The following is a 284917-nucleotide window of genomic DNA, read 5'->3' as shown; positions in this document are numbered from 1 at the left end:
GCAAGCCTGCCTAGTCCTGCTGGTTTAGAGGATGACTCAGGCTCTATTGGGATGGATTGGTCTCTTGAGTTTGATTGTAAAGAAAGAGGTTAGCTCTATTCTGTGTGAGTCCTGCATGAGGTCACAACACTAGATGTAGCTCAGTTATGAACTGATGGTTAAACAAAGATTATATTCATAGGCCCTGTCTCGATTATTTTTCAGGGGGAGATGGCAGGATAGGAATCTGAAATTACACAAGCTAACAATGGTACACAGTCTGGGACAGAGTATTGTGATAAAATCATATGTAAATACTTGGCTGTATTCTTTCCTCCCATTACTTGTATTTTCATTTCTTTCTGTAGCATGCCTATAGCAACCCACTTGACTAGTTTCCCCCTCCTGGTTCTGCAGTGCTGATGAGTAATGGGCCAGGGCTTGGTCACACAAAGCAGGCATTGGATCCGACAGGAAGTAGGTCATCAGAGCTCGTCATTCTTCTGTAACCCAGTCTGATAATTGTGTCAGGCTTTACCTATCACAGCCTTTTGAGGGTGTAGCTTGGAGGCAGAAGCCTGGCGTTTACAGAGTGGGGTCGAGGGGTCGGGGGCAGGAGGATCGCAAGCAGGTTCATTACTGAGATACAGTGGAAAATATAGGGGTGCCATGGCAACTGACGTACAGTGATCAAATGGAGTACTGGGGGTTTGTTGGTTTTTCAGCTGAAACAGATGTGTGTGCATGTGTCTGTGTGCGAGGATAACTTTGATACACACAGGTGTTTAGACAATCTCAGTACTGTACACTCCCATCTTTAGTCAGGTCTGTTTGTACATATCAGAGTCAGATGATTTAACTAGTCTTTGGCACAGAGTGTGCTAGAGCCTCTCGTTCTGTTTAACCCAATAGCATCAAGTAATCAAATCTTAAGCCTTAATCAGTGCTTGGCATATTCCGTTTTAGCTACCTTTATTCAATTAAGTATGATGTCATTATATCGCAACCACTGTTAATTGCTTATTTGACTATTCTGTTCACTATGGATACATTAACTACCCCTAACCCAAATTATAAAACTATGTATATACATCAGGCCACCTCATGGGAGATTGTGAACCTGCATAGTCAGTATTGACACTGTTAAAGATACTGTTAAAGAGCCACAGCATCTGTAGCTCCAGCACCATGCAAGTACACACATAAAAGCCTGTTGCAGCCACAGCTGGTATACAACCTCACACACAAGTATCATTGCACTGTATTGCCACTTGTCTATTAGCTGAAGGGAAAAGGAACAAATTAATTTCGAACAAAAGGAATCTTGAAGAAAAGTTGGCGATTGCTGGCTCATATCTCCAATGGAAATTGTACATAATGAATTGAGCTCCACGTTTTCTGACAAATTTTGAATGGGTTCTATCACATTTTAGTAGACGGTTTGAGTTTTTACTTTAGTGGACAACACTGTGTACTGGTCTTTGTCATGAAATCTCACTAGGAATGTGTGGTATAAAACATAAAGATTGTGTCTCAGAATCTATTTTGTTCTTAAATGTTCTGCATTAGGGCAGTCTGTTCAGTGTTGTAGGTGGTGTGGATTACCATGTTTGTAGAGGGCTTTTTTTCCTTCCCAATTCCCTTTACTTTAAAAGTACCAGGAATATGTAGAGGATCTGCAGATATTAGCACTCTGCTTAGCAGTGATGCAGTTGCCAAGCAGAAAAATCATTTTTCCATTTAGGTTGCTTCATAGGGAAAAAATGCAAAACTCCAGATTCCTCCCCATGTTAATGTTGGGTAGTTGTTTTATTTTCCAGGACAATGTTCCATTGAATAAAAGTCCTTGTTTTGCTCTTTGCTGTAGAGAAGTCAGTGCCTTCCCCTGCCTGCGGCTGGGCTTTTATTGGAGAAGTGACTTTGATGTCTATGCAAGCTCTTTTCTACCAGCTTACCAGCCTGCATCAAATAGTCCTTTGAAATCTCATGTAGCTTGTTTTGTGTATATAGTGTTATTTAGCACCTTTTTTGAAATTGAACCATCTGAAATGTGTGATTGCCTGTGTTGAATTATAACAGGTACTTCGTACTTGTATGGTATCATAAAAAAACATGTTTGTAGATTGATATTAAGTTGCATTTAGTTTCACTGAATCTATTTTTCTACTGTCACCTTAAAAGGTGCATAACAGTGGTCAACTTCAAAATATCCTCAAAATAAACTGGTTTGATATTATGGAATTCATTTGATCTCAGTTGGATTGTTTTGTGCACAAACGTGGTAACTTTATTTGGAACATGAATCCAGATAAAACAGTGATATTTGTCTCTTACAGTTATCCTTAACTGGTCACCACCAGAAAACCTTAATTTAAACACACTGGTTATGTTCAAAGAAATGCACATGACTAGCACTTTTATGTGATGTTCTCAACGTTATAGCAATACAACAATGTAATCTTTTTAAAGCATACTGTGCTGGCAGAAACAAACATTTTCTTCATAATTGTTTCATTCATTATGAGCGTCAGAGTTAAGGCATCATTATAAATCAATAAAAACAATTGCACATGGTCATCTCCCTCCTTCACACTAGAAGTAACACTTCACAAGCAAGTCAGTACTCTGCACTAATTATTCAAGCTTTAGGATAATATTTGTTGCAGCAAGAAGTCCCTTTATTCAACAAAAAAGGGCCATATTCCACACCTTACATATTCAAAGCACCATATGAATCAGGCAGGTGATAGCAGCATGTCCTCGTTACTGGTATCCAGCGTTGGTCCTTCGTCTTTTTCTAGCCCGGAGCTCCTCGAAGAACTGATGTACCGCTTCGACTGTGATCGTCTGATGGAAACGGGGGGAATAATTCAGGTTTGAGATTTGTAGGAAAAGTGGGGAGGGCACAAACTGCAAACTGCCCTTTGGCATGTAAAATAAAACCAACATTACTTGTGGGTAAACAATTAAATACTAACATGGATCAAATGCCTCATAGGTGTTGACTTTGCTATGCTTAAAAACGGTCCAGGCTATCTTTGCACTTAGGACATCCATTTCTCACCCTTCCTTCAGCAGCACACTGGTCTAAAAATGCAGTCATCGAAGTTGTCAGCTCGTTGAAACCTGAGAGAGGAACACATGATTAATTAGTCTCAATCAATCGCCCCTCCCATAAATTTCATTTTGCATGATTACACCCTTGAGGAAAATTGGCCGTACATCCTGCCCACTGCCCACCCATCGCTCACCGTAAATGACCTCTAGCTGCTGTGCGCGGTCCATCGAGCTGGTCAGCGCCATCAGCGGGTGCTGCCCAAACGGCTCGTCCAAGCCTTTGTTCTCATAGGCCAGAATGGTGTCGGACTGATCCATAAGAAACTGCACCTCGGCAGCCACATAGACCCTCTGTGCAACAATGCAACACACAGTTGAGAAACATTCATTAATAAAAGAAGCACTTAATAGACACGGCTACGTGAACCAGGATCACGTTTAGGGGAAACAACTGCAAAGTGTCTTTCTTGTGCCCTTTATTAAAGCCCACATTATAACCTGAGAGCTAGTATTCGTGGCCTACCTTGCAGCTCATGCAGGTGCAGAGCTCGGAGCGCCAACTGTAAGGCCAGAACACTGCTCCCCGTCTCTGCCTCTCGAGCCCCTTGGCCTGCAGCTCTTTCAGCCTGCACACAACAGTTTTGGTTGCGGCCTTTGTGAGGCTGCCTGTCATTTCTTCATGGCTCCGTTTGCAAGGGTAACTCCTGTTTGCCTCTTCCTATTTGATACAAATACAAACAGCAGACAGGCTGAGTTACTGTGTTAAACTGGCAAGGGGAGTGGAAGATAACACCTGGGCTTTGTCAGCATCACACAGCACTGCAGAACTCATCCGGGGGAAGTCTCAAGGCGACTGACACGATGACATGATTGGGCGATGAAAATCACCAGTTTACAGTAAGCTGTCCTGTGAAGCCTGGCCAAAGCCGTCCACAGAGTAGGAGAAGCAGTGCCTCATGGGTCATTTCTCCCCTAATTACCCAGAGGAGGGGAAAGCATGATAACAGGAGCTGGAGCCGCCTCTATAATCTGCTCATTACCCTCCAGCCCCATCTTGTGGCAACAAAATAAAATAAAACTCCACATGAAGCCACACTCACGGCTGTAGAGGGCTTCCAGAGTAGGGTATACATTAACAGGTAACAAGGTTAATTATATTAGGTGGGGGGGGTTTTTACCTTTAAATGCAAAACAATGTACTATTTTTAATTGATTTCTGCTTATATGGAATGGGTACAAGACAAGTTCAATGAATTTGGGGGAAAGCGTTTTCTTAAAATTCTAACCACTGATATATATATATATATTTTTAAATCTACCATGAGCACAGCTGAAGTAAAATACAACCAAAACTATGAGGGAAAAGTAACAACAGAAAACCTAAATTAATGTTTAATTTTTAAATAAATACTGTTTTGTGGTGGTCTAACGTCATATATGACTGATCGTAATTGCATGTTTCCGACTTGTAAATAGCGTTTCATAGCATTTTATGATGGAAAAGTGCCCTAAAACCAAACCAACATGGATGTATCACATCAGCAAACAACAGTAGTTAAATGTAAATAAACCCTATTTGTTTTCACTCTCAATATGGAAAACCCTCGATGCAAACACAGAAACAGGGGCAGAGGGTCTCTTCAGCACAGTTTCTCACCTCCCCGTTTGTGTGCTCAACACTGGTGGATGGTTCCTCACTGGACTCAGAGGCTTCTTCCTTTTCTGCTCCTTCCTCAACATCCACTTCCACCTCCTCCTCCTCCTCCTCCTCCTCCTCCTCAGGATGGCTGACACTGATCACAGGTGCTACTTAAGAGGAAAGATGAATGGGAAAACTGCTCTTTGTTTGGACTATACTGTTAAACGCCTGTGAGAAGCAGCTCAGGAAGTAATAATAACCTGCAAAGTGAGCCGCATACGTCCACAAGACAGGAACCTTGTTCATGCATGCCTCGCATGTCATCTCTTGCAGCTCCTCAGGTTCCACCGTAGTGCAGCCCAGGTGCTGTCAAAGAAAAACACAATGACTACATAATGAGAAGAAGACTTATAGCAGTGATAAAATGTAAATTTGAGTGAAAGAAGTGCTCAGAAATGCAATTTCTGACGTATGCTTACCCCACTATGAAACCAATCCTCACAGATGACACATTGAATCATCTCATCGTTGGTCTGTCGGGTAATTAAAGAGAGTGTTTGTTGTAGTGACAGATGACAGACAAACATAAACTGTTGAATTGAATCCAAATATTTCCAAATAATCTGAATTAGGTGAGAATACCTGATCGTCTGTGTCAGGGTACGGCCGGTCACACGTGCAATAGCATCCATTAAAGTTGTGATTGTAGTGATTTCTGACGTTTTCCTCATCTTTGGCCTGTGAGTACAAAAGGTGGAATAACTTCAGCAATCAATCAGAACATAAGCAGCAGGCGATTCCATTATGAATGGAAGTTAAACCAGGGGGACTCACGGGAATTAGCTGGCACTTCAAGTCCCCAAACTTGCCATTTCCACAGTCACAGCGGAAATTTCTACATTAGAAAACAAAAGGAAAATTATGAAAAAGATCAAGCAAACTGTGGGAATTTATTTGTATGATTAATTTATTTTCAGCGCAGCACACAAATATACCTTTTGGTGTACAGCTCAAAGATATCATGTCCATCGTGGCATTTATCGGCACAGGCCAGACAAACCCCAGCAGGCTCTGCAGCACTGGGAGTGCAGGTGTTGCAGGCAAACACAGCCTGTCTCTTCACGTACCCCTGTAACAAAAACACAGAAGGAGGTATAAAGATACAGCAGCATACATATTACTGATGACATGTCCATTGTTTTAAAGCACTATAGTAGTTTTTATGTTCTCCAGTTAGAAATACTGCAGTGATATAAAGCACAAACATGGCATCTTATAGTCCCCCACAGAAACTACAAACCCTTTACGACACATATTTTAATAACAAAAAAACGACTGCTTACTTACACAGGGTCACAAAAAACACACAATACTGCGACTAAAACGGCAGTATTTGTATGGGGGGGGGGGGGGGGCGACAATGGGCGGATAAAGGCGATGGCTGCAGGGATGCGGTGGTGGAAGCTTTTCTTACCCGAGAATAGGAGCAGTTTTCCGGGTCGCTTCCAGCCAGCACACACAAAGCCTGCTCCAGCTCCTCCTGGTTGGCAACAGTATCGTCAACGTCGGAGTCCTCCTGATTTGCTGCCATTTCTGGAGAAAGAGGATGAAGAGAAAGAGGACGAAGAAAACACACAAAGAGACACACACACACACACCTGTCTGAGCTGCACAGCAGTGTTGACAAACGGCTGTTCCGGGCGGGAGTTTGGGCCGACACCACGTGGAGGAAGTGACGTAAGACACTGATCCAATCAACCGTCATTGTTTGGTTTAAAACACAGTCACAGGTCTTCATTTGATTAGTTAGTAGATCGAGGGTGAGTTAAATTGTACAATACCAAGTTGCTAAGCAGTTAATTTGCATGTATTATTTACTTGTGTGTGTATATATATACACAGGTTTATATATATTATTTTTTTTGTTTTCTTTTACTTATATTTGTATTTATTTTTATTATTAATTTATACCATTTTCTTATTTATTTTGTATCCTACTTTCATGTATTTTTCCTTCACCCATGTTAATCTAAGAAACGTTGATCTGCCCTATTGTTGTAAATTTGAAAACTTCAAATAAAGTTGGGAAATGTTTGGTTTAAAAATCTGTAACTCGTGCTATTTTAATAGAGTTAATTCAATTTGTAAAAAAACACTTGAGTTACAGTGAATATAAAACAAGTCAAGCTGTACTGATGCTGAGTGGGATTGAAACAACAGATAGAAAGCGTAATAATGAGCATATATGCCAGTGATGAATAGAGTTGTGCCTAGAGGATAGTTTTACTGGAGGTCCCTCTTACAGGACATAAACTCAAAAAGAGCTTGTTGTTCATCCCACAAGGCCAAAGAAGTACATTTAAAAAAACTGCATAACATATACCCAGTTAGTAGTATCATTGCTAGGTTTAGAGACGTTGATGATTCCTGCACAAAGCTAAATTTATGAAGACACCCCCCATCTTTAAAGCTTTTCAAATTCCTATTATACTGTAAATCACTTAATTATATGAGCTTTAAACGTGCAAATGAACGGCTTAGCAACTTAGAATTGTACATTTTAAAGCACCCTTGAATGACTGTTTTTTCTCCTTATATTTTAATTTAAATTTAATGAATTTGTTTATATTTTTGATTATATAATTTTATTATTTATATTGTATCCTACTTTCATGTATTTTGTTTCCTCCTCACCCATGTTTATTTTAGAAATGTTTATCTGCCCCACTGGAGTAAATTTGAACATTCCAATAAAGTTTGTAATAAAATGAAATCAATAAAAAAAAAAATGTTTTTTTCCTGAGTACACATTGACATATTTTAATGGATTGTTTTTTTGTGGCCCCTGTTTGACCTATTGTGACTATTGTTGTCATTGTTTATTTATGTTTAAATGTTATATAGATCTTTTTAATGGAATTTCATTGCTAGGCAACAGCCTTAGTCCTTGTTAACTTCCTGTCAGCTGATGTCATTCACATTCACTGCAACAGGAAATAAACAAGGACACATTTAGACTGTTTATGTTTACATCTTTGAAAGGGTCTATATACTTAATTTATTATTCTAACGTCATATATTTAGTTTAGCTATATTTTTGTATATATGTATCATTTGCACACTGGTCTTATTTGTATGGATTTGCTGGTTGTCTGCTTGTTCTTAATCTGAAATAAAGATTTCTAAATTGAAAGAAGAAGAAAAAAAGTGTTTTTTTCCAGCAGTGATTTTAGTTTAAGCAGGTAAATTATACAATTGATTCAGTTCCATTCAACTTTATTTATAGTGCCAAATCCAAACAAAAGTTATCTCATGACACTTGACAGAGTATAGGTATAGACCACACTCTGTGACTTATTTATTCTTTACAAAGACCCAACAATTGCATTTGAGTGGACTATAATTGTATATATTTGTATTATTCGTATCAGTAGACACAAGCAACGTTACAGTTGGTATATTCTCTATAACAGAAACAAGTTAGACTGGACATCTAGCAATTATACAAACAAAGCCAACACACACACTAACATGGCTGAAAATATTGAACAACAACAACAACAACAACAACCAAACAACAGAGACATTAAATCAGAAGTTTTAGGACATTACATACCTGTCCTGGTGGCAGATATCAGTCGGGAGAGAGGCTGTAAATCGGTGGTGTGTCCTGTCCTCCCCAGGTAACGTTTCCCCTAACAGCATCTCCGTTGTTGTGTATTTTTGAAATGTTTTCGTTTTATTTTGTTTTAATTTGGGTTTTTTTCCGCGTTCGGTGTCTTTCGATTCCGACTCATTCATTCATTTTTTTTTTTCATTTTTCACAGGGGCCTTTATATCTGAATGTATCAAGACTTTGCCCATTCATGAAATCAGGACAAACACGGTTTCTGATGAAAGTTTTAATAAAACAGGCTCAATGATAATATATATTGTACATATTGCCCACAATTATATGCATGTACTACTGCCCACAATTATAATTCTGTTTGTGTTTTATAGATGTTTTGTGTTATATTCGTTGTTGCTGTTTGTTTTGTTTTGGCAGTGGGTTAAACTGCTGTATGCTGCAGAGGTTTTCCAATGGATGGCGCCACTGTGACATTTCTCAGTTAGGCGCCAAAAAGATGCGCGAAAACAGTCGAGTATTGCATGAAGATGCTGTCCTTATGCAAGCTGCGACGTGCCCACAAACAGAAGAGATAATTATGCAAACTGCAGTTGGTTTGTGTACAAATTCACTAACAAGTTCACTTATCAGCATGTTGTTGTTAAACTTTAATAGATCTTCATGTATGGAGTGTGGATTGACAGACAGTGAAGAGGTGCTCTCTCTCTCTCTCACACACACACACACACACACACACACACACACACACACACACACACACACACACACACACACACACACACACACAAACGCACACACGTCCAGGTTGAATTTAAAGCTGTCGGGAATATTGTTAAACCACCATGAACATCCCAGTGAGTAGGTGAATGTGCAGGGACAGAGAAAAATGGAATAAAGTATTCATAGTTTTACTTTGTGGGAGCTTATAATCGGGTTTTTTTCGCCCTAATGATGAAAACAAATATTGCTGTTAAGGTCAGGAAATGTTTATATAAACAGTAATTACCTCTGTTCAACAGGACATTTCGTGTGGAGAAGAAACTATTAGTCAGTTAATCAATAAGTTAACAAACAATAAAATAAAGTGGAAAACGTTTGCACGCTCCAGTCTCTCCAATGTGAGGATTTGCTGATCTGTCTGTTATATAATATAAAAAATGTCATGTCACATATACATCATACTGTATCTTTTTTTTTCCTTTTACTGTCGGGCAGCACTTTGGTATATTTTTTTAGAAGATTAAGAAGATTAATTTATTTAATCCAACCCTTCTCCATACTTAGCAGTTTTTAATGATTTATAGACTAAATCATAATTATAATTTATAAAATATTAATCACCACTTATCTTAACTATTATTATTATTATGACTGTGGACCAAACAAAACAAGATATCCGGGGAAAATAATCAGCAAGGTTAATGGATAACTAGAAGCTGTGTTTCGACAGTTGGGAGTGGTACTTTCCGAGGCGCCCTTGAAGGCAGCATCAGTCTCCTGGATCCTGGGTGTGTGCAGGCAGTTCAGTCTGGAGACTAGAGGCAGAGAGCACCGGGAACACCTTAACGTGAGTCCAGCTGAGTCTGCTGTCATCTGTCATCTTGTTTGAAAACTTCTCCTCCCTCTTCTTCACCGGACGGACCGAGAATGGGAAACTATCCGAGCTAGTTCTCTGAAGAGGAAACACAAATTCAGGGGGGGGAGCTGTGCTAAAATTGCCAGGTTAGTTAATGCTAGCTCACCACTGCCTCTCTTTGACGTGACGTTAGTTGCCTCATCTTTTAGCCAACTAGCTATTACTAGCCACTGTTAGTTAACTCAGTATACATTTGGAAGTGGTGTTAAATGTGTCCAGCCATTTGAAGATACTTACATTACCCTAATCGCATGCCATCGGTTAGTTAGCTGCTAGATTGTCAGTTGGTAGCTAACGTTAGCAGTTGAGGTTAGCAAAAAGGGGGTCAGCGCGTGTGGTTCTCTGATGCTGAACCACATTCACTGTAATATTTAGTTTGGAAACTAAACTTAATGTGAGACTGACTTTAGTGGAAAAGCGTCACCACTGGCTGTGTTTGAGTAAAGGTATTAACGTCTCGCAAACCCGAGTCGCGAGGTATTCCCTTCATAGTTGTCTGTTGGCTACAGTAACGTCATAATAGTGTCATTTCCTGTGTTTCGCCCGTGCAGGTAAAAAGCTTCAGTCGCACCGTTTACCTCCCCAGAGAAGGAGCAGAACCGAAGGAGCGCAGTGGAGATGCAGACCTTCCTGAAAGGCCGGAGAGTCGGCTACTGGCTCAGCGAGAAGAAGATGAAGAAGCTGAATTTTCAGGCCTTTGCTGATTTGTGCAGGTATGTGAAAATATTACCACCAGATTAACGCGCCCAGGTCAAGTGATCAGTCAGCTTTAATGGCCAACTAAGTGTGAACACATACAAGAAATAGATAACCAGAATGAACACAGGTAAACATAAACATTTAACTACTATGTACAGATAAAGATAAAAGCATATATATAATAAAAAAAGACATGGTAATGAAATTGTTTTAAACATGATTATAGTGTAATGGTGCAGAGTGCAAAGGGTGCTGTTCTAAATATGGGATTATTAATGTAACAGAGTGCTTTATTGGGATTGTTCCTGACACTGTGATTGTAGAGCGACTAGCAAACAGCTGCACATACATTCATACAGTAATGTTTGACTAACATTATTAACAACGTATGTCACGGTGAATAAGAAGGTGGTGCACATTGCACTTCCTCTTAACACGCCGATGACAAAATTGACTGATTGTCATCTCTTCTCCTCACAGGGAATAATCCTTTTGCAGTTTTCATTAGACCTTTCTCTTTCATACTTACACATAGCATCATTATCACTATAGTTGTTAAGGCCTGTGATTACTGTGCTTCCTTTCTCTCTCTGCTGTATTGCAAATATGTTTTTTAATGTAAAAAAAGAATAAAAATATGTATACATCCATGACCAAAGGGAAGGAGCCATGAGCAAAAGTGAATTTAGTTTCTTAGACATTTTCTTTACCGTGTCTTAAGTCAGTGCCTGTTGAGATCAAGTAGGAGGAGGGAGTATGTGAAAGTACTGGTCGGACTGTTGATAGTGGCCTGAGGCGCGTTTGTAACAGGAAAAGCAGCTAAAACAGGAGTTATTTTTTACTTAATTGTCCTGAAGCATAACACTGTAAGGTGTGTGAGTTGTATTAACACAAGGGAAGTGTTAAAAAACAAAAGCATATAGCATAGATTGTGCAGCAGAGGTAAGAAACCCCACAGGACTTACTGTAAAACCTCCCCTCTAGGTTTTACAATTTATCCTAACATTATGGGTATTTATTACCTTAACAGTCTGTGCTCTTATTCCACAAACTTAACCTTTGACCCTTACAGTATCTTATATTGAAAGTAATTGAAACAGTGATATCACATAGACCAGTCTTGGCTTGTGTCTTTGGTTGTGAGACATTTAGCAACAAAAAGACTTATCTGTCCAAATGCATACTAATAACAACATGAATTTGTTCCAAAGTGTATTTCAGCTGTAGCAAGTAATTGTTCTCCAGCCTTGATAGGGGCAGCTATATGTGTGTTGTCCTGTTGTAGTTTATCCTTCTTTGAGCCAAGTAAAATGTTATATAAGATCTTCTAAAGTAGGACATGGATTTTCCCAGCAGACATGGCTTCAGGAGAAGGGATCCCCCCCCTCACTGATTTACAATAGCTGTTACACAGTGTGCTGGGTTGGGGAATGACTCCAAGGTATGGCAGGAGCCTTATCACCTCTCACTGTAACATCAGCTAGCTGACTGTGTTGTATTTGCAGTTCACCTGAAAACACAAACACTCACAGTGGCTAACAGTCACAGAGAATGGAGGAAAAACATTTTATTGGTAAAATATACCCTGGACAGTAGGTCAGGTGTGTCGTCAATGTGCATTAAAGCAGGAAATAACCTCCTACCTTTTTCAAAAGGGTTGTTGCTTCACAAAGCAACCTGGTTGAGCCAGCACAGATTACCTCACTGTAATCCACAAAACATTTTTAATCGCTTCATAACCTCCCCACTGTTCCCTCCCTGCATCGTGCCTACCACCATCTTCCCTCAGAGCTAACATGAAGGGTGGGGGTCAAGTGTTAACAGGTGGTGTTTGTGACAAAAGATCAAGAAGATCAGGTCAACTGAATAGGCTTTATGCAGGAACAACAACAAATACCAACACTTTTAAATGGAGAAGAGACACCAAGTTAATGTGGGTGTGTCATGTATATGATCAACGCATGACTGCTTTTTTTCCCGTCAGCCAGTGAAACTTGTCTTCTGGTTCTCCTTTTCCAGACATATTTCCCTTATCATGTACTGTTATAAAGCGAAAGTCATCTTCAAGAGAAAGGGGAAAATGGAACTAAGAAAACCTTCCCATGTGTGGCTGCTGCACATAGACCACAACTGTTTTTAAAAGGCATGTTGTCTTTCTAGGAGACACAACCCTCCAAGGGTGTATCAGCAGTATTTATTAAAGAATGGTCTCCTCACACACTTACAAGGCTGTATTATCAAATATCAACCAGATGGTTCACTTTAACAGAATGTGTCAGTATCAGACTCTAATAGTGACGGAGCAGGTTTTTCTCTCTTATCATGTGGCATGCAGCTGGCATTGTGGAGTCCCGCCTGTCTCGTGCAGCTGGACTTAAGGGATTCCTGCTGGTCAGAGCCACTTGGGTTTACATTTGTATTCCAAGGGCTTGCACTGCAATATAGAGGCTTCCCACTCACTCCCATATACCTGATTTGAAAAATGCAATGCCCTTGAGAACAGCCAGCCTCAGCGTCATTGGATAATATGAAAATATTGTCACTTCATCCTGCCAAGCCAAGGCCACTCCAGGACAACAAGTCTGATGAGATTACGTTGAGCTGCACCCACTGTTTGCCTGTATGTAGTCTTTCACCCAGTTAATACAGTTTACTGCAGTGATGGCAAGACTCTGATTATTCAAAACCTGTGGCCAGGATCACTTTAAAATCTCTTGACATATAAAGAACTAGCTGCTTTGATTTAAAGAACCAGACTAATTCAAGTTTGAACAGCCCGAACAGGTAATGCGGCTTCACCTGGTTGGCTTACTTATCTTGCCCAGTGTTTGCTCAAGACACTCTCAAATACACCCATGTGTAAACTTTGTAATACTGTCAGGCAGTGCAGTAGTCATGGCCATAAATACCAAACTTTAGGGTTAGAGTTCATGGATATATGATACTGTGTGTTAGTAAGAAGTTGTGTTGTAAAAAGTGTCTTGTGTTTTGTTACTACTCTATATTATTGTGTTTATTCTATAAAGTTCTTCTCTGATGGGACTTCTCCTTCATCCCTTTTATTCTGTTGGCTGTGTAACAATATAGGAGAGCAGATGATCGCCGTATCTGACATGGGATGAAACTAAAGGCCCCATTCACACCACATGAAACACGCCAGCTGCAGTATTAAATATCCTCATTGTTGTGAAGCGGGTGAATGGCTGCTGTGCTGTTACCATGGGGCTGTAACCTCAAAAACAACTGGGGCTGGACAGGCTGAGTTGGTTGCGGTGCTGCTGGATTGGTTTTGTACTCATCGTAAATCACCCAAACTAAAAGATGTGTTGTTTTGGCCATTCAAGTTCACCATTTTACTGAATCCCTTCATTTGTGGCAGTAAGCTAGACAGGACACTCGATAAGCCAGCTCCACCAGAAATGTCAGAATTCCTCCTTCCTTCTACTTTCTGTTTGGACGGTTGTTTGTCTCTCACTGGTAGGGTTAGGACTAATCTAGTTCCAACTGGTTCAAAAATGACTGACAACCTCTGTGTCTTTGACAGAAAAACCAGAAAGACCTCATCTCACATTCATATTTATGCACAAATGTTTGTGGTTAAACAGTAGCATGAATACTGCTTTGTGCTGTCGGAGATAAAGAGAAGAGTCCAGGTTCCTCATGTGTACAGTGTTGAGATGCACTTTGTTATGATAGTCATCTCTGCCAACAACTCTACTCTTGTTGCGGCCTGCTGGTTGCCAAGCAACTGATTTTTATCCAAAAACTAGTATTTCTGTGCCCTTTCTGAAAAGTAGAATATACTCCAAAATAAGGGATGGGATTTCCGTTTTGTATTTTCATTCAGTGGTCCCAATTTCCTGTCAGACAAATTTACTGATTTATCATTTAGGTTCATTTTGTGTGGATATCTAGACACGGATAGGCTCATGTCTGTAACAACTGTATCTGTCCATAGAGTCAAATAGTGTAAGACCTCAGTAAGTTTCTTATAGAGAGAAACAGTTTTATCATACGTTTACATAAAAAGTCAAAGGAACCTTCACATTATAAAGGACAGAACTCTAGCGAGGGCATCTGATGTAAAAAACTTTTACATTGCTTATATTTCATAAAATGTAAGTAAATAATGCACCGTAATAAATAGAAGTATGCTTTCAGTGAATGTCGGTGTCTACTTATGACTGTCAAATTAATAAATGTTACTTTTGTCTCTTTTTTTTCAGGAAAAGAGGAATAGAAGTTGTTCAGGTAAGTGAAACACTTTTTCTGATGCAGTTGTATTTGTAACAAAAACAAAATGGAGCAGTCAGTCATTGTTTTTAGTTGGGAAAACTTTAAGAAAAGTGTGTATCCCTGTTGCATTTTATTGTGATTTGATGCCTTGAGGTAGAGTTAAAACCATTTACTACATATTTTTCAGATTTCTACTGTGAGTTTGTTCTTGATGTAGTTACTTCACGGTCTTGCTACTTCAGTCTGTAAGCATCACCAGGGACACGCTACCAAACCAGGCTATGATCACTGTTAAACTGTGATACAATTCATCTCTGCACAATATAGCCTCAACTCTGTAAACTCTTTTATGTCAGAATAATCTAATTGGGGCAGTGGCTCCTCATTCTGTGAGTGTGTTTAGGTTTACGTTCTTTCAAACGCTTGGTAGTGGTTATAGAAGACATCACAGTATCTGACATAGGGGTGGGTGATATGGCAAAAATATCATATCACAATTTTTTTTAAAGTAAAAAAATCCAGATTTTATCCCGTTTTTTTTAAGTTGATCTCTAATAATTTTGCAAGTTACTGAACAGTGCAAGCAAAGTATTTCTCTATGTAAAAATAAAGTGCTAAAAGAGAAAATAAATAATAGAGAATTTAGGCCAAAGAACCTTTCTGAACATTTTTTAATCAGTTTGTGCAGTTTTGCCAACTAGTGCCTAGTACAATGGACATTTGACAAAAAGCTCCCTAACGCTAGCTGTTGCCTCTGCTGGCTGCGGTGTGGCTGGTCACCTCGCCGTTTCACTCTCAGCATACTGTTTAGGATGCTGTCTCTTTAGGTGGTTATAAAAGTTTGGTGCGTTACCATCCAATGTGCCCACTTGTGTGACAGTGTGTGGCAGCTTTGAGCAGAAGGCGTCCTCTGTGAGGTCACGGCGCTGCCTCCTTAAACACATTAGGACTCTGCGGTTGCACAGGACATATACCTGTTCTTTAGGCGCATATTTTACAGCTTATTCCACCAATGCTACGAATAAGTGTGACAGAGTTTCATTTTCAGCCATGACTTCCCGCTACTCTCTGAATCATGATGGGAGATGAGAAATCCTTGTCATAATGTGGATGCACCAAAATAGAAAATGGTCTATCTCCAGTAATTACTTAGCTTACTTACCTAAAAGAGGGGTGCTGCGATATGTTCAGGCAAATACAGGCCCCAGGGAAGTAAAGGCTGCTGTCATTAATGGATATTGGACACAGTACACTACATTGAGTAAGTAAACACTGCATATACAATATAGCAGCATAGTAACAATTGTTACTAAATCCTGGGAGCTCAGTGTAGACAAGTACTTGTCAGTTAAAGTGCTTTCTGCAAATGAGGATAAAATCATCCTTCCTTTTCTCTCAGTGTCTTTCTTTGCTGTCTCTTGTCTCCTTGTCTGGGGAGGAAGGGCTTTTTTCCCTTTTGCTTTGAGGTTATTTTTTTCCTCTCACTGTGCTAATGGTATCAGCACACCCAGAAAGTGCCTTGTCCTGGGAATAGTCCCAAAGTAACCAGGGCTTTGTTTCCCACTGTGCATTCAGTCATTCCTGGGAGAGTAGATCCTCACAAACCCTCAGCTAGGGGTACACAGGGACTTGAACAGCCCTCTGGCTTTCCCCATAACTCTTTTTTTCCAGGATCACCTGTTGATCACTGAGCTTTTTTATTCTTCCTACAAATCAGCACAAACTCTCATTATCCTTTAGCTTAGCTGTCACTTCCAGTTTAGAAAGCTCATTTTATTCAGACACTCAGGGGTATTTTTGAATTCACACAGTTGCCTCGGCTGCCCGAAATGCACCCAATGCCAGTCAGCACCTGTACTGTCATTGCTGCATCACAAGTGAAGATAATGGTAGCCGTTGAATTGCTTTAGCCTTGTTATACAAGCCTGTGTACAAAGCTGTCTTCTCCTATTGTACTAGTGAATTCTGAGCCCAGCAACTCTTAGACTTGTCGTTGGAATGTTTTTTGAGCAATCAGTGATGCGATCGTTAATGCCAGATTGTGCGTTTAAAACATTGTTATTCAACATATTTTCTCCTGTATGTTTTTCCCTCTGGGTCCTGCAATTTTTTATTTCAATCCCAATCTTACTGAAGTCTAAAACTAATTTTAAGTAGACAGTAACCTCCATGAATGAATGAATTAATCTTAGTGAAGAAGAGTAATAAAAAGAGTGATGAAGATGGATGGTAGTTAAAGGGTATCGTGAAAAGGAACCTGTGGCACATTACATAGCAAACATCGAGCCCTCAAACTTATCTGGCACTAGTCTATTTATTCAAATGATGACAATCATGTGTCTTTGCAGAATTGGTGTTTAGCTTGACTGTTTATGTTTTATTAATTTTTTTAAGCTTTTAGGGTTAGTGGGAATGTTGCTGTTCTGTGGATATCAAGTCCATTTAACCTTCTCCAGGAGCCTGAAGTAGAACATAGCTGCAGATTTAATAACCAACCGTTAAGCAACCGTGGCTAATCAAGGATCAATTAGTCCTATGCCTTTTCTGGAAAAATAAACCATTAGTTCATGTTGTTTAAAGACCTATTGCAAGCTAATTCAAGTATTTGTTGTCATTCAAAAACGCAGATTTGTTAAAAAATGGCTGTGTGTACTAGAGCTGAAACAGTTAGTTGATTGACAGAACCTGTGGTACACTAGCAGCATTAATATGTCACCTTGTTTTTTTTAAATATTGCATTTTCAGACATTTTTAGACCCCACCATTCATCGATTTGTCAAGAAAAGGATCGTCAGATTAATCGATAATTAAAATAATTCTCTGTTGCTGTCTTACAGTCAAAAATATGAAAAAAAGGTTAAAATGACATGTAGATATTTCACATTGCACTTCCACCTAGGGATATATGGTATATGCCCCAAGAGGTTGGATCCTCCAGAGAGTTGGTGCTGGTTATGTCGTCACTCTCTGTGAACAGATCTTTGCTAAATCTGGCAGCCCCAGGGAGATCATTTTACATTTCCATTTCTAGTGTGGGAAAATCATCTACATGTATACCCATCAGGACTGAGAAAGAACAGATGGTTCTTTTGTTTGACTACACGGTTTTCCCTTTAGCCTCTAGCATCTTTCCACTCTAGCTCTTTTTTTAAATAACCCATTATCACGCTCACCTTGTCTCTACTTTTCATCCCTCCATGCTTACTCCCCCTGCTCCAAGGGATTCTGCAGCAGCTCATCAATACTGACCCCTTAGCCTTGAGCTCATGAGAGCCACCCTCACTGTGCTCTGTGCATTAGCTTGTCTGTATCACAGAGCTGATGAGATTAACTCACCAGGCTCGGCCTTGAGGAAGCCAATATTCGTTCTCCGAGAGAGAACCCATCACAGCAAATGGCCATCATTTGAGTGGGCTGTCCATAGAAAGTTATTGAGTTACTGTTTTATTATATGGTAAGTGCTTGGGAATTAAAGTTAATTTCCGGCATGCTACTGTATCACACCCACATATTGAATTTTGGAGCCTGACAAATAATAGATTGTCTTTAGATGGTATTTAGTGGTCCTCCAGCGTACCACCATCCAAAGAAAGTTGATTGGTGGCAATTACTTGCAGTTAGTATAGTTTGTTTTTTAAGGAGTCTTGCATTCAGAGTGAAGAAGATGATGAATTTGACCAGTGCGAACACCATCTTGACTCATTAATCTCCCTTAATATCCATAACTATTCTTAAAAGACCTCATAGAAGTCTGATGTCTCTTTCCTTCTGAAGTATTCATCATCATCAATCATCCGCCATGTTGATCCACCTCTGTCTTTAAAAATTTTGTTAAGCTCCTGTTGGGTCACTTTAATTTATTAACGGTTAATCTTAATTATACTCAACAAAGTGTATCAATTGATAAATGTTGAAAGGCAGTTACATAATAAGTTTCCAGTCAGCAGTGAGGACTCATGGGCTCCTTAGGAGATGGACATTGGGCTAATGAGCTCCCAGATTCCCCCTCAACATGGTTTTTGGCCCAAGATTCACAGTCAAGTTGATCCCCTCTCATGTTTAGTCTTGTACTTCATGTGAGGTGTGGCCAACAGCCACAGTTTGTCTCTTGACACATGTGTTTCTCTTACACAAGGGTATCGAGTGCTGCACAGCATACAAGCTAAATCATTCATCACTCGTCTGTCTGCACTCTGGGCTAGTCTGGCAACAAAGCGAAAGCCAGGTGAGATTAGATCCAGCTGAGGGCAGAAAGAGACCTCTAAAGGATGAAGCAGCTTTATGGGAAAGCCTCATAAGCCACAGAGACAAATAATTGCTGTAAACAATGGTTGATACAGGTCATGCTCACCATATTTGTACACAAGTATTTTTGAAAACTTAAGTAAAGTTTGCAAGCTCTGTCCCTGCTTTTTGCTCAAAATCACCATTCTTATATTTCCCTGGGGTATAGCTTGGGCCCACCATGGAGCTACATCAAAGCTGAAAATATATTGGCCTTGACCTACCCTCTCCCTCCAGGATTCAGTGTGTTTTCTATGTTGTCCATCACCACCATGGCCCACTGCTAGCGCTCAGTCCCCGAGGGACTTGCAAAGACGTAAGCTGACATTTCTGCTTTTAGCATTTAGTAGGACATCAGTGACTTTACAGCTTGATTTTTGGATGAGCTTTAAAGAGGGGTTATTCTGTCTACGCACAGGGAGAGGAGAGTTTCATCCTCTGCGATGTGTCTTTGCCAGTGGGTGTTGACCCCCACGATGTAGAGTCCTGTTTTTGTGGAGGGGCCAGGCCGTGGATGGGCCCTCTGTGTTGTGTAAGCAAGAGATTAAAAGCCCTGCCTCAGCGGAGTGCAGACAAATTCCCTTCCACCCGGCTCTGCCACACGAGCGACCGCTTTGTCTTTTACCAACCTGCTCTACCTGCTTTGGCCCCGTCACCACTGCTGCTCATCATGTTATAGACCCAGTAATAGTGTATCCACAAGTGACGGCACATTTTATACGTTTTGACTTTCCAAGACAGCACTTATAAGGTCATGGCAGCATGTTTTATGTGTTTCATGCATCTGTCATATGCCGCACCTCTGTCTACCACATGACTCCTGAAATAACTACCTGGACTGCCGAGACACTGAGTCACCAAAACGTCTGCAGTTTGTGTTTTAAATCTGGGCCTGAGCTTTTTAGTTTATGTAACCAAAAATGCTGTCTATGTGTCAATTCTGGAAAACCTTACAGCCTCATTGCCTTGTATACATTTTTGCAGCTCATGTTAGCATATTACTTTTAAGCACAAGGGCATGTTTCTACAGGCCGGAGAATGGAGCAATGAAGAAAATGAGCTCCAAATAGCGTTAAGATGGGCAGGGAAAGACTTGCAGTGTTGAGGCAGAAAAACAAGCTGTTAAGGAAATGCAGCTTGAACATTACAGGGTGTGCTGGCATTTCTTTGTGGGTTAGCACACTGTACACCGACAGTATGATGTCTAGGTTGTGCCTACTCAACATATAAATACTTGTATTCCATGCCAGACTCTGATGAGAATAATGAACATACCTCAAGGTGTTACCTAATGTGAGCAAGACCTAAATAACAGTAGGACACTTTGTTCTTCCTGATGAACCCAGTGTAAAGAACATGGCATCTAAATCATCTGATTTTTTTTAACAGATTAACCACTCTGTGCAATTGACTTTTCAGGGCAGGACCAAGGCTACTCTAATTAGTCATCTATCCATCACACTTCTCACAATTATTAACCAGGAGATGTTGGCTTAACTGACAGGTTGACTGCGGCCAACCCTAAACCAACTCAAACTCTGTACACTTTTACAGTTCTTGCATTGATCCACACCAGTGTGACTAAGGTGTGTTCGCTCTCGGTCTGAGTACTATCTGGACAGCAAAAATGACCAGCTTTGGTATATTTGCGCAGGTGTTGATGAATTGTCTTTTGTCCATAAGGGTCAGGTGATCAGCTAACGAGTTAGTGTATAACGGCATTTCGCAACAGCAGCACTTCAGCTAACACAGTTATCTCTTTGACACAGTCTTGTGAAATGTTGATGTGTTTGCTCTGGATTCAGTTGCATTGTCAATAGTCCCATAATGCCTCATTGTTGTAAAATAAATCTAGACTGCCACAGTAGTTTCACTGCGGTTAGAAAACACAAAGCCTAAGGTCTTGCTAGAGATTTGAGATGATTAGTTTGTCTCAAAATATACTTTTCACTCATATGGCTTTTTCTCGGTAATATTATTTCTAGCCTCGTATTGAAGGCTGGGTTATCTGTCTCTCTGACTTTCTGTCTGGCCTTTTTTCACACAAACTCTGCCACTCAAATTCAGAAGGTCTTTTATGTAGCAACAAAAAGCAGGAAACAACTCCAAGCACCATTGCCTTTTTCTAACTGTAAAAGTTGCCTCTCTCACACAAACCTAACTTGACTCCCCTTGTCGCAATTTCTAGGCAATTTCATCAGCAGAGTACTCAACTTTGGTTGCTAAAGCCTAGCATCTCTCCTGTATCTCACATAATAGTGCTACATGTATGTAAGTGAGGGCAAGCACTGACCTACATAAGTCTTATCACACTTGGAGAGTTGCTTTGACTACTTGTATCTACTCGATTAGTGCAGTCCGACTTTTCGGCTGCGATACACTTCAAGGGAATGTTAATTTGGTGTTTTTCTCGGAGGCTGTCGAATATGCTCAGTAAGACTGGAGGTCTGGCCAGAGGGAGAGAAAGTTTGTAACTCATAGTAAAATACATGACACCAGAAATAAATCCTGATGGTGTAATTCAAAATAAATACAACATGAACTCCGGCTGCACCAAAGGTAGAGCTATAAATATATGAGGGAGAAGATTTAAAACCAGTCCTGATGCTCTTTTATACCCAAAGAGGCAGAAAAAAATATATGTTTGTTTCTTAGAGCTGAAATATAAGATGGGGTGGAGAGATTACTTTATCCTATCGACAGGCTGAGATTATAAATGAGGAGGCCAATGGCAGATTGATGGCTTCTCAAAACTGGTCCTGTAATTAAAAATAGTCTCCCAGCATGCTCAAACTATTCATCACATTAAAAAAAGAACTTAGATTAACTTCAAGTAATTAATTTTTGTTTTGATTGATTCTGCTGTTTACTGTATATACTGTAGATTATTTGTCCTACACTACTTGCTTTGGATAACAAGGTCAGTCTATTGCCATGATGACTGTGAAATTCTGGGTGGATACCAAAGTTATCGGTGTTACAATTTGACTTGATGCCGATGTGTTGGTTTTGTTCTTTTTTTGTTATTTATTCTCCATTTTGTTACAGAAACAAATAAATCTTCATTAAAGCTATCGACCCTTCATTACACTTTCTTTGAATCAGCAACATTCTCCCTTTCTCAAACACTGGTTATCAAGGACTGAGTGTGCTGGTGGTGGTTTATGTCTCAACGTCATACGACATGCTAGCAGACTGTTGTCGGAAGTAAACTGCGAGAATACACCACAGTCATCCGCCGATGTTATTTGTCAATAAACCGATGACCATCCGTTAGGCTCATTTTCATCTGATACCAATGTTCGGCATTCCAAGTAATTTCCGCTTGTAATAAGGTACCACTCTGTGATAGAGGTACTTGGCATTACAGGAAAACAATTATTTTTCATATTTATTTGTTGTTTATTTACCAAGAATCACATTTTCATTTAACATGTGCACCTTTTTATTGGAATTAAATACCACTGCAGTTTTATAAATGCAGTAAGTAACAAAAGGCAATATTTTGCAGCTAAGAGACACTCTTGACTATTTTAAAATAATAATAAAAAAGCTGGCGTTTTATAGATGATTACTGTGGTAAACCATTTCTAAATACAATGAATGAATACCGGGGTGTAGGAGTGGTTTTGCACACGTTTGACCTGTGGCTGTCCTTTTCCCTTTAGCTGGACCTCAGCCAGCCTCTGGAGGAGCAGGGTCCCCTGGATGTCATCATCCACAAACTGACTGACCTCATCCTGGAGGCTGACCAGAATGATTCACAGGCTGTGCTGCTGGTGCAGAGAGTACAGGTATGCATCTTTTCTTGTTTCCCCTGAATATTTGTCATATGATGTCACAAATATAAGTGCAGAAGGTTGGAAAAATATTAAATAAAAATGGGGCAAATTAAATTGATTATTTCCCACTCTTGAAAAATGTGGGGGTTGTACACAAAATTTGAAAATAATGTTATTCTTTGACCATGTTGTTTCTGATTAAAATAACATGTTTGCAAATTTGACCCACATTTCTTGTGTGTCTGTTTGTGTAAAGACAATATTCACTTCTTTGTTAAACAAAAAATAAGAATTGTTTTGTAGCTAAAAATATTTATATTTCTCAAAGTATTGAAAAGAAGAATTTCAAATGTTACTCACCCCTAATCGCACTCGCAACATTCATATGATCCAGTGATCATATCGCCCAGTCACTGTCAGCACGCATGACAACTCTTCAGATATAGTTAAAGCAAAGAAAACAGTGTAGAAGCTCTGTTGTTGCACAGCAGCACCGCTTTGGGCAATAAACATTCATGGCTGACAGAATTTTATGGTTACATGTACAGTAACCGTTCCAGTCCAGCGGCCAAACAAACTCAACTTAGCTTCAGGAACATAAAGGACATTCGTGTCTATATTTGATCATATAGTTGCTCATTAAACCTAATTGATTTAACTGAAAGTTGTTTTTCTGTCTTTTTTCTTGTTCTTCCTGAAGTGAGAAAACTCTCACATGAACAGCAAGTCCCCAGCTATTCATTAATCTAGCTGTGTTATGGATGGTGTGAAAAAATAATTTGTCTCTCTCTCACTCCGTTTGTGTGAATTACTCGGAGGAGCTATAATCACGATCAACGTCACACAATTTTTGTCAACGTGTTACTGACTGCTCAATTAGGAAAGGCAAACAGGAAGTCAGTGTTGAGCAATCACTCTCATAGCACAACCTGGTGAAGATATTAACACATAGCTGCATTTGCACACTTTTAGGGGACCCTAGGCCATTTGAAGCAAATGCACACGGTTTGTTGTCTACATAAACTAAAAAAAAGTATAGCCCTTCTACAGATGGCAACAATGGTGATCGTGTAAAGTCATAGCTTTTACTGTAGTTGGTTCAAAACACCACCCCACATCTCTAGTTGCGTTTCTCTGGGGCACATTAGAGGGGAACTTTGAACTCTGAGAAGTACTGTTACAATTATTTAATGAAGCATTTTTGATAAGTGATTAATCATTTCAGTCATCAAGAACTTAAAAAGGCCATTTGCTTCTGCTCTTTCCACCTTCTCTCATGTGTGAAAAGTTGCAGGAGGTAAAAACCCAAAATAACAAAATCCAGTATGTCAAGAAGAGTGAGACCCCTTCCTGTAGCTCTCCCTCTCCCCTCTCTGTCCCAATAGGAACACACGCTGTGATCGGCCACATGTGATCGGCCAGAGGCTAGATTTTCTAAATCGTGAAAACGGAGCCAAGAGGAGGGGCAGAAGTCTAAAACACTTGAATTACAATATTGCCAAAGATAAACTGCCTACCACATGTTAAATGGACTCGAAGTGTCTATTATTCAAACAACTTTCTCAACCAGCTCAGTGAATACAAGACATAGACCCCCTTTTTCCCCAGCTCTGTCTTTTAGGGGATCCTTTAACACCCAGTGTCTCCTGATCCTAACTAAAGGTCTCCTCCCAGACTGCTGTGAACATTACATCTCTAAAGGATGGCACCCTGTAAGCATAATACCAACGACCCAAACGATCTGGGTAGGTTTTGTTCTCTGAGCAGTGGAATGATGGTTTGACTCCAACATTGCCATTCTTTCACTCACCAGCTAAAGCTTATGACTGTAGAACGAACCCTTTAGTTCTGGCTGTTTACCTGAACACAGCTGTCATCTGTGATTACATTTCTGTTGAGTTATAAGCGTTGGCGCATTTCTAATGTGACACAGCTGTGGTCAAAAATAACCTTTTGTGTGGTGGAGCGAATAAGCCTTCCTCTCTAAACTACCTCTGTTTAAAACAAAATGTCAAATTGGGATGCACTCCGGTGATTCAGTGGCCTGAGGTGTGAGCTGTGTGCACAGCAGACCTATAATAACATCATGCCTGATATTATATCAGGGTGATATTTTGTAAGTCATTGTAATAATCTGTGTAGGGGGCTGTGTTTTAAGGTACTATTAGTTCGCTCTTTGGCATTTTGATGAAATGGAAAGTGATGCAATATACCAATAATGATTACCTTTGCGAGGCAAAATTGCAATTATAAGTGGTTATTGACATTTATAAACACTTAATCTTGCTGCCTTATAGGTGCTACAAACAGATTTACTGTACGTTTTTAAGCAAGTGTGCTTCTCTGTAGTCGACAGCTCATGTCACTTAAGCTGATGTAGTAAATTACACCCATGTGGTCGTTGTTTATATATTAATGCTACAAAAAAAATCTACTTCAGGTTTGACGCTGCTCTAGAACACAACCAGTAGCACAGATTTGATTCTCTACTGACCATATTCTCTGAGATTTTGTTCCCTATGGAAACGGAGAATGTGGAGCTTAAACACCCACTGTCTTACACCCACACTGACATATGTCTGTCTCTTTTTCTCTCTAACACCTGCTAGCCAGTGCTCTCCCTCTCTCCTCCCTCTCTTGTCCGTGTTTAAATCGGTTTCTTCTTCTGAGACACAGAAATCAGCAAGTGACAGTCATTATCAGCGGAGTATTCCTCTAAACTCCTGTAAGATTAGTTTGGATTTATTTTTTGGCAGTAGCATGCTTGACTTACATAACCGCTCAACTGGCTTTGATCAGCATTGCCTGTTATATCCCAGCAAATCCTACAGATGGGTCCTCTGTGTCAAGGCAAAGGTGTTTACATGCCGCATGATTCAGTGTGTATGTATAATGAGGGTCTGTTCACAAATGTTTTTTCACGCTGTATGTGTTCGATATCTAACATTGCTGCGTGTGTTTCATTTCATGTAAACATGTATGACAATGGAGCTGCAGTGTCTTTAAAGCGCTGTGATGTGACTGGGCAGGCTTTTTGTGTAATGTGCGGGCCAGCCAGCTCCACCTGGCAGCGTTTGTGAGCTAGTAGAAATTGCTTGAAAGGAGCGGTTGGCAGAGAAATTGGCAGAGCAGAGATGGAAATGTGGAGCACATGGAGAACTGCAAAGTGGAGAGGAGGTGGTGTGGGGATAGAGCCAGAGGAGAGCCCACGAGGGAAAAAAAGGGGAGTGCAGTTATGTAAAATGGCAAACCTCACGCTGACCTAACAGCCGGCCATGCAGAGATGTAGCGATGGAACTTACACAGACCCGCTGGCATATATCTCATGCTCTCCAGCTCACACACATATACAGAGTGAGGAAAGTTAACCTTTCAGTGTTTGTATTTTTGGTTTGCCTACTTCAATACGTTTGTTTAACATTTCTAATCGATATGGATGTATTTGTGTGCGTCATGGCAGATTGTTGCTTGTGGTATGCAGCATATGTTATGGTTTAATTCATGTAATATCGACATAAATAATGTTAAAAGTATTTTTTAAAGAAACCTTGTTAAATTGTCTTTGTGTTTCAGGACTACATTGATGCCCACCCTGAGACCATTGTCCTTGACCCCCTTCCAGCCATCCGAACTCTGCTGGACCGCTGCAAGTCCTACCAGCTCATCCACAGGATAGAGAGCTGTATGCAAGGTAAGATGTTTTCATGTAACTTGGTGCTGCTTGTGCATATCAATCTCTCACTAACTCAATCTCATATTGTCCGGTTAGTAGCGCAAGTAGTAGTCACTACATCACCAAGTTTTCAACGCTAAATATTTGGGAAAACATGCAAATTTACACACAGTTCATAAGTACAAGTACCTGAAACTAATGCAGTGTAATACAAAAGCTCTCCAATGACTTCCACCTTTCATAATTGAACGTGCAATTTATGATTAAACTGTCTTAATCCTCTTTTTGTGGAAAATCAGCCTGAGCAACCACTGAAGCACATGTCCTCAGCCTAACCATTAGCGGTATAGTTAAATAATGTCAAGCACTTTGAGGCACTCAGGGTGCTCCTGCAAAATTGCAAGGCGCATAGAGCGAAAAAAAACCCACACAAGGCACTCAGAAATGCAAAAGCAGTGAGTAAAACGCTTCACTTTCATTGAAAAGAATTACAAAAAGCCGCCCCAAGCTGCTAAAACATAGCCCCCCAAAATGGCCATTAAGCTGAATCAATCCATGCCATTCAACTTAAACCAAATATTAAATATATTTGTATATTACCAAATATCTATTATATTAGCAATTTACTGCTGGACTGGTGTTTTAGACTGAATTCGTTTTAACTAGGTCTACCCAATAAACTGGCAACTGAGTGTTTTTTGCTGTGTCACTTTGCCGTGTGAGCAGGCTCTTACTGTGTCATGGGTTCAAATGAGGTAAACACCATTAGTGTCTATGTTACTCTCCCAGCCTGCAGTAGTATACAAAAGTAGAAGTTGTCTAGTATAATAGAGGAAATGTTGATTCCATGGACACTGCCTTCTAGCTTATGTAACATGTCTAACGTTATTAAAAGGATAGAGTCGTGGTATTTGCGGATTCTCTGTCTTTCCTCTTCACTTCCAGAGGGGACACAGGGATAACATATGACGGCTCTGTTACCTCTCTCTTGAATTATGTTACTCAGTGCTTCAGAGCAGATGCTTGATTCTTGCTGGCAGGGTGCTAATATGCTGATATCATAATTCCTCTCCTCCCTTTCATGCGACATCTGCACCTCTCCATTTCCCCCTGCCTGAACCCAGTATAAACTTGGCTCTGCGTAGGTTTCTCACTGATGGATCAATTCAGCACCTTCGTATGTCACTGAAGCCGTAAACTAATCAGCAGGAGCGATATCTTTTGGCTGAAGGAAGAGAAATGCGATGACGACAAGAGCTCATTCCCTACCAACACACACTGTAAACACACCTGTGACTCACCCACGTTTCATTTAACCCCATACATGGCAGGGGACGTAAACCTTTTTAAGTATTACTTCACTGATGGTCCGTGACTCTGAGGGGCCGCAGTCTGATGTCAGAGCAGCAGATCAGAGGCGTTTCAGTATGTCGGCAGTGTCATTAGTTTCTCAAAATAGAACCACAAGAAGACGTCTTTTTATCCAAACAGACATGATGGCTGTTACGTAACAGAGTATAAGCTGCATTGCTCTGTCTTACTGTGTGTTCGGTTTGAAGAGCAAAATGACTCACTGGCTGCATTTATTGGAGCTTCTTCTTGTTCTATAGCTTCTCTTTTTTTTTTTCTTCACCACTCTGCTTCCATTAATGCAAGTGGTGCTCTCTGCTCACACTTAGGCCTGCATACCAAACCTCCCTGACAATTGTTGTTGGTTTAGACACTAGCATGGAGTGTAAGCCATTATAATCCCACACCATGCCACTGTGATTGTGGGGGGAAAATGCATGGGGCCGAGGATAACTGTCTTCAGCGAGAAGAAAAAGAGGGACTTGGAGAACTAGGTTAAGGTTAGAGTAAAATATGTTTCAAATGTGTGGAAAGTCTACCTTGCTTTTCTAGACACAGCCACTTCCTCCTCCTTATCAGCAGAGGCCAACCCAGTACTAAAAGGCCACAGAGAGCCTGTCATGCTTTACAGTCTGCATTACTCAGAATAGTACTGAATAGGAGGAAGCACTTGAGGTGCACTTGTGCTTTCTCTGGAAACTTTATTTATCACTTGAGTTGTCTCTAGATGTTAAATAGCCCCAGTCAGAGTACATTTTGTTTAAATTGATATAAACTTAAGTTCAGATATGTTTAATAGAAAATAGCCAGACGAGCACTTATGGATTCATGGTTGTGCTTATTGAAACTTGCTGCTCTGTTGTCCGACTTGGTCTTGTGGACAAGAGCAAGGTAACTGTTTATGTTACTTAGTGGAATCTACTGGTCCTTGTGTATGCTTGAATTTTGATACCTTGGACTGTTTTTGTGGACAGAAACCGTTGTCAAGGCCACTCGTCTATAAAACAAATCCTCTCTCAATGTTTTAAGCGTATTCCTCAGCAGCTCAGGATAAAAGAATTTCTCCTGAATCCAAGCTGAATCCTTGGGATCAAACTGAAGTCTTTCTGGGTTTATTTGTATTAATCAGACTTGATGTCCCTGTGCTAACATTAATCCATGCCTCTGCAAGGACCAACAGAACAAGGTCCCGTTTATGCAAGTGATCAATATTTAGTCATAGTTGCAGCATGAGAAAGACAAACACTGAGGCAGTTTGAGACCCAAACACTCGTCCAGTGGACCAGTGGGGCATACAGGATTGCCCAACTAGAGTGAAAGATTTGAGCCTGTCAGGTATATGACACAATCGTTAAATGATGAATATCTCAACAAAGCAGTATTAACCTTTTGAGTTAAAACAACCACATTTTTCTTGAATTACTCATAATTGTAATTGGAGCGTAAACCTTTTGGTTTGCGATATTGAGAATTGCATTACACTGAGAGCATAGCTGCGTTTGGAGTTGCCTCGGGAAGGGATGCAGAGAGAGAACTGCAAGAGAGGATGCTGGGGTTTCTAGGAAACAAGCTCTAAATAGCAACAGGAGAATTCAGTCTTCCACATAAACACTTTATGAAGCTTAATGTCACTTGGCTCTCTCTCTAACTTGGTCATTCTGTGCACCCAATCCCTTAAACCAGAGGGAAGATGTGATCTGAATCTTATGTGTTATAACAGGCAAGGAATTTCTTCTCTGTTCATTCTCAGACACACCAGTCATTGCCTATAAGTTTGTAGTTCATCCATTTGCACGCATGAATGCAATGTCACAAAGCAGACAGATAGGAGGGAATGCACAGGATGTCCCGAGATAAAAGAAGAAGAGAAAGAAAAATAGCAGTGTAACTGGATAATGACATTTAAAAAGCATCCCATAGAGGAGTCCCGTAAACGTCGGCCTCGGCTCCGCTGGGTCTACTGTGAGCATACAGTGTTTAGACAGAGCCAGAGATTGATCCTCCCCTCCACCCCCTTATCCCTAAAGCGCCAACCAGAGCCAAGCATTCACGCTATTACAAACTTGGACACACTCTCTTATCCACCATTCCCTGGTCTCTTTATTATAAATCCTTAACTTGGAGCCTGAAATGTTTTCCGTTTGACATGGTTGAGATTGTTTTCATGTTTTGTTTTTTTTGTTTGACAAAATTCATTACTATCAATCTTTGGGAACTCAGTGATGTAATGGGGATATTTTCTCTACCAGACTGTTTTCTGAAAGACATTATGCTACTATTTCTGTCCCGGTAAAATAACAGCAGTATGATGAGCGTGGCTGTAGCCAGTACACAGATGACTGATGGGTAACCCTGCAGGCTTCGCGCTCTCAAAAGTGACTGGTTTCAGAGCCAAACTGGAAGAGACCCAGCAGCACATGGAAAGGTTATAGAGCACAGAACAAGTATCTGCCTGTGAGAGAGTATAGTAGTATTCTGTCCTCGTCTGTCATGTAACAGCAAAAATAGAATCCTTTCAACCATGCTTGATTAGATTGAAGTGTAGATTTGTTCCTTTTTTGGAGTGAAATAAAAGTGTTTCTATCAGGAAAATTAGTTTTGTACATCATAGTCAAAGCACATGTTCAGCTGCAGTGGAGCAATTCTTTAGCTGGAGGGCACAACGACAAGGTTATTTAAAGGGTTATTCCAGGTTATGTTTTATTTCCGTAGCTGTGGTCATCATTTTTATCAGTTGTGATAACACTGTACTCATTAAAGTCATTGATCAGATATTACAACATGGCAACATAGGTAGAACTATGGCAACGACAGGTCAAAAGATGAACCTGGATGTTGCTGTAGATGTATGTTTACAATACACAGTTGAAGATGAAATGAGATGCTTAGTGTACATAGAAAAATATATATATCTACCATGCATAATGTAATCTATACGTCCATGGTAAAATAGACAAAAAAAATATTACGCGATTACACAAGAACAAAGGTGCGAATTTCAATAAGCAGTGAAAAGATTTCAGTCAGGATTTTACAGTTCCCCTTCAATTTTTCTTTCAGATAAATTTGGCTATCATGGTTAATTTTCCTGGTAGACTTCTTTTGAGAAATGTCGGCACATCCCCGAGTCTCAGCAAACAACCTAATGAGTAAAATGCAGGGCTCTAACAATGCCTCAGTTGTTTTCATTATCAAAGATTATGCCAGTAGGACCGGGCAATAAAGTCAAATTCTTCTATCACTATTAAGGGTTATTTCATATCTCTAGCTACCAATATATATCACGAATTTCTAGTAATTCAATAAAAAAAATAGTCTACATGAAATAACAACATGGTAGAACCTATTCTGCATACTTCTGTGTGAATTAAATACTTGAAAAATGAGATGTCCTGAGTATTTTCTCATTTTACTAATAACTTTAGTGTTAATGATTAGAATGAAAGCATAATCAACAGACGTTTTGATGATATAACTCGTTGTAATGCCCAGCCCTATATGTAATTTTCTAAAACTAATTGTCAAGTTATTTTGTCTTAAGAATTGCTTGTTTTGTCCGAAAAACAGTCCAAAACGCAAAGATACCAGAATATATTTAATTTAGTATCCTAGACAACTTAGAAAACCAGCACATTTAAAAAAGAAAAAGTACCAGTCAGTGAATATTTAGTACTTTTTGATTAGAAAATTACTTAAACTATGAATACAATATTAAAATACCTGCCAATTAACGAGTCATTGTTTCAGCTCTAGCACAAATGTCTTTTTATTACCAATAGGGATGATGGCCTCAATGTAATGATGTAATGATATGTCTGCCTAGTCACTACACCATTGTGCAGTCTTATTACAGCAACAGCTTAGCACTGACAGGGCTACTGCATGTGTCGGCTCACACAGGAGCAGCTGTGGCTGATTTCCCTGGAACCTGCTCTACAGCTTCATGTCACTTAACAGCTTTATGTGATAACTGTTTGGCTTTTGAAAATCTCTTTTGGCCTCTAAATCAGCTTTCATTGTGGGATTTCCCAAATGTTTTTGTGTGCGTCTGCACTATCTGGCTTCTGTGGGAGCTGTAGATGTCTGTGGGGGCCCAGAGTCCAACACTCAGCCCCGGAGCAAATGAGATTCTCCTGACCTCAGCACTAGCAGGAGCAGAGAGCCCTGCCGCTGCTGAGGCCCACAGCACACAAAGACCGGCATGTTTCTATTGTGCTCTTGGTTTGGCCCCTCTCGCTGATTTCCTGTGGTGATATCTCCAACCAGCTGCCTTATCGGCTCTATGTACCTACTGAAGAGGGGAAATTACAGGAGGCACAACATTAATATAGATGCATCCTGAGCCCTGATACGTTGAAGCATGACGGAGCTGCAGGGTGTTTGTTATTTTCAGTATTATCGGAACTGACCGGCCTGCAGCTCCAGGATGTGATGTAAAAATATGACGTAAACAATCAAATGATGTGATGTAAAAACATGGTGGAGATGGATGAGAAGGCCTCAGACGTGCTGAGTTCATATTGTCTTATTGCACCTGCTCTGTTTGCTGTTTGGGCGTCTAGTGAGCGATCACGCTGGTCAGTCAGGTGGTGTATCTGATGACTCTGTAATGTCCTCAGCTTTTTGACCTGTCTGTAGTTTCTCATGAGATTGCGTGTCTTCCTGTATTTCTCTGTGTGTGTTGTTTAGGAGGAGCAGAAGGGCCTGGCAGCCTTCTGCTTTATTTATTTGAACAGGAGTCATTTGTCCCCCTGGGCCTCAGATGGCCTCGGCTGTGTTTGTTGTCTAAACCCATCACAAGGATGAAATATAAATATAATTCTTTAGCCAAATGAAATAAGATGTGTCTGCATGCGAGAGACTCATCTGCTCCCGATGTCTAATAGGTCTTGAGCTTTTATGCTCAGCCTAACAGTTGGATGTGCTGCCCTTAATCTTTTTCTAAGTAGGCTATGGATGATAACAGAACGGCCTCAAATTGCTGCTATTTCAGGAAAAACCTTAAAAATTCTACATATCACTTCAGCTATCGTTGACAGTCGAGAAAGTATTTCGGATCATAAATCAACATTAAATAAAGCTGTTCACCAGAGAGCAAAGACCGACAATAAACCTGTGTCAAACTAAAAAAAATTTTAAAGTAGTGCCCAATATACAGAGGGTAAAAGTCTTCACCGCAGCTGCCCAGGTTCGGCTCGCGGCGCTTTGTTGCATATCACCCAGTGATAACTCTACAGAAAGACAATGTTTTGCACATGGATCCTAGTACAGAGTGTGGCCTTCCTTTTTTATGTCCACTAATGTAATTGCAAGTATATCATGTGAACTGATGAAGATAGGTGAAATTGAATTTGAACAATTAGTTGATTGACAGAACATTGAGTGCTTTTATTTATTAATCATCCGAATAGGGTTTTAGAACATCCATCTTTCTTAGTAGAGTTATGGTGTCACCTGTCCTGTGGTGACCTTCCCGCGTCGGTGCACCGGAGGGTTGCAGATGGAGCTCATTTGCACTCAGAATGAGAATGTAATTACATAAGCAAAACACAAAGTGCCGGCAACCAATTTTGCTCACTCAATTACAGTTCTTCACTGCGTAGCTGTTTATTTTCTGGCTCTGTGATTGATTTCATAGATTGTAGCGACCGAGCAGCAGCTAGCAGTATGGTGGAAGCTATAACAGTGTTTGTGTAATTACTATTTCTGCCAATAGGGGGAGAAAAAAGTTCTTCATTCTTGGATTAGTTTTAAATATCAATCAACAGATTTGTTTATAAAGAAAATAAGAATGAGTTGCAGCTGTAGTGTAATTCTCACACTAATGGAAATACCATCCATTTATTTGCCTTCATTATTTCCCAATACTTTTGGCTCTAACTCTACCAATTCCCTCCCCCTTCTTTTACTTCTTTTTTTATTAGATGAAAGGATTTGCTCTCCTCCATTCATGGTCCTGAACACGGAGTGCAGCCCAGATGTGCTGGAGCAGATCAAGAGGCAAGGACTCACATTCCCCTTCGGTAAGTGTTTTTTTTTTGTTTGTTTGTTTTTTTTTTACCTCATTTATCCTCTAGATACTGAGGACCTAAATCTATACTCCATATACCTAGACCTAATATTAGTTAACTACTCATTATACTTTGAAATGTCTCACATTTCTGTGTTCACTGTCAAACTGTAAGTAAAGACCTGAGTGTGAGATGTTTTGTTCCCCTGCTGAAGTTCGGTCCCTTTGCTAAATTCTGTTTTTCCTTGTCTTTCTTACTTCCTCAGTTTGCAAAACACGGGTGGCTCATGGAACCAACTCCCACGAGGTAAGAGGCCCCAGGGTCCAGAGGTCACTCACACCCTCCACAGTTTGCTTTGTGTGGGCAGTAACACTTGTCCTGTCACAGGATTGTCATTTAACTCAAGTCCAAACAACAAAATCAGATAAAGTGCTGTTATCAATATAAATCAATACCCCTGTCAGGCTGGCCTTTACTCCTCCAAACTCACATTGAATTTAGTCAGAACTTTAACTTGCCTTGTTGGTTTAAACAACTATTTTGGTTGATGAATATTGTCCTTTTTTTGTGTATACGTGTCATTTACTGTGTTCCCTCCTGTCCTCAGATGGCCATTATTTTCAGTGAAGAGGACCTAAAGGATGTAAAGCCTCCATGTGTGATCCAGAGCTTCATCAATCACAACGCAGTGCTCTACAAGGTGTTTGTGGTGGGAGACTCCTACACTGTGGTGGAGAGACCTTCTCTGAAGAACTTCCCTGCTGGACCTGCAGGTGAGGAGACGGAGAGAGAGAGGGACGGACCGAGAGAGACAGACAGACAGACAGAGAGAGAGAGGAACAGGCAGGGAAGTCCAAGGGCCGCTTTCAGCCACACTGGCCAAACTGTACAAGTTGTGCACGGCTTTTCCAAATAACCCAATAAAAGTCCTCATAAAAAGGCTTTATAGACCCTGTGATTGGACCTATTCACCCTTTTAAGGGATGCAGCAGAGTGCTATTGAGTTTTGCCCTGTTGGTATATCATACTGTTGAAAATAAACAGGAGGAGCAGTGTTTTTCTCCATGAAACCTGTCAGAAGCCTTACCCCTGGTGCATATGTGAATACAGGGTTGTCCCCTGGCACAAATGACTCCAGTATTTGCATGTGATACAGTAGAGGCCCTCATGCAAAGCAGTGTCCCCATCAGTGTAGAAGTCTGCTTTGTGTTAACTGTGCAGAGAGAACAGTTTGCTTTCAGCGTGGAATGCTGAGCGGTGCAGCAGAAAAGCACAGCCCTTGTCAAACACATAAAGCAACATACCACAGTGTTACATCTGCACAGCGTTCAGATCCCAACACTCTGCAGCCCGGAGCTATACATCGTGTTTCGTAAGGCAGGATGAAAGAGTGAGGTATGAAGATAAAGAGAGGTGGGGGGTTAGTGTTTGGAAAGAACTTAAAAATAACCATGTGAGAGATGTTCTGTCCCATCCAGCCTTCCTCGGCATGCTTCTGTGGAGTTTAACTAGTGTTTGTTCATCCAGTCCGGGAATGAACAAGCCCATCTTCCTAACACTTCATTACCACGACCTTCTACAAGCCGAGGGGCCTATTTATTTGGACAGTGATGGAATTTACTTAGTCCCCTTCACTCCCCGCCCCTCTTCCCCCCCTCTAACACCCTTTAATGTTAATCATTACAATGATAGCAAAGGCAAAAAAGCGTCGATAAATTCTCAAGTTCATCCCGTCACATTTATCACTGCTTCAAAGAAAATCCAATTGCCTGAGGCAAACAGTTTACATGCTGTTTTGTTTGCAAATGAATGCTCATCATGACATGGTTATGGCTGATAGGCTTAAAGGCTTTAAGACTTCTCACCAGGGTGGTTTGGTTTTAGGTTTCTGTTTCTTTACACCGGGTGTTGGAATCAGTAAATAAAGACATTCATTTAGTAAAGCTGTGGTTGCCTCATTACACTGTAACCAGTTGAGTTCTGCTGCCACCCAGTGCCAGAGATGAGAAATGTGCATAGATGACTGCACTGGGAAAGCATGTCAGTGTCAACACTATTTAAAATTCAGCCTCACCTTCTTCCTCTGTCTCCATTTCAGATCGGAAAGCAATTTTCTTCAACAGCCATAATGTTTCCAAACCAGAGTCATCCTCAGACTTGACCACGGTACGTCCACAATGTCACTGACTGCTGTCCCGTTTTTTTGTCTGATTTGTTTTGTTGCTAATAAATGTTACCTTTCCTGTTTATCTCAGAGAGAGAACTTAGAGGGAGTGTCTCATACACCTAGCGATGATGTCATCAGAGAGTTGTCCAGGTCATTGCGGCAGGCGCTGGGCGTGTCCCTGTTTGGCATCGACGTCATCATCAACAATCAAACAGGCCAACATGCCGTCATTGACATCAATGCATTCCCTGGTAAGTGCAGCCTCCCAACCACAGAGCAGGATGTATTCTTGTTTATTTTATTTTAATGTGTATCTACAGTGACCTGGTTCTCAGGTGCCACTCAGGAGAGACGTAGTGATGTCATTCTTTTGTGCCTGGTGATAAATGCTCCCCCCCTGTCACCTGTGTAATCATGTAGCTTGTGTTTTGAACTCTGTCTTGAAAACCCCCCCCCAAAAATAGATTTTAAGTCATGTACGGGAAAGTAGACAGATGTTGTAAATAGGAATAAAACCCTTGTAAAAGCTGAATTATCTGAACTGACTGACGACCCATCTTCTCAGGTTATGAGGGCGTCCCAGAGTTTTTCAATGACCTCCTGAACCACATCACCAGTGTGCTTCAGAGCCACAACCCAGACTTCGCCCCCGCCAGCGAGCAGCCCAAAGGCCTGCCAGTGAGCACCACGGTACCTAACGCCGCCCAGCCGGCCTCCGGCTGCTGCAGCATGCTGGGCAAGGACGCCAGCGGCAGCCCCTGGATCGTAGAGGGTGACGGAGGGCTGAAGGGCTCCCGTCAGAGACTGGGCTGCAACTCTGCCATGTCCCCCAACTTCCAGCAGCACTGTGTCTCCACGATAGCCACTAAGGCTTCCTCCCAGTGACTGATCCCCTGCTCCCACTCCGTTTGATCCCTGAACAAAAAAAATAGATGACAATGGTGACAATAATAATGAATAATAATCATAATAATTATGATGTTAATGATGATAATATATCTAATCAAGAAACAAACCTTTTTCCTATACAGTTATTGAAAATGATGGTGATTGAGTATAAGCTTTTTTCTCTCTGCCTTTTTGTATTTTTCGTTTCGTCTAATGAGACTTAACAGTACTGTAATGTGAACTTTTGGGAACTTTTGCCTAATAGCTGATTTTATTTTTCTCTCTTGTGTGAGTTCTCTGTAATGAAAGGGTCCAGATGAGGTAACTAATGGGAATGGCTGAATCAGGACTGGAGAATGATGTGCCACGAGACGTGCGATGTATGATCCCTTGTATCTTACACACACAGACACACAGAGACACAGACACACACACACACACACACACACAGGTACGTTTACATTGCAACGAACCGTGCCAGTGACGTGTGTCTGGATTCTGGTCGACTGACTCCTCCACAAAAAGTGATAGGGAGAAAAGGTGGCTGGGCATTTCAACACTACTCCGCAGATCCCGGGGCTGCTATGTGACTGTGGCCAACGTAGTCTGAACATGAATGACAAAGATAGTTTTGGGGGTTTTGTTAGTTTGAACAAACAGATAACTTGTTTACCTTTTCCGGGTGCCATCAAATGTACTTCTAAGGCAGGAAGGACGCCTGCAGAAAAGAAGAAGAAAGTAAATCTCCATGACCGTGTGACCAAGTTTTTTTAAGTGATTGTTGCACCAATGTTTCTAGGTCTTGAGTGTTTTACTGTATGTCAGGATGTAACAAACAAAACATCCTTGTTAGAGTCCCGGTTTGAGTCGTTCAAGAAGACGGGGATCACATTCCTATTTGTGTTTGTGGATGTTTTCAGAGAATTCCATGATTTTTTTTTCAGAATTCCAGTCGTGAGGTTTCTCTCGTCACTTCATGGGTTTGTCGTCTCCTCAAACAGACTTCTCTAGACGTCTTCAATGCTTTCTGTAACGTTAGTAACCTTCTCTCTCCCGAGGCCAACTTGAGCGTCAAACAGACTCTGGGCTGCTGTGTTAATCAGAGAATTTGTAATCAGAAATGCAATTGCTCCACCAACATAAAGATGAAATGTGTGTTTGAATATCAACGTATTGGGTATTAATTATTTGGATCCCGTTCAATGAAAACTGTTCCATATGATTGAGGAATTTGTTCAGCTTAATTACATCTCATTTGATGTAGTTTCGCTCTTAACCGCACTTTCTGACAAAATGTAGTCAAAGAAACATTCAATCCAGTCGGTTCATTTGCTTCAAGCTTAAATTCTCCGACCGGTCTTCTGTTCCAGCTGCTGTATTTGTGTCACGTTAAAAATCATTTGGAGGGGAAGTGGGGGAAGGTGAGACAGTCCAGCTCTTGTTCCCAGTGTTCACTGTGAGATTTTTTTTTACTCCAATTTTGTTAATATCTTTGTCCTGATATCTACTAAGAGCAACTTTATTTTATTGAGATTTTATGGAGAAAAAAGTTTTATATAAATGAAATGAAAACACGGGGATGTTTTTGAACAAACGGTGGATATTTACTAGAGGTATAGTAAGAATGCTGGGTCTGGTTGTGCAGGTGGTGTCAAAGGGGCAGGTGTGCTTGTGTTTGATGCTGTTGTCTCTCTAGCATCTAGTGGGAAGGAGTGGCAACCTGCAGATTTGTTATTTTTTTTTGCATTCCTCTGAACCTGCTTCTTCTTCTCTTGTCCCAGAGAGCTCCTCCCAGTCGTTTCATTTCCTCCATCAGTATCTAAAAGGAACGGACTGTCCTCTTGCTCGCCCTGTGATCGTAACTATTAGTGACAGCGCAGCCATCTCACCAGCATCTCTCTGGGACAAAAGAATACCAAGGATGTTTTGAAAGTTGGCCTTCACTAGACACGTCATATTGTGTTTGCACAACACGTGTCATGAAGCAACAATAACTTCAAAATGTGAAGGTATTGCAGCAGGTTCAGAGGAACTTTTTACATCCTCCTCCCTTAACCCTGCCGGTTCCTAATTAAGAAAAGGGTCGAAGTTTTGGGTGCGTGTCCCTGTTTAAGCAGATATGTGTACACCACTATATTGTGTGTCCTATGCTGTGTTCCTTATTGTGCTTCTAAATGGGAAATAAATGATTAATCCTACCCGTGGTCATTTCTGCAACCCAGACAGTGTCGTCATGTTCCCAGTTTCCACCTGAATGTTTACTACTTGGGTGTCGTGTACAGTACGTGTATATATCTAACATCCGTACAATATGTTTTGTATCAGTTCTGTAATTGAGAGGAATCCACAATTTTGTGACCTTTTCTAATTAAATGGCCAAAATAACAGGGCAAAATAAACATGTGAAACCTTATCTGGCTCTATTGAATACAGCTTTGTTTTGTTTTTTAACTATACTTTCATGTCCGCTGTTTTATGTTGTTACCTCTTAGAGAATAGTCCTTGCATTCACCCACCATGTCAGAGACTGCAAGCCAAAATGTCTTAATTCTGCTCAGTCCATTCAGTTGATCTCTTCTGGTCATTATTAAACACTTTAATGTCTTTCTACAAAAAAAACCTCCATGAATATATCGAGTGCAAAGAGACTGCAAAACAAAATACAGCATTTCTCCACCCAGCCTCCAGGTTTTTATTGATTCAGCATTTATGAATCGCATATTTCATTGAATTGGAGCCGCAGTGTAAAAAAAATGTACATGCCATGACAAACTTTTTTCAACTAGGCTAAATGAGACAAAACGGTTGATATTAAAATAAAAATATATCTTTTCATAATCTTAAGTCTTCTGTACATGTAAAAACAAACAAACACAGATATATTTACAAGAGCACCAGGCAAATGTTTCTAATGCTACTTTCTGTTCCCCGTCAGGCCTCTGTGCTGCTGGGATGTTTTGTTTAACCACCAAGTGTTAATGAGGTTGTAGGTGATGTGCTGTGGGGTTCGCCAGCAGTCCCAGGATGGTGGAGAGACAGTGCAGCTTCTCCTTGACGTGCTCTGGCAACTTCTCGTTTTCCTTATACCTGTGGAGAAGACGCACCTTAATGAGAGTTGTCCCCTTGCGGCCACTGTCTTGATAACAAAGCTGATAAACACACAAGCCTTTAAAGTGACCACACATGACTGGCGTGTGTTTTTGCACCTGGTGATCCTGCCCTCGGGAGACGTGTAGGTGATGCAGGAAACCCCTGCTTGAACCACCAGCTGAGACCCGTCGTTGAACTGCACCCACACCTCTCCGCTCGTCAGCTGCAGATACAAAAGCAGAGATTTAATCGTTTAAGCGCACAGAGAATTTTTTGTTGATAGAATATTAGCTTTATTTTTTCATCAACTACCTGGGATGCCCATCCAACATTTGGCACAAATATCGACTTAACCACTTTTCCTGTGCTTTGCAGCAGGTCCTGTCGCACTGGGGAGCTCTTCTTACTCAGGCTGGCTGTGGTGAAATCAGACCCATCGTAGGAGATCATCTGAAAATATATATTTGTTTAAAAAATGAAGACACGTCATCATAATCTACCTGTCAAAGCATCTATACCATCGGTTTGTATATATACATATGTATATAGAAGTGAAGGGCTGGGAGACTCACTGAAGGAGTGATTTGTGGAGGCTGAGGGGGTGAAGCTGCCTCGGGAGGCACCGGGTTGGAAGGAGGAAGGGACGACGAGCATGGGGAGTCTGGCACGGCGGGTCTCCTAGAAGGGGTGACGTGAACAAAAACTAACATTAGCCACACAAGGCAACCTAAGTATATATGTTGCAAGAATATACAGCAACATGTTCCCCTCACCTGCCAATAGTTATGGGGAAGAAAGGGACTTTCTTGGTGCTGCGCTGCTCCTCTGCTGTGATTGCGGCCTCCAGTGACAAACATATGCTGTGGCCTTCGTCGGACATCTCTGCGTACAGCCTACTCTCCGGGCTCAGGCCGCTCAGCCCCACCTCGCCCTTTACCGTGTACGACTTCCCGCTCTTCTCCACCACTCGCACAAGCTCTGACGTCTTGTGGGTCTTTGCTCCTACACAACATACGTAGTGTTAACATATTAACTTGGACGCAAAAAGTGTGGAATCACATGTTTCAAAAAACACATTTGACTCACCATCATAAAAGCAAACCTCCAGGTCTGCACTGGGAGAGTTCTCCATTAGCATAACCTTTGCATACTTGGTGTAAAGGGTCACTTTTGGAGTCTTGGATTTCACAAGCTGCACAAACTTTGAGGCATATTGGTACTTCTTCCAATATTTCTCTGTGGGGGGGGGAAAAAGCATAAACATACAATTTCAGATCCTATATAAACTGATGTTATAAGCTGTGATTCATCGATCAGAATACCTGGAAGGTCGTTGTAACTACAAATCAGAATATCTTCTGGAGGAGCAGGAGGACAGTCCAGGACAGGAAAACCCTTTCCACCATTTGGCTGGTATATTGTCACCTACAAGAGATGATAATAATAATACGTTTTATATTATATAACATTGTGTTGTTATACTACCCTCTACCAGTCATATATGGAACATTTCAGAAAGATACTTCAGAGAGCAGTTTATTGCGCTCACCATGGAACCATCACAGGAAATCCGAAGGACTTCTTTGACCCTCTCTTGACCACTGTGGCATTTTAACAACTCCATACACACTTCCCCTGTTTCCAGGACGCTCACCTGTAGGAAATACAAGAAAAACAAACAAGATAAATTATCTCAACAGCTCACAGTGAACATTTACAGATTAGCAAAAAAAAAATAATAATAAGTAAAAAAAAGTAAGTAATATCGTACAACAGCATTTTTGGTCTTCTGTCTGATGGGCTTCAGTCTGGACGCACACAGGGGCGGCACAATGTCACCCAGCGTTTTCTTCTCTTTAACCACACTGGGTTTTGCTGTAGGGAGCTTTGACTCTCTGCCGCGAAGAGGTTGGAACTCTGCTCCAGGAATGTTTTCCCTGCACAAGTCAGAGTTGGAATGAAGGTTGTGTTGCTGGTTGTGGAGGGGGTTCACACCTCCGCTCATGGGCTTGTCTGTCCAGGAATTGTGAACCCCCAAAGGTCCTCTGCTGCCGTGGAAGCTGCTGCTGCTGCTGTGAGTGCTGCTGTCTGTAGGTCTCTGTCCAGAAGCTGAGAAAGAGTAGAAAATATTTGTTAATATCTACCAACACAGGATGTTTTTTATTGTGTTTAGAGGGTTTTAAAGATATGTTTATCAAGTTCTATAGCCCTTATCTATTCAGTCTCACAAGAGTGACTTGAGCCTATACTAACCTCTATATCTAAAAGGTAACCCTGCTAAAAACAGATAATTCCCTTCATATGCATTTGTCACTAAAGAGTGACCCCCAACTGAACTAATTAAAAGCTGCCCTGCATTAGAACATAGCTGAGTGATAAAACGTCCGTAACAGTGCTGAAATATATCATATGCACAGATAATCAATATATTTAAACAATCACAACAATCAATTTTACCCTCATTATTGAGCCAATTAGTAACTCCCTCCAGGTCTTGAAATTGCAAGTTTGGTGGATGTGCAGTCTGTGTGGATAACAAATACCCAGAACTGAAACAGAAATGCATGCTGTTAATCTCACTGAATTTTTTGAAAATGAATAGAAGATCATAGATTAAGAGACCTCTTACACTGGTGGCTGTTTGATGGGAGGTGAGGGGAGCCTCCCATGCTCTGAAAATGGGTGCTGATTGGAAGACATGGGGAAGACTGATCTTCCTAAACCAGTCAGCGTCTCCTCTGAGTGACATCTCCCCAACTCGGCATGACTCGACCCCTGGCCTGATGCACACGAGCCAGAGCGATCTGAAGAGTGAGCCCTCCTCAGGTAGCGAGAATGAGGCTGCCCACTGTCTCCACCATGAACCCCTCTGCTCCTGCCCTCTCTGTGAAATCTGTCCGCCGGATGCTGCTGCTGCTGCCACTGGTCTATGTCCTCAAAACAGGCGCTGTTTGGTTGCCGTGGAAGACTTGAAATAGGCACCATTCGGTTAGGCAGTGCAGAACCAATCATGTGCCTGGTTCTCCTGTGGAGGCGGCTGCTGCCGCTGCTGGCTGAGGTGGAGGAGGTGCAGGCAGTGGAGATGGTGGCAATACCGCTGTCCATGGATCCTTCATCCCCCAGCCCCAGCTCCTTGGTCCTGACAAGCAGGCTTTTGGTCATAAACGGGTGGTCCAGCACTGCAGAGAGGCTGGGCCGGTGGGCAGGGTCCCTCTGTAGCAGCTGATGGATCAGGTCCTGAGCCTCTAGAGAAACATGGCTAGGCATCTCGTACTCCCCAAGAACCACTTTAGACAAAGTGTGTTTCACTGTGTCCGTGTCAAACGGTGGGCGACCCATCAGGAATGCATAGAACATGCACCCCAGTGACCAGACATCTGATTCCAGACCATGAGCGCTGCGAGTGGCCACCTCCGGGGAGATGTAGTTGGGTGTCCCACACATGGTGAAGTGCTTTTCATTTGGGAGTTTGAGCTGAGTGGCCAGGCCAAAATCTGCTATCTTAATGTTCATGTTGCTTGTCAGCAAAAGGTTTGACAGGGTCAGATCTCGATGCAAAATGCCGTGGGTATGTAAATACAGCATTCCTTTCAGTATTTGATGCATGAAATGTCTTGCTGTGGAACAAAAACAACATTTTTTTAAAAGGTGAGCAGCTCCCACAACTGATCCTCAGTGAACCATTTACTGCAAAAATAATTACAATTTTATTTTCAGAGTAAAATAGTTCTGCCTGACCTTCATCCTCAGAAAAAGAAATCTTCTTCTCTTTCAGGTACCGACTCATCTCTCCATTGTGGCACATCTCCAACACCAAATACACATAGTTGCTGTCCTCAAAGTAGTTGTACAGCTTAAATAAAGACATGATATATAACACAGTATTTGTTATTATATCAAAATGAGAAGAAAGAAAAATATGGAGTGCAAAATAATCTTTTTTTCTCCATGTTTAACCTTACAGCTGACACAAATATTAAAAAATGGTTGTACAAAATTATTGTATTGCTTTGGTCAAGAAAGGTTGTATCAAATTCCCACAAGTATCTAGACAAAGCAAATGAGCCTGCTCTCCTGGTTAATCTTCAAAAACACGCTGAAGAGTGAAGGTAACATTAAACAGAGTAATTACAGATGGAAGGGGCGCATTGTCCGGATTACATAACCATGGCAACGATAGCACAAAGCTCATATAAGCAGACTCAAACACATCTGACATACACAGACTTTTGGGAGCAGCTATAAGTGTAGTTCTATTTTCATGTCCCAAAAACAATTGACTTCCGACAATTAATGCTATTTGTCTTTAACTTCAAACCTAAGATCTGTTTCTACTTCAAGTGTATTTAACAACAAAAAGATCTTATGTTTATTGTACATTTTACAAAAATAAAGATTTAATGTCACCCAGGAAATCTAAATGTGAACAAATATAAGTGAGCCGCAGCAGACTGTATATTGTGTAATAATACTTATATATCCAGCCAATGTTACCTCAAGAATAGAAGGATGTTTCAATCGGCACTGAATCTCCACCTCGTTTGTCACACGCTGAACCATACCAGCTTTGTGCATTGCTTTTTTGTCAATCTGCAGATGGTCAAAGAACAATAGAGATAATTATACACCTGCCACTCATCGGACCAACGTGCAATATGTTACAGGTGGTTTGGTCTGGGGGCATATAGTCAATCTGTCGCCCACAAAGACCATGTCGGTGGGCGAGTCGAGGGACCACATGAAGCCCTTGGGAGGCAACTATGGTCTACTAATCCACACAGTTCCAGTTTACACTCCAACTGTCAGTCACCGGCAACAGCTTGAGTGTTGGTTACGGGTCGACATTACAGGTAAAAGCAAGTTATAGTTACGTCTTATCACTGACTAAGAGATAAATGGTGGGAGTCTTACCGTTTTGATCGCAACCTCCAGACCAGTGTTCACGGATTTTGCCCGGTAAACACATGCAAAGGAGCCTTTGCCGAGGAGGGTGAGGACCTTGAAATCCTACACAGAAGAGACAAAGAAAAGATTGAGTTTCACAAACAATACCTGTATTTTCAGAGAAATGCAACTGTGATTTGAGATTTTAAAAGTATTGTTTTTTGATCCCATCACAGAGAGGATATTTAAAAGCATGATACCTCGATGCTGAGCTCCTGAGCATGAGATAAACATTTCTCCTCGTCGCCTATGCTGGCTTGGGTGTCAGCAGAAAGGTTTTGGAAGTAATAGTGAATAACCTGATCAAACATCGTCCCTCTAGCCTGCGACATGCTGCCAGTAACGTTGCAGCAAAAACAGACAACAGCCTCGCACAGGAGAAACCCTCCCACAACAAACGTTAACTGTCAAACAAGCCAACAACACCTGACGCTGTCATATGGCCAACCAAAACCTTTAATTATCCCGGCTCTCTTCCCGCTAACGAGGACCAACTGTAGCCGTTTCCAAGCAGCCAGACTGATGCAAGGTAAGGTTACATACCCGGGGTACCGACGCTGCAACACATGCTGACAGCACCAACCCCACTGGCATGAATAATCATAATAACGATAGCAAGTTAAAGTAAAAGACGACCACTTTAGGGACGTATGAAACAACAAAACTTGACGAAACAATAAAATAAGCTAACGTAATTGGCGAATTAAAGGTCTATGTATGAACTCAGGTTACATTAGTAGAGTTATATGTTTGATACATTCCAGTTAACTAATTGAATGCTTTATTGACACTTTAAACGTTAATATGTAGCTTCTATAGCTTTAAAACCAGCCATTTAACAACTTTAACTGTAGTTACCAAACAGAGATCGTTTGGAGCTAGCTAACGTTAGCTTCGGGGCGTTAGCCTAAAATAACTCACCTCGATTTTATCGCCGATGGAAACACTCATCGTGGCTGGTTTTCTTCTTGCAGATACATGCAAATGCGTAATAATGTTCCCTGGGCGGTTGAGCGCATCGGTAGTCCTCAGAGGGCGAATAGATGTTGTTCTTGTGCTCCCCTCCAAATCTTTGCCATTTCTTCCATTTTGAAAATATCCGCCCGTTACTCTCGCGTCCACGTCACAGGCTACGTCACACGACAACAATCCGTGTTACCACGCCCCCTTTGCTGGACTCCTCAAATTATAAATAAATGACTCTCTTCTAACAAAAGACAGAACAATAATTACATTACTAATAATTAGACGAATATATATATTTAGTACAGGTTTACCATTAGATGGTGTCGTATTTTTTTAAACGCATTCTAATGAAATGTTATTTAATCGAGCTACAACTAGTGATTATTTTTCATAGTCGGTTAATCTCAATTCCATTAAACCGTTAATAGACCATCAAAATAGTTGCTGATGAATTTCCATGCAATCAACTACTTAATTCATCCTCTAGATATTTCTGCTCAATTAATTACAATCACATAACTGCCCGTGTTTGTTTTGACTGACAAAAACTTTGGCATTATGAAATAAAAGTATTTGGAAAAAATAACTTTTTGAAATAAAACTGCTGGAATTAAATAAGCAGGATGAAAAAATGCTTTGGATTATTTCATAATTTCCTGGTTGCATTAAACATATCACCTGTTTTCATTTATATGATAAGTATTTCTTAATGCCTAATTTATTCATTTAATTTTGAACACGCTGTGCTCCATAGACATTATCCCTTAAAACTTCATTTTATTTGCTGAGAGTCCAACAAACTCACACCGCTTGTCAGTAATCACAGACATGCCGTTATATATATATATATATATATATATATATATATATATATATATATATATATTGTATTTATATTTTGTATTTCTTGCAGATGAAATAGTAGCAGCAGTAACAGCACATACCTCCACATTTTCTACAGCTGTCCTGATCTCACCCTGGGACTTCACTAAGACACAAGTACAGTATAGATTTGGCCAATTTATTGTATGTTCTGCTGCAGAAAATCAAATTTCAGACTAAAGAAATATTGTCTTACAGACAAATGTATTTATTTTATTTTTTTTCTTTAAATCCCATGACTTAAGTGTGGAAAAATATGGAAACAAGAACAGAAATAGGCAACCAATCACTTACTAAAGAGATTTGGTGTATCAAGCATTGTTCTAAGGATATGTTCTTTATGTACATACTGTATATAATATATGCTGACCATTTTTATTCACTAAAATAGTATTTACAGTGTCTAGACATGAACATCATTTCAAACTAATTAAATACAAATATATAATATATATATTTGTATTATTGCATACAAATGAATATGTTGGCACTAGCATTTGTTTGGACAGCACTATATATTTCTCCTATTAGTGATTAACTGCTGATACTGAACGCTTATGAGACACAGGGAATACAAACACATAGGCTACCTTGCTGTGTGGTATAAAGGAAACAGTTTTACGTCAGAATCATAGTTTAATCTATTGCATCGTTCTTTCATTTATTAAGTATGTCAAATCGTTGAGAAAGTAAAGCACACCACACATCACACACATAAGGATCAAAACAAAAACCTCAAAAGGTAAAGTCCAATGGTGAGGGGTCACAGAAAAAACAAATCCACAAAAGTGGCTGATATTTGAGAAATGGTCCCAGGTATCGATGTTTCTACTGTCTACATGATCAGTTGTGGTAAACGTGGGTATAGTTGCAGTGTTTGCTTGTCAGAAGCCGATCTCAGTCCACCTCCATCTCTTTCGTGCCAGGCTTTGTCTGCTGGCTTCCCTTTGCGTCTTCTTTCCCTTCTGCTCCTTGCTTGGCTGTGGGACCATTATGAGCTCCAGTGTTTTGGTCATTCACTTCAGGGGCCTCCTCCACTGTTGGTTTTGGCCTGTTGATCACTGGATTACATACACCCTCTAGCTCCTGGCGAGTTATAGAAAGAGACATAAAATGGCAAAACAAACACACTGCTAATAGGAGTAGTAATTAAATCGTAAAATAGTAATTTGCATACCTGTATTTTTGTAATGATGTCTGCCACTTTAATAATAGGATCTTGAGTGATACAAAGTTTGCTCTGTGCATTCATCATGCTGTTCATCCAGACCATGCTGTCATTGACGCACTTCTCCACAGTGCTCATTTCCTCAGCACTCAAATGCAGGTATCGCTCATCCTGTAGGGGAGAATTTTTGACACAACAATCCCTAAAATATCAACAAATCCAAAAAAATTCAATCCATATCAATGAAACCCAAAAAAATAAAAGCATTAATTTGACACAACAATTTTAGAAAGTCAGAAAGACAGCTAAGCAACAAAACAGACAGTGTGTTAAATATCACACGGACAAAACACATCGCAATTTCTCAGACGTTGATGAATGAGACATTTCATAGGCATATTTGTTATGATTACATTATTTAAAATAAAATATGTTGAAACCTTAGATCAAAATGATTTACCTTCTGTTTATAGGAATCCACAAACTTCATGTAGAGCTGCAGTTTCTTTCCCAGCTCCTCAAAAGCCCTCGGCCTGTCCTCGTGCTCTCTGTGCCGTTCCTGAATGGGTTGACCCAACCTCTGGAAAATAACAGAGTTGATGTTAATGTTGACAGTTATTATATATTATTCCCTTTAAAACACCTATTTGAGCGCAGTAGGTTGATAAATATTGTTCCAGTAGTTCATAATAAATAAATCATACCATCCGAGATTGAAAATAGAAATTAAACGTAAACCCAAAACAAACCCTGAGTGCCTCCAGCTTCTCCTCATAGACTTGTTTGGGTTGGTCCTCTCCATCCTCATACAGCCAGTTCTCTGTGTCCTCCAGCATCAGTGTCACCCGGTTACTGTCCTGTTATTAAGGGCCAAACATAAAACAGATATTACGTAAATAAAGCAGTAGATACATTGACGGGTACGTCAAAGACAGCAGCACTCACATCCTCAGTGGTGTACTTTTCATAGATCCCACAAAGCTTGTCCCGCAGATCGTACACATATTCCTCAACAGCATTTTTAGCATCGTTCAGCTCCTTCACCAGTTTGTCCTGGATAATCATCTGATGCTATGAGGAAAAAAACACAATGTCACATGGGAGCAATAGCAGCAATACCTTACAACGACAAACAACATGACAAACTACCATGTCCAAGTTTAGTTGAATTAACACCTTTAACACAGTCAAGACAAAAATATCATTGATTGATTGATAACTTAAATCAAGACATATAGGGGGGGGGGGGGGGCATTCCTGAGAAAAGGAGCAATATGCACAGAAGTAATTCCCCTGAAATAGTGTTGGCACATTTAGGCCAATCAGTAAGCAGCATGTCAGGTTTTTATTCCACTCCGTCCACTCCACTATGTTACCGTTAATCAGCGTTTCAATCAGACCATGACTCAGCTAACAGGCCAACAGGAGCACTTACCTCATACTCCACAAAGTCGTTAAGGACATCACTGTCGAGCTGTCGGATGTTGTTGGCCACAATGGGAAGATCAATACTCTTCACCTTGACTTTGGGCTTGCTTCCCCCTGCTGCTGGGTCCTGCTTTTCCCCAGACGCCCCCTCCTTGATTTGGAAACCAGAAAAAAAAACTATTTGGTCTTTCGGCTTTAGTCCTTACGTAACTTCTTTTCAACTTCACAACAGACGATGGAATTTCACCAAACCAACACCATGCATCATCTACAACCACTTGTCCCGGGATCGCGGGTGGCCAACATGAGGCGGGGTACACCCTGGACAGGACGCCTGTCTATCACAGGGCCCATAGAGACAAACAGAGACCGCCAACCATTCACACTCACATTCACACCTATGGGCAATTCAGAGTCATCAGTTAACCTCACACCTATATGTCTCTGGACTGTGGGAGGAACCCGGAGAACCCGGAGAGAACCCACACAGAAACATTAATACAATTTTGCATTATTCCTGTTGGGATATGCACTACTTACATTAATTCAGTATCTTAGAATTTGCATTATTTTGTCGCTATTTTTGAATCTTCTTTGTACGTCATACTCCATTATCTTAATATAGGCATGTTTGAAAGGCCTAATGTGTTTTGGACCAGCAAGATTAGTAATGGTACTGTATAATATCTGCATATCAACACAGGATACTAGGTGACCTTATTGCTGGAACTGTTGTCCTCGTTTTGCTGGTCGCTCTGGCTTTGGCCTTCCTGGTCCACCTGCATTTTGTTCTGAGACACAACACATTAGGCTCAAGTTAGATTAGACATGAATAAAACATTTCATATTTGAGTTGTTATTTTCTTTTGAAAAGCAATATAAAAGACGTAATAAAGACAGGCCTTTCTTGATTGCACAAAAGTAACTGTGGCAAAATCATCTCACCTGGTCCTCTGCCCTGCCTTCATTCTGCACCATTGGCTCCGAGTCAATCTGCATTTCCTCTCCCTCTCCTTTCTGCTTCTCAATCAGAGAGGCGCTGGACACACTGAAGATGCCATGGACGTTCACACGCACTTTGACCTTGACTTTAGAGCTGTCGCCGTCGGGCTGGGGAGCAACATTCTGTACAGAAAAACATCCTGGTGGCAGATGGAAACAAATTGAGTGGTTTGCTTTAGAGGCAGGTGGAATTTAAAAACTGATATCCCACCTGAGAGCGGCCCAACCCGCCCTAAACCACCCCCTGGCTCATTAGGGCCCATCTGTGGGGGACTCAGCCTTACCTATCCTGTGGTCTGGGTAGGGGAGCTCTTGGGGGCAGCTGTAGAAAGCTTCAAGGTCAAAGGGTTCCTTCTTGTGAAAGGTGATCACTTTGGAAAAGGGAGCAGCGTGATTCTTACTGAACACCTCACATTCCCTGAACAGAAAAAAAGCAGTAATAGAAAAAGCTAAATCAGGACGTTGAAACACAGTCATCTTTAAGCTAGCTTACCTAGCTCGAAGAACAAATGACTACGGACAAATATAATAATGTGTCTTACGGCTATGACTAATTAAGATGAGGTAAAATGTCCTTACCCCAAACCATCCTCTGTTGGTGTTTTCCAGCGAAGAGTAATAGGAAAGGGAACCACTTCAGTGATGGAGAATTCACGCACCTTAAATGCTGGAGACAAAATCGCACACTACACCCAAACAAACAGCACACATGACACACAGATAAACTCATATATTATATATTTGTATAGCGCAAAACAAGAAAAACATTATCTGTTAAGTGTCAGGAGAAGATTTGCACCTGAAGTGCACAGCCTCTAGCGACAGCTTCGTCCGCGTTGAGCGTGGTGCTGATGTCTTTGCCGAAAAACTTGGCGATTCTCTCTTTGACGGATGGGATTCTCGTGGCTCCTCCAACTATCTCCACTGCATAGATATCATCCCGGCTCAGCTCTGCCCACAAAACACACACAGGACTGAGTGGATTCTTACTCCGTATATACAGCATTCAAGCAATATACCTTCATAAATTCAACCAAATTTGAAACACATACTTGATTGTTCAAGGACTGCTTTCAGTGGCGTCTCTATTCTCATGAGATATTGAGCAGACATGTCTTCAAACTGGCCCCTATGGATTACAAATGAAGAAGAAGATTATTGGCCCCTATTTCCACCATGGGGAAGCACAATTAAGGAGTAAAAGTTAAAAATGTGTACCTGTTCATCCTGCCTGAAACATCAATGTCATTCATGAAGCACTCAATGTTCAGAGGCAGATCGGAGGAGTTGGCGCTCATTAACTTCTTCAGTTTCTCACACTCCTGGTGCAGCCGCAGCAGAGCCCTTGGGTTCTCCTTCACATTGAGCTTGTACTTGCTCTTTAACTCCTCACAGAAGTAATCTACCAGTGCCTCGTCAAAATTACGCCCACCGAGGTATATGTCAAATGCAGTGGCCAACACCTGACAGGGAAGAACTGACATTGAGTTGGGATTTAAAGCTGCAGGTGTAGGTGTGGATCAACGCAGAAAAAAGGTGAAGGGCTAACCTTAAGTTTGCCTTTGTTGAAGGCAGTGATGGAAACCTGGAAGGAAGAATGTCCCATGTCAACAAATACCACATTTCTTGGCCTCTCTTCTGGAGTAGGGAGGTCCTGTTTGTAGATCCCATAGGCCAAAGCCACTGTGAATCCAAATCCAAATAAAACACAAACATTATTGCAAAGTAATGACGGTGGAGTTATGACGTTCATTTTTCTACTAAAGCCTGTCAGGAATTCAGTGAGCACCTCCATGTAAACTTAGCAAAGGTTAGTGCAATTCACAAAGCTGAACACACAAACTAAACGTCCTTCCAAGCACCCACTCTAGAAATTTCACTGTTAAATCCATTTGGCCATAACACTGACCTGCAGTGGTGTCATTAATTAGCCGTAAACAGTTCAGCCCAGCGATTTGAGTTGCATCAAACACTGATCGCCTTTCAGCATCTGTGAAGAAGCTTGGGACCTGTAAAACAAAGCACAAATCAATGTGCATAATTAAAGGGTTTTGTGAATTAAGTTGTGCATCTTCTGTCATGTTTTCATCGCTCACAGAGATGACGCAGTCCACCACCGGCTTCTTCAACGCGCTCTCTGACGTCTCCTTCAGCTTGGTGAGCAGCATCCCTGAGATCTGCTCCACTGTGAACACTTTGTCCTCATCCAAATAACGCACCTGTGAACATGATACGATTAGGACCTCCGAGGATCATTAAAAGCTAGGGAGTAATGCATATAAGCATAACAAGTTGCACAAAAAAGACATAAATACATCTTTGCATCCCACTCACTTATCACAACCAGCGTCATGGTTGAATTTAAAGAACAATGACAGAACAAAAGGTCAGACGTCAGAGAGAGGGGAGAAAAATGAAAGCTGCGAGGAAAAACATGCTGACGTTTGTACAGTACTTTACCTTAATGCCAACGTTTCCATTGGCCAGTTTTTGTAAGCTGTAAGGCAGTTTGGGTTTTTCCGCCTGGACATATGGGTCATCAAAAGCTCTGCCGTGGAACTTTTTGAAGCCATGGACTGTATTTTTGAAGTTTGTTGTGATCTGAAATAAGAAGATTCTCGTACAGTAGCTATTTTGTAAAGACAACAGTTACAAATTATAACCTAAATTCAGTGTGTAATGTTGCTTTTATTTAAGAAATTAGACAAACTGTCACACATGATCTTACTTGACTTTTGGCTGCATTTCCAATCAGGCGGTTTTTGGAGGCCAAAGATACACAAGCCCTTGATGGAAGACAATTACACCTCAAATTAGGTAGACTCCAACAAAACAATCCTGTTAGCAGACACGTGGCAGACAAGGCAGAACTGTAATTGACTGACAGTTGCAGACAAGATCAAATGTCAAGTGCTGAGGGGCAGATTTGGATTAAGGGAATTTCACAAGGGAGTCTGAGGAAGAACCACAAACTAGAGCAGCGAGACAGAACAGTACACCGCCTCCCAAACGCATTTAAATCTTCATTAAGCAAACAAACTGCAAACCAGTGTGTTTACTGACAAAAATGAATGCTTCTAGTCATGCAGGGACCTGGGATCCATTTCACATTGGCTGACAGTGACAAGTCACTCCCTAATTTCACCTTGTTACAAAAATATCCCCATTCACTTAAAGGTGCATTGCTCATTTTCTCCATGCCAGCTGCACACTCCTGTTTGCAGGATTCTGCAGCAAATGTGCTCCAGTTAGCCTGCTACTAGACGTCCCTCCAGAGAGAGAAATTGAAATATCTTATTGTAAGATTAGTTGATTAATTGCATCTTCCATACATAAAGCAGATACACCTTTAATTCCCTGTCCTTTCAGACATTAAGGGTGTACCTTTCGGCGGACCTTAATAGCCATGCCAACTGTTTTTTGAGAAGAAAGGGTAATTTCAGAGAGCGACACGCGACCTGCTGTGTGACGGTGAATAAACCAATAGCTCGAGGCCTCGTCACATCATCACTGCCACCACCACCACCGTCCCCTGCTGCCCGTGCGCACCATCATCAGCGCTCCGCCAGTGCGCATCCAGTCGCGCAAACTGCGTAACAATGGTCACAGATAGAACCACATTTCACGGTGGTGATGATGACCGTCAATATTTATACTTACGGTGTGCATCTGTCACTGTATTCGTTGGCAATGGTTTCAATGCCACCGCTCCTGGCCACTGCGATGTAACAGTTTTGGAAACCCACATCAATCCCTACCACTGACATGATGAGCGCTCTGAAATTCACCTCTTGTAAATGATCACAACGACCGCACTTGACAGCTATGAGAATAAAAATATAGGCTATACATACAACTGCGCGTTTATTCCAACAAAAAAAATGTAATTAAGCGTGTCCTCTGCTCTGGAAATCTACGCAAGAGCTATATCTGAGGGAGTACTAACTGAATTACTAGCTGTTATGTAAGCCAAGCTGTTTATAGCAAACTCATTCAGAGTAATCCCAGGGAGCAATGATGATGTCCAGACCGGATTCTCCCACTCCTCGGCGGCCCTCACGTCACCCAGCGGCTCTCTGACGGACGGATTCTCTCGAGCCCGCCCCCGCACGTCTCTGATTGGCCGCGTCACAACCGTTGCCCTCATGTGATTGGTGCGGAAACTAATCGATCACAGAAAAATCTAGAACCGCTTGTTAAAGGGGGCCGTGGAATACGTCACACGCAGTTGAGAGAGCGGTGGTTTTCGCCCTGAATTGAAGCTGTCAGGGAGAGTTTCTCCCCCGAAACACACGTGTTTCCGTATTGGTGTGTACTCATTATGGTTATATCTATTAAATCAGAGTTATAGATATCTGATTAATGTCTGGAGCTTGCAAGAGGTGGCAAACACTTTGAAAAGCAAGAGATGTCTGAAAGTCTGTAGGCAGGGGAAATAAACTCCAATGCTGAAAACACAGGTGTGGTCTGTTAATATAACTTACTAACTAACTAACTATAATAAATATGTAGTAACTATGTAAATGTTTGTAAATCTGGATAATCAAAATATGAGTACACTGTATCACTGATTATCTATTTGATGGATTCTTTAAATTCATCACAATGTAATTAAATTATTTTCGGTGTTTATTTTTGTGTTATTACAAGCCCCACCACAGTTACTTCCTGGTTGATCCAATAAGGAAGTGCCAAAAACTGCAGTTCTCCGAGTGTCCACTAGGAGTGGTTTGCATAATAGAGCAGTTTCTCATTGACCCCCATGTTAAACAGGCTGTATTCACAGCATCATTAAACCTGTTTAAGGCCTGGTACAAAAAAACATTCTAGTCTGTATGTTTAGGTCATATCTCCATGACAACACTGAGGGGGGTACATTTTTTTGTACCAGGCTAGCTTTTATTTTTTTCAAGGTTAAAGTTTATGAATAATTAGGGGCGCAGCCTCTTGAGTGACAGCTGGCCTCTGGCCCTCACTTCAGCTTGGAGTTTACGTCAGCCTAAAGTAGCTGCACCGAACAACAGACAACCTTGGCAACCCGCAATGCCCAACGCTTAATGGCTGGTACAATGAAAACAGAATGTGACAGAATCATTCAGTCATTGTCAAACTCGTAAAAAGTAAAGAACATTGTCAAACCCTTAAAAAAAGAATTAAAATATTAATTCAGGCTAAATATATTTTTTTATTGAAAAGCAATACTTTCATTCTGTACCCCTCAAAACGCCATGTGGGTGTATTATTTTTATAAATATAGCTTTTAATGAAGATTCTACATATTTAACCTTAATATTAGTAATAATAATAATAATATTTAACTTTCACGACACCCAAGGTAACCTTACAATGCATAGAAAAAAGAAGATATATATACACACATATAAGATTCAAGATTCAAGAAGCTTTATTTATCCAGAGGGAAGATATTGTGCAACAGTTTCAATACAAAGATGGGACAGAGTAACAATAAGATAACATAAATCGAATAAAAATAAAGCTAACCTAAAATAAATCAAACAACTAACTAAATATGACAGAGTGCAACAGACACTGTGGTTAAACGTAGATATATACAATATAAAACAACATGCACTGTGCAGTTTAGCAGCATATTGAAATAAAATAAGTACAAACTAAATAAGTGATAAGTAATAGGGAGCGATAAGTGATAACAGTGTCAAAGTGTAGCACTGAACTTTACTGAACTTTATATAATGAAGGTAAAAACAGCAAAACATGACAAGTACACCAATAAAGACAAAACAAACAAAAGACAAGATAAGGACAGACATAACAGTAAAACTGTAGGGATGAAAGGAAAGTGCACCTTTGTATTTGTTGTGTGTCTGACTCGATTTCTTCTTCACTTGAACACTTGTCCTTGTTCCCTTGATGAGAACCGGGTGGAGTGAAAGTTCCTTCATGTTGGAACTGAGCCCGAGGACCCTGCGCGAGAACAGGAAGTGCTGGTTCAACAAGCTGAGCTAGCCAGCTAGTTTTTAGTTTCAGTCACACGAGTTAGCTTTGGCATTTAACTCGGTTGTCACAATGGGGCTGTTCGGCAGAACACAAGAGAAACCACCAAAAGAGCTGGTGAGTGACTGACTGCTGAAGACCAGGGATGTCTCTGAGAGTTTAGTCCGTAGTAAAAAACAACGACAGCGCCTCTAGCTAACGTTGCTAACGTTAGCTGCCAGTTTAACCAAGCCCGTGCTTCTTCTTCCTCACTGAACAGATGCAAACAGTCCCTGTAATAACAGCCCCAGTGATAGTATTATTTGTGTCGTTACCGTGTCTAACATGTTTCGTTTGTTTATATGCTTCATTCACCGATCCGCCAATTATAATTTGTGCTTTTGCTCTGTGCGCTATCTGGTAGCAAACAAGCTGACACTCGTCTGATGTCAGTTCCTTCAATGTAAACAAATCCTGATTGTGTTGCTTTAGCGAAGCTGACACACTGACAGTTTCATCAGGGGTCCTCACAGTTACTGCAGGGGGTCCGTCAATTGTTTGATAATCTTTCCAAAGGTTTTTTTTGTCTGAAATTATACATAAACATAGTTCACCTTGTTATTAGCTACGGTAGCCACTAAGGTAGACATGCAAAGATACAATTGTGCTGAAGGATTCAATGTGCCTTCCAAGTGTATGTTCAACATTAACATATGATGTAATATGTTAATAATTATCATTGTAATATATTAATGTGTGAATCATAAACAACTGTTTGTATGGACTTTACAAAGCCCTAGCTGTAAGGCCCAGTTTAATATGCAACTCAGTTTAATACATCATTTTAGTAGGGGGTCCCTGCTTCGTCTGTCTTTCAGCTAAGGCAGTGGTTCTCAAACTTTGTACATGACGTACTGTCTCAGAAAATATCAGGCTCTCTCAAGTACCACCCAATGTTAAAATACAGGAGTGTAGGCCTGCACTATTCTGCCACGGACAGGAAGGTTTATTCCTCATCAGAAGATTATTTATTGTTGACTGTCTTCAGCCACAGCCAAACTGTATGAAGTGGTAGCATCAGAACTGACATGTCACTATTTTCAAACCATTACTATCCTGCCATCACAGTTAAGCTCGTAACGTGACTACATAACAGGCTGATATTGAAAAAAACTACTACAAGAAATGCTAAACCTATTATGAATTACATTTCACAGATCTTAAAATTTCTAAGTTTAAAGTATTTTCTTAGTATTCTATGTATTTAGTAATTAATGTTTCCTTTTTTTTTTTATCTTGGAGATTCCTTAAAGTACAACCAGAGAGAGTTTGACCAGTGGTACAATTACCACAGTTTGAGAATCAATGAGCTAAGGGGCCCTTGGCCTAAAAAACATTGAAGAGCCCAGGTTTATATTATATGCAACACTTTAATGAGGTCAGTATTTAAAGATTACCGTAATGCTGCAATGTCTGTAATAACAATGTGTAATTTCAGGTCACTGAATGGACTCAGAAAATCAGGAAGGAAATGAGAGTGATTGACAGACAAATTCGAGGTATGATACATTCAGTATTTGACACTACCATTGAACAACTGTAAATTAAAAAGTATAGACAAAAAAACAAGTATAGTATTTTTTTATTTATTTGAAATATCCATTATATACATTTATAATGCAGTCTCATGTTATTTCTAACAATCACCATTGGAAGAAACAATCACATTAGCTTCAAATTGTTATTCTAATCATTATTATTAGTATTATTATAATTATCAGTATTACTGAAACATGTCAAATGAATAATTATTTTATAAAAGTATTAATGACTTTACACTAGAGACTCCTTCAGATGGTACATAATGACCCTTTTTTTTAGATATTAAACGGGAAGAAGAAAAAGTTAAAAGATCCATCAAAGATGCTGCCAAAAGGGGCCAGAAGGATGTTTGTGTGGTTCTTGCAAAGGAGATGATTCAATCAAAACGAGCTGTCACGAAACTTTACGCTTCCAAAGCCCACATGAACTCTGTGCTACTCAGCATGAAGAATCAGCTTGGTGAGTACAGCGGCCGGGCCAGTAGACAGGGGAAAACGCTGTCATTTCATGTCAAATTCTTCATTTTTTGTTAGTTGCTGTTTTGTCATATATCTTTAAGCTCTGCACTGTCAGTAGAGGGAATGTGTTTTGTGTTGTTTTTTTTAGCTGTACTGCGTGTTGCCGGGGCAATGCAGAAGAGCACAGAGGTGATGAAAGCAATGCAGAACCTAGTCAAAATCCCAGAGATTCAGGCCACCATGAGGGACCTATCAAAGGAAATGATGAAGGTCAGCAGCAGTGTCCAACATAAATAGATACAATTACAGTCAAGTAACTACAAAAATGGAACAAATTTCCTCATCATGTACACATATAATCATCTTTCAGGCTGGCATCATTGAGGAAATGCTGGAAGACACCTTTGAGAGCATGGAAGATGGAGAGGACATGGAGGAAGCAGCAGAGGAGGAAGTTGACAAGATCCTCTTTGAGATCACAGCAGGTGAAGAGATTCGTTCAGCTAAATCATCACTTTTCATTGTCACATTCCTGGTTTATTACAAGGTTGTGGTGTCTAGATTTTTAAAAGGAATTAAGGCTACAGGTTGAATTACTAACAAGAATACTGAACGCTCTTTTTCATGGTTCTATTTGACTTGTTAGGTGCCCTTGGCAAAGCACCGGGCAAAGTCACAGACGCCCTGCCAGAAATACAGCCGGCTGCAGCCGCTGCGGTTTCAGAAGATGAGTCAGAGGAGGACATTGAAGAGATGCAGTCAAGATTGGCAGCTCTGAGGAGCTAAGGTGAACTGCCACTGTTCTGTCAAACATCTGCTCACTCCAACAAGGACAGAGACAATTCTGTTGCCGGGCTGCTGCTTTACAGTTCATATTATAATTATTATTTCATATAACCATTTTGGGTTAACCTTGTGCTATGACAGTTAATGTCTTTAAAACGTTTTTTTTTAATAGAACATTTTGTTTACTCAGCCAGAAGAAAATGTGTTTTTGCTTTTTGTCTTTTATCATCGGGGGTATCCCTGGGTAAGTCTTTATTATCCAAAGTCAAACAGAAGGTTTCAGAAAGTGTATATAATGTAAGTATGAAAAGCCTGCTGTGCCTACTGTGCTTCATCATATTCTTTTGTCCAAGTTATGGACCAGTGGTGGAGGCACTTGGCTATTTATGATCCAAATACGCAATTACATAACCACCCTGCACTTAAATCACACCCTAGATCACTATTCAGCAGTTGTTCTAATCTGTTTGGGTACATTTTGTAAGCAACAGCTGTTCTGTTTAATGGTAAATAGCCTACAATATCTGTAACACTAAAGATGGTGGGTGGATTTCTTATGATTTCATAGTTCTGTACAGTCAAACTATATTCTGTGTGTGGTCATACGTGTTAAGTGCACTCATCAGAAAAATGCACGCATACTACCCTAACCCAAATTTTTTTAAACATGAAGTAACATTCATCTCATTAAATGTTTGACTTCGCAACACGACTGGGTTCCTCATCAGCAGGAAGATGCCGAGGAAATTGGAAAGGTTGGTTAGTGCAGAAGCTATGTATTGTGGAAGTATTGTGTGTATCATTTTTCTATTTGAATGGGGAAAATGATAAGGAAATAAACTTTTAAGAACAACGGTTGCCACTAAGACTGACTTACAACAGATTCTCCTTTCAGCAATAACTGCCTTTACATTGAGCCCTTCAGCATCACAATAAACACAAAGTGTTCGGCTTAATCTAATCAGAAAGCTGAACCTGCTGGCTTGCAACGGCCCACTAAACAGATCACAAACTGTACTGCACGTAAAATCTCCTTCTGTAGACGCAAACACCTGCCCGGCCGATAAAATGGCTTGCTCAGCAATTCTGAAAACACCAAACAACAGTAAAGAGTTAAATAACTCAGAGTGCTGCTTTTCATCACTCTGCTGTTCAGGGTTTTGCAGTCCACCAATAATCAGGTGCCGGAGGTAAGACTCAAAAACAATTCATTTCTGCCCTTTTTGTATTTAACCTGCAAGTAGAATTACATTATATTGATGTGTAGTCTGTTATTTAAGAAGAGAAATAAATGTAAATCTTTTTGGCTGTGCAGCCATTTCTTCGCTTCAAAATGGTCAAAAGGATTAGATTTCTACCTGCCACAGCACTCCCTCAGAAGCTTTTGTTGTATTTTAACAAAACCGTGCCTCTGTTCGGGCTTCAGTATGTAGGCCAGAGGCTGGACAAAGCAATGGTACCGCAGCTCGTTTGGAGCAGGTCTTTGCACGTTTGATGACATGCCAATCCAGTTTTTCAGAGCTGTATTGTTTTTGTTTATATTCTGTTAACATGTAGAGATGAAACAATTAGTTCAGTTAAGACAACTGACAAGAGATGGAATGGGCAACTATTTTGACAATCAATGAATTATTTCAGTCATAAAGCCAAAACAGCAACCCTTCTCCCGTCTCCCACGTTAGGATTTTATACAGTAAAGTGAATATTATGGGGGGGTTGGACTGTTGGTTCCACAAAACAATCAACCTGAAAATTAGTTACTTGGGTTTTAGGGAGTTGTGGTTAATTTTTCAGTGATTTATACTTAACATTTTATACATCTAAATAAAATGATTAATACTGCAAATAAATGTATGTTTAATGAAAATAACTTTCTCCCTTACCCACATGGTACATGTTTCTTTGTATTTGTTTAATCAAAATGAGCGCAAACTATGTTTCTGTACTGTGCTTAATGAGAGCAATGAGAGGGGACAGAATATATTCGCCTCCAAGCAGGTAATGCATAAAATAATCTCCCATCTAGGCACACGTTTGGCCAGACTGCCTCGTCTTTACCCACCTAATATGCGAAGTATGTCGACCGTGCAATGCAACACCGCCATCTATGGATAAGAGTCATAGTCCAGTCACTGTTGATCCTGCATCACGTTGCCGCCTGTGTGCGTCCAGACGCCGCCGCCTGTCATTTGGAGGAAACTCCTCCCCACAGACAGCGCGTCCTGTCGCCTTTCCAGCGCAATGGTCTCCTGGATCATCTCTAGACTTGTGGTGTAAGTCATTTTTTATTATTTATGTTCATATTTTCTGCCATAGAGTGGGTTGATAATGATAAAAAATTGCTGTTCCCGGTTATTGCGCTTGTCTGAGTCGCTCATTGACGGTGCAGGAGCAGCGCGCTTTACAAGCCCCCGCAAATTGTCAAATATTAAATGAGAATCAGACGTCAGTGTGTGAGGAAAGCAGACGCTTGTCTATTATTTTTTTGCCTGAAAAAAAGTCCAAATTCCACAGGATTGCACTTTGTCATTTCGGCAGCAGCAGTGCTGAGCTAGGCCTGTAGGCTAAATACACCTTCTGTATTTCTGAACAGCGCTCAGCAGCCTGGCACTCTTTTGTGTTTATCATGTGCCCTTTTTATTCACAGACAAAGAGGTGACGTGATTCGCTGAATACTCTATTATCATCCATTTAATAATCTCATGAGTCAGATCAAGAAATCAAAGGCGTCTCTCAGTGGCAGAAAGCTAAATGTCACTGAGAGGCGAGGTGAACAACAGGAGCGGTCTTTGAGTGGAGCCATATTCTCTGTTGATGTCCCATATTGGAGAAAAACAAAAGGGATGGGTCAGCCTGCTCAGGTTACAACGCAAGAGTTATTCATGTAATAAGGCATGTATGCATATCCCAATATATCCCTTTATAGCTCGGAATTAGTTTTAATGATTAAACAATCACACGTGTGGTTATTTTTACCTGCACAAAGTATGAATCAGCACCATTGCAGAATGCCACAGCAGGCCCAGCCTCAAAATAGGGAGGCAATTAAATTTAGATTACAAGCTCTTGTTACATAGATGGACCTGTCTCAGTTCTGGCTGTCCACAACCTGGTTGTGTGGATCATTTTGGGTCCAATCTTCAACAGAAAGGTTTTGTTACGTCTCCCACACATGATCTATTTATTTTTAGTGTCTTAACTTTGTTAGAGCACATGTGAGCTTGGCCAAGACGGAGAGGTGCAACATGATGTGGGTCAGTAATTTGATCAGGTCACACTCACAGCTGTTGCCTAACTGTAGCACTTCAACAGGGTTCTGTCTCTGCCCAGACACCCTGCAGCACAGGTGTCTACACACAAATAGAAAAGTAAAGAAAAGAAGAAAACACACGGAGGGTAATTTTACCTCATTTAGCACCGTGACAGCTTCAGCCAGAGCGAATTCTGACTGCATGGTTGATTTAATATTTTCTGTATGCACCTCTTCTGTTTTACCCTGATCTTACCTGGAAACCTGTCCAGGTAGGCTGTAGCTCAAAAGGCCCATAGATTAAAAAAATGAATTGTATAAATATATATATTGAAAGATAAAAACTACTCCCAGATATGGATTAAGAAGACATAGAAACAGGCTACATTTGACATTTAAGCCAGGTAATTTTCAAGAGCCAGGTTTTAAATTGAATTGTCCATAATCACGATTTGTTCCATTGTAAATATCTGTTGGACTGCAATGTTTAATGTTTTGTTTCTGGAGTTGATGGGCACATTTTTCTGTCTTGTAGACTTGTCTTTGGTACACTATACCCTGCTTACTCATCTTATAAAGCTGTCAAGTCAAAAGATGTGAAAGAATATGTGAGTATATTTGTATTTTTAGTTATGAGATGGGTAGATATGATTTCACAAGGAGTTGTGTGTAGCTACTTTAACTTTATGTCTCTCATTGTTGTGTTACATTTTAGGTGAAATGGATGATGTATTGGATAATCTTTGCCCTATTCACTGCTGTGGAAGTGTTTACAGATATGTTTCTTTGTTGGTAAGTGACTCCAGATATTTGATGTTAATTCATCTAATATCCAATCCCTCTATACTATATTACATACCATATTTTGTCTCTGAAATGTAAAGCATGCTTTTATTAGGCTTTGTTGTGCCAGTGGTGACATCTTATCGTGTCTTCATTGCAGGATTCCTTTCTACTATGAACTGAAGATCGCCTTTGTGGTGTGGCTGCTGTCCCCTTACACTAAAGGCTCCAGTGTGCTATACAGGAAGTTTGTTCATCCCACGCTTTCCTCAAAAGAAAAGGTAAAACCCCCTCCTTTGTTGTACCTTCATTTTCTTCCACTGGTGCAATTCAAAGAAAGGCTTTGGTGAAAACATAAGGTTTTAATTTAGTCTGTGTGATTTTGGAACTAATACAAATTTGAAGTTCGCAGCTTTCGAGAGAACAAAAGTGTCTTTGTGCCAATTTCACTTTTCCACTTAGCTGATAAAGATGTGTTTGCAGGACAGGAGAGAGGAAATTTCATGGTGTTCCTCCCTTTCTCCTTTCCTTTTTCCTCTTTGTCGGAGTCAGGAAATGCATTAGCAAGTTAGTGAAGATTAGTAACACTTTCAGGCAATGTAAGAAGCACCTGTCAACACGGAAGAGCGACATAATAATAAAGAGACACAAAGTTCACCTTTTTTTTTTTTTTTGTCCTTGTCTTAGGACATTGATGAGTATATCATCCAAGCGAAGGACAAAAGCTATGACACACTGGTGCACTTTGGGAGGAAAGGGCTGAATGTTGCCGCCACAGCTGCAGTCATGGCTGCAACAAAGGTAATGCAGACTCTGGATATTTGTTTTGTATTGACCCGGGGGTACAGTGGAGGGCCTTTGGATATCAGGGTATCAAGCCAGTTATGTTGTTTGCTTTTCACATAATAAAGTGGGCTTATTTAGTGTTTGTTTTTAAAGTAGCCTATTGTAATGTTTTTATCAAATGATTTATGTCCCTTAAGATGATCCAAGCTCAAACTGTCACTCACTGCTGCTGACACTCACATTAAAACCTGCTGTTACCTCTTCTAGAGCCAAGGGGTCCTGTCAGACAGACTGAGGAGTTTCAGCATGCAGGATCTGTCCTCCTTACAGTCTGATCCCGTTGATACCGGCCCTGGTACTACGCAGCCTGCAGCGGCACAGCATCGGACCAGAACTATGATGCGCAGCAAGTCGGAGAGCTGCAACAAGGGTGAGCAGTTTAATTAAGCTAAAAGTGTTATAGAGGTGTCTTTAAACTGTTGTGGTGTTGAGAATATTAGCTGTACTGGTGCCATTATAATGCAATAGCTGCGGTTCATTTGTGTAAAACAAATCACCTTGTAGGTTTCTGTCTTCCTGGCAGATATTGTTTAAAACCTCTGCTTTCCTGAGTGGCCCCATAACCTCATCCCTGCCTTCCTGTTTGGAGCAGGTCAGGTCTCATAGGGCTGCCAGGCTACCCGCCCTGTGATAAAACTCACTTGTTGTTTGTTTTTTTTTAACTTGTATCATAGGGAAACAGTTGTTTGTTATAATCTGGATCGGGTGTCTTAAATTAATATTATTTCATGATAATTTTTCCTTTCTATAAAAAGTTTAGACATAACATTTAGATGCAACTGTTGACATTAGACTGAAATATCCAAACTAAAGCCACAGCCCACCTTTTAAAAGGAGTTTAATTGAGATTATCTCTGTTAATATCTGAGGAAATACTTTACATAGCGGCTGTCATTTTATGACTACACTCAAGTATGGATTCTCTCTAATTTAAAGGATGTTGTTGTCAACAAATCCCATAAACAGACCTTAACCAGCCATGTTTTAGGACATCTCTAAATATGTCCTGACTTCCACACCCTGTCTGGGGCTCAGCCCTGAGCCTATTGCTTCCCACTGAAGATAGAAATCCTTAAATGTAGGTCACAAGTATATTTCATTTTTAAAGATGCTCAGTAATTTCCTGAAACGGCTGGACACTAGTTTTTTTGGAAAAGTTGCTAAAACAGGATTGAACAGTGCATTTTTGGGGACTATTTCCAGCAGTGGATTAATACACATTTGGTGCTTTGGTGAGTATTCATGGCAGCTGAATGGTGAATGTGGGAGTGACTCAAAATAAACTATAGCGCCAATGTTCATTGTAATGAAAGAACTGAAGGCTCACTTACTGTTGTTGGTTTTTTTAATAGTCTTTGAACAACATTAGGAGTCTATTGCTTTGAAGATAAGCTAATTATCAATTCATTTGCTGGTTTTAGTCTTTGCAAGGGATTTGTTGATAACATGAAAAATATATAATATCACAAAAATTGTACATTTTTTTAATGGCAATATTGTCAAATATATGTTTTTGCTTTCTGCTGTCATTGCATGATATGACAAAAATTGACCTGAGTGGACATATTTCTGCAGATATCAAAAGCGATTTAATTACAGGCTTCTTTCTGCTGCAACCAATAGGCCCCAGCGTATCATTACCTATTTGGCCTTGGCTCTGTGGTCGGCAGAATGATAATGCATTATGATGTGAACCTTCCTGATCTACATGGACCAAAATCGGATGACTATTTGGCTTTCAATTCAATAGATCAGAGACATGTTATTCATCCCTTCCACTGACCCTTTTTCACGGTGCAGGACAGGATTTTGACATGACTGAGTATGAGATGTTGGGGTTGGAACAATGGGACTCCAAGGAGTGGCTGTCCCAGACCTTATCACCTTCTGAGTCTGAGTCCACACCCATGATTACGCCCTCACTGACACCCCAGTCCTCTGTACCCTCTACACCCTCTCCACCTCCCTCTCCTCCAGCCCCGGAGCAGCCTGAGGAGGTGGGGAAAGGGGTGCAGGCAGCATCAAGCTCTCCACAGCTCAGGCTGAGTAAGAGGAAGGCTCCTGAGGTAAACTGCCTCGTCATCGGGGGCTGCTCAGCTGCTGCCCGATTCTAACCGCCCCTTGAGAGTAGTGATTTACTCACTGATTCACTAATTTCTGCTGCTGTGTAGCTTAAAGAATCATCATGGTTTGGTACTTCTGCAACTGTAGAGTATGTCTGCACTGATGAAGCTGCACCATGTGTTGAGTTTTTAGCTGAATGTGTGATCTTGCTCTTGCATGATTGCAATCACTCACTGGCATGTGAAAAGTCCCAACATGGTTGACATATTGCCATGGTGGATTGTCTTCCAGTGTATTTCAGCTCTGATAATAACATCTACTTCTGATGTGATGTTTATGGAAATGATTCTGCATAATCAGTCCCTGGAATGAACGTGTTTTTATTAATACATTCAACATCTAATATCAGTTTGTTTGCCATGGAGATGCTAAATGAAGCAGCACTGTTGTAAGGATAACACCTGCAGTATTATGTGTTTTTATTACAGTCAACAAATCCCGTGAAAAATACAATAACAATGAATTGATCCAATAAATAAGTATTGATTGTGTAGCCGAAGCCTGATATAGTTTATTCCTCTGTACTATAAACATCTAGTTTTCCAAAAACTACTAAACAGACATCAATAAGACCACGGGAGGACATGTTTCTACAGCACAATGAACTGGGCACTGTAGTTTATTCAAGACAATTCCAAACACAGCATTCTGCTGCCATCTACACTTAGTCGAGCACCAAATGTGTATTAATCCGCAGCTGAAAATAGTCCTCACACACTCATGACCTGCTTTTAAAGATACATGTATTCAGAGGGAACCAATTGGCTTTGTACTGAGACAGTTTATTTACAGACAGGGTATGGAGGTCACACATTGTTAGTTTTGGTCTTGATTTGTTGACAATAAGAAAAATACAAAATAGCACCAGCTGTATCCTTTAAATGTTGCACAAATCTTTGTAGCTATTAGCTGACTTCACTCCTTCTCCCTCTTTGCTTTTGTCCTCATCTGTCCTCCCTTCTAGCCTCCTCTTAGAGTCTTAAGGCCTCTCACAAGATCCAGGAGTGCTCTTTCTTCAAACAATGAAGCCATGTGAAACTGTCCTCAAGACTACTCCAGCTGCCTTTGCTGCAAGAAGTAAAAATACTGAATGGCCAAAAGCTACTTGACTGAAGCAGCCTTGCTTTGGAACAAGGTATTACCAAAGTGACCTATAATGACCCCTCTATATGAAGTATACGACTCATGAGTTAAAAACAGTGAGGTTTGTGATATTGAGAGTACAAATGTATGAATGGGCTCCATGCTGATAGACATTTTGAGTTTATGCGTATTGAATATGTATTTATGTACAGTTTGTGTCATCTTTCTGATTTGATTGTTTTTATATATCAGGTTCGGGCAGGCAATTGCATGAATGTCTTCCCAGTCATTAGTCCACTGTTTATTTAACAGAATGTACTGTCACTGAAAACTACAGCCTGCAGTGAGAGAGGTCACTGTCAGAAAATGTGTTAAAAGCCAAGAATCAAAAGAAAAAATGTGGTTGTTTTTACCCCATTTAATCTGTGCTGGAGAAACATCTTTGATCATCTGAACTCTGATTAATCATCACATTATTCAGAAGTCACCCTAAAACTTATTCTGAGATGAGACAGGCTGTAGTGGCAGACAGTACTCTGTTATTTACCTCTCTATAAAAGCCTTAAAAAAGACATAAAAATATAAAATGTCTCTACACGATATAAGTATACTTTGTTCTCATTAAACAATCATTTTTGCACTATGTTTAGATTATAAAATAACTGCCCTCAATACTCTGAAATAGCCAAAAATGACAATGACAGCAATCATGACAAATTAGTAGCAGAATATAATAACCAATAACTTTATCTTTATTGATTATTTCTTGTGGGGTAAAGAAACAAGTACTTGTGTAACAAGTATCATCACAGATGAACATGAAGTCACTTCTACAAGAGGCTTCCTCAGTGGAGCAGACTGTTTTGACAATCTACTGTTCAGTTTGTAAACACACGTTGTCGTTAAATTGACAATATATTTGGCAAATTAAGTCCAATTAGGAATCTCACTTTTAGCTGTAGCAGGAATATAATATAATATAACACAAGTAAATATTTACTGTGTATACACATGGTTATTTTTCCATGTCTGACATCACTGTGTAGTGTTCTGCTGTTAACTGAGCAACACCAAACCCAACGATCTTACCTTCTATACCTTTTTTTTTATAATTCATTAGAGTGACTTAATTGGTTCGCAGGTTTGCAAACTCACATTTAATATTGCATGGTGATACACTGTAGGTTTTCATCCTGTACTTAAATCGCTGAGCCTGAATCATAGCCACACTTAACACAAAGTATCACGGCGTTGGTTGTTGATGGCTGGATTTCTGCTTCAGATTTATAATTTTCATCATTGCATCTGTAAAATTTAGGGTTGTTTGAAGTTTGAAACAAAAGCTTCTCAGGTACAACTGTTCTGTTTACACGTCATTCACTCTGATGTTGTAGATACACTGTTATGCACATGAAATGTCTTTTTAATGGATAAGTTGTGAAAAAAATGAAACGGGAAAGATGATTGTGTTTCATCGTTAGTATCAGTGTTAGTGCTGGAGCTGATTTCCTTCTATTAAAAATCATGCAAAGTAAAAGAGAAAAAAAAACATTGCTAAGTAGCAGATTTGTACACTTGTGTGTAGATTGATAAATCATCATTGCATGTTTGTTCTTCTTTTGTTAAATGATTTTGTTCAGATGTCTTGCTGGTAAGCAGTGAATACTTTTTTGTCCTTTTTGGTTGCTTTGTAGAAAGAATATGAAATGTCATGACTATACAGACATGTTGGCTCTACATATTTAAATATATGAATATTGTCTTATTTACTGATAAATTAGCCACGTTCACTTTATTCATGAGAAGACGACACTTAAGTTAGCCCAAGATTTTTTGTTCTGGCAGGCCAGAATGTCAAATTACTTAAATTTCCACTTGATTGTGAAATATAAAACAAAAAGCAGTGAAGTGTTGACATGATGGTTCATGGCAATTTAACATTCTTCTAGGTTAAATATCTGTTTAAAGCGATTTACATCCATTAAATATGAAGCTTTGACTGTGTGTTCATGTGTTTTGTCTTGTCTTAAAAGAACATTTAAAGAGAAGGTTAATGTAAGATATCATTTTATTACATATATAACATGTTACATTATGTTCAAACAGAAAAAAAAACATGTCTTTAAATGAATCGGAAAATTACACTTTGAGATTGACCCGATCGTGGTACTTCCGGTATGGATCATCGACGTACCAGTTCCTCCTTTTCCAGAAGGAGGTTGTCATTTTATCCAAAAGCCTTGACTGTGTTTTGTTACAGAATACATGCTCCCTCAGGCGCTTTCGTCTAGCAGGTTTCTTCTTCCACAGTTTCTTCTTGTATCCAGCCTGTTTACACGTGAAAACAAGAAGGAAGATCGTAAACACGATTAACGATGCAAAGAAAAGAAACGAGTCATTTAGGCAGTTCACAGTAAACTTATGTACCTTGCGCCTGATCCAAAGGCCACAATGCAGCCTCATAAATCGCTCTGTAACCGATTTTACAGACTTCGCCTTCCCCTTCTTCAGACTGACATAAGTCAGACTTCTGCTTGGTTGTTGAGTCAGACTTGGGATAAGCGCCGATACCCTGCAGCAACACAGAAGCAGAGTAGAGAGGTTCACTCAAATTACAGAAAAATATTTATCACAACACAATTAGTGCAGTTTCATTTTCTGTCATTTCTCAGTCCACGCCAGCTATAAAATTGCAGAATAGCGTTTTGTTTGTGGTGTTTAACCTTTTGGGATATTCAGTCATTACATTAAACTAGTTTTTAAATGACAGTAACTAGCTTGATATTGAACAAATCATAAAACATCTTTTGTTGCAGCTCCAGATGTAATCCCAACCCTGATTCTGTTGACACAAAAAGCACACAGTGTAAAATATTCTCCCTTCAATAGGAAGGCGCCCCAGACAAGGGTGTGAACATGTTTTCGCTATAGTGTAAATATAATGTAATCTGTGGTCCCTGACACGATAATCTGAGTTTAAAAGGGAGCCTTGCGTATTCATATTCAACTTCCTATGTAATACTAACAAAATTGTTTTTATTACTAATTCTTAACAATCCCAAGTATTCAGCAGATGAAACTTACACAATTCATTTGATCATTATCTCAACAAAATACTATAACCATGAAATTATTCGTCTTAACAAAATACCCTCCTTTCATATCTTTAAAGATTTAGATTTGAAATCATATTTGACCACTATGAAAAAACTTAAAAATAATAAGTTGACACAAACTGTTAGATTATTTAGGCATTTCAAATTTACTCCCTGAGTTCAGCAGACCCCATACTGTTTTGATGTCATTTTTCATTCCTTTTTCTATGTTTTATTGTATATATACACTTTAATTTATACTTTTATTGTTTCTACATTTAGAAATACACGTTTAATATTGTGTATAACTCTGGAACACGTAAGAAAAGTAATGTTTTAGTGTCTTTTCATTAAAAATAAACAGTAGCTATTGTATTAAAATCCACTCGACAGTGGAGTGGTGCTTCTTGTCCTGTACCGTTGCAGGATGTTGTTCCGGGGTGTCTGGAGCACCGCAGCCCGCAGAGGAGCGCGGACAGCGGCTGCAGCAGAGCAGTAGAGGGGTGGAGGCTGGAGGAGGCTGGAGACCTTACAGAGCTGCGGTGTCCGGGCGCACAGAGACACCGACAGCGGCCTCAGCAGCCCTGTCAGACACAAGGACAACATGGACACACACGAGAGGAGTCACAGTCAGAAAACACCGACGTGCTATCCGTGCTAACAAATGACACGTGCGCACAATCAGGTGGAAGAAACACTAAACATTTACGGAGGGAGTGAAATGTAAAAGCAGGCATGTTAAATTGATACAGACCCGACGCTCTCCTTGCCAGGGCGGCTGCCATGTTTTCTCCTGAATGTTCGCGTCACTACGGTGCTCTGTTTGGACAAACTTAATTTTATCGCATGCAACGTTGATACGACACAGTGCATTACCGCCACCTAGCAATTGTTACTGGACCTGAAGTAATTCTAATTATATGTGTTATATTACAGTTTTGTGGTACTTTTACTTGTACAGCAGGGCACCCCCACAATAGTATTAATAATAAAAAATATAATAAAAATAAGAGTCCGCAACCTTGAAAAATGCCGTCACTTTAGGAATTTTCTTTAGTAGATCTTGGTCTCGCTCTTTCAGTCGTTGTGCTTTTTCTTTTTCACATTTCCTTTCCGACATTTTGCCACTGTACTGTCTACTTACAGTGTGTGACGTATCATTTGACCTTATGAACTCGGGCACATGATGGCAGCTGATTGGGTAAATGTGTCCCATATCTATCCTATGAGTGACTGTTTTTAATGTTTCTAAGGGCCCCAATAGGAGGCATTTGTTTTTTAATTATAGTAATAAATAATAGTAATAGTAGTAAATAATAGTCTGGTCAATCCAGGGCCACTGCACACCTGGGGCCCCTAGGCTGCAGCCAAGACCAGCCTGTGCATTAATCCGCCTCTGTATGTAGCCTATTGTCAGCCACTTAAATAATATGTATATACTGTAAAGGCTTTATTTTAAAAAACAAACATGAGAACTACCATGCATTGTTCTAGGCCTATGATAAACCAGTAGCAGACACATTTAGCTCCACCTCCACAAACATTGAAATCCTTCTTACATGTTGTGTTAAGTATGTTTTTATTTGGATAATTATTTGTTGTCTGATTTTTTTTTTTATACTGTAACTGTATTGCTGCTGTCATGACCAGATCTCCCTCGTAAAAAGATCTGTGATCTCAATGGGACTAACCTGGTTAAATAAAGTTTAAATAAAATAAATGTCTATTAATGCATCTATGATAACAATCGAATAATAAAATAAAAAATATATATAACACACACTGAGAAGGGTCATTCTGGATAATCAGTACTTTTACTTTTTAGTAAAAAAAAAAGATGTTATTATGCAAATACCTGCTGTAGTTTCACTAGAATAACATTTTATGCAGTCATTTTTTTTGTAGTGGAGTATTTCTACATTATAGCATTGTAATTTTTACTTACTAAAGGATCTAGTCGCTCTACCACCACTATCTGGTGTTGAAATAAAAATCCTACACAGATTATCGTATAATTATTGCAAGTTTCAGCCTCCAGCCTAGAAAGTCTGTTGAGCATCAACTTTCTCTGTTTATTACTGTAACTCACAGTCTTTTAGGAAACATCAGAAGCGTGTCTTTCTATTCCATGGTTGTCACACTCTGTAAAAATGTTTATCTGAGCCAGAGATCTGACATTTGTCACAGTCTCCAGTTGGACGTTTGCATAATGTGGAAAGAATTGTTCAGTGTGACCAAACCACAGGACTTCTCTCTTTTCTTTAGTCTGGTAAACCGTGTTGTATCCACTGAATACATATTTTTCATGGCCGACATTTTTTACTTATCATTGCAGGAAAGGCACAGATACAACTAATAACATCAACAATGACCATATTCCCTAGTAGAGTACAGTTCAGTGGCCCTGGATCGTTAATGTTATTAATTACACCTTTGGTTTTTCTGCTATAACGTCCAAACGTCTGCTGTAATAGAAGCTTGTAGTGTGCACTGAACCTCTGTGTTTTAGCATCCTACATATTTACTTTGAAATGTTTCTATTACGGTAACAATGTGAAACAGTCCACAATAAAAGGCATCACATCCAGAATTATATTCAAATTGCATATAATAGAAAAAATAGATCTGCAGCAAAAATACCACAAACATTACCAAAGAAATACAGAGACTATGTAACATTTAGCAGTTTCCATGTGTTCCAATGAATACTTGTGATGTGATTATTATACCAAAAACACTTAGTTAAATCTGAGGCTTTTAAGAGGTCAAAGATGTCAATCTGTGTGGAACATTACGGACAACCTGGTCTTAAAATATTGGCAGCATTTTTTCTAGTGATGGCTAGAAAATCTGTAGATCTACTGGTTATGTTTTTCATGGTTTCCCTCTGTGGATGGGGTAAATTTGTTTAATATTGTCCTCTTAGAGTTTGGTCTATACATTTGACATGCACACCAACAAACTGCATCTAACAATAAGTGAAACAAATAATGTAACAATAATGTAAATGTTAATGCTTTTATCACAGACACTTTAAAAACAATGTATTTTAAGTTTGCAATGTAATTCAAATGAGTACAAAATAACTGAGGCTCAAGTTCATTATTATATATTTTCCTTTAAAACATACAAATACAGTATAATCTTTAAAAAAGCAGATGAAAAACATTAAGCAAAGGTATCTATGAAACTACAGACAACACAATGTGCTGTAATCATATATATTTAAAAACACAAGGCGCTAACCGCAGCTTACACCTCTCTGTAACTGTGGAACTACATGCGTTGATGCAGGAATCCTGAAGTCTACCAGCATATAAGTGCAAAGTAAATCAATTACCTCTGTAAAAAAAAGTGCTTTCATAAACCAGAAAGGTTCCCACCAAATCAAGACATGCTGTTCATTTTCACAGTTCCAGCATACCTCTCATAATCCAATAATCTAGTTTACAAAAGGAGCGTGTTTGTCTGTAGTTTGACACTGTTACAGTTGATCCAAGCTGTTCCAACTGTAACAGTGTCAAACTACAAGGATTTACTAAAACTGCTGTTTCTCAATAATATATTCAAATGCACTGCATAGAGAAAGCAAGTAGATTGTCATAGTACCCTCAAGGCACCAGTCTGGGGTTTCACCATCCGTCTTCCTCCTTGAATCCTTAGTCTTCAGTTGAGACCCATACGGAGAAAAGACTTCAGTTGGTTTTGTCCTACCGAGCACTTAATAAAGCTAAGTCGAGTTCCTTTGTTTCACCAGCCAGCATATACAGGTTCTGCATCACAGGGGATCCCGTAGTATCGACCTTGGGGTCGCGCTTTGCGTAATAATGGAGCTCGGGCTACACTCAGCTCTCCATCTGTGTCTCTACGTCGACGGAGGACCATTAAAATGATGAAGAGTAGGGCCACTGAGGAAAGAGAGAGGAAAAATACGTTACAGGAAATTTCTGTCTGGCTTATTACACAAAGAGTATCTTGAAACGTGAGCATGCTTTTCTTATTTTAATTCACTGTGTTTTTTTGGAAAAAATCTGTTTTCAGTGTGCTAAGAGTGAAGTGTTACTGTTTTCATGACAGTTATTGGATAAACAGTCTCTCTGAAAAGTAAATTATCGTATAACATGGGCAAAAACTATAATCCCAGAAAAATACTTTGTTAATACAGTATATGCACAGATTTTCACATTATCACTTAAAATAGATCCAGTAATAAACAACATTTTACATTAAAGACGGACTACACATTCCAACAATGACACTTTTCCTTTTCATTAGTTATACCTGCTGAGTGGACTGTTTTTTAATAAACTTGGCTACTTTCCATTCATATAGTTATAAAAAAAAAAAACCCAACCAATCCAGTCTGTACAGAAGGGTTACCTCGTTTTACAGTACTTTTTAATCGGTTGCTAAATCAAGCGTGGAAAGTACATCAGCGTTTTCTGAAGTTGCATATTTAGTTCAACAAGCTCTGTCCCATTAAGCTAAAGAAAATAGGCATGCTTAATATTATCAAAGGGGAGCTATGAAGCATTACTAAAATCAAACACCAGCTAGTACCGGTAATTCTAGCGTGTAACCTAACTCTTTAAATCAAATTATATAAATGTGGGACATTGCAGCTTGAAGCTTGTCAACTTTGAAAAGTATAACTGTAAGTCCAATGTCTTTAACATGGTGTTAAGTAAAGAGGCATTTTGAAAGAAGCTCTGAACTATCAGGAAAACATACCGAACAGTTAGCTGTTACTCACCCCCTCCTCCAATAACTAAAAGAGCAATAGTGACAGGAGCTAATTCACAAGTCTCCCCTTCTTTACGAAAGAAAGTCTCCATGCAGTAGCCTGGAGACAAGCTGCCCTCTGGACAAAACGCATCGCTGGGACACTGAATGGGGTTCACATCTGGACTCTGAGAGAACAAACAACATGTTCTGTCACCAAACATGTGCGAGATATTTGTTTAACACACACAGGTTTTATATCCTCACAGTGTACTCACAGGGCAGTAGTGATTATCTGGGCATAAATCACAGCGCTCCTGGCCCCAGTGGATCTGGAAGAAGCCACTGCCGCAGATTTGACACATGGTCTGATGGGGAGCCTTGTGCATGCCTGTTCAAAAGCAGATATCACCTGGTTGGATATTCAGGCTTACCCCTTTTTGTCAAGAGCTGCCGTACTAAGAAATAACAATAAGGGCCCCAAAGCTTTACATCAGTATGATGTGAATTACCTGGTCGACACGGTGTGCAGGCTTTAGCAGCAGTTTGCAGAGCTTCTGTTCCTCCAGGACACACCTGACACTGGCTACAACCAGAGGAGCTGTCACAGAGAGAGACAGGCTTGTTTGTGACTGTAAATGGACAAGCTACAGTATATCAATATTTCACTGCCAGATTAGGATGTGAATCGCTGTTTTTCAGTGTCTCAGATGTGTGTACAATTAGATTTGTTTGGACACTTAATGAAGTTAAAGATTAAATATGACTGTCACAGTAAAGAGCCGGGCCTAAAGATGATGTTCTTGTTCTACCAATGGATCCTCTTTCCAACCCTCCCCTTTAATATTTAGAGCATGTACATTTGTTCCTCGCACAATAAAAGCACGAAAGTAACAAGGAATTTGATTTTGAAGAACCGCTAGAACACGTCTCAACAATACCTCCAGTAAAGTAGGGGGCAGTGTACAACCTCAAAAGAAGCGGTTTAAATCTGCCATAAAACAAGAAGAAGAGATGTTGAGGCTAAGCTTCAACAGATGGAATAAACACAGCAAAAGCTGCTCTAATACAGCTGCAAATTAGAGCGAGAATAATAACTAAGGTAAGAAATAAGGGAGATTTAAGTCATAAAAGAATAGGTTGCTTCAAGTCATACATATTATATGATTTCTATATTTTAAATCATATCCTGTGTTTTCCTTTACATAAATAAATTATTTCCACCATAAATTGGTGCATAAAAATCCACAGGAATGCGGGAAATGAAATTTTAATGGCCCCCTTTTAATGGCCCCCAAATGTTGAAAAGATGTATGCGCCCTTGCTCCTTGTCCCTCTTTTTTCCAAGTCCAGTTCTATAAGCCTCATTCACTGCTGGGACATGATCATACATGCCACTTTCATATCTCACTGATTTAATCAAAGCAGGGACTGTGTGTGGTCTTGTGTGTGTGTGGGTGCATCTGTGCCAAACAGGACCATGAGATGAAATCATGTGATGTTGTTTGGGATTATTTACAGAGATAGTTACGAATGTTCCACAGTGGGTTCTTAGTTACAAACAACAAAAGAAACAGAAATATGAGCAGAAACCTTGTGGCATTAGAGTGCAACTTACTTGCAAAAACGTCCCAGTGCACACGGTGCACATGACGTGGAGCTCTGCTGCGATGAAAAAGAACCTGAAAGCAACAGACAGAAAACAACCCAACAAGTGCTTCATGTTTCTATCAAGGTTTAGATCACTGCATGTAAATTAATAATCATACATTTTTATATGTAGATAATCCATTAATTTATTATTAAAGTGAAAGTTATTTTATAATGGATCTGGTTAAGACATTTTACATATAAGTCTAATTTCTGACCTAGAACTAGTTACTGATTTACATCAGTAGTTTTTTTTATCCAGAGCTAAATAAACAAACCTGGTGAACAACTTGTGCAACCGTCTCCACCAGTGTTATTGTTGAAGGATCCAGCGGGGCAGGGGTGACATAATGGACTTCCAGTGAAACTGTGCGTTAGTGTAAAATACACAATAAATTAAACAGTAAAGTAGACAGAAGCGAAGCATCCGAAGTAAAACAATTTTTTGGCAATTTCTTGTGTGTTCTTACTTTGTGTAGGAGCCCCGACTGCAGGGCAGACACTGCTGCTGTCCTGCTAGTGGCTGATAAAAACCTCTGGTGCATGGCAGGCAGGCTCCAGGAAATAGACACAGCCCAGGGTCGGAACAGCACGCACACAATAGGGTGTCTGGGGAGGGATGGAGCAGTGTTTCTTAACTTTGACTTTACAGTTTTAACCTCTGCAGTAAAGAAAATCTGAGAGGTCATCTCAAAATACAGATGAATCATTCATGTCAGATGACACGGCCGTTGACTCACTGTTGTCGTACTGTGATCCCGGTGCACAGGGCTCACAAGTAGAAGTGTTGAATGCGGAGCAGCCCGGGGTCGTGCTGCTGAGAATCACGGGAGTTATAGTCAGAGTGGTCACATTCTCCATGAAAGTGGTGTTCATCGTGGCAGGAGTAAGTGTGGTCTGGCTCACCACCAAGCCTGGAAGACAAGGACACTGGATGTTTCAAATCTGACTTTGACTGATACAGGGCTGTAATTAACAATTATTTTTTATTGTTGATTAATCCGTCGATTTTTTGTCATGATTAACTGATTAGTTGTTCTGTCTCTAAAATGTCAGAAAATCATGAAAAATGTCAATCATAGTTTCCCAAATTGCAAGATGAAGTTCTCAAATGCGTCTTTTTCTTCACATTTAAAAGTTATTCAGTTAACTGTCTTAGAGGAAGAAAGAAACCAGAAAATATTCATGTTTGAAAAGCTGAAATCAGTGCATTCTGTCTTTAAGATGACGCAAACCGATTAATCTATTATCAAAATAGTTGGCGGCTCATTTAATGGTTGACAACTAATCAGTTATTCGATTGGCGGCAGTAGCTCAGTCCAGGTGACTCGGCTGGAAACCGGAGGGACGCAGGTTCGAGTCCATGTGTGAACCAATAATGGAGCGTGGACTGGTGGCTGGAGACGTGCCAGTTCATCTCCTGGGCACTGCTGAGGTGCTGTTGTTGATCAATTGGTCGCTCTGACATCTCTCCATTTATTGCGTTTACATAGGTCCTGTTTGTGCATGTGTGCGTATTTCGGGCCTGTGTGCTTGTAACATGAATAACAATAGAGTGAAAAAATTGAATTTCCCTTGTGGGATAAATAAAAGTAATTCTTCTTCTTCTTAATCGCTCTGGCTGCTATGCAAAATCAACAATTCAATTTTGTTTGACGTTGTTCCCCATCGTCCTCTCCTCATTTTGTGTCATTTCTTGACTGTCAAGCATCTCATAAAAAAGTTATGTAAGCCTATATGTAATAAATTAAATAAAAGGAGCATAATTCTTGATTTGACCAGCAGCTGAACAGTTGCAGAGATCCTGCAAATCTCTCTGTGGGTTTTGGAGTGTGGTGTCTAATCCTGAATTTTTAATAGTGCAGACAAAAATAAAAAGCCAAATATTAAATAGGATTAAAATAACTGGCCTGAGAACTTTTTGTGCTATGGTTATTTGCTTCTGGTATACGCTTCACTCTCTATATTTACAAAACCACTCACATAACTACATATTGGTCTTCAAAGGTTTTAAAAGCATGCGTTTTCTTTTCTTAATGTAACAAATCTATTAGAAACCATATTATAAATAATATCTGTAATAATGTTCACTGGTTCAGTCTCTTCCTCTATTTGTGTTGTTTCTGCTCACATTTTCACACACTTAACCTTCAAACACAGAGACTTGTGTTATGTAGAAATTGCATTTATCTAAATGATCAGGCATTTATAATGGTCTCTATGTTAAATAGTTGATCGATTCACTGCAAATGCACCTCCTGTTTTCTTACACATGCACTGAACATGGATCCAGCCTCTGGGACACAGTATGAAAAACTAAAAGGAGGTTGGCTCTCCTAATATAAAAGAGGAGAACGTCTTCCACCTGTGTTATCCTGACATCTTAAATCACTCCACAAAATCCTAACTAAAACATTCACGTTTAAGTGAAGGCAACAGGTAAAAGCAAATCAGCAAAACAGAGCCCATATTGTGGTGGTAATCACATTAGCCATGTGCGTAAGTGCTTTCTTGAATAAGAGCCATCCTTCTCATGAAATGTAATTATTCAGAAAAGGGGGTCATGTGATTTCTCCAGTTCTCTCAAACGTTTTGACACAAGCCTCTGTTGAACAGGCAGAAAGAAATGCTGCACTCTTAAAAGTTTGGCAGGGCTGGATTCAAATGTCAGCAAAACGATTAAGCTCCTTCAGAGAGATTATTGTAATACCACAGTAAGATACCATCATTTAACAGAAGATTAGTATTTACTCCACTATAGAAACACAACAGTAAGTCAGTACATATGGTAATAACACGAGGATAAAGTTAAACTACAGAAGTTTGTGTGGTAAAAAGTAACATTTTTATTATTAAACTTCTAATGAACTTTTTGAAAGCATGTCTCACCTTTCACTCTTAGCTTTTGTTACTGCATTGCTTTTTATTCAATATATAGTGTTTTTGTTTTTTCCACAACCGAGATCTAGCGAATAATAAGCTTAACAATAAACTGTAAAATGCTGTTTCAATGTAAGGTGGTGACACCACTGCGGTCTCTATTATATCTCAATCATATCTCTGTAGACATTTGGCTTTACAGCAGTTTTTGTGAGACTTAAAGAGACTTACCTATGAAACAAGCGGCGCAAATCGCAGGCAGAACTCCCCGGCAGTCCATCCTCCAGATATGATCGAGTACTACCACCAAACAAAGTCCGGTTTACAGCATCTCATCCCTGACAAGTGCCCGAGATGCCTTTGTTTTTACAGAAGACGTTAGTGACGCTCGCTCGCAGTGGGATCAGTCCTCTCATCAGTGTCATATGACAAAATACACATCATGTGATTTTGCTTTACAGGGAATAAACGGAGGAAAATGGGTCGTATTCAGGCAGACATCTTGTTGTTACACTGAACAGTCAGCAGGGGCGCCGCTGCCTGTAGTGGGGTTCCAATCAAATGTATTGTAGGCTACAGTATATCTATCAGTTAACTATTGCATGTATAATGTATAATATAATATATAATATGTGTTGATATAGTTATTAACAATTAAATATCATGAATGTTTTTTTTTTTAGGTTTTACATAATTCTGCAGCAGTCGTGTTCCTTATTTAGCCTACAGAGTATAGAAACATTGTGAGTCAGGGTTTTGATTATTCACCATAAAATGTCTTAAAGTATCAATGGTAGACTTAAAGAGAAAAAATAGTTATGTTGGCTATTGAGTGGCTGGTAACATTTGAACATTCACTAACCCTTTGTGGACAAAAAAAAGTGAATTTTGAACCCTGATTGTGAGATTTCCATGCTATAACTTGGAATAATTTTTAAAACCCTGAAGAAAACATTCGCCATATTTATGTGAAGAAGCACTTGACCTTGTTTACAACTAACGATTGCTAACTGGTAGGACATGTCTGTATCAGCCTGGATTAAAGCAACACGCAGGGGTGTTACAATATAGAAACATTGCAGTATAGTATCAAGCACAACACACTTGTTTTAGGCAGCATAATACAAAACATGGTCTGATTCACATTACTTCATTAGCCCTTCAAGTGCACCTGGACAGAGTGTCCCCCTGCACTAGTGACACCCTGTCTCCATCAATCAACACTGGGGAGTGGGCAGATTCAGAGGCAACCACCACTGACCTCTACTCCTAGTACTCCTTAAAGGGCCACGTCTGCAACGCTTCATTTTAATTCTGAATTCCTCCCGAAAAGCAAAAAAGGACATCAGTAAAATGAGCCCAACACTTCAAACCTCCTCTATTGGGACATACCAATGCTTTGTTCTGACGTTGTGTCACCGTAATCTAGTTCACTCCTTCACTTGGATGCTTTAGAGGTGTGCTAGTGTGTTACATTTGTTAGATTTGAATCAAATAATCCTTGACTTCAGTTGACTAAAATTATATACTTGTGTGTGTGATTAGGTATATTAGATATTGCATTATAAAGATACAAGTTCTACAGATCTGCTGTCACATTTCTGTGCTATACTATACATACTACTACTTTGCAAGTGCGTGTTTTCTAACAGATGATATTGGTGCATGATCTTGATGATGAGTAATCATGAGTAATTTTGTACAGTAACTGGTTACCAAAACATACAAAGCCACAAAAATAACACCAACATTGTTTTGGGGAAGGGAAATGTTCTGCATAAGTCATAAGTTGAAGATCCACTTCCCTTTTCTCGCTACATGAACAGGTGGGGGAACTTTGCTTTGGGAAGATATTTGTAACATTTACTGGACATAACAAACCTAAATTAACACTTAATATTACAAGATAAATAATCCTGGATAATCACTCGCCACAATATGCAAATAATAATGATAATAATTATAATTAGCTTATTTGTGGAAATAAGTGCCACTCAAACATTTACAGCAATTTAATAATGTGTCAAAAACATAACTCAAAATGATAAGCTCCCCATCCCACGCATTTCTTGCAACAAATATAACTAATGATCCTTCTGATGTAAAATGAAACATTCACAGGCCTGTGGAGCATGCTGCGCATATTTATGTCTTGAATGCTTCTGTCTGAGAAACAACATAAGGAGCGTCCTTCTGGATTTGACGCTCTAAGCTCAGCTCAAATTCCTCCCAGCTTTTCTCTGTCTGTCTTTTCTGGCAGTAAAAAAAAAAGAGAGAGAGAGAGAGAGAGAGAGAGAGAGAGAGAGAGAGAGAGAGAGACAGAGAGAGAGAGAGGGGAATATTATTACAGCTTCAAACAAGAAAGATCCATTAACAAAAACAGAGAAGGCTTACAACTTACTTAGTGAGGGAAGTCAGTTCCTCTTTGTATGTCCTACTCACCTTGTGTTTCCCTGTGTTTCTAACAGTGTGTGTTGCTGCCTGCTCAGAGGTTTTGGACTTCTTGCTTTCAAGTTGCTTCAGTTTTTGGCGCTCTCGTTGTTTCTCTTCAAGCTTCTTCGTCAGAGCCAAAACCGTCTCATCCTGAGTCATAGCCTGATGAAAACCCGTCCTGGCTTTTCTCTCCTCTTTCCTGCAACATGCCAAAACTATTGTGAATGTGTGGGCAGGAGTGTAGCACCAAATCATGTATCCTGTACATTGGCATTCTTTATGTGCCCCTTCTCCCATACAGCTATTTATTCTAATATCTTTCTGGGCTCTCCTCATGTGAGGGCCCTGTATTCTCAGTCCCGGTTCCTCCCAAAAGTCCTACGCCCCAGTGTGTGGGTGATATTTGTGTGCTTGTATCCAACATCCTTTTTTCTAAGTTCTCCGCCTTGTTTGTGCAGGCACTCCAAGCACCTTTCTGCCATAAAAAGACGCTATGTGGACACATGCCCTAAGTCAGAGCCAAACATTTTCCCTACCTGATGGCAGCAGCCTGTGCCAGCGCTCTTGTGTGGAGGTTGATGGTGTCCAGCTGCTCTAACAGCAGCTGCTTCTTGTTCTGCTTCTCCTCCAGGATGTGCTCCCGTTTGTCTTGCTGCTCTGTTTGCTGCGCCTCTCTCAGGAGGGCCAGCCGCTCCTTCAGCTCCAATAGGGACATCTCTCCCAGCAGCTCATGGCCTGCAGTCTGACATTGGGCAACAGAGTATTCGTCACGACTTAAGTATATATACACATTATTTATTCACATTGAGATTAAAAAACTCTTTTGCAAATGAATACATTGAAATCCATGCTGTCCTTCACTGACCTCTGAGCTGTCGAAATTCTTGACCCTAATGTGAGGAAGTGATTCGATGGCACGGATTTCCCAGATGATTTCAAACTTCCTGCTGAGCTCTGCCTGTGCTTCCTCCAGCGCTTGCTGAAGAAGCTCTCGTCTTTGCTCAGAGACTTCTTTCACTGTAAAATGTGTGTGAAATTGATGAGAATGAAAAAGGAAATCATGAATAAGTGATGTCACGCTTGTTGTGAAAATGAGGCGTACCTATACTTTGCTTGAATTTCTGTAACTTCTCTTTAGCTGTTTTGGAGTTCTTGTGTCCTTCTGCCACTTGTTGCACCAAGCCTCTCATTTCTTTTTCCTCCTGCAATCTTTTCTCAGCATATCTCCGCATCAGATGAGCTGTCTGCAAAAAACAAAGCAACCGTAAAAAAAGACTGCATGGTTGTAAATGACTTCTATAGAGGGTGTTTGTTTCACGCTTTAAAGTACCGTGTAATCTCCTGTAAATTACTTTTCTTATCAGTTGTCGAGGGATCTTTACCCACCTCTTCTTTTTTCAGATGAGCAGTCTTCTGGTTGCTTTCCATAATACGTCTGCGTGCCATCGCTGCCTCCTCATAACTGATGCGTCCCTCCAGGCGCCTGCGCTCAGTCTTGGCCAGCTCCTCCTGAAGGTCCTTCTCGCGTGTCTCCTTCTGCCACTGGAGGAAAGACGAGGGCTCACGTGCACCCTCCGCCAGACGCTCCATTCTGTGTCAAAAAATACAAAGAAATGACTTTGATGATGATATATTAATTAATTTAAGAAGATTTTTTTTGCAGTCATCACACATATACAACCATCGTCCATAAGTATTACTTTAATGTTGCTCAGAGTCAGTACTATCATGTGCATGATAATGATCATGCTGAGATGTATAATCCCACTAAAATAGTTCAAGCAATGGCAGTTAAATGCTGCGCTGTACCTTTGCAGCTGCTCCTCCACCTGACGGTCATATAGCGCCCCCTGCCTCAGGATGGCTGCACTGTTGAGCTTGATGGACCAGCTGTTTGTCTAATAAGAGAATCAGACCAATACACATGCAAGTTGGTATTATATTATATCTATAACTATCATGCTGAAGACTGATCCACTGAAGCAAGTGAAATGATTAGATCTCACCTTATTACTGGAGGGACGTCCAGAGGAATGAAATGAATTGAACTTGAGTTTTGAGTCCAAGTCCTCCTTAATCTGAGACATCACTCTCTGCAATACAGAGAAGAAATGTGAACTGACTTCAGACTGTCTACTGACTCAATATATCACTCACTTTATTTATTTACTCAGTAGTGAATCTGTTTTTGTATCTACAGTAAACTTTGACTGAATGAATCCATATTGTTACTTTAGAAGTGAAGCCCAGATGATGGCCCCTACCTTGGTGTGTTCAGACTTCTGTGGATTTACACATCTGAACGGTTTCATATTTGCCTCATAGAGCAGTTCCTTTGGTGAAAAACGAATAGGATGTCATTACAGAGGCTGGTATAAGTGCTGATGATCATATACATCATAAAAACCGCTTTAACAAAACAGAATCCCAAACTTTCTCTTTGTTTCTAATGTGCTGTGATGCAATGTTTGTCTGTTTTGCATATCTCAGCTGTTGATTTACAGCTACGTTTTATATTACATAATATACTGTATAACCGACCATAAAGCCAAAGCCTATTTTCTGACGATAATGGTAAAAGCAGACACTGTACCTCAGTCTTTTGATGGTTCTTTTGTTTGATCTCCTCTATCATCTGCATCTCTTTTGGAGCCCTGTATGTGCTATTTGGCACCTATAAAACAAAAGCCTTGAGTCCACGGCCCCCTCAACACATGATACTGCTTAATGACCTGTCTTGTCTATAGTGTATATAAGACAGTAGTGCACACAGAAACTAACTGTGTGACAATGTGTGAAGGGAATGGTGTTTATAACTGTAAACGGGACTGACTGGTTTTGATTGTTCCTTCAGTGGAATGAGCTCAGGCACAGGCAGAGGTCGAGGTTTAGGTTTGGTGAGAGCAAACTCCTGCGGCTCAGTGGTTTTAATCTGAGCTTTCTTGACCCGACTCCCACGTGATATTTTGACAGCAAGCTGGTCAATGAGAATATCCATCTCAGGCTGCCATCTAAAGGATAAATAAGCTTTTATTCCTTGCCTCTGGAAAAACATTGATTTTCTCTTTCTCTTTTTTCTTCTCCCTGTGCTTTTCTCACCTTAGCAGAGGGCCGATCCACTGTTTCTCCACATAGGCAGCATCATAGATAGTATTCCACTCCTCTTGTATACACGTGGTGAGGTTTGTGAAGAAGAAAGTCAGGAACTATACAGCCAAACACAATACACAAACACACACTTATTGGTTAGGTCAGTTGATTCTGGAGGGCTCACAAACACACGTGCCGCAAACTTATGTTGGGAGGGCATGCAGGGGCGGCTTTTACGCACTGTGACAGTCCCGTATAAAAGGTTATAAAGTCAACAGTCGCTGGACTAAAGTGACCAGGGTTATATTTATAATATCCATTGATGTGATTATGAATGTATGTGATCTGAATATGATTAACAGATACTTGGTTATTAAGAAACTAATAGTTAAAATAATGATTTTGATTCAGTAATAGCTTCACTTTAATAATAATAGTAATGATAATAATAATTTATTTATGTGCGCCTTTCTGAACACTCAAGGTCACCTTACAAAATCAAACAATCATTAAAGCAGTAACAGAAACAGACAATTAACTACATAATAATAATACTTATAATAGTCGAAACAAAGAGAAAAGAAAACTTGAAGGGCCACAAAAACAGCAAGCAATCATATAATAATATAATGATGAAGTAATGAGGAATTCAGTACTTACAGGACACAAAAACATTAACTAATGGTTAAATAAGTAGTAATTAATGAGTTGTGATCAATATGATCGACACAGATATTCATGAACTAATCATCACTTAATGATTCATTAACATAGGATCTCTCACCAATATCTACAGTCTTCAATAAAAACTATAAGGGAAGTAATCAATAATTAATCAGTAGCTACTCTATGAAATTTGATAAGGAGTTACTCATTAACTAATGATTCACTAACAGTTAGTTGTCATTTGTTCTAACCATGTGCATCTTCTTGGTGTCCAGAGATTTGATGATGTTGCTAAAACGCTGAAGTCCAAGGTCATCAAGAGAAAATGTGGCGAGGTAACAGATAACTGAAAAACAACATAGTATTAATGCTGTAGTATTTTATTATTATTATTATTATGTATCAGTCAAATTTGTATTAGAATTCATCAGTTTGTTAAGTTAATTAACTTACTGAGAAACTGACTGTGATCACTTCTAGATAAGCATTTTCCATTCTGCCGGTAGAAGATATTGATAACTACATCCAGCAACTTTTTGTGCTCAATGCATCCAGAAACGACACCAAGTATGAGCTCCTTATGCAGAGTATCCATGTTCTGCAACAAATGACAGAAGAGACATTCAGGTGTCAGCAGGAGCAGCACCGGGGCACTGATCTGAGTCCACCTACCTGCAGATCCTGTGAAGCCTCTTCCATGAAGTCATCCAAACACTGTCTGCCAGCGCTGAACTTATCGAGCAGCACAATGGCCTCCTTGGCAAGTGATCCATAGCTTGATGCCATTTTGTATCGACCTGCAGAAGCCGGTGCAGATTGATGTGGGGAACTTTGCTGAGAGAAAAGCCTGAAGAAATACAGTACGTAGGCCCCACCCTAAATACTGTGTAAATGTGTAAAAAGTAACATTTTACTCTTAGCTGAGACACACCAAACTGGTTGCTTTTAAACTGTAACGTTAGGCCTACATTCACAGAAAGTATTTCCTAAAGCAAATGGAGCGGATTGTTTTTACCGCGGACCGTTGCCATGTTCCGTTGTTGCTTAGCAACACACTAGCGTAAACAGACATGTAACCAAGCTCAAACACCTAATGGATGAAAGTGCCTTACAGTAACAGGAACTAACAGCATGTATTTGGATTAAGGGACGTTTAATTATGATTTTTTATTTATTTATTTATTTATTTTTTATTAGGCTATCGGACTGTTTTGTTTGAAGAAAAAACAGGAATTCAGTTAAAGTTGTAAATCAGGTTTAAAAACTCTGTTTCTGGTTTAACTTAAAAAAAAACTGGCAGAGCTCTGTGATTTAAGGGGGTTAAAATAGCAAAGATGAAACAGATTAATCACTGAATCATTAATAATTCGTTGTTTTTGACCACAATAAACCAGTATTGCCTGGGGATGGGGACACAATATCTACACTTAAACTTGGGAGTCTAATTATTAACATCAAACATTGTGACGTAGTGATGATGTAATTATAGGGAAATTGTAACAAAAGATTAGTCAATTGAGTTTAGATATTGTCACCAATATTGGCTACTATGTATCTACGTATAAATACTAGTTGTTGCTACTATTTGCAATCATTATTGTTATATTATTTCAAATTAGTAAAACAACTTATCAAAGATCATGTAATATTTTAAATAAAAAAGCAACTAGTTCTGGGTTTTGAAACCACTCGGACACTCATGATCTATATCTACTTTATTATCTTACTCTATTAGGCTCTCGTTGTATTTAATATATTTAATTGTAGAGGAAACTGGATAACTTATAGAATTCAACATAAGTGGATGTAGGCCTATCTGTAGCACAAAGGGATTCAGACAGCATGCTCCAAAGTCCGGGTACAGTATTCAGGCATGGTATGTCTGGTCTGGGGGTGTGAGGTTCATCCACCTCCATGCAGCATACTCTCCACAGTCATGGGCTGGCACCAGCACCTATCAAACCAAACCGTCTCTCTTTAGACTACAGCACCGTGCGACACAGTGTGGAGTTATACTGGGGATCCCGGGTCACGTCGCATTAGTTTCTGTTATGGATAAGTGTCAAATCCTGCCTCGTAGTACAGGCCTCTGATCCTTTGTTGGCTACCATAACAATAAATATGACGTAGCATATTGTGACGTCTGTGCGAGCCATGCGCTGCCTTCAAGTACAGTTGGAAATGTTGCAATAAGAACATCAACGTGATAAACAACCTATAACAAGGAAATACATGCTGATAATTATAGCCAGATTTAGGCAGCAGGCCTATGGGTGATTGTTACAATCAACTGTAGGGAGAAGAGATTAAATAGCTGATTACTGTCCAAATCACATGCAAACTGGGGTTTTACAGTCTCACAATGCATCATCTGATTTCCTGCCATAATCTGATTAACATAAACTGAACAGTCAAGCGCAAGTCTCAAGACAACATGGATAAGAAGTCTTAGTTTATACAGTAATTACAAGTTCAGCTGTCAACGCTCTGCTGATGAAGACTTCATCTAAATGTGTTTAAATATCAGTTGCTTTTTTGCTCATTGTTACTTATAATCCCTTTGCAGAGTGACGTGTGTGCAGTTTGACACAAGACTGTTTTCACCTTCATTCAAGAGGGACGTTTTCTTCGTGCTGACTTCAGATCTGAATTCAAAACAGAAAAGCATGCTTTTATGAGTAGGCTATTTTGGAAGCCTATCATGGTCCAATTTGAAACTTTTGCAGAGTTTGTTGTGGTACTTTCAAACCTCCAGCACATAGAAACTGAGAATTTACATTTGTGAAGCAGGCAGTTTGACAAGCTTTTGAAATTAAATATATTTTCAATATTAAAGGCTATGTAGATTCTTCAATAAAGGAGAAGGAGTAGGCCTAGATGATATTTTGAACTGCGTAATTCATTAATAAACCACAACATATACGACCAATTATAAACTTACAGTATTTCTTTTATAGTCCTTTTCAGTGGAGTTCAACAACCCAGGTCCTTATTAACTTCCTGTCATATGGTTTCATTCACCTACTCTCCAACAGGAAATAAACTAGGACACATTTAGAATATTAATTGACATGTTTTTATAAAGTAAAGATAAGTGGTGATTAATATATGATACATTGTAACTAAATATGCTGACATTAATTTATATTCTTTTTATAAAGTAAAGTTAGGTGGTGATCAATATATTATTTTAAATTAAAAGAATATTATAATTAAATTAATTAATACAATTTAATTTGCCTATTATATAAATAATTAAATGCTACTAATTATGGAGAAGCGGTGGGATTAAATAAGTTTTACTTCTTCCCACTCCTTTTAGAATATTTGAATTAAAATCATAGACTGTATGAATAGACTTTATACATTCTGTGATTGAAATGTGTGATTTTCTATTTTATGTTGTTGTTTTTTTTGTCTGCCTGCAACGGCACTATAATTTTGCTCTAATATTATTGCTGACGTTTTTGTTTTCTGTTTTAATTGTATTTACACATTCGAAATAGGCATTTAAATTAATAAATCAACCAATTAATCAATGTTGTCTGAATGCCTGCTTATCTGCAAATTGCCTGTCTGGCACTTGCTCTGTTGCCTATATGTTCTGGAGGGAAGAGGGGGTGTAGAAGCAGGAAAAGTTTGGGCCTGTCTGTCTGTTTGTCTGTCTGTATGTCTGTTTTGTTTGTCATGTATATCTGTTTGTGTCACTACAATATATTGTATTGTTATAATATGTTATTTTGGGTTGGGTGGTGCTGGGTGAGGGGTTGGAAATTTATAAGCGTTGCTTCCTTCCATCCCCTTTTCAGACTGTATGTGTAAATTGTTAATTCTTCTTTTTTCTCTTCTCAATGTGTGTTTTTTTTTTTGTTTTGGTTTTTCTCATCTTTGGATTACAAGTCTGAAATAAATGAAAGAAAAAAAAAAGAAAAAAGAAGAAAAGAACCAGGATGAGAAGCGCTCGGGAGCACGGTATTTGGGATCAGCACTTGAAGGCATCATTTCCTGGGAAAGTGGGAGGTGAATGTTGTCAGCGTGACTGTCATCAAGTAACAGCAGAGCCGTCGGTGCTCCGCTGGTGCTTGTGTCTGTATCGTCGGGACTTGGAAAGTGGCCGGGCGGGGGAGACAGGCAGCACAACCTCGGGATTGAGGGAAGATGGACATAAGTCGTTGTTTTCGAGCACCTCCTTTGTGCGCTTCCAGAGCTGTGGTGTAACGTTCAGGACAAACTTACCGTTACAGTGGGTTTTGTAACATTTCTGCGTTCTGGAACCCACCAGCTCGAGCTAGCTTAGCAACCAACCAACCAACCAACCTACCAACCAACCGCTGATACTCTCAGACACACAGGTACAGGAGAGGAGAGGAGGTGACAAAAGGAAGGTGGCGAGGTAACGATGAACCGCTTTCGAAAGTGGCTGTACAAGCCCAAGGTAAGTTAGCTTGGGTTCACATGCCGTGTCAGCTCTGCTCTCACTCGTTCTTTTATGCATAGCTTTTGGAGATAGCTAGCAAAAACAGCCGATCATCATCAGTGTGGCTCGCTAGCCTGATCACTTCATGATAAACTGCCACACATCTGCTCAGGTTAGCCCCCGTGTTCCTGATGTTACACTGCGTTAACCAGCGGCTATCTGTGGAGACACGTTCCCGACAGATTAAGGGAAAAATAGATCATGTAAGTCAATATAAGGAGTTATTATCTTAGAATAATGATGAAGTATATCAAAATAATGACTATGTATTAAATTCTCTAAACATATTATTTGAAATACTAAGTATTTTTAATTGTTGTGATATACTAAGTCATTATTATGAAATACTAAGTCATTATTTTGAGATACTAACTCATTATTTTGAGATACTAACTCATTATTTTGAGATACTAACTCATTATTGTGAGATACTAAGTCATTATTTTGTGATACTATGTCAGTATTTTGAGATACTAAGTCTTTATTTTGAGTTCCTAACTCAATTTTTTGAGATACTAACTCATTATTTTGAGATACTAACTCATTATTGTGAGATACTAACTCATTATTTTGAGATACTAACTCATTATTTTGAGATACTAACTCATTATTGTGAGATACTAAGTCATTATTGTGAGATACTAACTCATTATTTTGAGATACTAACTCATTATTTTGAGATACTAACTCATTATTTTGAGATACTAACTCATTATTGTGAGATACTAACTCATTATTGTGAGATACTAACTCATTATTTTGAAATACTAACTCAATATTTTGAGATACTAACTCATTATTTTGAGATACTAACTCAATATTTTGAGATACTAACTCATTATTTTGAGATACTAACTCATTATTTTGAGATACTAACTCATTATTGTGAGATACTAACTCATTATTGTGAGATACTAACTCATTATTTTGAGATACTAAGTCATTATTGTGAGATACTAACTCATTATTTTGAGATACTAAGTCATTATTTTGAGATACTAAGTCATTAGTATGAGATACTAAGTCATCATTGTGAGATACTAACTCATTATTGTGAGATACTAACTCATTATTGTGAGATACTAACTCATTATTGTGAGATACTAACTCATTATTGTGAGATACTAACTCATTATTTTGAGATACTAAGTCATTATTATGAGATACTAAGTCATTATTGTGAGATACTAACTCATTATTTTGAGATACTAAGTCATTAGTATGATATACTAAGTCATTATTATGAGATACCAAGTCATTATTATGAGATACTAAGTCATTATTTTGAGATACTAAGTCATTAGTATGATATACTAAGTCATTAGTATGATATACTAAGTCATTATTATGAGATACTAAGTCATTAGTATGAGATACTAAGTCATTATTTTGAGATACTAAGTCATTAGTATGATATACTAAGTCATTATTTTGAGATACTAAGTCATTATTTTGAGATACTAAGTCATTATTGTGAGATACTAACTCATTATTTTGAGATACTAAGTCATTATTGTGAGATACTAAGTCATTACAGGATCCTTGTTATCATCACACTGGGTAAAATTCCATAACCATCTCTTTGTTGTTGTTTTTGTTGTTGATTGACGTTTTTGTTTTCAAGCGCTGGTCGGGACTAACAATGTTTCAGCCTGACAATGTACACTGAATTAAACTGATTCACTTAGTGCTGCCTTTAGCAGGCATTGTCATTAATCAGATATTATTGAAGTGATTTTCTTTTGTTATTATAGTCACAAGTGCGTTGGAAAACCGGAATGCTATTTATGTTAGAATACGTTTTCACAGAAACCCTAATAAAGAGTTTGTACCATTTTAGGGCTGCGACTTATAATTTTTGAATTACTGATGAATCTGCAGGTTATTTTCCCAATCAACGAATCAATGGTTAGGTGTATAAATGTAAAAATAGTAGTTTGTCTGACTAATAGTCAAAAGCCCAAGACAAAGAAAAGCAGCAAGACCTCGACTGAGAAGCTGGAACAAGGTAAAATGTTGAGCATTTAAGCTTGAAAAATGACTGAAATTACTAACTGATTTTAAAAATGGTTTGATTAAACGTCTAATTGTTAAAAAGGCTGTTGCATTTGAATAGGTTAGGTTTGTTTGTTGATTGTAGACATCACCACAAACTGGATAAATTGTTGTCAAAAGCCAAATGCATCAAACCGACTCCTGCTCAGGACACATCTTTTGTAGAGCACATGATGACTTTTGAGTTTGAGTTGAGTTGTGATGGATCTGCTGTGATTCTTTAAATCATGTTCACAGTGTGGAAACATCCCTGACACAGCAGAGGACGTAGCCTACTGACGACTTGATTGCCTTGTTAAATGACCAGTTCAATTAATGCTTACTGCAGCACTTTTTAGTGTGAGTGAATGTGAATATTTCTCCAGGGAGGGAATTCTTGTTAACTTTGAAGTTTTAGGAGGAGAAATTGTAGAGCATTCTGCTTGATGCTGCGACTTGCTCGCACACAAAACAACATCATTCTAAAGAAAGTTGTAATTTCTTGTTGTATGATTTCTTTTTTTTTTTGCAGTGTTTCATTGTAAAACGTGTAGAGTGTCACATAAGAAATAAACAGTCACAGATTTTGTGCCACAGTTGGATTGAGGAAACTCCTGCCTGCTCCACTTCTAGAGAATTCTGAGCTTTGCGTGTTTTAATGTTTAACATGGGTTTACAGCCTATATGCATTTATCACCTTGCTCCAAATACTCCTCTGCTCTTATGGAAAGTTTTCAATTTACGGGGAAGACTGAGCATATATTCCATTTGAGAGCACTTTGCGAAATGATGCACACCACTTGTACTACACAGTTATTTAATGCAGCCTCTTATGGAGTATAGGTACAATAGGTGCAGAGCATTTATATAAAACATAATGGAATTCACTGATGTTGAATTCCTTAGTGTTATTGTTTTCAAAAATCTTGACTTTTGATAAAGAGGCTGAAGGTGGAAAGTCCAGAGCAAGCTGACAGGCCTGAATAACATTTGAGTGTGTTTACTGCATGGCATCCTTTCAGTATACTGGCATAAGAGCTGCACATAAACAGTTGATCTTGCATCATAACTGTTTTAAATGATCAGTCCCGAAGGCAGATCTCACTATTGATTGAAAAAGAGGAATCTATACTGCACATAGCCTCTTAATACAAGTTGGTGACTGTGGTGCATTGTTGTGTCTCTTGGCATAGAAACCACATTTTTGCTTACTTCAAAGGTTTGTCAACATGTATTTCTAATAGGCAGTATAAGTTGACAATTCAGTCTTTCCGATAATAGAAGACAACTGCATTTCTAACAGTAATGTCAGACGGGGATAAAATAAAATACCTGTTATTACGGTGTTTATCATCCACCTGCTCTTTACCACATGCTTACACCTGCGTCACTCCTCCTTTCTCTGTTTAACCATGTTCGCTGTCACAGCATTTTGGTGGTCCATTGTCGGGGTTAGGCCTAAGTGTAAGGGTTCACCAGAGTATTGTCACATTCATATTGTCACTAACTCTGAAGTGCTGAGCTATTACATCAGTGCTTTTTCTGCCAAATCTCAGCCATGGTAGGAATTAACTGAATTACACACAAGTCTCCGGGTTTTGAATGATCACTTCTGCCTCAAAGGAGTTAAGAGAAAATCACTTAATGCCTCTGTAATTATGCCAATCAGTATGAAAAGACAACAGTAATGAAAGAAGGATTCACATCACTTTATGCTCCTGCCGCTGAACAGCAGCTGAGCCAGAAAGTAGTTTATGTTTTGCACAGAGAGAAATATTTCTGTTGAAATTAAAATCTGTGCCCAACCTAGATATTCTGGGATTTATAGTTGAACACTGCATAGCATTTACATTTTGCATCCACAGTAAGCTGTTTATTAGAACTATGTTCTCCTGGAGACAGAAAAGTGTTGAATCAGCATGTTCCCTTGACTGAAGCGGAGCTATTGATATTTCCAGAGCTGCTCTTTACTTCCACCCAGATAAGTCCCACAGAGGAGGACTTTCTTTTGCCCCTGCTACACAATCCCTTCCCAGTGTGTTCTCTCTTCCCAGAGAGTGCAGCTCTATGCGGGACATAATGTACCTGTCCATCTCACCTGGCTTCATCATCAAAGTGCCAACTTCTGGAAAAAGATGAATGTGTAGGAATAGATTTCCCTTCTCTTCTGTTAGGCTGTGAGGTAGAAAATAGTTAACTCACCCAAAGTAAGGCTATTTTTCACATTCCTTCTTGGCCTTTAAACTGGTTAAGCTGGTTTTTGTGTGAATAGTTAACTTTTATTTACCCAAATATCTACGAGGGAGACTTTACTGCATGCTCTAGATATTTTGTGTGCTTTTATTTGACTGTTTATTAGAAGAACTGTCACTGTTCAGTCTGCAGGGAACGGTTTTAGATCGGTAAGTAGAGGCTTGGTGAAATCAGGGATTCATAAAAACCTGCTTCTGCACACATCCCTGCATTCCCAAACGAAGACGAGACCTGGCTCAGGTTTCCGAGCAGCCAAAATGGCTACTGCCTCCCCACCTCTCATTCATCAGCGGCAAACTTGCAGAGTGACTGGTAGAGAGAGAGACTGAGAGTGAGAGAGAGAGAGGGAGAGAGAGAGAGAGAGAGAGAGATGTCAAGCTTAACCTGTATACTTCCTCTAGCCTGTGTTCCTCTCTTGGTTGTTATTCCATCAGGCATTCAGGAACTGACCTTCAGCTCCACACCACCTCATCTGTCAGTGTGACGGGCCGGCCGCACTCACCTAAATCTACAGGATGCTACTAATTTGTTTTTAGTGCATGGGTAGATGATATTTCTGCTCTCTTCCTTAGCGAAATGTCGAACAGATATCGGTGTGTAACAATGAAGGCTTTTACCCAGCGTGTGAACATATGTAATGCTAACGCCTCATTACCTTGATGAGGCCATCCAACATCTGACAGGACACTCATTCTTGCAAACTTAATTTTAGAAGAAAATAATTTTAGAGATTGACCATAAGTAGTTTTTAAGTTTAACTTCCTAATTATACTTTTTTTTCCTTTCACAAATTCCATTTATGTTGTATGTCCTTTCATGTCAGTTTTGATTTCTGTTGGCAATCCTTGTGATTGCACTCCATTTAAAGGTAATCATTTTTTATTACCTTACCATACCTTATTATCACATCTCAGTGAATAGATAATAAACATTAAATTCATACTGGTAGTGGACACAGTAACAAAGCCTGTACATTATCATGCAAACTAATACAATAATAAAGTACAATAAGAAATCATTATTTTCATTCTCAATTAATCTGTTTAATTATTTCCTCGATTAATCAAATAATCATGTATTCTGTGTCATGTCAGAAAATGAACAGTCCAAAACCCAAATGTTTAAAATTTTACCCTCCAGAAGACAAAGAAACCTGCAAATTATCATATTTGATGAGATACGACCAATGAATGTTCAGTAGTTCAAGGTAAAATCTCATAAATGCTGTAAAAGAATTTGTACATGCCAATAAAACACGTCAAGGCATGTAAGTATTTATCATGGTCATAAATCATTGTCAAACCACCACAAAAGCTGCTTTGGAGTTGTTTGTCTACACTGTCAGAAAAAAAAACCTGACACGTTGACAGCTGACAGTTTCGACAAAAAGCAGCACATTTTTACTTATCATCCACTGAGGAGCCACTTTTCCTTCTGTTGCCAGCTGTGTGGGTCCTACTTAAAATGCAGCAGTTGAATTTCAATTTTCAAAGGAAGTTTTCATCTATGAAGAGGCGGTTATGATGACACATGGTTATGTCCATTAAAAACAGCTAAAATCATTCTGGAAGTGGAGGCACGGTCATTAGGCTGTAGCAGGTTCTGCTGTTGTTTACATGATTTACCTCACCTTGTTGCCTGCCTTTCATTTGGCATTTATTACTCTCCTGGTTTGTTTGTGAATATTGCAAACATGCAAGTGGGAGAACAGAGAGCAGGTGAAGAGATGAGGGGAATGCAAAGTTGATTGTGCACTGTTGGCACAGATTCGGTTGAAGAGAGAACGGCAAACTGCTGAGCAGCAGCCAGCGTGGCTTCATATTTAGCCACATTTCTGGAGTCCTTTGTGGACATCCCATTCTGCTTACCCACCAGCCATGCGGTAATTGATTTGGTGTCAGCTGCAGGGATTTAGAGAGCTGACCCTAGTGCAGATCGAGACAGCACAGGCGATTGGAGGCTTTTTTAAATTCATTGCAGGAGTGGGGAATCAGACCCGCTGTCCGAGGTGTGGGGAAGCGATTATTGAAAGAAAATAGCTGTTGCAGAATAGTGAAATTTACATATACCACAGAGAATCAGCTCGTCCTGCTGTCGACTGAGAGGCTGCACTCATTTTCTACACATCATTGGGAATAATTACTCATCAAAGTCTTAAATTCCCTCTTTGTCACTGATAATAAACATAAAGCATACATTCAAGGTGTCCTTTGTCTATATTATGAGTCTGATTGTTCTAGGAAGAGCCAGCAAATGAAATGGCACCCCTCCTTCTAGGGCTCTGTACTATCAGCAGGGGAGAAGGAGGAGAGAGGGAGAACAGTAGGCCTGTATTTTTGGGATTAGATTTTGGCGTTGGTTACAGTTGGCAGGAGATAAAAGGAGAGGACATCTCTTTTCAGCAACGCAAGAGTTTCTTCTTACTTGATTTTAAGGCCGGGGTGATAACAAATCCTGAAGAATTGAGAAATTCAAACAAGATTATTGATAAACCTTGATATTTTAACTTGTATTTGAATGCAAAACAGTATGTATAGATGGATATAAATGATATGTATGTGTTCTCATCCTGTAGTTTCAATGTACCAGAAGGGAGACAAAAGAAAAATCAATAATGTCTTAATAATAAAGAGTATTTTTCTTTGAGAGAGAAAGATGATACAATGCAATACCAAGTTCTTCTCTTCAATATTAAGCTTTGTTATGGGTAAAAACCTACTTGGTGAAGTGTAAAGATGCAAACAGAGTAGTGCTATTTGTTTATTATTTATTTATGTATTGATTTTTTTGCTACTTATTTTGCTATTCTGGATTGAGTTCAGATGTTATTGGTGCAATTTCAGGTGCAATCCCAGTTGCACAAGCGTGTTGACTTATGTGTATTTAATCTCCAGGGACTGCAGTGTGTGTTTACCCACACGTGCTGTTGCTGTCCACAGCTGTCATTGTGAGTAATTTGGTACAGCTGGGGCAAAGCCAGCTCTCAGTCCCAGCTCGTAACAATGAAAGGTATGTGCATGGAATTAGCCTGACAGTCTGTGAGTCATGAACATCCTTAGTGCAGTGAAGAGGGGATGTGGGTCAAAATGGCACGGAGGAATCATGACAGGGCATAGCTGTTTTTGTTGCTGGTGATTTTGGTGTAAAGATTGGGCTTGTATGCATCTCCACCGATCGCATCATCTCTTCAGGACTCTCCACAAGAAAATGTCATGTTGTTGATTTTGTCCAAAAATGTGCCCCCCGTCTGTTGACACGATTTAACAGCTAGTACTGTATTGTATAACCAGATTATCTCTTGCATAAGAACTTCCCTTCGATTGCTGGGAAGCGGGGTGTCCCCACTTGTCACCACACTACCATCAGGGGGTCCTCGACAGGGCTTTTAGTCGCCTTAATCCTCTGCCCCTCCCTGCGTCACCTCGGCCTGTCATGCTAAAACCATGTGCCAGGCACAGGTCATTGCTTAGTCCAAATGCCAGATTAGGGCTCTCTGAGAGGAGACAAGCACACAGATTATCAGTCCAGATGGGCAGACCACTCTGAATATATTGAGTCAATGGAGTTAAATCTGGTGTGGATATGACTTTCGGCTGGTTAGTGCAGACATATTCCTAAGCAGTCTGTGATTAGTGCTGTTGATATAATTGCACATTTATTTAATGGAAATAAGACAACTGGAGGTCATGTCTCAACTTCGTAGCTGCAGAAAACAACACAGATGAGGAAAGAAACTCCTGAACCAAGCTGAACGTGAAAAGAATGTCTCAACACAACATATTCATCATAACACTGCATTTTTAGAAAGATTATACTTTGTATTCTGCCAAACAAAATATAAATCATGGTCCAGGAAGTTTCCTTGTTTGTTACCAAAAGGATTGGCTCACTCTTGCCAGAGCATTTTTGCTTAGTCCTGAATTATAAATAAGGTGATGAACTGTATCCGGCTGGTCTTTTGCCAGTCTGCCAACTGACTGAATGAAGCAGAGCAATATTTGCCTCTGATCCTTGGAAGGCAGTCAGAAGGCAGCAAATTGAGCCTGGAATAGAGTATGGAGGGGAGAGGCAAGTTTTCTCATGAGTCCCTTAAGTGGGCTCAATGTGCACGCAGCGTTGCTATGGACATTCATGAAGCATTAGCCTGATGGCCTCCATCATCTGCACAGTCTGAATAGAAATGAAGCCCAGAGCCAGGCGCTCAAGGAGAAAGCTGGCTGAGATGATGAAAATGTTGATCGTACAGCAGCAGGCAACTCTCTGTAACATGCTCCAATAAGATTCATGCTGTTCTCGCATGCTATTGGTTCAATGTTAAACAAAAGGGACAGAAATGTCACTGAGTCATTGTTTCACAATGTGATTTGGGGTGGCTTAACAGTAATTGTCACTCTGGGTGAAGGTATGGGAGCCTAATAGTCTGAAATGATGGGTTTGTGACCGCGATGGATAGAGTGTTTGAGTCATCCCAAAGAGAGGGCACCCAGGACAACTGACAGCAGGAGTGTAACAGGACAGTGGCACGCCAAAGGGGACAGGAGCCGAATTTGCTGAATCATTTCCTCACGTACGCAAAGTAGAGCTGTCATTGGTGGCGATTGCCAGGTCAGGAGTCAGATCCCCATATTTTGGCAGACTTGCTTCTGTATAACAGTTTGAATATGTTATTGGAAGGAATTGTTTTCCAGCTTAATTTGATTGTTACTTGTCAACTTTTTTGGTCACCATTCATTTATTTTTCTTGCTCACAGTGGTCAACTCTGTCAGGTTTACTGACAATTGGAAATGTGTAGTAGGGTCCTAACAAAGACCACAATGGAAATAAGTTTTGCCAACCTGATATGTAAGCAGACAGCATGTCTTTTTGGCTTTTCAGACTCATCACTGACTCATAGTCCATTTAACATAGTAAATATAGTGTAATACCATTCAAGGCTTTACATTTGAATTTCAAACAAGTTTCACTTTGCAATTTACGACTTGTATGACCTAATCTCTCGGAGACAGCTCCTCTTATGGTAGCCCTTTGAGCCAGAGGTGTTAACTTTGCTGAATGGGAATAAATGTCAAAGTAGTTGACTTTAGCCATCAGGTTTTGGCTGCACCAGCTGTTAGAAAGCTAGTTTAGCTAGGAAAGACTTTTGTAATGTGTAAAAAAGTTGCCAAGAAACATCTGTAGTGCTGTTCAATCAAAAGCAATCAACTAGGAGGCATAATAATAATAATTGTGTATATGCGTGTGTGTGCTTGCGTGTGTGCGTCTGTGCGTCTGTGCGTGTGTGCGTGTGTGTGTGTGTGCGTGTGTGTGTGTGTGTGTGTGTGTGTGTATGTGTGTGTTAGAATGACTGGGAAATACCTGATATGCTAACCTTACTGATGTCAGTTAGTCATTCAATCTAACGTTTTTAGTATAATGTGAGTCATTTTAGCTATATTTTGTTGTTTTTGTAAAATATAATTTAAAAACTAACCAGTTTACGTAGCATTTTCATCACATGGAAGTAACTAGGTGTAACTGTTGAAATTGTAGTTAGATATTGTAGTTAGTTATTGTATATAAATCTCCTCTTAGGAAACAATTATGTTATAACTAGGCCAAGGTTGAACATTCAAACAGTTCCTGATTCTCACACTGGTGTCAGAAAAGGGGGTGACTTAATATTTTCATTGGGTTTTTTTTTCTAATATTTGATAAATTATTATTCTACTTTAAAACCACATTTGCAGACCACGCAATTAAAGCATCGCTTACTATCTAAAAGTAAATCAGGCTGTCACGAACATTGCCTGCCTTTGACTTTTCCCCCATGATGCAATGCTGCAGGAATGTTCCCTCTCTGTGAGGAATGCAGCAGGAGGAGGCTATAGGATGGTGTCTGTGTCAAATACTTCTTTTCTTCCTCCGTCAGTATTGGCCTATATGCTTCAGAAATCCCAAACTGAATGCCACCCCTCTGTGGGCCACGTTTTGCCTGTGCCAGTAAATGGTCTTTCACTGTCTCCCTCTCTTGTTTCCTGTTATGTCATCATGACATTTGTATCATAGACTCACTCATTGTTGTGCAGTTGTGTAAAATCCAGTCAAATTTGACTCCTGATTGTATCCAATGCAATGATGAATATTACTTTTTACAGCCTGTTGATTTTTTTCCTCTCGCTACATTACCGTGGCTGTTGACAAATTATTTATGTATATATATACGGTGTATATATATATATATGTATATATATATATAAAGAGAAAGAGAGAGAGAGAGACAGAGTGAACTTGTTAAGAAAGAACACTTGAAGAGAGTGTGAGACACTAACTACGTATATTAGTCTGCTGTAATACAGACTCAGTTGTCTGTTTTATGTTGGATTAGATGCCTTTTTCTTCATCCATGCAACTTATCCAGTAAACATGACATGATGGCAGAGACATCAAAATTCACACATGAACAAAATGTGCAGGAGTATTATTGATTTTTCTCTGTGGGACAAACTGAGTTTTATGTCGGCAAGTGTCTGGCTTTTCTAGCAAAAGAAGAAATACCAATCTGCTCTGATCCAGCTTCAACTCTTTCTAGTGCAGCATTAAACGGTGGTATCGCACAGTAGAACTAGTAGTTTCAAACATTGCAACGGCATTAACACCCAACAAAAACATGACATTGACAAAAAAATAGAGGTTACAAATCGTCAAAATATGGCCCATGTTAATTATAATCTAGAGACATATCTCAGTCTTCCTGGATGAATATAAAAATATATCTTTCCCTTCCTCACAGTAAAAATGCGACAAGTACCCCAGCTGTAGGTTATATCTCTGTGTTTTCTCCTTGCTGTTTGTTTCATTATTAATGAGAGAGTGAGGGAAAAGCTCCATGTATCATATTCAGAGAGAGAAGCGAGGGCCCACGGGGAGAGCAACACGCAACAAGAAACACTGCAAACTTATGGGAAAAGGGCCTGTGAGGGGTTTCCGTAAATGCCCGTATTCAGTTTGACTTCATGAACAGCATTTCCAGACAGATGCGTGGCACGCAAAACAATTCTGTTTACTGGTGTAGCTCTCCCTTCTTACAGTCTGCGCAGTCAGATGTCCTTTTTAAGCTCCTGTACGTCATTGGGTCCTTGTGGTTTGTGATGATAAACGTCAGCATGTGGTCGCCATTTTCAGAATCATTAACCTTCCAATCAACGTGTGTGTGTGTGTGTGTGTGTGCATGCATCGTGATTCAAAAATTTGTATCTTGATTAAACTTGATATTGATTGCAATTATTATTTCATTTTGGTAAAGTCTAAGCAACACAAATGATCAAATGTTGTGTTTACATTTTTGGTGCGTCAGTCTCTTCCCTACTTTGTCTGTTGTTGCTGTGTGGGCACTTCACGCAGCAGCGGAGTGATTTGCTGCACTGTGCTGTTCCCCCCCACACTGAGGGAAGCATGGTGGGAGATAATGACATAAGTCCTCTACCAGGGCCAGCCTCTCTAATTATACTCACTGTTATGTGGAGCTTTCACAGTATATAAACCTTTGATAACTGCTGTTTTCAGGATTAATGCCATTTTTTATTTACCTTCCCATACTTGTTGAAAATGTATGTGAGAATATGAATTTGTATAACCCATTCCTTGTGTTGGCTCATAAATCACCAGAACAAGTTGGCAAATGGGTAAGCAATCTGTTGAAGCTGGCCTATACAATGTCCTACTTACCTGATTTTATTTTTGTCCCTACAGATGGGAGGTATGTTGCAGTATTATGCAGCCTTCGTATCAGTTCTGTATTGCCTTGACATCACCCTGTCTCAGTTCTGGGGTGTATTTGTTTTATATTCTTAAAACAGAGAGTTATATTCACTGTTGGGTGCGTACAGAGTGGGTGAAACTATTCCGACTTAAATACTCCAAAGAGCTGTAGTAGCACAGTATATTTTACATAATACGTAATTCATGTGTTTACTTGCCCACGGTTAGAAAACCACCAAGCATCGAGCTGGTTTCTGGAGACTGCAACTTTCCATGCATGACACTGTACATCAATTTAGTTCAGAGCTCTAAATAGTGTACTTGTTAATTCCCCCAAGCACTACCCATGGAAACTAGTGTCATGTATTAACACAGGTCCGTCCCCTGAGTTGCTAGTAGACCTAATGGTCCAAATAGAGAGATATTCCTCACTCTGTAGTGTTGCTGGATTTCCTTAATGCATCTCTTCAGTTACTACATTTTGCAGCTGAAATTAAAAATTGACTCATGAGATCAGAACAGGTTTGGGGCACTAGGGAGTTTATTCATATCTGTCACAGTTTAGTACGATTCTGTTTCAGTCATCCCCTGATAACAGAAAAACATGTGGTCTCTAGACTTCCAAGTCAGTCTGGCCCGTACTCTGTTTTGAGTTAAATAGAAATCTTGTTTGCTTTGATATTCAGTCAACTCCTCTGTTGTGCTGTTTTGAGTTGTAAGGTTGGCTTGGATGATTTGAAGACTGTTGGAGCTCTGATACTGTATTTGTGTCCACAGCTTGAGAACCAGTTTGTTAAAGGGCACTTTGATGTGATCTGAGTTCACTGAATCAAATATTCAGACATACATTTGCTTCTGATGTTTGGTTATCAGTCCAGCAACTACAGCTCTGATGAAGTGTTTACAGTGTGAGAATGAGACTCAAAGGATATATTAACACACTAACAAAGTAATAATTGTGCTTATTTAAAATGATGAGCTGCCCAATGACCAAAATCCCCTCATGTTTCAGCTTTTTAGAAAGACAGATGAAAGAAACACAAATTAAGAGAATATACTGTTGGCTGTATCTTAAAGAAGCATCAGGCTTTTTAAGAACAAAATTCTGGTTTCTTCTATGATAGCACACTGAATATCTTTGGGTTTTTGATGGTTGGTCAGACAAAACATGACATTTAAAGACGTCACCTAGGGCTGTAAGCACCATTTTCTGACGATTTATAGACCAAACGTCTTTCAATTAACTAAGGATTAATCAAGAACATAATCGACAGATCAATCAATATGAAAATAATCTATAGCCGGGACTGGTGGAAACTACTCTGCGTTGTGGAAGTAACAGTCAATGAACGCAAAGATCACATGCAAAACTCGGTCACAAAAAACAAGTAGAGGGTAGAGGGGGTGCACTATTGTCAAGCCCAGTTATTAATCATTTTGTGATTTTTAATTTATTGCCTTTTTTGAAAGTTCTGTGCATTGCGTCGTCTGTATTGTTTCTCATAAACAGCTATACAGTATTGAAAACGACCTTCTTGTGTCTGGTTGTGTTTCTGTGCAGAGGACAGACCCTCAGCTCCTGGCCCAGTTCTACTACGCTGATGAAGAGCTGAATCAGGTGGCCACTGAGCTGGACGGCCTCGATGGCAGGAAGGACCCTCAGAGATGTACCCTGCTGGTCAACCAGTTCCGCTCTTGTCAGGTCAGCATGGAGAAACCAACAAAGTCACAACTCTTTCTGCGCTTTTAATTTCACAATAGACAAGTTCAATCTAGGTTATTGTTATTTCATTCATTCATCATAAATAATACATGAAAATCCACCTGGAGTTGGAATAGCGGTAGAAGATAGATTAACACTATTTAAAGTCAGAATGCAAGTGATGGAGGACAAGATCCACAGTCCTCCTCCTATGCAAAAGTGTATTCAAAGGTTTATTTAAAGCATTTGTAGTAAAAACAACTGATAGAAGATATCGGCTTTATTTGTCTTACTCAGATAGACTCATGTTTTAAATACCTCAAATAAACCTTTGAATTAATCTTTGCATGGTAGAAGGACTGTGGATTTTCTCCCCCATCACTTACAGGAATGATAGCAAGCTAAACCTGTTTCAGTGTTCATATGAGCACCTGACTCTGAGCTATGTATTCTTATGTGTATTTTGAATTCCTTTCTGACACATAATCACCTGACTTTGGCCTGGAAGCTAGAAATAGACACCACCCTTATCACCCCTTTCTGGATATGACTGTTGCCTTACTTCACATTGCTTGGCCAGGTTCTCTGTCATTTTACTGATAAGAGGAGATAAGTCGACTTTGTTTGGACTGGGCTGTGTGTTATGTGGGTTATTAGTAAATGGTTACAAGAGTGGCTTATTTGGGTTAGAGGCGTTTTATAACTGTAGCTTTGATCAAGGTAATTGTGTTACGAACAAGAATTAGGTCAAAAATGTATTTTGTTCTTTTTACTGCAAAAACTGTTCAATGAAATGCTGGGAATGAACCTATGGCAAGGTGTTGTACGTGTTCAGGTTCAGGTCTTTATGTGGTTTAGAACTGAGAGGAACTAAGAGGGTGTTGCCTTGCATGATTGATGACTGCCATGCTGCATCATGCTGAGAGAGCTGGAGGTGGTTGAGGGAGGTCGTCATCTGGCCCGTGGTGCCTTAGCCTCCCCCCACCGCCACAGCACACAGTGGAGAACCACTTAATAAGGTCATCACTTGATCCCCGACTGTTCTGTCTCTTTCTCCTCCATCCTTCCCTCTGCCAATCTCTCACCTTGTTTTTCTTTGGCATGTCTTTGCAGCTTATTTCTTTTTTCATTGTTGCTGGTGCTCTTTATCCCCTTTCTTAGTTTATGTCTCACTTCATTTTTTCAAAAAAAATTGGTTATCATCCCAAATTGATCGAGCTGAGACATTTTTTTAGCAGAAGCAGTTGAATGACTAGCTCTTGTTAGGATGGGTCCGTACCTCAGTGAAAATGTTCAACAGCAAACTCTCAGCACTTGTCTCTTCAGAAAGGAGTCTTTTCAGTGGTGTGCCCTCTCAAGGGTTTTGGAGAATGAATTAAGCAGCATGACACCCCACAGCCCAGAGCCCCCAAGAATAGAAGGCGAGTGCACTCAAGCCAAAATTTTGCACTTGAACCTGCCACCGCTGCTATCAGCTCTTATTCATGGGCCTCTGTGGGGGTTGCTGGCTTGCTGCTCATATTATGTTGGCACGACTGTTCTTACAGTGCGGCCTGTTGGAACAGGCGAGCGAGTATGTGTGTATTTGAGATGGGCAAAGATTGAGTTAGATTACGTGCACAAGAGACAGAGGAAGAGAACAGGTCAGGGATTGTGAAAGGAGTGAGAGGTAGGCTGTAAAAAGGATAGAAGCCAGTCTTTTGTCAGACACAGGTATCATGCCAGACTCTCTACCTCTGGATGATTTGAAACAAACAGTGGTGAATAATCACCAATGTCCCCTGCTGGGAGACGCTCGCAGACACCGGGGTTGTACTCAGGTCGGGCCAAGACACACGCACACAGCCATAAAGGAATCGGTGGTTAAGCTCTCCTTCTCAAAGCTTTTTAATCTTTCTCCTCAGGGCCAGCAGAGAAAGACGCAGTGCTGTGCCTGACAAGATTACAGTGCACAGTGCAGCTGCGGTTGAGTGAAAGGCTCATTGTAAGTCATTGTTATGGCTGTTGTACATGCCAGCGGCACATAAGCTCTTGATTAGCTCTTGCTGTGTGTGACACTGCATTTTTACTGTTAGAATTATCGGCTTTAGTTTTGTGTTTTTATTGAGGGAGAATCTAACTGCAAGGGCCATTATGGTCTCATGTCTCAATAGGTTTCATTCACTTCCTTATAAATAGTCTTTAAACACTGCAAAACACTGGCCTTCTTGAAAGAAATGAATCCTGGATTAATAACTAACATTAGAGACTCAAACTAAACACTGAGAAAATTGTTTTTCAGGATCAGATTTTCACTCAGTCAATGTTTATCCATCCAACTAGTTTGTTCAATTTTGTTTTCTGTCACTCTTGTGCTCATCTGCAGGACAATGTGTTGAACATTATCAATCAGATCATGGATGAATGTATTCCCAACGACCGGGCCAACAGAGACTTCTGTGTCAAGTTCCCAGAGGAGATTCGCCATGACAACTTGGCAGGGCAGCTGTGGTTTGGGGCGGAGGTAGTGTATTCCCCCAACAACCTTACACAAGTCCTACGCACGATTTGAATTTCATTTTTACAAATGTGATGTTTCTTGATTGTCATGTGTGCGATTGTAAAGATAATTTTCTCAGTTTAATTCCTGTGCTAGGCAAGATAATTTATGATGTACGTGTTCCTGTGCAGTGTTTGGCTGCCGGCTCCATCATCATGAACAGGGAGATTGAAAGTATAGCAATGAGGCCCCTGGCTAAGGATCTTACTCGCAGCCTGGAGGAGGTACGCAACATCACCAGAGACCAGGCCCTGAGAGACCTCAACTTATACACAGACCGCATGAAGGACGCATTGCGGCATTTCGACAGCCTTTTTGCTGAGTTTGAGCTCAGGTAAATAAAAGGCTAGACATTATTGGCAATTGTAGCAATGAGATTAATCCACATTTATCATCCTCTCAAGCATTCTAGTTTGCAAGTTTGGCAAAAACATTCAACAAATCTGTGAATGCCATTACATTCCACTTTCTTTTTCTTCCATTGCCAGTTATGTGTCAGCCATGGTGCCTGTGAAGTCTCCCAAAGAATACTATGTACAGCAGGAGGTGATTGTGCTCTTCTGTGAGACTGTGGAGAGGTGAGTTTACCGAGAAACATTTGAAAGAACTGCTGCCTAGAGCAATGCTGACTTCATCTTGAATTTACCAGAATCAAAATAATATCTGGAGATATGTGTTTTTTTTTTTTTTATCATCCCCTGTTCTGTTGTCCCAGGGCTCTAAAGCTGGGCTATCTCTCCCAAGACTTGATCGATGACTATGAACCCGCACTAATGTTTACAATTCCCAGACTAGCCATTGTGTGGTAAGTGTTGGCTGTCTTTTCCGTTCTTCCGCCCACTTCATGTTTTCTAATCTTTACTGGCCCCTTATGGAATTTTAAATATATTTTTCAGTGGGCTGGTTGTGTATTCAGAGGGACCTCTCAACCTAGACCGAAAATCAGAGGACATGTCTGAGCTCTTCTGGCCTTTTCGCACTTTATTGAAGAAAATCAGGTCCGTGAATATTGAAAATCACAAAAAAAGCATTTTTATCTTTTTGAATTATATTTGTCGCCCTTATCACTATGTTACAACGATCTGTCGATGCTTTTACAGAGACCTGTTGCAGACCCTGAGTGAGGAGGAGTTGATGACACTGGAAAGGAACCTGTGTATCTCTCAGGACGGGGAATTGTCCACAGATCAGGGGCAGGCCACGGACAGCTCACCAGCTCCAGTGCAAGAGAATCACTCATCCAGCAGCCCCGCAGATGAGACCTCCAAGACAGAGAATGAGCCTCTGGAGCCGCTTGTCTGTCCTAGTCAGGAGCAGGAGCTGGCAGAAGTGGAAAAGGGCTGGGAGGAGGTTGAAACGGAGAAGGGGGAAGAGGAGCAGGAGCAGGGCCTTCTATGTGAGGAGGCAGAGGAGGCTGAGTTGGCCTGCTCCATGCAGTACGATGAGGAGGAACTGGAGCAGCTCAACATGATGGTGTACCGTGTGGGGGACGAGATGTCCACCCTTTTGTCGCCTCCCAGCCAGGGTCAGTCCCCGGCACACAATCCCAACAGAAGAGAGGCGGGAGGCTCCAGTGGGGCTTCCAGCACTGAGGCCTCTCCCCACAGGCTCCTGGTGGGCCGGGGAAGGACAGGCATCTATGTAGAGGAGGAGGACAAAGTCTTCTTCATGGATGACCTGGATGCAGCAGGAGACAGCATAACCAGCATTTCAAGAGAGGCCTGTCGTTGTATGGCCTCTCCTTCCAAAGCACCAGAGTCTGCTCGTCCTATGCAACGTAAGCCGGGACCACGGCCAGACTCTACCAGGAACGGCTGGTACTCTGACGCTCAGTCAGAGCAACCGTGCCCACAGCCCCGCAGCCAGAACACACACTGTGCTAATGCAAAACGCCCTCCTTGCACTTCCGCTCCTGGCTCTGAATCTCTACCTTACACCAACGGATGGGAAATGGGTTTGGAGGGGACAGCATCTGAAACGGCTGAGGTCATAGCCCACCGTATGGGTGGGATGAAGCTATCTGCCACCGTCATCTTCAACCCCCGCTCCCCCAGCTTGACGGAGTTGGCCGTGGACAAACTGCTGCTGCCGCGGCCCGCTCCCTCTGAGATTGAGAACTGCGGCCCTCTGGTGGCCACTCACTGCCTGCTCAACTCCTGCGTCTGTTGTGGGAGCTGTGAGGATGGCCACGAGGATGCCATCACCACAGAGACCACTGGACTCGGGTTAGGTCATGCCCTGGGATTGGACAAAAACTGTAAGACACCAGCTCCCAACAGTGTCATCCAGTCTTCTGCTTGCCGGCTGCCCCCACGAGGTCACGAGCCTCACAGTAAGGGTGAACTCACCCAGTTGACTCCCCCTTCTTCACGCTGCTCTGCAGAGACCCTGGAAGATGATCCAAACTCCCAGCTCTGTGAGAAGTGCCTGGCTCCAGGGCCGGGGCATCACGCTCAGGGCTGTGGCTACAGTGGAGGGGATGGACCCTCCTCATGCAACCACCAGCTGAGAAATGACAAGGGGCATCAGGCCAGTGGAGGCCGACAGAGGGACAAGGAGACAGATAAGAATAAGCCAGAAAATAAAGACTTGAAGAGGGACACCAAAGAGGACAGCAGGAGAAGCTCCAGGTGTGCTGTCATTTCTATGAGTCATTTTACGAGCTATTTTATTTATTAGGGGGAAATCTTGCATCAACATAAATATCTGTTTTATTTCACCATATTTTATATATATATTTAATTATTCTCTTGCTTTCATCAAGTTTACAGCATGCCTTATGTTGTCTTTTTATTTTGTTCTGTACCTTTTTTTTTTTTTTACTATTTATTTGGTTGTTTTTAGTTTTCAGAGCTCTCCCCTCAGCTCTGTGTCAGGTAGTGACTGTGACAGTGTTTCGGTCACCACGTGTAGTCTGTCAAGCAGTCCATACACCCCAAGGTAACTTATTACTCCTGAAAGTGTTTGTGTTATATTTGCGAGTGTCATTTTCCTGCCTAAGCTAAAAAAAAAGTCCCTGCATGATAGATTAGAAGAGAACTTTGTTAATTTCCAGTCTTTATGCACTCCTTTATGCACATTTTTCAACTGATTGAAGTGTCAGTCACTCCTTCCCATAATGGACAACAGGTGACAGCATCAATTGGCCTCCTGGCTTAGAGTGTAGATTTAATTAGATAGATGTTGTAATATTTGTTTTCATGTGCATTATGTGCAGTATATCCCTGGCAACTTGTGAAATATTTAAGGTCTGAAATGGAAGTGCTTTATTTTATATCCATTATTCATCATTTTCAACTCAAATATTAAAATCTACAATTGATGAAAGATGATTTGAATGTGCAAATTGTATTTTTACAGTTCAGAAAGAAAATTAAATGTCAGTCTTTCTCTGTCTATCACCACTCCCTCCAGCCCTATCAGCAGTCTGACCCCCAACTCAGGGATGTCAGAAGACTTGGACCATCAGGAGATCAAGCTGGCCCTGCAAAATGCCAAGTTGGCCGCCAGGAACAAGATCCGTTCACGCTTCCACAGCAGCAGTGACCTCATCCATCGTCTCTTTGTTTGCATATCGGGTAAAAGCTCTCATGCTGTTAGTCACTTTCCCTCCACCTCTTTGTCTCTCTCGTGCTGATAAACATTATGTGTTCTGGTGTGATGCAGGTGTTGCTGATCAGCTGCAAACCAACTATGCTAGTGACCTTCGCAGCATCCTCAAGACTCTGTTTGAAGTCATGGCAACCAAGTGTGAGGAGGGAGACAATGACAGCCAAAAGAAAGGTTAGTAGTATGTCTTGAATATACAGTATGTTACAGTACATTATACATTGTTTATATAATACAGACAGAATTAAAGGAAGCTTTAGTGCGACTAAAAACTTGTTACTTCAAAAATGTCTTCAACCAAACAATGAGAGAGCAGTGTGTTTTTATTGGTGCTGATCCCGTAGACCAACTTCCTTGGCCCGGACGCTCAAATTATTAAATCTACTTGTAAAGATTTAATATTTCTCTATAAATTTACTGCACAATATTGTCTAACTGATCCATAACTCTGCTGGGCTGCAGCAGGGCTTTTTAGCACAAACAACAATCAATCACACACTACACCGGTTTTACTGTCTTCTTCTATGGTGTCCAGCAGGTCCTGCTCTGCGTAGTGCTGTGCTAGAAGACTGTGCTCTCTGTCAGGAGACAGTTTCTTCATCCGAATTGGCAGCCAAGGCCCGGGAAGGCCAGTTCGAAGGTCAGAAAATCCACAAACGCTAAGAGTTTAGCTGAAATGTTAGTTTGTTCCTTCTCTCTGCAGCAGATGCACCGACATTGACAGGCCTACTTTGTGTTAACTGTTTTTCTCTGTGTAGATCCTCCAGACTGGGTCCCTGATGAAGCATGTAACTCCTGCATTGCCTGCAAGGCTCCCTTCACTGTCATCCGCAGGAAGCATCACTGTAGAAGCTGTGGAAAGGTACAGGGGCTCTAAGTCTGAGGGCGTCTCAGAATTCTCAGTGTAATTGGTCATTGATCAAACTGTTGATTCATACATTCTGTGTCGCCTTCCGATAGATAGTAACTGATACATTACATACTGTGTTATTTCAGATCTTCTGCTCTCGCTGCTCCTCCCATTCTGCCCCTTTGCCCCGGTATGGCCAGGTGAAGCCTGTCAGGGTTTGTACACACTGCTACATGTTTCACGTCACGCCCTTCTACAGCGACAAAGCCGGCATTTAATCTGAGATTGTCAACGAAAAGCACACAGTCTGCCACAACAAGCATATGCAATGGACAGATCCAGGGCTGTGTACAAAGCAAATGTCCCGCTGCTCTGGTGAACGTAATGGTCATCATAGTGAGGCCATTACAGATGACAGAGCAGAGAGACGAGACACACGGCCACGACCAGACATTCGACCTGTTCCTGTTGCTCTGGAGAGACTCGCAACCAAAGGGTTTTGATTTCAGTGCCCAGCCAACACACAAAAATGATTCACAAATGCCTGTCTGACTATCAAAGTCCATACGAGCGAGAGGATGAACAGGCATTAAAAGATTTTGAACTGGCATTGTGCAACAGTCCTCTGTAGCAATTTGCAGCACAAAATCAGAAAAGGCCACACTGTTTTGTTGCTTAAGGTGTAAATGAAAGGACTTGTGACATATTTTCCTATGCTTTAGCGAGCTTCCTACATTTGTGCCAGGACTCCCACGGGACTCGGATTACTCAAAAGAATGTAAGTCTTGATAACAATGTAAATAAGGATAATTCTGGTAATGGCTACTCTGCAATGTCTTCAGTAAACAGTTGCTGTTAATATGGGAACTGGCAAGCAATCTTCACCAGGCTACCAGTCCCAGTAAAGCAAAAATGAAAAACAGACAGCTTTTATATCGAGATTCTTTCATGCTTTTAGTGGCAATGAATGTCTAATTCTGAATCACTTTGTGAAATGTCGTCTGGGCTCCCACAAGTGTGACTGTTCACCTCTTGATGGCGATGGGCTGTGCCCACTGCTACAGTTGCACCATGGCATGTTTAGTTTTCTCTGGGGACTCTGCTGCACACTGAGATGGATAAAAGGGATTCCTTAGTCATCACTGTCAGGACTTGAAGGCCCCCTAGTGGAGAGTTGACCTCTCTTCGCTCAGTGCTCTCATCACCATGTTGTGTACACTTTGTACTGAACCAGAGGCCTTCTCAGGTGCTACAGACTACAGGCCAATATTAGCCCATTGATATTCTTCCTCACATGTTATAGTGCAATATTGTGTCACCAACTGCAATGGTCTTGCACATTTTAGAAACAACACTTAACTATTTAAATTGAAGTTTTAGGCCATTTCTGAGGAGGTAAGTTGTGCTGATTTGGTTTTACACTAAATTATTTCCAGTTTTGGCTCTGGTGGTACTGTCAGACAGGAACCAATATTTTGTTCCCAGACTGACATCATTTGCACCTGACTTCCTTTCTGCTCTTGAATCTGCTTCCATTGCAATGAGCGCATACAAAGTATCTTCCGTAACACAGGTAGTACATGTAAATGGTCTGAAGTGGCCAGTCTGCACATATGAACCTTTGAGCAACATCATGTCCATTCTGCTCTGATGTAAAGCAGTTTCTCAGGCATTACATAATCAAAATCATTCACTTCTCTTGGATTCATTTTATTTTCAACAAAGAACATATTAATTCACTTTAGAAAGGTGTTTTTTTCCTTTTATAAAGAACAAAAATAATGTATGAAGCTATAATTACTTTTATCTAAATTACAAGGAATCATGCAGTAATTGAAGGGCGGGATATCCTATTATTGTTTCAGAGCTTTGTCTTATTTTGTAAAATTCCAGGACATTTCCATGATAAGAGCTGTGTAAAATATTCAACAAACAAATAATGTTATATAGTTTTAAATGCAATGTATATTGAAATAAATAACTTTTTCCTGTTTAAAATGTCGACTGATAACTTATCCTTTCCAAGTACCATTGAATTTCTGTCTTGAGTGTGTCGATAGATATGTACCCTGGATTGTCCCATATTGTCCAGTAGGCAAAAAGATCCTTGTCCTAACCCCTAATTTGTAATATCATACAGATAAAAGAAAAAGCCTTTAAAAGACAGAAAACTGATGATTTGGTTGAAAATTGTAATATTTAAGCATCACTGTAATTTGAATATTAACTGAATATCCTCCTCATTTACAGTCTGTGGCTATTTTAGTTGCCATTTGTCAGTGCGGTCCTACTCATCAGATGAGCAACACTCTGCTCAACTGAATTTCTGAGTTTTGTTGGGAGCTGAAGTGACACACTATTGGAGCTTCACATTGTCCGCACAGTTAAAGGGAAAACTTGTTAAACGTTTTCTGTCACTCTGGGGGAGATTTCTGAAGAATCTCTTTCTCATCTTTGCTATGTCACGAAGAGAGCAATTTTCTAACAGAAGGTTTGCGTTAACAAAATGGTTATATTACACTTGAGTCAAACTAGTGACTAAAAATCATGACGAGCCTCTGCTGCTTTGTTTTATCCATCTCTACAGTTACAGTACATCATACTGGACCAGCACGTGAAAGCTTTTCTTGTCAGAGACATGAGTGAAACAGTTAATGCTGGGGAATCTGCTGTAGGAACTGAGCTGGTCAACAAAGGGACCACTGGGTGGCAGCACTTGTTCATGGCGTTGTATTAAAACGCTTTCAGCTCAAGGGGATGCAGTACTGAACCATATATTTTAATTTATACACCCTGAAGTATCGAAAATGTTGTATTGTTTTATAAAATAGGTCTGGTTTCAGTAGCAGTTTACAACTTCTTAAGATCATACTTGATGATGTGAAGATTGGAGTATGTGATGCCCAGGTGTAAGTTGATATAAGTTTTTATTTAAATCTCCTGGACCTGGACGAATGAGAACATTCACAGGCTTATTTAAATCTCGCATAGCAGTAAGATACTCTAATAACATCCCTGTGATATAAAGCCACAAGAGCTTCATTTTGCAGTGATATTTGTGTAGTGTCTCTAACAGCTGTTATCTCTTTTCTCGTGCATGAAGCTGGCAGCGGTTGAGATAATGTCTTTGTGATGAAGAGGTTTGTGTGGGTGAGAGAGAAATAAAGAGTTAACCGTGTCCGGCCTCTGCAGCCTGTGATTGGCCCGCAGCTGCAGCGCTGGGACGGACAACAAGTCTCCGCTCTGTGCGCACTCTGGAAAAGTCACTTGGTGGACGAAGCGGACTACACAAGATAGACTTGAGTTCAAAAAGAAAACAGCATATGAGACTTTTCTTGTGATTCATGGAAGTATTCGGTTTTATTTGACCTCTGAAACCGTTATTTTATCTCGGAGACAAGCGCGTGCTGGTCCGTTAGAGGTCGGTGAAAAGTCGACTGTCACTTTTTGATTCATGGACTCAACACGGACTTTAGCTAAAAGCATTTCTGTCAACGGGCTGACACAAGGTTGACTTCATTCATTTCATATCCAGGTATGTGACCGACCTTTTTATACTGCTCTTTCCTCCTTGTTGTTTTTTAAAATGTTCCTATTTAATTACACGCTTACACAAGCTACAAGTTTGCAGCATCAGTGATAACTTTACTGTTTTCATGAACAGCATGCTACTCAAGATCTCGGTTAAGTTAGCTATTTGAATACTAAGCCGACATATACACTACCTTTGATATTACATTTACCAGAGCTTCTTGTTACAAGAACCCTTAAAGTATGTCTACCCCAATGTGAAGCCCCAGACAGACCCCCAAACCTGAGACCGAATGTAGTTTGACTGAATTATCTCTCACACACATTATGTGATAGCGCTGTTGTTAATGTATTGTTATTATGGAACTTATATTGGTTTTCTTTGTTAAATATTGACATTATACTTGCTTGATTTGGGGTTCATTTTAGCCCCCAGAATGAGAGATCAAGTTTATCCAGCCACAAAAAGTCTTTTAGTTTAACTTGTTGAGTTGCTATTAATGTACCGCCATTGATATTACTTGTGTATGTCATGCTATATTTCATGTAAAAAAGAAAGGAATGGGGTTTTTTATAATCATTGTAAGTGAATTTGGCTTGAGCAAGAAATATTTCTTCTCTCAATCCTCTGATGTCCCAATGGAGAATAATGTATGCATATGCCCTGTGTCACTGTGAGCATGTGTCTTTCAGATTTAGGGGACATGAAGTTGTCTTTGGAAAGTATGGGTGTCCTGAAGATTGTGCTGTTCATCTTTGAGGCTGTGTTACTGACCGACTGTGCAAGAGGTAGGAGCTGCTTCATGAATGTTGTTACTAAGAAAAATGTGTGTTTTTAACCTGGAAGGTAACGGCCAGAGTCAGAGCTCATTATAAGTAAGGTTGACTGGCTTGTTTCTTTTGAGCATGAAGAAAGTCTCAGTTGGCTCTTAACATTTTCACACCGAGAAGTAAGAGACGGAAAACTAAGACCTAAAAAAAATCTCTTAACCGGGCCCAAAATCAACACAGGGCAGGGGAATGAGAGGGGGCAAGCCAACCCCTACCCCCAGTGTGTGTGTCTGTGTGTGTGTGTGTGTGTGTGCACACATTCACTACAGCTAAACCAAACAAACATCATCCATCAGCTTCCCAGGGTAAAGGAACACAAGTCAGTTTAAGAGTCCAGCTCTCCCGCGGCTGGCCAAGGGACCGTCTCACATCAGCCTGGGTATGTGTGTTTATGCATGCACGTGTGTGTGCTTGTGTGTGTATATGTGTGTGTGTTCATGACTGAAACACCAAGAGGAAAGTAGACCTCAGTCTGACCACAATTCACTGCGCTGTTTATTGTTCCACTATCAATACTTTTCTTTATGAAGACAACTTACAGTGAGCTTGTCAACAAGTCATGAATAACTGTCGAGGCAATTTTTATGATTTCATCCACCATCGCTGACTACTGAACCGTGTCTGATGCAATCCAGCAGCATGAGTCAAAGAATGAGGCAAAACTTGAAACTACACTTTAATGAGAGAAATCTGAAAGCCAGACACATTTCCCCGGAAGACCATGCACTGGCAAAGTAGGCACTGTAGCGCTCACTTTCTTCTCCAGCTCAGCATAGAAGTGAATTCAAGAGGCGTCTGATAGGTATAATACCTGCATGTGGCTATCAGGGCTCAAGGTAGGGTGCAGGAAGAGGTGGGCGGCAGTTTAGAGGGGGAGATTAGATCTGTGATTCTGCAGACAATGCCTTATTCACAGTATGGCAGCCGTGCCTCCACGGCACGACTAAACCAAAAGTAAACAAGAAGTGAAGGCTAAATAAGATTAGACAGGCAATTTTGTATGTTTACAGACTAACAGATGTCCGTGAAGGAAAAATCCAAAGGGGAATCCGATGGGATGGCGGAGAGTGGAGGTTCAATGGATTTGATGGCAGACAAAAGGAAGAATTTACAGCCTGTTTTTCATAATTTTTCTGAAAGTGGTTGCAGATGCAGAGGCAGATAGACTTATCAGCAGATATGTAATTGGCAGTGAGAGGATTTTGAATGATGCGTGACAATCTGTGGAGAATAAATATCCCTCAGCAGCAGTGATACAGTGAGTTCTGTGTAACTGTCCAACAACAGCTTGACTCTGACAACCTGTGAAATACAGTCGGGGTTTGACTCTAAACTTTTGCTGTTTTAGTGCAGAAAAGCTGTAAGCTGTAAAACTGCTCCTGTAATAAAATGTAACAACGTATGGTGACATCTTTGACAAATGTAAATTAAATAAGAAAAGACAGGCTCCCTTTAACTTAAGTGTTAAACAGTAAAAAACACATTGGTAGCGTTATTTTACTGCCGTTATCTGAACCTTTAAAGCAACACGCCAGAAGACAGTAAGTTTGGATGAACGATTTTAGGCCTGTTGCTGTCAGTCATCAGGGACATCTGACCCTGGACCCCCTGCCCACACGGACATATGGACCCTCCCTCTCTCCGCTGCTACGATTTTGCGACTGGCCAAGCAAGAATTATTTCTTAAGACCCCCCATAGGAATCCCTGCACTTCCTCCAGCCCAGCGCCTTCTTTCCTCCTCCCTCGACCACCCCCAGCAGCTGGAGGAGGTGCTCAGTGATGTGTCCCAGCAGAGCCTGTAATGTGGCGACAGACCCGGGGACCACTGGGCTCCACTAACTGAGGAATGCAGCAGCCTGGACATATGGATCTGCAGAAATGCACCCTGGGAGAAACCGAGAGGCACCAGGTGTTCCCGTTGTGCACCGGGACTAGCTAACAATGATCTGATTTTGATACATTTTTAATTAGAAACAGGCATCTAATACAGTTTGTGCATGTATGTGCTTTATTTCCTGTATTCTAACACCACTGGTTTGCTTCACCTCTGGAGCCGCCTGGGGAAGTTTAGAGCATACAAACTGCTTTGCAACCTTGTTGGAAAATATACATTTTATAGCAGAGTTACATCATGGTCACAAAACAAGAAGGTACTATGAGATAAACTGTATGCCAAGGGCTTTTAAAATCAGCAGGCTTTTTGGCTCTGAGGCAATTTTCCATTTCCTTTAACCGTAATGAGGCTAGTTTCTCAGTAACCAAATGCCCCAATTCCTCTTATTTTTTTAAATAGCTCCTGAATAGTAAGGAGGTGTAACAGTGGCTTGTGGCCCAAGCTGGTGAGATTAGAAGATAGAAAGAATTGAGCTCAGCTGTGTAGCATGTTTTTTCACATTCCTTGAAACTCGCACTTAACTGCCTCATTCAGGTCTTGGAAATAAAATCAGTTTCATGTTACGTTTTGTTTTTCAGCCCACACCAAACAGTAGAATTCAAGGGAAGTCAAACATCCTTCGTCTTCTACGTCAACTCTATTCTGTGCGACTGTTCAACGCATCACCTCCAATTTTCTGTTTTCCAAACCAGACACTGCCTGCCACCCTTTTTTTTACACTTCCCCCTTATTTTTCTCTGCTTCTTACTGCATTTCCTCCCAATTATTACCAGTGTAAAGTCAAAGGAAGTAAGTTAAGTTAATTTGCAGTCGTTAAAACGAGGCATGAGCTGACCTCTCAGCTCTCTGTACCCCCTATTTACAGAGTCTGGGTCCATTTGTGGAGAACAATGGATGGATTATTATGTGTGCAGGTCCCACAGGTTGGACAGGGCAGCAGTAATTTATTTTAAACACTCCTCATCCCTGTAGACCCGACTTATTTGCCATCTATTAGGACTCACAGTAGACGGGGGACTCGCTTTACTGAGGCGCTGCCATTTAGAGGTGCGTGAGAAGAAGTTACGAGAGTGAATGAGTGCTGCTTGTGTGCGTCTGAATACATTCGTGTGTGTTTTATTAAGCAGGCTGAAATTACCCTGAGAAAAGTCATGATAATGAGACATCCAAGGCGCTGGGCAATTTGTAAAACCTCAGAGGTATACCAACAACTGTTCCCGCTCAGCCTCTTTCTCCACTAAACCAGGTGGAAATAATATTCCTCCTCCTACGATCCCTCTGTTTCTATCAAGGAAATAATGTTACCACCATTCGAGCAATCCATGTTCCTCATCTATCAGCATACACTGCTGACCCTGTCGGTTGTCTCGTTGAGAGAAATGTGTCAGACTTCACCCCTCTGAGGGGAAAGAAAGGAAAGGGCTGTAGCTGTGATAAGTAGTCATAATGGAGGTCAGTTGGTGTTTACTTTAGCAGGGTCATATAATCCCTGTGAGCAACACTCCCCTCATTGACTGACTTTAATGGCCACTTCAATTAGCATTCATGTGGAATTTCAACAAGGCATTGTCTACTTTCAGTGTTTGTCATTTTCAGCTGTATGCTAATGCTTCAATGCACACGAGGGGAATTTTATTTTCTTCCTTTTTTGTTGTTTTTTAGAAAATCCTATTGAATCATATGAAGGTGTGTGTGTGTGTCTGTGTGTGTGTGTCTGTGTGTACAATGCTCATTAGTTTGTTTGGGCAGTTGGCTCTAGGAGTGTTTTCAGACCACACACACTCTTCCTGCTGGCTGAATGGATTTGGGTTCAGTTAAATAGAATTCCTTTTTCTCCCGTTAACCTTCGCAAAACACACGGAGCCGCTCAAAGTGCACACAGAGGTTCCAGGCGTTCACCATTCAGATGATAATCGACTTTATGCGCTTCCCTGGTCTGACTTGCAGGATTTACCAGACGTATGAATAACACATTTTTGCTAATTGAAAGCTGTTTGGTGTTAAATAAGTATCTGATGATAGTGGACACTGTTTAGACACCACAGTGCAGGCTGCTGTGTTACACCCTTGGCCAGAGAGAGAGTGGACTGAGCGGCTGGAAGCGAGCCTGTAGGTGGGGGTGAGGGTCCGCCTCGCTGGAACCTTACAAGTGACCTTACAATAACATTTCAGCTCCACAGTGGGAAGTGTTTGTCTTGCGCAACCCCTCTTTCTAAGCCTCCTTCATTTCTCCAGTCCCGCTCTGTTTTCTCCTTTTCTTTTGAGTCGTGGAGAGAGACGCCCCCCTTCTCCTTCTCCTCCTCCTCTTTCCTCTCCCACCTCCTCACCGTTTTGTGCTCCACAGCTGTTCACTCACTTTTTACTAAGTGAAATGATGAGATTTCAATTGCTCTCCTCTTTCACCCCTCAACAGGAGAAGCCGGTTTTGTTTTCCTGTATATCCGAACTTGAGGATTTATGAATCGGACCATGAGTCTGCGTACAGCTGCAGGCAGGTGGTGCAGAAGCAAAACTTTTCTTCCACTTTTTCCTTTCTTTCTCCCTGCTTCTTCGTGTCTTTCCTCTCGCGTTGTTGCATCTTCTGCCCTCTCCCCGGTGTACCATGACAACCTTTTGTTATGTTAGGAAAAAACACTGTATTTATGTGATGGTGGCCTTGAGGATGTTGCTTGGACTGAGCAGGTTTGGACAAGCTCAACAGTTGTCATTGTGGTGTTAGTGAATAAAAGAGGGATTCAAACTGCAGAAATATTATCTGCCCATTTTACTGTGTGTGCGTGTGTGCTGTACTTGCCACAGCCTGCTTGAATCAGTGCTGTTGTAGCCTCATACTGACTTATCAGAATACCAAATCAGGCATCCAGGAGGTACCTGTTGCATATGCCGTGATGATGAGCTCCCTGTCTGTGCCATCAAGTCTTTCATTGTTTTCCTTCTGTTTATGATTTTTGGAAGCAGTCGGGTGTTAGTCATCCTTATAACCTGATATCAGGCATCACTTTTCTGCCTTTGTTTTGTTTTTTGCTATCTCCTCCTGTCTCTGGGGGTTATAGAAATCACTTGTTCTGACAAAACTACACACACACACACACACACACACACACACACACACACACACACACACACACACACACACACACACATACACACACACACACACATACACACACACACACACACACACACATACACATACACATACACATACACTAACCCTGCCATAATGCAGTTAAAAGGTTGATTGAAAGTTATGGTGGTGGCAACAACGATGGCTGGCTGAGCTAGAAGAAAGCAGAGCCAGGGGACAGCTGGGATAACGAGCTCTGAATGAGGCCTCTGCTGACTTCGACACACACCCCGTACCCTCCCTCCAGTTACTTCCATCGTCCCCTCCTCGATCCCCCTCTTTCAGTTCACCTCGGATGAGCTTCAATGAGACCCCACATGGCTTTGTGGCTTTTTCACTTCCACTTTGTTTTTCATTAGCGATTCTTTTGAGCGACCTCGAAAAAGTCTTTGGGCATTGTCCCCATTGAATGTGATTTAAAAAGAGTCTGGTCTGGGTGATCGCTTGTCACAGTATGTCAAAACAGGAGTTTTCATCGCGAGCAGATAAGTTGTCATGATGGGTTTGGTTTGCACCCATTTGCAGCAGCTCAACACTGGAGGTGAGGCGGGGAGGCAAAGAGGCCCTGATTTTTCATTCAGGGGACTTCTGTAATGACTGGAAAAATATGTCCCTGCTTTGACTTGAAAAGTGAAGTGGGACAAGGGAGGAAAAATCATTCCAGGAGCAAAGAGTATAATCTGTCATATTTTATAGCAGAGCTACTGCTGTCCCAGACTGGAATTCTGCACCATGCAGTGAAACTGATTTGATTTCCTCATGCACATGGATGAGAGTATGGGCCTTGGATCAACCCCCAACCTGGATGTACTTGGAGTAAGAGGCTTGGCAGATGGGGGCACTGCTCCATTCATACAATTATTTTGTGTTCAGATAGAGAATATTAGCTGAACCGACTGTTCTTTTTGTTTATTTTTAGCCGTGCTAGCGGTGAGACCCTAGGGATGGCAATGTCAGCTTGTCTGTGGGTTTGTGAGTCGATTCCACTTTGGTCCAGACTGAAATATCTCAACAACTATTTGATGGGTTTTCATGAAATGCGGTGATCCTCTGACTTTTCCAATTACCATGAGGTTGACATTTGTGGAGTGTAATATCTTTGACATTTGGTGCAGATATTCAAGGTCCCTAGAAGAAGTTAAATTTTATTGACTTTGCTAATCCTCAATTTTTTCTTATAGCGCCACCAGCAGGTCAAATCTTTTACTTCTTCAGTGAAATATCTCAACATCTAACAAGGGGATTTAATGATGTGACAGAAGTCCTTGCAGCAGGACATTTATTCTGGTCATCAGCCGCCTGTTCCTGTACCTGTCACCTTGATAAAAGGACTGTACAGCTCAGTGTGGACAGTTGATTAATAAAGAGAGACAGCCAGACTGGCAGACAGAGATGAGATGGATACAGGGCAGTGACCTTTATGCAGCAAAGTAGTAAGGTGAACTGGGAAAGCATTGAACAAATTGTCACTGTGAAAGGGCGAGTACCACATCGTAATGACAGGCTCAACAGTTCCCCGGTGACAGATTGATTTCAGACAATATTCCTGGATTGTCAAGAGGCCCAATTGCTGTCAGTGAGAGCTTTGCCAGTTCCTCCACCCCGTCCTTCTGTCTCGCCTTGCCTCTCCCCCCTTTCTCCCCACTCTGTCTCCTCTCTGTCTCACCCGCCTTTCTCTGTCCCTCACCCACTCCTCTCCTAGCCTCTCCCTCCCTCCTGCTCGGGTCTGAATCGCTCCATTCTGCCCAAACACTCCAGCTACATCGCAGTCTGTCAATGGCCCTCTCCTGAAAAGACCTTGTTGACAAAGGCGCTGGTGTAAAGTGCTTCCCAGTGTCATGGAGATTGGCTGAGCCTCAGACTGTACGCCAGTGTAGGGTTCCTGGAGACGGAGAAATGAGGGGCGCTCAGTGCCAGGCACGGCCATCATCATCGTCATCATCACACAGATGTGACCACAACACACGCTGAGACACACACTGGTCCACCGGTGACAGCATGTCTGGCTCAAAATGATCTTGTTTACAGCCTCTGTGCTTCTCTGCCTGTCAGTAGAACATCAGACCAACGCAGAGCAAAAGTGGCTCGACTTAATAAGACATCTGTATCTCATTCAGCACCTCCAGACTGGACTCCGACTGTGTCAACTGTACACAACGAGCCAGGTTAGTAGGTAGTTTTTCCCACTGTGGAATGCAGGAAGGTTGGAGGAGTAGGAGGCGTGCAGGGAGTGGCAGGATGCACTTCGCTGTTGTCTGATGGAGGCCATGAAACAACATAAACAGAGTTCTCGTTATGTGGAGACAGTGCAACATACCATCAGGGTTTACAGTACGCTCTGGAGCAGTGGTTCCCGGGTTTTTAACGAAGCAGTGTCTGTGAGTGTCCCATCGTCATCGGTTGCATATACAGTCTATAGGATAGATCTGTGGTACCAACTAAAAAGTGCCTGAAGAACAGAAAGCTTGCATCAAGTGCTCACTGCAATTAATATTTATTTAACTCCTTGCATGGCTGCTTTTACTCAACATTAAACATTAGAAAATGTGGCTTTTTCTTAGATGTAAAAGGGGATTTTATAAGAGATAATGTTTATATCCCTTGAAAAAAAAGCCTCAAGTCAGGCCACTGAAACTTGGGTATCATATCAGCACAGTCTCACTCTGTTTTTTGTTTTTGTTTAGTATATGAATCATTTTTGAGGCCTAAAAATGTAAAACTATTAAGTAATTTGTAAGAAAGGGAATTAGAACAGTGGTTCCCAAACATTTTGTCCTGCAGACCCTTAGAATAAAACAGTGTCTCCTTGTGGCCTCTAATCTCAGTTAATGGTCTTAGTTTTTACATGGATTGTGTGCAGTTCAACCAAACAATGGGTTTTCCTTCTCACATTATATTATTTGGAGGATTATACACAAGAAAAAGCAACACACATTTGAGAAAAGATAAACATTATCATATTCTTTTGTAAAATAAACTTGACTCTGTCCTTTATCAATGTAACCTTTTTGGGACCTTTTAGATAAAACGTGGGATCCATTTGAGGGTACCAAGCCCTAGGCTGGAAACCACTGGATTAGAGTAACATCTTGAAACATAAATACTTTTTTCCTGCTTCCCTGTTCTGATCTCATGTCCCCTCAGGAAGATGTTGAGCTCTGGAGGAAGAAGTATGCGGATACCAAAGCAAGGCCTTAAATCTGTAACAACCTTTGTTTTCTGTGGCATGAGGACTGCAGTATAAACTTTCTATCTAAACTTCCATTTCTGTGTGTGTTTTTGAGGGAGAATAAGAGACAATGCACAGGCGGCCCAGAGCAACACGTGTCAGCGTTCACACAACGTCACTTTCAGTACCAAGTGGTTGGTCCATCTCCAAACTTATGAGACAGACGCTGATAAACAGGTGCTCGTTGGTGCCCCGCTCTGCACTGGAGAGAGAGGTCTGTTTGAGTGTGTCATGTGGCTGAGGCTGAGCCCGGGCCAGGGAGTGGGGTGTGAGATTGTTGGGATTCCTGGTTACTGCCGCCTGGGCCCACCTAATCCCCCTCCACTCCCCCATGCAGCCCTCCTCTCCTTATGAGCTGTGTGTTAAAGGAGGCCTCTCTGCCATCTTAGCCTCTGCTCCCTGCCACTCTCTAAATCAACCATCCTCTGTTTCACCCTCACCCTACTTCTCCCTCCTTGGCTTGACTTTCTTTCTCTTCCCTCCTCTGACCCCTCGTTCTCTGTCTCTGTCTGGTCGTTTTCTGCCTTCCTTGCCTCCCTCCCGTCGCCTCTTTCCTGATAAGTGGCCCTAAGGACACACTCAGCCCCTGTGTGTGCACCGGGCCTTAGCCTAATGGAGTGAGATAAAGCGACTAGAGTGCCACTCACTGTGCTCTCTTTATGACGGGGCAAGATCAGTGAATTACTGACTCACACTTGCATAGAGAGTTATGCCACTGAATTAATGTGTTAGTGTATTTACTTAGAGTATTCTTTTATTTGATGTACAATTCCCACAGCAACCGAATGATTGAATGTTGTATGGTTTTCATGGGAAACTTCTCAGTCAGTCAGCTATTACTTCAAGATATTTGACCACCAAGTTTTTTAACAATAATCTTTTTTGTTTTATATCCTTTTTAACATTTTTTATTGAGAGAAAACATTATTTTCTTTTTTTAGTCATTCCCTCCTTGAAGTGAACACACACCAGAAAGAGGTAAAAATGATTGGCAATATTCTATATTTTTGTTATTGTCAACAAATCCCATGAGAAGACTAAAACCAACATTGCGTTTTTCAATTTCTCAATACTTTCTAACTTCTTCCCTGTCTGTGGCTCTCAGACTCAAGCTAAATGTTTCCTACCGATGAAAAAACAATATTCACAAGTATATTGTTAAATATTTTAAAAAAGGCTCTGTTATTTCCTAAATTGTAAATTTTAGTGAATGTTATTAACTGTATTCATTCATTCATTCATTCATTCATTCATTCATCTTCAACCGCTTGTCCATTTAATGTAGTGACTGTTTGTGGCAGCAGGATGGTGTATTTGGGATGACTCAAACTAAAGTACAGCCCCCATGTTTACGGTAATGAAGAAACATGTCACCAAGTGCAGTGTATTTTAAATAGTCATTCCAGACTCTTTTTAAACCATCATTTCAGTGTTGGTTTTGTTTTTTGTTGACAATAAGTAAAATGTAAAATATTGTCAGTCGTACTCTTTAAAAACACACAAAAAAAAGTACAATATAAAATGAGCAAAAGAGAAGAATGACTAAAACTCAAGCATTCACCCCAATAAAGACAGCTAGTCAATGGAGTACTAGCGTGTAAAATAACGACTACTTTCAAACCTCTCTGTGCAGTCATAGACCAGGTAAAAAGAGTGGAAACTGTTCCACAGCAGCTCGTATACACTGTCCAGTAAGAAGACCAAATGGCCACTCCAAAAACATTATATGAAAGGCCTCTATTAATCCAAGCTGACGACTTTTAAGGGCTTCATACTTTTCCAGGCTTGTGGAAGTATGGAAAAGCATGGAGTCTTTGGAAAATCCTGAATGAAAAGGTGCTTTTCATATAATCAAGGTATCAATAACATATAAAATGGAGGATTTCTCCCAGTAAATTGTAAATGGCTGAGGCATTAAGTCACCTGCATCCTCATGTGTCTTGTCAGTTTAGTTAGTAGATGATAATATAATAAGAAGAAACTTTATTTATATAGCACCTTTCAAGTGACACAGTTACAAAGTGCCTTACAAACCGAGAGCACATTTAAAACAGAGGAAATTAACTGACAGCTGACAAACAAGACACAGAATAAAACCATTTTATGGCTTAAACAATAACGTCGCCTGATGAAAGTGCCTGAAACATAAAATGTAATAAATTAGTGCACAATGGAGCCCTGCGGTGGGCAAGCTATTTATGTGTTTATTTCCAAAACAAAAGCAACTCTGGCTAATTATATGGCTTTAAAAAAATAAAATAAAGGTTAATGTTTCATTTCATAATATTGCATAGCTTTTCCATTATGTTTGTTTTAATATTCAGAAACACAACATCTCTTCAGTTTATTGACAAACAAACAAATATTTCTGTCTAACTTTTTGGGTGGAGCTACAGATGACAGTAAGGAGTCTACACACACACACACACACACACACACACACACACACACACACACACACACACACACAGACGGAGGCAGCTGGGGCCCAGAGACGGCAGTCAAGTTTAATGAAATATAGCAGCTTAGAGTTCAAAGGCTCCACAGTAGGGCCTGTTAAGAGTATGCCGCGTGATGGAGATGTTTCCAGAAGCTTTATGACGCTGGAGTAATTTCTCTCCGTTTCTTTCTTCTTCTTTTGATGAAAGGTCGGCGGGAGCCTGTTGTTCAGGGGCCATTAGTGAAGGAAACAGATTGACTGCAATGAAGCAGCAGCGATGTTATTCCAGTGATTCTGCTTTAATCTAATAGATCGACCAGAGCATCTTATTCTCTTTACCTCTTTCTTTATATTCCACCCCCTCTCTGGTCTCTCATGTCACCTAATAGCTCCTCCCGTACCATTCCCACCACCGAAGCAGTTGCTATTCAGCCCACATCAGATGGTGCCGAAGAAAGAGCCATTGTCCCGGCTGGTCTTAACCCGCTCTTATCTATTGATTGGAAAAAGGAGAAGGGAAAATAACAGGTATTGATTACCACACTGGGTGAAGTTGCTGGGCAGGACGTCTGGAAGGGTAAGAAAAGACGGCATTCTTCACCCTCTGCTGCCCCGCTGCTGTCAGAACAGCCAACGCCACTCCACGTATCCCGTCCCCTTTCACCCTTTCACTGCTCCCCTCCTCCCTCACCTCACCTCCTTTCTTGATTTGCCAAGGTACCCCCCTCCCCACCCACCTCCTTTCTCTCTCACTGTTTTATGCCGATTTTATCTCAGCTTGTGAAATGTATAGCCAAACGCAGCAGCAGGCTCTGAACAGAAGCTCTGGCCTTTCACACACTCCTCGAGCTGCGCAGTCTGCCTCACCTCTCGCCTTCACCCAACCCCTCCAGTCTCAAGTAAAATCACAGACTCTGGATTTGGTTTCTAGCTTTTTTTCCCCTTCTTGTGTTCCTTGAACTTACTTTTCTCCATCCGTTTTTACTGATTTGTGTTGTGCAAGTGCTCCTGAGGTTTTAAGAGAAGCATGATGGAAGATTTCCCTGGAAGCACAGGCTCCATTTAACCTCCTCTGTTATGTTAGAGGTCTGTTTGCTCTTGTACGGTCTGCTGATCTAACACAGTGCTGCTGAGTAGGAGGACGCATTCTCCAGCTTCTATCTGTCTTTCTGCCTCTTATCCTTTATGTAAATAGTGCATATTGAAGACACATTCACTCAGATCAGTGTTTATCTAAGTAATGAATCGCTACAGTCTGGCAGTGTCCAAAAGCCTTTTGAAATTCTTGCAGTTGGCTGGAGATTAAGGAGCAAATCCTTTTTATTAGAAAATGTTTACAGTGTTGTAGATCCCGTATTGAGCAGACAGTGTTGCGTGCATTATCAAGTTGTTCTCATTGCGGTTGGTTAAGTTCCAGGTGTTCGCTATTGGAGCGGCTTTCAGCAGCCAAGCCCACCCTTTATTGACATGTTTGCAATGACTAGAAAGACCAAGGCACTTTGTATGCACATCATTACAAATCCACAGGTGTTTTGTAAAAGAAAATAAATGAGGAGAGAGGTGCCAGCACATCTGAACCTTGCTCAAGTCGGGCAGCCTTTGTAGTTTGTTTTTCTTTATTCCTTCTTTCTAACATATTTCCCTCCGCGGATGCCTGCACATCAGATCAGCAGCTCATTAACCCGCTCACAAGGTTTCGTAAAAATGGCTATATTTAGTCTGAATTACAAGAATGCTTCTATTGAATGTGCCCCTTTCTCTTAAAATAATCCATCACCAAATTGAGCAAAGAAAAACAGAGCTAATTCTGAAAGTCGCCAGGCCTCCTCCTCCTCTTCCTGCGCTATGAAAGATTCCTTTCACACATGCAGCTCGGCTATAATAAGGAGCACCGTACCAACGCTGCAAAATGGGAAAGCCCACATGGTCATGGGTATCATTTTTCCATTTACAGAGCAGTTTAAAATTCTGACAATTTGAGTAAATGCTCTAAAACGCTCACCAGTTTGTCATAAATCGGGTAGATTCCCTTCCATCACAGCCTCAGTGAAGGACCATAATGCTTAGCTCAGTAACCAGAAGAGAAACAAACAGCAGAGAAAAGTGTAGCTATGCATCTTACAATAAAGCAGATAAGGCAACGTTTTTTCCATTTTTTTCTTATTTACACAGGGCCTCCGTGTAGTAGTATTTGAGCTTTCAACTCCAAGGTTAAGAGAACCTGTCCTTGAGAAGGAGGAGGAGAGTTCCTATTGAAGAAAGGATGGTGGTCATGCACACAGCACAAATCCTCATTAAGTTATTCAGACAGTGTCCTTGATTTCAGCACCTCTTCATGCCCCTACTTCAAAGTGTTTTTTTAAGAGTGGAGATGGAGGGAGGAAATCATTTGTTGCACATTCCTTTTTCAGTCGTCTTGAATAAGTTCAAGATCACATAGACCCTTCACAATTAAAGAAATAGTTATTCAGAATATTTCAGAGAGTTAGCTCAACATAAAGCCATTTCATCATATAAATGGGAAAAAAGCATTAGTGCTGAGAAGCTTAAAAGGACATTTAAAGAAGTCCTTCATCCCTCTTTTATCCAGTTGAAGCCAGGAGTTGAGTATATGTCAAATGTCCTGCAAACAGCACTTCAGAGGTTTTGTAGTGCACCGTTGAAAAGAGAATTCAGATGTCCCGCTGTCTCCTTTAATTTTCTCAAGAAGAATGTAACTCTAGAAATGTTCTTCCAGCTCTCAGAAATCTTTGTTTGACAGAATCAGTGCCTGTGCTGGGTCAATGGGTTCTGACATTGCTTCAGCTAAACCTTTGACATGAATCAGTGCCTTGTTTTTGTATGTCACTTCCCTCCATTAATCCAGAAGGAGCATTTGGCTTGAGGGACCATAAGTCAGGAGAGATAACTGAAGCCTATTTGTTCAAGATTTGGCAGAAACAAATTTATGTTTTTTCAAGGCGATCTGGTCTTTTATGGATCAATTCAGTCCATATGAGCTTCTAGCAGCCCCAAGCCAACCCTGTGACCTGCTTGTATTCCTAAAGCAGAGTCTGTGGAGTCAGAGACTGAACAGTGAATGCCTCTGTTCTGCTTTTCTGGTAACAGAGGAGTGAGATATGGGCCAGCTGACAACAGCCAAAAAAGACTGCGGTCGCGTTTTCTCCACAGACATAAACAATGACACTTCCAATTTCCTGTGCATGCTGTGGACCAGGAAAGGCCATCCACAGAGAGGAAGGCAAACTCTGAGTTTGTGTTCATGCATGGTTGACCAAGACATAGAAACAAAAAGGGAAGGAGGTTTTCATTGGTTTTTACGCTCACAAGTGTCACTTTTTCCAGTCAGTGTTGTGACAGGACTTTTAAATCTTTTCTTTTTTTCCCCAGAAAATATGAGTCCAGCTTTTTTAGCAGCAAAGGTCAGCCGCCCAACAGTACAGATGTTGTACCTGTGGCTGACATACATCTGTTGGCAATGTGATGAATAAAACGGCCAGATGGAGTTACCTGTGTCACCTTCCCCCACTGCAGCCCCATCAGCATAATAATCTTGTTTACCATATGTGCGAAATGCACGAAAGGAATGTGATTGTGTGTGTGTTTGAGCGTGTGTGTATGTGTTGGGAGAGGCCATGTGTACTTACCCTCCCCATTGTTTTTACTGCTACCAGACCGGCCATTTGTTCGGAGGCGCAGGCTGTGTACTTTTAGGGGCTGTTGCAGCTATAGGGTTTGGTTGCATTTCCTCCCTCTCTTTCACTCCCCCAATCTCCTGTTTCTCTTCGGTGTCTCGTCTGCTCAGCAATTCAGGGTTTTGTTTAGTTTTTGGTGGTGGTGGTGGTGGGGTGGGCGGGTGATTTAGTTGAACGCCTGGTGCTGTGCGAGCAGCAGTGCAGGCCTCCTAACACCATCACAGGGTGTTTCGGCCCGCTCCACTTCACCAGATCTGAGGGAGCAGACCTGAGCCAATTAAGAGCCGGGAGAACAGGCTGCTGTCCGTCTCACTGCGACCCGCCCCCTTCATCGCTTTGATCTCTTGCACGCAAAAACCAGAGCCAGAACACTTTACCCTCTCTGTGCAGCCAGTGGATGTCCAATTATTACAATCTGGTTTCAACGTTTCTGGGTAATCAGACAAAAAGATGACAAATTACCTCTATCTCATTCCATCTGCCCACATCCAAGCTTTTTATAGAGCTGTTTTTTTTCAGGGGGAATCAGGATTTTTTTTCCTTTGCTGATCCCAATACACTTCTGTTAGCCAAGCTGCCCACTCTCTAAAATGTTTTTGCAGTGTCACTGAATTAATAAGCCCATTACATTTTGTAATATTTCTGAAATGGTTGGACGTGAAGGAGGCACATCATTGACTATAACTGCTGAAACTTACAATACCAGCTTCCTGCTCAATCAGGCTTATCTCATAAAGTCATGTTTCCACTGATGCACCCCATTGTTTAACCTGACACTTGTGAGGTGAGCTTCTTCCATCTAAGGAAGTTTGGTGGTTTTCATTTGAACTTTAATGTATACTTTTAATGTATGAGGATCAGTAGTTCCCAAACTGGTGAAAGAAGAAAAAAAATTTTGATTCAAAATTTAGTCTTGACCTTGGAAACAGCAGTTGGCAAAACAGTTTCACCTTAAGCAGCTGCTCAAGAGCTTTTGATGGAATTATACGATCTTCATTAGCTGATGGAGTTTTCCAGATGTCATGAAAATATACGTACTTGTTCGAATTTCCATATGAGCACTTTAAGGACTTGGCTTAAAGTTTAGAATAAAGCTCCAGAGCAGCTACTGAATGGAGCTTGTGGAGAGATTTTTCTGCCATCTAGAAAAAAACAGTTATGCCATGAATTGCATCGTTATTTTTGTTCTAAACTTTGCTCTTGTTTTCTTGTGATTTTGTGTGAATTGTACCTCTAAAGATGTTTAAAAACGGAACTAGAAGAGGTACGCAAACTGTGACGAGGGTTTGCAAGTCGACATTGCATTGTTTAAAAGTGTCATAGGTCAAAAACGCTGTGAGTCACTGGTCTAGATGATGTTTAACTGAAATATAATCTAAGAAAATTGGCATCAGCCTCTGAAACCCATTTTCAGTGTTGTTGTCGGCTGCGGATTTAAACACATCATTTGTATTCCTTTTGCGAAACCATATTAAGGTTTTCAAAAATTGGTTTCACAGACTTCACTATTATTGTGTTTGTGTGTCCTCAGGACCTCCACGGGTGTCTGAGAAGGTCGCTCACAGACAGATGGCCCGGCTCGGGAGTGCCATTAAGCTGCCGTGTCCAGTGGAAGGAGACCCACCTCCCCTCATAATGTGGACCAAAGATGGACGCAACATCCACAGCGGCTGGATCCGTTTCCGTATCCTCCGCATGGGCCTGAAGATCAAGGAGGTGGAGGCAGACGACACGGGGACCTACATCTGCAAAGCCACCAATGGCTTTGGCAGCGTGAACATCAACTATACCCTCATCGTCATCGGTGAGTCCAGGTGGAGTTGTGCGTATCAAACTAGAGAGTTTGTATGACTGGTTGCTCTGCAGATTCCTGAGATGAGATCATTGAGGGTTGTAAAATGTGTCACTCTTGTTAAAAGTTTAAACTCCATTCAGAATCTATAAAACATGAAGTCTGGTAACTAAATCCAGAGACCGCGGCTGTGAGTCGCTCTACTGATTTGTACGATCAGACTGCATCATCTTCCTCTGTGGCGATTTTTTTCCCCAAGCCGTATCTCTAATACTTTCCTGCAGTCAGAAATCTCACCACAGTTCAAATGTTAAAAGACAGCATCACTCACAGAGGTCAAGGTCTAAAACAAGTGGATTTATGGAGATTTAGTGGTTGATCCTCTCATCTATTGTATGTGTTACAGCCCCTACCTCTCCCTGCCCAAAGTCAACAGCGGCATGGGATATTGTTTCATACTACTTCATCCTCTGTGACTCAATTGGATCTCAAGCTTTTCCTTTTTCCTTAGGCTACACTCTGCAGAGGCAGGAGGTCTGCAGCTCCGCAATAAGAAACACATTCAGTGTAATCTGGCTGGTTTGTCTTCAGACTCTCACACAGCTCTTGAATGCGGCCTGGAGGATTAAGCCACAATTTGACCTAGTGTGTTATTTGTTTGTGCATGTGCATACAGTGCATTTCCTCTGCGCTAGAGCAGAGCATGATGAATGAGCAGAGTGAAGCGTGAAGGCTGTGTTTAGTCTAATTACTCTAAGATGCCTAATTAGGGCCAGGGTCTCTGCGCTCTCTCTCTCTCGCTCACAGGAGGAGTTGCAGCTCTGGTCTTGTGACAGCCAGGCTTCAGAAGAAGAGCCATAATCAGGCAGATGTGAAAAACACAGAGCACTTCAGAAGGCAGTGCTTTTTTTGTAGTAAAGCATGCACATGAGTTAGGAATAGTCTGGACCAAAGTTTATTTTAGGGTCCCCCTCAATATGAAGTTGCCAGTGAGTTCAAAGAGAGGGTGTCTGCTGATTGTGCTAAAATGAAAGGTTGGAGATGAAGGCACGGAGCCAGCTATAATGTCAAGGTTCATACTACAGTTGTGCTATATAGTATCAAAGTCAGACATGGCTGTGTCTGTGTCTGCATCCCACTTAAAGGCCATTCTGAGTTTTTATGTAAACTAAACGCATATTTGTGGAACACGTTCAAAATCAATCATGTGATGGATGACAACCAGCATGTCATTTCAAGTTTGTTTCAAGGCTCTGTTGATTGGAGACTGTCACAATCATGTATTTTTGATGTGAAGGAGTAGGTCTATTTAATGTTTTTCCACAGCACAGTGTAAATGTAGATTCTTTCAAGTGGGAAGTAGAGTCACTGTGAATAGAAACAAAAAAGAAAAAAGCAGCATCCCGCTGTTATTTGACATGATGTAGAAACTAAATGAAATAAACTAGGAAAAGGCAAAGTTTTATGTGTGCTTATTGTTGAAAATATTTAAAGAGACCGAATAATATTAAAAAATCTATAAGGTGTTAGTTTCTATAGGTGCCTGTAAGCTGAAAAAGAGCTTGCACAAACATAAGAAAATACAAACTAGGGATAAATAAGGGTCTGCAAAAGGTTTCCCTGACCACCAAGCTCTTTAAACATGAGATTTTAAATAAACACTGTACATGCACATGGAATTTCTGTTGATTTAAAGCTGAGACATATTGAATGGTGATTTTGATAAATTAAAGCCACATACACTCACACACGCACACATACAGATAAAGGAAACACACACACACAATTAGCCAATTCATCTTGGTGATAGATAACAACTTTTCCCCTGCTGTGTGTTTATGTGACGGATAATTTGTCTGGTTTGGCTTCTGCTGCACTGTGACTGAGTGAGAATGAAGACTTCAATGAAGACTGAAACTGGCAGGGATTCGCTGGGAGATCAGTTCAACCTGACTGCATTTGTTGCTCCCACTTGGTCATTATGTTAGGAAGAAAATACCATTTGAAGTTCAGTCATAAGTCTTTCTCAGAAGCATATTTCTGTGAGAATTCTATCAGTGTTTTTTCCCTTTATGGAGATACCTAAAGACTTTCTGGCCTGGCTCTTGATCCTGATCTGGGTTGTTCCATTTCCTAGTTGTCCTCTATTGGAGTTGAGTGCGTGACAGACGGACTCTGGACACTCAACAGCCAGTCTGCAACTTACAAGAACACCCCCTCCCCTCTTTCTGCTCTCTTGTCCATCATCCCATTAGGCACTGGCAAGCCGTCCCTACAGCGTTTGTTTTTATAGATAATTGTTCCATCAGAGCTGCATTGCATTCTGGGTGCCTTTTTGCTCAAAAGATTAGGGGGCCTCATTGTCAAAATACTTGGAGGATTGAAATCAGCCAAATAGTTCGTAATTATCATGAGTAACACTTTCCATTAACGTCGGACAACCTAATTGTTAGCCATTTGCATTTAGTTGCATGCAGTTACCGGAGTGATCTGCTGGGAGGCCTATTATACTGCTCAAAAAGATCAGAGGGGAGAGATTATTTATTTGATATACTGTAAATGAGGGGTAACTATCGGCGTAGCTCCACATACAGTATCCGTCAATTGTCTGTTATTATTTTTACTAGATCACAGAGTGAATAAGTAAGAGAAGCGACTGCAGTCGGTTACAGTGCCGGTCAGTGGGAGAAGGGTCGACGGAATCCTGGCAGCTGCTGAAGTTCAAGACACAACGTGGAGAGCATAACTTTTCAAACATCGCCTGGGACACAGCGAAGAAGCCAAGCAGAAGAAAGACAGTAAGATGAAGAGACAGTGAAGACATGGAGTGAGATTGGAAGTGAGAGGGTGAGGGGTTTTGCAGAGTGATGTAAGGAGGAGGGAGGGGGGGTTCCACTTCGGCTGGAGAGATATCCCTCCTCCCATCTGCCAGCGGACAGCCTGTCCTCCCCTGAGCTATCTGAAGAATCTGGTCAGTCAGTGCAACATGGCGCCTCCTCAATCCTTCCAGCTGGCTGTTTGGGCCCTGTTTGGGGTGGTCTCTTGACAACTGGCCCCATCACCTCCCAGCAACCCCCACCAGGACACGCTGATGACGCAGCAGCTTCTCCATCCTCAGCTGCTCAGTCTACAGTAGGCTTCATATAAGCATTAACATGGGATTGTCATATTAACATTTACAGGATTCGATTTTAATGTTTATGTCTGCACAGATAATATATTACAGGGCTAATACAGGGCTGGCGGCGCTCATTATTTCTACACAGAGATTTTGGCTCTCACAGCACATTTTTTCATTTCGCTCCTCTCTGGAGACGTCGTCAGGCCAACTGTTGGATAAACTGCCCCGTGTGTGACTGATCACATGTGGTAGCTGTTTGGAGATTTCCAGAGTGTGATGCAAGGCCACTGCGCATAACTTTCCCTGGACATTACAATGTCCCCAACAACATCTGGAGCTCATTGTGACCTCAAATCATCAGGCCTTTTCCTGTGATTCAGCTGGCACAGGAGGCCGGGGGAGAGAGTGTGTAGTGACCTGTTTCCTGTGGCTGGATTTGTGAATGAAGTGGAAGGGGATGGCGTCAGACCCTAAACACTGTAGCAAGACCATGAATGGATTTAGGTTGCATGGAAGGAGGCTGATTGCATTTTAAACAATTTGATACTTCCACTTGCACAAGCATGCACATGAATCATGATTCTTGTGATTGAATTTCCGTTTACAAAACAAACCTTTGATTTCATGCAGTACATAAAGTATAAGGACTTTTGTTTGATCACTGATTCCATAATAAGTTGCAGCTTTTACTTATGTTCCAGTACACAAGTAGGGCCTCTAAGTTTTTTAGAGGCCACTCAGTCACTCTTCATTTATTGCATATTTTATTTTTCAATCTTCCAAAAATAACAATCATATGGTAGCCATAACTCACCCCTGTCTGCAGTCTAGTGAGCCAATATTGAGCAAAGACAATAGTGGCAAGGAATAGCGTTAATAGGACCGACATATAAAGGGTGCCATTGTTCCCTAGAATTGCCTTTAAGTAGAGAGGAAATAGATTCAGGAAAAAAAAAAGTCAAAAAGAAAACCCCGGCAGTGTGGGACCGTGTTCTGTTTGGATTGGGAGGTTCAGGAACCAGGAGGAATGTGGAGAGCCCAAGTGAGCAACAGAGAAATATTTCTTCCACTGGAGGCTGTTTTTTAAAGGAATGGGTTATTATAGTTGGCCCGTTAAACCCCTTCAAATAGCCATGACATCATGGCTGGGCTTGGTGCTGCAGGGGACAAACAAAGGAGGGTTTGTACCCGGAGAACCCTAGAGAGCTTTGAGGGTTTCGGGGGGACTCTGAGGGAGGCAGAACGAGGGGGTTAGAAGTCACATCTGGCCTCTTTACCTGACCCAATCAAACCCTGAGAGGGAATTAAATGTGCCAAACTACATCTAGAAAAATCCAACTTGAGGCTGCACTGAACTTGAAATCAAACGAGGTACAAAAGGTACAGAACTGGCTGTTAGTTTTTCCATTTTGCATTGTTATTAAAACATACAGTTTATCTTTGTTATTGTGTCCATCTTTCCCTTGAATTATGGTTTCTACGTTTGTTAGCAATGCTAAGAATGACTTAGACAAGTATGTCTAATTTGAAATGACAGCTCAGCAGTATCATATGAAATATTGAACAGCAGCCCTTCTTCAATAATCATCTGCTTAATGTCTTTTCCTGCACAGAGTGGCAGATATTGGCGAGGAACCCAATCTGCTCTGTTAATTCGTCTATGCTTAACTCGAAAAGCCGATATGCATCACAAACTGTCGATTAGGTTTCACTCATTATATTTTCTCTAAGCCCTGCCTTAGCTCCGCTGCATGATGTCAGTCGATGACATAAACTCCACAGCTGTCTCCTGGAACTCGGCTTATGAAAACTGATCATATTACCTCCAAATGCTACAGAGTATGACCCGAGCATGCACCCCGCTCAGGGGAGCCTATCTATAAATGCTAAATTTACTCAGATAGAGCCAAGAACACTTTGCTGGGCCTGTGTGGTGTTGTGTCGCTACCATAAGAGCTGTGATGGTGGCACTGTTAACGGAATTCTAATGGCAAATTATTAAAAGCTTTAAAAGTAGAAATACAATATCGTAGTGTGCACTGTGCCATACAAATTAAAAATGCACTTATATTTGTCTTTTATAAAGCTTGAGGTTGATAATAAATTACTCTTCACTGTTTCAGATTAATGTCAATTTAAAATACATACGTATAATCCTGTGCCTTTATCTTCACTGCAAATGAACACCTTGCTGTTTTGTTTGAACTGAACTGTTGTCCTACTGTCTTAACAGATGACTCAGGTTCTGATAAAACTGGACCTGGGGCCGCTGATGGAGCAGAGTCCGACCTGGGCACTGATGGCTTGTCAGAAAAACTTGGTAAGAGCTCTTCTGGCATGCTGTCAGAGCTGTAGTGGTAAATTAATCAGACCATACTTATATGATATATTATAGGATATATTTTTCCTCCGTCAGCTCAAGTCATGAATCCCCTGATTAATAAAGTAACTGTTTCCTCTTCTGTCCCATAAAGTTCGTCCTCGCTTCACCCAGCCTGCTAAGATGAGAAAACGGGTGATAGCTCGTCCTGTTGGCAGCTCAGTGCGGCTCAAATGCACGGCCAGTGGAAATCCTCGCCCGGACATCGTGTGGCTGAAGGACGACAGACCCCTGACGGAGCAGGAGGTAGGCGAGGGCCGTCAGAAGAAGTGGACTCTGAGTCTGAAGAACCTGACACCAGAACACAGCGGCAGATACACCTGCAGGGTCTCTAATCGGGCCGGGGAAATCAACGCCACATACAAAGTTGAGGTCATACGTGAGTATCCCACAGAGAGGGTGAGCTGTACGCATACCAAACATATTCACCTGGAAATATTAGTGCTTACAGATAAGGCCCAGGTGATTCATTTAAATGATTTCTGCTGTTTGTGTGGATCATTTTAGTGATCTTTTACACATTGCTCAGGAAATAAAAGCAGAGTAATTGTTGTGATAATGATTTCGACCGAGGAAGAACTGTAACCTTTAAAAAATCTTCTCTGATCTACTTATTCCTGATGTCTGATTGCGATCAGCCGGCCTTATTCATATCCTTGCTGCATGGATGAATGTGTTTGTGTAATCATGTATATGAGAAGCATATTGAGGAAGCAGGCTTGAGACTGAGGGCTTGTGCCCTGGTGTTTGCACAGGGGAGAGAGAGAGAGAGAGAGAGAGACTGTTTGACTCAGAGACCCTCCACCCAATCTGGAGCTGATTAAAGTCCAGCTGTCTGCCAGACCCTCTGCCCCCCCTTTCCCCCTTCCCATGAGAAATGTGTGCTGTACAACCAGGAGCAAAGACAGAGAGGAAACTAATCACACATACTTCTTGTGTTACATGTGGTATTCCTCCCTCTCTGTCAATTATGAGTTCTAAGCCTGAGGCTAATAACTGTATGGATAACTTAGACCTCTTCTTTCTGCAGAAGGGCAGCCATGTCAAAAAAAATGTCTGTGTGTCTTAACAATTTTTCTCTGTTTTTCTTTGCAGAAAGGACAAACTCCAAGCCTGTTTTGACGGGCACTCACCCGGTCAACACAACGGTGGACTTCGGAGGCACCACATCTTTCCAGTGCAAAGTGAGGAGTGACGTTAAGCCGGTCATTCAGTGGCTCAAACGCGTGGAGTCTAACGAGGAGAGTCGCTACAACTCCACCATCGAGGTGGGAGACCACCGATTTGTGGTGCTGCCCACGGGGGAGGTGTGGTCACGACCCGACGGCTCCTACCTCAACAAGCTGCTCATTACCCGTGCCAAGGAGGAGGACGCTGGCATGTACATCTGCTTAGGCGCCAACACCATGGGCTACAGCTTCCGCAGCGCCTTCCTCACTGTGCTGCCAGGTGAGGCCTGGGGACTGTCACAGCAGCAGGCAGTGTTATAAACTAATCAGTAGCTTGGGCAAGGATCTGTGCTGTCAGTCTGTATGTTTGATGTGGTTGTTTATTTTTTAGGAATCTGAATTAGTGCACATAACACAATATTATCAGAGGACTGTCAAACTGAAATGAAAGGGAGACTACATACATGTCAGCAAAACGTGCTAATTAGGACAAGTGGCAACAAAGCAATGTTAACGAGCACAAATGTTTTGTTGTGACCTGTTTTATATCCGTGTTTGATATGTGGACTTGTTTTATTCTCCACCAAATAAATGAAAACCTCACTGTACTCCAAATACTGAAGAAAAAAGAAGGCTGGGATTGCCTCCACTTGGCTCTGAGACCTTTCCCCAATACGTGAAATCTAGCGGTCACATGCTCTAACATACAAGCGCGAGAACAGAGAAACTAAGGGTGACTTCATTCTCGGCTCAGGACGCCATTACTTCATTATATCATTGCATAGCAAATATTTGTTCGTTGTTATATAAAGTTCTGAATGTCGAGTAAAGCTATTTTAAGCATTTAAGAGCTGAAATGATTCGTCCATTAATCAATTAGTCAAATGAAAATAATCAACAATTATGATTATGGATTGAAAATGTAAGTGTTGTTGTGCAAAAATGTGTTTGCTGTTTTTTGCTTCACAAAAGTTTTTCAGTTTTTAGTGTTCAGTGTCTTTGTAAATTAAACATATTTGAAGCGACAACTCAAGCTCCACTCACTAGACTTCCTACATCATCACATGACCAAAGTATGGATCCTCGGTTCGAAGGCTTTGTTGTTCGAACCTTTTATTGACAAACTGCTAAAATAAATAAAAATAAATAACAGATACATTTATTGTGAAAAGGATCAACTATTTCAGGCTTCAAGCACTTAAGCACCTAAAAAAGTCTTTAAAACATTGAAGAGTTGAAAACTCTTTACAACACTGAGCTGAAAACCTGATTTTCTATTGTACCTCTTCTTTTGCAGACACAAAGCCTCCCATCACGCCCATGTTCCCGCCAGCCTCCAGCTCCCTCCCCTGGCCTGTCATCATTGGCATCCCTGCTGGAATAGTGTTCATCTTTGGCACCGTGCTGCTGTGGTTCTGCCAGAGCAGAAAGCACTGTCCCCCTCCCAGCGCTCCAGCCACGTCTGCACAGGTACTGCAGAGCTCCCATCGGCTGCCGTATCGAGAGCGGGAAAGAGGTTGCATGGTTCCTTCCTCCAGCTCCTCCAGCCCAGAGAAAGACTGCATGAGCGCCATGAACTATGAGGAGTACCTGGCACAGCAGCAGCTCCTCCTCACCCAGGGAGGACCAACAATCCCTCCTAAAATCTACCCCAAGATCTACACTGACATTCACACACACACTCACTCCCACGTGGACGGTAAAGTACATCAGCATCAACACATTCATTTTCAGTGTTAGCCTTAGTGCCAAATATCCCCCACTAACTGCTCCAGTATCTCTGAGGGACAATGAGCTGTGGACTGAACAGCAGCTCCTGAGCATTAAAGACTCTTTTCATAGCTGGACATTGTTGGGAGAGTGTGCGTGTGGGGAAAAAAAGTGGCCAGTGATACACACCTTGTGTTTTTACATCCAAAACTTCCATATTTGGTGCTTATTTTTTTACCTGTCGAGAGTCTCACACCACTAAAACGATCCATTAACCCTTGTTGTGCACTTAAAACAAAAAAGGACAAGGACATTTTTGGGTGTGAGTTTAGTCGCAGCCATTCAGGCGAGCTGAAACGCCTTCCTCAGCAGCTGAATTTTGCATTTTCCTACTTGTTGCTGGAAATGGAGGATAGGTTTTACTTTTCAGTTATTCAGCTGTTGGAGCGCAGCGGCTCCGTATGTTCTGCCTGGTAATGAAGATGAAAATGGTACTCAAGATTTACAAAAGGGCTGGTTTTGTGCCCTACTCAGGTAGTCCTTTTGTTTGTTAAAGATGCATAATGTTTGGAATGCTGACCACTATCCTCTATACTCGCTCCCATCCCTTACGTTTGTTCCTGGTAAAAGTGATAGCGAGTAGTCTGGTAAGTTTTTAAAGCCTTTTTACGGCATGCAAACCTTGCCTGAGACTGCAAGGGATGGAGGAATTGTTTCCATGTTAACTGAACTGATATTAATTTTTTTTACAGTAGGTTCTCATCATCAGTCGACCAGCAGAGGATGCCACCATATCCAACCACAGTATATGAAGCTGTAGTCATTTATAATCAAATTGAGTCATGAATATTTAATTTATTTTGCTAAAAGAAATGTATCAAAAGTTTATTTTTCAGAGTAAGGCATTTTGCATATCTATGTAATGTTATTAAAGTTTATTATTGTTGTGTATAGTACATTTTCAGTACTTTGTCACTCAGTTTAATCACATGTAGTTCATGCCAATATGTAGGTATTTCTGTATGTAATTGGTTGTACTTGACAATCTTGTATGATGTATTCTGTTCAAAGCTCAAAAACTAAATCATCTAAAGTTTGATGGTTTGGTAGTTTGATTAAATGACCTGAAACGAATTAGTCAAACGATCAGTCCATGAACAAAGAAACTGCAGTCATACGCTTGTTAAAGTTATAAAAATCCTTGTGAATAAGATAACTGCAGTGGCGGTTACCTGTGTTAAAACATACGGGCCGGGTACAGACAGGTCAGCTTTCTCCCTTTGAGCGAGATGAACCGTCTGCTGAGGTGACCCAGAGGGCAGCCAGCAGAGGGACACAAGTTTCTGGGATGAATGTGAATAGAAACAGACACAAGAGCAGTCTCACACAATCCTTTTTAGATGAGTGATGGCCCCTGCAAGACTACACCAAGTGACCAGCATCTTTTCCCCCATTTAAGTGACTCGACCCTCTCCTCCTCCCCCCGCTGCACTACCACCTCATTCAACTCCAATCTAGGTAGGATTTCCTTTCACCATTTAGGAAGTGCATTGTCCTGCCTCTGGGAGTGATGTGACAGGAGCCTGTGATTGCCCAGGAAAGAAGGGGAGCATTGTATCAGATGAGCTCTTGTTTTGTTGTAAGCATTACGGACGGGGATGAGCTTCGGCTCCAGACAGGTGAGGGGTGAGTGCGCTGAATAGCTTTGTGTGTTCAAAGTAGTAATTCTACACACAACTAACTTCTTTTTTTTAAGGCTTCAAACATCCATGTTACTTCCATATCCTTTAATGAAGATTTAAATCCAAATGACAAGCTTCAAAACATCATGACGGCAAAGCAAAGACTGACCTCTAGTGTTTCGTAATGAAACTTCAAAGTCAAACCAGTAAATCATTTTTATTAACTTTTTTACAGTATAATAAGAACATTGATAAGGACAAACAACATACTACAAAAGAAAAGAGTCTGGACTTTAAAATATACAGCATTTACAAATGAGCTCAACCCTTCTGTACTCTGGTGATGAGCTCATCGCAGAGTTTGGTGAGCTCCTCAGCCTCCTTCTCCTGTGTGATTAAAGATGAAAGGGAAATTAGAAAACCATGACAATGTTTTATATTCTATCTTCAAGACCTCAGCAAATTAGAGATGAAACGTATGAAAAGTACTGATACACACTTTTACAGTGAAAACTACAATCAAAATTAGCAGCACTTTGTTTGCATGAACATTAAAATAATAACGCAGCCTTTCACAGCGATCCTTTCTGCAGCCAGGGCAACCATCTTTGATCCTTAGCGCTCTTAGAAAACTAAAACACGACCACACTCTTCAAATCTCCTGGGCTCTGTCGCACCCACGTTGCATACTACTTTTGTTGATGCTCGACGGTATTTACTATGACTCAACATGTGGTAATCTCACACGGCTTAAATTATAATAAACAGTGTTTATACACTTTTTCCAAGGTCAAATTCAAGGTTTTCCAGCCCCTTACAGCTGTGGTAAATTACACATTTCTACAAATACATACATATTGAAAATGATTATTTAAAAAAAAAAAAAAAATTAAAAAGAGATGGTATTACGCTATAAATAACTAAAATTGTGTCCCGTAAAAGAAGGATAAGAAATTAAGTCTATTCTATAGCTATTTGTTGTGAAGGAAATGCGGACACAGTTTCAAGCAGTTTCAAACACTTTATCCAAAATTCAACTTTTCAAACACAACACTTTGAGCATTTTCAAAGATTTTAAGCATCTGTACGAACCCTAAATAAAAATGTAAAATGCCTGTACTAACTGTCAAAAATCGTACCACGGTTTATCATAAAACCGGGAACCGTTTTATCACAACTGAAAGTCCACTCCATCCAATTGACATTGTCACTCACCTTCTGGTCCAGGCTCTTCTCCAGTGACTGTACCTTCAGCTGCTCCCGCCGCAGCTGGGCTTGAAGTGCAGATACCTCAGACTTGTTTTTGGACCGCACCTCAGCAATCTCTTCATTTGCGCTGAAGTTTAACAATGAAAATGTAAGTCAGACAATGGGACTCTTGCAGTTGACACTACCAACACAGTACAGTCGTTTCTTACTGGGATATTTTCTCCTCGGCGTGGGCTTTAAGGGTTTGGTAGCGCTGCTCCTCCTTTTTGATCCTTGTCAGGTAGTCCTGAGCACAGGCTTTCAGAGTGTTTTCATTCTGGGGAAGAGGGCAAAGACAACAATTTATCAATCACATTACTTTTATTAAGCCTGTAATACATATGTAATGTATTTGTGGTTTATAAAAAGGCCAAATGTTTATGTTTTTTAACCTTTTTGTAGCCTTCGACAACCTCCTTGTACTTCTCCAGCCTCTTGAAAAGGTCGGAGAACGATCTCTCCATGGTGTTCATTTCACTGGACACTTGCGCTTTCTCCACCAGAGCATTGGTGAGCGCCGCCTGGGCCTCCTCCCGCTCCTTCTCTTGATCAGCTGAATACAATTAAAGAAATCATGTTCATACAACATTTAAATATAAACTCCATATACACATAAAAAAAACAATAAAATACTGAGGTGTACATCATTTATGTGAACTCACCAATCATTTTTGCAATCACGAGGTCATATTCTGCAATGATTTTCCTGTGTGGGAAACAACAGTTGTTAAATGAATTGAACTGTTGAATTTCAAATGAAAAAACAAAACTAAATGTATACAAAGCACAGCTTACCTCATCTCTTGACCATCATCAAGTATCTTCTTGCACTTTGCACTCCATTGCTCCTCTTGTTGCTTTGCCTATTTGAGAAAATACACACCAAGTTATGTTTTGATACTAAGGGCCTTTTTCAAACTACTAAGCCGGAGGCAACTTGTTCTGCTTTCAATGTAAGGTTGTACAATTGTTTGATTGCGTTTTGTGATCTGAAATTTGTATAAAACAACAATTTCCTTAAATTGAGAATGGTCTTTGAGTAGTTAAACTTGGGGCCCATCAACGACATTTCTGATTATTACAACCGTTACTGAACTGAATACTGTGCCTAATGCGATCCCTGTGTTTAAAAAAGGACTATTCCTCTTAAATGCAATATTGATCTGAGATTAAAATAATGGAAGAAGAATAAATAATCAATTCAGCTGACACCCTGGGTACTAAACAATCATTGACCTATGCCGGTTAAAACATATTTCTTTGATATTACATACTTGTGTTTAATTCAGAATGCACCCCGGTTGAATCAGATTACTCAAAACTGCTCCAGGGATGATTTGGAAAACCACTGAAACCATGCTGTCAACGAGGTCTAGTGTTGTTTTTTTAGTATGTACAAAAGGTTCTGTATTTGCCGAGACCAAGCGACTTCGAATGAAAAAACCTCTTTCACTGCTGTTATTTGTCAAATAACACAAAAATGGGCAGGACATACTTCTGCCTGGACCCTGGCGATGACTGCATCCATGTCTGTCTGACTGTACTTCAGCACTTCGATAATGGCATCCTCTGTGTTTTGTGCCTGATGGAAAGGAGGGACGAGGTCCGCAAGGATCGGAGGAACCTAGAGGACGGGTCCAGTGTGAATAAATCAAGTTAGGAGAAGCACTGAATGTTGTTTACAAAACATCCACTAATTTTAGTAAATGTTACCAGGCACGGTTAATGGTGGCATTTGCAGAGCGACTTACTGGTGCTGTAGCATCAAACAGTTTGAAATCATCCTTTTGTGATCCATTTGCAGTTTCTTCGGCCATCTGTGGAGCTTCGAGCCTGAGTTTAGGGAGAGAGGGGAAACTTCACTCGTAAAGTGGTCAAAGTGGTTACATAAGACAAATCTCATTTTGTTGAACAGGATGTCCAAAGCGGAACAAATTCAACTCCAACATCCAGTGACAGCGGCAATCAGAGTGAATGAAAACGGCATAATGTCATACCGTGAAACAAAGGCAGCGGGGAGAGGGACGTGGATCTGAGCGGGCAGTCCTGCAGATTTTTTGGGACTCTCTCTCAGGAGGGGGTCAAATTTAAGGTACAATGATTGTTTCCTCAATGCAGATTCCTTGAACTGTAAAAAAAAAAGAAACATTTAAACATGTTTTAGGTCATGCACTGAAAATCAAAGAACATTTAACATAAGTGAAGTAAATACTTACACTGCCGGACCCAAACTGTTCAAGGTAATCGATCTGTCCATCTAAGTCATTGGCCATGACTACAGATAAAAATCATAGGTTAACTTCAAAAAAACCTTTCCCTTTTATGATGCTGCACAAATATTACAGAACGAAGCATTTCTTAAATAGGAAAATAATTAAACATCTTTGTTATCACACACTCCAAACTGGGTTAAAAACTCTAGGTTAAAGCAACAGAAAGATTTAGGGATAATTATAGCAGAAACTTAACAGCGTCCAACATTTACTTACACATTGATCCGGGGACAAACTTGTCATTGAATTCTGACATGGCGGGCTGTGACTTCTGCTCAGGTTGACACAGTTCAGGAAGACAGTCCACGGGTCGTTCAGCTTCAGGTGGAAGTCCCACGTCATGGTCAGAAGCAGCCTTGTCGTCAGGGTTCTGTCATTCCACAATAACAAAAAGTATTTTTGTGAATAAAAAAATAAAAAATACATACAACCACGGGAGAGTTAAGGGAAAATGGATTAGGATTGCATCAAACTGCATTACTTCTCTCATTGCTCCGGGGCTGGGCTCTGCAGGTGGGACGCTCTCTTTGGCACTACTGAGGGCAGAAGCATTCAAGCGTACAATGAAATTAGTTTGGTGTTGCAGGCAAGTGAAGATATATAAAAAAAAAATCAATTTAAAAAAGGTAAACATACCACGCTGATGATGCAGCTTCCTTGTCCACAGGCTCGTCTGGTTGAATGGAAGCTTCCATGAGCGCAGGGACAGATTTGATGCTACACTGTGGAGAGTTGTTCATGCTTGCTTTTGTGCCAAAGGGGTTGAAGTTTGGGTCATCAAACTTGTCAAAATCCAACCGGTAAGACCCTTTGGGAGCTGAAACATCAGCGACATCACCGGCAGCAGGCTCCACTTGAGTTTCTTTTGGGGGTTTGACGTCACACGGTGGCTTCCCTTCTTTAGGTTTCAGACCAGGCGGCCTTTTTCCAAATTTCTTGGGTGGCGGTTTCCGCTTCACCTCGGTGCCATCATCAAAATTAAACTCAAGTTTGACTGGTCCTTCCCTTACTAGGTCATCGGCTGTCCGGGACGTAGATTCAGCAGCTGAGGTTTTGGCCGGATTAGCTGTGATCGGGGCAACTGTAGCTATGGGTTTCATCTCCGGCTGAACAGGCACCTCTTGAGCCACGTCAACATCATTTGTGGGTTTATCTTCCCTTCTCTCGATCTCCTCGACAGGTGGTTTAATGTCTGGCACCTTTCTCCCAAGGTCAGGGGAATTTGGGATTTTAGAGCCACCAGTTTGGAAAGGGTTAACTGCATCAAGGTTGTCAAAATCCAAGGAGTAAGAACCTGTCGCTGGCAGTGGAGCGTCTTCCAAAAAACTGCCTGACACTTTGTCTTCGTCGCCATTTGGAGAAATTTCAGCAGGTTTCTTTTCATCGGGCGTGGCAGTGCATGAATCTTGTTCCTCGACCGCCGCGACCTTTGCTACTGTGACCACACTGCTCTCTGTGGAGCTGATGTTGGCGGAGACGTCGGCCAGTGAGTTTTCCACAGATGGGGTGAAAGGGAGTGTCTCGTCTAGTGCAGATTCTGTTTGAGTGGGCTTCTCCGAGATGCTCTCTGGTTCTGTGCGTTGAGACTCTGTAGGAGGGTTTTCAGCAGCAGGCCTCGCAGGAGAGCAGGCCATCTTATTAGACCCCTGAAATGGATTCATTGCTTCAAGGTTGTCAAAATCAAACTGATAGCCTCCTTTGCTCTGTATCGGCATGTTATCGTCAGGGTAAGATGACACTTCTGTGGAAAGTTAAAGAAGTTTATCATCATTTTTCCACATTCATGGACATTCAAGGACAAAAAAAAAATCGATCTGCAATGTTTGATGAATTACCTTGTTTGGGCTCATCCGGCTGCTCAGTGGCCTCTTGTGGTAAAGTACTACAAAAACAAAACAGACTCTGTTACTTTATATTGATCATTAAATTCCAGGCATATAGCAGTATGAGAAATTTGACTTACTTTATTTTATCCAAATTTAAGGACTCCAATGCTTTTGTACACTCATCCACACTTGCCATCCTGGCAGACTTGGTGGGAGATACAATTCTTTTAGTCAGAGGGTCTCTTCTTGGAGTCTGGAAACAAACCTACACACAAGTAATTTTATCAGTATTGTAAATGTTACCCGGATACTAAATTATACAAAAAAAAAAATTAAAATCCAGTCCTTTCACTATAGTTATACGTAACACAAGTTAGTAAAGTTTGCAAACGTGTGTTAGAAGTGGGAGTAGAAGTGTCTGAAACGGTCCATTTTGTAGCCTGTCCAGCGACACAAGTGTAAACGTTTTGGGTAAATTACAGTCCGTTGTGTAGAGCTATGCTGCAAATGTATTCGGCAGGGTCAAATTTAAAATGATCTTAGAATCAAATGTAAAAAAAACAAACAGGTGTCTACACACAAAAGGAAAACTGGTTCTGTACCTTCGCTGACTTTGGCACAGTCTTGCTGGGCAGGTTCTCTGTCTGACGCAGGATGGAGGTCCTCCCAGTTGGCTGATCCAGGGCAAAAATGTCGTTAATTGAGCTGTTCTTCTTTCCTCCAGGGTGGACCCCACGATTCTCATCATTCACATCAACAGAACTCATCCTGTAAAAGACAAACTGTACGTTACAGGGCTGGAACAGTCTGACGGCACACTGAGGGGAGGCGTCATCCTGAAAGCTGCACCCAGTTGATAAGACACTTTTGGTCGCTCTGTTGGTGAACACGGTTGTTTGCGTTAAATGTCTTAAACTTTTATTGGTATAATACACTCCTTCATAAAAAGGTGGAAAAATGAAAGAGGAAAAAACTGAACCATGATCCCTGAAGCTTGAAAAATTTACCAGTTACAAAGCTGTTGAAGGCAATGATGCTGCGTGCTAAGCAGATCTGTTTGCCTATATCAGTGTATTGCTGATATATGTTGGTATCAGGCGAGTGTACATGTCGGCCAATAAAGTAAAATGAAAAACAGAATATATAGTAATGCCAAAATGTTTGAGGTAGAAACATCGCTGTCGTTACAAGGTTTGTCCACCAGAGAGCACTAGGTTCACTTTAAATGTAAAAGTCATGTTCAGTACATTGAATTCAAAATTACCATCTGCCAAAACAACATTATTTATTTTTCATATCCATATCATTATCAATACAAAAGATGTATCAGCTTTGATAATCTATTAATGTTCAAGCTAAAGAAGCCAGAAGTACAAACTTGCCTAAAGTTAAAGTGGTTTAATAGAAAAGATAAAATGCAAAGGTGAATGTGCACCTGATCTGTCTGCCCTGATGAGACTTTGAGACAAAGTTGCTTTTCAGCGTGTACAAAATAAAGTATAGGATGGGGTGGATTCATCTGAACCGTACATTGATTGACTGTAAAATCTGGAATAAGGGATGAAAATGAAATGTTTGTTTATATAGTCATTATGAAACACTCACTATAAGCATCAGTGTAAATTAAAACAGTGAATAAGGATAGAAAAGGCTTAAGCAGGGCCGAGACAAAAAGACCAATATATAAGTAAAGAAACTATCCTTTTGGTTTGTAAACACTAACCAAAACCAAAATACATTTATGTAAAAATTATACTTTTATAAACAAGTTAAAGGTTGTGTTTATTCATGACTGTGTTCAAATGTGTGTATATTTTATGGTTTTGTATTTACATTTTGACAATTTTAATCTTTTTGACAAGTGAATGTACATTTAATTAAACAAGAAAAGTATGTCATGCACGGGAGCAAGTATGCACAATGCGCACGCGTCATGAACGTTAGTGAATCCCATCTTTGTCTCATTCGTGTCTTGTCAGCGTTTACATCCATCCGTTACTTTAATAACTGACACTTAACGTTAACGTCCAACACTGAATGCAGGTTAATTCAGCTGACGTTAAACTAATCAACGTGGACAAGATTAAAAATTAACAACTGACGGTAATTATACTCGATTTAGTTTGCTAACGGTCACCTACCGTCATCTAAACATCTGTCATAAATGCAACTAACGTTACAAAATTGGACACCTAACTTTAATTAACGTTTTTACTAACAGGCCGTAGCGAGTTTAGTATTGACACCGACGTTACACTGACAACAAAGTGTGATAATATGTTTACATGAACATTTACATGTCAAATTAGTAAAAAAAAATAAAGTGACGTTGATGAGAGAAAGCAGTAAGAACAGTTGGGCGACGCTCATGGTGGTTTACATTAAACATGGATATTAAGACTTTACGTTTTATTTTGGAGCTGTTAACGCATGTAATTATTGTGAAGGACTGAAGTATGGTCCTGGATGTTTTGACAGCATTGATGTTAATGTGGACGACCAGCAGCTCCCGGTGTTTACGACTAGGGCCGAGAGGAGCACACGGCTATTTCACCGGTGTTAGCATCCTTTTGAGGACTCTTGTTAACATATAGATAAATTAGGCCGTTAAAACGATATTTGGTTACAAAGATAACAAGTTAGACTCTAGTTTAACACCATTAAATCAACTAAAAACATTACACCATTATTTATATTCGTAGGTTCAAAAGAAAGTTTGATAGAATTTACCCAAAAACTGTCCAACTGGTGACACAGTTCCGTTAGCTCAAAGCTAAGCTAACTGTTAACGTTACTTACCCACAGTTAACGTTAAGACAAAAACCTAGGATCACGTTTTATCAACAGAGCAAGGCGTAAGCTGCTATATTATCATCATATGTTCACCACCTACCTTAAAAAACCGTTGCACCGAAATCACAGCGTCTTTGGTGAGATGGCTGAGCTGCAGGGTGACCCAGGGTGACTGTTGTGTGCATTTGAAAACCCCTCGCCTTCTCTGCGCGACAACCGTTTGGAATTTAAAAGTCTTGAAACGAACCCAAACGGACCAATGAAATCGCCGGAAACGTTCAAAGGAAACGCGCTTCCTGGTTCAGCAGCCAATCGCGTTAAAGAGCGGAAGTGATCTAATTTACGGCTGTGCCAACGTCAGAGATGCATGTGGTTATATGGTTATCATTAACTTTCAACAGACACAGGGTTTTTGTAAGATTGAAGAAGAAACTATTATGCATTTATTCTGGGAGTATCATCAGTATACTTTGGAGTTTCTGGGGAAAAAATGGAGAGCCTTTTTAACTTTCAGCACAATTATTTCATTAAAATGGAAGCAAAATATGTCTTCAACTGTCCTCAAAGCAATTTCAGTCACCTGCTATGAAAACAAAAACAAAACAACATAGTGGATTGTCAACTTACTAATTCTACAGGGAAAATATCATATACATAAAACTAAATCCTGCAAATCTCGGCCAAACTTTAATCCCTTCAATATTGGATTTCATAATTATTTTGAGTCTATCCAAATTATTAATAAGAAATGTAATTTTACTGCTTATATATTTCAATACTTCTATTAAAGAAATGTAACAATGAATTTTATTCAAATTACATTCAGTGAACTCGTCTGCCATTATAACTTGTCCTGTGTGTGTGTGTGTGTATATATATATATATATATATATATATATATATATATATATATATATATATATATATATATATATATGTTTTATTAATTTAATTTCATTTTTATAGTTTATTTCTTTTATTAGACCTATTTATTTATTTATTGAATTTATTCACTTATGATTTTGTCACTTCTATATTTCTTACATTATTTATCTACTATATATTATGGATTTAAATGTATTGATAAGGTTTGTCCTTATATCATTTCTATGTGTTCTTTGTCTTTTCTTGGAATGTCTGTTGCTTTGTTTTTGTTCCTTTGTAAATTGTTCATACCATTTGATGATAAATAAAGTTTAAAAAAAGATAAATGTGGTTAACTCTAACTTAATTTATTTTACTGGTAAATATGTTCATTCAAAAGCAAAGATTTGTAGTTTCTCAACATTTATTCCTTCTTCTTTTAGTGGAAATTAAGTCACTTCTTAAATTTCGTTCCCTGATAGATAAATGCAACAGATGTATACTGTTGTGTTGTGTATGTATTCATGTCTTATGTATATGTGATATATTCTGTTCTCTGAAATTGTATTGTGTATTTGTATGTCACACTATGGTTGTAATTTATTTCATTCATTTATAAATGATAAAAAACAAAAAAAATCACAACTTTTCCCCACACAATAATATAATTTGGGTCCGGAAATGTGTACATACCCAAGAACTGTGGCAATATTATTTTTAGATGTTACTGAATTTTTTTTATATTTGGTTCATGTATGTTATGCTCTATATATGCATAATATTATTTTCTTATCAATCTCATAATAGTTTTTGCAAAGTTTTACATTAATAAATCTAAATTTGCCAAAGTAAAACCTAACTTGCATGTGTAAAAAAAAGAAACGGTGTTATATATAAAGACAATTGCTTCATCAAAAAACAAAGAAAAATATTTTCAATTCTTTAATGACCCCTGGCATGTTTTATGTCTTTTCTACTTGTTTGTTATTGTGTATATTTTTTTTGTATTTTTTTCTCATATTTTTAATGAATAGCAAGTTTAAATAAAATATAAATATTTTAAAAACGTGTCTCCTGTCCAGCAGGGGGCGGTATGCACCTCTCATACTGGTTTGTAACCGGAATTAAGCGAAGAAGAAGAAGAAAAAGCGGAAGGAGAAGTTGTTTCTCGACCTGCCCGCCAATTTCGATGGATGTAAACAGCGTCGTCCTCTTTCGTCTTCCTGCTATTTAACAAAAGTTACTCTTACTATAAAACAGCGATCAACACGATGAATCCCAGCGGGAAAGGTAACGTTAGCGTTTCATAAAATGTATCAACGCTAAAATTCGCACGGTTTTGGAAACTTTAACCAAAGCAAGCTAACAGTTTAACTATTTTAAGTACTGATGCACAGCTTTAGGAAGTCAAACTATCATCTAAACAAGCTAACACTCTTATAATTTTGTCAACAGGATCTGCCGATTACTCCCTGCTTGCTGCAAGGTAATGTAACTAAGTGACAGTAATACTAACATACAGTAAAATCACAGCTGGGACTTCACCCGGCGACCCTTCGGTTCCCAAGCCAAGTCCCTATGAGCCGAGCCACAGCCACTATTGTAGTAAAAGTAACAGATTGCAGATATCTGAAATGGAAGATTTTCTTAGTCATAATTACATCACAGATATCCAGAATGTTATTCTAGATTTCTAATATGTAATGTGGATATGTTTATGTTCTCTAAATGTAATGGGCTGCTGGAGTAACAAACAAATACTTTTCATGGTGACTTTTAGTTCTCAAGATCATAAGCTGAATTTGTATTTTTTTTTGTGTAGTTTTATTGGTTTTATTTTTATTTCTATTTCTATTTCTGGTCCTACAGCAGTGACAGCGACTCCATCAAAGTTTTTGTGCGAGTACGACCTCTGACCCAGTGTACTGGGCTGACCACAGATGGAGATCAGAAGCTATGTCTCACAGTCACCTCACCCAACACCATCCGCCTGTTATCAAAACCAGAACCAAGGACCTTTACGTATGATCATGTTGCTGACATGGACATATCTCAGGTTGGGAGCATGTAGTTACTGTATTATTAACATACCACTGGCATGGTCAAATCTACCTTGAGTGACTAATAACAACGATCTATTTTATCAGCATGGGACGTGGCCTGTGTGCATTCATAAAGTCAGTCTTGGTCGGTGTGCGCGATCTTGATCTGTCATTCTCCAACAGGAATCTGTATTCTCCAGTGTGGCCAAGAACATTGTTGAGTCTTACGTAAATGGATACAATGGTACTATATTCGCCTAGTAAGTGATCTTTTAGTTGTTTATCAACCGTATGAAATTAAAAATACTTTATTGCACTATCACTCTGCGTAGTGCTTCATGTGCGGAACACATACCTTCCTACAAATTTAATACCTCTCTTTTTTTCTGCAGCGGACAAACAGGCTCAGGGAAAACATTCACCATGCTCGGTGGGAATTTAATACATTATTTATATTGTTTACTACAAATTCTTGAAGATCCAGTAAAATAATAATTGCAGTGACATTTTTTTCTCTCCTGCTCTAGGACCATCTGAGCTGGATAACTTCACAGATGAGCTACGGGGGGTAATCCCTCGAAGTTTTGAGTACGTGTTTTTTCTCATCAACAGAGAAGTGGAAAAGGTGAGCTGTAACATTTCATCACCGTGAAGCTGTTGTAAAGCAAATTGTCACATTTGTTTTCTAATGAAATGTGTGCTTTGTTTTTTTTGTTTTTTCCTTTAAAGTCTGGCCAGTCAAAGAGTTTCCTCTGCAAATGTTCATTTATTGAGATATACAATGAACAGATTTATGACCTTCTGGACACCGCCTCAGCCAGTCTTTTTGTGAGGGAGAACATCAAGAAAGGTGTGTTTGTTGAGGGAGCCGTGGAGAAGTTTGTCAACTCAGCTGCTGAAGCCTACCAGGTATAAATCCCTTGCTTGGTATGAAGGTTATTGTTTTGTATGTTACATGGTATCACTCATGTCTGACTCGTTTAAGGGGAGGAAGCCCCCATATTACTGTACCCTGTTTCCAGTTCCATTATTGTATTGTAAAATATATGATGTGCAATATAAAGTAGAATTTGTGCTTGAAACTCCTAAGGTGCTGTCTATGGGCTGGCGTAATCGACGAGTTGCCTCCACCTCCATGAACAGAGAGTCTTCCAGATCTCACGCAGTGTTCACCATGACTTTGGAGTCCAAAGAGTCCATCAATGAAGTGGTGAACATTCGAATGTCTCAGTTGAACTTGGTAGATCTGGCAGGGTCTGAGAGGCAGAAAGACACACACACAGAAGGTTCTAGACTCAAGGTGAAGCTTCATCCACAAATTCAGTCTTGCACTCAGTTACTACATTTATGTTTTTATGCCGTCGCTAATGGCTGTTGTCTGCATCGTTTCTCTTTTAGGAGGCCAGCAGTATCAATCGCTCCCTCATGTGTCTTGGTCAGGTGATCATGGCACTGGTTGATGTGTCCAATGGGAAGAACCGCCACATCTGTTACAGAGATTCAAAACTCACCTTCTTGCTAAGGGTGAGTGAAATACAAAAACCTCTTGGCTGTGGCTTAGGTGGAGAATATGTCATGTTGCTGTGTATCATTGTGAAGTCAACTTCCCTGGAGTTATGGCTGTGCACTGTGCACAGTATGTTCAGTGGCATAACTAAAATGCAATTACGATATAAAAGAAATGTTATATGGTGCAATTATTTCTACTGAATTTTCTATAAGAATGCATTTGTGTTATATAGTATGGTGGTGATGTTAATGGGTACAAATTAAAACCAGGAGTATCAGTCTTGTGCACTTGACATTAAAGCATTAGATTTTGTTTCACATTCATTTATTTTGCGTTGGTAGAATATAACACTGATAAAACTGCATTTAAAGATGTGAGTGCACTTAATAATTTGAATAGATTTCTGTTACAGAACACTGTACCAATTATTATTGTTTATTGTTATTTCAGGACTCTCTTGGAGGAAATGCAAAGACTTACATCATAGCCAATGTACATCCTGGTTCAAAGTGTTTTGGAGAAACGCTGTCCACTTTGCATTTTGCTCAGAGAGCAAAGTTGATCAAGAATAAGGTATCTGTCATGATATACAACTCTGTATTGTATAGAGTAGACTTAAGCAAGCTCTGGTGATTTCAAAGAGCATGTTGCATCTCATCACAGTGCATTTATAATTGGTTTGCCAGGCCATTATCAATGAAGACACAGAGGGAAATGTGAGGCAGTTACAAGCTGAGGTGAAGAAGCTGAAGGAGCAGCTGGCACAGGCACTAACTTCTCAGGCAGTGGACTATGGAAGAGATGTAGCGCCAGGAGGACCAGAACTCTCCATGGGTAACAATATCAGGACCGAACATTTTAATCTTAACACCCTCAAATGAACTTTAAACCATTTGCACACATTCAAAATTGAATACCCTAAACTATTGAATACAGTAATTTGGCTACTTTATACGAAAGGTACAAAGTTACATGTTTAAAATAAATGTTTTCTGTATGTTGCAAATGATTAAATCAGCTTTTCTCATCAGGTCCATCCTCAGAAATTCAACACATGTCGTATAAAGCAAAGTTTATGGCTGCTGTTCGTTTGTGGAGGAGACGAGAAGAAGAGAAGAGGGTAAGAAGTGTTTGTTTTTTTTGCATTGCCATTCATTTTTGTAAATGATGCTGTATTCCTTTTGTAAATGATGCTGTAAGGGAATAGGGTTGGTGCAGGAAAACTTACAGTAATGTTTAAATACACTCAGATGCTGCTTGAGAAAGTGTCCCAGCTTGAGGAGGCCTGGACCCAGAAAGACAAGTTCATCCATTCCAGCCGAATGATTGTCAGGTTTCGAGAAGACCACATCTATCGCCTTGAGAGAAAAATTAAGGAAGGACAAGGGTTGCTGTCTGACAAGGATTCTCAGACTCTGATACACCAGCTGAAGGAAGAGATAAAGATCTTGAGAGATCAGGTACAAAAACAAATACCTCTTGAACACTGCCTAACCCACCACTTATATATTATTAGCCTTATTTCCACTGCTTGCCTCAACTTTGAACTGTTCTTTTTTTGGTTTTCCACTGGCAGAAATTGTGGCTAGTACCTGGTACTTATTTTTGTACTATCTCAATGGAGGTTCCAAGTAGAGATGCACTGATCCAGTTTTTTCCTATCCAATCTGATAGCGATACCTAGGCTGAGTGTATCGGCCGATACCATCCGATACTACTGTTTAATAAATAAACCTTATACCTTGCAATGTGAGTGAAGGCATCAGGCTTGACAAAAACATTTAGCCCTGTTAAAAAAGGTAACAAATTAACACAGATAAATATAAATATAAGTAAATGTAATTAATATTCTTTATTAACAAATAACAGTGTACATTAGCAGCACAAATAAATTAATACTTTCCATGTAAAGTGCACTGCAAACAGATATTTTAAAATGTAATATAAAATATAGCTGCTGTCTGAAAACCCACAAACAATTCATCAGATAGCTAATTAATCAATACCGGAGCCGATATACATCTCTAGTTCAAAGCAATACTAGAAGGTTTAGTTACAACACTACAAACCACTGAAGAAGAAATTTTCTCTCCTTTTGGTTTCCCAAAAGAAATGCACGTTGTGTTTTATTGATGATGTTAAGATCAGAAAGATAAGAAATAATGATATTTACAGTTATAGTTAGGAGTTCTTAAGATAAGATAGGACAGAGCCATGAGTTTAGGAATTGTTTTTGTAATAGGAAGCTAGGAATTTTCTTATCTTTGAAACTATACATCCAAGATATCTAAGTTATCTAAGATACAAAATTAGGCATATGTGCGTCTAGTGTGGATACATGGCTAATATGGAGGACCTACAGTATACAGTACATTTATACATACACAACATTTTTTTAGATTCACATTTTTTACATTTCCTCTAAAATCCAAGATTGGTGTTTCTTCAAAGCCATTCACTCTAAATCCACCACCGAGTACAGTAGATCCTCTATCAGTTCTTTTTCTTGAAATAATGGCTCAAAATATTGTATCTGTTCAACATCATTTCTCACAACTCTGCCGTTATAGGTTGAGCATCACCCTAAGATGACTCGATATGCAGCAGAGAACTTCGGCCTCAGAGAGGAGAACCGTCAGCTGCGTTCTCTTGAATCAGTGGTGAAAGCTGAAGAGTCGGCGGTCCATGTTGCTACGGAGCTGGAAGAGTCGTTTCAAAGGGTTATGGACACAGAAAGACTCACGGACAGTAAGAGCTTTATCAGCTGCACCAGAGAAAACGTCAAGTAAATGTTTTATGTGCATACGTTTCAATAAACTCACGATTCTCCACAGCCGCCTCGTCAACCCCTGCGCCTGCAGATGCTGTCTTGGCAGCTACAATTGAGAAGATGAAAGCTCAGCTGCTTCAGAAAACATCAGATCTCACAAGGGCCCTTCAGGCCTTTGAAGAGTACAAAGAAGTCACCAAGTAAGAACTAAATTAAACCAAGTACACATATGTTCTGTCCAGAAAGCTTAGCAGATGTTTTGGAATAAGCATATATAATATCTATGACAGTAACTGTTCAGTGAAATGAGGCCAAATGTGTGTAGTAGTTCTTACGGTATTAATAATAATAATTGGAAAAAGAGAAAGCATCTTTGTTTCCTGACTTTCATTTGGGCTGGTTAATTTGGAAAAACCAAACCGTGTTTCATGTATTTGGTGGTGTGATAATCCTTCCCCACTTGTTAAATCCACTATTTTTGTATGTTAAAATATTATTGCTCAGTTCTGATTTCTAGCTTCACGAAGAAGCTTTTTACTTGGACCACTAGAATCCAGTTTTATTTTTCATCAGAAGGTGGATTTATTTTGCGATCTTAATAAAAGATGCCACTTTTCATACAATGGCTTTATTTGATATGCTTATAAAGTATATTTTGCGGGTCTTAATGTGGGTTTTGGATGGTGCATTGTGTTCTAGGAAACAGATGTCTCAGCTGGAGTCTGAGAAAAGATACCTCGACAAGTCCAACAGGCATTTGGAAAACATTTTGGAAGCCACAAATGCTTGCAAAAAAAAGGAGGTCTCTGAGCTGAACCGAATTCACGTTGAAACCATAAAGGTGAGGTGGATGTTGACATTTTTATTCAGATCAAGTGTGAGACAAACTTCTCTTTATTAAATGTATTTTCCTCGTCTTTCAGATTCTCTAACAAACGTTGTGAAAATCTTTCATCCTTCAAATGTCTGTTATACCAGATCCTCACCACTCCCACCAAAGCATACAACTTGCGTACCCGTCTCGTGCCTCTCTCTAGCCCGGAGCACCTTAATGGGACAGACAATGATGCAGATGACATTTGGACTGAGCCGCCTCCTTCGGACATGACTGAGATGGCCTTGACTGAGGAACTCCGTCAAGTGCAGGTACAACAATGTGAAGTATTGTTGTTAAATATGTTGTTTGTATAGCTGGAGTTTGAAACTAAAACAATTTCCCCCTTGGATTATTAAAGTATTTCTGATTATCCTGCAAATGTGTGTACAAAAAAACCCAATATTTTATTGTCTCATACTTTCTCATAATTTCTCACCAGGAGCAAGCTAGCTCTATCCAGACTCAGTTTAATGAGGAGGAGCTAAAGAACAGCAAGCTGTTGCAGCAAATTGCAAAACTTGAGGAACAGATTGCTGTGATATCTCAAGAGTGTGACCGCAAGGATGAGGTAGAATTTTCTCATGTTCCTCGTCTTATGGAAATTGAATGTTGTGTTAAAAGTATTTTTATTTTATTTTGAAATAAAAAACATTATGCCCTTTAACTTATCTTTTCTTGTTCTTTACATCTGATGCAGCTTCTTTCTTCTGAGCGAGCTAACAGGAACAGAGATCAGTTCAACCTGCAAGAAACTGTCAGTGAGCTGCAACAGAGCCTTCAGTCTGAACAGCAAACCGCAGAAGGTAAGGATCCAGTGCTTCTCCTGTGTTGTTGTTTTAATTACCGGTTAGCATGCATGGACTTTTGCTGATGTTGAAGTTGGAAATTTCTGTGAGATGGGAGCAGGGATAAGAGTGCCGGGGTAAATACTCTTTCTTTTCAGTGCTGAAGAGTGAGATTTGTGATCTACGCCTGGTGCTGCAGTCGTCCGATAAGGAACTGGCCTCTGCTAAAAACGAGCTAAGCAATGGCCAGGGCGAGCAGCAGAGAGAGATGAGCCAGCTCTCCAACAGTCTGATCAGCACACAGCTCCAACTTGACAAAGTCCAGTAAGCATGAGTACCTCTGCATTAATGACATTTCTTGATTTGGTGTGTTTATATGCCCACAACTAGCATTTGTTCATTCCAGGCTGGAGTTGGAGCAGCTTTTGGAGCAGCATCGGACACTGCAGGATTCATTTGACCAGCTCCAAGCTGAGGCCAAGTTTGAGGCTGATCAGGCAAGACAGCAGCTGCAGGACAGGCTACAGGAGACGAATGAACTGAAGGCACAGCTCACGGTTTGTGAACTCGTAACCTCAACCACGGCCATTTTGTATCCTGAAATATAGGCTTTAACTGTCTTTATTTTATTTTATTTCCTGTTGTAGGAATTGAATAATTCCCTGAAGACCGAGCAAGAACACACAAGCACCCTGATCTCCCAGTTAACAGAAAACAAAGAGAGTACATCAAAGTGAGTTTGTCCACAACTTTCTTTTTTGCTTACAACAGTTTTCAACATTTAAAATATATCTTATTAATATGAATGATCCTGGTGTGTGTGCCTTCAGAGAACTTATTGAAACCGTGGAGCAGAATACACAGCTTCGAAAGCAAGTCTCAAACCTGACAGTACAAAATCAACAACAGGTCAGTACTAAAAACAGCATGTGCGTTTAAAAATTATAACCCATCATAACACTAATTGCAGCTCAGTTTCAACACCTGGTTTTCTGTTTTCTGTTTCGAAGGCATCAAAAACTGTCGATCTTGAGCAAAATTTAAACTCTGCCAGTGAAACGATAAAGGGGTTGGAGGCAAAGATTGAACAGGACAAAGTAAGTCTGAGTGAAGAATTCTCTCCCATTACTTTGAATATTATTGCAGTGTTTCTGAATCCCACCCATGTATTTTGGCAGGATGTTGTTTTAGATCTGATCAACCAAACTAGAGACGTCCGTAACGAACTGAGCCAGAAGGACCAGACCATTACCCACCTGTCTGGAGACATCAAAGACATCACAGTACTCATCCACCTATTTCACCTTTTCATTGTTTTAAATAACTGAATTGTCCGCTGTAGTTACCGAGTCCTTTACTATATCACCTCATAGTCTGGATATGTTTCTTTTTTGAATCAGTCAGGGCATGTTTAAAATACTACTACTAATAATAATAATAATGCCATTGCTCTTCCAGGCTAAGTACATGACTGCCTGCCTTGAAAGGGAGGATACCCAGGACCAAATGTCTAAAATGCAGGCAGAAATCTGTGAAATGAAAGAAACTTTAGACAGAGGGCTAGCATCCAACAAAATAGAGGTAAGTTTGATGAAGTTAAACCCCTCAGTTGATACAGTTCTGTGTTATGTTTTTGTTTTTGTAGATGTACTGCAATGGTTAATTACTCTAACCAGTTTTGTAGGTGGCAAAAAATAGGCTCAATAATGTATGTGTCTCTTCTCAGGTGGAGGTGTTGCAGGAGGAGGTTGTTTATGCCACTGAGGAGGTTGAGAGACTCACTAAGGTTTTGGATGAGCAGAACAGTCTCCTCCAAGCATCTCAAGAGCAAACAGCCAAGAAAGACATTGTGATACAGAATCTACAGCTGAAGGTTAATTATTTTATCATCTCAACACAGAGCATCAAAACCAGTAAACACGTCTTAAGGATAACATTTTAAAACTCTCCTTTGTATCAGGTGCAACATCAGCAAGAAGCAGTTGAAAGAACTATAAGAAATGGAAGTTGCAAACCGCATGTTGAGCTGACAGCCACACCTAAATCATTACCTCGGGTAAGATATTATTTGCTCTTTAATTCTGTATTCGCAAATAAAACGTGTGGCATGTTTTTTTTTCTTTAAATTTGCTGTTAGCAACAATAAGCTAATCCTTTTTTGTCCTGTCTCTCAAGACACCCTGCACTCCAGGAAGCTTCAACAGGGACCTGACCCAGGTGCTAGAGAGCCAGGAGAGGGAGCTGGAGAATCGACGCTCCTCCATGATGACCATGGAGGTTCTTTTGACAGAGCTAAATGCTGAGAGGGCTGCCAAGAACCAGGAGATCCAAAGGCTTAAGGTATATCATTGTGCAAAAGATAAATTAATAATTTGAATTACAGCGATGCATCATTGGACTGAAATATTAATTCAGATTGGTTCTAGCAGAATCTTTAAGTTTAGGGCAGGGATTCCTCCTGGCTCAGAATGGGTCTTTAGGGGTCTGACTACACAAAACATTGTAAAATATAGCAGTTGAAGTCATATTTAACTTTATGTTCTGCTTGTTCAACAGTTGTTTGATACATTTCCATTAAACACATGCAGAGATGATTTGATTCACTATTTTTCTTTTTCTTATTTCTTTACATTTTGGTGCTGGTGTTTTTTGCCCATTTATTTTCCTTTTTATATTTAAAAAGGTTTGAATTCATGCATTAAAATGTTTTGGTTAATACTAATTTGATTTTGAAATAGATACAGTGATCAGTATTGATATCTTTTCTCTTTCCTCAGATGCAGCTGACTGAGAAAGAGATGGTCCGAATGGAAATCCAGGCTTTACTTGACAAGTTTTACAACAAAGAAAGCCAGCTGACAAAGAATGGAAACAATGGGTTGGGTTTATTTATCCAGTTATTCAGCCACCCACTTTCATAAAACACATCACATCACCCATTGTTGATGGCATAAATCAGATTGATAATGTCATCTTGTAATTTCCAGTGAGGAGTTCAATGAAGCCATCAAGCAAACTATACTCAAAGAGCTACAGGAGGAGAGAGCACAGAAGGTCGGTTTACTTTATCTGATGGTTGTTTTTTTCCTCTGTATTGAATAATCAATTTATAATTTGTTCCTCTCTCATTCATTAACAGAGCAAAATAATGCAGAAGCTGTCTGATACTCAAAACATGTAAGGACCTGTGGTTTTTCAATAAATGCATCAACACTTTTCTATTGCATGTTAATCAGATCATTCATTAATGCCTGACATCTGACCAGCTGAGTCTGTCTTTGTTTTGTGCCCTGGATTAGACTGCAAGCGCAGGAGTCCATGTTGGCCCAGTCTCAGACCTGTGTTCAGGAGCTGACTACTGAGCTGAGGAACCGTTGTCTAGAGTTGAGGGAGCAGAACCACAGGATGCAGGATGAGGACAAACTACTTCAGGTCTGCTAATGAGTTCCTGGTTGGGGTTCATGAATTACATTTTACTCTTTACCATCATCTGATTACAACAACAAGGGGACACACTGTAGCAAGCATGACACACTAGATAGTCTGCCATCTTTAATTGGACGACTGTGTGGACATTACACCATACATTACACCATACAACTTTTTTTTTTGATGAGGACATGTAGAGTAATATGAAATATCATAAAATGAGGAAAAACACCTGTTATACTTTCCTCCAACATTGTTGCCTAATTTCTGTTTTACAGGAGAACGAGGTTCTCCGTAAGCAGAATGTGCAGCTGTCGGAGGAGAATGGAAAACTTGTGGGGCATAAGAACCACAAACAGAGGATTGAATATCTGGTGAAGTTGAAAAAGGACAACACTAAACTTCAAGAGGTAACTAACATTTCCGCTATTATCAAAGGATGATTTTCTTAGGTCACATGAATACTTTCAACACACCACATCAATTGACTTGGTGTCTTTTTTGTTCTTTTGTTTTAAAGGAAAATGAGAAGCTAAGAACGGAGATTACATTAATGAGAGATAACAGTGGATGTCCGCCACTCGAGATGACGTAAATCCCTGGGATTTAAATAGTTTGAGTGGAGATGAATTTGCATCTTTACCAGTGAAAGGTTTTTTTTATTAATCCTCATTATTATAACTGTATTTACTTGGTCAACTCTGTACTTGAAACCATTAAAAAAGACATTGATTGATGATTTTGTCTTGTTTTTTTTTAATTCAGGGAATGTTTATATTATTACACCTCTTTTGCCTGGGGGCATACTGTACACACATACTGTTTATTTATATTTATCTGCTATTACAGCAGCATGGAAAGACCAGCTGTGACAAAACTGCCATTAGTCCAACTCCATCGGTCTCGTTGGTCATCTCTGGGTGTACATTAGTAAGCTTAGACACATTGTTTTCAGACTACACTGAAATTAAAACTTCTGAATAAAATCGTAATGTGAAAACTGAACATTTCTGTTCACAAGTCTTTAGGTGCTTTTATAGCGTGCTGTGGTGGTTGACTGAGCTGTATCCATGGTAATATGGTTTGTAGTATGGTGTAAAGCAGGGGTGCCCAACCCTGCTCCTGGAGAGCTTCTTTCCTGCATGTTTTAGGTTTCTACCTACTCTAACACACCTGACTAATGATTATCAAACCTGTGACAAGATTCTGCTGCTTGATAACGGGCACATCATTGGACTCAGGTGTGTTGGAGCAGAGAGAAACCTAAATCATGCAGGGCAGCAGCTCTCAGGAGCAGGATTGGGCACCCCTGGTGTAAAGTGTATAGCCAGTGTCTGTTTAGAATGATTAACTTTTCATTTTTTTAATACTTAATTTAAAAAAAAATCTTTTCATATTATGTGGTATTGTTCCTGAATAGTTAAAGTGATGGGACCGTACAACTGTTGACAGTGACGGAAATACATTTACTCAAGTACTGTACTTAGTGTAATTTAGAGTACATCTACTTTTTTCCATCTCATGGTACTTTATACCATGAAAGTATCTGTACCATATGTTATTAATCGATATAATATTCACATTTGATAGTATTGAAGCTACTTAAAAAAGCAGTTCAGATGTTCAACCCATGGCTGTTTTCTTTTTGCTGTAATATTGAAAGATTTATTGAGTATTGTTGTTTAATATTGTATAATACATAGTATTATATCATTCAAAATTTCATAATTCTGGTATCCTGACAACCTTTATACTTCTATTCCACTATATTTAACATACAAATATGATCTGGTTACAACATAATTAGGGATGCACGATAATATTGGCAAGCTATCGGTATCGAACGATATTGACTTTAAAATTATCGGATAATAAAATAAACAGATAAATAAATGACTGCTGCTTCCTTGATTAAATCAGATTAAATGCCCAGCGGCCGAGGATTACATGCACTATGTCACATGATTTAAGGACGTATCCTACTTGTTTTAAATAAATATGTCATGTTATACATAATGTAAGTTAAAGGTTGAATACGGAGAATGAGCCGCACACCGCCATCTAGTGTCTCAAGATCGTAGTCGTAACAACAAAAAATAATGCCACCACTCAGGTTGCCAGGTTGGTCAGACACGGCCCAGTAGCCTACAGGAGACCGGAGTCTGTTAGAGGCTGTTTGAACCCATCCCCTCCCGCAAATCTCACCATAAAAACAAGTATTGCAGAGGACTTTGAATGACCATTTTGAGCCATTTCGCCATGTGTTTTAATGCCGCGGAACTCCTTTATCTCAGTCCATCAAGTGAATGCTTGGCCTATGTTAACTCTGGTTTTTGCCCGTCTCCGGTCACTCAGCTACTGGGACGAATAGGCAGCTGCAGGATTGGTAAACTCAATTTCCCCCAGTGCCAGCCCACAGTAGCTGCACCCAACAACAGACAACCCTGGCAACCCGCAATACCGGCCGTTATTGGCTGGTGAAATGTAAACAGAACGTGAAAGAAAGTCATTGTCAAACCTGTAAAAAAAATAAATATATATATATATATATATATATTAATTCAGACTAAATATATTTTTTATGGAAAAAAGCAATACTTTCATTCTGCAGCCCTCAAAACGCACATTTAAAAAATATATATAGCTTTCAATAAAGACATATTCAACTTATTCCACCTTTAAGTATTTTTCTTAGGTAATGAATATTTCATAATTTTAAGCTTTGTATATTATGTCTGCATGTGTCCGTATATATCTGTATCTATATCGGTTATCGGCCAAATGAACTGTAAAACTGCAAAAAATCCAATATTGTGCATCTCTAATGCATTGTTCTGTATTAAACTACTCAACATTATATGAAGTTTTGTATGTTCACTTTTATTCCACCTCAACATACTACAAAATTAAAGAACTTATTGTATAATACGTCAATAATAATGTAACAATTATATAATATAGAAAAAATCATTTAGCATAATGAGCCGTCTGTAGTCCAACCGAGGGGGGCGGGGTAGAGCCCATTCCTCACTTGCCTCGCGCTTCAATGTCGTTGCTAGGCGCTTGTTTGAAGAAGAGAAATATTAATTTATCGTAAACCGCCTGCGACATGAAGAAAGTGTTTACTGCAGAACAAATTTCGGATTGGTTCACCTCGGGGACGACTTTTGCCAACATTAAACTCACTGAAGAAGTGGTTGAAAGAAAGTTCGGAGAAGAGCCGTCGAAAGAGGCCAGGTGAGACAAACAAACCGTGCTAACCGGTGCTAACTAGCATGGGAGCGTTTGAGGGTGGGGGCAGCTTTGGCTAACAATTAGTGAGTTAATTAGCTAACTGTATCTGGGTAAACTGGGAGGACGGCCACTTGAATGTCAGCAAACTAAATTGTGACTTACAGTTGAGATGTCTTAACTTTTCAAGCATTTTAAATGGATGCTATAAGCTTTATAACAGCAGACAACTCTTTACCTGCCGGACTGTGTCACCAGTCGGACAGTTTTGGGGTAAATTCTATCAAACTTTCTGTTTAACCTACGAATATACATGATGGTGTAATGTTTTGAATTAATTTACTAGTGTTAAACTTAAGTCTAACTTCTTATCTTTGTAACCAAATATCGTTTTGACGGCCTAATTGATCTTTATGTTAACAAGAGTCCTCAAAAGGACGCTAACACCGGTGAATTTGCCGTGTGCTCCTCTCGGCCCAAGTCGGACACCCCCCCCGAGCTGCTGGTGGTCCACAGTAACATCAATTCTGTCAAAACATCCAGGACCATACTTCAGTCCTTCACAATAAAATAATATGCTTTAACAGCTCCAAAATATACCATAAAGTCTTCTTAATTTCCATGTTTAATGTTAACCACCACCTGAGCCACTCAGATTAAGGGTCGCCTAAATGTTCTTACTGCTTTCTCTCATCAACGTCACTTTATTTTACTAATTTGATATGTGAATGTTCATGTACAAATATGAAAATTCACTTGTAGATTCTTAGAAGTGTGTAAATGAATTCTACTTGCTCTTCGGTGGCATCACCCAGTAAAATCAACACGAAAAGACTGGAAACTGCGGCAGACCTGTTCCGTCCGGATACCAGCAACGGCGTCCGACTGGTGATACATTCCCTTTAACTGCATCTGGATAAACTGTGGGAAAATTGTAACTTATGGTTGAGATGTCTTAACACTTAAAGCATTTTAAATGGATGCTACTAGCTTTATAATATCGGCTAAATCTATACCTATGTTCATGTTTCATAGTTAGAGGAAAGCTGTCTCAGCCGCCAAATTCTTTGTTAATCTTTCCAACTTTTTTTTTGTTGAAATGTCTGAAAATATACATTAACATAAATTCCAACTTATTTATTAGAAAAGATACATTTGTGAAAAAATAAATAAATACATTTACACAACCTTGATGATAGGGGTACTGGCAAGGTAGCCATGCACAGATACACTTGAGCTGAAGGATTCAATGTGTTCAAAATGTATTTTTAGCATTAACATATGATGTATAAATATGTCAACAACGATCATTGTAATATATTATTATTGTATGCCTCTTAAAGCTGTGTATAGGCTTTAGGCCACCTTAGTTTATAGGCTGATAAGGGGTCCTTGGCCTAAAAAAACGTTGAAGACCCCTGATCTACTTTTTTAATCTGAGGTAAGATTTTGGTGTGTTCGTTTATGATGCTATTTGAAACACTGCTCACAATCTTAAAAACTTTCAATATTCCCCAAAGCAACATTTTTATAGATTTTCTCCCAAAATTAACACATGTTAAAGGGTTTTAGTTGGCCTCAGGAATCTATAAAGTACTCAAATTTAAATATATGGAGTCTAAAAACAACAACTCTCAAATTCTCAGAAAAGAAAATACTGAGGACTGTGGAACCTATATCTACAGACACTATTTTTGTTTCCATTATCTCTATTATTGTTAGGTACTTGATAGTTTTCCCTTGTTAGGGATGAAACAGTCTGAGAGGGGAACATCACTCTTTGGTTGAACTGTCCGAGCCTCATAGACATTTTCAGCTGTAAAGCTGCGACCCATTGGTCCAGGGTACACATCTTCACATCCTGTGCCGTTATATCGCTCCCACCACATGACATGCACCTTTAAAATGCATGCCCAACTGTACAAAGTCTAACTGAGGCTTTTAATCGATCGTTACAACAGAAAAGTCTATTAAGTAGGGTTTAAAGCGCAGGTGACAAACTGGTTAGTGTAAATAAGCCGTTTCAATAAATAGTTGACCTCGCCTAATCCCTTTTTATTTTTGGTCACAAGCTATGATATAGCTGCAAATAATCAAGTTTTTGCATCTTCTCACATGCTGTGGATAACTATAACAGTTTTTCCACAGCAGTGTGACCTCTCACAGTGTAGTGCTGTACGCCGCTGTGGGTCTGAGAGGAGCTGGATAGTAATATGGAAGGTCCCAGTCCTTGTTGGACCCTGCAAATGAATCAGAGTGACGCATGGCCCGATCCACATATCCAGAGATTGTTGGGATCTCCTCTCTTGGGTGGTTTCCACAGTTTGGTACGGTTGGTGTGACAAAGCCCTGCTTCATTATGTAACGGCTGGTCCAAGCCTCCATTGGTTGGCGCTGTGCTGGCTGCACTGAGAGGTTGTCCTCTTCATCACAATCCTTTTGGTTCAAGAATTCCCTTAGCACCTGTTCTAAGACAGACGCCAGCTCCCAGGGCCTTATGTTGTTGGTGGCAAGCACCTCTCGAAACCTGTGGAATGATTAGACCAATAGACGTAATTAAACACTTGTGTAGTACCAAGGACTTGCATCAACACAGTCAGTGTCCCACACTTTCTATTGCCACTTTCTAGTATTGTATCATTAAACCCCAATTCTCAAGAATGACATATCTAGGACAACAACACAGATTTTTGGAAATTACACAAACATAAGAGATTTCTAAGTAAATATGTTATTCTTTGGTAATTTGGTTATGTAAGCACACAGTAGTGAGTTTAATCAGAAACGAGTAAGTAGGTCACAGTGCTCAACCATGTAGAACAACGTTTTTACATGAATATGGCTAACAGAGATGAGTGGAAACCCCCGCAGTCTGGCTTCATTCAGCCTTACAGGGCAACCTTCACATGTTCACACCCTACATCGCCTGCCCCTGTGACAGTAACACATAATGGCTTTTTGGCAGCTTGACCTGCCTCCCCTTCCCTTTGGGTCTTCTGTGCTCTGCCTGCTGTCAGGCCTTGTGTTGATGCAGTAGCAGCTAGCCACTGTTGACAGCATACTAATGTGAGGACGGGACATGACATGGCCACTACCAAATACCTGGAGAGCACAGTGGCTGCATGGATGGGTGGGATCTGGGCACACAGGATTTCCAGCTGGTGTAGCTCTGATGTAGGTATGAGGGTGCGTAACCTGGGGTACTTCTGAAACCAATGGAGACCCAGGGCACTGTGGGCCAGTCTGTGATCCCACTCCAGCTCCCTCACCAATCTCTCATGTTCCTCTACATGCCACAGGAGCTCTCTGATCAACATGCGACTAGGTACAACCCCCAAGGTGTTTCGAGGGGCTGCTTCATCTTGCACTCTTGTTTCATGGGACCATTTCATCCAGCTGAACAGTGGCATGGCAGTCACAGCAGATAGTCCTGAAAAACTGAAGCAACAAGAATCATTTGTTATTCTGGACCATGAAGCCATGACTGTTAACACGTGGATATGCTGAATTATATGTTGCTTCAAACCATGTACTAATTTCTCTCTGAACTGCACCCACAAAGGACGAGGCTGCATTAGACCATGTGATGAACTGCCCAAAGGCAGATAAAGCAAAAACAAAACAAAAACGGCTACACATACCACAGTGAGAAATATGAGAATATTGCAACCTTTATTCTCTGAGTGAGGACATGTTGATTCTCATTTTAGCCATTCTGTGTGTAGTAGCCCTATTATTACTATTCAATTTTAAGGTTAACAGTGAAAGATGATCAATCTGTAACCAAGCTGACCTCTGGTCCTTGCCTGATGGGTGCTCTGATTGCCTTCAGTTCAAGTCAAACATGGTGAAGGACGATGTCCCAGGTGTGTATTTGGCTTTTTCCCCTCAGACTAAAGGATCCAACACAACTTCCTCCTGGGATTCAGATGGATTACACAGCCTGCAGGGTCAGAGGTCAGCCTTATCAAACACAAACTTTATGTGTTGCTTTACACATCGTAAGGTTGCAAAGCTGAACTTTTCAGGTATCAGATTTTATTGCAGCACTTAAACAGCTGTCGTGTGTGGGAAGGATTTATCACACGATCAACATCTGGATGAAAAGTAAAGATCTGTACTTACAGGTGAAAGCTGCACTGCCGAGGCTTTTGTGAGGTATTCAGAAATTGGGCAAAGATGATCTTTTCACAGAGTACAGCCTTGTCCTTGTCTCCATGGTTCAGTCCATGTAAACTTAATTCCTTCACTTGCCGTCGTTAACGTCCCTTGATGTAAAATGCAATCAAAATAGCATAGCACTTGTGCGTCGGCAGCAATCCTCCAATGTCTTAGTTGTTGGAAGCTGTTTTCCTCTTTGTGTTGTAGTTATCTCCTTGTCCCTATTGTCCCTCCCACTGCTCCTGACATGCAGACTTTTTCCAGGAGAGTTAGTCACACACTGCTAACTGACTAAGAGCTGTCACCTCTCCTCTCCTTTCAACCCCACTCTGCTCTGTGCAGTGTGTGGCTTTGTGGTTAAGGTCAGCTGCTTTGTAGCTTGCACAAAATGTGTGCATTGGAGAGAAAGGAAGAGAGTGGGAGTGCATGTGTGTGCACAAGCCATGAGTGTGTTGTATTTGAGCTCTTCTTAGTACTGTCAGGCTTTGTGCCTGCTGTTGCGATAAAATCCTCCCCCCACTAAGAGAGCGAGAGGCAGAGACAACTGGGAATGCTCTCCCGGCTACAGTGCTGTGGCTCTGGTCAAGCTGACCAGAGGGAAAGACGAGGAGGCAGAGACTCAAATGAACATAGTTTCAAATGGTACAAAGCAATGAAGTGGACAGAGCTGCTGGTATTTTCACCTACTATGAACTGACATTTTAAGTTAACTTTTAATGATGATGACGATGGTGACCTCAGTGTTACTCAACTTAGAATTTGTGCTTTTATAAGTGATTATAAAAACATCTTCATTTCTGAAAAAATTGTCATGCTGAATGGTCTTTGAAATGAATTCAAGTATTTGTAATTTGATGGAAACTGTGGCAAAAGGCTGAAATTCATTGCAATTAATCGGTTCAGAAAATTATAAACTGTTTAAAAATGTTTTTATTTTGTTTCAGCCCATCGGAGGTTTCTGATGAGAGCAACCTGGAAAAAGTGAACTCTGATGGAGGGCGGTTTCAAAAACCAGAATATGCAGGGAGTGAGTATTAAAATGACTTAGCTTTTTTTTTTTTTATCCTACATCATCTTCACTTGCATTGTTTGATATAGCCTACAATAATCTGTCTTCTGCCCTAAAAGGTTTAACCCTGTTTCTTTGTTCAATTCTGTATCCTTAGATACGGCTCCTCCTCCTCCACTTGCCAGCTATGAGTACCCTAGCTTGCCTATTACCAAAAATAGACAGCAGGTAAAATGTACCATCAATACACCACATACCACAAACCACACAGCCTGATGGTCTAAAAGTACACTGTCATTCTGCTTAAGTACTTTCTCCTTTGGTCATGTTAGGAGTTTTACTGAAATTGCCATTATTTCCTCAGGACATTAGTGCACTTAAGCTTTTACTGTTTGCTCAAGATGTAATTTTATGTTGCAGAACAACAGCTAACTTTAGTTCACTGGTCTAAAAAAATCCTGTCATGTTTATATTTGCTGTCATTTAAGCCGCACTTTCTTAATGCAGATTATAAAGTGTGGACTCCCGATGAATCAGCTTAGCACACCCATCTGCTCTACACTTTTATAACTTATTTTTGAATGCTTCAGTGATATGGTGCAAATGGCTAAATGGGGTTTCTATTTTTGTAAACAGTGTCTCTTTTAAGTGTGTGTGTGTGTGTGTGTGTGTGTGTGTGTGTGTGTGTGTGTGTGTGTGTGTGTGTGTGTGTGTGTGTGTGTGTGTGTGTGTGTGTGTGTGTGTGTGTGTGTGTGTGTGTGTGTGTGTGTGTGTGTGTGTGTGTGTGTGTGTGTGTGTGTGTGTGTGTGTGTGTGTGTGTGTGTGTGTGTGTGTGTGTGTGTGCGCGCGCTTCCAGCTGATTTCTCTCATAGAAAACAACTCTGTGGTGATCATACGAGGAGCCACAGGCAGTGGCAAGACCACTCAGGTGCCACAGTACATTCTGGACCACTACAATGAGAAAAATGCCTCATGCAACATCGTGGTCACCCAACCACGCAAAATTGGGGCCAGCAGTATTGCCCGATGGGTTGCTACACAGCGGAAGTGTACTCTGGGTAGTCTGGTGGGATATCAGGTTAGTGCAACATGTCAGAATCTGTCTAAAACTGTGCAATGCACATATGAGAGCCTGAACATACACTCCTAGCTCCTACTAACTTATTATATTTTTTTTTTATAAAAAAGGGGAGAAAAAGAAGAGAGCAACACCTGCACAAAAAGCACTCATTGCACCTCTCACAACTTAAAAAGAGTATTTGTATGCCTTTGTTGACAAGCTCCTGTTTTTGCATTGTCGCCAGGATGTCTAGCTGTGTTGTACAGAGCTCTGAAACGGCTTGTCTAATAATAACTGTTGTCTCCTCCGCTTGGTGTAGGCCTCTGGAGTTAAGGATGATGTCACTGACAGTGGGGGCAATGATAAACAGTTGGTGTTAGTAAGAGCAATATTGCAGCATTTGCAGCAAGTATTGAAGCATAACTTGAACATTATGTTGTCGAATTACGCACCTCACAGGTGCTTTTTGATTTTTCTCTACTCTCTCCTGAAATATATCTATTTAATGTAAGAAGAGAGCTCTTTCCTTGTTCCCTTCCCTGTTTTTATGTCTGTGTAAGTTGTGCAGTCAGTGAATGGAAAATACTTTTGTGCTCAGAGTTGGGTGTGCGAATTTCCCTGAGGTCAGACACTGGGAAGCAATGGATTTTATTAAAGGGCACTGTTATTTTCTCCAAGACCAACCAGATATAGCACTGTTGGCTTTACAGATTAGTTTTAAGACACTGGAAAAAGCTTGAGGCCTAAATGTAGAGGAGGCATACTGTGGTCTCTCCTGTTCACTTTTCTGAATCAGTAGAATACAATCTTAAAGACAGGAAGGTAATTTAATGTCTGTTTGATATGGACATAGCAATTACATTGGACAAACAAGATGCATTGTTTGAGGCAGGAATGACTTTAACATATACAGTTCACATATTTAACAAACATTTGATACTAGTGTGCTCTGTAGTGTGTGTTAGTGTACAGTGCTGTAGTGCATTAACAATGTAAGCAGATTTATAAATACAACTTTGCATATTTGTATTTCAGGTTGGACTTGAGAAGATGGCTACTGAGCACACCCGGCTCATCTACATGACTACAGGAGTGCTGCTGCAAAAACTGGTTTCAGCCAAGTGCCTCACAGAGTTCTCCCATATTTTCATAGATGAGGTGCATAAACATGAGGCACATTATTTCTTCTGTTAGCTGGGGCCTAAAAATAGTTTTTGTTCTGTTATGCCTCAATAGCCTTTATGTTTACGGCTTGTCTGTCCCATTCTTGTGAAGGCGATATCTCTGGTAACCTTGGAGGGAATGTCTTCAAATGTGGCGCAAATGTCCACATGGACAGGGTGAACTGATTAGATTTTAGAGGTCAAAGGTCAAGGTTACTGTGAGCTCACAGAAGGGGAGACATTTGATTGAATACTGAATTGGTGACACTGATCTTAAAACTGTATAGATCTTCTGTGCTGCCGGGTTTAAGATTTTTGTAAAGCATGCACATTTCACCAAAAACATCCTTGATACATTTTTATTAAATTCTTTCAAAATGCAGTTCCCCCATGTTATACCATGTTTAATTAAAGTTCATTATTTTATTGAGTTGTATTAAGTTCTTTTTGTGTTTTGTTTTGCTGTGGTATCATTAATATTCTGCTGCTGCAGGGGCACACTTTCTAATCAGTTTCAGGTTTAATTTGGTTCTGTGATCTAATCAGTGACCCCTGAAAACTACTCTGCCTTTCTCTTAGGTTCATGAGCGCACTGAGGAGATGGACTTTCTCCTGCTTGTTTTGAGAAAACTTCTTCATTCCAACTCATGTTATGTCAAGGTAATTGCAAGATCATGTAAAGTCTCTCTTCTGTCCTCCTAATGCATCAGCTGAACTTTCAGAGCTGTGTGTTTTCCAGATCATCCTTATGTCAGCCACCATTAACTGCAAAGAGTTTGCAGAGTACTTCAGCACGCCAATTCGTGGCAAAATGAACCCGGCCTACGTGTTTGAAGTGGAGGGGGCCCCCTATGCCATTGAGGAGTTTTATCTGGATGACCTCCAAAAAATGTTTCCATACAGGGTAAGAAGATCGGCTGTTGATGCTACTGTTTGCAGTGCTGAAGCCAGAAAGCTAATGTGCTAATTGTGTTTTTATCAGTTGGATTCGCCTCATCCAGTTGACCCTCACGTTTCTGTGGAGATGTACAGTCTTGCAATCAGTCTCATCCAGGGCTTTGATGAAATGGAGGGCAAAGATTCCAAGTGAGGCTTCAGTATTTTAACACCCTTTAATGCTTAAAGAGATGTTTTGCTGATTTTAATCCAGCTAATGTGCAGATGAATGGCTTCACTCCGTGATACACGTATTCGTACGGAACCGTCACGGTACAGGCACTTCTGGATGGGTACAGAGGTGGACCGCGGTCCGTAAATAGGGCATACATAGCGTTAATACGGCGAATGTACAGTCTTGTTTTAAAGTTGGAGTACCCCCCCGGACCGCTTAGCCTCCGACTTGGCTCACATGTGCACAGTAGCAGCAAGCGAGTCAGAGTAGCAGAGACACTATTTCAACAACCCCTACCTGGGAATTCGAAAGGGCAAATGTCAGAATCAGAAATACTTTAATAATCCCAGGGGGAAATTATAACCGAACCGTGACTTCAGTGTACCGTTATACCCCCAGTGGCCACAGTGCATGGAGTTTGGAGAATCGAAGATTCACAGAGAGTCCACCGAGGTTACTGAATGTTTAGCATCATTCTGCAGACTTCTGTGGGCCTCGCCTGCTACGCTCTGCAGGGAATCCACAACAGAGGAAGCCAAATAACTGCAGAGCTGGTTTAAAATTGGAAAAGTATGCCTTTAAAGTTATGGGAAGACAAATAAAGTAATGATGACACGTTTGTGATTGAGTAGCAAAGCAGAGAGAAAAGGTGACATGACTTCATCAGAGCGGGGCAGTGTGCTGGTTTTCCTTCCTGGTTTACACGAGATAAGCTACATGCAGGAGGCCTTGGCCAAGCTGGTCCACAAAAGGTTAGCTTTTGAGTTAATATTTTTGTTGAATCTTACTCTGTAGCTTGGACCTATTGTCTTCTGTGTGTGTTTTTGTCAGTTTTATGTGTTAAAGTAATAAGGATCAGAACTGGCATCTCCAAAGTTTATAGTTCTTGCTATTACTAATGTGTGCAATTTATTTGTGATAAATGTCTACTTTTCACATTACGTTGAATGTGCTGCTGCTGTTCAGATTACAGGTTTACCCTCTCCACTCCTCTGTGACTCTGGAGGAGCAGAACGGTGTGTTTCTGTTCCCTGTCCCTGGATACAGGAAGGTAAAAAACATTTACTGCCTCACATTCAGGGCTGTACTGAATAATTTATAGCTTAATTCAGAAAAGTAATAAGTAAACTACTTTGTCAAATAATTGAACATTGAACATGAAATCAATAAAAATCACCTTTCTTTATAACATAGTATGTGTCTTGCTTAATTTAATAAGTGTTTGTATTTTTGTGTATGCTCCATCAAAACGTCCCCTATGATTTTGTCATTTGTATAGTTTACTTAATGTTACTATTTATATTATATATGATTACATAGTCAGGATTTTGTTAGAGGATTCTTTATTTTTTTTATTGGATAATGATGTCATAAAATTTGACAAGACATTCGAAGCTTCATTCAAAAACCTCAATAGAAGCTTCAAATTTAAAAAAAATGACATTAGATACAGCCTTACTCATGTTCTTAGTACCTGCTGTACTGATGATCTCATCTAAACAGGTCATCCTTTCCACCAATATCGCTGAGAGTTCAGTGACTGTTCCAGACGTCAAATATGGTGAGTCTGTCTTTCTCAGCTTGGTTTTATCTATAAGCTTAATGTGTGTTTTCTAAGGAAGTATTATAAAATCTTGATTGGTATTGGGGCTGTTTTTTGTCATCGCAGTGATTGATTTCTGCCTGGCCCGTCACATGGTGTGTGATCATGACACAAATTATCAGTGTCTGCGTCTCAACTGGGCATCCAAAACAAACTGCAACCAGCGTCGAGGTACAATACTTACACCGCAGCAGTTCACCTGTGAAGTACAAGTATCTGTTCACTTCTGTCCTTTTAAACCTCTCTCTGTCAGGTAGGGCAGGTCGAGTGTCTAAGGGCTACTGTTACCGTCTTGTTACCAAAGAGTTCTGGAAGAATGAAATCCCAGACTACATGATCCCTGAGATGCTGGTAAGAGAATGTGCACATGCACATTTTTTTTTTTTTAAATTAGACAATCAATCAATGCTGTACTGTGTGCCTGCCTCTCAGCTTGCCCCGTTGGGCACCATCATGCTGAAGGTGAAGCTGCTGGATATGGGAGATCCCCGCTCCATCCTTTCCACAGCCCTCTCACCCCCCAACCTTGGTGACATAGTGAGGACAGTGCTCCAACTCAAGGAGGTAAATAAGTGCAGATTGATGATTCTTCTCTGAGAAAGCCATTAATGGCTACTCAAGTACTTATCTGTGTGTGGCTGTTATGATGTACAGTGCTTTGGCGGGCTGCTGACCATGTTGACTGTTTTGTCATATGTTTGTGTGGGAAAGAGAAAGTGGAAGTTTATTATAACTGATTTCTTTCGATCACTTACTAAATATACATTTTATTTTAAACCATCTTTCAAAACTAGGTTACAAAGCACTTTACAGAGGCATTCAAGGACAATGTGATCAAAGTGAAAAACACAGCCTCAGAGGGAAATAAAAAAGACAAAATAGAATAAAAATGGCACCAAAAAAAATAAAATATATATATAAAATAATAAATCAGGAAATGTGAATACATAAATAATTAGACAACATGACCAGGAATAAGGGAATAAAAGTTGTTTTACTAGGTGATTTTAAAATATCTTACCTGATATTTTCATTGATGAGGAGCAAAGCCAACTTTTGTCCAACAGTTGGACGGTCTCTGTCTCAGGGTCTGAGGCTATCCTCTGGCTCATAGACAGCCCGTTATTCTGCAATGGACATCTGAAAGTGTGATAAAATATAATTAGTCAAATTTCCAATTATTGGGACTTTTTTCAAAAGAACTTCCAGCTGCTGTTAGATATGAAAGTCAGACTTGTCTAGATGGGCGGGCCTCCCCTGTCCCTTGCAGGCCAGGTTAACCTTATTAAAATGGTAATTTTATTATTTTGCAAAATAAACCAGCCCGTATCAAAAAACATATGCTTCAACTCCCTAAACCTGAAGGTGGACTAGTACTCCCTTATTTCCGTCACTACTTCTGGGCCTGCAACATTAATAAACTTTTATATTTGCTCCACGGCGGAGTTGCAGACGTTTGCCCGCCATGGGCTCGAGACCGAGATAACATCTTCCTCCTGTTCTCCCTGTAACTGCCAACAAGGTCTCACCTAATCCGGTTGTCGTCAATACCATTCAAATTTGGATCCAGTTCAGGATGCAGAACGGCTTGCAAAGGGCTTAGATCCTTGCCCCAGTTTTGAATAATCATGTGTTTCTCCCTTCCTGCACCGACCCTGCATTCCGCATATTGTCAGATAAGGGCCTCAAAACGCTTAATGACCTGTATGACGAAGGTGTTTTTGATGATGATCTTTGACAGCATTCCACCAAACTTGGGACCCACTGCTTGCTCTTATTAGTAATAGTCTTACTGTTATTCCTGATGATGCTGAGGACACCCAAATTCTTGGAAGGAGAGGATTTAATAAAGACATTTTGGGGAACAAAAAAAAAATCCAATTGTTAAAAACTAGCAGGTCAAATGAAAAAATAAGTATCAGCCATTTTCGTGTCTAAATACTGAATATTTGTCAAACCTTTATAATGTTTTAGGAGTTGATTAAAGGTATAATTAAAACCTGTTGTTTTGACACAAGCTGAATCTTGTATTCTGTAGATGGGTGCGCTATCTGCGAAGAGTGAGGGTAGGGGTCACAATGAGGACGGTGAAATAACGTTCCTGGGCCGAGTGCTGGCCCACTTGCCCGTGAACCTGTGCCTGGGGAAGATGATTGTCTTGGGCCACATCTTTGGCTGTCTGGATGAGTGCCTCATCATAGGTCAGTCTGTCACTATGCCTCTGGACTGGACCTAAGTTACTGCATATGCACGTGTTCATAGTTGTAGACATACAACAAATCTGTCATGACTGCAACTTTTTAAATGTTTTAGTGTACATAATAAAGTAACATAATGTGTTTTTGTGGGCTATTTGTACAAATGAGAATAACAACTTTTCTTGTCTGCAGCTGCCTCACACTCTCTGAAGAGTTTCTTTGCCATACCATCCATGCAGCAGCTTGCCGGCCACAGGTGAGTCACATCCAGCAGCTGCACTGATTCACAGACTGCCGGGCTGTCAGTGAAGATAATTTTTCATATCTACGTATATTGGGTATTGACCAGTGATGTTGATATGTACGCGTCCGAAAGGAAAGGTGAACACGCCATCCATGCACCCCATTTTCCCCCGATAATGCTACATCGTGAACCACAAATCTGTGTTGAAATCATAGAAATAAACAAAAGAAACTTCAAAAGAACATTTTGTGCAGCACACACAGTTCTTATTAAACCTGACACATACACACACACACACACACACACACACACACACACACACACACACACACACACACACACACACACACACACACACACACACACACACACACGAAAGGTCCCTAAGAGGTAACAAAAACATGTGTACACATAAAAACTAGAGAGACACTGTCACCACCACTTACAGCTTCTGAACACAGCACTGAGTTGTTTTGCTGCAGTGTCCAGTCTGAAATTCTCCCACAGCCTGGAATCTAAAGAAGTTAAATGCATGTGTGTGCTTTTTTTAAAGAGGGCTGCCGTGGTTATGCGTCATAATAGATGACTTTGATCCTGAAAATGCGGCAACCTCAATATTTTGAATCAATGCAAATAAACAGGAATAACAGGCGAACCAGCTTTAAAGTCCACGTTGAACAGATATTGGTTCTTTGTATTGTATTTTTTTCCTTTGTGCATTGAATAATATTTGTTATTCCAGGAGCAAGTTGACCTTTGCCTGTGGCACACCAAGTGATTCCATAGGTTTTGTGAATGCCTTCAAGGTAATGTCTTTGTTGGCAAGTCAGCAACTAGTTTAGGTGTTCAATTGATTTACATATTTCCCTGATGGCTGTTTTTAAAACCCTTCCCTATTGTCTCTTACTGTCAGGCATGGCACTCAGCCAAAAAGAAGGGACAGCTGAGACACCCAAAGGTGAACGAAACAACAAGCAAAAATAAGTTTGCTGAAACAGCGCGCACACACGCACACAGACACACACATACACACACACACACACACACACACACACATATATAAAATCATATGCTACATATGAATATCTTATTTTACATGCTGAAAATAAGATAAGTGTTCTTTTGTTGTACAGAGCCATCTCTTGATGCTCTGAAGTTACTAGGCATTGAGGATCAGTGACTCTCTTCTGTATTTTTTCCTGAAGTATATGTTTTTTTTGCCTTTGCTACTTTTTCCTCTTAGGACGAGTTGGACTGGGGAAAAGAGAACTTCATTCAGATCAAGAGGATCAGGGAGGTAAAGAGATGAAGCAGAGACCTGGTTCACATGAATTCATCAAGCCACATTACAGTCCGTCTCTCTCAGTCTAAACAGTGAACAACAGGCATTAATCCTGCTTCTAGTCAAGTGTTACCAAGAATGAAACTGACTTCTGTTGAGTGACTGAGCGTGTTTGTGATTTGTGTTTTTTGAGAGGTTTTACTGAAGTCGGTACAGTCAGATTTTAAATATACCATCTGTATTATTCTGTAAGTTTTCATTAGAAGAGGTAGAGGTAAGTTTTATTGACCAAGTTTAAACGCAGTTTTCAAGTTCCATGACAGATTTTAACAAGTAAATAATAATAACCTTTTGTTTTGCCAATTAAACATGTCAACTTTCAGCCTTAATGAGCCAATATTTTGAAATTGAGCCATAAAATATTGTGTCTCTGATAGACTCAGAAGTAACACTCATTCCAGGTTGCAGAGCTGTATGAGGACCTGAAGAAGCGTGTGTCTCAGTTCAACATGCATGTTCCAGAGAGCACTCAACCATCCGATTACACCAGCATACACAGGCAGAAGTTCATTCTTCAGGTTAGAGTCAGTGCTGCACAGTGTAAACTTCAGATCCAGTCATCACTGTGATTAAATATTAAGCTAAAGAATATACACACGTCAGTTTTTTTTAAGTTGCACCTCTCTTTGACTTAGGTGGTCATTGCTGGTGCCCACTACCCCAACTACTTTGTCCAGGGAAAAATAGATGAAAACCTGGCCTCCAAAGACTTGAGCGGCTTAAACCCCAGAACAACAGTGTTGGTATGACCCATAGTGAATTTTTATTGAGTGGCACTTTGCTGTTGTGTTTAATGACCATTAAAACCCTTATGGGCTTTGTATGGCTCTAGTCTTTTAGCAATTTTTTTTAATGTAGAATAACATCAGAACATGTGTTTTCAGGTGAGGAACCTCCCTCCATATCCCTTCTTGTATTACAAGCAGCTGCAGTCTCTGTTCCGCCTGTGTGGACAGGTCAAAGCCATTTCCTTTGAGAGCTCCAGGTATTTTTTTTTTAATCTACTCTAACCTCACCAAAATGTGTGTACTCATAATTGTCTGAACACGTTTGTGTGTGTTTTCTTAGAGCATATGTGGAGTTCTACAGGGCATCCCAAGACTCAGGCGTGCTGCCTGAGGTGTCTCTTGCCCTCCTCTTGGCTCAGCAGAGTCTTTCCATGGAGCTGTCTGTCTTCCCCATCGAAAAAATAGAAGTCTGTGCTGGGACTAGATGCATAACTCACATGAAATATTCACGGTACTGCTCTATTTGCTCATTTTTTAAACCTTTCAGTATGTGAATGAGTAAAATCAGTTACTGCATGAATTAAAAAAAATATCTTAGATTTGCTCAGTGAGAAAAAATGTGTCTTTCTTTTGGGAGCTAAAAAAGTTCCATTCTTGACCGTCTTCTCTTGGAAGTGGAAGCCCCAGAACCACAGGCTGCATTGGCCAGTGCCCCTGCTCTCAGCCTAAATATAATCTGGCATCTTTGCACTCTACATGACTTTCCAGCTATCACTTGGACATAGAGGGAGATTTTTGCTAGAGGCAGCACCAACCTCTCCCCATTTCACTCTGGGAGGGAGATGGGGTGACTTTGTGCATTATTATTTATCCAACAATAATACAGCTCTCCAAGTATTCTCATAAGGGCTTTACACGTGGAGAATCCGCAACCGCACCGCAATGGGGGAATGCCAAACAGAGGACTTTTTGGTCATTCACACAGACCAAGTAAAGGGGATGTAAAGCCACCCTAGATGTAATTTCACAAAGAGCACTGTCATTCTGGAAGCAAAAAGAAGAGTGTTTGAGCCGATGCGACCCACAAACTACCAGCTTTATATATTAGCACAAGTAGTAGCACAACTTTCAGTGGAGAGAATAGAGATGGACTGCCGGGCCGCAGCACCCGCCTGTGTGTTTAAGAGAGGTAGAGAGAGAGAAGGAAAGAGTACATGGACTATTGCATATAATGTCATAAACGCTGCTTTGTCACTTTTGACCTGCCTGTTGGTTGACTCGCACATCAATGCTGTGTGTTGTTCCGCCCTGCCGGCGTTCCCGTTCACACAGACATCGGCTCTGTCAGCTCTGTGGCTTCCTCTGTTACCGGCTCAGAGATTAATCCATAGTAAACTCTGAATAAACTTTAATATTAGCAATTTCATTTTTGGTTTAGGATACATTACGGACAGTTGCGAACTCTGTTAACTTGTGTTAATAATGTGATGATGTGACAGGAGACCTTAAAACAGCAATAAATACAGTTAATACAAACACAACATTAAAGTCTAGTTCTCCATGTGCTGTTGCTGTGCAGGGTGAATGTAGACTTCCAGAGCCAGTCTGTCTGCCCAGTCGGAGTGGTGAGCGGAGCCATTGACCCAGACAAGCTACCCCCCAACTGCTTGTTTGTGGTCAACATCACAGAGGTCAGTCTTTTACATTAAGCGTGTTCAAACGGAGGTACATTTCAAAAGAGCGATAGAAGGATGTTTTCTCACTTAACTCTGATCTCTGCTTCAGGTGGTGGAAGTGGGTCATTTCTGGGGCTTCCAGGCAGATGAGGCCAGCTTGGAAAAGCAGCGCCATCTTACAGCAAAGATAAACTCACTTACACTGCAACCTGTAACTGTGTCGCTCTACCCCAACCTGTTGTGTCTGGCTCCTTACTCTGAGATCAACGAGCAGAGTATGTACTACCGCGCCAAGATCCTGCACATGCGGGGCAATACAGTGGAGGTGAATGTCACTGCAGCACCCTGGTTAAGATGTAGTGCACTCATTCAGTTTTCTCATAACAAATCTCCTTTACCTATCCCCTGTCTGATTTTTACCTTCTTTCCAACCGTCTCATACAGTATATGATCATACCATGGTAGAAGAGAAAATGTCAAATTATCGATTTTACACTGTTTAGTGTGTTGTTGGTTTATTTTAGTGAAATTAAAATCTCAGGGTTTTATAATGCTTGGCTATAATAGACCGATTTGTTTCTGAGATTATATGTTGGTACGTTAGTTTGTTGGAGAATGCTTTACCCTTTATATTCTGCAGAATGTTGACATGGTGGTACAACTGATTCAGTAGCAATTACTTTTATTCCATCAATGCGTTCCTGGACCAAGTTCTATAGTTATTTAGCTTAATTTCTGAGTGAACTGTGTCTAAGCCACTGTGATCCAGCTTGATGCCAGGAAAAGTACTACTACAAAAATCTGAATCATTTAAAGAAAAGAGCACAGGGACAGAGACAATAGATTTTTATATTTACAAGTATATATTTTAGCCTCTTTATATATTCTGTATTAAAAAAAAGTGTCCTCAGCGTCGACGTCTAACGGTGTAAAAAAGAACAGCAGTTTATGATAGCAGTTGTTACTATGTTACTTGATGTACTAGAGCGCCCGATATACATTTGTCCTGCAGGTGTTCTTCTTGGACTTTGGCAACACAGTGGTTGTTTCCTGCAGCAGCCTCAGGGAACTCCCTTCTGATCTCCTGTCTCACCCATTCCAGGTAGCAAAACTGAGTGGTCCGAGAATTAATGCACGCTTATCTGTTCTGTCCAAACTGTGAAATAACAGTAACACTGGGCTCATGGTCTCAGGCTCAAGAGTTCCAAGTTACTGGAATGCGTCCTTCAGCCCAGTCCATCATCCTGGGGAACCAGTGGAGCAGCCGAGCCCGCGACCGGTTCATAACTCTGGTAAAGGGCCGTTCACACATTGTGTCGCTGTACTCCATCCTCCATGGTGTCATGCGTGTGCAGATGCTCATCAACCCAGAGACGACAAACACCAGCTTGGTAGACATCTTGGTGGAAGAAGAACATGCTGTGAAGGCTGAAGAGAGCTTTGATTCCAAGGTAACGCACTGTGCGCAGCTCATGTTGTCCCACATGAAATGTATTAGGCACTATCTAACTATATTTTGTGTGTGTGTGTGTGTGTGTGTGTGAGTGAGTGAGTGTGTCCCCAGTAGCGTGTTTTGTATCGAAGGTGGTGCATTGGTACATGTGAACACATTCAATATTAATAGAGGTTTAATAAACAGGACCTATGCTGCATTCAAGTGGTGTCGTAAACCAGAATCTTAAAATTCAAATCTGTGTCAAAATCAATCATAAATACTGGAAACAACTATCAATGTGCTGTTTAAGCACACAAAGCAAGAAAATACAGTACATCTTTGTAGCATTCATTTTGTTTCTACATTACAATGTTAAGCTCATGAACACACTGGAATTTGGGGAAATGGGACCATCCACATAGCACATTAATGCAGCAAGCCTGTCAATAACAGCAGAGGGACTAATTGCTATAAACTGGTGTGGTGGCTGTATTGCCAGAATACAGCCAATAACATAATGTGTGTTTCAACAACATTGCACTGCTCACACAGTGGCACTTTCAAATGTTCCCCTTTTGTAAGATAAGATAAACATTATTGATCCCACACTGAGAAAATTCACATCCACACAGCAGCTCAAATTCTGAAAAAAGCAAAGGAAAGATGACAAATGTGAAAAATAAACAATAAAAATATATAAATGAGATGAAATAAAGTAACAGCTTTATATAAAATGGAAAATGGAATATAAGCTATATATACATCCTTCACGTATATTGTACAGATATGTACGTGTATTATGAATTTCATATAAAGATTTTTATTGTACCTACAACTGTATTACACACATGGTGTGTAATATTGTTGTAATGCAGAATGAAACGAATAATTGGATATAATTGCACAGATTCAGCAGGATTTGACACAGGATACTCAGTCATGTTGTAAGTGATGGAGACAGACAGCAACTGTGTTACATTGTTATGTCTCGTTTGCATTAAAAAGTCTGACTGCTGTTGGAATAAAAAACACCCGCTGTAGCTCCCTTCTTGTATCTGCAGTACTGAGTTTTCCCAGCAGATGTTGTGGTTGGACACTGAGCAACATTGCTTTGGTCTCAGTGAAGACAGAAGTATGAATCACGGTTGGGCTTTTTGGGCCCAAACTGACTATAAAGCACTGCACAATACCCTCGTGTGTTGAGACAAAACTTAGTCGACTTAAAGAAAAAATTCTAGCCCATATTCAGAAAGCTCCATTTAAATGCTGTGTGCAGGTCTCAGTTTAGATGTCTTACTTCTGTGTGCTCCTGCAGCAAAACCATGAGGCACTGATGTCCCTGTACAAGGACATGGAAAGCGGTGTATATGTTCCCAATAGTGCCAGCAGCTCCTGGAAAGATCGCAAGAAAGAGGAGAAGCAGCTCATTGACCACCTGCTCACCACCTTTTCCCAGGGCCGCCAGTCCCACTCCAAAGCAAAGGCAAGATACGCTGCAGCTTACAGAATATTTTCATATTATATCTATACTTAAATATTAAAATAGTAATATTTTTCCAATGCACTTTTAAAAAACTATGTTACAAAGAGCTTTACAAATATAAAGAAAACCAAAGCAAGGATTAAACCACTTAAATAATTACAATAAATTAAGATAAAGCCTTGATATTAAAATGTGCTTTGAGTTAAGAATTAAAATAGGACACAGACTTCGAGTGTCTGAGCTGCTGATATTTTGGTATTGGGTGGATGCTGGCATCACCTCCGCACCGCCTGTTGCTCTGTTTGTCCAGGAGATGGAGCCATTTCGGTATGTTGTGTCCATTCAGAGGCACACCCATTCTGTCTGACCAGCAGAACAATGACGACAGGGTGACTGTCAACAAAACCCGATGCATGAAAGTGTCATGTGATGTGTCTGACTGCAGCCTTCCTTCTAACACCACAGGCTCATCTTCATGGACCGCACAGTCCTTACAAGATAAACTTCCTCAGCATGAGTCATAAGACCTTCTACAAGTAAGAAATCACGTACACAAAGACAAAAATTAAACTTGCAGGTTGATAATGCTGCCCCCCACCCCCCACCCACCCTGAATATCTCATGTGTGTATCCTCCTGCAGGACAGTCTGTGTAGAGAGAGGTAGCATCAACTCCCTGGCCCTTAACGACAACCCTCACTACACACACCAGAGGATGATGGTGGCTGGGACTGTGTCAGTCAATGCCTCAGGTACCAAATACAACATCTCATTAATATAAACTCATGGACATGCATTCATTTATTATCAACAGTGGATGAAATTACTATATGTGATATTGTTGCTTGTAGTGATGAACACAAACTCACCATACATCAGCCGTCCCTCTCACCTCCACTGAGCTTTTTAGAAGCTCATTGTTTTTGGATGATAATTTCAGTAGAAAGCTGTTTTTCTGTGATAAACCCACTGTAGACTACTTGCCCCGCACTAAACAGAAAACAGACAAAGTTAGCGACTGGCTGGTGAACGTTATAGAGCAAGTAGGCTAAAGCCAAAGACACAAGTCCTAATGTTGCTTGGTGTGTGTTGATATTTTTCCTAACACAATTGTCAGACCACCTTTTATAAGTCTGTAATATGTTAGGGCTTTATTTTTTCTTCTCCGGCTAAATGTCAAAATCAAGTATTACAACCTTAAATGTGTGGTTGTGTTGCAGGGACACGTATTCTGCTGAGAGATACCTCCATCATGCCAGACATCCCTGGACTGCCTGCACTCGTAACCATGCTCTTCACCCCCATCATGGAGTTACGGTGAGTCAGACACACAGGCTCATCACTGCACACCCTAAAGGCAGCATAATCCAAATACCTGTGTTAATATTTTCCTGCCCATTTTTTGTAGCACTAATGAAGAGAGGACTTGCTACACTGGCGCCCTCTGTGGCTTAGGCTGGAACAGTGAGACACAGCAGGGCATCCTACCCGAGCATGACATCGAACTCACCTTCGATGTCAAATTTGATGTTGAAGACATCACTGAGGTAACAGCTGTCATTGTGACTGACGGCAGTGGTGAAGAAGTGGATTGTTGCTGGATCCTTGGTCATTCATTGGTTGAATCTTGGTTTTCCACAAGTGGTTCATACACCATCTCCTCAAGAGTTTATCTATGTTTCATATTCATAAATAAAGCGCCTTGTGATATTGGCACTGGTATGCTAATGATTGAGAGCAATGGGCCTATGCTACTGATATATTATATCATTTAATATTTGAATGCCAAAATTGCATGATGTGGCATTCTCTCTTGTGTATTACTCATTTGACTGTTTTCCTTCTTTTTTCAGATAAATGCTTTGCGAGTGGCTATAAACCGTCTGGTGTGTGAAGGGCCTAATGGCACTATGCATCTGGGGCCAAACAGGATCAACACCCTGCAGGAGGACTGCCAGGACCGCCTCATAAGGTTGCTTACATACACCCACAGAAATCCGTAATCATTTAGAAGTCTGATCATGCTGTTATTGATCTGGGTTTATATTATGCACTGCAGGCTGTTCACCAAATCACCACCCAGGGAAGATGTCACTCAAGTGTTTTGCGAGAAAACTGAGAAATGGAACCAGGTATGGTAAACTGGTATTATTTAAAACCTTTTATTTGATCACTATCCCTTGTGAAGACATTTTAGCGATGCATATTTGAAAGTGTTTGTGTATTGAACGTGCAGGTGGATCCGGCTCTGAAGATGGATATTGTCGAGCCTGGAGGAGGAAAGAGCAGAGGTGTTCTCTTCCAGCTGCATCCTGTCACTCTCCTCAACAGCTAAAAAGTCACTGTACTTCTTGCATTTGTGTTGAAATGGAACTGATTATCATGTTAATTATGAGCAGTTGCCTGAAATGTTTAATTTAAGTTTAGAGTAGTATTTGCGTTATATTTTGTTGTTTTTAAGTTCAAATGGGACTGTAGCTCTTAGCACAGCAAAATCCTAAGTTGTTGCTTGGTTGTTTGCAGCTACCATTGGTTTAGTTTTTTTTCCGTTTTAATAAGTGGCTGCTAATAAGAAATGTAAAATTTCATTGATGAAAATCATCCTGTGTAGCTCAGCAGTGGGCAATTAAAAATAGTTATTTGTAACAGATGAGGCTTGTCAATCAGTCTTCATTCAAACACAGTCTCATTGTGACCCAAGAGTCAAGTTAAATATATCCCCACAGCAAGCACACACACACACATTCACACACTAAACTCCTACTATGACACGAGAGGTCTGTCTGTGCCAGAATTCACTGTATTTATAGCACATCGTTCCAGGTCTCCCATCAAAAGTGTTATCACGTCAAACTTAGCTGTGGTGTCACACACAAACTCATCTTCGCTCACGTCAACTCATCTTATGAATATGAACTCATTAGTAAAGTGGCTGAAGAGATGTTATACATCAAGGTACATTTATTTTTCTTATTCTTGTAATTAAATACATAGTGTAAGTGCAAATAGTTAGAGTCCAGGGTCTAAAGAACTACAGAATATAGTTGAACATAGTACAAAGTTGGACAGTTATTCAAACAAGCTAAATATCACCAGATACTCCTTGTCTTCATAGTAGTTGTACAACGGTACCTAAAACATGAGCGTGTGTATTGTTCCTTATGGTTATACAAAAGCAAAACCCTACAATTACCACATCTAAGACGCATATTGTTAAATTATGTTGTGCTTGGAAACACCAAAAGGAAATCATTTTTGCTATTTATATATATGGACATATACTGAGAGAAGCCCTGTCTGCTAACTTAGAAACATGAAGCAGTATTTAACATTGGCAGCAGAGCACGTCTGTGGGCATTTAGCTTTTTTTGTGCAAAACCATATCGTTTGTGGTAAGCACTGCAAAGCAAGAATTATTTAAAAACCGCACAAAAGATATCAAATATTATTTACCCAAGGCTCGACTTCATGCACTTTAATAATAAGCAACACAAAAAAAGTCAGTTTCTTTTTTTGTTTTCGAGTTGTGTACTTGTCTACCTAGAAACAGGAATATGTTGGTGTGACTGTGTGTTAGTGTTTAGACTGCTATGGACAGGGTGAAGGTTTCTCTCGTGGATGCATTTAGAGAACACCAAGATGACATAGCACTATGCCCCACAGATGACAACCAGGCTCTTCAACAGTGACGGTGCCGCCTGACTCTGAGCTGGACTGGACTGTCAGACAGACAGGTCTACTCCTCCTTCCTCTTAGCCCCAGGGATCTTGGCTTGGATCCTGTACAAAAAAAACAGACTTAAATAACGGCACGTTCAACGAGGTATTTATTCCAGATTAAGTTTTGCTTATTCTACTTCATTTAAACCTCCTGCTGGTATTGTACTCTACTTTTATGGCAGTCTATAGAACTGAGCGTCAAGTTGGCATATTAATAGTGGTCGGTCCAAAAAAACTTTTAACCCTTTAGAAACCCATAAACTTCAGGCTGGAATTTTAAAGGTTAACACAGAGCTTATGAATATAGGTGTTTATCGTTATTTCCAGTAAATTTAATTGACCAGCTGAACTATTATTCTCGCTGTTCAACATGTTAGCTTCTGTAGCCATTGGACGGTTTTCTGAGCACAAATTCTTCCTGTTTACACTAAAATACGTGGAAGCTGCCCAGTGACAGCAGAGGGCTGTCAGGGTTAAGGATGTAAAGGGTTAGGTGCCTTGCACAAGGGCACATCAGTGGCTTATATCAAGGTACAGGTAGCTCAGACTCCTCTGTGGGTTTGTCACATTACATTTAGCTTAATTCCAATAAGTGCATTTAACATTTACAATACAAACCAGAAGAGCAAGTAAAAGTGAGTTAGCTTCAAATAAGGTGATCTATAGATTGCTACATAGTGCTTTTTAAAAAAGTGCAGTCGAAATAGATGCGTTTTTAGCCTGTAGCCGAAGATCTGTAGATTTTCTGCTGTCCGTATGTCGATGGGGAGCTCGTTCCACCATCGTTTGAGTGCACTGCTTGATTTCCTCTTGGTGCTCAGACTTGCTTGCAGCTACACTTGTTCATATATCGTAAGAGAACTTTGAACAAAAAGTCTGAATGACACTCACTTCCCCACCACAGAGTTGACCTGGGTCCGTATTAGTCCCACATACTGATCAATCTGTGCCTGAAAGCATAAAGGAAAGTGACAGGTGTAAATAGCAAACGATATTTTGTAAACCAGGGTTGACATGAGTTACTGTATCATGAAGCTCAGATTCTTACCTGATGTTTCTCATAGACCACAGGCATGGTGAACATGGAGACCACAGCTGTAAAGGCATGGAGAGAGTAATGGTTAATGTTAAAAGTATTCTGACCTACAGTGGGGATATGTGAACAGAAAACAGGAACACACTTGTGTCAGCATGTCCCCCAGCACAGCCCAACACTTATCTAAGGTAAACTGGAAAAGTAAACAGATAATGTACATGTTCGACAATGAAGTAAACATGTCCCATGAATGAATTTGGGTCTGGCACAGTGATAAGGACATGCTGTGCTTCTCATTAATGACACATGATTTAATAAAAATGTAGTTATACGTATTCTGTTCATTACGTCCTCTTATGATTATCAAACAATTGTATTGTTTTGCACTGTGTGTGTGTGTGTGTGTGTGTGTGTGTGTGTGTGTGTGTGTGTGTGTGTGTGTGTGTGTGTGTGTGTGTGTGTGTGTGTGTGTGTGTGTGTGTGTGTGTGTGTGTGTGTGTGTGTGTGTGTGTGTGTGTGTGTGTGTGTGTGTGTGTGTGTGTGTGTGTGTGTGTGTGTGTGTGTGTGTGTCAACAGCAGTGCTTGGAAGTTTGAGTGAGTCGAGATGACCTCACCTAGGATGAGCAGTGTCAGGCCATTGAAGAGAGCACCCACGTAGGTCAGCAGCCACATCAGAACAGCAAACTAAAAACACAAACAGATGACATGTTCTTATCTTTGTAACCAGCATATCTGATATTAGTATAAACTGCAAATACACGTACTACTACATTGTTTTGGTGTCTGTGTTCTTAGTTTCATGACAAGGCCCTTAACAGTGTACCTGAGGGTGGTGCGGTTTGAAGTAATAAACATCTCTTGCTAGAGATTCTAAATGGCAAACAAGCAAGTTTGAGGCAAACCTTCAAGGAGTCGACCAGGTCTTGTACAAGGAACAACCTGCGGAGCTCCTTCATACAGGTGTTGGAGTACAGCAGGATTTTGTCAGCATATTTACTAATCTGGTCCTGGGATAGAGCGATTTCCACCTCCAGGTAGGCTCTGGTAACCAATACAGGGTCGGAAACACAGACAAGACCTTTCAGTTAGTAAATGACCTTTTATGGAATCCATCACTGAACAATCTTCTATTTTACTCACTTGAAAGGATGTCCCTCATCGGTCTTCTGCACAGCCTGCAGCACAGACTTGTAGATCCTGAAGCTTATGGTGGCAGAAAGGGCTGCCAGGGCCAAGTAGGCTCCGACGCTGACCACGCTGAACTGGGTCAGGGAGAAGAGGAGCAGAAGCACGCTGCTGAAAACGGCTCCCGACTGCTTCACATTCCTCCAGTAGAGCAGGTCAATCGCTGGAAGGAAAGGACAGAACAAGGACAAACAGGGTAAGGACCCTCAACCAGCATGACCTGACCTTTCACTGTGACGTGTACAGTAGGTCTGGGCATCATCGGATGTATCCGTTTCAAAGTGGATTAGGCTGCTACACACACCACACATTTGAGTGAAATATCTGGAAGCTGTTCCCAACCCGATGTCCTCAAGATCCTAAGCTGTCACGTGATCCTGTTTTAACCCAGCTTCCTAACCTAGGCTTTAGGATAGAGTGAACTGCGGAGCTGTAGGGTGGCCAGAAGGTGTCCAAGTGACGATTTGTCTCTTCGGTTTCTTTACTCCTATATATAGAGCGACCTTCGAAGAAGATAATGACTAACTTGTTGAGTAAGTGCTTCAGTCCGTGTTGTCACATTCTGGACCAGGGGTTCTTCATATATGCGTCTGACGTGTACTTACTTATCGTCAGTAGCACCTGGTCTGGTCTCATACGTATACAAACATACATGCAAACTGTCAGAGGGAACTGTATGACACTGAAGGTACACCTGCACTGGCCGCTCACAGCACAGAATTAATGATTGACCTACGGCTCGGTGAAGGCAGTCGCAGAAATAGAAGCACTATCAGCAATTTACAGATAAAGGTTCAATGTGACCCGACCACAGCAGCTCTGTGGTCAGTGATGAAGGATGACAATGCTTTAGTGAAGTTTCTCATTAATGCAGCGCGATTCCGCCAAACGATGACACTCCTACAGAAACCAACCGCTGAAATATACAACATGGCCGAAGCCCCTCGTGGATCTTGCTGTATTATTTTCCTTTTATTCCCACATTTTTTTTGTTCTCACTTCTTTGGGTGGCGGGGCCTGTAATGCAAAGCCACTAGAAAAGATGAGAGAGTGACGTGATAACTGAGGATTAGCCCAGTGTACCATTACAGCCGACATGGTCCTCCTCTGGCAGTCGTCTGTGTCGGCTAGAAAACACGGGCCTGTTTCCATGAGAACTGTTTCACCCCTGCTGAACCAGCAGCCTCTGCCACTGCACGTCTATCAGTACTACCAGGCTTTAGCATTCATCTGTTGGTAACCACACCTGGAAATCTTTCCTGTCACATAAAGAGGCAAGCAGAGCCGTTATGTTAACGTAAAGTTTTGTGCCCATGAAGAAGAGAGAATCGCAGCTGAAGTCTCTTGGGTGTTTTACTCTTCCTCTCTGAGCTGTCCGCCTGCCTGACTGCTCTAATTTTAGCTGTGGAGCTGTGAGCAGCATAGTGATGACGGCCATCTTTACTCTCCACTAAAAGGCATCTGTGGATGCCAAAAAGGCAGGCTAAACCTGGGCAGCAGAAGAACAGACATTGTGACTCAGTGAATCTCTGCTACCCACATACAATAGCTGCCCTGTACTGTGAAATGAAATGTACAATCTGTCTTTTCAGTAACCAATAGTCACTGTACGGTACCTATCTGCACCCCCACCCCCCAATCACATTGAAAACACTACTCATTCAGAAACAGTGGGAACAGGGTGCATGGGTCTAGCCACCACTCCCCACAGAAGCCATTGTTGTCTCCACTGTCCATGTGGCTACTAATTTGCATGGAGATGCACGCGCACGCACGCACACCCACACACCCACACACACATACAGGTAGCACATACAGCACCTGTAACAGCACACAGACACATCAGCAACAGACAGCTCTGCTAGAGACAGGTGTTAAACAGCGACAGTGCCTTGTGATGTGCTGCCCAGACTGGACGCAGCAGACTGAAAAAGCTTTAGCTAGTGCAGTAGAAGCGTGTACTGACCTGCGGCTCCCATGGCTGAACAGGGAAAGAGGCAGCTGCTTTATCCATGGACAAAAGGAGAGCAGTGAAGGGGGGAGTCCCCCCTGCACCGGAGGGGAGGGGCCACAGCCACACTAGCAAATCAGCATCAGCCTGGCAGGGGACTGAGGAGGGGTGTGTGTGTGTGTGTGTGTGGGGGGGGGGGGGGTCTATGGGGTGCGGTTGCCAAAGAATCACATTGCAATCCAGCACACACACACACACATACACACACACACACGAACGCACAGATGCAAACGGTCTCTGTCTGTGAGCGCTTTTATGCTCAGGCGTTTAAGCGCAGCCCCGCTGGCATGTGACAGACTGCCAAGCAGCATCTAAATTAAGCGAAAGTAAATCAAAAAAGAAAATGAAAAGTCTTTTTTTATGTATCGTATGACTTCAGTAGCTAAAGATGAGACAACTACTGTAACACTATATACTGATAAACCCCCCAGACTGTGGCCGTATTCTAACTCCTCCATTAAAATGCTTCAGTGGCGAGGATCTGCTGAGCACCTGCCTGATGCAGTTACCATAGTTACCATGCTCCATTTTCTCTCCGCCACTCGCTTCACTGAGAGATGGAGAAAGGGAGGGGCCCAAAGTGGCAGAGAGAGGGCGGGAGGGGAGAGAGCCTTCCTTTGGGAACAGAGAGAGATTAATTTGCTCTGAATCTGGGGAATCAGCAGCACATAATGTGTCTACACCCCGACACATGAAGACAGCCTCGCCTTTATTGTGCAGCACAGGAGGACAATGGCAGGTTTAACAAGACACCAGTTAGTTAGTTAGTTAGTTATTTAGTTAGTCTGTGTCAGGGGTGTCAGGAAAATGAGAAAGACAGTGTGTATAAAGGGCTTCAAGATTGTTGTGTTTTTTTTACAAATTTGATTCTGATTTCTAACCGATTATGGTTTTACATTCCAGTTGTCTACATTTGATGAAAACTTGATATTTATATTAATGCATGAACCAAATCAATAAAATGTGGTTAGTTCTTGCAGGATTTTCTAGATTTGGTGCACGGATAACAGACAAGATGATTAACACCGGTAACAATAATGATCTCCCCCCTCCCATTTTCTGTAGGGAAACTAGTTTAGCTTGACCTCATTAAATCACTGAAGACGTCCTTGTGGCCTCAAACAAGCCATCAGCCAGAGTGAGCAGACATGTAAAGGGACTTCTGCTGCCAACAGCCGAGATTCGGGACTTGTGTCTCAGACTTGGAACTTGAACTTGAGGATAATAAATTTAGACATGGGTGTAAGTTACAGGACAATTATGAACATCGAATTTATAAGCAGTGATAGTTCTGTTTTTTTGATATAAGATGGTATGAGTTACTTACTTGATGCATGGACATTTGCTAGAGTTAGTGTAGACGGAGATATCTCAGCAATCGGACAGCTTGTCCAACGAATGGGGCTAGTTAACTAAAACATTTAAATTTTAAACGGCACTAAAGAAGTTTAGTGTATTACTTACGTTTGACTCTTTTCTCAAACTTTTCTATGTCATTAAACTTATTTGAATAGACAGTGTGATACTGTGTCAGAAAATCTGACCTATTCCTTCCCTAAGTTTGATTGTCAAAGGCAAACTTAACACAATCAAGTAAGGATTTCAAACAACCAGCAAATTAACTTCCTCCTAAATGCACAAAGTTGTAGACACTACTAAATACGCAACATACTGTACCACAGTACAGTATCTAAGTTTTAAGCTATGTTCATGCATTTGAGAAACTACTAGAACTGGTTCTGTAGCTGCCATATTTACATACATTCATCTTGTTACCTGTGTAGCTTCATGACATATGATGCCATAGATTTCAGAATACAGATTTACTTTATTGATAAAGGTAGCCATACAAATAGGAGACACTAATCAAGTGTGCACAGAGACATTAAGTTTTGGGCATCGCTTAGAAAGCTTGGTTGTTGTCATCTGGGTGCTGTTTCACTTCTGGATATGTATGCATCATTGTCTGATTTTTCTTGAGTAGCTTGTAGCGGTGAGTCGATACTGTGCATGTGCAATAAGAATGACTAAACATAAAAATGCCTACAGCTTCAAGGTAATGTGCTGCAGGAAAAATAAATCTTCTCAATTTGATCCTTTTCTGTATCAGCTTAATTTGATGCGTGCTTACTGTAGTGGACAGATCCTGTCAGAGGCTATCATGTTACTCAGTCTTGGCCAAATTAAATGAATATTGACTCAGTAGAATCATGACAAATGGGGGTTGTCTTTAAGGTTGTTTTTTACAAAGCTGCACATCATCAATCAGTGACTGTTGCAGTCTGTTGGGATACAATAAGCAGATCATTATGTTGCATTTACACTGCTGAGCTAAACCTAAAACGACAGCAGATAATAAACCACAACCAGTGTGGAGGAAGGGACGCCATTTTCTCTCTTGGCCTATTGTACGAACGCTCCATGCTATGGAAACAGACAGACGGAGGATGCTCTACTCCGGCCCAGTCTCTGCAAGGTGTCATGGCAGCCGAGAAGATAAGGCTGATGTAATCAGGATGGGTGTGCCCTGGTTACCATGGAGACAGTCTGTCAATGCTGTCCGGATACTCCGTATACCTCGTTACACAAAAACATAGCATACGCCATATAAAACGGGCTCCCCTGCACGGATGCAAAGAGGGGAGGGCGATGACTATGACACGCCGGAGTCCACAACACAACACTGGCATCCGTATTAACATGCAACCAAAACAGATGGCGCCCAGCACACTGGTGTGTATACATGTATTTTCCAAAACACCCACCAGCGTCTTTTGCACCCTCCTTTGTTTTTTTTTCATCGGACACACACATGCAGATGAAGGAATATGTCATCAGGGCGTGTCCTTGTGAAAGGAGGCACAGTTAAACACTGCAAATGTACACATGCAAAGCACACACACACACAACCACATGTTAAAAAATACACACCTACATGAATATTTAACGTACATGTAGTCGCTCTCTCTCACAGCCACAAAACACAGACAGACCAGTGAGTATAACGCAGTAAACACATCAGTACCCTGGCCCTTCCAGCCGCTCCAGGAGCTTTCCTTCTTGGTAACGTCTGCAGTGGCCTGCATGCTGGTGATCAGTTATGTCCCTGTTCTCTTTTCTCCCTTTCTCTTTATGGTCTCCGTTTCTTCTTTGTCTCCCTCTTCAGTAGCACCGACTCACTTACTCATCCCAGAAAGGCATGAATGGTTGAAAAAAGGATGCGGGAGGCTTAGATGACAGAGAGGGAGGAAGGGAGGGAGGGAGGAAAGGTTTCCAAGGTGCTGCCGGCTCACGGAGCTCACAGACTGATGCTGTGGAGCAGGGCTGGCTAGAACAGAAGGAGTGGGGAAAGTGCGTGTGTGTGTGTGCCGGGGGAGGGGGAGGGGGGTAAAATTGTAAACACCACACCACAGTTGATGCTGCAGCAAACCATCCATGCAATAATTAAGAGCCTAGAGGGGTGAGAGGGTGGGTGGTGACCATTAGAGACTATGTTTTTGTACACTAACTTTCACAATAAAAGCCCGAACAGAGCATGAGAACAGACTGGCGATAGTGGGGTACAGGCTGTGGGAGGGTTGTCCCACATATGTTTGTCATAAACTTTTGAGCACGAAACCCAAACATGGTTATTGATGCAAATAATAATAAAGGCTACAAATGTGGCATTTACCACATCCATGTTTCAAATTAGGGTCCAATGACAATGTTTCCTGAACGCTGAAAATAGCTGGACTTGAGGCCATGTTGCTAAGGAAAAATATGGCAGACATCCAGGTCTGTAGTTCTTTATTTTGCACATAACAGTATTGAAGTTTGTAGCCCAAGATTCAAATAGCTGATTCCACTATGACTCACTGATAATTGAAGGGGCAAAGTGCTTGTACTTAATAATTCATAACGAGAGACAGGGCAGCACAATGTTCCTTGTTTAGTGCCTCCTGGAGTTTTTGTGATTTATGATTTCCACCTATATTTGGTGCTTCAAAAAGAAATAGCACAGTCACTGTGTTGTCAGCACTGAGCAAAAAAAACAAAAATTCCTCTGTAGTTTATGCCATTTTGAATCCAATCAAATCCATTAGTCATTGTCCCCTTTACCCCCCCCCTGCAGACAGCCACACCTCACACCTTCTGCTCACTGCAGCCGTGACAGGCTTGATGCCAATACAAACCAAGGGGGGAAAAAAAAAAAGATTTCCCTGAACCAGACTGAACACGCTCCCCCATCACTGTTGCTATGACAACTGGTATGGAAGTGCCAGACTGGATGAAAACAATATCTGCCGATCTTCAAAGTAGCAGCAACGACAATGGCGCCCTCTAGTGGCGGAGAAAGAATAAATGTGACCTGCTTTTTAGCATTTCCAGAATCTTCTTACAGTCCGAGTAAACAAAACAAAGGGCAGCCTCTTATATTTACGATTTAATCACACCGGCTTGTAATATTAAACATTTCAAATCTATACATTATGTTAGACCAGGTTGCATCAGTAGCAGTGAGTTTCAGGACACCAAAGCCAATCGACATTCAAGAGGAAGCCTTTGAAGCCCCTAAGAAGAAGTGTGCCCCAGTTTTGACATCATAGGATTATGTAAATCCACTGTTTGCAAGGACAGAGAAAACCCCCAGTAGAAGTCAAAATACCCATGACAACTACAAGCTTAGACAGCATCGCAGCATTAACTCTGACTGACTTGCATGTCCGTTGTAGAGAGTAATGTTTACTACTCAGTGGTGCTGTTGACTTTCAGTCATTATGCATTGTCATAAATGTGAACCAATGCATCCTCACTCAGATTTTCTTTATCAAGTGTACCACCAGGGGGAAGCAGACCTCAGGAAAGTACAACGCTTCCCACCCACCCCGGTACAGACACTCAACAGTGGAACATCCCATCTCTCTCAGCAATCCTGTTGACTTTCCCAGCCTTGTCAACAAAACAATGTCAGAGCACACCATGCAAGAAGCTACCAGGAGGTAAACAAACACAAGTGCCACGTTAGTAATTTGATTATAAACAAGCGGTCAATGATTTTAAAACTGTTTTTATCCCTAGATATGACGGGGAAGGTTGTTTTTTTTTTAACATAAATGCAAGTACGGTAATCACACTTTCATTCAAGCATTAAGACACATCAGCACATACAGCACTACCTGTTCCACACTCTGACAGCACAATTTCTGGAAAGCCAATACTCAGCTTATGAGCCCAGGTGAAACCACTGCAACAATGAGAAGATTACAGACATGTTTTTTGAGGTTCTATATACTTCCACAAAGAGACAGTAATGATGTATATTTTTATAATTATATGCAAAGGAAAAACAAACACATTCTGGGCAAAAAAGAAAATCAAGATTTTTAAGACTGACCTTTTTGTTTATCAAAGCTGTGCAGAATGGTCAAGGCAGCAGGTTTTCCCAAATCTCCTTTTCCCTCATTGGTGTGCTTGTGCATGTCGTCCTGGTGGGGCCTCTCTGATCGCACCTCGGGGGGCACTGCAGCAGTGGGTGGCTTGGGCTTGCTGGGGCGATCCTCCTCTGTTTTCACTGGGGTCTTGACCTTCTCTGTGATCAGGGGCTCGACTGGCGGTGCCTCAGTGGTACTGTGGGCCGGGATGGCACTGGGAACCAGGGGAGAGGGAGGGCTGACTCCTTGTTTGGGGCCGCTGAAGCCCTGCTCCCTCTTTGGGCTCTCTTCAGATGCTGACTCAATGAAGAGATCACTGTCAAGCTCTGCCTCTCTCTCCTCCCTCAGAATGCTGTAGGCTGTGGGTGGAGCATGGTTGCCTGCTAGGCCGAAACCACCCTTGGTGACTGGGGGATTATCAAAGGGGTTAGGCTGGCTGGACGTGCCCTTGCTTTTAGGTGGCTGGGCAAATGGGTTGCTAGTGGTCTTTGGAGGCTCCTCAGACACCAGCTCAATCTCTGAGTCTCCAGACTCGGCGCTGCTGCCATCATGCTCCCTGCTGCCTGCCTTTGTACTTGGACTGCTTTTGAAAGCTGCAGGCTTGACTGCGTCATGGGAAGGAAATTCTTTTTCTGTTCACAAAGAAATGCAGTGGAGACATTAAGACATTCAGCATCTCCACATATAACTAAAAACTAGCGTATGTAACTTTTGAAAGAAAACAATCCTCTTAAAATCAAAATCAAATCAATCAAATTAAATCAAATGTTAACTTGCATAATTAAATTTTCCGTTACAACCTTACTTGGTCTTGTATGACCAGTAGCTTATGGTGGCTAATATTTACCAGCTGCAAAACAATTATATTGTTTTCGCACCTTGTGTGAGTGCGTGCGTGCGTGCGTGCGTGCGTGCGTGCGTGCATGCGTGCGTGCGTGTGTGCGTGTGTGTGTTTGTGATCATTACAAAATGTGGTTCTGAAGACACCTACTGTAACAGGAACTACCCCAGAGGTTTGAAGTATTTTGTGTCTGTCTGTAGACAGATATTGTCGCTGCGATAGCATCACAACCGTGCGAAACCTACAGGTTTGTAGTTGGTAGGAAAAAGGTAATATGGGTGTGGTTTGAACAAGGTCACCGGAAGTAGGGAGGGTGCCATTGCCCCACAACTTTACGCCCTTGGCCAAATTTTGTCTCGCAGCTGGTGTGAGCCACTCGCTGGATGGTCTCTAGTAGCTAATGTTACCAAACTTATTGTGGTAATGACGTTTGTTATGACATCAACATCATCTACACTGAATATATCTCACATGAAGTTTGATGTGTCAGGTATTTAATTTACTTGATTCAGTCAAAAACATGCATTCCCCAAAACTGTACTGTACGATATAGCCTAATATATACTTTTATCGCAACTGAAAACTACCGATACCATGATGGGGGTTTTATCTACATAACCATCTTTTATATCTGACCATGTAACAGGTGTGTGTGTGTGTGTGTGTGTGTGTGTGTGTGTGTGTGTGTGTGTGATGTGCCTACGTGTTGGTGAAGCATTGGGAGTGGAGGCAGGGCTGTCATCCTCTGGCTCTGACAGTGTCACAGTGGGAACCCCTTGTAAGCCCACACTGAGGACGTTTTCACGCTCAGACACACTGACTGGAGGGGGATGTTGCTGCAGCTCATTTTTGACAGTTGGAGGCTGGGACTCGGTCAAGGTGATCTTCACCGGGCTGGCCGTCTGCGGGGTGCCACCCAAGTTTCGGTAGGAGCGGTAGTCTGACAGCTCTTCATCAGATGGCTCCTCCACGTAAGGGAAAGAGTGGGAGCCCAGTGCGGGGCCGAGGTTTTCCTCTTCCTCCTCGTCATCCTCGTCTCTTCCAAGGTTTTTATCCATGTAGCTGACCAGTGAGTCATGACCAGTTGAGCCTGTGTCCAACAGGCTGTGCTGGTCATGACGCTCATCCCCGTGGCTGATGTCCATGTAGTTGTAGGATTCGGTCTTGTCTGAGCCAAACAGAGATTTTGGCATGTCATCAACCAGGCTGGAAGACGTCTTAGTGTTGGAGCTGAAGCTATAGGTTTCGCTGGAGAAGTGATCCAAGGCAGAGGATCCAGAGGAGGGTTTGGATGGTTTCATGTCGTCCGACAGATAGGAGGCTTCTCGACCCGATGTGAAGCTCTGATTTGACATCAAGGAAGTGTAGATATCACCATCATCATTCATAGGCTTCCTAAACAGGCCGGACATGGTGTCATCTAAAGAGATTGACAGGAAGAGAGTCAGTGAGGTTACACACAGGAAACTGATAAGGAAGAAAAACAGCGGTCTCTGTGTAACACGATCACATCAAATCCGCCTATGCCTGAGCTGTTTGGTTAATGAAAACATCCAGTTAAACAAGGCTAGGCTTCAGCTGGCGCTGCTGCCAGGGAAAGGGGCTGTGGCACAGTCAGACTGGGTGCTCGTCTGTGACGATCAGTGAGGCAGTAGTAACAGAGGGTGCTTGTACCCAGCGTGGGACAAAGGGGGATTGTTCAGACCCCCAAAATCCACAGTTCCACAACCAGAGTCTGTTCTAACTCATGCAGGCAAAGGGCTTTCTCTAGTCACATCTCTGCTCTGTAACCACTAATCTTCCTGCATCTCCCCTGACAAATGAGTGTTGTGAAAACAAAGATATAGAGATCCATGAAAAAAGTATAAAATAAATATTTCAAACAAAGCCCGCTCACTGTGGTATTTAAAACACACACACACACACACACACACACACACACACACACACACACACACACACACACACACACACACACACACACACACACACACACACACACACACACACACACACACACACACACACACACACACACACACACACACACACACACACACACACACACACACACACACACACACACACACACACACACACACACACACACACACACACACACACACACACACACACACACACACACACACAGTGGAAACAAACTAATTACAGTGACTAATTACAATTGTGGGGCTGTAAATGGTGTTTTCAACTATAATTCAAAACTGACAGATGTTAGCTCTGAAGCTGTGTGTGCTCTGCTGTAAAATACCACTCAACATCTCACTGAATAATTTGTTACTGTGCTGCAGGGAAACATTCAGGATGGATACTCATGTTACATATGACTTGCAAAACAGGAAGAGACTTGATAGGGATGTTATTTCAAGTCATCAGGGCAGAAGTCAAGGTCAAGTATTCAGATTTGTTGACTTTATATCTTTGAGTCAAGCAGCTCCAACAACAAACACACACTGTCTCATGTTCATACACAAGTACATGAGTATAAACATCGTACCCACACACAACCACTGTACAACCACTGTACACCACCAAACATCTGATGCTAATATTTTTGTTGTGCTGTGTACTAGTCTGAGTTTATACTTCCACATACTGTGCTCCTCCTCCTGCTCTCTAGCCTCGCTTCTCCCAGGGCAGCAGTGGTGCTATAAATAGGCTTGGTCCAGCTGCTGGGCTGGATGAGGGGGGAAGATTTAAAATAGCAGCCTTAGGGTTAGCTCTGGAGGATGCAGACTAACTGACAGAAGACCCAACAGGTCAGGACGTCCCGTCCCTCCCATCACTTCCTCTAAAAAGCTCCACCACCCTTCCCTTCTGCTGTCCTTTCTACTGCTGCTCCCTCAGTCATTAACAATGCATCATACAATGGCATAAACACTACACACCCATACTGGGATGTAGGGGGAGGACTGCTGTGACATGGAGAAAAAGCCAAGTAGGCTCATGCTCATGAGCTTCAGATTATTTTGTATCTAATTGACTCTAATGTCTTGTAGATCAACATCTGAACTGCAGACGGATCCAAGCATGCAACATGGATGGGCACAGCTGCTGAGTCGAGTTCAGTTCACTGACATGAATGCCCTTGATGCACTGCTAAAGCGAACCAATGTGTAATCCTCTTAGTGTACTATCATTGTATACGTCCCATCAGCCATCACCCTGGCAACACCATCATAATCTTACACTCCCTGATTTAATGTACAAATACCTACTGTGCAGATGTGGGAAGCACTCAGGGCCACTACAAACTGTGGAGAGGAGATCTCCGGAGCTGTAAACTGACAGTAATCCTGCTCTCTCTCTATCAACCTATTCTACGTACCAACACAGATTAACTCGCCAGCAGTTGCGTAAGGCTTCTGTAACAACAAAGACGCTAGTGGTCGTCTTTAACTGCCATGAAGGCAGCCGCTCTGAGCAGCTACTTGACAAAGTTGGTGTATTAAGTGTGAGGGCACATATAATCTGCTGATATGGCGTAGGACCCAGACAGTGGAGAAAGAAAAACACAAGGCTGAAACAAATGCTTTGCTGTGCTCAGATAGGATTGGATGTGACAACAGAGGAATTCTCAGCTCACACCACATAAGCATGTCACTGAAAGGATGGTGCAGTTAAATAAATATGTCCTGGTGTGCTGTGAAGGGGGCAGTCCTTTTGTTGTCCTCTGTGCAGCCAGTGCAGCCTGGAAACTAATGCAGCCTGACAATCTGTGCTACGTTAAGGCATGGGCTCCTAATTATTGGGCTACACAGACAAAACATGTGAGCACAGACAATATTGAAGGAATTGCAGAATGAATATATTACCACTTAAAAATGAAGGGTTTACTGAGATGCATGTGGGACTGAGTGTGCAGCAAGGTTTACTACCTTGAAGACACTGATCCACTGAAGCTATTCAATGGGGAATAAAATGAATACATTTTAAATTGAAATTTATTTTTGTGTAAACAGCTGTGTTTGCTAGTCTCAAGAACATTGTTTTGTCTCACTTCCTGCAGCCAGGAGCAAACTGCAAAGACTACCTCTGTTAGTTTGTGTTGACCAAATAGAGCCAGTCCGATATTATCATCAGATATTGGCTTATCACGGACATGCTGGTATATCAGTATTGGCGTATATGTATTCCAATATACACCTATATGAAAACCTTTTTAACAGAATTTATATAACAGAAACCGATGCTTGGGGTGATTTAGGAATGGGGTCATATAGCTATATGTTTTATGTATTCCTAATTGAAATGGTCAGCATTTGACTGTTATGAACATGTGTTTATTTAGCTATTATTTTATTTCTATTTATTCTTTATTTTCTCAGTGTTCATTTTTGAAATTAGTTGATAATGTAATACCTATGTATATTTGAAAAAATAATGTTATATAATAATGTAGCATTTTTGTTAAGGAAAATACCCTTCTCAGTACCTTTGCAGAGTCATATTGATGCACAATCCACATAGAAAATTCATTATATTGACCGCTTAATCAGTAATAGGTGAATTTCTTTCCCCTATGTGCAAGCACACAGCATCATAACTCTCATCAGTAGTTTAGCTTTACTTTTAAACATCTGTTAATCTACTGCACTGTAAACAACTCCATACTCCATGCCTGTGACCCTCTCGACTGTGGTGTTATCTTTCAGGAGTTCTCTTTCACTCCATGGCCTTGTGGGAGGCCATCCATCAAGATGCTCACTGTGCTCGTCTTTCAAAGCCCTCTGTGCCTATGACGTATAAAATGCAGCAGCTTTATTATTCTAGGTATAAATTGTTCCATTTACTGCACAATGCTTTGTTTAGAATGATAAAAACAGTGACTGAGTTGGCTATGCACAAATTATGAATAATTTAAATTAGCCACTTAAACTACCTAACACTCTTTATCTGCACAGACTTCCTCCTGTTATTTGGTGTACAATTTATATAGAAATGTTCATTTAAATATGTTTTTTAAAGTACATATTATGTTTTATGGACAGTGGTATAATATTAGATTCCTGTATCAAGTGCCCATACTTATTTGTCACAGTTTAACTGAAGCAGCACTCTGACTGTTAATGGTCTCTGGCTTGAAAAGCTTTGGTTATGACGTTTATGGTTATAATGTATTGATTACAATAACCTTGGCTGAACATTAATACTAGGCACTAACTATCACACTTTAATGAAGAAGATAATGGAGAGCACAAGCACAAAGACAGTCTATACTAAGAGCGGAGCTACAGCAAAACTACTAGCAAGGGTCGATAGGAGAACAGCTGTGCGAAAGCATTCAAGTGCCCTGAGCTGCATTGATCCAAGACAATGAGGACCCACAATTACTGTAAGAAATGCTAGTGTATCCACCATTCTTAAAAGAAATCACTTAAGGCCACACAGGGCAAATGTTGTTGTTCCAGCAGCCATTGTCAAAGATAAATCAATGCAGAGGAAGTTTAAATAAAAGCTCATCCGTCCCACTCATATTCTAAAGCCGTGGCACATACAGTACCTGTCTTCCACTCTATTGATTGTATTTTTCTCGCTTGGATAGATCTTTATGGATGAATGGAGAGGCTGTGGGAGGATCCAGACTGAGTGTCTGCAAGTTGTCTGCTTTGGGTCAAAGCTGTCAATTCAGTGTGACTTTAGACTGCCGTTTCACTGTCGTTGTACAGACAGAATTTGGCATAAAAGAGTACGGATAGAGGCAGGGTGGCGAGCCTGCGTAGGGCTACAATAACCAACACAAAATCAATTAGATGGACTACACTGTTTAAAAGCGTCTCTACTGATAGTAGCTCTAATCCCATGAGCTGTTTTGCAATACTGTGCTCAGGGATTACTCTGTGCCCACAGGCTAGAGAGCTGGACTGAGGCAGTATGATCGTAAACATAGCATCATATTTCACATACTGGCTTTTAATTGGTTCAGGGTAAACACAGGGGATCAAAAGACATAAATTATGATTTATTGATATAATGATAGCAGTAGTGCTTTGTTTTTCCCTGCAGTGGAGCTTTTTGGGAAGGGTCTGTCATGCTTTTATCTGTCCTTTTATAACTCAGCATTAGCATATTGGTCCTGGAGACAGATGAAGATAAATGAGATTGGAAACGTGGCAGGTAACACACAGGATAATCCCTCTAAATCATTTGAGAAAGCAGACGCACTATCCTAGTATATTGTACACCTTTTAAGCTTTATATAATTATGTAAGGTGCTGGACAACACATACTTAACCACAATAGCAAACGGAAGCACACCCGGGAGCTGCTCAGCTGACCACTGAGTTGAGGGCTTTTGTCAGTCAGATACAAAATTATCCATGAATTTCCTTTGTATTTCTAGTTTTCCCTGACAGTCTGGTCATGTGAACTATCGCCCTTCTTATCACAGCCTCTCGTCTTGCCATTAAGCTGCCCCCCCCCCCCCCCCCCCCCCCCCCCATTCTCCTCCTCCTCCCCTGTATTATCTTGCATCTTTATCATCAAGTCTGAAAAGACCTAGCACTACTCGGCCCCCTGGGAACAGGAGCTAAAGGCACAAATGCACTGCACTGGCTTATGCAGTCCAGCGGAGTCCACTAAGTGCTTTCTCTATCTGACAGATATGGAAAAGACCCAGCCAGACATATGCTGTCTCATCCTTGTCACTGATGATATGCTGAAACGGAGAAGGACTTGAGTCTAATCCACCTCTCAGGGACTGGATTGTGGGAGAACGTTTCTCATGACTGATGCACTTTGTCAGGATGTGACGTAGAGGTCGTTACATTGCACTATAAGGAGTTACGAAGAGCTCATTGGGGAAAAAAGGATGTCAAAAAGAGCTGTCACTGTTTGTGTATAAAGTGAAATTAGTTGTTCACTGTTATGCCAGACAGAAGGGGAGGCTACTAGAGAAACCATGTGCTAAAAACAAACTGTGGGATTTTCACAGCACACTAAGACTTCATCATGATGCAGCAATATCTTCAACAACTTTACCTCTTGTGATCCAAGGCTAAGGTTCTGTCCTGTGGTAATTTAATACACCCCAAATCAGCATTATCGGTGTCCTAAGGGTAGATCACTGATGTGAACAAGATTCAGGACAGGCATGGATCAATTACCTAGAAGCAATTCTAGATATCTTGAAGAGATCCGATTTCACAGGCTGTACTGTTCAAAAGCCAAACTTATTATCTGCACTCAGTAAAAAAAACAAGATCTATAAGTTTCCAAACCTTGACATCTTATTTTGGGATTATCCACAAGTACAGCAGAAAGGGAAAGTTTGTTACAGAGGGGGGTTGTTTGGAGTGAATGGGTTTTTGCAAAGATCAGACCAGACTATACGTGTCTGGTCAAGAGGAAACTGTTCAGTCTGCCCTGCTCTGTGTGATGAGATCCGCCCTGTTCCCACCAAGAACATAAGTGACAGAGTGGATTATTTCAGTGGTATGGGCGAGGCCCAGCAGGGGTCACAGCAATAAGAGATGGCTATTCTTTCCATCTTTAGGAATCAAAACATAATCCATGCGTGTTTGTGCACCTACACATGTTGGAGCTTGTCTGACACTGTTGGGAAAGTAGAACATGTGCGTTGTTTTGTTGTTCTAGAAAGTAAGGCCAAACATCAACATGCCATCATTTTTTATCTTTTGTAAATTATGTAAATTTAACAGTACCTTTTTTTTTTCAATTGCAGCACTTTTAGCTCTGGATGTTTAAGTTTTACTCCCGTGCTCCCTTGACAAGATTTAATTTATGCATTCAACAATGTACTTAAAGGATATTTAACAAAAACAAACGTGTTTTTTTCCCCTTCTTTTCCATGTTTTGGTCCAGCAGCAGCCAACCAGCGAGAAGAGGAAGGCCTGAGCAGCAAAGAGAGGTAACTAGGCGGTCCCTTTTTTTTCATCTCATGAATTTTTCAGTGAATTGGTGAATGAAAGTACAGCTCTGGTTCTGCTATCCAAGCGAATAGTGATCCTGCTGGATTAAAAATAGCAGTCGAGCTGTGCTGAGGAAAGTGACGGACTTAGAACTGAGGTCTGCACGAGGTTTCCTCAAAACCACTGTCTGACCAGCATACAGTTATATATAACTACATCATCAACAATGCCAAACAGGAACGTATGATAATGTCATCATGCAGGTTACTTCTTACATCAGGAAGCATACAATATCTTGGTCAAGTCTCATTTTATGGATAAACTGTACAATTTACTAATTTTAAAACAAGCCAGCAGCTATGAACGCTTTGGGTTTAGGCCTATAATCTTTTGATCATCCCTCTGCCCCACCATATGAAGAATGAATGTATTTTATTACAGGTAGGCCTACATGGAAGGTGGTACAACAGTGAACGTCCAGGCCTTCCAAAGTTCAACAGGCTATGTGTTAATGCATGTGGCATCCCATATGAATCCTCCCTATGACTCAACCAGGGAAAACAATGGGTCATAATATTAGTTTTCCCTTCAACATCACAGTGGTAACAGCTGATTTACTATCATCCTATAGAAGTTACTTTTATTGCATGTTTGTTTCTGTGTTTTCCATCCCAGAAGTTTTAACTCAGCCGACAGACAGGCCGTGTGTCGTAACACTAAAGTCCGAACTCGACTGCGTCTCTCTCGCTGTATTTACACCTAAATACCGTTGTGGGTTTGTTAATGTTTGGCAAAAATTAAACATAATGTGGCACTTAATTGGTAAACACCGATACTTAACTGCGACAACTGTCCGCTTCTTTACCTGTAGATGCAGTTTCCATAGCAACGGGAGGCCTTTTCCCGTCGTCCTGGAAAGGATGAAATTGTTGCTCCAGGTCGCCCGCCGCCACCTCGCCGCCTTTCGGCTTAAATTCATCACGCAGCTCGTCGAACCGGGTCGCTGTGTTCCCAAACAACCCGTTCCTCTCATAGTCATCCCCGAACCACCTCCCCTCCGAGCCTAGCTCCTCGCCGGGCTGAGCAGACATGCCTTTTCCTGTTATCTGGCAGAAGGCTACACTAGCTAAATGCTTCTTCTTCTTCTTCTTCTTCTTCTTCTTCTTTTGCTTCGTCTTCTTCTTCTTCTTCTTCTTGTCTGCCGTATGTGTCGGGGCTGTCACTGTAAACGAGGCGACGCTCTGCGCTGGAACTGGCTGACGGAGACGAGCACGTCTGTGTCAACCGAGCCTGGCTGCTTGTTTATGGACGCCACAGAGGAGACGGTCGGTCGGTCTGGGAGCGAGAGGAGAGGAGCGAGGCTGATTGTTTTAGTTCACTGCTCCGGCGGTGACGTCATGTTGTCCGCGAGGCTCTCAGGGTTGGCACTTTATTTTGGGGGCAGAGTCAAATACGAAATATATTGTTTTTATTCACCCTGCCTTATTTAAAAAATAAATGAAATCCTCCTCACCCTGCCTTATTAAAAAAAGAAAAACCCTGCGTTATTTTTATTTTTCCAAGCTCACCCTGCTTTATTTTTATTTAATTTTTTTATTTTTTCTAGCTCAACCTGCTTTATTTTTATTTTATTTATTTATTTTTCCAAGCTCACCCTGCCTTATTTTTATTTTATTTATTTATTTTTCCAAGCTCACCCTGCCTTATTTTTATTTTATTTATTTATTTTTCCAAGCTCACCCTGCCTTGTTTTTATTTTATTTATTTATTTTTCCAAGCTCACCCTGCCTTGTTTTTATTTTATTTATTTATTTTTCCAAGCTCACCCTGCCTTGTTTTTATTTTATTTATTTATTTTTCCAAGCTCAACCTGCCTTATTCTTATTTTATTTTTTTATTTTTCCAAGCTCAACCTGCCTAATTTTTTATTTTATTTTTGTATTTTTTAAGCTCATCCTGTTTTATTTTTATGTTTCCAAGCTCAACCTGCTTTATTTTCTAAATGATTTTATTCTTTTCATGCCCACCCTGCTTCCTTTTTAAAAAATGTATATATCTATTTTGTATTGTTTTCATTTTAGATATCTTTATTTCAGATTAAGGGCAGGCAGACAATCAGCAAAAATAGACATTCATACAAATAAGACCATACAAATATATATATTCGGCATATAAATGTAGTCATCTAGTTTGACATTGACAGAGTGAATGACAGCAAAAGTGTGCCTGTGTGGAATTTGCAGGCCAATAATAGAAAGAATATAAAACAAAAAAATGATAGAATTTCAAGAGTAATGTTTTATAAAACTGTGTCTTAAAAAGCACAGCAAAAACGTTTGTTTGATGGTTTTCTGTAAATGTCTCTTGCCGTGTGGCGCCCTCACGTGGCAGCTCAAAGTATGACCGCAACATGGCCCCCTAGCAACCAGACGCTCGTGCCTGGACACACAAACTGATGCCAAACATTGCTGAACTCAGATGAGCCACATAGTTCGTCTTTGAGCAGCAGAAGTCCACCGATATTGTGTAATTCGTCGTTGAAAAACAGTGTTAATTTGATTTACCATGCAAGCGTTTAATTTAATATTAATTATGTTAATTCTCACTGGCATTTAAGGCGCTGTAGGTCCTGTACGCCTATCGTTAGCTGGTAAGTTAGCATAACTTTTTTAGTAGAATAAAGCAGGATATAAACATTTTATGGTGCAAATGAATTAATTTACTTAGCAATTATCTCAGCTACAGTTTCCGAGGCGGTAAAGTTATGATGCAGAGTGAGAAACAGAAGCACCGTGGTGACGAGGAGGTGTTCAAAGAACTGGTGAGTACGACTTTCACATTCATTTGGCTTATGGTATCTAGCTTTATATACATTTTTTTATACTTGTAACAGCTTCCAACAAATACATTATTAAGCTAAAATGTTGCATGTTTCTTTCATTAATTCCACTGCCCTACATTTTTTTTCTCCCCAAATTATAATTCACATGGGTATTGTTTTTTCCTGAGCAGTGCCTGGCCAATGGAGTGTGCTATGAAAAAATTGCTCAAGAAGGAAGCAACGTCAGCTCCCTGGAGATCTTCTTCTCTGGGTTTCCCCGCATGGTTGGGCTTTCCTTCTTCCCCAGGCTCTGCCAGCTTACCATAGTGGGCCAGAATATAAAACACATTGAAGGACTTGAGAGCTGTCCTCTTCTCCGGGAGCTCTGGGTAGTCCAGTGCCATCTGACAGTAAGTGTGATATGCTGGAAAGATTTCTAATATTCAATACTGGCACTGCTGAAAACACGGATACGGGTATGTACAGTATGTAATGCCTTGAATCATTACAGTCCACTATGCTGCTCTACAAACAGTGGCGGATTAATGTGTTCATGGGCCCCTAGGCTACTGTTTGTTTGGGCCCCCCACATTATTAATCCTGCTTTATCAGAAAAACAAAACAAACACTTGAACAGAAGAAGAGTCAGCAACCGTGAAAAATCGTTTCAATTTAGGAATTTTCATTAGCAGATCTGGGTCCCGTTCTTTCATGCGTTGTGCTTTTCTTTTTAGTGCAGCTAATTGGGTAAATATGTCCTGTAGTGACTTAGTTTTTTCTAATGTTTATATGGATCCCAGTGTAGTAAATAAAATAAAAAAATAGCCTGGCCAATCTGGGGCCCATGCACACCTGGGGCCCCTAGGCTGAAGCCTGGACCAGCCTGTGCATTAATCCGCCTCTGCCTACAAAGCCTAAGTGCAGTAACTACGAAATCACTAATAACATGATTTCCACACAATTGTGGGCCTGAAAGTAGGAGGTTGGGATTGATTTGGATAACAATTGTTATCAATGTGCCAAATATTCATTTGTCGGGACAGTAAACAAACTTTAAAGCTATTCTTTTGGCTTAAATTCTTTTGTTGTTACTGCACTTAGGCTTTTCAGGGCAATATGGTTTTTGTTGGGAATGGTTACACCTTATTGCAGAAGTTGTTAAATCTTACACTCTGTGGTATCTAAGGTCAACACTGCATCCACAGACCACCATTTATGGATCGCAAACCCATAGTTTAAGCAAAACGGTGACCTGTATAAGTGAATTGTACAACATATTTCATATATATTAAACAATAATGTGTCCCATCTTATTATTTTGCAGGGAATATCTAAACTACAGAACTGTCACCAACTAGAGAAACTCTACGTGTATGATAATCAGATCTGTGAAATAAAGAATTTAGAGCTGCACGTCAACCTAGAAGTCTTGTGGATCAACAACAACTGCATAACTCAGATACAGGTTTGAACTGTGAATTATGAATTTATCTGTCTGTCAGTTTGTCTATGTTAATTTTATTTCGGAGTTTCTATTGACTCGGATCACCAAAATGCATTATGCAATTTACCATATCAGTAAATATGTTTGCTATGTCAGAGTTGCATGCTCCCATTTCCCATCAGTTGTCTCTTATATGTGGATGTTTTTATTTTTATTTGTTTTCTAAAGGGCTTGAACACTCTTCAAAACCTCAAAGAACTCAACCTCGCTGACAACCATATTGAAAAGATTGGTAGGTTTTTGATATCTCTGTATTTTCTTTGCCAGGTTTGATGGAGATTCTGTGAGCCGTTTGAAAAGATAATCAAATGTTGTTTTTTTTAAATTTCTTTGAAGGGCATAGCCTTGATCTTAATGTCAGCCTTGAGAATCTTAATCTCTCTGGGAACAAGATCACCTCCTTTAAGGTAAGATTAAAAACAGAAATATGCTTTTGAAATTTCCTCTGCTAAAAGTTTTCTGTAAAATCTTATTAAAATTATTGGTCTGAAAAGGGCTTTTTCCAAATTCTTGTGAAATGCCGAGGTCAGTTCAGATTTTCAATCAATTCTACAATGGGCTGGCTGCAGAACACCTTCTTTGAGGTTTTGGGCAGTATAATAATAATTATACCCTTTTAACAATCCTAAAAGGCTACTAAAGATTGTTGTGATATGCAGGTTTGTGTTAGTCATACATTTTGGACAGATACTGGTGCTGACACACTCGTTCAGAGCATTTAGTCATTGTCTTGTTCAAGGTCATTCTGACGGGAGAGTTTTGCATCTTTAGCTTTGATTGGGCAGCGGTGGCTCAGAGGCAGATCAGGTTGTCTTCCATTCGAGAGATCGACCGTTAGATTAGATTGTATGTAGATCCTCTGGCATCTGGGTGAATGTGACAAGTAGTGTGAAAGTTCCTTGAGTAGTCAGAAGACTAGAAAGGCGCTATATAAGTACAAGTCCATTTGGAAAATTAACACCTTAATCATACTTGAGTCCTTCACTCCACCCTTTGTCTCAACCCAGTTTTAAGGTATGCAGTCACTGCCAGCGATTGCCTGGTATATTGAAACTATCAAAATCAAAGAAAAGGTCTTTGCTCCTTTATCTTTACATGGGCCAAAGACTTTTTATCTGATGCGCATCGAATTTTGCCGAAAAATTAAAAAAAAGAAACGGCAAATTCTAGATGAAGCGTTTGGCTTATGAATGCACCATTCAATATTTAAGCTTCCAACAAGACAGGGGCTGCAGGCAGTTCATTTAGCACTGTGCACAGATCTAATGTATTTTTTCACTAAGTAAAAGTTGCAATAATACATCAGATTTGTATATATAATGCCTTTTGTGTACAGTAAAAACAGTAGTGGTTTATTGCACAACCCAAGCCTTAGAATGAAGAGAAACCCTTTTAATGGACTTAGTCTTTGTGTTCTGTTCTTATTGTTGTAACAGGAGCTGACCCTGCTTTCCCGCTTACCCCATCTGAGAGAACTAGCACTGAAGGACCCCACGTCAACCCCAAACCCAGTGTGTCTGCTGTGTAACTATGCCACACACGTTCTTTACCACATGCCAGGCCTCCAGCGACTTGACACCTACGACGTCTCGAGCAAGCAAATCAAGGAAGCAGCTGAGGTATTGAGAAGACCAGCACCTGCGTTACACCGATTGCGTACACCTGAGTCTCTGTTTAGCTCTTGAGAAGATACAAATTATCCTGATTTATGTCGATCGTTAATGATTTACTATAAGTCCTTATAACATTTCCCTTAGTTAGCTTCAGAGATATTGAAAAAATAATTACAACATCATACATATTGTATTTGCTTTGCATTTGATTCTACTTCAGTGGAGTTAAACACTATAAGTGAAATTGATCAAATATTAGAATCCGCAACACAATTTCTTACTACATTTCCTAAATACAGTGACCTTGACAGATACAATGTCTTTGGAAACCGTATTAAAATATAAAGTAACATAAAAGGAGGTTTTGTAGGGTTGAATAATTGCTGTTTATATATATAAAACAAGTATGTAATACTTTAATTATGGGTTGCATCCATGTGTTTTGTTTGCCTTTTTTAAGTCCACAGTAATGAAGAAAATGATGTACTACAACATGCGTGTACGTTCTGCTCAGAGGAACCTTGCAGAGATCCGGCTCAGTCTGATAGAGAGGAAGAAAACTATGTTACAGTTACCTGAAGAATCGATCAGAACACTCAGTCACGCTCTCAAGAGTGTATGTACATTCATTGAAACATCTTTTAAATTATTTTAGCAGCTATTTTATCCATAATCTCCAGCTTCAGGTTGCTGTTACTGTATAAAGTTAAGAGAGGCGTTTTCATTTGGATGCATACCTAGCTTGAACGTGAGCATCCCAGGGTGCCGGCTAATTGTAAGAAGTCTGCCTGCGCGTTAGAGGACGGATCGGCCCACCTCGTTGAAGCTTCAGTTGACAGAAATGACCCAACCACTGACATCTGTCGTGATCCCGCCATGGAGCACAAAATACTCAGCAAGTTTGAAGCACTGAGGGAGAGACTGTTGCTTTGGACGAGGAGGCTGGATGAGTGTGTATATTTGAATAATATACAAACAGAATTTTCTTACATTCAAGCATCTGATTAAAGAAACCATCCGAATGTGAAAAAAATAATGGTCCTCCTTCTGTATTCAGGATTGAAGACTTGTATGAGCAGGATTTGATGCAAGTCACAAACACGATGGGATATACAGTCCAGTTTCTGTTGATGGAGCTAGAAAGTGTTGGAAACATTCGTTTGGAAGAGGGTGGCTCCACAGACCCTTGGTATGTACTTGGTGCTATTAAATACAATTACGAATATCATGAAGTTCATATTTACAGAGGACGAGTCAAAAGCAGACTTCCCTCAACTGATAGTGTCCATATTATGTACCCAACAGGTTTAGTTCCTGTTGCGACCTTCTGCAATCCCGCTTCTCTCCTTCAGACTTTAGGGTTCACAGCATCTCTGGCATTAAGATCAATAGAGTTATCCGCATCCACAACAGTGCTTTGAGGCTTCGCTTTGAGGACAAACTTCACACTCTTCTATCCAGTGAAGAGTCTGCTATCTCTTCTCAGTAAGTTAAACTATACTGTAATGAAATGTGATGATAGTTTATACTAATTATTTACAGGTATTTTAATCAGGTATTTAACCAGGTACAGGTATTTTTAAAAACTATTTCCGTAATTTTAACTGACAGGACCATACATTCTCACATTTTTTATCTAATTTAAACCTCTCAAGCAGGAATTACAGACGTCGGCTGGAGCACTTGTTCTACACAGCTGACCCTGAAAAAAATAGCGAGAAGGAAGACATTTTGTGCATTCTAGAGGAAGGCTTCAAAACAGCTGAACAATGTAAGGTATGTACACTTCTGTCCTTCTCCCCAGTAACACTCAATCCCATCACCCAGAATGTATTCCTCTGAGCGTTGAAAGAAAAATTGAAGATGGTAAGTGAGAGATTGGTCACTTTACTACTTTACCTTTATATGTAACACATTGAACTGCATTTGCAAATATTTATTTATATAAATATATGTTTGACTAATAAGCATAATGCAATAATAGAAGAAGGGAAAGTGAAGTGTGAAATTGTAACTTATTGAAAGCCTTAGTTGGGAATAGTCCCCCTTTTGTGCACAGAAATAACTACACATGAGGGCTACAGAGCAGGATCTGTATTTTCTTCTGTCTTCACATAAACTCCAAATCTTGTTGACTTTGAAATAGGCCTTGGAAAGAGAGAGTGCAGTACCTTTATCCAATAGCCTGAGTGTGACTGAGCAGCCCAGAATTGAACATGCTCTACGACAGGCCAGCCAAGGTGATTCCAAGCACAGTACAGACACAATCCCCTTCAGGCACGGTGAGTTAATTTAGCTCATTGTATTTTATTCCCCTCAACTGTGATGATTGTTTTTTTTCTAACATGCTAACGTATTTTGCCTATAGGTCAGATTATTGTTTCCAAAGTGTTTGTGGGTCACAGCACGCCTATACGAGAGGGGGACCCGCTGGATAGAAGCAGATATCCTAGAGCCTATTCTGTGTATCGCAATGTGGATACTAAGCACAGAACTGCAATAAGTGATGGTATGACGTATATCAAATAAAAAAGAAATTATGTTTCAGTCAGTATTTGTAAAAATGACATTGCATATGTGTGTGTTTTTCAGAGAGACCCCACTCCATCCAAACACACACTGGTCCTGAGTGCAGTCCCAGACGAAGACAGTGGTTTGTGTTTGACCATGAGCTTGTCCTGCCTGAGTACATCGTCTATTTTGAATACATCACCGGGGTAATTTATTTTTTGGTTTTGTTATTGTTTGACAACATATGACATACTACGAGTCATTAAAGTATAATTCCAGCTCAAAATCATTCCATGGTCTTTTACGGTACTTACATACATCAAGTAAGTGATCGAGATAGTTTACTATTATATAGTTAACTGTGATACATATTATATTAACATTTTATAAATAAATCATCTTTTCTGTATAACGCTTCAGCGGAGGCAGAAGATTGTTCCTAGCCAAATTGGGAACCCCCATGGTGCTCCAAATCAGCATACTGTGTCTGCATGCAGCTGAAAGAACACAACAGTCAATTTGAACTTTTTTAGCTTTTAATTTGAGCACAAATCACTGCAGTAAAAAGAAAAAAACCTCAGTCATCCTGAGCTTTTGTGATTCAAATTCAGCTTTAAACCAAAACTGACAAACTATAAAACATCATTCTGATTTTGTATCTCTTACCTAGTTGCAAAACGTTATTTTTATTATACATTACATTGTTATTTTTTATTACTTTATTTTATTTTATTTGAACATCCTTTACAAGTCAATAATTATGTACCTACCGGCTTATTCGCATGCCTTAAACCTTTTGCTATGTTATGACTAGGGTCAAGAACAACCCAACATCACAGGCAGAGATGACGCTCCGTCCAACGATATCATTCTAGACAGGGAAGTCCTCAACATGGAGCCTGTGCTGAAACCGCAGCCCAAGTTGTTGAGCTTGGATGACAAAATTCTGCTAAATGTGGCCAGAGCCAATGTCCTCAGTCAGATCACTGTAAGTATTCTGGCTTTTCAACCGACAACTTGAGCTTTTTGAAGCCATTGCATACACTCACGATAATCTTCAATGTACTGAACCTCCAGGTGTTGAACCTTCATGGCAACAGTCTGAGTAAAATAAAGGAGATTTCCCGCCTCACAGCTCTGCGGCATCTTACCATCAGCTTCAATGAGTTCATGCACCTGGATGATATTTCTCACATGGTAAAAGTGTTAGAAATTATTATTATTATTGTAGTTAAACCAATCAGTATGTCTGAAGTCATAAGAAAGAATAATTTTCATTGTAACTTGTAACTCTGTATTGTATAAAAATGGGTTGTGGGCTGACATGACACTGAGACACTGTGTTGAATCATTAAGTAGAAACAGTTAACATCTATTGTCTCTGTAAAATCACAGCCCAACCTTGAGTTTTTGGACGCTAGCTATAATCGCCTTGTGACCCTAGAGGGGCTAAAGAGGTTGGGACAGCTCAAACAGCTCGACCTGCGCTGGAACAAATTGACCAAGGTCAGAGAGGACACGGCCGTGCTGAGAAAACACACACCTGCTCTGCTGAAGCTTGACACCCGATACAACCCCTGGAACAGGGTGCGTGCTGTTATCAAATAAAAATCTAATAAAATATGCCATACAGGAAACAATGAGGAGGTATGTAGTAAAGACCTTTTCCTTTTTTCAGTCTGAAGCAGTCAGAATGACCATATTGGGCCGTCTAACAACCCTCACACACCTGGATGATATAATGGTAGCAGAGGAAGAGGCAGCTTATGCTGTTCAGATGGCAGCTGGATCCAGAATTAACCAGGTTTAGATCTAACAGATATCGTTGTTTGCTGTTTTTTCTATATTTGAATGTTGTCTTATTGTGTAAAAACAAATATTATCATGCTCCAGTGAAGGACACAGTACAGTATCTGCCTGTATATTTCAGGATGTAATGTAATTCAACCTGTTGACACTCTGCTCGCAGACATCTCTTCTGGCTTACTCGCGTGCCACAAGTGACCGTCCCCGCAGTCTCAGCCTGCTGTCAACAGCCCAGCTCTTGTGTCTGCTTTGTCCTGCAGACTGGGGCCTCCCCAGAGAGCTGGAGCTAGACTGGACTGCAAAGGTGAGCTACAAGCATGTGGATTTCTCCCTAAACGTCTGATTTCAAAAAGTGCATTTCTAAAGTTAGAGGAAAATGTTACCTGTCATACTGTGGCAATTGTAAATTAGAATTGTAATACATGTTTAACAACTGTACTAATTTTGTGTTGTGTAATTTATGCATTTTTGGCCCTAAATATTGACCAGATCACTGCCCTGAACCTTGACAGCCAGAGGATTTCGAAACTGATCAATCTGAATAAGCTTGTCAACCTCCGCTGGGCTTCCTTTAATGATAATGACATTTCTAAAGTGGAGGGTCTTGAAAGCTGCTTGAAGCTGGAGGAGCTGTCCCTCAACAACAACAGCATAAGCACACTCAGTGGTTAGTCAAACAGTCAAACTGACAATGAAGTTGGGATTATCACATTAAGATGTACCTAAAAAATAAGTTGCATAATTTTTTCTGCGTCTGTCTTTGCTCGCTGTTTCTTCAGGCCTATCAAAACTGCACTGCCTAAATAAACTGAATGTAGATTGGAACCAGCTGTCTAGTCTGGATGCCTCAGTCCTAGATCAGCTGCCCAACCTGTCCTTTCTGTCTGTGGAGAACAACTGTATCAGTTCACTGCATGGCATCCAGAGAGTGCGCTCCCTTCTTGAGCTCTACATCGGCAACAACCACATTTCTACATCACGAGACATCTACTATCTGAAGGCAAGCGGGAGAAAAATAATGACGGGGTTATTTCTCACATTTTCCCAATATTTTCCATGCATGTTTGAGGTCATATGCTCCTCTTTTTTTCAGGGATTGACAAACCTCATCATTCTGGATCTTTATGGGAATCCTTTAGTGGAGAAACTGGAAAACTATCGTATTTATGTAGTGTTCCACCTGCCCTCCCTAAAAGCTCTGGACGGCCTTGCAGTGGTGTGTACCGACGGTTACTTTCGCACCTTTCAGAAATCCCAGTGATGATGACAGTGATATTATATTGAATGTTTTGTATTCGCTGTTGTTTTCACTAGGAAGCAAATGAGTGTGAAAGTGCAAAGGATATGTTCGGAGGAAGACTGACCCCTGACATGGTAGCCGAGAAGCTGGGCCACTCAAACTACACAGATATCACCTACCTCACCCTGCAGTCCTACTCCATTAGGTAATAGCCTGGCTATACAGAACACAAAACACCTCAAAATGAGCATGATTATAGTGATTTACTATAGAGCTAATTAAATGTGTGCATTTTCCTGCAGGATGGTTGATTTGTCTCCAGCAGACCTGTTCTGTAGCCTGCGCAGTGTCAACTTGGACCACAACAACCTCACCTCTTTCTCAGGCCTTATATACCTGCCCAACATAAAGGTACAAATTACACTGAATGACAAAAAAACGACATGCTGGCTTGAAATGAACCTGAACCATGGACAAATACATAATTTCCAACTTCCCTTTTACAGGCTCTGTGTCTGAACTACAACCACATTGAGTCCATTCTGCCCAGACAGAAGACACAGGCCCCTCTGACTAACAGACAGATACTGTACAGCAAAGTTCACTCCAGTGGTTACGGTCAACAGAGCACGTCCAAAGGCAAAGGGTAACACTGTTCGTATTGCTGTAATACATGTATTTTTACATTTCATAAATTTAGGCAATTGCCAAGTGTGAAGTATAAACTTCAGCTGAATGTGTAGGTTGCGACCACTAGGGGGCAGAACTGTCCATCGAATATATGAACGTCTCTTGGTAGTTGAATCAGGTTTTTATCACAGTTGTTGCCTGTAAACCCTAATTAAATCTAGTTGTAAACACAAGTTCAACATGTTGTAATTTGATTCAAAACCAGTTAAAATGTTATATTCAATCAAAATATTATCCCTAAAATAAACCAAACAAATCTCATCTTATATATTTTAAGTATCAGTGTACTGTGGGAATAATGATATGATCTTTCAATCACATTTTCCATTCATAGAAATCAGTACATAAGCAGTGCTGTGACAGGACTTGGTTTTGTTTGCCCTGACTGTGATTGCCTTTAGGTGGTCTGCGCCTGTGACATTTGACAAGTTAAATGAGGCAGCGGGAGGGAGAAAGAGATGTTCATTTCACCACAGAGGTTGCAAACTGTCATTCTGTGACTTTGTTTAAGGGAAACTGGGCCCACTGGCAGTCTTGAACCACTGATGGGCAGCCTAGAGGTGCTGCATTTGAGTCACAATGGCATCTCCAATATGGCCAATCTGCAGCTCAGCAGGCTCACCAATCTCAAAGCACTCTTCCTTCAAGGTATGTTTAGTTGACGTGCCACCCCTCCCTCACAAAGCCTATGAAAAATGCAGTGTATAGAGCCTGTGAAAAGGCGAGCACTGAGAGCAAAGTCTCCCATAGACTGCAGACCAGGTGGGAGATGGGACCTGAAGAAAAGAACGACTGACTTCTTTTTTTTTCAACCACTTTTGATGGCTTTTGATTGAGTTTTGCTTTGTCAGGGTGATTTGTTCCACAAAGCCAACCTTACTCTTCCATTCTTCCCTTTTTGCTTAGAAACCTTTCAAAGCTGTCTCTGTCATTTAAGTGCCTTTTACAACAGGGGCACCTGGCAAATACCCAACAAATGTTTATGTTGCCTTTAAATGCTGCCTTATATATTGTCCAGAGTGTTCAATTTACTCTCTTATTTTTTTTATAGAAATATTAGACTTTTGTTTGAGATATCTTCCCATTGTTTTTATGTTTTGATCTCTCTCCCCAGGTAATGAGATCAGCCAGGTAGAAGGATTGGAGGGGCTTCATCAGCTCAGAGAGCTTGTGTTAGACAGGAACCGGATCAAAATTCTGGCTGATAACTCTTTCACAGCACAGAACGTCCTGCTAGAACTGCACTTAGCAGAGAACCGGATCCGGGAGCTCAACCATCTAGATCCTTTGATTGAGCTCCGCAAGCTCTTCCTTGGCACGAACAAGCTGCAGGTACTCTCCTTCAGCAGCAGTAGTCTCCTCACATATTTGATTTTTTAATGTTAATAATCAGATTTTTAATGAAACTGCATATTCAGAGTTTTATTGGAACTGCCTTAATGACTCAAACCAGAGTGATTTCCTGAGGTGACCACCAAGGTCACAGTAAGCTTTTGTTCAGTTTATGATTTACCACCAAATTTTACTGATTGGTTCATATGAAATGTGTCAGGTGTTTAAGAATGTATTTTATTCAGCATGCAATATTACTTTTCCCTGTATTTGCAAAGTAAGACATGAAGTATAGTAATCATGAGTCATTACCACCCCACTGTGGCATGCAAGGGGTAGCATTAAGGAGAATCAAGTTTGATTGAAAGTCAGGGTCGTATGTATGAAAAAAGAGGGGAACAATCACGACAACGTGTAATCAGCCTCTCAGTCTGCATCTGCTTCTCACCCAGGGCGAGTGATTTGCACTTTTGTTACCAGTTCCTTCTCTCCTTCACATCCTTAATGTTTCCTTGCATTCAATTAAGACATAAAATACAGCAATCATCCCAGTGCAACAGTTCTCACAGTGGGGGCGTCTTTGAATCACCGCCAAGTGCAACCATAACCCTGGGAATAAGAGAGAACACCCGCATGCCCGGCTGCGTGCCCAAACTCTCATGAGATTAATGAGAGCTCACGCATGTAATCTCTCCCATCAGCTGCTTCCATCCTCCCTACACCAAAATTATGACATGTTCATCTCTCATGCATAGCTCTTCATTATCAACACACAGTAGGCCACAACCAGTGGGAAAGAAAAGTAAAAAAAGGGGGACAGTGAGTGAAAAATAATTTAATAGAATTTTTGTTTCTTCACTTTTTGTAGGACATCACAGAGCTTGACAAACTAGAAGTTCTTCCTTCGCTGACAGAGCTCTCGGTAGTTGGCAATCCTGTAAGTGTTACAACTGTTTCTGCATTTAACACAATAAGGTAACGTGAAAAGTTTGTGTCCCTACTAGCTGTCAGTCGCAGATGACTGAATTTTTTCACTTGCATACAAATTATCAAAAGCATGCTCACAGGCTCAATTTCTCACTTGCACAATCCAAAACACTATCCCAGTGAAACTCTATGGTTCCAAATTAAGCGATTACATGATGGGCCATCTGCTGTGCCTCAAACTGGCCGGCATCAGAGACAAATCTGTTGACCAAATGGCATGGTGCTATTGGCCCGGTTACATCACCCATCTGGAGCTCATGGATCAGGCCTGAGCAGATCCTTCAGCCCAGGGCCTCCCTTTCGTCCATGGGGCAATGCTCAGCTGTGGTAGCCTCTGTGCTGCCGGACCCCATCCCCCTTCTTGTCCCACAGGGGGGGTTAATCTTGCCAGGGGGTAGAGACCAACAGCCACCCTGGAGACAATACCTCCTGCTGTTGATAGCATGAGATTGCTACCTCACCCATGTTCCCTAACCAAAGTATGTCTCTCCACTGGACATTCATTGGCACGCATTTACAACTCACAGCTGCAGTGTCCTATAGGAGCATGAAGTTTTGTACTGGCCAGGCTTCATTTGAACCCTGGCCAGAGGGTGCCCTCAGCTGGGATCTATCTGCTGCTTTCAGCTGGGTTGCTGGAATAGCTGTTGGAACAACTACATTGGCACCCACATAGCATCGTATTTATCCCATATGTCCAAGGACAGGCTTCACTTTGCTGGACTATATAATTTATTACCAGGTTGTTTTTTTATCGAAAAAATATTTTTTTTCTTCCAGGTGGCCAAAAATTCTCTCCACAGACCAGCGATAGTGCTCCGTCTGTCCCAGTTACAGGTTCTGGACGGAGTGATGGTCACCCTTGAGGAGAGGACCAGGGCTGAACTTCTCAGTGCTGATGCATCAGTGAGAAAACAATATGCTCAGAAACACCCATACTGTAGATGCACATATATACAAGGTTTTAGGTACAGTTGAGGACACAGAGGTATTTGTAGTATTGCAGCATGCAGTTTTTTTTTTTATAAAGGACAACAAAACAATAAATACTTTAAGGCTTAAGCATTTTTAATTTTATGGCTTTGAAACACAATTTAGACCCTCAGGGTTGGGACATAAAATTGAACACTTGACCTCAGTTTATAACACGTTTGTAAGGTTAGGAATGCAGTTAGTTTGCAGGGAAAAGACGCTGCTCTTCCAGCACTCCTTGGGCCTTATCAGGTAAGATGCAGTCCAACTGAAATAATCCAAATATCAACAACCAAACCGCACCCAGCAAAAAAAAAAAGGGAAGAGCCTGGATCAAACTCTCTCTGTCTGACTGAGTTGATGTTCATGTAATGAGAGACCAGGGCAGTAATTCTCCTGCAGCTCTGAATTAAAAGCAGCCTAAGCCTGCTGGCATCATCCTGCTGATTAGATGAAATGTGCCCGGCCGATAATGCACCAGTGGATTTACCCCCTATTAGCCAGGTCAACAAGACCCCCTCTGCTTGTTAATCGCAGATGTAAAAATGACAGAGCAGAGATCCTGGGTTTTCTCATTAAAAACACAAGCTCAAATCTCCCCCTATTGACTCTCATAACTGCCATCTCAGTTGTCCCTGTTAATTTAGGCCTGGGCCTCTGCTTTTGTTTGAATTTGAACATTGTAATTGATGAGCAGTAATTACTATTCCCCTATAAGATGCTCATACATGTGGAACAATAAGCAAGGTAATCACCAATCCCATGGGAGGTAGAGAAGAGAGAAACTGTTAGGGTTCGGATGAAAATGTCAGTAGGTCAAAGTCATTGAGTTGGCCCTGGGGTCACACTTTTTCTGAATATCTGCTTATATTTTTTATAATGTAGTCATGTCCTGGAGTACTACTTCTATGTTAGGTTCTTATGTTCCCTATTTAATATTTATCTCAAAGCCATGCTCCCAATGCCCTGGAGGTTCTCTTCCTACCGCTGAAATAAACTTGCCTGGACTGCTACCCCTCATGCCTCGAAACACAGCTCTAAGAGGAATGACTATTAGTGGAGGACTACAGAGCTATGTGCACGGGCACGACATCCTTCCAAGTAATGTGGACGAGGCCCAGTCTCATTACACATACAAGCGTGAGTGTTTCCTTTCTAGTCTTGAAGAGACATGAGTTTGTTGATGAATATGATTGTGCGTAACAACAAGCTTTAGGTTGACATAATCAGTCTGTCCTTTAAGTAATGATACAGTTAAGAAAGATTCACTTTAATGAGATACAAGGAAATGTATTAAGACGACCACTGGTTGACACTCTTTATTCTCTAACTCACGCCTTTGTAATAATTCCTAATTCAGATAAGAAGCACAAACACGGTAATGCTGTTCGTAGTGGCCAAGCTGACATTACCTTTAGACACATTCGAAGAACAGGAAGCAACCTGCCGGCCACAGGCCTCCTTCAGGATGGGAACAGAGTCATCGTCACGAATCCCAGCCAGGAGCAAGACAGCAGGTTGGTAAATTCAAAATTCAAGTGATATGATTATGCTCCTTCAAAATGTGAGAGGTCTGTTTTAAAGATAATAAAATACACTTTGAGTTGTGCCTCTGTACTTGTTTTTTTCCAGATTTCCAAATGGTGGCAAACCTCCGCCCATGTAGCGTGAAGCCTGAAGAGGTGGAGCGTACACTGGTGAAAGGTGAAGGAAATGCGACAGCCATGACTGTGGTGTGGTCATATATATTATAGTATTTTAGGGCATTATATATTAATAGTGGTGTTATTTGTTAATGTATATGAGTATCTGCTAAATTTACGTATTTAATGAGGAAAGTCAGAACATAGGCAATTAAAGTGCCTTTAGTTTTTGACATGGCTATACATAACTTTCTGTTTTAAATGCTGTTGATATATCAATAAATCACCTTTGCCAATCTTTGAATATTAGTTTCAACTCAAATCATTTGGGGACAAATAAAATTAGGCTACTTGAAGGTTGCATGTAGTGCATCCCTTTCAAATGCACTTATATTGAATGTGACCTTATTTTGTATCCACATATGTGGATCACTAACCATGGTAATCTGAGGATGAGAGGTTTTGGTATCATTTCTACTGCTATCCCATCCTTGGCCCCAAACAAGTGAAAAAACACCCACAGATGTAAGGGCGTGTGAGGCTGGCATGCTGCTCCCATTGGGTCAAATGCATCCCCAACAAGTGGATAATCCAGCTTTAGCACACCTCTCTGTGGACACTAATCTGCAGTCACTCAGATAAAGATGTAATCTTGAATGAGGTCCAAATGGATTTCAGAGATTGTCAGTTTCATCATGTTAGCCTCTTTTCGAAAAGCCCATTGCGGTTTCAACTAATATGCAAATCTGTGTGTTGTAACTGAAAATGAACCTACTCCACTTGATATTTAGCATGTTAGTTCTGCTGAACATGAGATTATAATCCTTCCTGTCTTCCTGTCAATTTAGTCTCGTAGTCCTGTAGTTAACAAGACACCAGCCTGAGCCTTAAATATGGAGGATACTGCCGATATGACCTAAAACCTTTTTATTCGTGGACCTCTAAACTGATCATTGTAGGATGAAAGCATCCATGTGAATATATGTAGAAAGGGCATCTGTTTCCATCAATCAACCTAGGCATAAATGTGTATAGAGCAAAATGACATTACTCTCGTTGACTGTTATCTTTCTAAACAACTTATTGCAAAATGTAATTGTTTTATTTGACTGGAGACCTGAATTATTTCATAATACATATTCCTTAAAGAAAGACACAACATGTATAATTAAGTGCGGACCCAGGCTTTGGATATATATGCAGAAATTGTAAAAAAAAAAAAAAAAAAAAAGCAAAAAGCAAAGGGTTCTTTTGTTAAAAAAATCAAGAACACCTTTTTGAATCCATTGAAGCCCAAAGCAGCAACATTTTCTGTCATATTTCTTCTACCAAGCTGAACTCTGATCTTTACGGATCTGTGGCGTTAACGTGGCCACTAGGTGTCCTTAGTGCTCCATTAGCGCTGCTTGTACGACACTGCTAATCAGTCCTCAATGAATTTAACACTTGCCCTGTAGATAGTAGTTTATCAGTTGAACGTGTGTCTATGCTTTAGTTTTGTGTTCCCTGCCTGTGTAGCCTTTGCGAGGCAACAGCCAGCCCTGGGCAGAAAAGTGAAAAGCTTTCCCCAAACAAGCTCCTCTAATGCATGTACTTAACTTCACTTAATTTGTGTTAATTCCCAGCATTAAGCAGGGCTAATGACTGTGCAAGTGAGTGCACTGTCATTACCTTGCGCTGCCTGACATCAAATGGCAGCTGATGGACTCACTTTATTTATTTTTTTAAACCTCTAATGCACAGATTTGGGGGTTCAGGGAGAGCTCTCTAATGCATTAGGTATTGCAAAGGATAATTACACATTTTATATGTGTGTACAGTATGTGCAGAATGGATATGTTAGAAATAAAACTATTTTTAATGCAATTGTATATCTGTGTGTAGTGTACGTTTATAGTGAGCTTACCACGTCATACAGTATTACAGTATGTTTCTCTTTGCATATCTGTCGGTTTTTTCAACATTAAAATGGCATTAGCATAAAGATTGTGAATAATTCATCAGTCCTGAGTGAACCCAGATGCACTGCTCTCTCTCCGTCTATCTCTCTCTCGCTCTCTCTTCGCTCCTCCATGTGAGTAGACCACATGGTTCGTAGCTGGTTTAATGGGATGGAATGTGACAGGTTATGTTTTCATCTGCCTGATATGGAGCCTGGCTCGGGAGGGAGGGAGAAAGAGAGAGAGAGAGAGGGGGTGGAGAGGGGAAAGTGAGTTGGTCTCTACAGTTGTAGTCTGGATTCATAATTAGACATGGTTGTGCTTGTTGTGAATCAGTTATAGATGATGCTCTTCTGCCCATCCCCACCAACACACACACACACACACACACACACACATAGAAAAACACATGCTCTGTATGGGGCCATTACTTTTGGTCCACTAACTCCCTACATTTGCTGTGTCTGTGCATTCAGAGCACCATTAGTCCAGGACTCTGTGAATAATTGCTGAATGGACCATGTTTTCACTGCTATCTACTCGGGTTCTAGTGATGGTTGATGTTGTGGGTGAAGTGAGAGGGATGAGGACATTGATTGATGTTTGATGCACAAAATAACGCTGCATCTTGTGCAATGCTTATCAAAGCATTATGGGCAGAATTTGTAATGGATGAACGGCATTAAACTCTGCATGCATTACACATTTACCAGCTTGTGATAAGTGCTTCAGTAGAGGTTACAATCACATCAACATCATGGAATTGCTGTTGTAAAAAATGAAATGTTTTCTCCACATTTGGTTGCTGATGATAAACAAATTCAGATAATGAAAATATGAATTATTTAGTTTTCAAAAGGTGCATATTATGTCCCAGAGTTCATTTTTCGTCCCCACAAATAGATCCTCTTTTCAAAAACAATCTTGCCGTGTTGCTACTCTTGAAATCTTTCATTAAGTCATTGTTGTCGCTTGTCATTTTACTGTAATGTGTTTTCTGTGAGGCGCCCTAGAATAAAGAGCGAATGAGAGAGGAAATACAGATAAAAGAATGTAGCGGGTGACAATTAGATTGAAAAGGAAAATGCTTTTATTTCGTGCAGATATTTTGGATGAGAGCATGCATCACATAAGCATTAAATCTTAACTGCTTTTCATTTCTGGACTTGTGTGTCATTTATCACATTATTTCAATCACACAGAGTATGTCGCTCAGTTAAAACGGCGAAAACAAGGTACAGATAACCAAACAACAGATAAATACCCAATTTTCGTGTAAATTTAACAGGAATCAATTTGCAGAGTCCTGTCAGATAATCTGCTTTTTTCTTCTTCATCTTTTTTTTAGATTGTAGCCTATTTGGTATTACGTTTGTATTTTATGATTTTTGCATTTGTGTTTCTCTTTTAATGGCTCTTAAGTCTTAATTCAAGTTGATATCCTTCGAAGAGCAATGATTTAATAAGTGCTGCTATGGGAGGATTACAGGGTGCAATACATGTTGTCGTGTTGACGGGCTTTTCTGTTATGGTTTATTGTGTCCAACGCAGGGCAGAAATTGCTTTTTCAAGACGACAGGGAAACACAACCTTCTGCTCACTCGTATCTCCTCAGCCTCAGCGAAGAAAAACAACAAAAACAACAATTTAATCTCCTTGGCTCCAGATTATTATCTTCCTTTGTGTCGATATTGTGGCCTTTTTAGTTGATCACTTCATGATCCTGCTTTTTGGCCTCCTCTCTCTTCTCTCTTAATCAACATTTTGGAGAGGCAAACACTTGACCATAATCACTTTCATTTTATTGAAATAATAAAATGCATGTAGGATTTGCTCTTTTTGTATTAAGAACATGATAACAAGGATTTAGAATATTTCTAATCCTATGTCAGTTTTTGGGGTCGACTAAGCGCATTAGATTCAGGATTTAAAGATACTGGAAAAGGAGAGGTGGAATAATTATATAGGAGGAGGAGGACAAACAAGGCCTTGGGATGAGTCATTTGATATAATTATAACTGCAAAGAGGGATGGTCTTTTCATTGTTCAGTGGTAAAATCCTCCTTATTTATTGAGGAGCAAAAATCTGCATTTTTGAGTTGACTGGGTATTCATGTAGTTTTGTGAAATGTTCACATATCACAGTTTCTAATGAAGCTGGTCAGTATAGTTGAATGTGATTCCCGCTCACAAAAACTGACAGTAATGTGTCCTGATTTTATATGGGGCTGTGACAGCACTGCTTGAGCTTATACTTACTGTATGATATTGACTGTTGTAGTCATTAACCATCGCTCAAAGTTATTCACATGTAAATTCACCTTTGACTTGAAAAAAAAACCTTCAAAATCAACAATATAACCTTTTCTTCTGTTTACAGTCAGTATAAACAGGGTGCAGTAGTTAGTAATTTGGTGATTCGTTGGTAGTCTATTTCAAGCGATGCAATGAATATTCTCCACTAAATATTGTGTTTTTACAATTGACGCCATTGACGGGGTCATGTGCCCCCACCACACACCCAAACTGACCCCAAATACACTGGACTGCTTCAGTTTTTGGACATTTTGTATCCTCCGTTTTGTATCCTCCGCGCCATGCAATCACAGGTCTACTACACAGGTTAATCACAAATGCACGTTATAAACCAGTGTGTTACTGCTGCTGCTGTTGTTTAACACCTGTGGATGATGATCTTATCCAAGATCTTAGTTTCACTAGTTTCCTTTCGAAAAACTAGGTGTGTAGCGTTAGTTGATTTATCACTAACCGACCGGTTGTGTCGGTCAAAATGCACACTGGGGGACAATTTTGTGCAGTGGAGCGCGCACGGTCCTTACCGCTCGGGGTCTGCGTGCGCGCGCGTGTGTGTGTGTGTGTGTTTTACTGAACATCCAACATGCAGGGTCTGATTCAAGTGTGTGTATAAATATGTATACCTATATTTGTATAAGCTGTATCTATATTATTGTTTTTATGTATTTATATATTGAGAGCTCCGCCTACCCCTCCGCTGACCCGTGTGCCTTTTTCCAAAATACTCAACAAACATGTATTTGTGTTGTTTTCTTTTGTTTAAATATCGTGTGTAGTTGAAAGGGCGGAGTCGGGTAGTGTGAAGGCGGGGCTTGTGCTTTTCTAGCCAATCAGGGGCCGCGCTCTCCTCATCTCTCCACTCCTATTGGTTACAATCTGCCTGTGTGTCATGCCCGATGTTGCTTGGCTTTCAGGCGGTTAGCTCGCAGCTAATGTTAATACTGGCGATTCCCGACTATTCCCTGCATATATCGTTAAATACTACGCAAAGCGCACCTGCAGTTTGGTTATTCTGCTGTTAACGGTAAGTTTGCCTCGCCACCGGTGTCACCATAGGTTGACTCTGCTGTTATTTACCTGTTAGCATGCTAACGGACAGGCAGTCTGAGAAGAGCTAACAATAACATAGCTAGCTAACGTGAAAAGATAAGAACAGTCTCAGAGAGCTCCGGAAATAGTTCTCTTTATTTACTGGTATATCAGGTGAAATATCCGGGTACTAGCTTGAACAGGTTAGCCCTCGTTAGCGCATCCACGAGCAAACCGCATCTGTGGTGTGTTTTCATGGCAACAGCAGACGTTGCTACTGTGTCTTATAATGTGTTATATCTTATATACCGAAACCGATATCGCGATTACTTTGTTATTGAACTATCCACTTTTAATTAAGACTTGAAGAAAATGTCAACCGCGCACTCAGATTCAATCCAATACAAATAAATTCTATTTATAGTGCCAAATCATAACAAAAGTTATCTCAAGACACTTAACAGCAGGTCGAGACCACTGGCTCTCAAACTATGGTACTCGAAAGAATCTCCAAAATAAAAAAAAAGGAAACTTTAATTACCCAATAAACACAATAACATCAAAATACTACAACATTTCGAAAGAAAATACTTAAACTTTTAAGATGCATGAAATTCAATTGAAAATAAATGTAGCATTTCCTGTAATATTTTTGTTTCAATATCAGCTTGCTACCTATTCATGTTCATGAGTCACGAGCTAAACTGGGATGGCAAGAGAGTGAGCAGAGGTAAAATGATTGGTTTAAAAACACTGCAATGGTGGCTCCTAATGGGAGCTATTAGGAAGAGAAGTGCAGATCAGGAGGAGAATATTTAGAGCAGTCATTCTGAAACTTGAGAGAGCCTGATATATTTTGAAGTGGCACGTCATGTACAAAGTTTGAGAACCACTGGTCTAGACCACACGCCGACTTATTTAGGATTTACAGAGACACAGCAATTCCTCCATGAGCAGCAGCAAATCACACTATCTGCAATAATAATAATAATAGTGATCGTAATAATATCTATATACAGTATTAATCCAGCAATCTAGTGCACACTGTGGCAACGAAAACGTTTTAACAGGCAGGAACGTCAACCACACACCTCTATGCAGGGCGCCCATCTGTCTTAACCTGTTGGGGGAGGTCTGACAAAGTGTTTTTGTTTAGGAACACAATCAGATGAGCATTAAAGTTATACACTATATGTTTCTCTAACTTAAGGTGCGCTTCATTGCAGAAAGCTTCCTTGTGTATGGGACCATGAATGGACACCCTCCTTCAGCTGCGTGGAGATGACCTGCCACCCCTTCGGGAATGGTCAGAATGGGGCCAGATGTGCCCCTTCTTAATGAGTACAAGCAGGAGTTCTTCTGGAAGCGTTTCCCCCAGACATTGTTGGGGGGTCCACGCTTCAAGTTGGGCTACTGTGCCCCACCGTACGTCTATGTCAATCAGGCAGTCTTGTTCTTGACACCATGGCTTTTTGGGGGCATTGGTACTCTGCTCTGTCAGCTACAGCTGCTTCAGGAGCTCCAGGCCACAGTGCTCTCTGGTATGCTTATGTTCGGGGCTGCAGCGGGTGTCCAGGCCCTGGCGCTGTATGCTGCTCGGAGGAGTGGTACAGTGGAGAGACTAGGGGCGCCCAACATCCTGGTTGATGAAGAGGAAGTGGAGTTCACCCACTGTGTCAGCCCAGAGACGGTCCGATTTATTGCCCCAGGGAAGAGGTTTGGACTGAATGTGGTGTTGCATACAGTTCTAGCCGGGGTGCTCTGTGGATTTGGGACATGGTATGTGTTTCTTGGCAGACTGACTGCTCTCTACGGTAGTATTGGTGCATCCCTGGTCATCTTTGTCCTGAGTTGGGTGACGCTATGTATAGCTGAGTATTCCCTCATTGTAAATACAGCCACAGAGACGGCCACTTTCCAGGCACAGGACACTTATGAGATCACCCCACTAACTCGGCCCCTCTACATTTTTATTTTCATTGCTGTGGACTTGGCTGATAGGTAAGCAACAGTAGCACAGTTGTCTGATTAATTTAGATGTCCTCTTATAGAATACTACTTTATTGTACAGTACTTGGTGCCTCCTCAATGTCTCGCTCTGTTTTAGGTTCTCAGGCCCTGTCCCTGAGCTCCAACTGGCCAGCCAGGTTCTCCATGTGCTGTTCCTCTTCCTACCTCTGCTGTGGGCGCTAGGTATACTGCCTCCCCTGGATGCCTTGCTCCTGTGGGGCATGGAGCAGGCTCTCGTGTTTGGCTTAGGAGGCTCACCCATGTCCAGCAACCTCAGGTACAGAACATGCTTCAGCCTTCGCTTTCATCAGCAGTTGTACCCTGTATTATTTATTATTTACATAGTTTTCTAAGTTGTGGTGCTATTACATTTGTAACAGTAGCTCACATTAAGATGAAATTCAAATTTTTCATTTCAGCATGAATTTTGAGCTCTGATCTCAAACGTAGTATTTTATTAAATGCCATGTCTATTCATTGCTTCATTGCAAATGATCTAAAATGCGTCCAAACTATAAATCCAATCATAATGGGTGCTTGACACGATTTAAAGTACCGGTAAATGTCACATGGGAAACTAGTCCTCATCAGAGTCTAATAGTCCCATTGAAATGACAAGTGTGATAGTAGCCTCTGTATCATTAGACGTTACTTACTGTGTGTATGCTTTCCGACAGGCTACTGTTGATGTTTGGTACATCTGCTGCCGTAGCTGTGTGTAATTACTTCATCCCGTCAACACTGGGTGTGGTTCTCTTCTCCATCTCTACGGGATTTCTGCTGAGCCTGGACCTCAGCCAGGTTGGCACACTCAGATGGCCCTTTGTTGACAGAAGAAGGGGGTCGCCACCTCCTCTTCCCAGTTCATTTGGCTGGAAACTGGGCTGCAGGGAGCTGCTGCTACATTTGAGCCTGTTTCTTGTGGCGATGGCAGAGGCAGGGCTGTTGCATCACTTCCTTGGCTCAGCTCAGTCCCAGAGCGTGGTTACAGGACCCCAGGCTCCTGTCAGCTACCTCCTGCTTGTACTCTTCTGCCTCTGTTGGGCTCTCAGAGAGATCCAGGGGGCCTATGTATTTGGAGGGGTGTTCCTAAATCCCCTGTACCCAAAAGGCATTTCCAGTGTGCAGACTTTCAAGGAGAAGAACAGAGGATTATACAGTGCTGCAGCAATCAGAAGATTCCTTCTTTATCTTGGTGAGCTTTTCATAATGTGTATTTTAAATCTAATGTTCTTCAAACTTAACATCTCTCTCAAGTGTGAAGACAACAATGCTCTGAATTTGAATATGTTTTTGGCCTGCACTTAATGTGTTTTTTTAACTTCACAGTGTCTCCATTTGCAATGATTGCTTACCTGTCTATGGACAAGTCTCTGCAGCTGCTCCACAGGGTTTCTCTCAGTGTGGGATTCACACGCGCCTTTAGAGTGGTATGCTGATGCTCAAACTCTCTCTTGCAATGTGAACATGCAGAATGTATTTATTTATTACAATAGATACCTTCTTTTTTTAAAGGGACTCCAGGCAGATTCTTATTGTTACTAGCACAAATCACAGGTCTTTGTTTCAAGTGAAACTGAAAAGCTTGACAATAATCTATGCTGTTATTATAATAATTTCTTTTAATAAACTGTGATCATCCCAGCGTGTGTTTTGGCTGGATTGTTATGCTCAGCACATTGGTTGGTCTTTGTTGCTCTACAGGTGTGGCAGAATTCAGAGGATGCTCTGCTGCAAATGGTGGTGGTGGTCTTGGTGCGGCTCGCAGCTGGAAACAACATGTTGCCAGGGTGGGACAACCTGGGCACTGGAGTTCAGCTTCTTCTGGTGAGGTCAACATTAATTCGTCTTTACTTCTACCCAACATTTGATCCTTCTACATTGTATATCATATCTGCAGAATTAAATCTGACCTTAACAGTGTCGCTACATCTCAAATTTGTACACTGTAGCTGTGAATACTGAAACGGTTGACATGACTGATATGTAATTTCTGAGCCTAGTAAATTCTGTCATAAATGGGGCCTGACAAAAATTTAGCATGAAAAATCATCATGGGTACTGAGACAATTTTTTCGTCTTTTTCTAACATATTTGCAAGATTTTTTTCAAGTAAAGAGCCTTGGTTAAAAAAATATATAAAATATTAGCACATTATTATTTATTTATTATTTACACATATAGAATTTAATATAATCCAATACAACAGATCCGCCAGAAATTATGTCATGATGTATTATTGTGCTCAGTTTTTGTTGACACTGCTGAGATGTGTTAATTCAACTATATTCATTACTGAGGTCACAGTTAGTGGTTGTGTTGTACTGAACTGTTATTATGTTGAAAGGTGTTTAATATTCTTCCCCCCTCTTGTGTTAATGTGGGGTCACAACTTAAGAAACAACTTAATATAACGGAGTCCATTTCAACATCACTGAAGACTCCCACCTCAAATAAATGTATAGTTAAAATAATACCTCTCTGACAGTGAATCAAAATGGCACATTATTGTCCCTGGAAAGGTAGACTTTATGAAAAAGCTGTTGTATACGACAATTCACCATGACATCACAACAACAATATTTGTTTTTTCCGGGTGGCAAAAGCCGAAGCGTTCTCCAATGGCATCACTAGTAAACAAGCCCTTCTGTGTCATTTAACCAGAGTAAATGGCTTGAATTATTGGGTGATCTGCACCGAAGTGGAAGTAGAATTTATTTACACACTTCTTAGAATCTACAAGTGAAATTTCATATTTGTACATGAGGAGCACACAGTTAATTTACCATTGGTAGCTTCTTGTTGACAACTTGCGTAAACACAAAGCTAAATTAGGCCGTTAAAACGATATTTGCTTACAAAGATAAGAAGTTAGACTTTAGTTTAACACCATTAAATTAACTCAAAACATTACACCATCGTTTATATTTGTAGGTTAAACGGAAAGTTTGATAGAATTTACCTAAAAACTGTTTGTCTGGAGACACAGTTCTGTTCTCTGTGAGAAAATAAACCTGATGATGGAGGTTTGGTTCCCTGTCTGCCCCATTAGAAGAGACTACTCCTCCACCAGGCGGTCTTTTCTGTCTTCTCTGTAGCACTAGTACTTTTGACCATGTCCACTCGCTTTAACCGATAAAACCCTACACCTTTTGCTGTATATCAAGCGGCTTGACCCCAAACAAAACACATTTTCATTTTTAACTGTGTAACACTGTTTACCGAAGCAGCTGCTCAGCTTCAGGTCAGTGGAAGCTGCTCGCGTTCTGCCACCTGAAAGGGTCTTGACGCCTGTTGTTTCCAAATATTCTGAAATGCCGTATTAGATTGCATTCGATTTTACTGGTGTACCAATAAATAAATAAAAAATGTGAAATTGTCAGCGCAAATTAAAATAGAAAAACTTAACTAAAAACAAAGTTAAAGGTATCAACCAGTATATTACACAGACTCCAGCTGATAAGATAAAGGGGCAGGGGTTCAGTAGATCGGTGCTCTTCATGTTTACCTGTGTGTTTCTGTTGCAGGTGGGCCTCCTGATTGACAGACTGACCCAGTTCCTCGCCAAGCTAAAGTTCACCCTGACTGTGTTAGTGACATCTTGGACAGAGAAGAAGCAGCGCCGTCAGTCGGCTGGAACCCTCTTGGCTCTGAATGCCTCCCTATGCCCGCTGCTGCTGGCTGTGGTGACCTTGTCTGCCCTGCTCTCTGCACCTCTGCTGCCCCTCTTCACCCTGCCCATCTTCCTGGTGGGGTTCCCCAGGCCTCAGCGCAGTTGGCCAGGTCTTGTAGGTACCGCCTGTCCCTGTCCGGACTCAATCTTTTACCAGCAGATGAGCGGAAGTCTGGCCTGTGCTCTGAGAACGGCCTTTGCAAGAGGGTCACTGGGTTAGTAGTCCATGCTTATTATGTCTTCTGTCTATGCTGTGTTCTTTTATTTAATCTTTCTCAAATGTTACAAGAAAACTTTCTTTACTAGTTACTAGCATTTATAAGATCCTTAAATCTATCTAAATATCATATTGCAGTGTTTCTTATGGCAGACAAATAGATTATAATCCAGTCTAAACAAGGCTAAAAATATAATTGTTTGTTTGACTAAACAGTTAGCTCCCAAATGTTTATTATTATAAAAATAATAATACATACTTAAATATTTAGAATATGTATTTTTCAACTCATTAACTTGTCAATTAGATTAATAAAAAATTTCAGAACTATATCTAAAATGAAATGTGATATCATTCAGTGTGGATTAAATTTGTATTTTCCTTCTAGTTACAGAAATTCCCATTGCTGATTTTGTCATATAAGCCTGCAGCACTACACACCCGTCTACAGAGCTCTAACAATATTCAAAAGTTATTATGATTTTACTACAATGTGTTTTGACTTGTACTATAATCACAGTGACTGAACCTTCCTATGGGTCAAGTAGAGACAGTATGCAGATCAAAGAGCACTGAACCATCACCTCGTATGGTCTAACAGTAACAGTAGTTAGAGGAATGTTGTTGTGAGCAGCTCTTTGGAATTTCTGGCAGTAATGCAAGCTTGCAGGATCCAGTTGAGCTTCCTGTGAAGTGACCCAAAAAAAATATCTCTGATCTGTATTCATTACATCCAAATGTTTCCACACCATTAACTGCATAATACTCTTAGGCCAAGCGGAGCTGCTGCTGGGATTTTGTTCAGTGCTCGATCAGGAGGGGGCCAAGAGAAAAAAACGGTGCGAGTAGAGAATCATTATTTATGGATCGATGGTTCAAAACTGAATAAAGCTGCTGAGGTGATGTCATCACTCAATCCTGTTTTTTTTCCCGTGTGAGCTTGGGGGGCTGATGTATAATTCAGAAAAGGCGCTTGTTAGGTTGATGCACACAGTCTAACGATAGCAGTTTGTAGTTTCCTCGTGCTTTGCTCACACTGGAGGCTGTGGAGCAGTGAGCGGGACAGGAGTCTGCCTTGCTTGTCACTTCCCATCATGAGGTAGCTGCTGGGACTATTCTGAGATGTCGTTATGGGACATGACATTATTCTTGAACCAAGAAAGCACTAGTCAACTTAAAACAAAATCCTCCATCACCTTGCCATTTTTAGTCATCTGCATTGAAATAAATGTCCGTCTTCTGCTAGACTGTAGAAAAGAAGTGGATTTTTAGAGACTAATGGAAAGCTCAGGCTAAGAAAAGATGCAATATTTAGATCTCTGTGCACTCAGCCAGTTAAAACAGTATCATGACCTTCCTGTACAACTATGATGGTACGCGTCTCCCTGCAGCTCATCTAGTAGCCATGTCATCCACATAGTCAGCAGAGGGACGCACAGCTGATGCAAAATGAAAGGAATGTGCATACTGTGTTTTCCCCTCCTTGTTGCCCTCAATTTACAGAACATGTTAGATGCATGGATGGTTGATGATTTTCTCCCCCTCTGTAGGTTCTTTAGCCCCAGGCTCTCATTTTCTTGGGCGCTTTCAGGACCGTATGGTTTGGATAATGATCCTGGAGAGAGGATACGGCTACTGTACAGTCAACATTAAGGTATCTTTCTGTTTGTCTATTGAGAAGAAAGAACAGCAGTCATTTACAACAATATTACATAGTGCTGTGTGTGTTTTTTTTGTACAGGGTTTGGAGCTGCAGGAGACCTCTTGCCACACAGTTGAGGCACGGAGGGTGGATGAGGTGTTCGAGGCTGCTTTTGAGCGCCCTGAGCGGCTTGGTTTCACCCAGGGCTTTAACCTGCACTGGGGGAACGCCCTCACCCCTTGTGCTGCCCTTGCAGTGCAGGTCTACTCTGATGCCCGAAATGTCCTCTCTGGCATCATCGACTCTCATGACAACTTGAGGAAACTTCAGGATGATTTTCTGAAAGCACTGGTCTGGTTGCTTCTCCGATACTGTGTGCACAAGCATAAAGGATTTCTTTGGAGCAGTGAAGAAGGGCCTGGGATTGGGGGCAGGAAGTCCCAGTCTTCTCAGTTGGCCCAGACCACTTGTAACCACCCACCTGAGGCTGTCATGGTGGAATCCAATGTGTCTTCTCTTAGGTTCAGACAGGACAGCTCTAGTTTGACCTCCATCGGCGATTGGTCAGATGAGGACGACTTGTTTGGACCTCAACCAGCCAGGCGGACTGTGGCATTAGTGACCGCAGAGGCCCAGCCTGGACACACAGCACTGCAGACAGGGGCCTCTCTGCCAGGCTCTGTGGAGATAGACAGTCTTTTTGAAAACATGGCGCTCTCTGCCCTGCAGCCACTGCAACCTCTGGGTCTGGGCATCGGGATGCCAGCAGTGGATAAAGGCCGTAACTCAGAGGTCTTCAGAGAGAGTCCCGGCTCTCTACCTCAGCTGAACTTCAGCTGCCCCCAGTCGGAGGTGTTCAACCTACCGAGAGGGTGGAGGACTGCACCTTTGCTACCATCCCGATTGCTGCAGCTCAGGCCTTTGTTTCCCGAGGACTGGTTTCGGTTCACCTTGGGGAAGTTTGGGCCTGCTGTGCAGGGCGAGACCTCAGAGGACATGACCAAAGCCCTGAAGGAGGATGAAGCCTTGAAAGAGCTGCACACACAGGTCGCACTTTCGTGTCTCATCTCACTGGGGGCAGAGTCTGCCTTCACCAGTCCCAGTTACGTCTACAGACTCTATTGTGGAGACATACCATGGACGGAAGGACTCGACTGGCTCTCCTCAAGTAAAGAACTTTACCAGCTCGCACTTAGGGCTTTCAGGTAAAATTGACAGTTATCGATAGATCAGAGTTATTTACGCCAGAACAAAAGATTTTTATATTTCATTGAATTCTGCCTCTATGGTTTTTTTCACCTTCAGGTTCAGTTTCAAGCTGCTGTTTGATCAAGCAAGTCTAGGACCCATGGAGTCCCCTGAGGAATTGTTCAGCAGCTTGGAGGAATATGAAAGGGATTGGTACATTGGCCTGGTGACAGAGAAAGGCTGGCACGACAGTGTCCTTCAGGAGAAACCATTTCTTTTCTCTCTAGGACATGACCTCGCTATGGTAATTACACACACCAGTCCTTGTTTACATCCTGTCAAAGCTACATCTGTTGATGCCTTACCTAATGCTTGTTCCCATTCAGTCATTGCAATAAAACTGAGGGTTTTTAAGTTGCAATTTAGAGCCAATCTCAGTGAAATGTGTGTTTTGCCTGTCCTTGTCCACAGGGTACCTACACAGGGCGAGTCCTGTCCCTGCAGGAGCAGCTGGTGCAGGTGGGCCGTCTGAATGGAGAGGGGGTGCGAGGCCAGTGGGCAAACCTTTCTTGGGAGCTCCTGTATGCTACTAATGATGATGAGGAGCGTTACAGCATTCAGGCTCACCCCTTCATGCTAAGAAACCTAACTGTTCAGGCAGCTGATCCCCCTCTAGGATACCCCATCTACTCCTCAGCCCCCCTTCATTTCCCCTGCATCTGACCTGTGGACAGACTCTGGAGAGGGAGGGCGTTGCTTTTCAGTCGGTACTACCACAAGATAATGGTTATTACGATATGTATGTGGAAAATATTGCAAAGTCAAGTGAAAACGTCAGTTTTGTAGTTTTGAGTTCAGAGGAATGTTACATAAGTTAACTTTTTTTGGTGTCACCACATCATTTCCTGCACCATAGAGGAAGAAGCAGTGACATTACCACTGTACTCTCGTACAAGCTGCAAAATGTTGTTAGCAGATTTTAAAGGTATAGTTTGGCTTTTTTAAAGTGGGTTGTGTGAGGTACACAACAGTGTGTTACTACCAACAGTAGGTGACAGTTAGCACACCGCCAGTTAGGAGAAGCAAACAGGAGTACTGTCACAGTAGCTCAGCAATGTACTGCTGTGGATGGAGGCAGCAGCAAAACCATATTCTAGCCATCTAAAAAAAGGCACAACTAAAAAATTAATAAAAATTTTCAAATGTACATTTAGAATATATTCACTGCTTTATCCTTCTGACAGACAGTGCTCCCAGTTTCCACAGAAGTTTCCCCCCTCTGCAAAATATCTTCTTCTTTATACTCCGGCATTTCACCGTTGCTGTTATAATCAATCATTTGTATTTTATGATATTATTATTGTTTATTCCTTAACAGCTGATACAGTGAGTGGAACAGTCGTGCTTATGCGTGGGAATACGTTGAGAAAATGTAGTGCCAAAGGAAACGGCTGTCTGATAGCAATGTAGGTAATACACTGACTATGGATAATTGCCTCATACAATCCCTCTTCAAAAAAAGCTGAACTACCACTTTAACTGACAATGTGGACTACCTCCTAGAACAGCACATTAAAGGAAAAAAATCCCTGATAGGTTTCTAGCAAAGTACATGCATTTATTTAATGCTTACGCTTAAACAGAAGTGAAACCCCCACCCCCCCTCTAGATGACATCTGCTGAATACTTCTGGTTTTATTGTACTTTTTATTGTTTACAATTTTCAGGTGAACCTCCTTATGTCCACAAAAAAACAGGACATGAATTTTAATGTTTTGTTAAGATATCAAGGATGTGCCTTGGGTATGTCTTGCTGTATGTGTAAGGTGTTTAGTGCTATTGTTTTGTTTACAATTCACTTGTTTACAATTAAGGATGAAGAGTTAAATGAATTTGTCCATATTCTCTTGTACATATTGTTGATTTTTATATGTGTACCTGTATATACTTATAATAAAATAGCTTGGCGGAAGAGGCTGTGTGATGTTTCACGAAACAAACTTGCCAGGGAGGAAAATTGATCCAAACTAAATTTTATTAGGCATTCAAAAGGTTAATGCCAGCATTTCATTACAAAGAATCCACAATTTGTAGGTTATAAATGAATGTAAACATTTTATCGGAAGAGATGAACGAAAAGACACCCACATTTTGCAGAAACCCCCCATATCACTTTTGGATCGAACATCTGGAATGCAATAAACGTGTTTCCTCGTGAGGATGTGACTCTCAGGAGGTCTTGGGCTTAGTGAAGTATGCAGAGTCCACATCCTGAAAGAGAAAGAGCTGGCTGTTAGCACCGTGTCACTACTTGATCTGTATTCAATCATGAAAACTATCTCTTCATGTACTACATCCTGATTACATTTGTAAATCTGGAGTAACTGTCACAAATAGGGTTGCAAAAATTCTATATTCAAATTCAAAAATGAAAACTTTCCAGGGAAATAAACAAGAAAAAAAGGGAATAACATGGAAATATAGGGGTTATTTGTCCACAGTGTATTTGTGTCATGTAATATGCTGATAATAAAAAAAAACATTAGCATATATTTAGCAGACATAATTGTAAACCCTTCGAATAGAAATGAAAAGATCAATTAATCGATTAGCCATCTGACGACCAAGCCCTTCATTCATGTACAGAACATTCTTTGAGGGGACACTATTCATTTCTCAAATGTGCCATGTGGTAAGGCAGCTAATTAGCAAGTTAATGAATAGGGAATGGTACTAGACTGTGGACTGGCGCAAACTTGTTTATAAAACATACGTTTTACAATTGAGAATCAATGGAGTAGATTCATTTATACTCAATAAGCACGCCATATCAAGCTACATCCCACATGGTAACAGCTAGCTAGCAGTAATAAGGTGTAGATAAGTTATAAACTGTTTGCTGTGATGGAAGAGTGTGCTGCTGAATTTAGTGCTTGGTTACAATTCAGTTGAATGGGCATCCTTTTAACCAAAACATGCAATAAGACTTAGTATTACTTTTTTTATGTATATTTCCAAGATTTCCAAGCAAAACTTCCCTTGGAAAATTACCGAAAAATGTACCGACCCTACCGACCGTATTCACAAGTGTGATCATGACATTGCCATAACCCAGTGATTTTCACTTATTTTCTGTCTCTAAAGGCAGCGTCACAGGCCTTACTGAAGCATAAGTATGTGACGCTCCGATGTCTAGCCAGTTGGAACATGACCTTTCTTCACGGCCCTCAGCTGTCACTGTCCAGCAGAGGCCAACAGGCACACTGGTCAGTCAGTCAGCGCCACAGGGAAGTAGTCATGCTCACTGTCATACCCTGGCCACCGTCTTCTTCTTATTAGACTCAAGCAAGGTCAGTAACAGATGAGGCCCCCCAGCTGTTAAACAGCTCTACGCGTCTGCCATGTTCTGCTTTATTAAAGTATTTTAAGTCCTTTGACACAGTGACAATCCCCCGGTACCAGGTCCAACGGAGCAAGGTCAACCTTACAGCACGTAATAACAAGGCCAAACATACAGATACAACTCACATTATAGTGCTTTCTGACTGAAGTGTACATACATCTTAAGTATGGAAAATATCTTTTCAGTAGCACAGGATGTTTTTAAAGAGACTATACACCCATGGTACACTATGTGGGCGTCTCCACTCATTTTTGCTCAATAAATCTCTATAGGACAAGGTGAATGATTGACTGTGGCTGGTTGATATTAACTATGGAATTAGTGACCTATAAAACCCCCAGCATAGCTCCAACCCACTTTAAAAGAACAGTTCAACATTTACGCTGGATTCTTGTGGGAGTTAGATGAACTGATTACCATTCAAGTCTATATGGTAGATGTGTTGCTGGTTTAGCTTGGCACAAAGACAGCTTCTCTGGATGGAGAAATAGGTCAAATCTGCCTAATCCATCCCAGAAATAAGTGTAAAAACAAGATTATTGTTTTAGGGTGGGTTATGTGCTGGAGTCCCCCTGTTTCCTGGCAACTGCTCAGAGCCTAGGAACAGTCCAGCACATAACCCCCCACTAAAACTTAAAATTTCTATTCTCAGATGAGCTTTTTGTGCGTCTTAACATTAACACGGTGTTAGTAGGCAGATCTTGTTACCTTGAGCCTGGTGAGTTGTTTCCAGTCTTTAACTAAACTGTGGCTGACTCCAACTACATATTTAGACGGACGTGAGCTGAGTGAAGCATCAATCTTCTGATCGAACTCCCAGCAAGACAGCAAATAAGTGTATTTCCCAAAGTTTACTATTTTTTTAATCAAAGTAACTGAATATAACTGAATGTAACTGTTTATTAACTGTAGAATTTTGGACTAAGTTAAACGAGATTACTTGAAATCACCTGTGTTAGTCCTTGTTAGTGGCAGTATGTGCACTTAGCACTGGGCTGTGAGTGGGGGTGAGGGGTAATTAAGTCAATTCATATCAGGTGGTCCTCTGCTGGGTAAATAAATGCCTGACTTATACAGTCTTGACCGTGTGCATACTAGAGCTCATGACGCTCTTGGTGTGAGAGCAAACAATGGTATAAATGGGTGACGACCGGATGAACGTAACTGGAATATCACAAAACACTGGGATATTTGTTTTGAGGTAAATAAATCTAGCCTATGCTTTGGTTAAATATGTAGCATACTGACTTTGTACAAAGGATATTATATACCTACCACGCCAGCTTTGAAATTTCGCACCCTTTTTCTGCCCAACATGTTTGTGATGAACCAGGCAAGCGTGGGAGTGTACTGCCAGGCGTAGTAAAACAGGAGGAAGGGCTGCTGCGATATCCACATTTCCTTGACATCGTTGGCAATTCCCACCAGCATTAAACGCACACAGCGACTTGTTGGCATCTTGTGCTCCTGGTTACCAGCTGCAGCCAAAGGCTTAGGTAATAGAAGGAAAACAGGTTATGCAAGGTAAAGGCAATGCAAATGTCTTTATATAGCACTTTTCATTCCTAAAGTGCGTTACAGACTAAACAGGTAAAATCACAAGAAACAAATGATCAAAACATTAAAGCGTTAAATAAAAACAATCAAATGCACACAGAATAAAACAGAAAAACAACTGAAAGGTTAAAGGTTACTGAAAACATACAACTAATTATTAAATACTACTACAGTTTACATAAAGCAATACAAATCAATGCATTAAAACAAGTGCAGATAACAACGAGCAGGCCACAAGTGAGTACATTAAAAATAAGCAGGCTATATTTATGAAGTAAATTACGGTAAAAGCATGCAGCATGATAAAACGGCTAAAAAGCAGGCACATTTAAAAACAAGAAGTGATGCAATAGATATTCGATGAAATAGTGGGATTATTGGGGGTTGAAGGCAATTCTGAAGGGACGGGTTTTGATGAGTGATTTGAAGGTGTGCTGGTCGGTGCAGTTACGGGTGTGTGTGGGAAATCCTAGAGCAATGGAATAAGCTCTGGAAGCATCTGTGGGACATTTCAACTAACCTAACCTGCATGTCTTTGGACTGTGGGAGGAAGCCGGAGTAAACCCACGCAGCGCCATCACAGAAAAGCCCAAGTGGGTTCAAACTGAGAACACTCTTGCTGGTGACCACTTCACCACCGTGCCGCCCACACATATCACATATGGGTAAAATACAGGACCGCTATGTTCAAAATCAACGGCGCTATAACAAATACCTTGTTCAGTTCCTCTGTGAAGGCATTGTGGACAATCTGTGACTGCACAGGCCCTGGACACACTGTGCTGATGAGTATGTTTGGAAAATCAGTCAGCTCAGTCCGAAGGGAGTTAAAGAAACCCTGTAGACGGTTCAGTAACAATAAGCAACAGGACACACTGGTATTCATTTCACATATAAAACTAATAAAAGTTAAAGAGAGATCCAGACGGTGATAAAAAGAAATATTCCTGAAAAATGTTGTAGGTAAACATTGTCTGAGGACAGTGGTGAAATTAAAAAAAGGAAACAAACACAATGTTATAACACTATGTGTTGTAGCTCTACTCCTAACAGCTGCTCACTTTATTCCCCTCACCTGAAGAGCATGTTTGCTGGCAGAGTATCCTGTTGAGAGGGGAACCCCAGCGAAGCCAGCTATGCTGCTGACTGTCACAATGCTCCCCTTGCCTCGCTGCGTCATGTGAGGCAGCAACTGCTTGGTGATGGAGACCGTGCCCAGAAAGTTGAGCTCCATCAAGGCCTGGTACACGTCAACACTGGTCTCCAAACACAGAGAGCGCTGGCTTCGGCCACCATTGTTAATAAGCACATCAATCTGAAAAGGAGAAGTGTCCTTCAAACAACTGTGATTGAGTCTTTTTGTGTATTTTATTATGACACAAGGTCAAAGGATAAACACACATGCACACAAGCACACACAGGAACACAATGCCACCAGTTGAAAACAACAAATTAGAGTGTTATGCATTCCCGCTTGATGGAGTTGTTAGAAATTAAACTAATGATGAAAACACATTGTATTATAGCAGTGGCCTTACATGTCCGAAGTGCTGAATTGCAGCTTTTGCTTTTTCCTCGTGCAGTGTCCTCTCCAACAAATCAAGTGGAAGAACTTGAATATCTTCATCCTGGAGGTCGGAGCACTCTTGTGGAATAAATGCGTGAGTAAAACTGAATTAAAGTCCCATGGCAAAGTATTATTGTGAATACTGTGTTGTACTGCAGTGTTGCACCTGAACTGACAGAGGTTAAGAGAAAGTTATTGGTGAGTTTTACTAAGGGCTTTCTTTTAGCCCGGACACACAGAATAGCTTGCAAAAAAACAGCATGATCTCACCTAAACAGCAACGTTTCACCCTATTTAGCTCATCTTCACGTCGAGCAGACAGGATGAGACGTGAACCACACTTTGCTAGCTGGTAGGCCAGTTCCTCTCCGATACCACTGGAGGCTCCAGTTATCCAGACCACCAGCCCTTTCAGCTTAGACTCTGGTTGACGAAAAAAACAAATGTCAACGGGTTATGTTCATATGCAGGGTCTGAGACTACTCCATGTCAACATCCACATAAAAAGAAAACAGAAAAATTGATTCAATCACTACTGGTTCTTGTTTCCCACAGGGACCTCCAAAAGAATTCCAGAAAATACAATTTATATTTTATTTTTGCCATATTACATATTTTGCTATAATTACCCCTGGAAAGCAAGAGTCATATCATGATTAAAACAACATCTTAGTGGCTCCATAAAACCAAAATGTAAGTTTCTTTTGTGTGTGACCTATGTGTTGTCCTTGACAGTGGTGGAAAACTTACTTTTTTACCACTTTATACTTTCTACACCCTGCATTTCAGGGGGGGGGGGGAACTTTACATTTATTTGACAGCTATCGTAAATATTTGTTGTGAGGATTATTTTTCAAATGTTATACTGTGTTGTAAAAAGAAATGCTTATGGATTCAATACAGTGACCTTGAAACAATTGTGAGTTTTCCTGTTTATTTTATTATTGCACAAGGTCAAATGGACACACGCACGCACGCACGCACGCACGCACGCACACACACACACACACACACACACACACACACACACACACACACACACACACACACACACACACACACACACACACACACACACACACACACACACACACACACACACACACACACACACACACACACACACACACACACACACACACACAATAAGAAGCTCGGTAATCTGACCTGGCCTGTGTCCGCACACACTTGCCCACAGCAGAGTGAAGTCTGCATCCGCGAAAACAAAACACAGGAAGTGAATGAGTAGATAAAGTGGTATAAAACACCACAGTGCAGACACGATACAGCAGTCCATTTGTTGAATATTATTGAGCTTTAAACTTAGCGACTACTGTAGGATATAATCAAGACCAAACCAAAACAAACCAAGGATATCAACGTCACTTCCGCTAGGATATTTTCAAAGTTAAAGCTCGGTGCATGTCAAGTTTGGGAGAAGCTAATGATGTAAAGGAAGCACCATGTTTTTTTTTGTTTTTTTGTAATTTCAATTTAATTAACGAATGATGACCATTTTTATTTATACAGTATATGTACATGGTTTGTTATTATGTTCGATTCAGTAAAAAGTGTCATTATGATTGTAAAAACAAAGGAGGATAGGAACTCACAATTTCCCTTCTTTTTCTTAGCTGGTCAGGCACTTGGTGTTTTGAAAAAAGTTAAATATCTGGGCCACATAATCAGAGAAGACCTATGTGGTGATGATGACATCAGGGTTGTAAGCTCTATGCACAGGCCAATATGCTTGCAAGGAAGCTTAATAAGTGTACAGAGGATGTAAAGAGCACCTTGTTCAGATCAAATTGTACTAAACTACACGGCACAAGTACAGTGTGTACAGTTCAAGTACAGTGCTGCAAAAATGAGAAAGCTGTTGGTAGCCTGCAATGATGCATTTTGAATATTACTTAGGCACCCAAGGTGGACAAGTGTGAGTCATATGTTTGTATTTTTGCAATGTTTCCATTCTTCATGCTCTTTTAAGAAACTACATGTATAGATTTAAGTGTCGACTTAACCAGGCGAGCAATAGCATCATAGCAGCACGAGCTGCACGCAGTGATACAAAATACTTGTCAGGTCTTTGGAGACAGTGAAAAATGTGTCTGTACATGTTTTGAAATTAATATGGTGTTTTTTTTTAATCTTGTACGTGATTTTGTATTATCTTCTTTTATTTATAATGGACCCGGGTCTGTAATAAAGAGTGTCTATAGTAGTCAAATGTTTTTTTTCATTTGCTAATTTTTGTCATCCTTGTTTTTATCTGTCTACTTTTTGTTTCTGTATATTGAGAGCGACAAAATGCCGGAGTCAAATTCCTTGTGTTTTACTCATACTTGGCTATTAAAGCTGGTTCTGATTCTGAATATAGTTGTGTTTGATCATACCGGTCGTCTGAGTGTGGGTTTATGTTATGCCTTCATGCCGTCATGACCAGCAAGGAGACCCTGCATGGGCTAAAATGAGCTGCAGGAGCCCCATCCTAACCTCCTCTCTGTGGTTTTCCAGTGCTGGAAAATTGAAGGTGTGACAGGTGATCATTTGATCAAAGTAAAATAGTCTAATTTAAGAATATGCACTATGTAAACACAACTCCACCTGAAACTAACTTCTTAAAACTAACCAGTCTATTTATAAATCTGCTTTTAATTTCATAGGCCTTCTTCCTTCTTCCTGCCCTCGTGAGGTCGCAGAAGCCGTCTTTTATTGCCTGTGATAAATGTCAGGTGTTTGCAATGATCAGCCACAACTGTTACACAAGTTTTACTCAAAAACATGTTGGTTATCTCAAAGCTGTTTCAAAACAAGTGCCTCTTTCAGAATAGAGATGAAAAATCCACTGTCAAAATGTGCAGCAGTGTTATACACAAATTCACAAAGCATCACATAACAAGGAGAAAGATAGAAAAATGTGTCCATGGCCTCTGATGGTGCCATAATGAACAGGTCAACACAGAATGAACAGGAAAAGCTAAAATAAGGTGGCCGTGACCCTGGACTCTATTAAGAGGTACAGCTCATACAGCAGAATCCTGAACAGTAGCCTATTATTACATAAGGCATATTTGCACATAAAGCATTTAGTATGTAAAGTAATGTTCTCATTTTCATCACCAGTTGACAAAAGTGTTTCTTAGCATCAACAAAAGACTCCTGACTGAACAGTAAACAGCAGTCTGTTAACATCTGAAAATTAACATTGGAAGAGATCAAGTAAATCAAAAGAATCACATTTAAACTGAGAAAAAAGAAAAATGGTTTCAAACTGAAATAGATTGTATTTTTTCATGTATTTCCATTCATTCTTATTAGCCTACATTTTTTTTGGTCTTGTTTTTATTTATTTGAAAAATCCATAAATGTCAGGATGACAAAACTCGTGATGTAAATACCTGCAGAAAGAAAGAATAGAGTCCTGCATTATTCATTTGTTGTTGACACAGGCCATGTATCTGCCGTTTTCTCTGATTATTGGTGTAACCATGCAGGTCTTACGCAGCATGGGCGCGCAGAATCCTTTTCAAATTCAGAACATCACAGAAGAATAACATGGCCTTTATTAATGGCATTGCTTGTTAGCATTAAATGTGTCTTTGTTTTAACATTTAATAATGACTTCTTCTGTTTTTCTTTTTCTCTTTTTCTATTTCTCACTGCTTTTAATAGCAAATTTTAATATTGTATATCATCTGTCATTGTTTTCTCTTTCTTCTAACACCGACAAGGGACTACAGATGTATATGTGCATTGTTCAGAAATAATAAATAATTAATTATACCAAAATATCTACCACTGAGAACAGTTAGGCCATATCGTCTGTATTTTCACTGGTAATATAAGGGTTATCAACCGAGAAGAGTTTACATTCATGAACATAAAATGAAAACGTTCCCTTGAAATAATTGTTAATTAACACAGTCTGTATACACAGACTTCATACACTTAAGAGCAAGGGCAGGTTATATACTGGTTGCTGCCTATTCAATACCTTATAATACATTTTCCATATTATTAATATATTAAACTGCACATCATTGACATATTACAAGTGCCAAATATACGTTTGAATTCACGAATCATTTACAGTAAATTCATCCACATGTAAAGTCTGCCCTATCAAAACACTGTTTTCACATCACAGTGGATGCTGGGTAGATTTTTTATTTATTTATTTATTTGTTGACCAGGATACTACACTCAATCAAATTAAGATCTGTGACATCGTCTGCAGGCTGTCAGATTTGGGAGCCTGTGTTCTTGTATGCATGCCTCCTATGTTTATTTATTATTATTTTTATTGATTGTTTGCACAATTTAAAACCATTCATAAAATTATTATTATTTTTTTTTACAAATAATAGACTGTGCAGGAAGAGGGAAAAAACCAAGAGGGCTTATTTGAATCATCCACCAAAAACAACTCACAAAGTTATTGAGGTTTCAAAACACACAAAATGCAGAAAATAATAGAACTTATGACAAAATAGGTTCGGTAGCAACAACAAGAAAGAACAATAATAATTTCCATTGAATAAAACAAAAAACAAACACACAAAACTGTGAGTGTAATGCGTAAGGAGGTGTTGCAGCCTGAGCAGCCACAACTCTCCAAGGATGATGTCATGGTTTCGAGTATCAACCTGCAACATCCGGACCCCGTCTCTGCGGCTCCATAGATGTATAAAGTAGCTGGATACCATGTTCAAACATGGCGACCCATTCATTCCTACCGAAGTCGCTCATTGGGCGGACAGCAGGCGGACTAGAGTCCTCCCACTCGCATCCACTGGTCGAGCCGGTTGAGCTGACTTCTTGCCCCCATCCCCACCCCGCACAGACGAATGGGATTAAATCATTTCTTCTTCTAGACTTTCCAAATGTTATTGGCTAGAACTGATCCAATTCTGGACACATAAAAAGTCATGACCGTCAAGTGACGCTCAGGCAAGCATATTCACCATTCCACTGAGCTTTTCCAATATGTCACTAATGTGTCAATGATTGTGTGTGTTTCTGAGCCTCTGTACATAACTTGATAATCCAGGAAGTTGTCATTTTTTATTTTATATGTTGTATTGAAAAGGAATTAATTTACAATATCGTGGCATAGAACACACAAGAATACCTCCCAACGTTTTTTACTCTATTTTGTCTCATTGTACCTTCATTATTTACATGTTATATGTTTGTTAATTACCTAGTTATTTACCGTGACTTCGTCTGACATGGGTTGTTGGGAGGGAAAGTGGGATTAATGTTTGTTTTTTTTCTTTTTCACTTTAAAGCAGACGCTCTGACCCAGTATGCAATGTTGTACCTTTCTTTGCCTGTCTGCAAAAATGAAATAAAGAAATTTGGAAACATACATACAAGGCACATTGGATAAAAAGGATAACTTTAACTGGATATCAAAAAATAAAAATATAATTTATGGTAATGAAAATAATAATAATAATAATAATAATAATAATAATAATAATAATAATAATAATAATAATAACAATAACAACAGTGAATCTAAATGGTGTTGTTGCTGCTAGGGGTCCGGAAGTTGTAGTTACGCAGTGTGGCCGCTACGTAGGGTGACGTCGCTTCCCAGCGCAGCGTCGTTCCTGGGGGCTCCGCTCTGTGCTCCTCAGTAGCTAACGTTAGCTGTCAAGCTGTCTAGTGGAGAGAGAGGCTGGGACAGACGTTTCAGCTTCCCCCCCTCCTGGCTTGGCCACGCAAAAGCTCCGGGCCCACAAATTCCTCAAGAAAAATCTGTGAGAATATACTTTAGATCGCCAGCTGAGATGATGTAATGCATCACGGGCAAAGAGGGACCTCCGCACTTATTATTATATGAGACTTGAGTGACGACTGCTGAGCTAACTGGCTAGCTAGCCTAAGCTAAACCGCCGCCGCTAACCCCCCTAGATTCGTCGGTGAACCCTCTCTGGTGTGAACTCTGTCAGTCCTTGTCACTGTCGTAGCTTCCGTTGCTGTCAACCGGTATTTCGGATATTTGGTAAGTTATAAAATGTTTACTCTTAACCGTTGGGGAACGTTGGGCAGTTAGCATATCCTAGCCGTGTTAGCATTTAATGCTCGCGATAATACGTTAGTAAGGCCGAGGCCTGTCAAAGTTAACGTTGCTGTGAGGGACAAGGGTCAAGGCCCGCAACTAGGCAAGGCTGTTTGTTTATTTGGGTTGTGGTGTGGACTTGCTTCAGAGCTAACCTTTTCTGTTTTAATCTAACAGCCAAAGCTACACCTAACAGAGCAAGCTCGTGCTGTTAAATTAGCTCAACACAACAACGTTAGTATTCATGTTGGATTTGTCAGATCTCCTTAAATTGTTTTTGTGGTGGTTATCGAGTTACCTGTCACGATAACGTTAGCTTTGACCAACATTACCCCGACCAGCTAGTATGGTGAAGTGTTATGCGAAGGTCAGATAGATGCTTCCCAGTGGTATATTCAAAATACCATTAACGTTACACTCATAACATTGCATGTTTAACTTCACTGTGACCCACACCAGCAGTGTTCCTAATATGTAGCTAAAATATATACACAGATCTACTATTTTTAGATGAGATCAGGGGGCATACACTCACCTATATGCTAGTCTTTTACCACAGATGAATGGAATATCTGTTATTTGTTTCAAAACAGAACATTGGGTCCGTCTTAGTACTTGACATGTAGTATGTATTTTGTAAATTATTCAGATTTTTTATATGTTCCTTTGCTTAATTACTTTATTTTTAAATGGAATTTTAGATCTACGACCTTAAATTATTGGCTACATCAGAAAACACTTTATTTCTGTCATATCTTGTAAATGAATGTATTTCTTTTAATTTGTGTTACAGGTCTTTAGAGGGACACAATGGGTGCATTTCTGGACAAACCAAAGATGGAAAAATACAATTCCCGTGGTGAGGGAAACGACCTTAGGTATGGGCTGAGTAGCATGCAGGGTTGGCGAGTAGAGATGGAAGATGCACACACAGCGGTAATTGGTCTGCCTCATGGTCTCGACCCCTGGTCATTCTTCGCCGTTTATGATGGGCATGCTGGCAGTCAGGTGGCCAAGTACTGCTGTGAACACCTGCTGGACCACATCACCAGCAACTCAGACTTCCAGAGTGCGCTGCAGGACGACCCCTCTGTGGAAAGCGTGAAGAATGGAATCCGCACAGGATTCCTGCAGATTGATGAACACATGCGAACCATCTCTGAGAAGAAGCATGGGGTGGACCGCAGTGGTTCCACTGCAGTGGGAGTGATGATTGCTCCGAGCCAGATCTACTTTATCAACTGCGGCGACTCACGGGGACTCCTCAGCCGGGGCGGAGCTGTGCACTTCTTCACACAGGATCACAAACCCAGCAACCCTTTGGAGAAGGAAAGGATCCAGAATGCTGGTGGCTCAGTCATGATCCAGCGAGTTAATGGGTCCTTAGCTGTGTCTCGGGCGTTGGGAGATTTCGATTATAAGTGTGTGCATGGAAAAGGCCCGACAGAGCAGCTTGTGTCTCCTGAGCCCGAAGTTTATGCAATAGAGAGGTGCGAGGCGGAGGATGAATTCATTATACTAGCTTGTGATGGCATCTGGGATGTCATGGCCAATGAGGAACTGTGTGACTTTGTCAGGTCAAGGCTAGAGGTGACCGATGATCTTGAAAGAGTCAGCAATGAAATTGTTGACACCTGCTTGTACAAGGTATGGCAGGTCCACAAAACTAATATTGACATATTGTGACACACTTGTCTATCTTGGTATAATGGTTGATTTACATTACCTCTTTGTTTTTTTGTTTAAATCTTTTTTTACAGGGAAGCCGGGATAATATGAGTGTTGTGTTAATCTGCTTTCCTGGGGCACCTAAGGTATCTCCAGAAGCAGTGAAACGGGAGGCTGAGCTGGATAAATATCTGGAGGGCAGAGTAGAAGGTAGGAGAAAAAAATATATTTGAGGTTAGTAGACCTCCGTGGAACATGTGATATTAATAATAATCCCCTTTCCTTTTGGTGCTATATATTTACCTTGTTTGGTGTAAATCCCATCCCTTATAGACTGATAAAGAAAATGATAGTTTGCAAATGTTCGCATGCCAGTCACACAAGACTGTTGTAATCTACTGGAGTATAACTGCTGGGTCTTGTAAAAAGCATTTTACTTAAATCACACATAACATCTCAGGTTTATTAATACACTTATATGTATTGACACAGAACTGTATCAGTAGTTAACAGTGTTCTTCTTTGCATTATCATCATGCTGGATGTTTGACACATTGAAAAAGCATTTTTAATATAGCCGTTTTTTATTTTATATGAAATGGTTTAAGCTAAAGAACTTTTCTGTTGGGTAAAATATTAGCTGACATTCACTGTTAATATGAGATGTGGAGAAGCAAGGAATACACACTGTTTAACACTTGTTAATTTTCTTTAATTTTAATTAAAATGTTTAATTGTTCAGTAGACTTTCATCAAGTAAGCTTAAGACTCTAAGGTTTAAAATACACAACCATAAATTTAATTTATCGTTTTGAGCTTTTTACAGTAACAACCCAAAGTCAGTTACACGTGAAGTGTTTTTGAAAGTATGAAGGACTCATTTCCAACTGGAGGCCATTCATCTGGGAATTTAACTAGACACACATTCAGTGTTGACTCAAAAACCAGGAAAAAAGGGTTTTGTCCATAAGACCTTTCTGGTTAATATTTTTCTACTGTAGGTACAGTAGTTGGTCATAGGTCTCACAAATCATTACCACTTCCTCTGTGTTAAACTACTGAACCTTTATACTTTCGATCAGGAGGCAAAGTCAATTTATTTTCAGAAAGGCTGAAATCCCAAATTTGGGCTTTACAGTCTATAAAGCAAACGAGATCCTCTGAACTAAGACCCTTGATTCAGATGGAGAAAATCTGCCTCAAAAAAACATTCAGTGGGGGAACAAGGAAAAAAAGACTCAGAAAGAGCAACAGAGAAAGGATCACTCCTTCATGATGGACGGACGTGCAATACTGCAGATGTTTAAGTGTATTTAGAATAACGTTTTAAAGGTGGAAATACCATTTTGTTTGTCTAGATGCACTACACAGGATTGCTATTTTGTTGTCTCTATTAAATCACTAAAGGAGAATATTGATAAAAAAAAGTATTAGAGAAATATCAATAATCATAATATTACTTCAGTATTGTCAAACCCAACTGTACTCTAAACATATGATTTATGTATATATATATATATATATATAAGATGTTTAGAAACACCCCTGTACATTCTTGTGGTATTATCCTAATATAATTTTGGTTTACAACAGAGATCATCAAAAAGCAGGGGGATGAAGGTGTCCCGGATTTGGTCCATGTTATGCGGACGTTAGCATCTGAGAGCATCCCTAACCTCCCTCCTGGAGGAGAACTGGCAAGCAAGTGAGTGACCTTTGTGTTTAGAATCGATAACAATGACAAAGTTTAGTTTAATCATTTTAATGAAAGCTCACATATAATATTTGAAAACTTTTTCTTCCCCTCAGACGAAGTGTTATTGAAGCAGTGTACAACAAACTCAACCCCTACCGAAGTGATGACACAGTAAGTATCCCTACTTGTCTTTTAACACCCTCTACAGGGTGGTAAGTGTGCTTGGCTTGGAACATGCATGCTTTTTGACGTGTGACAAACCAAAGTTATGCACGTCATTAGTATTCAACAAGATAGAAAAAGGAAATAGGCTTGTTGCCAAGTCTAATTTACTCAAAATGCAGTCAGAAAAAAATGTTATGGACTTGCTGTGATGACAGTGACCTGTCTAGGGTGCCTCTTTGCCTTCTGTCCAGTTTATGTGTATCTGATAAACAGACAACATTGATAAAACCACTATTATATTGTTGTAATATCACAATTGTTCTGTATGGCTGACACCAGCAAAAAATGTCTTATTGTTTTCCTTAAAGGGGAACTTCGCCCATTTTCCAAATTCATACATGTTACTCCTGTGGTCTAAGTTGGCACCGTGCACATTGGCATTACACACGGCCATGTTTACCTTTATTAAGTTGCCTGAACACAACACCGGTCTGCTACCGTAACCACACAGACCTCTACACACTTCAGACTGCTCGTTATAACGCGACTCAAACAGACATTTCTGCGTTCCTGGTTGAGATGGACAGCTCATCACTGCAGTGTTTCAGTTGGATTAATAAAATAACGGCAAGTGGTAATTGCTCCAAACATCACTGTGAATTTCAGCTTTCCTGCGTGCCTTTTAAGCCTAACATTGTTGACATAGGACAGCTATTAATAATAGCAGAGTAACAAGTTTATGACAGCACAGTAAATACTCTCACACTGAGCTGAAATGCAAACCCAGTGCTACAACACGTGTCTCTTTTGGGTTCATTGAAAGGCTTTTTTGTTTTTTCAAGGATTGTTATAAAAAAAAAAAATATCCGAAAACCACAAGTCCAAAAATATTAGTAAACATGAACAACGGTCTCTTAAATCCCAAAACTAGAGGACTAAAACTCAAATTTGTGTTGTCATCAGGTATAAAGTTTAAAGCTGATCCATGGATCATGACTAAGATATAGATTATACTCAGAGTATATGGGTCATTTTCTCTTTCAGAACTGAGAAAAATACAATAGAAGAAAGCTCATTTAGGTATAAAAAAGTCCCCATTCATTGTCTATAGAGCAGCTCCAGACCTTATACCTTTCACATCACAAGTTTGAGACTTACTTCCCTGGTTTCTACAGTAGCTTTGAAAGAGAGACCAGCTCATGTTCACAAATTTTGATAGAACTTTCCTAGGCCATGGAAATAACATACTGGAATTCCTTATTTAGTCGGTGTTTCCCTTAGAATGGTCCTAGTAAAACTTTGTAACTTTGTTTCATTTTGACAAAAGACCGCAATTACATTGCAGGTACTATGCCCAAAAGGCTCAGTTTCATACCACATGAGCTGATTTTGCTAATTAGTGCTCTTTAAATCAAAAAGGTAAGAGCTAATAAGTGGAATTGTCTAGTATTTGTGTGGATGGAATAAAAACCTGCACTCTCTCTCATGCTGGTTTAAAGAAGGAACATTGCTCATCATTCCTTTATATACAAACAGACCACAAAGCTGTTGCCCTCGTCCACTCAGATATCATGCTTTTGAGTTTTCAATCAGATAAGATCACCGGTTCAGCTACATTTGAATTGTGCACATGTCATCTTGTCCTTGACAGTGAAATTTGGCCCTTTGTTTCAGTGTTTCATGTTTGTATAAAGATGGACTTTTTAAATTACTTTCACACATTGAGATATTTCGGAAATTAGCGTACCTTCAGACAGCCGTCAGGACCCTTGACTTCTTCTGTATTATGTGGTGCTGCCTGAATACAAAATGGACTAAATTGACACAAAGGTTTCCATGGAGAAAGTGAAATTAGGTTCTTTGAAATTTTTGAAAATTTATTCAAAGTGACTCATAGAAACCGTATCCAGTATTTGTTACTATATTCAACCTTTTGACTGGGTAGTAATTTCAACCACCTGTAGCAGCACTTTCAGTTCTTCTAGGACACAGCTTAATCGTTTTTGCACATCTAGATATTATCCATTTGTTTCCAGATTTACAGAGACTTGGTCATACAGGGAGGGTGGGGGCTGTAAAACGGTTTTCTTAAGTTTTCATTTATATTACTACAATAAATCTTAATTAAATGCAAATTTAAGCCCATCAAAGGGCTTTTACCAAAGCCTGGCCGATTTTGATTTTGCTGTATGCAAAAGGTGGGATGTAACACCTCCTGCCCAGTATGAAATATTCAAGCTAATAAATAGATGTGGCATTTTCTTCACAACCAAACCAAAATTTTATTTATTTTTTGTTTAAGTTTTGTGCACTATACCCATACACTGTATAAAGAGATGGACTGCTTAACAGCTCCCTGAAAGTGAAGCCCAAGCATCTATAGTATATAAAAAAATCCCTCCCCCTCCATATGAGTGGATGAGACACGGGCCAAACAAAAAAATCAAAGTACACAACAAATACATTTTTTTATAAAGATTGTTTCAGTCATTCTAGGTAGTTTTTCTCATGTTGATGTTTAACGTGTTCATTTTTTTTGAGAAGTTTGGTTTTAATTAGTAATTTGATTCTATAGAAACGGAGTGAAACGTCATGATTGACAGCTGTGATTGACTCTCGATTGGATGGCGGAGAAATAGGCGGGACTACTGCACAGACTCCGAATTTGCAACGCGGTGGCGCCCGTATCCAAGATATTATGGCTTCACTTTTACACAGTGGGAGACATTGGAGACACCCCATCCATCTCTGTATACAATCTATGATCTGATGTACACTGTGATTGTGTTTATAAAGCGCAAACTTTTTCCTGCTGGGGGTTGAGCCTCCAGCTCACCAGGTAGTGTGTGCGCCTCATTTAGGCTTTGTCCTTGGAAGCGGCCCGAGTTCGAATCTAACCTGTGATCCTTTGCTGCGTGTTACCCCCCCCCCCCCCCCCTCTCTCCTTTCACTCTTCAGCTGCTCTAAGAAAAAAAAAGTGAAATAAATTTATTCTTCCTCATCCGATTCACCTTTATAATTTGTTTGTATTTGGCCTCATTCATTGTAGCTTCTGCAAAAAAATTAAAATAAAACTCAGCGTGACATTGTCAGGACCATGCTTGATGGCACAGCATTATGGCTGAAATGTTCTGCAGCCTTTTCATTAGACCACAGACTCTTTTTGCCTTGTGCTGTCAGTCTTCACATGCCTGATTTCCATACCTCAGACATTATGTCATGTGATTCTTTGTGTTGTTTCCAAAAAGTCAAGTTCCTTTAGTGACCTCTCATCGTCCCTCTCATCTGTTGCTCTGTCTGGGTCGAGGCCCAGTTTGGATGTGTCCATCCATCTCATTCTGTCTTTACACAGAACCTTCACATTTTAATAAGTAATGTGACAAAGAGGTAGATCTTTAATAATCCATTATAAACTCAGGCTGCACCATAATATGTAGAAAAGGTCAGGGTGACCTGTCATTGAGGCACTATAATTTAGCACATTATTTGGTAAAATCGTTGAACTAGGTCTTTCTAGTTTTGGAAGAGGATGGTAATGTGTAAAAGTACACACTGTTACTTAAATAATTATAAGGAAGGATGTCAGATGTACTCAGGAATACCGTGACTGCATACATTGGTAGCTCAATATTTGTTTTTTTGCATTACCTCTGTGAGGTTAATGACAATTACCTGCTCCAGAATGAATCACAATTACTACACAACTTCCAGTACTGTATTCCTAAAGTTTTAAGTTGTGGTCCACAACAAAGAAGGGACATTAACAGAACAGAAGCTACAATAATCATAATGTTTTTTTCCCTTGTATGTCACCTCTGAGGGGTGGTTCTGTTTTAAAAAAAAACTCCTTCAAGCAATTTCGCGTTTGGTGCTTTTGCTTGTTTGTATTAAGGGAAAACATTAGTCAGAAGGCCTTATTAATAATCTTGACAATTTCTTTCCATTAAAATCACTGTGGTTTAAAATTAAACATTTTAGCAAGGAAAGGTACAATAATAACAATAATACACAAACAGTACATTTTACACATAGTGAAATTTATAGATAAAATATGTTACTTGGACAACGTATACTGCTCTGCCCTTGTTCTCATATTTGGGTTCACAGGAGTACAATTACATTTTCTTGTAAACCAAAATTAATAGTTCTCACATTACCACATTTTTAAAGGTTGATGGTAAAAACCAAATGAAAATGGAAAACAGACTGAATTCAGCATTCAGGTGATTTGATTTGGCACAATGGAACGACGTACATGCTATTGTTTTTTAAGCTGTTGCTTAAATTTTGTTTATAACCCATTTGTTTGCATTTTTTGAAACCTTAACTGAAAGTGTAGTGCCATTCTGAGTGGGCAGGTTGGTTTAAATAAATATTATATATCTGGCACATTCAAAATAATGAGTGTGGCCTCCTAAATCTGGCACACTGTATTGTTCACAAGCTACCTGCTCTAAATACTGGCTCAGAAAGGTTACGTTGATATGACGTAAATTAAATTTCAAGTGGGAGAACTCTCATTTTACTGGAGAAGATGTTTCAACTACAAATGCACTCAGCTTCTTCCCTAAGAGTCATCGGCCCTCACAAATGTGTGTACTCCAGTGTACCCAAATGTTTTTCACATTTTCACTCACATATAAACAGAATATTTGCACTGTAGAGTCCAGCTGACGTAGAGGAGCGCAGATTAATGACAGGGACACACCAAGCTCACAGTCGGCCGACGTTGGGTCGGTGGTGAGCGTTTACAGTGAGTTTTTACAGTCTGTTCTGCACCGTTGGGGCTAGTCACTTCTGGTTGGCTGTTTTTTGGCTGATTCAGCATGTTGAATTGGCGGCGGAGCTGTCGAGGCCCGTCGGTGACGGTTCAGTCAGCGTACGAGAAGAAAAACAAAAGTGAGGAAAGTAAACGGCTTAAGTCAAGCGACTGTGTAATTATTTGTGTTAATTGTTTGCTCTATTGTGTTGTTAATGTGCTAACTGGATAGTCATGAAACGTCCTGTCGGTCTTCGGTTTTCCTTGTTGAATTATGAATACAGACTACCGCCTCCTGCTGGTATTGAAAGTTATTAGGGACTTTAGGCAGCGGCGGCGTTCCAGAGACATTCCAACAGGTTGGCGTTGTAGTTGATACAGCAAACCGTTCGCTCTCCTGTAGTAGACAGTTGGACTACAACGTCAAGAAGCCTTTGAAATGTTTCTCGAAGGCCGTAGCCGTCCCTTCAACGCCACTATTTCCTCTCACGCAGGCCCTGACCGTACATGCCAGTTGGCTGTCGGCTGTAGTCTTTGCAGTGCGTTCATGTGCCAATTGTTTTAGGGAGAGACACAGGCAATGTGAGGCGACACAACAGTCGGCCTTCAACGCGGCTAGTTCTTTGAAGATAACTTGGTGCGCCTGCTTTTAAAGAGTACAATCACGTACAATGATCAGGTTTCTTTAAGCTGACACTGATCCATTCTAATAGGCCAAGATCATAGAACATAACTATCAGTGAAGTAACCTGCAGGTAGTGCTAAAATAACATGGCAGTTACAACCGTTATGGAATAATGGCAGTCATTGAGAGTATGCTCTAACGCTCAGCGTGTAGTTACTGGACTTATTTATCTTAACCTTTACTGGTTCAGCTCAAAGGATGATTAATGCCGAGGTTATGTCTGACCTGGTGAAAGGTCTCTAGGTTTGTGTTGAGTAATCTGTCTGAACAAGTTGATACATAAACTTAGCACCTGTCAAACTTGTATTCAAGTTTTTCTGTAATAGCCATTACCTGTGGCAAAGCACACACGAGTTTCCAAACATTGCCACCTCCTTACAAACCTAAAACAAGCCGAAACCTGAAATGGAGGCGTTTTAAATAGATCAGGATAATTTAATCAAGTCTGAAGTAGCATGTCTGCTTTATCATTTGGTTGGTACCCTGTGATACACATGTATTTTATAGATTTCCATTCTATGAATTACACAGTTTAGTTTTTATCTGCGTTTGGTTGTGAAGTATATGAACACAGCTGACATCAGTCTTGGGGTCGTCTTTTTGATGCATCATATCCTGAGCCAAATGAATCACATATGGGCAAAGGGTATATATCAGTGTGAATGAATTCCACCTAAATCTGTTTTACATCAACTTTTCCAGTCAGATGGATCAGCTTGCGTAATCCGGGAATAATTATTGTTATTTTTAGGAAGAGTTTAGCGTTTCCCTTTTGTCAGGATCATCTGTTGCCAGTGTAGTTATCAGTCAAACAAACCGTTGAACCAACTTTACTCATATACATAACCAACTGTATTGTATTCTTACTGAAACAGAACAATTATATTCTTAAAAGACTATGCTTTACAGCTGGATAATGCAGTAGCCTGGCGTAATATGTGTTAAAACATATCAAAATACATCTACTTCATTTCAATTTATTTCGCAAATTTAAATCGACTCAACCTTTAGATTTGGTTTGAACAGCTGTTGTTACTTGTGGTTTGCCATTTGCCTGAGAGGGCGTTAAAGTCATTACTATACAGACCTGAACTGAAAGATCTTATTGTTTTTAGCTGATTGAAAACATAGACTCACTTTAAATTATTTTACAGTGTATTTAAAACAAATAACATGCAAATCTTGTGTGAGAAGCATCACACCTTACTTGGTGGTGGTAAGTAAACAATGATACACGGCAAGATGACCAGCATTCATAAAAAGAACATTTGATTAATGAATGAATTGATGCTTTACAATAGCATCAAAGATGTTGCAGGAAATAATGGTGTTGATACACAAGAATCTATCAACTCCTGGATGATTTTTTATTTCTGTCAGTTTGTGTCATACATGCTTAAACCTGTCCAGCTCTTGATAGAGATCTCATGGATGTAGAGCCAGAGTCTGAAGGGTTTTTCCTTCCTTTCCTTTCTTGTCAAGGACTCTGCGTCCACAGACGACATGTGGTAACACAACCTCCTACCACTAACACAGCATAGAGTTTACAAACCACCATCCTCTCAAGACCCACAGCAGCTCAGCTCAGCAGTCTGTCTCTCCGTCACTCTGAGTTTTTGGTTTCTAAGAAGGGAATTTCATGGGAAGAGGAGGATGAGGAGGAGGAGGAGGAGGAAGAAGAGGAGTTGCATGCACACAAACCTGGAATAGTGCAGCACCAGTCCACTCTGGAGTTCAGGATCCCCACCGTCTTGTCTCCCCTGTTATGCTCACCCAACTTAATGCTCTCCTCTAAAGTAATCCATAACAAGTGAGTCCCCAAGGTTTTCTTTCTTTTTGTTAAATAATCAGCTTAAGTAGTAAGATTTTTTTTTTGCTGTAATTAATTTGATTCACATTTCCTTTTGTGTGTTTGTATATTTCTGTTTTTGTGAAGTGCAATTGTCCTGTACAAACAGCCTGTATTTAATGCAGCTTGATTTTAAGTTAAAAAATGAAAGAAATGAAAAAGAGAACCTTTTATGCACTATCTGCCTTTTCCTGCTCTTCTGGAACTGTAACAAATGTCTATTCAGTGAATATTACTGCTTGTCCTCCAGGCACAATGTCTCTGCGCTTTTACTTTCCTTTTTTCAGTTAGTCTATGCTCCTTTAAGAAACGGGTAAATTGTATAGTTGACAGCACAGTAAGCTCTCTATATCAAACCATTTAAATCCTAATTATTTTTTCCCTGTGCTTTTTTTTTTTTTTAATTGTATTTTATTTTTGTAAGTGGTTTTCTGTACATGCTCAAATAATAATGGTGTTTCTCAGTCTCCTAAATTTGGAAGTTTGAAGTGAAAAATAATCTTTTTTTCCCTTCATTTCTTCAAGTTATCTGATGACAAAAAGACCCCTGTTAACACGTTTGTCTGTGCGAATAGATACGTGCGTGCGCGCCTGTGTGCGTGCATGAGTCAGATTTGTATGTGCAACTCTAATTTAAATTTGCTTTGGTTGTTCAGACAACAGACCAGGCTGGAGTTTAAGGGAATTGCCCTCCCAGCGCTTACCCATTGTCCTCCCTTTTTGTAGCTGGTGTTCCATATCAACCCAACATTTCAATACTTATTCCAAAAAGCTTTGGATAACAGAGTTTACATGCTGTTAGGCTATTTGAACAACTTCAAGCTATATAGCATAACTATACAGTAACCTGAGATGACACAAGTAGTTCAATTTACCCATGGTGCATTGCATTGCAGCTAGTCACGTCTGGACTAGTTTACACATCTAGTGTGTCATATTTAAATATCATTTTCTAAACATACATTGTTACCAGTGCCCATTGTGGGTGCCATATGATTTATTATCACTTGTTTCAGCTTTATGACAGCCTATGCCAAGTTTATTTTTCATGAGATTCAGTTTTTTATGTGGTACAGATTTTTAACTCCTACCTTTAACATCTGATAGTTCAACTGATGTGAACAGTTTAAGCACTGACTATTTTAGAGAAAATCGCCCTTTTCACATCTGATGATAAAAATTAAACAATCTGCTGACTCTAAAGCTTACAAGGCTGTTTTTATTCTTCACATCGTCTTTAGTTGGACATTCAAACCGAGAACAAATCTGCTAACTGCAATGAGTTCTCATGGTTGTATCGCGCCTTTTTATTACCATCGGATTATTCTGAACCCCTCCCCCACAGCACCACAAGCCAGAGCACAATAAGTTAGCTGCTATAGTGTAAGATCTGGGGGCTGATTTATTTACAGTTAATTTCCCCTTCTGGAAAGATGAATAGTCACCGACTAAAATATTTAACACACACATTGTAGACATATTTGGTTTTATTTCAGATTTATTTTATGCCATTTTTTTTGTCCAAAATTGTTGGAAAGTTATGTATGTATATATTTTTGACTTAAACTTTCAAGGAATAAATCATGTTGCTTGAGTTAGTTTTTTGCCATGGAAAAAATGTTATTCTGGTTTGTCTTGGGATGGTTAGTGGAATATTTGTGTGTTTTGGCAAACTAAGGTTTAAATCTTTTCACTTTGGTGTCTCTCTGATCAACGCTGAAGGTTAGAACTGTTTCATTTACATAATACACTTAAATAATGTACGAAATTTGTAACTATTCAATTATCAAAATGACAATCCTAACTATTACACCGCATTTACGTTTGTGGTGGTAGCAAATTATGATAATAGACTTTAATCCTAAATTAGCTGCTTTCTAATATGCTTTTGTGGCAAAAAGGCCAAAGACACTCAAATGTTGTAGTTGCGTAAAAATGTACATCACAAGAAGTAACAATGTAAAGGGGAATCGAGGTGTAACCCTGTTAAAAATGCTGTGTAAACTTTATTTTTGACATTTCCATTTACTATTAGTTACCCTTTAAAGGTATTCTGTGGAGTTATTGACCGCTGGTGATGCTGTAGAGAAAAGTTTTTGATGTGTGGGGAGGCAGTAGTGTGTACACTGGGTCTCATGGTAAAGATGTTAAGACGGCACGCTGTGGTAAAAAGTTTCAAAACAGAAAAAAGCCATTGAAAATCTTTTGTGATGTAAGGTAATAGCATTGAACGTGCCTTTCGGCCTTAAAGACACACACATTGCATTTCAGTAAGAAATGTTGAATGTAAACCCAACTGTGTGTTTACCGTGGAAACTCCATAGCATACCTTTAAACAGCCAGTCACCTGAGGCACTACATGAATAACAACAGTCAAAATTCTGTAGATTTCTGTGTGTGTTTGCATGAAATGTGGTTTTACTGAATATCTCCTCCGATGAAAACTAAGACAAATGCAAGTAGACGTCTTTTGAAATTAAAGTATTCTATTTCTACCACAATACCTACCAATTCCTACTGTGCTCTCATTACGTAAAATGGAAAATCACAGTCAGTTTATTCAATATGTTTGATGAAAATGCCTTTTTTTTTTTTTTTTGCTTGTATTTAAGTGAGTGCACTAAAAGTCTCACTTATTAAATGGTTTTTAGCACCCAGCTGCTTATTGCAAACTTGGTAGGTGTTGATGACATTATCGAGCAACATTTCATGCAATTCTTCTGTCTTATTCACACCTAATACGGAACAAACTATATTTATTTGCATCTTTAGGCGCTCACCCGCCGCGCCCCAAGACTGTCTTGCATTGCCCGAGAGATTTACAGTTCAGGATGTGGCTCTTAAATGATGTTGTTTAAAACCCCATTTCTATAACAAGCCACATAAAGAAAAACGTAAAAATTAGCTTTTTAATATTAAAATTGCTGTGGGTGAAATGTTACCAGATACAGACAGTGGCTTGGCTGTGATTCGTCACATCTGGGCGTTTTATTAAAACTTTCATCACATCCCTGTTAGTCCTCCACCCTCAACAAAAAGAAAAGATCCCAAGCGCCCTCGTTTTAATTTTTCACGAACTGAAATACCTCAACATTTATAGCAAGTGTCTTTGTCTTGTGTTCTCTAGATCCAAACTGTTCAGAAAGCAGTTCAGGTGTGAAAACTTTAATGAAAACAGTTTTTTTATTTTCTGTTTCTCCCCACTAGAACTAAATTAAATAATTTAAACACTGACATATTTGAAGGGGACAAGCCTGTGCTCATGTACAGTATTAGACTGAATTGTGCTGATGTTAACAAAACAAGTAATGATTTAAGTCGCTACTGCTAATGACAACTTATTTTATTAACTAGTAACACTATTGGCCTTGTCGTATAAGCCCCTCCCCCCAAAAAAACAGTTCCCTCCAGTGCTCACCTCTGTAATTTCACCCCCTTGTCTTGTGTGACGCTCACTTAGCTCAAATCTAGAATTGTATCGAGAGTTCAGGGTTTAAGAAATGTGTGAAAAGTGACTAAATGACAAAAGTCATATGCACTGATCATTTGCATAATCAGCTTCTTCTTTTTTTCAGGAAATTGTTATTGTAGAAAAAAAAAAGATTATTAAGCTATTTACAGAGTTACCTTTGGTTGCCTGGAATGCATCCTGTATATTCTTGTACGGAGGACTACTTGGCAGATGTTGAAGAGATTTTAAATGCTTGCGCCCTCTTGTACATATTGATGTACCTCGGTTGTGGCGTTTTACTGTGTGACCCATAGCAGTTGTGGTTTATTTGTCCCCTCACAGGGCGACCTGAGCCTCACTTTGCTGACCTTTTTTCAGCTCATAAATAAGCTCACCGATTTGCCTTACCCAATCTCATGTTGCCCCCCAAAAAATACTTGTTCAACAAAACACTATGATGAGGAGTAATGCTGCTGACGTTACACTCAGATTCAAAACTGTCCCTGTGTTAGGGTACGCAAGCTAAAAAAGGGACTCTGTCCTGGTTGTCACATGGTACAACTTTTCAACCATTGCTGGTTTGAATGCTATTATTACTTTCCCCTGTGTTACCTTTTCGAATCTTAGTCTTGAAAGCTTATTTAATTTTTCACTGCAGATGATGTCATACTTTGAACTAATGCAAGTGTTTTAACATGGTAACCTCGTAAGCATTCAAAATGTGCATACATACATTCATGTCTGCTATATTTATGATTACATTCAAGAATAGCTTTAGAGTGCTGTAGATAAGTATTGTCAGTGTTGATTCAAATGCTTCTCAGAGGCCTCTGAGTGATTTTACAAAGTTCAATAACTGTATATTTTGTATTATGTTTTAGCTCCAAAGGAATGGCAGAAAAAAAAGAAAATGTTTAAAAAAGCTTTGTTCCCTGAACTAAATTGTACTATTTGTGTTGTCGATTGAACAAATTGCATTCCTTGCTTGTGAATTGATGCATTTCTCTCCCTGATCTTTACATTTTCTCCCCATTCTTTCCCTCCTTTCTTTCATTTTTTAGCCTTTGAAGTTTGAATAAAATTTCTAGTTTGCAGAATGTATTACTAAATAAATGGGTTGTCATCTTGTACCTCTCATTTCATCACTTTTTATCTGTTTGGGCCTGTTACACAAGAGAAACTCCCTCCAATCATAAAAAAAACAAAACTTGACAGAAAATACATAGATACAGTTTTTAACAGCTAAAGCTACTATTCTATTACTTCAAAAGTACATGTCTACTGTAAGAGCCAGGGCTAAATGGAGTATATAAAACCAAACATCCTTGTTAATATTAGATATTAATACTTTGGAAAATGAACTTGCACCATCCTCTTACTACTGTGTAGCTCTTCTGCATAGTGATGCTAGACTCCAGGCACAGTTTAAATGTTAAAATTTAGAAGGCAGTGTTACACTAATCAAGCAATTACCATAACATGTGAATCACAGAGCTAAGCATCTGATCTATCAAAAGCAAATACCTGCCAACTTATTTACCATGAGCTGTTCTGAAGGTGCCTCACAATCCTTAAAGTCTCGTCTAACATCCAGATGAATAAATATTTTTTTCCCACTGCACATAAAAGATTTGTAACCTGTTTGTTAAATTGCACCTATTTTTCCTGACGACGGAAATGACATGTCCTTGCTCACTTTGTATAATCAAAACATATTACCAGTTATATTGGTATATTTTGATGTTTCTTTCCAGTTCTCTACATTTTATACAATATGATGCATTCAAGGACAGATGACGTTTCAGGCGTCTGGTATCAGCATATACAGTCCCAACTCGAGAAATGGGTTAAAAATCTATTTGTATCGATCAGTGGCCGGAATATTTTCTCATCCAGATGTTACAAAGAGTCTTCTCAACAGCTTCAAGTGTCCTTAAATAAACTGCTGTGTTTTTACAAACATCAACAGGTTTTTTTTTGTCGAGACATGGACTCTCTTCATGTTACACATTCAACCTCAGTGCTTCAGTCTGTGTATCACAATTAACAAGCCCTTTCATCGCTGCATGTTTTCTAACCCCATGAGCTTTCTAAAGCACAGTGGTGTTGTTGACTTGCCTGGGTATCACAGTCCTGTTTGTCTCCCCGTCTCTTCTGTCAGCGTGTTATGAGTGGGGGCTTGAGCTCAGAGGATGGGTCAGGGCGGTCCACGGCCACTGGGATTAAGAACCGTGGGAGGGATTACTTCAAATGTCAACATAATGTCATGAGCTGTGTTAGAAGGTCAAACGTTCAAACGGTGCTCAGTGGCGAGCAGTTAATAGATCAGGTACAATTTGTATTGTTGTGGCTCCTGTGATGATTTGACCGCCGTGCTAAAATAAGCTATTTTTGTGTATTCTTTAAAGACACTGAAGCCACATTAGATGTATTATGCAGTTGCTACTCCATCTGCTGTTAATATATATTTTAGCATATATATTAAAGATGACTTTTTCTGAATTAGTGGGTACTTATTATTAGATATAACACATGTCTCCCATGCTAAAGCTTTCTCTCTTTACTTAATTTCTGACTGATTGATGTAAAAACAGTGTCCTAATCAGGCAGCAAGCAAGCCAGAGGGGGGCAGTGTTAATAACTGAGAGCGAAGCACCAGCCCTGGCATTCACACTCACACAAATAGTCCTCTGAAAGTTAATTGATAGAAACACTGTGTCTAATTATTAAGTAGATGTTGATTACAGCTTTTAGTTGCATAAAATAACAGCATTTAACACTCGACTTGTGGCATGTTAGCTCTTAATGATCATTGCCACTGTGTTGTTGGACTCTTAGCCTCTTAAATGTGACCCCTCCGTCGCTGTTCTATTGGCTTCTGTTGTATTAGATTTATATCTACTGAAAGAAGAGCAAAATAAAATAAATCATAACTCTTATCTAAAACAAGTTTGTGTTTTTTTAAAGCACGTACATCTCTCTTGGGGCCATTCGCATGTTAGAACTGCACAAAATATGACTCATTAGATCCCGGGCCACCTGTGCACCCCTAATGAATCATGCTGCCCTTATATTCCCCCACATTAAAACAAAAAAAGAGGCCATCATCAAATGGAGCTGGCTCGTCATCTGCCTGCCATTGTTTAGCGCATGTCATGCTCTGCTTCTCATGGCGGAAAAGCCCATTTGAGCATAACTAATGCAGCCATGCAGACACAGCAGTAAGAGGTGGGGGTGGGTTCGGGCACACCGCATACTCTGTGTGGATGGTCCCCGCGCTGAGGTCACTGAGCTCCACATTTGCTAATTTGCTTTTGAGTGCACTAGGAGCCAGATTTTTCAGGATTGCTCTGTAAATAGGACATTTTTTTTTTGATTGAGTTAGGCACGGAAGAGAAAGGGAAGGGATGTCTCTGACGGGTGTTTCACGGAGTCCGATGAGGATAGAATCCAACATTTTCCCTGTCCTCTACTGCATCCTCTACTCGAGCGCCATGTTTGCCTTCTCCATTTCCTCTTTCTGTGAGTGTTCTTGTTGCCTGAGGTCACTTTGTCACTGAGAACACACGCTTTTCTCACTTGGTTGCAGCGATTCAATGATTGGTGTGTACAAACAAGAATATCCAGCAGGGATGACATGTACCCACCCCAACACCCTACCCCCTCGTCCTTCTCTCTCCTACAGACATCCATGTCCTTCCTGCTCTCTCTGCTATACTCTCTCTCTCGCTCTGTCTGTCTCTCCGTCTCTCACTTACACTTGCTGGGAGAGAGCGTCCCCTTGCATGAGGTGTGTTACACAAGCTGCTGCCCTGGGAATCCTGGGCTGGCTCATTATCCTGCACCCCAGAGACACAGCTCACTGTAAATTAGGACATCAAACGATGCAGGCTTGTTAGAGAGCCACATATACACTCATTAGCATCAGCACCTATCCTTGTTAGATCCTGTATCAGCGTTCATTCCCACCACTTTGTGTCCTGTCATTCCTCAGCACTGACTGGAAGATTTAGGATTAGTGTCAGCTCTAGCGAGCAGGTCAGCACTGTTGTGGTTCTGATTGATCAGTGGTGGCGGGAAGCGGTGAAAGTTGTTGACAGCTGCCCACTATCCCCACCACTCTTATCCATATTTCATTGTGTGGAAGAATAACTCGTCTGGCAAGTGACTAGTTGTGTTTCACAGCTGGGATGGACAAAATAACTGAAACCCCTTTCAATACAACATGATGATGTACAGTTAATCCATTTTGTTAATTGTCGTAATGTTTTTGTCAGTTGTAAGTGATGGATCAGCACTTCTGACAGTCACTTTCTGTTCCTTTTGTCCTGAAAAACAGGGTAAATGTGAACTTCTATTAAAGGAGCACTCCTCCAAGATTACACATCAAAGCCAGTAAACTTGTCATGGGTAGAATAATCTCTATAAACAGATAACTGCAGATGAATGCAATTGGTTTCGTTTTTGATGGTTACAGTTAAGCATCAAAATCTAATGGTCAAGGCTAGGAAAGGTGATCGGGAAGCAATTCACGCAAGAGTTTTTAATGAGTTTTCGCAAATCTAGGGTTACCATCTAGACATGACCTAAAAGTTGACTCAGAGTCAACTTTTGAAGAGGAAATGAATGGAACCGCTCCGCTCTGCTGTTATCAAAGCTGTATGTGAAAACCTAGCCTTTTTTAAAAAAAATCCACTTTGCACTTACATGCTCTGCCTCAGAGGCTAAATCGTTGTCAGACCGATAACCGATGGACTCTGAGCTTGTGAGTAGTACAATTTAGCCTATAATAAAAGTTGCATGTCTTCTGTGGCTCTGGAGGAGTTTTCCAAAGTCTGAAAAAAAGGATCCCTGATGGTGGTTACGATAGTCCAACATGCAGTGGATCCATTGTTTTCAACCCCGTCTCCTAGAAATCACGTTTTTTTATGTGACTGAATAGTTTTTCCATGTCTTGTATGTACTTTACCAGACCTCGTCTGTAGACGCAGAGGGAATTCAGTTTTGTCTGCAAGACACAGGTTAAATATCCAGTTAATGGTTATATCTCAATGGTAAAGCGCTGCTAAAGGCGTACAGTGTTTCTTCAGTACCTTTGTTGCCTTCTTCTGTAAATCCATACCAGCAATTTTCTTCATTACTCTGTTTGTCTAAGACCAACTATTGTGCTTTACCTTGACAATGTATTGATGCGAGTGCTAGCAAATAGTTTTTCCTTTGTACCTGTACAGCCTTTTCTCTCCAGCATGATCTTTTTGTCATTAAGCTGTGGTGAGATGGAAACTGTCTATAGGTGTCTTGTCATCATACCGTCTTCAGTGGGCCCTCAACGATTAATGGCTTTTTTTTTTTTAAATGCCGCACGGTGTTGGAATCGTTTTTTCATACCGATCTGTCTTTTTCATCCCTTGTGCATGCTGTCAGACGTCTGTAGCATGCAGCCATTGAGGGATTAAGTCATTCCTCCTGCATGCCATCACTTCAGTTCATCTTTATCTCTGAACTTCACTTCATCTGCACCCTGCTCTTCTCCTCCCCAGGACCTAGACATCCTCTTCTTCCGTGGTTTCAGCTAAAACAAGAACTAATCAGAGGATGTCAAGCAAGCATTTGCCCCCCCATATTTGGCCATCACTGTAATGAAGTATCCCCTCTCACGTCATTCATTTATTTAATGTGGTTTTCATCCATGTGCACAACTGACATGCCCAACTACTCATTCAATATTTGATCTCCATAAAGTTTGACCCATTTTAAGATGAACTTATCCATACTTGTCTTGGCCATTGCGTAACATCATTCCAAACAGTGGCTTGAAAACGGATTAAAAAACTGAAACAGACACTGTGTGGTGCTGGGACTTTACCATGTCCTCTATCGTGTAGCTTAGTTTATCTTATCATACTAATGAGATTATTATAAAAGAGGAATACAGCCGGATACACAGATCTACAACAGCATTATGTGACTCTTTAAACCTCAGTAAAAGCAGCAAAACATCACTGAGAACTAGCCTACACTGTATGAATAAATGTAACATTTCAAAACAGTCATTAGAGTTATTAAGTATAATGTTATTAGATGGGTCAGATGGAGGCAGCTGAGAAGTACGAACCTGTGAAATTCACCATAGCTGAATGGAAATTATATACGACAGCAGCTTCATGGCAGGCTACAATTAGAGAAACAACACCTGCAGTGTAAGTTTTGCCTCATGAAACACTCAAAACTAAAAAAAACAATTAAAAAAATCATATTCTGAAGGGCTTTATGTTATCTCCTTTCTTTTCAGAATATTTTAATTACAGTAACTAATTTCTATGTAAAAGCTGAGTGAACAAACATTTGTGTCACACTTCAAATAATCCACAAAATATTTAATAAAGATAAAGCCCCAAATTATTTCAATGTGTGGAGGTGCACAGGTGGTTTTTACTGTGTTGCTCTGGAGTTCTTACATTTTCATCAGTCGTGTTTTTAGCCTTTATTTCTTTACATGTCTTCGTTGTTTCTGTTCAGACTGTCTGAATATCCACCCCTTTACATTGTACACCAGAAGCAGTAAATCCCATCCAAGGAAGCAAGACAGTAGATGAAATTGTAAGTAACATTAATGTACCTGTCATCTCAGTGACAGGTTCTCCACATGTATGAATTTCTGACGCATCTAAAAAACGATTTGTTGTATGTTCACAGGCATTAAGCAGGGCTTTGAACATACTTTTTCAAAGCCCTCCATTCATGCAGTGCAGTATGTTTGACTCTTATTTTGGACGCTTTTGTCCTCTACTGACCTCACCTCACGACTCTTTCCTGAACCGTCTGTGTGGTAAACAATGGTGCTGAGCTAAGCTGCTGAATCTCACAAGTGAAGCTGTATTTTTTTATGCCTTCTGTAGTATGACCACAGATTATTACAGAGCCTGCGGATCAGGACTATATGTCCTAAAGTTAAAACTGTACTGTATATCTGCAGGCCATGTTTGTGCCCTGAGGGATTCATCCGAACATCTCCAGTATCTTGAGTGACTTAACATTGTCCTGTGTGAAATGTGTGTCCACCAATAAAACATTGAACAAAGCAGTTCAGGACATTAAGTGCCTTCAGTGTCTTTGTCTCCGCCGTTATATACCACCATGTTTTTCTACTTAAATACAGTCATTCTCACATAACACATTGCAATTTGCTTACACTAAACAGAGCGAAACTGTACAAGAATGGACACAAGGTCAGCAGTTTGGCTTCAGCGCTTCAGTTTTCTGAATGAATACATGTACGCTTTCATTGTTAGAACTGAGTGAATAAAAGCTGACACCAAAGGTCAAATATTGTTAAATAACCCAGACAAATATCAATCTATGTAGTTTTCAGCAGGTGTTTCTGAAAGGTAAGGTTACAATGTCGTTGTAGTTTCTTACTGCTGAGCTCAGCCTTGTAATGTGAAGTTGTATAAGTGATATTAATTTAGTCGGAAATTTGCCTCCACTTTTGTATCCTTTTCTGCAACATGTTATCCTTACAGGTTATATCATCAGTTCACAAAGAGTTTAGCTGAACGAATTTGACTTTTGACCTTTATGCCTTTAGGCAAAAAAAGAAGCTCAATTTATGAGTTTAATTTCAAAGTTTCTCAGATTTCCATAATTTACTTTTGTAGAATAGCAGATATTGTATGCTTCTGTAGCCTATGTGGCTTATTGGACTCCTTTGTAGGATGTGTGGTTCTTTTGTGAATGCCATTCATCTGCTTTTGCATTGACTATACAGACACTGCTGCGGGGGGGAAAAAATCCACATGTTTTGAAATCATCAGTCTAGTTCTGCTGCAGAAATCCTTTGGTAAGTAAGAGAAATGAACTTGATATCTGTGTGATTGCAAATTCTGTCTTCCAACATCTGACAGGGAATTCTTATTATTAAAATCTGGTCCCCGGGGCAGTGAGAGTTGAGTATTTCATTTGTTAAATGCCATATTAAATCAGTTTACTGGGTTTTTCACAACACAAAACAAACCATAGTAAAATGGGAAACCATAATATAGAGAAGAGATGGTATTTAAAGGGACAGTTCACCCAAAAATCCACAATACATATGTTTCCAATTACCTACAGTGCTATTTAAGAATCTAGTTTGTTTTGGCGTGAGTTGCCCGGTGTTAGAGATATCGCCTGTAGAGATGTTTTGCTTCTCTCGAATATATAATGAAAGATAGCACTCAGCTTGTGGTACTCAAAGTGCCAAAAGAATACATTTGAAAAACTCAAATACAGTTTCTCTCTTCAGAGATCATGACCTTGTTACTGAAGATAATCCAAAAACTGAGCAGTTTCACAAGGAACTACCGCAATACACCTGCCAACCGAATCCCTGTGCAGAAGTCCCTTGTGGCCATCTTGCAAAGATTAGTTTATAGCTAACCGATACTGCCATGTAACGTTACAACTCAGCTGAGTAGGATGCCATAACATCTCGCGCTGTCACAAGCATGTGGTGATACAGTTTGCGGGTGTAGTTTGGAATAAAGAAAATAGTTCCTACATGAAACTGCTCACTGAGTTTCATATGTAATATATTTTTTCAGCACTTTGAGCACTACAAACTGAGCGCCATCTATCTCTTAGAGAGAAGGCAGAAATATCTACGGCTGATGTCTCCAACACTGAGCAACTCTCACTAAAACAATCCAGATTGAATGATAGCACTACAGGTCAAATGTTGTGGTTTCTCTTTAAGCATGTTTCAATTTCAACATAGAATTACCAGAAGAGTGGAGGTTTTCTTCCAAGGTGCATGGAGAACGAAAAAAAAGAATAAAGAAGACAAAACTCCAACAACACTTGTATATAGAACAGCTTTATTATAAGACCAATGTGTCAACAAGGTTATCAGGAAACACATTACATTTGTAATACCTAACCTATTTAATGTTTGTAATGTGATTCATTATATCCCCGATGAAGGAAAAAAGCTGAAACGTGTGTGTACAATAAAGTTGTTCTATATACTAAAAGTGTGGCGTTTCCACAAAGCATTGATTGTGTGAATGTGTAGGCCTATATATACATACACACTGGAGATAAAAACTGCTGTTTTAGCATGTTTGTTTGTTTTAAATAACCAAGGCTCTTCAACAAAAACCTTTATTTTGTGAAAAAGGCAGTGAGCAGAATTCCAGAGATTCTCTACGGGGTTTAGGTCTGGACTCTGACACTTCCTCCTCCAAATTTAACTGACTTCTTTAGACACTTTGGGTTCACATTCCCTTTCCGACGGCAAACATAATGTTTCCCATCAGACCCAAATAAATTGAACTTTAGCAATTTAAATCATGGCAGGGTGAATACAAATGTTTACGTGAACTTCATTCGGCAAAGTGCATTACCTTCACTGCAATTGTCTCCCAATAAGCCCCAAGACAATGCCCCTGTTACACTGCACAACAGGTTATGCAGTTCCTTGAAGCTAAGAATATTAAAACAATGAAATGGCCAGCCCAGAATCCAGATCTAAACCCCATCCGGCTGTTAAGTCTTGACGTAACGCCCTTTCAACTTATGATTTCCAGGTGCATGCCTGTCAGAACCTCGTATTTCTCCAACACCGCAGTGCCGTGTTCACCGTAGTTTGAACAGATCAGAGTTTTTAAAGAACAACGTAATTGTCATTTTACCTCTTTCTACCTGACGTTAAAGGTGATCGTAATTGTTCACATGTTTGGCCGTTGTCTGTTTTGTTTCAACGGAGCGTTTGGACCCGGAAATCGTGTTTAGAAAGGGTGTTACGTCACACTGAACAGCCAGATAGAGAATCTCTGGAATATCCTTGGCGACAAAGTAATATCTAAGAAACCCACTACAGTTAGTGAACCGTGGAAGAGACTGAAGAAGAGCGGACCAAGATCAAACCAGAGCAGTGTGAGAAACCAGTGATGTCCTGTGGGCGCAGATGTACTGAAGTCATTCAAAGCTGTGGCCTCTAACCTTCCTAATTAATTTTTTAATCCTATAGCTCTAAGAAAACATTGTTTAAATCTTCTCTTCTGACACAACTGTTACTGTTCTCTAATCTTGCTTTAAAAAAACAAAAAAAACAAAGGTTTTTATTGAAGTGCCTTGGTTATTTAAAAAAAAAAAAAAACATGCCAGTACACCAGTGGTAAAGCCACAGCGGATAATATATCAAATTCTGAACATTAAAAAACAACAATGTTTCAGAATATATCGAGTTTGTTCTCTTATTTTAAGTTTGGCTGTGGTTTTGAACCTCTACCTCTAAATTTGCGGTATAATAAAACTGCATGGGTCCATCGGGGGTCTTGGCAGACATTCCTCATCATTCATCCTCCTGCCACACAGCACAAACAGCTCTTTTTCCCCCTGCAGCATTAAGGCATCCTATGACTTTCCTGTCCAAACTGGGAATGATTTTCTGGTGATCACTTTTAATTTGGCCGCAAGCTTCTTTGCTGCGCTTGTGAAAGGGTTTCCTCATTCATCACTATCCATGTGAGGAAACTACCATTTTGGGACCGTGCCTCAGTTGCATAAAGACACATGTCATTTCCCCTGTCTGAGCCTTACACACAACACAATTCACCAGCAGGTGTGGAAGGAAATCATTTTTTTTTTGCAGAAGGATGTTACATTTGGAGAGTGTGGGGTAAGTGTGTGAGAGAGAAAAAAGTTGCTGGCAAGGGGCCTTCAGCCTGCAGGAGGATGCCCTCGCTCAGCAGAGGGAAGAAGACAGGGAAGCCTTGATACAGCTGCATCAACTGCACGTCTTTGCTCTTTAGAGATGGAGATTTAACAATGATGAGTAAAGCTTGAAGTCATTTGAAAATGTGATTAACCCTCATATTAACACCCTATTTTATGCAGTGAGACACCCACAGATGGAGATGTTAGTTGTTTGTTTTTATTTTACAGTTTTAATAAAAACTTAGCCTCTCGTAAGCTTCTTCTTAAAGGAAAATTAATTATAATAAATAGTGGCTGAAAATGTTAAAGTACTACAATGCACTGAAAACCATTCCTGTGAAATTTTAAAATGTACTTTGAGGAAAGATTAAAGATACAGCTTCGGCTTGCTAAGGTGTGACTTGAATTGGGGAGGAAGATAATGGGGAAGGCAGATGAAACCATATTAGCGGTATGTTGATTTGTAATGTTTTTTCTTTAATCTCTTTGATACCTTTCATTTGAGAGTTGGGATGCTTGGCCTTGCTATCAGCAATATTATATATATATATATTTTCCAACATGCTTCAATCCCCTTGAAGAATGTTTTATGTAAAATATGCTTTTTGTACCCTGGAAAGATATTTAATCAAGATTAACCTTGGTATTTTAGTAGCCAGTGGTCTAGCTTTGTGAGGGTTCATAATGGAAGACAATTAAGCACTACCTTCAGTGCTGAGGATCTGTGGGAAAAAAAACCATTTATAGCCAGAGAGTTTTGGCAGGTTTTTAAAAGGACTTGCAGAGGGAAATGTCTTATTTTATTTTTGCTGGGTTATGAAGCATTTTGAATAGCCTGACCTACATATAAGTTGACTTTTTCTGCTCCATTTTAGATGTTAAACCTTGCTTTGCATTAAACAAAGGATCATTAATGGCTAACCATGATATTTTTCTGGAGCTGGGTGTTTTTTTTTTTTAATGATGCCGCGGCCAGTGGTGATTAATAATTATTTGTTAATGTCAATGGGCCCTTATTTGGACTCTTGAAGTTGTTTCTGTAGGTTTATGCTCCGCTCTCAACAAAATAACATGTACTCTGATAGAGTCCAGAATACTTCACCTTTTTCTTTCTTTTTTCGTTTTAAATAAATACTTTAATCAGTACTTGTAGCAGCCATTAGTCCGCTGGAAATGTGGCAGCACAGGGGAGCACTGCTCTTGTGAATGTTCATTCATGGTTTTCAGAGCATGGCAGACTCGAGTATCCTCACATTGTCCACTCGGAAAGTGTGGAGAAAAAAGCTCTCCTGGGTGGTCCGACTCATTAATACACTCCGCACTTCTTGATTTACGCCTCACAGTTCAACCGCTGCCAATTAACGTGAAAATACGTAAAAAAGGAAAACACACAGAGAGGGGGGGCACTGAGTTTCCTCCACAAAATCTGAGTCAGGATGAACCTGCCCTGCACATGAAGGTAGGACACCGGAAACTATTAAAAAAAGGGCCATAAAAAGTATCCGGCTATGGGTTAGCATGTAACGTAGCAACGTTATGCTAATTGAATGCTAATGCCGTGTAGCCCAACTTTTGCTCTGCTTGGGCCAGCTTGAATTAAACTGACGCCTTGAATTGTTTTTTTAATTTATTTTATGACGCCTTGAATTACTATATCAACCCGTATTTATGACGTGACGACATTTTAAAATACCGTTTTAATACATTTCTGTTTGTTTATTTTTTTTCTTCCGTTACTTATTGCGAAGAAATAAGAGGCGTGTGCAAAACCAGCCGTTAACGTCAGGCTAATTCACTGTTTCACTGACGCATTACAAGCTAACAATAAAATGTCGTTGTGAGCACTTATAAATATATCAATATAACCTTCTTACTCCTTTTATTTCGTTTTTTTAATTCTAGGCCAATACGCACACAACATAGGATACAAATGAAAGTGAGTGTGCTGAAACGCCAGCGTGTGTTTCTGTTTGTAGTCTGGAAAACTGTTGAAATACTCACACATCCGGGTTCATGGACGTGATTAAAACTGATATCCCGTTAAATGAAAAAAGGCCTACCAGGGCTTGTTGATTGAATACGCCAGATTTAAAGTGCGGTAGCCTATTCTTACCTTTTCTTTACAATCTATGATTCTTACTAAGCAATATCATTTCATAGATTCAAGGTATCTTTATTATTTATTTAACATGCAGGTGCTCATGCATTTTCGATTTCACGTGCTGTATTTCAAGGTTGTAATAAAGCTTGTTGCGTAAATTACTGTATCTTCTAAATAAAACAAATGATTAAGCCATTTGAGTCAATCTGATGACAGGAATCCAGTGAAATCACTCAGATTTTGTTAATTAACTCAACACGAACGCCTGTCAGAGAGGAAATCATACAATCTACTGTAAAGATAGTGTCCATATAACAGGCATGATGATCTGTTATAATTTGATAATTGTGTTATTGATGTCGACCATTTGGGAGGAGATCTGCAGCTACGTGTCTAAATGTAGAAAAAGTCAGTTTGTTATATTACTTCTTATAAACTGCTAATGGTTGAAAGTTTATTTTGCTGTGCTGACAACTGTTATAGCTTCGTGTAGTGTCTCAGTGTCTGTAAAGTGATTTTTTTTTTTGTTTGCTTTCATCCCAGTGAAATCGACAGCTTTCTGTTGAGGTCGTGCACTGGTGCACGGTACCCTGTGACCTTGTCAAAAGCAATCACCGTGGTAACACACGGCTAGTTTTCCTCTCATCTTAAGACATAATCTCTTTAATTGGTGTCAAAGTTGGGGTCCTTATGCTTAAAGTCCTGAAAATACCCACACATACAGACACGCTCACTTGTTGTCACTTAAAAACAAATGAAACAGGGTCTTGTCAATGTGCTGCTGAAACTTGTTAATCTGTAGTGGGAGGTGGGGGTGTTACCGCGGACCCTCTAGCCACTCCAGTCTGACAGGATCCTTCAGCTGAAGTCAGTCCCATCTGACCTCTCAGACTATTCAACGTCTTCCTCTTAAAACCTGCTCAGTCCCAAGAGAGCGAGATTTGCTTTTAACCTCACCCTTCTTACACCTTGGAGAAGAAATGTATCTCATTGTGTGAAATCTACTTGTTCATTTGGTCCAAATTAGGGTTGGGCTGCAACTACCACAGATGATTTCCTTAATTGTTTTATTATTCGATTAGTCCCTGAAACAAAAAAACAGACAATGGTGAAAAAAGCCTGTTATGATTTCCCATAGCTTGTGACTTTTTCCAAATTGGTTATTTCGTTTTATTACCATCAGTCCACGACCCAAACTGTAATTTTATAACTTAACTTGAATTGTATAAAACGGAGTAAAAATACTCTCATTGGAGAAGCAGCAACTGGAGAATGTGCCACATTTTGTTGCTTCAAAAATGATGGTAATGAATAATCAATGAACAAACTCTTCACTGATACATTTTCTGTCAGCTGACAGTTGATAGTGATATAAAATATACACTTGAGTATTGAGATATTATGATTTGTGATACTTAACGATTGTCAAAAACCCTATATTGATTTTTAATTAACCTGTCTTTTAAATACTGGCCTAGGGAAGCTCACAAAATTCTTGAAATAATGCTACAAAGGTAAAAACAAAACAAAAAAACCTGCACAAAACTGGCATGGCCATTTTCAGCAGGGTCCCTTGACCTTTGACCTCAAGATATATGATTGAAAATGGGTTAGATGGGTTCCCAAGAGTCTCTCCCTTTATAGATACTTCATGATTATCACATGCAGTTTTTGGCAGGACGTATGTGTTATTAGGGATCTTTAGTCATTTGACTCTTCCACTCCAACTTAACAAAATACAGATATGGTGGTGTATTCTTTCCAATATGACATTTAGATTAAAAATAATCCAAACATATTTCCTTGCACACACTATTGCAATATATTGAATCGTAACCCCTGTATTATAATATTTCTAGGTTCTTTCCAATATGCAGCCCAAATAAATGAATAGATATATACATATGTGTGTGTATGACTAAACTGTTTTAGAGCCGTTGATTAAACTGTATGATCATTTTGACAGATTTTGTTATTGTGTTATACTGAGACCTTTCCAATATTTCGTCTGCCCTCACTGATTCAAATGCACTGCGTGGAATATTAGAAACACCTCTCAGTATAATACAATATTCAATAGCATCACAAACTGCAGCCTTCAGAATGGCCACAAAATTGAATCAACGGCTCTCTAAAACAGTATCACATTATAACATTCATTTATTTAATGCAGCCTGTTGAATTAAACTGCATAGCTTGTACCTGATAAACTGACAACGGAGTATTTATTTAAAATTGGATATACAATGAAAGAGGGTTTTATCCACTCTTTTATCCATCCAGCCCTTAGTTCAAATATTTGATATATATGAATATAATGAAGAAAACAATGAATAGCAGGCATTGAGGATGCTTTCACAATCTATACGATGCTATGAATGCAGTGAGGCTCAGTATCCTGAGCCAGGGTCATGAAAGACTTGCATTACACTTGCTGATAATAGAGGTAGCGTTGTTGGTTGAGAAAGACACAGATCGTCATCAAGGTCACATGAGCCTAGCTTCTCTCCAGGCCTCCAGACAGAAACCTGGAGAATACGCTTGAATATCAGTGAGCAGATGTCAATCCTGTTTCTTTTCACCTTTGACCTGTCAGCAGATTTACACTATATTAAGGGGTTTTCTGCCCCCCCAACTTAAACCAATTAAATTACTGAATAGGTGTCCAATAAGGAGGATTCAAAGACACAACAGCTTCATATGCAATGTGACAGAAATCACCAAAGAAATGTGACATTGAAGTAATCAAAGAAAGAATCTAGCTACAGGCTATGTTAACAAAACGTAAAATGTGGTATAGTGCAACCTTCTCAAACCAGACCAAATTAAACCAGTCGGTCTTCAGCTTGGCGTTGTTTAATTTTTCCAGACATTTATTTCTTAGACATTCACCTGAATGCTGCTCACCTTTGCCACAGCTGAGCAGTGTGGAGAAAAAGGGGAAGGCCGAATGAATGAGGAAAACGCGCATTAATAACTGGAAGTTGGGTGGCTAAAAAGTGCAAATAATCACTTGATGTGAATGTGTCCATTGAGGCACTCTTTTGGGTGCTAGCCCGATGCTCCCACTAATGGTCTGTTTCACTGAAGTAGCACCAGGAATGCTAACCTTCTCAGTGCTTCACAACTCAGGGCAAGCATGGCAACACTCCTGTGTGTGTGTGTGTGTGTGTGTGTGTGTGTGTGTGTGTGTGTGTGTGTGTGTGTGTGTGTGTGTGTGTGTGTGTGTGTGTGTGTGTGTGTGTGTGTGTGTGTGTGTGTGTGTGTGTGTGTGTGTGTGTGTGTGTGTGTGTGTGTGTGTGTGTGTGTGTGTGTGTGTGTGTGTGTGTGTGTGTGTGTGTGTGTGTGTGTGTGTGTGTCGCTGTTATTCTTTCTCAAGGGAAGAAAAAAACCCCTCTCCCATCCTGTAATGAACAGGGTCTACATATTTATGTTTTTGCCAGAGAACACTTGAAACACAAGAGGGGTTAAAGTAAAGAGTGGGGAAGGTCTTTGGACCATTTTCAATATTTCCCCCCTCTGTGCCCCATAGGGCAAGTGAGGGGTTGCTTCTTTACAATAATCAGGTGACCAGAGGAAAATAGTGTGGCCTTAACAAGCCCAAATTAAAAAAGAACATCATTTTCATTATGCAGTCAAACACAATTACAAGCAAATGTTTTCTCTGTGGAGCTGCCCCTGCTTTCAGGGTCTTTGTCCCTCGCTCCTTAGTGTGTGCAGAGAAAGGCCCCGGTGGTCAATGGGCAGCTGAGTGGCGTGTTCAGTGGAGGCCCACATCCTTAGCCCCCAGCGCAGAATGTGTTTTGTTAGAAGAGCAGCCATACATTCTGAGCAGATTTGTTGAATTAGAGAGCGCAGCGGGAGACAGGGAAGCGGGGGGTAAGTGATGGGGAGGACTTGTTGCTAGGTGACTGACACACAACTACAGCATGCCAGTTTTCAGAGCTTGGCACTCCTTGTCTGTTTTCCTTTTTATTTTGTTTTCTTCCTTATCACCCCCACCTCCACCTCCACCTCCCTCTCCCCTCCCTGCTCCACCCACCCATCAATTCACTTGTCTAGATCTCCTTGTTGCTGAAGTGTAGATAATAAAATGAAGAGAATCATGGAGCAGTCTACAGTACACCTCTAGCACCTATACGAACCTAGTCAGCTTTTCAACGCCGTCAATACTTAAAAACCGTACTGCTGCTAAAGTGTTGTGGGAAGAGAAAAATGCTTTTATGGGGAAAGTAAAGGTGGATTCCCTCTTTCTAATGTTCTAGTTAGTATAGAATCTGACATAAAGCATTAGCCTCATGGAGACACTTTGCGCTATCAGCAAAAAAAAAAAAAAAGTCTTCCTGGGGCTGGTAAGTGACACACAAGGACAGGCAGGATCTCTCTGAGCCCCCACCTCCCTGCGGGCATTGCTGCCTGGGAGATTTGCCATTTGAAATACTGATATTTTCAGATCTAATCCGAGATGCAATGATCACTGTGTGTGTTTTGAAATGTTCACCTCTTTATTCCAATCTGTCAATAACTAGAGCCCACATGAGGGTTATTTAGATGTTTTTTTTTAGACTCATTGAATTTTCCCTGAGCAAACACTTCTTTCAGCTCTCTCCTCATTCAATAAGTGTGTTGTCCATCTCCTGTCTGCCTGATTTAGCAGTCTGACCACTTACCTTGTCAACCCATCACTGCATGTCAAGCACCTCAGCCCGGTGCAGTCACACTGACCCTTTAAGAAAAGCAACTGCAGACAGAAGTTAAGAGTACTGTGGAAAGTGAGAAGACTCTCAAGAAGTCTATTTTTCAATTTATTATATACTCCTTAAGTCTCATTCACAGGCGTTATGATTAGTGTATATTTGATTGTCATTTATAGGTATAGATGCGCAGCTTTTCTGTCTTTTAAGTGCGAGAAAATAAAAGAAACGGCAGTGCCTGCTGGTGCTGCAGATTGTGGAGAGGCATTACCTGCACACTTCGTCTCTTTATTTGTCTGAAAATGTATTACACTTTCAGAATTGGACTTTTTTTTCTCCCTGCCATATTTGTGCATCACGTATTCATGCCATGCCAGTGTAAGGTGTAGAGATTCAGGGTCAGTGGGATTTTTGATTTCCCCCTCGGTGTCGCATTTATTTGAAGCTCTGTCTGAAGGTCAAAACCAAATACACCCAAACGAAAAAGCCATTGTTGATCTGTTTCTCCACCTCGTGCCTCCCGAATCCTTTTCACCAAGAAAGCATCTTTCTTTCTTTGTGCTACCGGGGCTTATGAGACTATCAGGGCACAGGTGTGCCCTGAGGAAAATTCCCCTGCTCTCTCTAAAGCTGTATTATTCAGCACAAGGCCATTGCAGTCAGTGTTTCTGAAAGCATTTGGAAGATTATAAATGGTGATGCTAAAAACTGTCAGGAACCCACCAAGGTACAAAAAGAAGAACGATACTGTATACAATAGCTTCCTTTTTATATGTGTTAGACCAACAAGATACAGGCTTCACATTTGATAGTAAAATAACCTTTGATGTAGCTTCCATAAGCTAAAGAAACAGTGTTGAATGTTGATATATGTTGTTTATGATATAATAAGTAGTGAAGACACTTGAGTCGATATATTTTTAATCTGGATTTCAAAAGATTTTTAGTGACTTTTTCCCTCTGGTGTGGCTCCCTCTGGTATGTAAAAGAGCCCGTTGAGATGACCACGCAAGGATCATTTAAGCAATTAAATGATGATCTTTGCAGCCTACATTTTTTACACTAAGTCATTACAGTCACAGCCTTTTGCTAAATTCAATGTATGATATTTATGAGCAAATTAGAAGAATTTTGTTTGCAGTTAAATATGAATTTGTGATTAGACAACCATTAAAATGAACCACCATTATTTATAATATGTGAAATATTTGATAAGTTAAATATTTAATCAATTATACTTTGTAGGCATCTGGCATGTCAATTAATACATACATACATTAAAAGTAATAATGATTTACAAGATTGAATAACTTCTCTTTGACTCAAACAACAACCGTAGCAGCTTACACATGATTTTTTTTACATTCATTGACAGGTTGTACGTGTGTGTGTGTGTGTGTGTGTGTGTGTGTGTGTGTGTGTGTGTGTGTGTGTGTGTGTGTGTGTGTGTGTGTGTGTGTGTGTGTGTGTGTGTGTGTGTGTGTGTGTGTGCGTGTGCGTGTGCGTGTGTGTTTTTAAATGAATGCCCATAAAACAGTTTTTAGTTTTGTATTTGGCTTTAGTATGTTTGTGTCTACCTGTGTGTGAGTGGCAAAGAAAGAGCAGTAATTGATTATCACAGCTCAAAGCCAATATGGGCTTGTGTGTTTAGCTGATTGGATTAGCAGCCACATCTTTTTGGCTAGACTCCATACGACTTCCCAGCTAAGATAGCATTAACACTGTCTCAGGTTTTACTGGCTCAGCCTCTCTGCTGCTGTCAATTTTGATGTGCTACAGTGCGATTGCCAAACTTTTTGGCAGGATTTTAATGAAATTGGATGCTGATGAGACCAGAAACAAACAAGGATCATATTCTTTTACAGTTCCTTGTGCGTTCAGTTCTTTGGATACATTTAACTCTCTTAATAGCTAATGTCAAAATGGATTTTTTTTCTTGGAGCGACTGAAAGTGAAATGTTAATTGCACCAAAGTCTGCTTGGGCTGGTTTCAGCGTCTGAATAAGCGCTTCCATATCACCATAACCACAGCTGGCCTCGACACAGGCTCACAGCCAGAACGTTTATTGATCATATCCTCTTCTTCTGTGCGATATTATTATTATTATTATTATTATTTTTGAACTTTTTATAAATTCCACTGCTGACTGCTGGTGTCTTATAGCTTGATCATTTACATTGACCTGAATCCCCAGCATGAGTGTTCGGAAATACCGTTCACTGTGGAGATCAGACGATACCTTTATGAGCCGGAGTACACAGAAGAAGACTTTTTGCAGAGGGAGACTAAACGGCTGAAAGAGAGAGAGAGGGGGGGGGGGGGGGGGGGCTTCTGTGGAAACTGGAGGAGAGCGCTGTCTGTCAGCAAGATAATAAAAGAGGTGAAAATATTCTAAATGTGGCTTACATTTACACTGAAAAGGATTCTTTTCTTGGGTGGCTAAAATACTGAGTTCTGCCCTCGTCCACAGCAGTACATTGCTTAGTTTATGAAATGACTCCTGTCTGCTTCCCCAAACTGCCGATGTGCTAGATGTCATCTACTGTAGGTAACACACTGACTATCGATAAATACCTCATACAATCCTACTTCAAAAAAGCCAAACTATCCCTTTAAGTAGAAGGATTTAATCTTCCCTGGCAGGAACACCCAGAGCAGCCCTCTGCTTACCCTCCAAACATGCATCTTTAATCAGTATATTAAGATGTCACATAACAGT

The 284917-nt window shown here is 40.5% G+C and overlaps 21 protein-coding genes and 1 long non-coding RNA gene across 28 annotated transcripts in view; 11 read left to right on the top strand and 11 right to left on the bottom strand.

Moving 5' to 3' along the window:
• btbd7 (BTB (POZ) domain containing 7) overlaps positions 1-2132 on the top strand; it is a 19693-nt gene extending 17561 nt beyond the window's left edge. The window contains exon 11 of the mRNA XM_083923803.1: positions 1-2132. This exon is cut by the window's left edge and continues 1053 nt beyond it. The gene's annotated coding sequence lies outside the window, so the exon portion shown is untranslated.
• Positions 2133-2411: 279 nt separating this feature from the next.
• Positions 2412-6274, bottom strand: LOC310954401 (putative E3 ubiquitin-protein ligase UBR7). The gene is made up of 11 exons (XM_083923838.1): positions 6150-6274; positions 5671-5804; positions 5510-5570; positions 5318-5413; positions 5155-5208; positions 4936-5041; positions 4694-4845; positions 3560-3754; positions 3231-3387; positions 3044-3105; positions 2412-2826 (listed from the first exon to the last, which is right to left on the bottom strand). The coding sequence occupies exons 1-11, from the start codon at positions 6264-6266 to the stop codon at positions 2743-2745; spliced, it is 1218 nt and encodes a 405-aa protein (XP_083779964.1). The 5' UTR covers positions 6267-6274; the 3' UTR covers positions 2412-2742.
• Positions 6275-9852: 3578 nt separating this feature from the next.
• On the top strand, positions 9853-39445 carry LOC310954474 (inositol-tetrakisphosphate 1-kinase-like). Its single transcript, XM_083923927.1, has 11 exons — positions 9853-10028; positions 10494-10655; positions 14868-14892; positions 22830-22955; positions 26517-26634; positions 33891-33989; positions 34243-34283; positions 34585-34750; positions 36076-36143; positions 36233-36395; positions 36710-39445. Exons 2-11 carry the CDS (start codon positions 10561-10563, stop codon positions 37027-37029), a joined length of 1221 nt encoding a protein of 406 aa, XP_083780053.1. The 5' UTR covers positions 9853-10028; positions 10494-10560; the 3' UTR covers positions 37030-39445.
• A 380-nt stretch (positions 39446-39825) lies between these two features.
• Positions 39826-46069, bottom strand: plk4 (polo-like kinase 4). Its single transcript, XM_083924950.1, has 15 exons — positions 45988-46069; positions 45034-45129; positions 44617-44712; positions 43861-43975; positions 42752-43739; positions 42580-42671; positions 41894-42231; positions 41672-41776; positions 41445-41547; positions 41209-41358; positions 40896-41124; positions 40695-40800; positions 40435-40572; positions 40239-40345; positions 39826-40119 (listed from the first exon to the last, which is right to left on the bottom strand). The coding sequence occupies exons 1-15, from the start codon at positions 46015-46017 to the stop codon at positions 40008-40010; spliced, it is 2805 nt and encodes a 934-aa protein (XP_083781076.1). The 5' UTR covers positions 46018-46069; the 3' UTR covers positions 39826-40007.
• A 1742-nt stretch (positions 46070-47811) lies between these two features.
• On the bottom strand, positions 47812-54279 carry hspa4l (heat shock protein 4 like; the record flags this gene model as incomplete). Its single annotated transcript, XM_083924934.1, has 19 exons — positions 47812-48000; positions 48092-48253; positions 48543-48662; positions 48832-48939; positions 49028-49153; positions 49518-49661; positions 50227-50301; positions 50456-50652; positions 50797-50930; positions 51092-51198; positions 51312-51463; positions 51565-51641; positions 51731-51975; positions 52062-52195; positions 52422-52521; positions 52609-52731; positions 52973-53113; positions 53241-53298; positions 54173-54279. 19 exons carry the CDS (start codon positions 54277-54279, stop codon positions 47812-47814), a joined length of 2499 nt encoding a protein of 832 aa, XP_083781060.1.
• A 2187-nt stretch (positions 54280-56466) lies between these two features.
• On the top strand, positions 56467-60185 carry chmp3 (charged multivesicular body protein 3). Its single transcript, XM_083924976.1, has 6 exons — positions 56467-56605; positions 57966-58026; positions 58349-58528; positions 58676-58797; positions 58898-59012; positions 59174-60185. The coding sequence occupies exons 1-6, from the start codon at positions 56561-56563 to the stop codon at positions 59311-59313; spliced, it is 663 nt and encodes a 220-aa protein (XP_083781102.1). The 5' UTR covers positions 56467-56560; the 3' UTR covers positions 59314-60185.
• A 1329-nt stretch (positions 60186-61514) lies between these two features.
• reep1 (receptor accessory protein 1) lies at positions 61515-69378 on the top strand. 2 transcript variants are annotated; one of them, XM_083923615.1, is made up of 8 exons: positions 61515-61586; positions 63099-63171; positions 63279-63355; positions 63507-63627; positions 64034-64147; positions 64400-64562; positions 65993-66258; positions 67281-69378. In XM_083923615.1, exons 1-8 carry the CDS (start codon positions 61555-61557, stop codon positions 67350-67352), a joined length of 918 nt encoding a protein of 305 aa, XP_083779741.1. In that variant the 5' UTR covers positions 61515-61554; the 3' UTR covers positions 67353-69378. The 2 variants fall into 2 exon arrangements, with proteins under 2 accessions (XP_083779741.1, XP_083779742.1); XM_083923616.1 differs by lacking the exon at positions 65993-66258.
• An 82-nt stretch (positions 69379-69460) lies between these two features.
• Positions 69461-71292, bottom strand: mrpl35 (mitochondrial ribosomal protein L35). The gene is made up of 4 exons (XM_083924713.1): positions 71249-71292; positions 70913-71078; positions 69827-69971; positions 69461-69727 (listed from the first exon to the last, which is right to left on the bottom strand). Exons 1-4 carry the CDS (start codon positions 71277-71279, stop codon positions 69539-69541), a joined length of 531 nt encoding a protein of 176 aa, XP_083780839.1. The 5' UTR covers positions 71280-71292; the 3' UTR covers positions 69461-69538.
• A 2872-nt stretch (positions 71293-74164) lies between these two features.
• Positions 74165-77207, bottom strand: LOC310955004 (uncharacterized protein). The gene is made up of 6 exons (XM_083924720.1): positions 77145-77207; positions 76835-76898; positions 75729-75817; positions 75495-75607; positions 75248-75404; positions 74165-74402 (listed from the first exon to the last, which is right to left on the bottom strand). Exons 4-6 carry the CDS (start codon positions 75603-75605, stop codon positions 74245-74247), a joined length of 426 nt encoding a protein of 141 aa, XP_083780846.1. The 5' UTR covers positions 75606-75607; positions 75729-75817; positions 76835-76898; positions 77145-77207; the 3' UTR covers positions 74165-74244.
• Positions 77208-77342: 135 nt separating this feature from the next.
• On the bottom strand, positions 77343-80097 carry LOC310955005. The gene is made up of 3 exons (XR_014593431.1): positions 79978-80097; positions 77607-77780; positions 77343-77475 (listed from the first exon to the last, which is right to left on the bottom strand). It is a non-coding gene; the product is annotated as an uncharacterized lncRNA (long non-coding RNA).
• A 1993-nt stretch (positions 80098-82090) lies between these two features.
• Positions 82091-86721, bottom strand: cfap99 (cilia and flagella associated protein 99; the record flags this gene model as incomplete). Its single annotated transcript, XM_083924587.1, has 15 exons — positions 82091-82096; positions 82189-82378; positions 82716-82921; positions 83045-83196; positions 83282-83423; positions 83566-83770; positions 83989-84077; positions 84186-84272; positions 84444-84512; positions 84773-84853; positions 85013-85190; positions 85279-85385; positions 86187-86281; positions 86389-86533; positions 86608-86721. The coding sequence occupies 15 exons, from the start codon at positions 86719-86721 to the stop codon at positions 82091-82093; spliced, it is 1866 nt and encodes a 621-aa protein (XP_083780713.1).
• A 3370-nt stretch (positions 86722-90091) lies between these two features.
• zfyve28 (zinc finger, FYVE domain containing 28) lies at positions 90092-113061 on the top strand. Of its 2 annotated transcripts, none has more exons than XM_083923702.1 (14): positions 90092-90370; positions 103999-104139; positions 106505-106642; positions 106810-107012; positions 107167-107256; positions 107394-107483; positions 107575-107676; positions 107779-109308; positions 109523-109618; positions 110093-110256; positions 110345-110461; positions 110826-110927; positions 111046-111149; positions 111284-113061. In XM_083923702.1, exons 1-14 carry the CDS (start codon positions 90335-90337, stop codon positions 111413-111415), a joined length of 3045 nt encoding a protein of 1014 aa, XP_083779828.1. In that variant the 5' UTR covers positions 90092-90334; the 3' UTR covers positions 111416-113061. The 2 variants fall into 2 exon arrangements, with proteins under 2 accessions (XP_083779828.1, XP_083779827.1); XM_083923701.1 differs by having other exon boundaries at positions 110823-110927.
• A 1359-nt stretch (positions 113062-114420) lies between these two features.
• Positions 114421-140956, top strand: LOC310954374 (fibroblast growth factor receptor-like 1). The gene is made up of 7 exons (XM_083923808.1): positions 114421-114672; positions 115362-115457; positions 131417-131689; positions 137032-137118; positions 137273-137557; positions 138274-138627; positions 139645-140956. The coding sequence occupies exons 2-7, from the start codon at positions 115373-115375 to the stop codon at positions 140085-140087; spliced, it is 1527 nt and encodes a 508-aa protein (XP_083779934.1). The 5' UTR covers positions 114421-114672; positions 115362-115372; the 3' UTR covers positions 140088-140956.
• Positions 140957-141940: 984 nt separating this feature from the next.
• tacc3 (transforming, acidic coiled-coil containing protein 3) lies at positions 141941-150073 on the bottom strand. Of its 2 annotated transcripts, none has more exons than XM_083924868.1 (17): positions 149980-150073; positions 147689-147854; positions 147224-147351; positions 147096-147142; positions 145897-147001; positions 145742-145796; positions 145477-145630; positions 145204-145262; positions 144985-145115; positions 144739-144820; positions 144483-144611; positions 143783-143850; positions 143650-143693; positions 143380-143540; positions 143158-143264; positions 142955-143075; positions 141941-142126 (listed from the first exon to the last, which is right to left on the bottom strand). In XM_083924868.1, the coding sequence occupies exons 2-17, from the start codon at positions 147851-147853 to the stop codon at positions 142061-142063; spliced, it is 2622 nt and encodes an 873-aa protein (XP_083780994.1). In that variant the 5' UTR covers position 147854; positions 149980-150073; the 3' UTR covers positions 141941-142060. The 2 variants fall into 2 exon arrangements, with proteins under 2 accessions (XP_083780994.1, XP_083780995.1); XM_083924869.1 differs by having other exon boundaries at positions 145742-145793.
• Positions 150074-151928: 1855 nt separating this feature from the next.
• On the top strand, positions 151929-162856 carry kif15 (kinesin family member 15). Its single transcript, XM_083923707.1, has 35 exons — positions 151929-152033; positions 152199-152229; positions 152613-152799; positions 152969-153045; positions 153178-153215; positions 153313-153410; positions 153515-153694; positions 153876-154085; positions 154184-154309; positions 154746-154868; positions 154982-155129; positions 155327-155415; positions 155546-155755; positions 156866-157043; positions 157130-157265; positions 157765-157906; positions 158044-158211; positions 158382-158510; positions 158640-158745; positions 158886-159051; positions 159134-159284; positions 159375-159460; positions 159558-159636; positions 159738-159824; positions 159906-160010; positions 160186-160308; positions 160454-160600; positions 160688-160783; positions 160903-161067; positions 161505-161605; positions 161715-161781; positions 161867-161904; positions 162027-162159; positions 162435-162566; positions 162677-162856. Exons 1-35 carry the CDS (start codon positions 152015-152017, stop codon positions 162749-162751), a joined length of 4146 nt encoding a protein of 1381 aa, XP_083779833.1. The 5' UTR covers positions 151929-152014; the 3' UTR covers positions 162752-162856.
• A 2409-nt stretch (positions 162857-165265) lies between these two features.
• On the top strand, positions 165266-186934 carry tdrd9 (tudor domain containing 9; the record flags this gene model as incomplete). Its single annotated transcript, XM_083924945.1, has 35 exons — positions 165266-165393; positions 170493-170575; positions 170715-170785; positions 171414-171635; positions 172653-172775; positions 173360-173440; positions 173520-173684; positions 173763-173866; positions 174521-174643; positions 174858-174942; positions 175395-175452; positions 175561-175665; positions 175748-175845; positions 175927-176058; positions 177533-177695; positions 177885-177948; positions 178679-178742; positions 178850-178894; positions 179180-179233; positions 179680-179796; positions 179914-180021; positions 180163-180263; positions 180347-180517; positions 181586-181697; positions 181792-182007; positions 182695-182784; positions 182876-183133; positions 184433-184600; positions 185066-185136; positions 185242-185351; positions 185820-185916; positions 186008-186146; positions 186453-186571; positions 186659-186731; positions 186836-186934. 35 exons carry the CDS (start codon positions 165266-165268, stop codon positions 186932-186934), a joined length of 4017 nt encoding a protein of 1338 aa, XP_083781071.1.
• On the bottom strand, positions 167548-168797 carry rd3l (RD3 like; the record flags this gene model as incomplete). The annotated part of the gene is made up of 2 exons (XM_083924946.1): positions 167548-167914; positions 168490-168797. 2 exons carry the CDS (start codon positions 168795-168797, stop codon positions 167548-167550), a joined length of 675 nt encoding a protein of 224 aa, XP_083781072.1.
• A 198-nt stretch (positions 186935-187132) lies between the features above and the next one.
• rtn1a (reticulon 1a) lies at positions 187133-207957 on the bottom strand. Of its 3 annotated transcripts, XM_083923804.1 has the most exons (9): positions 207563-207957; positions 199509-200225; positions 197928-198596; positions 190495-190702; positions 190257-190395; positions 189969-190038; positions 189367-189413; positions 189210-189268; positions 187133-188378 (listed from the first exon to the last, which is right to left on the bottom strand). In XM_083923804.1, exons 1-9 carry the CDS (start codon positions 207786-207788, stop codon positions 188336-188338), a joined length of 2178 nt encoding a protein of 725 aa, XP_083779930.1. In that variant the 5' UTR covers positions 207789-207957; the 3' UTR covers positions 187133-188335. The 3 variants fall into 3 exon arrangements, with proteins under 3 accessions (XP_083779930.1, XP_083779931.1, XP_083779932.1); XM_083923805.1 differs by lacking the exons at positions 197928-198596; positions 199509-200225; positions 207563-207957 and adding an exon at positions 195576-195820 and having other exon boundaries at positions 187166-188378; XM_083923806.1 differs by lacking the exons at positions 197928-198596; positions 199509-200225; positions 207563-207957 and adding an exon at positions 192506-192532 and having other exon boundaries at positions 187168-188378.
• Positions 207958-209461: 1504 nt separating this feature from the next.
• On the top strand, positions 209462-223844 carry lrrc9 (leucine rich repeat containing 9; the record flags this gene model as incomplete). Its single annotated transcript, XM_083924586.1, is given in 33 exon segments — positions 209462-209518; positions 209710-209928; positions 210843-210983; positions 211191-211254; positions 211359-211429; positions 212459-212641; positions 213096-213251; positions 213377-213585; positions 213693-213824; positions 213941-214120; positions 214294-214411; positions 214782-214917; positions 215004-215144; positions 215228-215352; positions 215961-216134; positions 216224-216343; positions 216542-216733; positions 216825-216950; positions 217116-217256; positions 217442-217619; positions 217732-217952; positions 218046-218168; positions 218267-218397; positions 218495-218603; positions 218699-218838; positions 219394-219530; positions 219997-220214; positions 221083-221151; positions 221982-222107; positions 223124-223313; positions 223534-223650; positions 223653-223690; positions 223806-223844. Coding segments are annotated over 33 exon segments (4521 nt in total).
• A 5119-nt stretch (positions 223845-228963) lies between these two features.
• Positions 228964-239700, top strand: pcnx4 (pecanex 4). Its single transcript, XM_083924942.1, has 11 exons — positions 228964-229096; positions 230328-231102; positions 231209-231388; positions 231789-232306; positions 232441-232541; positions 232816-232938; positions 234639-234999; positions 236552-236655; positions 236743-237848; positions 237949-238135; positions 238303-239700. The coding sequence occupies exons 2-11, from the start codon at positions 230405-230407 to the stop codon at positions 238552-238554; spliced, it is 3630 nt and encodes a 1209-aa protein (XP_083781068.1). The 5' UTR covers positions 228964-229096; positions 230328-230404; the 3' UTR covers positions 238555-239700.
• A 197-nt stretch (positions 239701-239897) lies between these two features.
• On the bottom strand, positions 239898-245703 carry dhrs7 (dehydrogenase/reductase (SDR family) member 7). The gene is made up of 7 exons (XM_083924373.1): positions 245526-245703; positions 244629-244781; positions 244330-244436; positions 243867-244106; positions 243507-243629; positions 242510-242725; positions 239898-240102 (listed from the first exon to the last, which is right to left on the bottom strand). Exons 1-7 carry the CDS (start codon positions 245653-245655, stop codon positions 240061-240063), a joined length of 1011 nt encoding a protein of 336 aa, XP_083780499.1. The 5' UTR covers positions 245656-245703; the 3' UTR covers positions 239898-240060.
• A 4317-nt stretch (positions 245704-250020) lies between these two features.
• Positions 250021-265761, top strand: ppm1aa (protein phosphatase, Mg2+/Mn2+ dependent, 1Aa). 2 transcript variants are annotated; one of them, XM_083924172.1, is made up of 6 exons: positions 250021-250374; positions 251225-252078; positions 252192-252309; positions 253693-253804; positions 253909-253966; positions 260887-265761. In XM_083924172.1, exons 2-6 carry the CDS (start codon positions 251242-251244, stop codon positions 260914-260916), a joined length of 1155 nt encoding a protein of 384 aa, XP_083780298.1. In that variant the 5' UTR covers positions 250021-250374; positions 251225-251241; the 3' UTR covers positions 260917-265761. The 2 variants fall into 2 exon arrangements, with proteins under 2 accessions (XP_083780298.1, XP_083780299.1); XM_083924173.1 differs by lacking the exon at positions 260887-265761 and adding an exon at positions 256536-256857.
• The last annotated feature ends 19156 nt before the right edge of the window (positions 265762-284917 follow it).

This window comes from Echiichthys vipera (genome assembly GCF_963691815.1).
Source record: "Echiichthys vipera genome assembly, chromosome: 12".
In the NCBI taxonomy this organism is placed as follows: Eukaryota; Metazoa; Chordata; class Actinopteri; order Perciformes; family Trachinidae; genus Echiichthys; species Echiichthys vipera.
Note: the sequence above shows the minus strand (reverse complement) of the source record. Positions and strands in the feature narration are given on the sequence as shown.

Bases quoted from the DNA above. Each gene is read 5' to 3' on its own strand.
- LOC310954401 (XM_083923838.1), bottom strand. From the start codon at position 6,266: ATGGCAGCAAATCAGGAGGACTCCGACGTTGACGATACTGTTGCCAAC. The intron at 3,388-3,559 runs GTAGGCCACGAA...ATTGTTGCACAG, and splicing joins GCACCTGCATGAGCTGCAAG to AGGGTCTATGTGGCTGCCGA. The intron at 2,827-3,043 runs GTGAGAAATGGA...CGTTTCCATCAG, and splicing joins AGTGTGCTGCTGAAGGAAGG to ACGATCACAGTCGAAGCGGT.
- LOC310954474 (XM_083923927.1), top strand. From the start codon at position 10,561: ATGCAGACCTTCCTGAAAGGCCGGAGAGTCGGCTACTGGCTCAGCGAG. The intron at 10,656-14,867 runs GTATGTGAAAAT...CTTTTTTTTCAG, and splicing joins GCCTTTGCTGATTTGTGCAG to GAAAAGAGGAATAGAAGTTG. The intron at 33,990-34,242 runs GTAAGTGTTTTT...TTACTTCCTCAG, and splicing joins AGGACTCACATTCCCCTTCG to TTTGCAAAACACGGGTGGCT.
- plk4 (XM_083924950.1), bottom strand. From the start codon at position 46,017: ATGAGTGTTTCCATCGGCGATAAAATCGAG. The intron at 44,713-45,033 runs GTAAGACTCCCA...GACCATCTGCAG, and splicing joins TGGAGGTTGCGATCAAAACG to ATTGACAAAAAAGCAATGCA. The intron at 40,801-40,895 runs GTGAGGGGAACA...CACCCCTTCTAG, and splicing joins TTCCCCATAACTATTGGCAG to GAGACCCGCCGTGCCAGACT.
- chmp3 (XM_083924976.1), top strand. From the start codon at position 56,561: ATGGGGCTGTTCGGCAGAACACAAGAGAAACCACCAAAAGAGCTG. The intron at 58,529-58,675 runs GTGAGTACAGCG...TGTTTTTTTTAG, and splicing joins CAGCATGAAGAATCAGCTTG to CTGTACTGCGTGTTGCCGGG. The intron at 59,013-59,173 runs GTGAAGAGATTC...TTGACTTGTTAG, and splicing joins CCTCTTTGAGATCACAGCAG to GTGCCCTTGGCAAAGCACCG.
- reep1 (XM_083923615.1), top strand. From the start codon at position 61,555: ATGGTCTCCTGGATCATCTCTAGACTTGTGGT. The intron at 63,628-64,033 runs GTAAAACCCCCT...TCCTTGTCTTAG, and splicing joins CGCTTTCCTCAAAAGAAAAG to GACATTGATGAGTATATCAT. The intron at 64,563-65,992 runs GTGAGCAGTTTA...TTCACGGTGCAG, and splicing joins GTCGGAGAGCTGCAACAAGG to GACAGGATTTTGACATGACT.
- mrpl35 (XM_083924713.1), bottom strand. From the start codon at position 71,279: ATGGCAGCCGCCCTGGCAAGGAGAGCGTCGG. The intron at 69,972-70,912 runs GTACAGGACAAG...GTGTTGCTGCAG, and splicing joins CGGAACAACATCCTGCAACG to GGTATCGGCGCTTATCCCAA. The intron at 69,728-69,826 runs GTACATAAGTTT...ACGTGTAAACAG, and splicing joins GCCTTTGGATCAGGCGCAAG to GCTGGATACAAGAAGAAACT.
- LOC310955004 (XM_083924720.1), bottom strand. From the start codon at position 75,605: ATGCACAAGGCTCCCCATCAGACCATGTGTCAAATCTGCGGCAGTGGC. The intron at 75,405-75,494 runs GTGAGTACACTG...TTGTTCTCTCAG, and splicing joins CAGATAATCACTACTGCCCT to AGTCCAGATGTGAACCCCAT. The intron at 74,403-75,247 runs GTGAGTAACAGC...CTCTTTCCTCAG, and splicing joins TTTAGTTATTGGAGGAGGGG to TGGCCCTACTCTTCATCATT.
- zfyve28 (XM_083923701.1), top strand. From the start codon at position 90,335: ATGAACCGCTTTCGAAAGTGGCTGTACAAGCCCAAG. The intron at 106,643-106,809 runs GTAGTGTATTCC...GTTCCTGTGCAG, and splicing joins AGCTGTGGTTTGGGGCGGAG to TGTTTGGCTGCCGGCTCCAT. The intron at 109,309-109,522 runs GTGTGCTGTCAT...GGTTGTTTTTAG, and splicing joins GACAGCAGGAGAAGCTCCAG to TTTTCAGAGCTCTCCCCTCA.
- LOC310954374 (XM_083923808.1), top strand. From the start codon at position 115,373: ATGAAGTTGTCTTTGGAAAGTATGGGTGTCCTGAAGATTGTGCTGTTC. The intron at 137,558-138,273 runs GTGAGTATCCCA...TTTTCTTTGCAG, and splicing joins ATACAAAGTTGAGGTCATAC to AAAGGACAAACTCCAAGCCT. The intron at 138,628-139,644 runs GTGAGGCCTGGG...CTTCTTTTGCAG, and splicing joins CTTCCTCACTGTGCTGCCAG to ACACAAAGCCTCCCATCACG.
- tacc3 (XM_083924868.1), bottom strand. From the start codon at position 147,853: ATGAGTTCTGTTGATGTGAATGATGAGAATCGTGGGGTCCACCCTGGA. The intron at 145,797-145,896 runs GTATGTTTACCT...TTCTGCCCTCAG, and splicing joins GAAGCTGCATCATCAGCGTG to TAGTGCCAAAGAGAGCGTCC. The intron at 142,127-142,954 runs GTGAGTGACAAT...TTAATCACACAG, and splicing joins AGAAGAGCCTGGACCAGAAG to GAGAAGGAGGCTGAGGAGCT.
- kif15 (XM_083923707.1), top strand. The intron at 161,606-161,714 runs GTTGGGTTTATT...TGTAATTTCCAG, and splicing joins ACAAAGAATGGAAACAATGG to TGAGGAGTTCAATGAAGCCA. The intron at 162,160-162,434 runs GTCTGCTAATGA...TCTGTTTTACAG, and splicing joins ATGAGGACAAACTACTTCAG to GAGAACGAGGTTCTCCGTAA.
- rtn1a (XM_083923804.1), bottom strand. From the start codon at position 207,788: ATGTCTGCTCAGCCCGGCGAGGAGCTAGGCTCGGAGGGGAGGTGGTTC. The intron at 198,597-199,508 runs GTAGGCACATCA...CTTTGTGAACAG, and splicing joins TCCCAATGCTTCACCAACAC to AAAAAGAATTTCCTTCCCAT. The intron at 190,039-190,256 runs GTTTGCCTCAAA...TTGTGTTTTTAG, and splicing joins ACCTGGTCGACTCCTTGAAG to TTTGCTGTTCTGATGTGGCT.
- pcnx4 (XM_083924942.1), top strand. From the start codon at position 230,405: ATGGTCAGAATGGGGCCAGATGTGCCCCTTCTTAATGAGTACAAGCAG. The intron at 231,389-231,788 runs GTACAGAACATG...GCTTTCCGACAG, and splicing joins CCCATGTCCAGCAACCTCAG to GCTACTGTTGATGTTTGGTA. The intron at 238,136-238,302 runs GTAATTACACAC...CCTTGTCCACAG, and splicing joins TAGGACATGACCTCGCTATG to GGTACCTACACAGGGCGAGT.
- dhrs7 (XM_083924373.1), bottom strand. From the start codon at position 245,655: ATGGACTGCTGTATCGTGTCTGCACTGTGGTGTTTTATACCACTTTAT. The intron at 244,107-244,329 runs GTAAGGCCACTG...TCTCCTTTTCAG, and splicing joins CAATTCAGCACTTCGGACAT to ATTGATGTGCTTATTAACAA. The intron at 240,103-242,509 runs GTAGGTATATAA...TTTCTCTTTCAG, and splicing joins GAAATTTCAAAGCTGGCGTG to GATGTGGACTCTGCATACTT.
- ppm1aa (XM_083924172.1), top strand. From the start codon at position 251,242: ATGGGTGCATTTCTGGACAAACCAAAGATGGAAAAATACAATTCCCGT. The intron at 252,079-252,191 runs GTATGGCAGGTC...CTTTTTTTACAG, and splicing joins TTGACACCTGCTTGTACAAG to GGAAGCCGGGATAATATGAG. The intron at 252,310-253,692 runs GTAGGAGAAAAA...GGTTTACAACAG, and splicing joins TCTGGAGGGCAGAGTAGAAG to AGATCATCAAAAAGCAGGGG.